The sequence below is a fragment of the Anastrepha obliqua genome, chromosome 1, assembly GCF_027943255.1.
Source record: "Anastrepha obliqua isolate idAnaObli1 chromosome 1, idAnaObli1_1.0, whole genome shotgun sequence".
NCBI lineage: Eukaryota > Metazoa > Arthropoda > Insecta > Diptera > Tephritidae > Anastrepha > Anastrepha obliqua.
The window spans coordinates 83,337,485-83,625,842 of NC_072892.1; the positions used below are offsets into that span (position 1 = coordinate 83,337,485).

The 288,358-nt window shown below is 35.0% G+C and overlaps 7 protein-coding genes, 4 non-coding genes and 1 pseudogene across 14 annotated transcripts; 4 read left to right on the top strand and 8 right to left on the bottom strand.

Moving 5' to 3' along the window:
* Nucleotides 1-1,792: 1,792 nt before the first annotated feature.
* LOC129235540 (uncharacterized) lies at nt 1,793-34,616 on the bottom strand. Its single transcript, XM_054869433.1, has 5 exons — nt 34,102-34,616; nt 17,586-17,674; nt 4,182-4,336; nt 3,868-4,068; nt 1,793-2,416 (listed from the first exon to the last, which is right to left on the bottom strand). The coding sequence occupies exons 1-5, from the start codon at nt 34,166-34,168 to the stop codon at nt 2,329-2,331; spliced, it is 600 nt and encodes a 199-aa protein (XP_054725408.1). The 5' UTR covers nt 34,169-34,616; the 3' UTR covers nt 1,793-2,328.
* Nucleotides 34,617-35,107: 491 nt separating this feature from the next.
* Trnal-uaa (transfer RNA leucine (anticodon UAA)) lies at nt 35,108-35,191 on the bottom strand. Its single transcript has one exon. It is a non-coding gene; the product is annotated as a tRNA-Leu (tRNA).
* Nucleotides 35,192-40,269: 5,078 nt separating this feature from the next.
* Nucleotides 40,270-40,353, bottom strand: Trnal-uaa (transfer RNA leucine (anticodon UAA)). The gene has a single exon. It is a non-coding gene; the product is annotated as a tRNA-Leu (tRNA).
* Nucleotides 40,354-43,030: 2,677 nt separating this feature from the next.
* Nucleotides 43,031-110,700, bottom strand: LOC129246844 (myosin heavy chain 95F). Of its 2 annotated transcripts, XM_054885508.1 has the most exons (21): nt 110,676-110,700; nt 59,767-59,955; nt 57,764-57,837; nt 56,536-56,665; nt 56,272-56,433; nt 55,927-56,189; nt 54,567-54,973; nt 53,959-54,505; nt 53,681-53,878; nt 53,185-53,617; nt 52,815-53,056; nt 52,644-52,742; nt 51,378-51,499; nt 51,054-51,284; nt 50,129-50,173; nt 49,871-49,915; nt 48,833-48,953; nt 48,635-48,752; nt 45,249-45,350; nt 45,088-45,183; nt 43,031-44,396 (listed from the first exon to the last, which is right to left on the bottom strand). In XM_054885508.1, the coding sequence occupies exons 1-21, from the start codon at nt 110,683-110,685 to the stop codon at nt 44,248-44,250; spliced, it is 3,783 nt and encodes a 1,260-aa protein (XP_054741483.1). In that variant the 5' UTR covers nt 110,686-110,700; the 3' UTR covers nt 43,031-44,247. The 2 variants fall into 2 exon arrangements, with proteins under 2 accessions (XP_054741483.1, XP_054741491.1); XM_054885516.1 differs by lacking the exon at nt 49,871-49,915.
* Trnal-uaa (transfer RNA leucine (anticodon UAA)) lies at nt 86,573-86,656 on the top strand. The gene has a single exon. It is a non-coding gene; the product is annotated as a tRNA-Leu (tRNA).
* On the top strand, nt 92,786-92,869 carry Trnal-uaa (transfer RNA leucine (anticodon UAA)). The gene has a single exon. It is a non-coding gene; the product is annotated as a tRNA-Leu (tRNA).
* A 7,149-nt stretch (nt 110,701-117,849) lies between the features above and the next one.
* On the top strand, nt 117,850-118,838 carry LOC129253170 (uncharacterized). The gene is made up of 4 exons (XM_054891440.1): nt 117,850-118,117; nt 118,171-118,350; nt 118,414-118,608; nt 118,672-118,838. The coding sequence occupies exons 1-4, from the start codon at nt 117,914-117,916 to the stop codon at nt 118,813-118,815; spliced, it is 723 nt and encodes a 240-aa protein (XP_054747415.1). The 5' UTR covers nt 117,850-117,913; the 3' UTR covers nt 118,816-118,838.
* Nucleotides 118,839-119,667: 829 nt separating this feature from the next.
* Nucleotides 119,668-123,944, bottom strand: LOC129235453 (transmembrane protein 181). 3 transcript variants are annotated; one of them, XM_054869297.1, is made up of 9 exons: nt 123,680-123,944; nt 122,860-123,334; nt 122,532-122,788; nt 121,601-121,681; nt 121,431-121,530; nt 121,086-121,363; nt 120,923-121,025; nt 120,577-120,801; nt 119,668-120,487 (listed from the first exon to the last, which is right to left on the bottom strand). In XM_054869297.1, exons 2-9 carry the CDS (start codon nt 123,302-123,304, stop codon nt 120,354-120,356), a joined length of 1,623 nt encoding a protein of 540 aa, XP_054725272.1. In that variant the 5' UTR covers nt 123,305-123,334; nt 123,680-123,944; the 3' UTR covers nt 119,668-120,353. The 3 variants fall into 3 exon arrangements, with proteins under 3 accessions (XP_054725272.1, XP_054725271.1, XP_054725273.1); XM_054869296.1 differs by having other exon boundaries at nt 122,860-123,357; XM_054869298.1 differs by having other exon boundaries at nt 122,860-123,203; nt 123,680-123,943.
* A 1,190-nt stretch (nt 123,945-125,134) lies between these two features.
* Nucleotides 125,135-127,209, bottom strand: LOC129235388 (pre-mRNA-processing factor 17). The gene is made up of 3 exons (XM_054869201.1): nt 126,407-127,209; nt 125,856-126,334; nt 125,135-125,789 (listed from the first exon to the last, which is right to left on the bottom strand). Exons 1-3 carry the CDS (start codon nt 127,122-127,124, stop codon nt 125,256-125,258), a joined length of 1,731 nt encoding a protein of 576 aa, XP_054725176.1. The 5' UTR covers nt 127,125-127,209; the 3' UTR covers nt 125,135-125,255.
* Nucleotides 127,210-129,605: 2,396 nt separating this feature from the next.
* On the top strand, nt 129,606-130,778 carry LOC129242203 (uncharacterized; annotated as a pseudogene).
* Nucleotides 130,779-141,605: 10,827 nt separating this feature from the next.
* LOC129252981 (YLP motif-containing protein 1-like) lies at nt 141,606-142,803 on the bottom strand. Its single transcript, XM_054891192.1, has one exon. The coding sequence runs from the start codon at nt 142,784-142,786 to the stop codon at nt 142,313-142,315; it is 474 nt and encodes a 157-aa protein (XP_054747167.1). The 5' UTR covers nt 142,787-142,803; the 3' UTR covers nt 141,606-142,312.
* A 181-nt stretch (nt 142,804-142,984) lies between these two features.
* Nucleotides 142,985-224,905, bottom strand: LOC129252980 (zinc finger protein 1). The gene is made up of 5 exons (XM_054891191.1): nt 223,981-224,905; nt 178,135-178,295; nt 176,362-177,405; nt 143,275-145,939; nt 142,985-143,178 (listed from the first exon to the last, which is right to left on the bottom strand). The coding sequence occupies exons 1-5, from the start codon at nt 224,072-224,074 to the stop codon at nt 142,985-142,987; spliced, it is 4,158 nt and encodes a 1,385-aa protein (XP_054747166.1). The 5' UTR covers nt 224,075-224,905.
* Nucleotides 224,906-288,358: the final 63,453 nt, after the last annotated feature.

Here is a 288,358-nt window from a genome sequence, read left to right on the forward strand (position 1 = left end):
TGCTCAATTTGAAAATTTTTCTCGCCAGAAAATACAATGTTCGGAAATTCACCGCTTTCGTCCAAGCAAAGCAGCTCCTTGAGAGTGCGAAAGTCTAACTTGTTGCATCTTTGGTGTGATATCATGCGCCTTTTGGATCTTGTAAGGCTTGACTTGGAGATCAATTTTCAGTATGCGGCGGATGCTACGATCAGATGTTTTCAGTTCTTTCGTCATTTGATTGGCACTTCGTGGGGGATTTCGCTCAAGTCGCTTCCTCACTTTTTGAACCATTTCACGTGACGTTGCAATCTTTTGATGACGTTTCACGATGCTACTAGTATCATTGTAACGAGTAATGGTGCGATAAACAAAAACTTTATTTACTTTGAGGTGCTCGAGCTCACGAACAGTCGCTAGTTGTGATTCTCCAGCCAAATTTAATGCAATCACACTATTACGTTTGAAATCCATTACGAATTTTCTTTTTTGCGTTTACTTTCGGCAAAATTCTTCCGCGCGCTTATAAACAATACTCTGGGCTGTCATTTAGCCAACTAACAGACAGCTGATGCCCGTACATCAGCTCCGCGAGCGGTCTGAAGTTCGTTACACTTAGAGTGCCTGACCCTGTATGTTAAGAAAATACTCCAGAATTATGCTAACTAACAGGTAACCATAACTTACTTTTGAATTTGTTAAAATAAACACGAGTTTACGAAAATTTATATTTTTTATTTGGAATGTTTATATTTTTTAATGGTTTCTGGGTATAAAATGCTGATAAATTTAAAATAAATCTTATTACTATTACTTAAGCTATCAAACTTATTATTAATAAAAAATATATTTTATTTATTTATTTTATTCACTAATTTCTGTAAAAATCCAGAAACGACGTTACAATGTTGCAATTTCCTTAGAAAACGACAACTGCAATTATATTTACTTATTACTGGTTTAATATGATTGAATATGTATGAATTGCCTATTGAGCAACATGTTGTTGTTTCGCAATTTCTTAATTTCTATGAAACATCATTACAAATTCATACTATTTGTTTTTCAATATACATACTTACGTATGTACATATGTATGTACATATATTATTTGTAAACAATTTGTGACATGAAAAAATGTGGGCTAGTTTGTCAGATCTAAATCAATATCACAGCTTAACAATTATTTTCAAATACGTACTACAACTAAACTCAGTTTTATAAAAACAATATTTTCGTTTATATATTTTGAGCTGCGAATACACTTACAATGTGAAACAATATCTAAATACAAACTACTACAAAGAGCTTATACATATGTATGTATACATGCAAGTATTTAACAGCTATTGCACTATATAAAAACAAAAAAATGTTCGCTCTTCTATTTGACACTTAGCATTGCTCGTCACACGTGGCAAGGAAAGTGATTTCAGAAAGTCTGTTAAACTGAAAAAAACTGTCACACCATGCGCATAAAGAACTTTTCGATTTATAAAATACTTTGTGATAGCTGACATTTTCCTGCAATACATTTTGAAATTAAAATTGGAGAGTAATCGAATCCTTATTGTGTTTAAAATGCTTCATACCACTTGGCAGCAACCATACACTGTACCAGGCGTTTCACGTTTCGCCGTCATCTATAGCGGAATTAATTTGTAGGGTTTGGGATTTAATTTTCTATTGCTAAAGAAGAGAGTATTTGAGGAAGCCCTTGTGGCTTACTTATTTATATTATTTTCAACTTCACATTCAAAAGACATTTTATTTTCTGCCGAAACTACAATTAGCTGGTTCTGATTCGCTTTAAAAGTTCAAAGTTACTTTGTTCTTTCAATTTTCCTTTCCCAGCAGGCTTAGGTTTGCAAATATTACGGCTTGTAGCAGCTCCCGTATCAAAAATTAAAATCTGTTTATCTATTTTATTTACGCGGCAACATTTTGCAATGCACTATATAGCAAACTTCCTACCATTCGCTTTTTCTTTAGTCACGCTTTTACACAAGTTCTAGCTTGCTATGATCATCACACTAACTTGAATCGCCTACTTTGGAAGACAAGTTTTTGTTTTAGTAATTCTTAAACTTAATTGATTTCGATACCCAACTTGAGGCATTCGCATGCGCTCTATAATTTATGTACAAATATAATATGTAAGTAAATGTATTTATGTTCAAGCATCTCAAACAATTAAAGTTTTAATATTTATGACGTTGGGAAAAACGTTGCAAAATTGCATTAATGAATTGAATTGAATTAACTGTTGACTCACAATGTCAATCGTTTTTTTTTTAACAGTTTGTCGGTATCAAAATTAAGTCTCCAGCATTCTTTCATTTCTTAAAATCACCAACGTCGATCCATAGTGTCACTGCTGGGCAGATAAACTTCATCATCACTTGTGACCAGCAATTCACGCATCCCATAGCGTCGTCTGTTGGATAATAAAATTAAAAGGAAGAAGAACAAAGGTGAATGGAAAAATTAAAAGCAAAATTTATAGATGGTTTTAAGTAAGGTGGGTAACACAAGTGCAATTAAAAAGGGATTTAATTGCATATTTATATGTACAGAAATAGGTATATGTATACAGGGTGGGCAAAATTTGAGAAAACTCTTTTTCTTTAATCTAAGATTACTTTGACACTAGCCGCTCTCGATATCTGATACGAGCTTAACAAAATTAAACACTTTTAACTTGGGCAACTTTTATGAATCACGTTTTTGGAAACAAATAAAAGGTTGCTCGAATTAAAACATTTGCCAGTGCGGATATCAGATGAGACTCGTTTGATTGCCTACAATAAGGACGGTTTCCGTCATCGTACAACGTTTACAAGCGACGATGTGGCTGATGCGACTTACAATTTGCAACTCAGCTCAGGAATATCGAAGCTAACAGCTCTGAACTTTACACACCAGCTTAAGGAGTGTTTTGCACATATTTATCATATTATTCGTGTCCTCCTAGTTCGCTATTTCTTCTCAATTTGCACTTAAGCGCAGTAAGATGAGCGACAAGATCAGTTCATTGGACGAAGTGTGTTTTCAAATCGGTACCCAAGGTAAATTCTCATAATGCAGTGGTAGCAGGAGTACAAAAACAAAATTTAAATGTATTTTATTTTTACGATTTGACAATTTGAATTTCAAAATTACAATTAGGGTGTAAACAAACAAAATAATAACAACAAAAATAAATCACTTTGTCTTTCAAACTACCAACTCGCAAAAAAATAAACCAATCAGCTATTTCACTGTTATTCCTGCTATCTACTGTCACTTTTTGTGGAATGTACAGGGTTGGCCATATTAAACTGACCCATTGAGTAACCCTATAACTTTTTACTGTAATTTGAAATCTAAGGTTTACGTCAACAAGCCAAAGACACTAGGCGCACTTAAGGCCAATATCCGACGGGAAATAGCCGCCATATCGGCCGAGACGCTGGCCAAAACTATGGAAAACGCCGAAAAACGGGCGCATTACGCTATACGAGCTAAGGGCGACCACTTGCGCGATATCATATTCAAAAAGTGATTTAAACGAATCTCCTTGAACTATATTAAATGTTTTTCACAATGAAACACAAAAAAATGTTTCTTTTTCCATATTTTTTTAATAATCACATGGGTCAGTTTAAGATGGCCAACCCTGTATTTGATTAGGTATGTATTTGAAAGACCTTCGACTCCTGCAACATGGCGTGCCATGCCACGCAGCTTCTCATAAATGATGGAAATGCTTGTTTTTTCTAATCAATTTCATTTTTTTAAATAAAAATTGTGTCTGATGCACTCTCTACTTTTATATTATGGTATGCGAGTTTTTTTATTATTCCTGTGTGCCAGTTTATTATATTTAGTTAAAGCTCAACTACTTACTCGAGGTTTGAACGCCAGATGACCAACGCCACATACAAAGAAATCGAAAATAGCGCCACGAAGACGAGCACCATTGTAAGAATTATGTGGCTGGATTTATCGTCATCATCATCATCAACGACACCCTCGCCAACACTGCCGCCATTCATTTCGATATTTTCCGCCACGAAATTATCAGTGTCCATTTTGATGGCCGGACCCCTATAATTGGGTTTAAAATATTACGATATACATACATAGGTACATATTTGTGTGTGCAAATGTAGATGAAGTTAAATATGAGAAATAAGCGCTTAATCTTTTATTAATTTTACCTAAATCGTTCTTCAAGTTCATCGGTCTCCTTATTGACATTTCGCACTTCCAGCACCTCGACATCATATTTAAGTTTTTGATCTTCGTTTAGATCGGCCACTAAACGGAGAGAGTCTTCATCATAGTGTATGAAACTGGAGGATTCGGTTTTTTGCTGAAATTATGAAGAAAAAAATTAGTGAAAATTTTTATTAGATAACTCTAAAAAACTAAAAAATACACACATTTAAACAGATTAAGATAATCCATGGATTGGATTTTAGAGACATGTTGTGTTGTGAAAATTTAGTTTCTTACTGAAAATAAATAAATTTGGGCTTATTTTTTCAAGCCAGACTATTGCTGCTAAGTTATGAAGTCATTGGTCTATACTTAAAAAAAAAAACGGTGGTGACTTTATTAAAAATTTGGGCTTTTAATTTATCATCTTGGGCAAAAACAAAATATCCTTTGCTCAGAAGGAAATCTGAAGCAAGCAAGTGATGTTTTCTAAACCGAGGTAAATCTCCTGCTTATACTATTTTAAACCATGTCTGTTTCTTACAGTTAGTCATTTTAAAATCATATCCAAAATCATATTATAAATCTTGTTCTCTTATACCTACTTCCTACCGTATTGGTGGTTCTAGATTATACAATCCAAGTGAAACTATTGGTGATGTTTTGATTATAAATTATCTTTTCAAAGACTTCTAAATTACCAAATTCAAATTCATATTCCGTACTTGCTTTTATTCGACGTTTTAGTTCAGACTTTGTTGATCCATACACTATAAAGCTTGTATACCTTTCTTGCGCGTTCGAAGTTGTTGTCTTTAGTTGGAGACCATATTATGTTTGTCTTATTAGTAGGCCTGAACATGCCCAGAAAGTCTTTGTCCGTTATGCTTTACGTTTTTTGCATTTCACTGAACCAACTCTTTCCTATAAAAGCCGGTGCTTGCACATTACTATTACTATTCTTTCCCTCACTTTCCTTTTCAATTTTATAAGTCATTGCTACTCGAGAAAATTAATTTCAGTATTCCTCAGCGAAGCTTACGAAATCATGATATTTTATGATTAGGAATGATTATAACTAATTATACTCCTAATGCTACGATTTCTAGAACTTTGAGAGAATTTAATATGCTTTCAAATTATATTGACCTAGATTTTCTTTCTACAAAATCCTATTTCAAAATGTTATTAAATGAATTGATTGAATTGAATGAATTGAATAATTAAATGTTTAAATATTTTCTAAGTATTCTCTAAAGTTGTTTCTTTGACAACTTTAAGAAATTTTACATTAGAATAAAATAAGTAAATTATAATTTATTTTATTTTTAATTGAATTGTTAGCATTAATCAGTTCTTCATAGTCTTTAAGATATACTACTTTTTAGATTATTAAAGAATGAATAAAATATACATACATATGCACTACATGAGGGACTTTAGGCGGTTCAGCAAGGGGATAAATTAATTTAAATTGTGAGAAATTTATGAGAAGAATATCTTCTAGAAAATCCTCGTCAATATGCTCTCGCGTTGGAGAGTATAATTATTTCTGTGTAGTTATTCCAAAAGCGCAATACAATAACAATATTTGAAAGCCGGTCTATACTACGAGTATCAAACGATTTGATTTCATCTCTTAATGATTCATTTTTGGAATTTGTTTCATTAATTATATTTCTTCCTTGATTTTTACATATCGCTCATTTGCAGCAAGAGTAGCATAATAAAAAAAAATTAGATAAGTATGTAGAAATTACCTAATCCCTTGGTATTCTGTATAAAAAATACATGACATTTTCAACTAGTTAAAAATATTTATTTATTTATACTTTTACTTAAGGAGGCATAGTTAATTGGAATCTTTGAAGCCGTTTTTTCTTCTTTGTTTTAATTCATGGTTTTTTTGCGTATGACACTCTTGTAACAGTAATATTTATAATAATGTCAGAACAAAAACGTAGAAAATAAAATTGGAGCAAATTTGTATATTCAAAAATGGACGAACGAACATTAAAAATATATAAAATGTTTTTTCACTTTTTGGTGTGTGGATAATTTCGGTTCGGTTAATAAGTAGAAAACACAGTTAATTGGTTCCGCATAGTTTCGGAATTTTTTTTATTATTTGGAAAGAACTTTCCAAGCACTCAATGAGGAAATAATTTTTGACAACAACAACTTCTTTTAAAAATAATAAAGCCACACTCAGCAAATAGAACTTCCAATTGAATAAATATTTAAACAAATGCTTGAAAAAACAAAAATGTATGGTGACTTAACTTTTCAGAGTTCATAGATACATACATTTGAATTATTTCTCTCATCGTTATAGTTTAAGCTTACAGCTTGGCTACGGTGGGTATCGCAGGCGGTGGAACGATGAGTTGTATGAGCTTTACGACGACATAGGCATAACGCAGCGAATAAAAATCATGTCGAATGGATACAAATGTTCCGGCTCTGAAAGTATTCGATGCGGTACCAGCTGGTGGTAGCAGAGGAAGAGAAAGGCCTCCTAGGTTGGAAAGATCAGGTGGAAAAGGACTTGGCTTCACTTGATGTGTCCAACTAGCGCCGGTTAGCACGACAAAGAAACAATTGATGCGCTTTGTTAAGCCCGCCCAAAATCGCGTAAGTGGTTATCGCGCCAATTAAGAAGAAGAATAAAAATTCGAGAGTGAAAAGTTGCTACGTCTAGTTTTTAAAATGTTACAGGAAAGAATAAAAATCTTTCAAATAAATTTTTGTCCAACAATTTCTTTCACAACGTTTATAAAACAAAATTTTGTGTATTCCAAGTTATAATAAATTCAAAGTTATCGATTTTCACAACGTTGTTGGAAAGTTTGTGTATTCTTTGGGACTTATCATATTTCCGGTGAGTATTTTGGACTTTGTTCATCACTGAATAGAAACGGTTACAAATAAGAAAGATCGTTTGATAAAAACAATGCATTTTTTATTTTCCTTCCTTCTTGAATTAAAATAGATGTTTTTAGAAAAAGTGGACTTAGCACCTTTTCACTATAAGCCAGTGATATAAATTTTTAAACTTAATATTGACAGCTTCAACACTTCGAATTGCGGTGACTTAAGTACTCGTATACCTTGGTTTCAAGCCAGGAATTGAAGTTTTTATTCATATGTTCATATGTACATGCTTTATCGGGTATTTGGCCGAGCTTCTCCTCTTATTTGTGGTGCGCGTCTTGCTGTTGTTCCTCAAATGGAGCAACCTACATCAATTTTAAGCCGATGCCGAACGAAGCCTTGAGAAGCTTTTTCATGGTAGAAACACACTCAAAGGTTTGTCATTGCTCGCCGAAGGATGACCGCTATTTGAAACAAATGTGATGTTTCATTTGATGTTTCGTGCAGGGAGATTCGAACCTGGTTCATTCAGCTACGGCGACGGCCCTACTTAGTTATATACATTTGTATTGTAAACCTATATCAGTTAATTTAACTTACGTGATTTCAAATTTCATAGTGGCGATGTCTTAATTGTGTATTTAATGGCAAATAAATTTAAATTTTACACCCTCTCGATATCAAAAGGGACACGTTTTTTTGAAATGACATCCCGTCTCCCACAAAACAAAAATTAAAGAGGATCATACCTTATACAAGGTGTCGTACATCAATCATATTTGACACTTGTGAGCCAGACAGCTGCAGTATACAAAGAGACACGCAATGGAGCGCGTAAAGATCGAAGTAAGGCTTTCATCACTCAAAATATTTTTTTTTAGTAAAAAAGTTATTCGAAAACAAACTTGGATGATTAACTTTGCGCCATCCCGAATAAGACACATTCAAATTACACCTTCGTACAAGCATTGAAAAATTAAAACTTTTCTACAAAATTAAAACCATAAAAAAATATCAAAAATGCCCATATAAACCAGCCTTATAAACTTTAATAACAGAGCAATCCAATCTTTCACACATCCATATATATATTTAGTTTAAGAAAAATGTCACTAAATTATCTCGATTTGTGAAACTCAAAACCAAAAATGGTAAATTTATAACATTTCCACGAATCCACTTCACTTAAAGTCACATTTTAATTTAAAAGATGTAATTTGTTATTTTTACGAACGTATAATGTCCATACTGCTACTTCTGCAAATATCCTGAAAATCGATATTTATTGCACCACTTTGTAAATAAATTATTAAAGTTTATTCATGAATTATTTTTGGAGCTTATATAACACAATTTGTATAATGAACGACACCACATAACTAAGGAAGCATTACGAGACACGCCCACACATTTATTTAAAACGATTTTATCGTAATGATAAGTGATCATCAGCAAGAAAAGGCAATTAATGTGCGAGATGAAAATAAACTTAAACAAAAAAGGTTTAAAAGTAGTTTGGTCACACTTCGACTTTAATTGAATTTATTAACTTCTGTCGAAAGCAAAGGAAGGGCAAATTAATGAAGGTGTCCGCATAGTATTTACTTGTGCATAAATGACTTTATTTACGAAATATATGTATAGATATGTATTTTTATAAATGCATTAACGCGAATACATGAAAGCAAAAATACTCCATTAAATACGGAATACGCTCAAAATAAAAGTTATATTTGCGTGCATGTATGTATGTATCTACATGAAGAAGTAATCTCACAAAACAGCTTTCATGTAACAAGGCTTAACCACATCTATTCGACCAAGCTTCATAAGTACTCAATGATCAGAGTGGGACAAAGTTGAAAATTCCTGGTTTGACGAAATCGGAATACAGATTAAAATTTACGTGTGTGCAGAAGTCCAGCTGGCTAAATAACGAACCTTTAAAAGTCAAAATCAAATTCAATACTGCGACAAAATTCGGAAAAAATCAGTGACTTGCTTTTTAAATCTAGTATATTTTTATTTTTAGACTTCTGATTACTCTGGATGCGGATATGTGGTAATATGGCAGCCAAGTTTTTTTGAAACATATCGTACCAAGGTTTTTATGGCTAAAAATATGTTAGTTTGCTCAGATAGTTCAATGATTTTCTAAAATACGCATACGAGTGCATGTGTAAGCGTTCGAAATTTGTGCAAAAACGATTAATTACTTGCTTTTAATAAAGGAATAAAAGCAGGTTTTTCAACACGCTGGAACAAAATAAGCTCTCCAATTGCTAACACTAGTTTACAGCCAAGATAATCCAAGAACCAGACCATCCAATTTCTAGGTAAAATCGGCCGCTGAGTCTGGAAATCCACATGCCACATAGTTGCCAAGATTTAGCCAAATAACGGATATGATTGAAGAAAATAAGGTAGATCATAAAAATTTATAATATCTGGGATTGCGTTAACCAATCAAAACAAGTGCAATATCAGAATAAAAGTGATTAAATTTGTTTGTTGTATTTACAAAGTTAACAAAAAAATAGCAAAACTTTAGCAAAAATATGACAATTTTAGAAGTGATGTGAGAAATACTAAGAAAACAAGTTTCTAAAAAAAATTTTTTTTTACTCATTTCTTAAAACTAAATAATGAAAAAAAATCCTTTAATAAATATAAAATCGTGCATGTACTCTGAGCTTGTGTATATAGTATCTAGTATCTAGACTCAATTCCATCTCACAAAATTTATGCTGTGTTTAAAATGTTACGCGTTACCTCTATGGCCTCAAAACATATGACCACATTTCTTTATGGGAAAACAAAATTCTAGGATGCAGCATTTTTGACCATCTGGCAGCTAGAAATTGTATATTTATGTATAAACTAATGGCAGGGCTGTTCCTCATTAATGATGTGAAAATCCGGAATTCAAATCCTGAATCCGCCAATACTGTGATCTGTGGGAGTAACTACGAAGGGGTAATACACGATTACTTTAATTCTTTACAATGAATATATGTATGTAACCAAAAGTAGTCAGAAGTCGCCTATGTGTAAAGCTGTGGACTGAAATACCTTAATAAAAGTTAAGTGCCAATTACTAACCCAACAGTAGTATTTCGCGTCGTGCGTACCGTACGTGCATACGGTGCTTAACTTAATCGTGCAGGGGACTAGCAGATACTGAAAGACAGGTGCGACTCACATATTTCGTGACGTGAGACAGAATATTCGCCTATAACTAACATATATACATATTATATATTTATTTTGACTTGCGCCCAGATTCCAGCAAGAATTCTCACCCAACATCTGGCTATCAATGAAATCTTAAACACTTTTTACTACAACTGTTAGTATTTGCCGACGAAAACTTGCCCAGCCACATTCTTAGCCAACCACCAAAAGTACAAATTCCAAAGTGATTCCCGCGTATAAATGCGCATTCATACACGAATGAGATGAGTACATACATATATACATATATTTGTTTTTTGTTGTACGGGGAAATTCAATTGATGACGAAATTAATTCTACGCGATACCTTTGAATGAGTCACACGTTAATTAAATTAAGCTTCGTAGAATCTCCAATGAATTGTTTCGGTGGTTGTTATGTGAGAAAATGTCTCTTTACGGCTGTCATAATACGTGTAAGCGTTATCCGAAATTATCTAATTCATATGGAAATTTTATTGAGTTTGCCACTTTATTCAATTGCCCACCAAACTAAAAAGTATAATATTAATTGTGTATGTGCTCGTGTTTGGCATATTTGGACAGTTTTTGCGGGGTGTATCAATTGCGAGCAAGTCACGTTTAGATTTCTTGCAAATAATTACATTTTAAAGTACAATATATTCAATATACATAAAGGGGCTTTCAATAGGGACATAACAATTTTGTATTTACATATAATTTAAAATAAGTGAGAAATAGTAGTAGTACAATAAATAAATTTAAATACAGAATTTGAAATACCTCATTTGAACAACGTCAACACGTATCGCTAGCAGGTGCTATCGATTCTTTTATAACAATTTGCCAAATCAGCATTTGATATCAGTCTCGATGCCGAAGGTTCGGCTCTCCGAATGATAAGATTAATTTGATATTGACATTCATATGACAGAGATTCGAGAGTAGTTCTTAATAATTTCTTTTAAGTAGTTTATGAACTATGTTGACTATGATGAGAATGTTAACCTTGAATGACATTTGGGATTACCAGATTGCACAAAAAATTGGAGTCTGCATTGGTATTTATGTATAAAATGGTTATGCCCCTATTAATAGCCCCATTAAATGTGCATTTTAAATATCTATTTTCTATTTATATATGTACATAGATATAGATACAGTTATGTTCAGAAAAAAAACATAACCGGAAAAAGTTTCATCTAAATTCGATTTCTTATTCAGATTTTTTTCTCCAAGTTAATATGGCACAACATTTTGCTATATTGCTTTTGTGATTTACACTATGTGTGTGTATGTAGATATCGCGTGCATCTTATGTAATTCAAAATAGAAAGAGAAGTGAGAATTATTAGGAATAAAGAGTTAAAGAAAATTAAAAGTAAATAAAATCATTAAAAAATTGCATTGGCTAGTGCAAGTGAGAACACGTATGGAATTTTGAAGCAAAAATAAGATCTAACTAATCAACATTTTCAACAATAATGAAAATATATAAAAATTTTCTAAAAGAAAAACTTTATGTGCCTCGAAGTGAACACAGCGGCCAAGGAGATGGGCATAGAAAAGATAGCTTTACAGAATCGGCTTAAAAAAAACGGAATTGAATGCAGGGCTTGTGTAAATCATTTGAAAAAAACACATAAATAAATGCTCCTCCAGTTAGACATCGGACGCGGCTATATGAAAAAGTTCTTCATAAACCAGCGAAAAAACCCGTATTTAATGGGTTGAATTGAACAAAATTATTTGTAAACTTAACTCTAGAAGATGTGAGTGGATGTGAGTGGATATATATTTTCTGATGAAAAATAATGATTTTTAAATGAATATCAAGGTCATAAGCACGTTAAGCTCAAGACTGAATGATTTGCTGGTACTGCACCGTGAGTGTGATAAATTTGGCAACCGCCTTCGCCTACGAAGGCATGAAATAGAATGAAACACTTCATTCCAATAACTATTATATATATGGGGCATTCTTTCTCAACGGGAGACCCCTATCTGTCCAAAAATGTTTTTGACCTAGAGAGTTCTAATAGGGCTTAAAATTTAGCTCTTTTTATCTACTTTTCAATACAGAGTGGCCAAAAACGAAATTCAAGATGGCTCATTTAATATGGCTAAAAATGTAATCAAAATTCATTAAATTCATTCTAATAACCTATACCAAAAAAATTCATTTCAACGGAAAGAGTTGTACGAGGTCTCAAAATTTAGCTAATAAAGTTTACTTTAAAATACAAAATGAAAAATTTTAAAATCCAAGATGGCGGCCACAACATGGCGGCTAATTTTTTAAAACTCCTCAAATCCACTTAAAATGTATAATATTACTCGGGGGTTGTTTGGGTCGCTGATTACAAATCTGGTGTTAGATTTCCAAATTTCAAAATGGCGGATCCAATATGGCGGACGGATTTTTGAAAAAACTCATGAATTCGCATGAAACTCGTTACTCAGGGGTTTAAGTGGATTTGAGTAGTTTTAAAAAATTAGCCGCCATGTTGTGGCCGCCATCTTGGATTTTAAAATTTTTCATTTTGTATTTTAAAGTAAACTTTATTAGCTAAATTTTGAGACCTCGTACAACTCTTTCCGTTGAAATGAATTTTTTTAGTATAGGTTATTAGAATGAATTTAATGAATTTTGATTACATTTTTAGCCATATTAAATGAGCCATCTTGAATTTCGTTTTTGGCCACTCTGTATTGAAAAGTAGATAAAAAGAGCTAAATTTTAAGCCCTATTAGAACTCTCTAGGTCAAAAACATTTTTGGACAGATAGGGGTCTCCCGTTGAGAAAGAATGCCCCATATATATAATTGGCGCGTACACCATTTTTGGGTGTTTGACCGAGCTCCTCCTGTTGTTCCACAAATGGAGGGACCTACAGTTTTAAGCCGACTCCGAACGGCAGATATTTTTTATCAGGAGCTTTTTCATGGCAGAAATATAGTCGGAGGTTTGCCATTGCCTGCCGAGGGGCGACCGCTATTAGAAAAATGTTTTTCTTAATTTTGGTGTTTCACCGAGATTCGAACCTACGTTCTCTCTGTGAATTCCGAATGGTAGTCACGCACCAACCCATTCGGCTACGGCGGCCGCGTCCAATAACGATTACCCCTCAGCAAATCTAAGAGTGCATATTTGCTATGAAAAAGTTTCTTCTAAAAACTATCTTCTGGCGGGAGGTCATCCATTTATATGACAGTGGTTCAAGGTCGCATGCAATAAATTAGTGAAGCGGAGTCAAAACATGATAGATATATGCAGTAATTAGTGCAGTTGTGTGGACATTAATGGAAATATTTTTTGTGCGAAAAATTATCATTGTAAATAGTTTATGTCATATAAAAAAAGTAGTAAGTTTACTATTGATTATGCACTCTAATATGAGTACCTTTCATTCTGGAAAAGTGTCCTAAAGTGTGCGTTTTTCTTTTTTGTGCATGCGAAAATGTAGATGCTAGATAAGAGGAATGAAATATGTGAATAAAAAACAGGAACTTTTCCTACTACCTAATGTCTATTTGAAGAACAACTTTCTGTGGGCATTGATCACAATCTTCGCTAAATTTGGGCCTGTTTTTAACTTCTAGTGGCTCGCAGATCAGCAGTTTGGCGATTTGTTAGAGAATTAGTTCCTTTGAGCTCCATAGCGTTACTTGAGTGCAGCTTGGTAACTACAGTTTTCTTCTGGTATCAGTATAACCCCCTCTCAGTCATCCAGTTTAGTAGCCTATCTTAATGCGCACCAGTCCAAGGTAAGAAATATCCATTTGATTGAACATCAAAATATTAAATTCAAACAATAAAAAACGGAAAATTAAAAGAAGTCTGTTTGTTTATATAAAACAAACCAAAATACATACATTGAAAAATACATAACATTATGTATATATATAATATGTATATAATATTCATTTTGCTTCACATTTTTCACACAAAATGGAGCGATGTTGTTATCAAATTAACACAAGGGGCTGATGTCTGTTAAAACACATTTACTTTTGTGTGTTTAATTATATTGCTGCATTTTCTGTGATAGCGACTGTATATGCATGCATACATACATATCTTCATATGATTTTGTTTGGATAGAAAATTACCTCAGCAAGTCGAATTGCAAATATTGCAACACGAAATAAATATACAAGCACATAATTTGTTCTGCGTATATTTGTGTGAATTCCAATGTAATCAGGCTTCTTTTAAGTGTTTTCGATTTCATACTATTCCACGTTCTATTTTAATAATTTCCTCTTAAAACAATTAATATTGGAATTTACAACAGTTTAAATGCACTCAGTGCATTCGATGTGATTGGTACATTGAGTTTGTAATACTTTACCACTGAAGGTCATGAAAATGTCGCTAAATGCGGCTCGGTGTGATTTATTTACTTATACAGGTACATATGAGTATGTGCGTTTGTATGATTTCGAAGTGATTCACATTTCCTCAGGCCTAAATACTTCACTGCAGTTGTATTTGTGATATAATAACATTTGCTTAAGTTAATCTGCGACAACATCTTCTCTTTTTCGGCTTAATCGCTGTTTGCGGTTTGTATTAACGTAAAATTACATTTGCAAACATTCATCCCGACGTGGGTGACTATGTTTGAATGCATATATTAATGCGTTTACTTGCACGAATTTGAAGCGGAAGTCTGGCAAGCCTTTTAAATTTACACATTCATCGTCTTCACAATCACGCTCTTGGTTGTCAACAATGCCTCGCCTTACTATCTAGAATTAGCTGCAGCTCCTTTCACTTTATCCAGGGTTGGATTGAATTAAGCTATTGGTCAGATCAAACTTTTAATTGTGTTTCTTCCGGAATTATTGCGGAATATTTTGACAACTCTTGGTTGTAGTACAGTACAGTAGTTAGTTCATTAAGTTAAGTTTCAAGGCAGACACTTGGTGTCGAAACTCCAGAAACCTGGTAACCAAAGTAGCCGGATTCGATATCGACAGCGAACATGAAATATCCAATGATAGAAATAAATCAGTCGCCCCTGACAGGCAACAACAAACCCTCGAGTGCAATTCTGACTTCCGATTAGTATAGGGTGTTTTTTTAGTTTCACCGATAACTGTAGTTTGACAGCTGAGAATGGCAAACTGTGTTGACATTTCTGTAAGGTTTAACAAGTCACTAAGAATCGCTTAACGCCAGAACAATGCTGCCAAATTGTGGAAACTTACTTAAAAAAAATAAATCTGTTCTCGAAGTTCATAGAGCATGGCGGCATCATTGGTCCTTATTTCTTTCGAAATGACTGACTGAATTTTTGGTTTCAAGAGTTAATCAGCTAAACATCGACGACATTTGGTTTCAACAAGACGACGCAATCGATATTATTGGACTGATCGAATAGACCATGTAACTCGTAGGCTCTGCATATGCCGAATATCATATTCAAAAAATAAATGCCATGTAGTTATCTAACAGATTATAATTAAAAAACAAAAGCATTTCAATAATATTTCTGTTTTGTATTATCATTCTAAGTTCTCAAACTATAAAAAAAATACCTGACATTTATTATGATTAGAGCAAATAAAAATATGCTTCGTAGATTGGGTCGAAAAAAGTTGCAAAAGTCCACCTCTGTATTTAAAGCTTATGTTGACAGGATTTCAGCACCTTAAAAAACATTGTTTTTTATCCTTCTAAAAACCGCCGAAATATTATTTTTTTATTATAACTTGGTTATTTGTTATTCAATTTTAAAAAGCAGTATGTCATTATTATTTTGATTTTTCGTTTTTTTGTCCTCTTGAGCTCCGAAGTCGTTTTCACATAGCTGCGTAAGTTACGCACTGTTCTACCCTTAAGATACCCGTTTCGGTTCATCAATCTCAAGTACTTTCAAGTAAGTTCGTTACAAATTTGCTGTTAACCTTTTCTGCTAAATTCATAAGCAAACAAGTTATAACACTTTAGACATTCCAACTGTTTTTTGTTTTTGTATGACGACCGATCCAGTCTAATGCTCCGGCACGTTTCATTTCCTCAATTCTTTCACAAAATGCATAAAATAGAAATTTAATTGGAAAAGGTTAAACCGTCTTAAGCATATTTGTTAGAGCTTATTTAGCAATAAATTCATTTTTTGATATTTTAGAAATAACTACTAATATTAAGTAATAATGAGTATTTTGAAAGATTTTATTACAGGTCACAGACGCGGCACCATATATGAAAAAAGTAGCCAGGGCTATTGAAATTTTTTTTTGCTAAAATAACGCAAGCAAATTGCATTGCTATATTTTATTTATTGTATAGAATTTGTAAGGAAATAGGAGATCAACATCCTTTGGTTGACTGTTTTATTTCAAAAGTGAAGAAAATATTTGAAAAATTCTCGGCACGCAAAAAAATATTTAAAGAGTCAGCTCCAGATCTACCACTGCCACTGCGCCCAGTGATATCAGGGTATTAATGCCGTCAGCTATTATGCCCTAAACTTTGATCTGTCAAATCATTCACTCTCTTAAATGTGATGATTCACAGGTGGTTAAAGTAGCACAGGATTTGTTTTGCAACAATGAATTTCGTAGCTAAATATTTATTGTATTATATATACTTTAGCAACTATTGTAAATATGTACTATAGAAACTACATAAATTTTTCGCCAAAATAAATTCTGAAACTAGAAGGAACACCATTACCTTTATCGGCACAAATATGAATTGTTAGAAGAAAAAAATTGTATAATGCAATGTTACGTTGTAAATTTTTCTCTTGTGACGAACAAGTTAAAATCGGTTTTCAACAAAAATAAGAGCTTTGCTATATTTAAAAATATTATAAGCTAAATTGGAGAGAGAATAATAATGAGAATATACTAATTAATCCGATTGAAAAATATCTAGCAACTGAAATTTCTGTATTGTATTTCGCGGTAAAAGGCTATCGTTTATTTTAGAAAATTTATCCAAATATTTTGTTATTTATTGTAACAAAAATACTTGAACTAAATGTGCATTTTCAATTCTATACTTAAGCAGGTTTATATGCTCGGTATTTGTAGTATTTATTTTTAGCAGTGTTTTTGTACTATTTTAAATAAAATTAACAACTTTTTACAAACTAAAAATTCCGCTAATTATGTATGTTTTAAATGCATATTCTCAGTAGGTTTTTGATATTTTTCCGTGCGTATTCAAGCGCTTAAATTGTTGGTCGTCCTAAAATGAAACTTCGTGAAAATGGACTTAGATGCAATCGATTTCGGGTCCTTAAATGTTTGAAAAATAGGGATTTGTGAAGTAAACTTAATTTATTTTGTATTGTTGTACCTGCCACACTATATTACCTCTATTCTCGTTTTCGATCTCACTGGAGTCTTATTTAAATCGTTCAATTCCGATCCACTGGACACGTCATTCACAGGACTCAAAGTAGCTGTAACAAATAAAAAATAAATAAACATTACATATCATAATTGATTGGACACAATAAAAAAGTAATAGAAAATGTTTTTTTTTTCAAATTATGTTAAGAACGAGAAATTATTATAGCAATGCGTGTACTCGTACATATATGAATTATCTATAAAAGCTAATATTTGAAAATACCTTTACTTGGCTATGATGAGGTGCCTTTTGATTGTTCAGTTAATTTATGATAATCAAGCAAATTAAGCACATAGTGCGTACTGTAGTGAATCAGAGTTTGCCTAAGCCAAAGGAAGATCTCCAACAACGACAGCATCGGATATCTAACGTATTACCAGCCTTAAGTGACTGCAATTTTGTGTTTTTGCCTGTTGCGGACTGTACGAGGTGGTTGCGAAAAGCGACAAATATTTCACAGTGAAAATGCGAATGTGAGAAACAAAAATCGTCGTTAACCGTCTAAAAGCAACTTACTTTTATAACCATATTACTGTCAATGCAACGTTTATTTTTAACAATACTACGATTCCCACGGCAAGCAAGAGAAGGCAGAATAATTTCAACAACAGAGCAGGCCACACGCACTACATCACCCGGACGGCGATAAGATTTCCGTTTCTTTATAGCTGACGTGGTAACCCGTAGAGGAGTATTGTGGTGCACATCGAACGTAGTTAAATACAAAAAGATTGGTGATCGGCACGTAGCATTATAATGGATTTCGATAACAAACTAATTGTTGGTTGAGAAATGTATCGATTATCTGTTAAAGACAGATATCACTAGATATAAAGGGTTTTCCAATAATAGATGTTATCTATCGCTATCGCGAGATGATTAACGATTTTTTATGGCCAGAATTGAATGGTATTGATCTGGACTATGGGCATTTTCAACAAGACGGCGCTACGTGCCACACAAATAACGAAGCCATTGATCTTTTACGGGAAAAGTTTCCGGACTGTGTTATCTCTCGAAGAGGTGATCACAATTGGCCACCGAGATCTTGCGATTTAACACCTTGTGGTCTACGCCAACAGCCCAGGGTCGATTGAAGACCTCAAATGGAATTCGTGAGGCCACTTTGCAATTCGGTTATGAAAAATTTCATGAAATGGATATTGTCTTGTAAGCGTGGTCGTGCTGGTCATTTGCCTGCTGTTATTTTCCACTATTATAATGAAATAAACAATCCTCTTTATAATGAAATAAACATCCGATCATTTATATAAAAAAATAGCATTTTTCTTTGAATATCAAAATAACGCCTCTTATTGGAAAACTCTATATATATTTAATTTTTGAATGCGGTCGTTTAGAACGATATTAAGCAGCAAATTAAACCAGCAATTAAACTAAACCGCACTTGTATGTAATAGCAATCTTGGTCTTTTTTAAGTCCCGAAAATCCCGCAGCTCTAAGCAGTTAATACCGGTATTTTAGGAATTTGCAACTTCTTACAAAGCATATGACATGGAAACAGAAAAATCTCTTTTTATAGCAAAAAAGCAACAATGACTTCAACTTTTTAACAAATATGGTTATGTTTCAATGTTCTTATTTTTGTTTTCTTTTTATTATAAAAAGTAATGTATGCCTCTGTTGTGAAAATTTGCACTAACTTATTTGATTTTTTATTTTAACATAAATTAGTAATGAATTAAAGCTTACTACTTTCCGTTTATTCTGCTTAAATTGTACGAGATTAAAGAATATATGAACTTTTTTCAAGCACAAAATATGTTTGTTTAATTTTTCATTGTTTTTGCGTGGATTATTTTTTTCGATATAATTTAAGTTACTTTATCAGATAACTACACTAAAATATTATTAAACACTTATGAACTTAACTATTGCCTTTTGTTTTGCTAGTAATCAAATAGTTTTCACTTTAAATAAGGAAACTCCTCAAACAATGTTGATGGAATTTTTCGAAAAAAATGAATATCTAAATTCTAGTTCCGGAATTTCGGGACTGTAATAACCATTTCGAAATTTTTTCGTAGAAGTTAATTTTAAATTTCTATTTCACGGATGGAATTTTTTTTCGAAAATAATGAAAATCTTACTCCCGAGACTAATTCCAGAATCTCGGAATCCCAAAGGTCCCGCTAGCGTAATAATACAGGGTGGCTGATGAAAGCCGCTACCAAAAAAAAGTTGAATAACTTTTTTTCTTTTTAAGTTATCTGTTCCATTTTTGTTTTAATTTGCAGATTGATCTTTAAAATTTATTAAAATGGATAACTGGGACACGCAAACAAGAATTTGGATAGTCCGCCGCTATCACGCACTGGAGTCCGTAGTTTTGGTACAGAGAGAGTACAGGCGGATGTTTGGCGGCGATCCCCCGAGCAGATGGACCATAATGAGACTGGTGAATAATTTTGCTGAGCAAGGAACAGTCGCAAGAAGGCCTTATCATCGAAACCCACCAGTTCGGACGGAGGAAACGATCGCTGCTGTAGCTGCAGCTATACAAAGCAATCCAAGGGTTTCAACAAGAAGCTTATCTGCTCAACTTGGTGTCAGCCGACAGTCTTTGCAAACAATAATGCACAATTTAGACTTATTTCCCTACAAAATTCAAATGGTTAACAAACTGAATGCAGCAGACTTGCCGATACGCTTGGAATTTTGCCAGAAGATCCTGCAAATGGTGGAAAAAGACCAAAACATGTTAAACTGCCTTTTCATGTCTGATGAGGCCCATTTCGATTTAAACGGCAATGTGAACAAACAAAATTGTCAAATATGGAGTACTTCTAACCCACAGATACTCCACGAGACGGAATTGCATCCTCTTCGCGTGACAGTGTGGTATGCGGTTTCTTCACGCTGTATTGTCGGGCCTTATTTTTTTGAAGAAAATGGTCACACCTTTACGGTTACTGGAGACCGTTATTTGAAAATGCTGAAAGAATTTTTCTATCCAGAACTACGCCGAAAGAGAATTGCTTTCAACTCTGTGTGGTTTCAACAAGATGGGGCAACGTCTCACATAGCCCAGACTGTTATGACAGAGTTGCGACGAAAATTTCCCAATAAACTGATTTCAAGAAACTCCGAATTTCGTTGGCCCCCCAGGTCGCCTGACCTTACTGCACCTGACTTTTTCTTGTGGGGTTTATGTAAACAAGAAGTTTATAAAACAAAGCCAACAAATTTGGATGAACTAAAACAATCCATTCGGGCAACAATTGCGGCTATTCCTGTCGCAACTCTCAAAGCAGCAATGAACAACTTTTTACTAAGATGCCGCACTTGTGTCAACGAGCATGGGGGGCATTTAAATTCAATTATTTTTAAATCTAGTTAAGCTACATTTAATAAAATTTAATGACCTTCAACTTGAAAAAAAAATTAATAAATTCCATACACTAAAAAAAAAAGTTATTTGAGTTTCTTAATGTAGCAAAATTCATCAGCCACCCTGTATTATATAAAAAATTACATCCTTACTATGCATGTACACATATTTGTATTTATGAACTTGCATTGTTATTTTCTCTTTTCTTAGAAGTTAAATGCAATTTTCCGACTTAATGCCAGAAAGAAGACAGCCGTTAAAATATGCAAACTCACATACCGGCTATAAACGTACTAGCTTACACACGTGCACACATATGCATGTTTGGAATAACATCTTTTGTTGAGAAATTTACGCTTATTTGACAATTTAGGTGAAGGTGCTCTGCTTTATTTATTGTTAAATATTTAGAGCGTAAGTAGTTGGCAGTGAAAACTAAACTACGTTTGTATGTTCGGGTATATGTATATATTATTTGAACAATAATTGATATGAGATTAAAAGAGGCAGCTTTGTTTTCTGTAATAAAGACACTTCTAGATATTTCTGGGCCATCTACGGGTATTAAACTTTAACCTTGTAAATATGCACATATGCGAGTATGCGAGTATGCTTATCCCCAAGCAACATTTGATTAGCACAAAATAGCAAACGTTTTTATTACTTATTTTTGTTTGGAAGTTAATTTTTTTGCCAAATATTTTCCATACTTTTTCGTTCGTTCGAGTTCGAGTCCACGTTAATTTGCTTACTGTTAATTTGCCGCTCTACTTTAAAATAAATTTTTGATTGCTATCGATTGTCATATTGCCCCATATTTGTTACAAACATCGTCAAAGTCAATGACAAGAATTACAATACACTACCCACATTTGAATCAGCTTATTATCGCTCATGAACCTATAAAATGATATAAATTCATATAATTAAATTTTCAAAAGAAGCGGAAAAAAATTTATGCAAAACACATTTTTTTGATATGACCTAAAAATTGTTATATAATATTATCTTTAGGTGTAACTTATTTTAAGTTCTGCGTATAAATTCTGCTGAATCGTTTAAGCGGTCATCGCGAGACTGTATAGAGACCCTAAAGATCTTATGGATTATTCAAAAGGTTTTACTGAATTTTGCACTACATGCCCTAAATTCTTTTAGAAAAACTTAATTTCCTGTGAAATTTGCCATGAGCGGAGAATGGACACACACATCATTTTGTCGATTTTAAAGCCGCATTCGACAACACGTAAAGGAGTTGCCTATATGTCGCTATGTCTGTATTTAATATCCCCTCAAAACTATGCAAGATAACATTGTTCAATAACAGCAGCGCTGCCAGAATTGGAAAAGATCTCTCCGAGCCATTTGATACCAAACGAGGATTCAGACAGGGTGACTCGCTGTCGTGTGTTTCTTTAATCTAACGCCGGAAAAAATCGTGCGAACCGCAGAACATAGACATGGTGCAGCGAATAAAGATCCAGCAGCTCCTTTGGCTAGGATATGCCGTCCGAATGGATACGGTACTAGCTGGTGGTAGCAGAGGAGGAGCAGCGAAACACAGCGAAACAGAAGTGGTAAATCGAAAGCAACTACATATGATGTTATTATATAATATTTATGATATTTTGTATTTGTTGGAAAATGTGGTATAAATCGAGGTAGCAAATTATCTACGAAATATTGGCCATTTCATTGACTGTTTTTGGAAATATAAATCGCTTATAGCTATGAAAAAATCCCTTTGTTTTATATGTTTTATATTCCTCTCCCACTGGAAGGTGGGGCATTCTGATAATGACAGCTTCTTTTTAAATGTGGTTTGGCTTTTTCTATAGCTATCAGAAATGTGTAGTACGATTTGATTTTTTTGTTTTGTTGTTGTTTTTTTATATTTTGTGTTATCACATTATAGAAGCATGCAATTTAATATACACATATGCATATAACGGGTGATTTTTTAGCTATTAAACAGTTGGTTTAAACAGCTGACGCACTTTTCGTGTTTTGTTTTACTGTCAAACATCTTCAGTTTGGTCTATAATTTAACCATGAATCGTCTTACAAACGAACAACACTTGCAAATTATTGAATTTTATTACAAAAATGCGTGTTCTGTTAAGAAAGTTTATCGCGCGCTTCTTCCATTTTACGGTCAGTTTAATCGACCCACTGAAGTGGCTATTCGAGCTATTGTGACTAAATTTAGAACCAAATTTACATCATTGGACATCAAACCACCAACGCGCTTATGTAGAGCGCGAACTGAAGAAAATATCGCAACTGTATCGGCCAGTGTTAATGATGACCATCAATTATCGATTCGTCGCCGTTCGCAGCAATTGGGCCTCTGTTTTTCAGCAACGTGGAAAATTTTGCGAAAGGATTTAGGTGTGAAGCCTTTCAAAATTTAGCTGGTGCAAGAATTGAAGCAGAACGACCTACCGCAACGGTGAATGAGCTCTTGGAAAGTTGGCCGAAGATCCACTTTTTTATCAAAAAATTGTGTTCAGCGACGAAGCTCATTTTTGGATCAATGGGTACGTAAATAAGAAGAATTGTCGATTTTGGAGTGAAGATCAGCCAGAAGAACTGCAAAAGCTACCAATGTATCCAGAAAAGGTCCCAGTTTGGTGCGGTTTATGGGCTGGAGGTATCATTGGACCGTACTTCTTCAAAGATGCTGCGAATCGTAACGTAACCGTGAATGGTGAGCGCTACCGTGAAATGATATCCAACTTTTTTTTGCCCAAAATTCAAGAGCTTGACTTGCATGACATGTGGTTTCAGCAAGACGGTGCCACATGCCACACAGCACGCGTAACAATGGACTTGTTGAGAGGCCAGTTCGGTGAACATTTTATTTCACGTTCGGGACCTGTCAATTAGATAATTTTTTGTGGGGCTATGTTAAAGCTCATGTCTATTCAGACAAGCCTGCTTGAATTAACGCATTGGAAGACAACATTAAAGCATTTATATGTGAGATACCGGCCGAAACATTGGAAAGAGTATGCCAAAATTGGACTAAGCGGGTGGTCCATTTGAAACGCAGTCACGGTCAACATTTGCATGAAATAATCTTCAAACATTAAATTATATGGACTGTACTATCAATTTAAATAAAAATTTTATGCATTTTATTGAATTTTACGTGTGTTTTTTTGAAAAACTTTCCTATATATCCTTAAAAATCACCCTCTACATACGTGCAAGCCTGAATATTGAGTCTCAATGTGTCTTAAGTTGGGTGCCTGAATTCAATTTGCTATTTTGTATGCAGAACAGCAACAATGTATTTGGGGTAAAAAACCTGCACGCGAACTACAATTTGTTTGTTTATTATTGTCTTTAAAGGTTTTGGTTTACTTTCTTGTAAGCCAATCGCATATGTATGTATACAAATGCCAATAAAAACAAAAAACGAAAACATAATTCAATTGGGGGCTTTTTTGCATTTTATTAAATTTTTGCATTGAGTTTAATTGCAAACGAAAATGCATATTACACAAAAAAAGTTATGAACTGCCAATGTAGTCGTCAAGGTCGTATAATATACATATTTTGTTTGAAAGTATATCAAATTATGTGCATAGGTATATATGCGGGTATGTACCCTGTTGGGAAATCGACTGGAGATCCAATTTCTTAAATAACCATTACTAGTTCGCGTCTTTGGGAAACAACTGCGAATACTTGTAGGTCTCTTTCTAAGTACCCACTGATTATATTACTGGGCACATCACTTTTGACCGATAAATCTGTCCGAGGTGCGCCAAATTAGATCTCGTTTTACTTAATAATACGAAAAACTTATCTCAAAATAATTAAGTTTAAAATTCCAACCTTTCAGATTTAATTTGATTTGAAAAGATCTAGGAAATTGAGGATCAAGGTCTGATTATTTATGTTTTTCAACACTCTGAAATGAAATTATATACTCTAAATATATAGAAGATGGTCCACAATGTGATTTTTTATTGAATCATTTGTTCTTTCCCGCTCTTTCCCCGCTAGAAATGTTGACAGAAAGTCAGTATCATGACGAAATTAATCGCTTCACGTTTGAACAACATTGGGGAATATTGTAAACTTATTTCCAAAGTCAAAGTAGAGTAGCCCAAACAGTGCGTTTATTGAAAAAAAAAATTAAAATCGTCTTTTCTGATGAAGCGCTTTTTAATCTCGGGGGCTACATTAAGAAGCGAGACTGCCGCTTCTGGAAATCGACTAACCCGCATGTGACCGCCGAGAGGCCAATGCGTCTTCAGGTAGTCACTGTTTGGTGCGGTGGATCATTTATGTATTTTGCTTTGAAAATACTGCTAGAAATGCTATTTTCGTCAACGGTGAGCAAAGCCATGATAAAAGATTTTTTGAAGAAATCGAAGGAATGGTCTTAGACGTTTCTTTAGTTTCAACAGGATCGCACGCAGTGCATACCATATTCGATATTTTGCGTACCAAATTCAATAATCGTTCAGTACCAGCGTCTCGGTGTTACCAATTGGCCACCTTCGAGCTGGGATTTAACGCCATTAGATTCTTTTGTGTCATGAAGGGCCGATGTTATGCGAACAATCCATTATCAATTCAGTTGAATATCGAGGAATCTGTTCGGGAGATAGAGCCAGAAAACTTAACAAAGGTGTTGAAAAACTGGGTTAACAGGATGCTCTACTTCGAAGTTAGCAAAGGCAGCCACATGAATGAAATCATGTTTCATAAATAATGGGAATATTTGTTCTTTCAAATAAATTATAGGTCTATGAATAAGTTCGTGCGGTTTTTTTTCGAAATTTGAATTTCGGATCATTCCCATGGCTTTTAAACGTTTGGAAATGGTTGATTGATCAAATCCCAAAGTTTTTGCAACCTCTTCTTGCGTTTGAGCCGGATCTTGATCGAGCAATTCCTCCAATTCGGTATCCATGAACTTTGGCGGCGCACCCTCGCGTTCTTCGTCTTCCAAGCCAAAATCACCACTTTTAAAGCGTGCAAACCACTTCTGGCACGTTCGCTCAGCTAGAGCATGCTCACCATAAACTTCCACCAAGATACGATGACTTTCGGCTGCTTTTTTCTTCATATTAAAGAATTCCCCGCAAAAACACATTATTTGGCACGAAATTCGACATTTTCAAGTGTGGTAAAAATATTGTTGTTTACGCTTCAAATAAAAAACTTATACTGACGTTTGTGCCTTACGACAGTAGCTCTCCAATGAATGTTTGGAAATGTGGATCGATGGAATAATAATCAAGTTACGCCATCTGTTGTAAAACCGCACGAACTTATCGATAGACTTATCCATTAATATAATATTATACCGAAAAAATGTATTTTTATTTTGTTTGGTTTTGAATTTTTACTACTGTGTATATCTGTTTAAATCTTTTTTATCCCCGCGATTGTGGTATGATTTAAATCTTTATGGAAGCTTATTTCTTTGCCTTTAGCATTAATTATTGGCTTAGAAATACAATTTAATTAAATTGCTTGTCGTGCATTTATTATGAGCCATGAACATATATACCTATGAAATGAGACTTTCAGCTATTAGTCCATAGATGTCGCTAGGAGTATTTTTAAACCTTCCCAAATGCCTTGTTTTTTTCGTCTGTCATCTGTCAACAATATTCAGTTCATTGTTTGTTACGTTTTATACAACCATGCATTTTTGTCGCTCTTAAAAATGTCGAATTTCGTGCCTTCAAACTACGATTTGCGGACATCGTTGATTTTCTGTTATCAATTGAAGAAAAACGCTTCTCAAGCTCATCAAATGCTTATAGAAGCTTATGGTGGACATGCACTAAGTAGAGCACAGTGCTTCAGGTGGTTTGAAAAATTCCGAAGTGGTGATTTTGGCGTGGAGAACGAGGACCGTGGTCGGCCACCGAAAAAAATTGAGGACGCCGAATTGCAAGCATTGTTGGATGAAGATGAAGGTCAAACGCAAGAAATGATGGCAATGCAGTTGGGAGTGACCCAAAAAACCATTTCCAAACGTTTGAAAGACATGGACATGATTTTAAAGGTCGGGAGATGGGTGCCGCATGAACTGACAATGTGACAATGCACCGCCACATCGAACAAGAACGACCCGGGAATTGGTGGAGACGTACGATTGGGAACTGCTGGTGCATGCGGCTTACTCACCAGACTTGACGCCTTCCGATTATTATTGGTTTGCATCGATGGGTTACGCACTTTCCGAGCAGCGCTGCAATTCTCACGAAGAAGCCAAAAAATGGTTCGATGATTGGTTTGCGGCCAAGACGGCATCCACAAATTGTCTGAGAGATGGGAAAAATGTGTCGCTAGCGATGGCTATTATTTTGAAGATTAAATTTGTAACCATTTTTTGTTAATAAACGTTTGAAATTGAAAAAAGTCTCATTTCATAGGTATACACCATGGTATGTACAATCTGAGGGTGGCTTGGCTTCAATTGCTTATCCCTCTAAGTTACATACTATATATAATATTTACATGAGGCGATTTTTTGGCAGGCGATAAACTCTTGAAAAATCGCCTGGCAAAAATTGACCTACGGTCTCTTTTGAGGCAAGCGATTTTTTCACCAGATAATCTATGGAATCACCATTTACACCAGCGATTTTTTCTGAGCGATATTGAATGGCCCTGTGTTAATGCTGCTTTCCTGTCTTGCAGTCTGTTCTGTTTAATAACTTTCTCTGAGTGGGCTTTTCCTTTTATCATTGATTACCTCAGCTATAGTTGGGAAAATGTTGGCGTTGCGAATATAACCAATTTGAATGCAAAACGCAATTTAAATTTTACATTTATTAAAACAAATTATGCAAATTAATTAGCATAGGCATTGTTTCGATAATTTACACAAACGACGGGCAGCAATAATTTTTACTAAATGAAATGCATAACAGAAAACTATATTTTCATCGTTGTCATATACTTGTACTAAACAATTGTCATTGCGGCATGTGAATATATGTATCTTCAAATCTCACCAAAATGTATTATAAAGTTACAAAAAAACAAAGTTCACTTTGCAGGTTAACTCTTTTTCTTATAGGGGCCGCACTTCTACGCACAAACACCTGTTTCGATTGCGCTTTTAAACTTCCACTGTTGCAATGATAGCGAATTGTCACTTTTTTTTGTTGGTAAAGAAAGTTAATTTGCAAAAATTACGCTTTTATTAACATGGCTGTTGAAGGCGCTTATTTACATACTTTCAATGGAAGAATTGAACTGCTAACGTGTTTTTCATTAGGAAATTTATTATAAATTCGTATTAGTGAAACGATTAGAATATTTAAACTGATTCATGAAATTGTATGTTTGTCTGAATTAAAATGAATCATTAGCTATTAAAAATGGCATGATTAAAGGCTGCTATGTAAAAGTTGGTATATCTTATCAAAAAATTTCCCCTTCATATCTAAGCATTAATCAGTTCACTAAATCTGCGTAAAATAATATTTTTTTATTCAATTCTTACCACTCAAATTTCTTAATTACAGTCACTATACACACAAAAAGTGTGAGCCATTGAAATATTATATGAGATCAAGTTAATGCTTGCATTTACTTATGCATCAGTATACGCATAATTTCTTGCTTATTCCAGGCATATCTTAACTCAAAATAAAAATACCATATACTATTTGCCTTATCAAAATAATATGAGTAGAATTATTTTTTATATCTGCGAGCAGTTCGTTTCACGCTTTTTGACAGAAAGTTCAAGAAGTAGGGCTAGATAAACTTCATGTATGTATGTGCATTCCTCAGACAGTGGACAATTTACATTTATCTACACACTTCATTTCAGTTTGTTACATAAAATGTCTAAATAGAATTCTTTTGTCATGTTGTCTTCAATAACTTTAGTTTCACCAACACCACTGCTACAAATACAACCTCATACCATTACACTTAGCTTCCCAAATTTCACTGTGGGAATAATGTTCTTGTTGTTAGGACTCTTAGCGTCTTTCTGAAAACTCTGTTAGGTCCATCGAGAATATATATAGGATTATTTTTGTCTCATCACAAAAATACTGTTATCCTAGAATTCCACTGAGTGCGTAACGTCAGTTAGAGCAAAAGAATGCAGTTTGCCAACGTTAGCATGCGATGATAATGACTTTTTTTTTGCACTTCTTGATGAAAATGTGTGTTTTAAGAAAACTTTTCGGACTGTTTCGTGACTTACTGTAGGTACTTATATACTAGCAGTAAAGAGCTTTCTTAACTAATTATTAACGTAACTTATTATTACAAGGTATGTTTCAAAGTATGCAGTTGGTTGGTTGGTTAAAGTGGTGATTCTTCCAGAATCCAACTAGAGCTTCCGCACCATTTTGTTGCCGGTTGTTGTGCGGTTTAAGAACCTTATTAGGTTGTTGAGGTCTAAGACAGACAGTTGTTCGAGATTCTCAAGCAGCGGTTGGCCCAGGGTTAACATTCTGTCCTTCCATAGGGCAGGGCATTCACAGAGGAAATGGAAGATTGTTTTCTTTTTCTCCGGTTGTTTACAACCGTGACAGTATGTATTGTGAGGGATGCCCATTTTGGCTGCTCCGATAGACCAAAAGCCAGTTATGACTGCCGTTAGTCTCCGACGATTGCTCGAGGTTGTAGGTGGGCCATAACGTTCTGCTAATTTTAAATTTCGTCTGGTCTTTACACCTATAATTCGCGATTCGGAGGTATTTTTGGGAAATTGTACTCTTGACTGTACTCTAACTTTATGGTTTTCATTCAAGGTGGTGAGGCTATTCATACTTTGTTCCACCACTTTAGAGGTTGTAGTAGCCGAACCCAGTGCCTGGATTGCAGCTTGGCTATCCGAAAGAATAGCGTTATTGCCATTAAAAGAGTAGCCTACAGGCTTCCCCACTACTTAAAAAAAAAATAAATAAATATTTTTATTTAAATTCTCATATTTGGTTGTCATTATAACATTTTTATAAAAATGAGTGGGCTTGTAGCAAAATCACCTATAATTTCCGCTTATGTCGGTTTGTCATGGCACAAGGCGAATCCACATAAGGTGAGTTCGCTATAGCATCTGATTTTTTTTTTTCTGAGGATTCGCTGGGTGGGACGCCAAAGTGCCCTGCTTCTTTTTTATAACCTCATTCGTTTCTTTGTAGTCTTATTGAAATTTCGACAATCCAACTCCCAAAATTGGGAAAGAAAATACTATACATGTAAATGTTATTGTCGCTCAAACGAACTCACCTATGAATTCGGCTTACCATGGCATAATGTTAAAATGATATTGGCATTTTATGTAAAATTATGTCTTCAAACGGCAAAAAGAAAACCAAGCGTCAAAGCTCAAATACTGAATACAAATTAAGAATTTCTCTTCTCTGACAACGTTAGTATATTTTCAATGCTTATTTGGATTCATTACAAGCATGTATAATATATAAATAAGATATAGGCAAAACCTCTAAAATCGTATATGTATGTACTATTAACATTTTAGACCGGATTCTATTTACTATGAGCCAAAATTAAAAAGCAAATAGCATTGCCCTGTTTATATAAGTAATCAACTACATTTTGTCTTGGATTCAGCAAGATCGAAGTGAAACTCCTATGACTACGTCTATGTGAAGTATCTGCAATTTTATACAACTGGATCTTATTATTAAAGCCAAACTAAAAGTCGTTTTATAAAGTGATTGTTCTAGTGTAGGAGGTATCACACCCACTGAAATCTGTGAAGTATTTTAGTTTCTTAGAAGTTTTTGTTTTGATAAATCAGTTTTTCTAAATATCTCGATCACATTAAATATGACCACAAAAATATGTTCTGCAAATATCAATACGCCACCTACCGGGTCCAATTTTTGGGGGAAAAAATATTTCCTTTTGTGTAGTTAATACACAATATCAATCAAATTGGACCATAAAACATTTTTTTTTCGGAATCTCTCAATCCCAGCACCTTCTAGACGGCCCAGCCAAACCCATGACTCTCCCAGGGATGCTCCTATCGCAATCGAATAAATAGTAAAGGAACTCATAAACTACAAATAAACTTTCTCATTTCATATTATATAAGAAAATAACTTCTTTCAACACATTACATATTGCGGTTTCGAAGCATATCGAATAATTATCTATGTTAGATCGTCGGCCGGTATGTCCTACGCTTATAAAACGTTTTCTTTTCATAGGTAAAGACATTTCAATGCAAAATGAATTTTTAGTTTTTTGAAGTGAAAACTTCTTTAGAATCGTTGGGAGTGATTTGAGAAAAAGTGAAACGAAAAAAGCGACACTCTTGGCTACGAATATTACATATAAACGTAGCGACGAACTAAATAACTTTTAGGCCAGCGCCGACAGCATGGCGCGATAGCCGAGCGGCTAGCAATGTGAGCTTCCGATCCAAAGTCCTTGGTTCGAATCACAAAAAAAAAATTTTTTTATACAGTTATTTTATTTTATTTTATGATATGTTTATGAGGAGCTTTTTTTCATGGCAGAAATACACTCGGTGTTTTGCCATTGCCTGCTGAGGGGTGAGCGCTATTAGAAAAATAGTTTTCCTTAATTTTGGTGTTTTCACCGAGATTCGAACTGACGTTCTCTCTGTGAATTCTGAATAGTAGTCACGCACCAACCCATTCGGCTACGGCGTTTGTTTAATTTTACTGATGCAAAAATGAGGAAAAATATATGAATAAAGTTTGCTTACTGTTTACACATTTTCCAAAGGTGACGGAGAACCAAAAAAAAAGTCGATTTTCAAACAAATACGAGTGCATATGTGTAATTGTGTTAGAGTTTCGGTCACGCCCCAGCAAAACCTGCGTGCATATGTGTTTGTAACATTCAAAAAAATGTAATTGTGTTACAGTTTCGGTCACGCAGGTTTTGCTGGGGACACTCATAATAGCAACCGCGTGTGTATTTTAATATTCGTAAATATTTTCATTTTTAAATATTTAGTGTCGTGAGTATCGACAGAAAAAAAATCAATGAATAGCATCACGGAATTCATTCACTAAAATTTAATCAAGTATACACCAGAAGTATCGCGTATACTTACAAAAGATTACAATAAAGTTCCAATGATTTTAAGTGGCGATTTTAACGTAAATTTTGCATTGGACACAACGGTTCCTTTAATTGACGTTCTCAATACAACATTCAATTTAAAAATGTGTAACAATCGCACTGAATCGACAACACGATCAAAAACAACCATTGACGCGGTATTTCAAAGATATGTTGACAACATCGAAACCAAAGCATTTGTATCATATTTTAGCTATCATAAGCCACTCGTATCATTTGTTGAAATTGAAAACATTGAGGATGAATAATAATAAAATGAAGAAAATAAAATATGAACTTTATAGCAATATTATAATGAACCTATAATTATCCCGCTCCTAATGCTGCTTTCGTCTTATTCTCTCTCAGTTTGTTTTACGGAAGGTTTCACTTCTATCGCGTCTAACCGTTAGACTGGTATTTTTTTGCATAGCTTCATCTTAATTATGCAAATTGCACTTATTTAATTCAATTATCCTCTCGGGATAAAAATGTTATTGTATTTAAAACGCGCAAGGCGTTTTTCATTATTATTTTTAAAAGCAATTATATTAGTTGCAATTTATAAAAAAAATAAAGATCAATTATTATTTTTTGGAACTTAATATAATATATACATTGGCGAGCATAACTGAGTGCATGAGTTAGAATTTTTTCGTAATTTTTTGTATCATTTACTTTTTATTTATTTATTTATTCTTTAACTAAAGCTTTACTGATTTACTTTCGAGATTAAATCAAAATTTGGAAAATGAAAGCAATTTTCATCTCAATCTTGAATTCTTAATTTGAATATTTAGAAAGTTTTCGAGTGCGCCATAACATGGTTCTTGAAATTTTAGTAAATCAAGTGCAAGTTTTAGTTTTTAAAAATCACTTAGACTTACAGAAAAACTTTCGGACGGCTTTTTGGACTTTATTCCTTATAAAAATTAGTTTCTTGTGGGAGAAAATGAGCAAGACAAATTACAAAAAAAAATAAAAAAAATCAACTCCAGATTTTAAAAATTACACTCGTTATATGAAAAACCCGCAAAAGAAATCAATACAAAAAAATTTAATCAACGCGCCTCTTTAATCGCTTGAAACTTGCACTTTCGCATACCGAAATTCAATAAGCTATAAAATTGCCAATTTTTCTGGGACATTTTAACCCGTTTTTTGACAAAAAACAGACGATACAATCAAGTCACTCAATACAGATAACATAGCTGTGTGGCATTTATGTAAATTATGCTTCTATAATAAGCCAGTAAATCAGATGGACCCGAAGTTGAAATTGTGTGACTGGTGGGATACTCGTACTAAATTTTGTAATTCAGATCGAGTAGGAGACCTGATGCGTCAGTAAGCTAACCAATTGTTCGCGCGAATTGTTACGTAAAGTTTCGTAAAACAATTGTATAAATATTAAATAAAATGTGAACGTTTGCAACGGTTGAGCCACTGTTTCGTAACGGGTGGGGCAAGTAAAAACTACTTGCATTTTTGTTTTTACTATATTAATCTTAATCATATTGAGTGTGTGTACCCTAAAATAACTAATTCTGTAAATTAGAAAATCGACTAAAGCATTATCATACTGAAAACAAAAAAAAAACCAAAAGCAAAATGCATTATTCGCCGGGGTCACTTTACACAGAATGACCAAATATCTCACTTATTTAATGGACTTCTACATACATACATACATATGAATGCATCTCACTGGGCCCCATAAAATATAAGAAAATAAACTTCCATTGAAAAACAGCAAATACGAAGTTAAGTACAGAGATAGAGATGAGCTCAAACTTGTTTTCAAAATTCATCATCGGCCACAGTAAAAATATGCTGGCATATTTTACAATTCTAATTTTGTCGAAGATATCAAAAGAAAGCGTAAAATATTCATTAACAGACACACTCGTATATGTACATACATACATATGTGAGGAATATGAAACATATGTACAAATATCTAAACAATTTCGTTCTGGACAAATGTGCGAACACTGATAAACATTCCCCCAACAAAATGTTATCTTTGGTAGTTGTTATGCGATCTTACCATAGTCTAGGCCAGCAACAAATGCTAGTACGAGTAAGGACAGCTTCGGCAACCGGCTCATGTACATTTTTGCTGTTTTTATTGTTTTTGTTATTGATTGGTATTTTTATTTTTTATTTTTTCTCTTTCGCAATGATAATAAATTTCTTGAACTTAGAATTGAATAAAGTGCTCGTATGTATATGTGTATGTATACTTTAATCCTATAGTTTTTTGTTATCACCAACAAACACTTATCGAAGTGGTTAATAAGAAAGACTCGAACAAAGTAATATCGATGTATTCGAGTGTGCAACGTCGTAGTAATAAAAATGCGAATTTCTTAATGATTTCGATATTAATTTGCACGAATAACAAAATTTTATTTATTTTTTCGCGTTAAAATATTTGATTTCTAAACTCGTCGATGATCACGAACGAATGGGTAAACGACTTTTAAAGCGGGAAATTAAATTGGAAAACGTTTCTGTTATGAAGCAGTGCGACTTGATTTTAACTTGATCTTGACTTCACGAATGTTGCTAAAAGACTGTCTCATCGGCTGGCAGCAGATATCTGAGAGAGAAGCCACGCAAAGCCAGAAGCGGTAGTGAATCAACAAATAAGTGGCTAGAAGTTCAATGCGCAGAGTAATAAATGGTGACGCATTTCGTTGTGAGCAAATCGGCTTTGCTAAGAGCGTGGAGTACTAATTTGAGGAGAGTGAGTTGTTGTCTCTGTGGTTTTGACTTGATTATTTTAACGTTCTACATACTTATATATAAACTGTTTTTACTTTTTGTCAGTCTATCTATATACATATGTACATACATACATATATAAAAGTTGTTTAACAACAGGCACTACTGCTATATGCGTATGTATATATTTATGTATGAATATCCTTCATATCGTCAGTCGTTTCATGTGAAAAACAGTTATTTCTTTCTTATCATAATTAATATTTTAGACAAAATAAACAAGAAAAATTGTATGAAAAAAAATTTCTAACAGAAATTTAATTGATTGTCAGGTGTGGGGTTCGAACCCACGCTCCCTCTCGGGAACCAGAGCTTAAATCTGGCGCCTTAGACCGCTCGGCCAACCTGACTATATTCACATATCTGCCAAATTCACTACAAATAACAAATATCGTATTATTCACAAAAGGGAAATTTTAATTTTGTTCCTGGTTGTGGTCTTTGCTAAATTAGTGTGTTTGATAGCTAGGGGAAATTAGATCGTTGAGCTCATTTATTTAGAATACAATTGATTCTGTGGAAAGTGTAAAACTTTTAATTTTTATAAATACAGTAATGAACTTCTTCTCAGCATGACTATGTATTTTTTAATTAGTTTAATACTTTTTCTCTTGTTGTTTTTGTAGGTTTCTGTCTAAGAACATTTCATCTATAGCTTCAAAATAAATAATGCTTATTGTCAACAATTAGTTCAAATGGATCAGAAGCCACGCTAATTATTTAGTAGTTAATTTAGCTCACTTCATATTTTTTGTATGTTGTGTACAAGTATGTAAGCATGCACTTACATATGTATACCTATTACAATAAGCCAAATACACTTACTGCAAGTTTACTATAAACTTATCTCAGTAAGCTCGGCAAGTATTGTAAAACATAAATAACAATTATACTTGGAATCAACAAATTTCTCTCTTATTAATCAATTGCTTTGATTTAATTATTAATAATTGCTTATAAGTCATGCTACTATGCATTGGTAGTTTGAAGAATAAAAAAATCGGATTTGTACAGCAACGACTGTATCCAGTGAATTTGTACTAACCTACAGACGAAAAGGTATAGGTTCGAATCACACTCCAATAAATTTAAAAAAAAGAAAAAAAAAAATTAATACACGTGTGTATATGTTATTACATATGGCACAAAATTAGTCAGCCTATCGGAAGATTTATAATTTTTGTAAATAACGTTCTACGTATATGTGAACTAGTCAACTGCAGTATAGAACTAGACGAGCAATGGAGGGCGTAAGATCAAAATAAAGTTTTCCATCACTCAAAATCATTTTCTTTTTTTTCACTTATTTTATACATCTGTCCATTGACATTAAGTATGTTGTTTAACAATTTGGTCAGGATTTATATACATCGCTTAATGGTCAGTGTCAAAAGCGATAAAATTTAAATAAACGAAATAATATACAATTAAATAATATACAATACAAGTTTCACTTTACATGATTACAATTGTACAACTATATAACAGCATTTTGACTATTTTTACATATTTATTGTTTTTACATATTTATAGTTTTTTGTTTTTTTTTTATTTTTTTTTTTTTTGTTGTTTTTCTTTTTTAATCTAAAACAAAATTTATTGAAAAAAAAATTATGATTATGCGCCACCATACAGATATTCTCTTCTTAATTGACGCGATAACCGCTTACGCGATTTTGGCCGAGTTTAATAAAGCGCGCCAGTTACTTTCTTTCTCGTGCTAACCGGCGCCATTTGGACACACCAAGTGAAGCCTAGTCCTTCTCCACCTGATCTTTCCACTAGCTGCTACCACATCGAATACTTCCATACAGATATTGCCTGTTATAACTTAAGCTAATTTTGTATCTCTGGGGCGATGCTACGACTACTAACATGCCCGTTAACTTCGATTATTTCTATGATTTTATCGCCATTTTCTTTAACATCAAGAATGTCTGAACGAAATCGACGAAACCAAAATTGCACTTAATTAGCTTGTACAATCTCGACACCACAAACACCATTCATAATTTCAGCGGCTTGGCTTGTATTTTCGCCTTTATCAAAGAAAAGCTGTAAAATGTATCGAGTTTTCTTTTTGTTGACTTCCTATTTTAACTCCCTGTAACTCACAACTGAATGGATCAAACAAAAAACAGCAAAATAATTTTTTTAGTGTGAAATGTCACCTTGACAACGAGCATAAATTTTAAATTGATTGATTGATGCTTACGAGATTACAAGGTCCATTCGATCAGTTCAAGTTTTGAATACTTTTTCCAATACATCTGAATAATCTAAATGAGCCCAATCAGCCAAAATGCAACGCAAACGATGGTCATTTGGTTTCAATTATTACACGAGCTGTATTTCATAAACACGTAAGCTAGAATCCCTTACGTAAATTTTTCCACGTAGTCGAAACACAAAGTCCAACAAGTTGAGAACGGCGACGAATCGACATTTCGGCGTCTTTTTCAGCACTTCGCTCTATGAACTTCGCGAACAGATTTATTTTTTTCAAAGTAAATTTCTATAATTTGGAAGCGTTTTTTTTTGGCGTTAAATGATTTGTGATCAAATCATAGTTATCGATATCGATAGTTCCAGTGCAGCTAAAAATCACCCTTTAACAGTCAAAACTTTTAATATGTCGCGCTGCTATTTACGCCATCGTATTTCTAGAAGATAAGTCTCAAAGTTCTCGTACTCATTAACATTTGTGAATAACTGAAATGGTTGCTAAATTTTCTGAAAGCAAGAAAACAAACAAAAACAAAACAGTTTCTTCTTGTGACAAAAATACTTACACTTTTCATATCATATTCATTTTGTATAGTTTCGTTGATAATGTTAACAACCGTTTTTTTTTATTTTCTCCGCGCTATTACCTTCTAAAGAAATTTCATCATTTTGCCACTCTAAAGCTCAAAACTAAACAACTCGGGGAAGCCTGGAGCATTCGGCCAAAGTGTCTAAGACATTCGGGTTTACATTTTCTCCTAAATATACATATAAACATAATTGCACTCCGCTGTTGAGCACTTCTTTTGTATTCCTTAGACTTTTTTATTGTAATTACAAATTTACTTACTGAATTATATAAAATATTAATCACAATTTATGTCTACGAGATGGCTGTGACGACAGACAATTGTGAAAGGTTTTATTTAGACTGCTATCAAAGTTCTTATTACATCAAACACTCAAACATACCATATCTATTCAGCTTGCCAAAATATTGCGGGTTGTTCGGAAAAATTTGTATATCACAACTAATTTTGAAAACACTAAATAATAAACTAGTTTACTTCAATGCTTGTTGGAATGGCAAAATCGTGACACAGAGTCTTTCGTAGGTTATAATAGCTGTGTTCTTCTCTCAATGAGAAGAAAAACCAAAGAAGTTAATTAATGGAAAATTGTCATCACTTGCAAAGGCTAGAATGTATAAGAAGAGATACGAGCTGAGTTCGTTAACAAATTTTTGTGATTTGCATTGTGATTTGCTGCGTTGTTATTATTCTTTCTTAAGTTTCTGCACTTCGGCATGCACAAATATGTGATAGTATATGTAAACATCAGCTGCTTATAGATAGCTATAGCACCAATAAACGATGGCGTATATACATATATCATTATGGTTAGTCCTACGGTTAAGAGTGTGTCGTTATGGTTTAGAACCTTGACTTTGAGCTTTACTGATGGATAATTTTTACTGGCTCAAATTTCTCCAGTACAAAATGAATATCTCTCTTGCATCTAACTGTCATTTTGCTCTCTCAATTTTTGTGTGATGGATAATTTTTTGGCGTTACCGAACGCATATTTGTGAAAATTAGGAATAACCTCCGAATTTTTGTGTTATTGAACGATATTATTTAATTTTTGGTGTATAATCAAGAGAGTTTTTTTTTTAATTTTTTTTTTTCAAATAATTTCCAACATTTATGTATGCAGTAGTTCATTACACAAAATTTGTCAAAAGCTTGCTTACATTACCTTAACTCATAAATTATCATTGCAACAATGAGACCAAATAATACTAATTAACCGTAGAAAACGCAATTTAATTTATTTTTTATTTCTATATCTATTTTTTTTTAGTTAGTAATACTTTTTACCTATATGCTTCAAAAATTTAATACCAAAATAAAATCTGCATTTAAAAACGACTTTGAAGTGAAACTTCTTAGGCGATGGACGAGCGAGAATGAAGAGTAAAATTTCAACGTCATGCAACGTTTTGGGCATTTTCGTTACGCGAAAGAGAAAAAAGATATAACGTAGAGGACAAGGAGAGAGGCTTTAGGCAATTTTTTCTGAGTTTTTCCTTGTGGTTGCTAATTTCTAGTGAGAAATAACAGTGCCTACTTTTTGGCGCTTGTTTGTTGGTGCAAACTTGTAGGAAATATATTTTTGGTGCTTACTTTTTGCCGTTATATTTACTTGGTGCCTACTGTTTGGGGCGCTTTTTGGTTCCAATTTTTTTGGGGTTTTTTTGGTGCCTCCTTTTTGGGCTCATTTCCGTTTCCTGGTTAGTTCTTGTGTGTACTATAAAGTGCTATCCATTCCGGCGTCGGATTTATTGGTATTGCCTTGCGGTAATTTGTGCCGTTGCTGCGGTCCTGCAATCGCTACGTTTATGCGGGTGATAAACGCTCGGAGTAGTGCGCGTTGTTGCCACGGTTTGTGTCCGGCGTTTACCTACACCGGTCGACCCTTCTCAGTTTTTTGTAAATTTTGTCTATTTGTATTAATGCAAATGTTGTGAATTTATTTAGATATACATTCTTTCTCTCTCTCTCTCTCTCTCTCATTCTCTCTCGGGTCTCTCCCTCTTTCTTTGTCTGCCTTTAAAGTTTCACTTCTGTTATGTGTACTACGCTACACGCACTTTTTTTTGTTTTTTTTTCTATTAAATTCATATTTTATCGCTTCATTAATATACATTCACTTAAATTTGGGCATTACCTTAGTCATACATTTATTCCAAATAAATAATATTTGATAAAAATTCTGATTTTGTTATTTTTAAAACAGTTCCGTCCAATTAATCAACCCAAGTCCATGTAGCTTCCTTTGAAATTTCGACTTTAAATGTAATGCAAGGCTAACGAGCTTTAAAAAAATGGCATAACAAATCCACTCAATGGCAATGCTAACTTACCATATTTAACATACTTTTTCACACCCTTTGGCTACGAACGACAAGGGGCCAAGTAATTTTTGTTCACACTTCACTCTTTTATTCTTTTAATCTGGTCCTGTGAAATCTCTAATAGTTTGGGGTTGTGAAAAAATTAAATTTTGTCAAAAGCAAAGTTTGATTGGAATGCAAATTTGTTCTGCTCTAATATGACTTTTGTATGCGTTTAGGTTGTCTTCTAAATATGTATATAAAAATGTACAATAAATGTAATGTAAATAAAAATAAATTCTCGGTTGTCAGGTGTGGGGTTCGAACCCACGCTCCCTCTCGGGAACCAGAGCTTAAATCTGGCGCCTTAGACCGCTCGGCCAACCTGACTATATTATTATAAACACACAAGTTACCACTTAAGCAAAATCCTTTTCATATATACCTACCATTGGTTTGCGTTCAATATTCGTACAGTAGCAAAGTCAACAACCAGCACAAGTGCTAGACAAAGAACGTAATTTAATAGTACTTACGTTCTTTGCTACAAATTAATATGAAACATACAAAGCCTGCAAACGTTCGAGGCAGGAAACTTCTCGGGCTGCACTAAAAAGACCAAGTGGTGTTTCTAATTTTCCTAAGCTAGTACTACCAAAGGAGAAACGACTGACGTATTTAGGTGAACTTGCAAAAAATTGTTTTCAGGGTTACGAAATTCGTTTTACAAATTACTTTAACTTTTTACTCATTACAAACGTTTTGAGATTCAGAAGCGATCCCATGTGACCACAAGTTGTTGTTGCAATAGCACAAAACATTTTCAGAATTTACTTACCGTTATGAAGTGAATAATTGCGTTATGTTTTTTTTTTTGCTTTTGTAACTTAAGAATGCAATGGAGAAATAAATAAATCAAATATGTTCTCAACTATAAATTTATTTTGTCTTAATTAATCAACTTAAAAATATTTGTAAGGTGAACGCTGGCTTTATTTAATATAATGTGGCTCATAAGAATTATGCACTCTACCCCGATTCGCATTGACGCAATATTTGTCTTTAGTGAATAGATTCTTAATGCATTGATCGCTTATTATAATAAATTTATCTATAATTGTAATTGGAGGTTCTAGTGGTGATGGAGAAGAAAGTGAATTAAAACGAAGATTTCGCTTTATTTTATAGTGAAGATTGTATTAATTTCCTTCCATTTTTCAGCATTATGAAAAAGTACCAGCAAATAGAAACAGACTGGTGGAAGGGCGTTTATAAAGATATGGGACGAAAAAATAAACGAGTTGCGTGACTGCCCAACGTCACAGGGCTCTCGGCAGACGATTTCTGTCCGAAGTAACATGAGCGGAGATGATAGCGGTCACCATATTTATACTGAGGGCTCAAATATGGACATTGAAAAGTGGTAGAAGACATAAGAATTCCGCTAAACTAACTATACACTTCGATTGACTTGAGCGTATTCGCGGAAACCAATAGAAAGTGGTCCCTGACTACTAACTGTAGAGTCTTCAAAGCGCTCTGGCCAAGACTGAATTTTAAAGGATAAAACGTCTGCTTGGATGCAACAGATCAACTACCAGCGACCTCATAGGTGTTATAACGGATCACTGCAATATTGGCATCCTAGCCAGTAAAATCGGTGTACGTCACAATGACTTCTGCAGGAGCTGTGGAGATGAGGAATTTGAGGCGATACAACACCTCCTCTGTGAATGTCCTAAACTTCAAAGAAGCCGTGCCAGATATCTTGGTGACTATTTCTTTGAAGGCCTGGAAAATTTGCAAAATGTCGCACTGAAAGGACTAGTTACATTCATAAAAGGATCTACTATGTGTTGATTTTTTTTCGTATATCACCAACACAAATTCAGTTTTTTTTGTCACATATCCGCTGATTCGTTAGCCTACCATCTGATTCTGCCAAATTCGCTGAGAGCCGGTTAACGGTCTGATATTGGTCAGACCTCTAAAATCTTTTCACTGTGAGTTTACTGGCGCGGCAGTCCTAGATCGGGAAAAGCACGAGTTCTTACGGTACGTAGAACCGACTACCAAGGGAATGGATTTTAAGTGTTTCGACCTCTGGTTTAATATATGCAAGAATAAAATTACTTTTAAGGGGGTCTTCTGGTCTCCAGCGAAAAAAAAATCGATTTTTTTTTTGCATAATTTTGTTGTATGTGTATGCGAGAATACGCCACAGAAAGGATTTTTTGAAAATCGCATTTTTTCACATTTTTCTGGGCACCGAAGTGTACCCTCCTCCGGCCGTTTTATCATAAACTTTATCTTTAAACGCGTTTCCCCGAAAATCGTGTTTTTTAAGCATTTTGGTCACACTTTTCATAGTAGTTATACTCCGATTTCAATGGTTTTGGTCTTAAAAGGTTCTGAAAACTTACCGCTAAGTTTCCCCGTGTACGATTTTTTTAAATTTTTTTTCATTCCATTTTTATAACCTTTTAAAGTTCAAAAAATGAGCAAAAAAAAATTTTTTTTGCAAATTGTTGCATAACTTTTGAAAAAAATTTAAAAAAAAAAATCTGTCACGGGAAAACTTAACCAGGGCAACTCTGAAGACAACGCATATCTAATTTTTGCTTTCTGATTACCCAGGTAGAAAAACCGTGACCAAAATGGAGACCTGTTTCGTTTGGAGGTGGACGTCTTCAGCGCCATTTCAAGGTCGCGGGTGTTAATTTTTTTCAAAGTCAAAACCATTTTTTAAAAGCCAAGACATGTACCTTTAAAATAAAAAAAATTTTTTTTTTTTAAATATTCACAGGATTTGTCACAATCAATCCCCAAAAAAACCCTTCATTTCAGGGCCTCGAGACCAGAAGACCCCCTTAAGAAATACATTCTTAGAAATGAAATATATTATATAATAGGAGTAAATAGAAGTACGAAAAATAATCGGACTGTAGAGCATGCAACGATTATTATAAGTTGGTTTTAAAAACCCTTTTAAAACAAACTCCTGAAAATTAAGTTGGTCCCACTGGTGAAATCATTAAATGTTTAAAAAAGTGAACATCTATAATAATTTCAAGTATAAAGTATTTATTTTCCATAGTATTCATGTTAGCTGTGGTTTTGTATACATAAAATTATAAATAGACATTCTTAATACGTAAGTTATTCGCCCTATCTTTTGCTAGTTATAACAAAACATAGCTGCTTTTTTATACTGTTATCAGTAAAGTAAACTAAGAGTCCATAAGAATTACTATTCCATATTTGTATGCCAAAACGATTTAGAGGTTTTTAATAAAATACATACATGCATATGTTCATGACGTACACATAAAAGACACATTAATTTAATTATTCTCAAGAGTTGTACATTACTACTGTACCTCCATACACCCGCATAGTGTGCTTGTGGTGTTGAGAAAGAAGACACAGGTATTGAATAATTTTTAATTGTAAATTGGATTTGAGTAGTAATTTAAAGTACATGTATGTATGTGTAATGTACTGTTGTATAGGAGGCGTATAATATTTCTGAGAAAATGTTGAAATGTTTCGGTTGCAATATGTAATTATAGAGTTCTGTGCTCACATCAAACAATAACGTTTCTACCTAACTTTTTCAACTGTTTGCGTGCGAACGAGATTTTTGACATTTTTCAATATTGTTCAAAAGCTGGTTTTAAAATTCGCAATTTATGTAATTATATAAGATATCTAAGCAACAATGAAAATACTGAAGCTACATACTTTTTCTGTTGATTTTATAAAATTTGGTCTTCCCTAATTTAAAATTTGCAACGTTTTACATTTTCATTTATAGCAACTAATGTTAATATAACTTTATAAACTCTAGCAAATGGTTCGGTAATACTTCAATTTAATTAAATACATTTCTTTTACTTCAAAGTGTGCAACAATTGTAATTACGCAACTTATATTAATTTATTTTCAGTTATGTATATATCAGGCAACCAAACATAGAGTAGCAATTTGCCAAATCTAACGCTATTATTACTGCTAAATTTAATTCCCTTGCTCTTGTTGATACATTGAAAGCACATTGACCGACGGTTCTTAATTTGTTTGGATATCAAAAAGTGGTTTGCAAAAATACATACACTTACAATTTTAGTAATCATTTATTTAACTACTTTTGATTTATTTGCGATTTCAACTGAACAGCTGAATTTTATGTCAATTACTTATTTAGTCTGCATTTCCCCCATTTGCCTCACTTCAGTGCTAGATGAGAAGAAGAGCGTTTGGGAAGCTCGATGGTTTTCTTTTTTAGTTATTAGCACCTAAATTTTTATATGGTTTGCCCCCGTTACGTTCCCATTCACGATTAAATTCATGCTCTAAAATCTCAGCGCCACGTTTGCGTGTCAGACCGGTCTCCTCCAGGCTGAGTTCGCACATCTGCATGTCATCGACGCCTGTATAGATTACAAGAGAAGAAAGCATTGTGCATATTTAAATGTCAATATTTTTAAATACTTAAATAAAGAGTATTTTTTTAAGAGTTTGAGAGCTTAAAAAGATAATACAAAACATAAATATTGTTGAAATGGTAGATAATGTCATGGCATTTATTTTTTTAAATATGATATCCGGTATATGTATGTCCGCAGCGGCTGCGAGTTCCATGAACCAATTTTTGACTACTTTTTCCAATAAATCTGAATAATAAATCTAAATGAGCCCAATCAGCAAAAATGCGACACAAACGATAGTTAATTGGATTAAATTCTTGCACGCGCTGTATTTTATAGGCACATATGTCAAGATCCTTACGTAAAGTTTTCCACGTAGTCAAAGGACAAATGCCAGCAAGTTGAGAACGATGACGAATCGACATTTTGGCCTCTTCTTTAACACTTTGCTCTATGAACTTCGAGCACCGATTTTTTCCTCCAAAGTAAATTTATATTACTGAACAGAAATGCCAACACAGTTTGCCATTCTCAGCTGTCGAACCATAGTTGTCGATATCGATAGTTCTCATGCAGCTAAAAAATTCCTGATATAGGACGCATGTCTTTTTTAAGTAATCACAAATTTTGCAGAATCTCTAATCATTTCGATGCATCTATTATATTTTTTAGATCTAAAAGTATAACTCCTTACCTGCCACTAACAATATAGGTGGTTTGTCGGCATGCAATTCCATTTGTCTCGCTATCCATTGCCCATCAAAGTGTGCATACCAGAGACCTCGTTTGGCTGAACGGGAATAAAAAGAATAGTTTGAAAACATGTATAAAAACTTTTAAATCCTTTATACTCACTATTTTCAGGAGCATTAGCCCGCATGAATGGAATACGGAAGTAACGATGTTGAGCAGTTGTGATTTCCTGTTTCGGATGTGCGAGCGGTGGTGCCTTATAAGCTGTATAAATACAAAATATATGTTTATATGAATAAAAGATACATAAATACATTCATCTTCCCTAAAAAAATTAACTATTCTAAGGCAGTAGAGCAGAGCTACCAATGTGAGCGCAAAATTTTTATTAAAGTGTTTACGCTCTTCGCATTTACAATTTCCAACGTCTCGCTGTTGGTCTTCGTAATGCTGTTTAAGTTATGCTTTGTTTTAAATAATTAAGATTGTCAAAACAATTCCAGCATTGAGGCGTTTAATATGAATTTGTAAAATTTTAAAAATTCAATTCCCATTCAAGGCAAAACTTTTCCAATTCGTTTATATGTATTTCCTGTTTGTATCAAATTCCAAAAATTCGGTATTTATTCCACGATCTGTAAACGGAAACTGAATCGCTGCCAGCGTTGCAAACGCTCATCAGCTTCGAAAACACGAGTGTGCATAAAAGCCGGGCTGCAAAGTATGGCTTCTAGGCCCATAACTAATCGCCTTGCTCGTTATTTTTCTTTATTGCACTAAACATGAAGAGGGTGATACAGTTGGTACTTAGTTTGAACAGGAGAGGCATGGACAACAAGAAATTTGTTAGCATAGTTTGTAAAATTAGAACAATTTGTTCATGAAATTGTTCATGCAGAAAATTACCCCAAGTAGAACTATTACCAATTCAGGGAGTTAATAACGCTTAGCACAAGAGCAATTGCAAACATAGACAGCTAAGAGGCCCTGGATGCTTGTGATCATACCACAGTCTAATCTGAAGCTGTAGCGAATCACTTCACTGCTTTAAGGCGAGGCGAGAAAGTATATGAACTTGCAAGAAAAGATACTTTCGTATTACTATAATTCCACTAATTTGAAATGTTAGTCACTATAAGTAGGCACGAAGGGGAATCACATCAGCTCTTGTAAAACAGCCAAACTGTGTATGCTGATAGACAAACTGGCAATCAATCCAATTTAATCTGGGTCTACGTATATTGAATAATAAATAATATAATTTTTGTGTAATTTGCTTTTCTATGCTTATCTGTGAGAACTGTGTCCGGTAGATAAATAAGTTATGCAGCGCCCACTCCATACTTTAAATAATTCTTAATAATTATTATCAAATAACATAAACCTGCATTTTTCGCTCTCTCGATATTAAAAACAATTTTATAGGTATCAACAATTTTAAAGCAGAGTTTGTTAATACTATTTCAGCACAGACAAAGCACTTCGTTGAAGAACGCTGAATGAACTTAGATGACTTTATTTGCATAGAAGTAGCCCCCTAATCCTTCCATACCAATTTTTCAAACGCAGAATTATTTAAATCTAAATTGTACAGATAATTTAATTTTAATTTATTCCCCTGAAACAAACTTATTCTTATCTGAAAGTAGAACTTGCCGGCCTAATTAACGTGACAAAGTAGAAAATATAAATATAATCTGACATTCCAAACATTATCTGCTTTTTCCATTAAGTGAGATTGTAAAATAATTCGTCACGATAAAATTCGTCACCTAAAATTTTTTATACCAAAGTTAGGAATGTTTAAAACTAATTTTTATGAGATCATAAGATAAATATTGGATGTTGTTTTTGTAAAGTTTCACTTATAATTAAATTAATTGTCACTTTATAGTGATTTTTAAAGATTTCAACAGTTAAACCCTAATTGTCTCAGGTTCATGAGCATTTCACGGTTTAACTCCAAGTTGTTTCTGTAGTTGGATGGAGGCATTGATAATAATGGGGGAGAGTGTGAGAAACTTTTAGTTGACTCTCAATGAGGGTAGAAATCGATTACAAGTTTTCAAAGACTTCGCGGAGGTCCTGCTATGACTGGGAACAAAGTAGATGTCTACTAGAATGATTTCAAGTGTAGCAGAAATTATTTTAAGAGCATGGAGTTACGCTGCATTATCTCACTATGTATGTAACTGTTCTACTATGTAGCACCAGACGTCATCATATCGCTAATTTGCTTCAATAATGTCATAATCGAAAAGAATAAATTTAGATAAGTATGCAGAAATTATCACAAGCTCTTCTTTTATAATGTGTAAAAAATGCATGGTGATAACTTAGACGAAAATACACTCTTGGACAATAAAATATACAGCCCGGTTCACTTGATTAGAGGCAATAATTTTTATGGAAGCAAATGGTTATTAAAGCAACCGTATTTGATGTAGTAATCCACCCAAAAAGGGTGTACGCGCCAATTATATAATATATACAGGGTCCGCCATATAACTTTACGGTATTAAAAATGGTATAAAAAAGAAACTACTCAATAGTTTTCCAAACTGTTTTTTTTTATTTTGAAGTACAATCCTTCCGGTTAATGATGGAATACAACTTTATTCATATGACTGCCTCGGCTAGCCATGCACTATCCTATACGATCGGTCCAATTTTTCAACACATTTTCGATTATATGCGGCTGTATTTCAGCTATGACATCGCGTATGTTGGTCTTCAGTGCATCAATTGTTGCTGGTTTGTTGGCATAACACTGGTCTTTGACGGCACCCCAAAGATAATAATCCAACGGCGTCAAATCGCAGCTCCGAGGCGGCCAAACGATATCAGAATTTCGGCTGATAATGCGATCTTCGCAAAGTAACGCACTTACGCTTCATTCGGTGCTTTTCTTCCTCCCATTGCCGTACGTAATTTTCGTACACATTCTGCAACATTACCATGATTTTCAAAGTAATGTCGCAATATTTCCCAGCGTTCTTTGAGCGTATACACAACCATTTTCGTTCAGCGGAAGAATAAAACTAATTTTCTGTTAAATCGGCAATTTTTACCAATATTTCAAAATTTTCAATCAGAATTTTCCGAATAATTTTTGATATGCAGTTTTATAGCCTATTCAATTTTCGTAGCCCATTAAATTGAAAGCTGCAAGTGGCTACAAAATAACCTGATTTTTGAACTTTTTTTTGCTATTAGTGTCACGCATTTTCTTTCATACAAAGTACGATCGACAATTTTTCTTATATGTGAGAATCGTTTTTACTTTTTCTTAGAGAGGCATAGCAAATTGGAACGTTGAAGCTGTTTTTCTCAACATTTTGGTTTTTTTTTATTATGAGCGATATATTGAGGCAGAATAATTTAGGACCAATCAGTCAATCCCCTTGCAGCAACATTTTCTGTGCTTCCAACTAGCTACATATTCGATTCTTTAAAACCTCTTTCAAGAAATAATATACATAACCACAAAGATGGAAGTAAGATGTCTGTCCCACACATAATTTAATTACAAAAAATATATTTCTTACCAGCTTCCATTACGCTTTTGGGTGCTCGTTCGTTCTCCTCCATGGTAGTGCGTTTGCGGTTCTTTGCTTTCCATGCATGATAGACCTTCAAACGACGGTGAAACTCCTGACGGCAAGCCTTTAATCAAAATAGCAAAATATTTTAGATGCATTTAAAATATATTAGAACGCTTGAAAAATATTCAGCATGGCGCTCACCTCAAGCAACTCAATATCACAGGAAGTGTTAATTGCATCACGTAATTCCGAGTATTTCCATTTAGACAAATCGTATTTCTGTTTACCCAAGGCCTGTTGCTGAGCGCGGACGTTCTCAGATCTGAGCATATGAAATTTAATAAACACAATTAATTCATGACAAATAACAGATCATTAATTTATATTTGAATGAAGTGATTAAATAACAAATTTGTTATGAACAAATGATTCAGTGAAATACTAGCCGACTGCATGTTGACTTAGTTCTGAGAATACGTATTTGCAAGTTTAGTTAAACGGCAGTATTGGCAATGAACGAAACGGTAAGGTGATGTGAGTTGGGTGAATATGTATAGAGCTATTATTTGTGTAAAACTATTATGTGTGAAAATTTACATTGGCGAGAACAAATTATCATCATTGTCTGAACAAAGTGTTTGCGACCTATATACACAGCCCAGTTTTTCGATATTTTGTATACTATAATGTATTTCGAATGTTATAAATTTAATTGAAAACTTCTTAAAATAGGCAACCTTTCGAAGTAAAATACTTCCGACCGTGTTCAAAACCAGTATACAAAAAAAAAAGATTATCAAAACTCAACACGATTTTTGAGCGATTTCAACCTTTTCTAAAGATTTTGCTTGAAAAATAGATACTTTTGTTGACAATTTTTAAAAATTTGTTGAATTTTTCTGAATTTTGTACAAAGTTTTAAGGTTTTTGTAACACAATGAACTATATTTCTATAAAAGACTAAAGAAAAAAACTTAGCTTGAAATATATTGCAAGTATTGTAAGAAGATAAAGTTACTTAATTATGTAAGCACAAGTATATGTACGTATATATATATTTTTTTACTCAGCACGACTGCCACAATTCGCTGGCACTGGACCTTATGATGAGTTGATTAGCTTTGAAGAATCAAAAATATATATGAAAAATTTTGCCAAAAATGAAAATTCAAAACCAAGTGAATTTCAATGAATTTGAAATATAAACCTTTAACATTTTTATAAAGTTTACCAACTCACTTATTGAAATATCGAGATGCAAACGTTGCAACACCTCGTGTAAAACTTTTGCGAAAAAATATAGATTTAATAAAATTCAAAAAAGGATAATCCGTTATTAGTAGGTATTTAAATCCAATTTGTTTGATTATTTGTTAGTAAAAACTATTATTCGAATTCATAATAAAATACAAAATAATAACGTCATATGCTAGTAAAAAACATTAAAAAAAAAAAAAACTCAAATACATAACAAAAAATAAGCGTGCAGTTGTGTACCTGATAAGTTTGTTCGGAGCCATGGGAGAAACATCATTTTGACCACTGAGCGTAGAGAATAGAAATTTTGTAAATATGCAAAAAATTCAAGAAAATGAGTACATATAGAATAATCAGAGGAATTTCTTGTGTGGTTTATGGCGATATATTAAAATATAAAATATAATATACACAATTTTAGATATATTGAAACCTAAATTAATATTTACAATATATATGCAGATGTTTGGGTAGCGGAAAAATATAATAAAATGTAATAATAATTTTAAAATAACAAAGCATTGGAAAGAGCGAAAAGTATTTACTTGTAGTATATGGTTGTCTAAAAAGTTCAGTAACATATTCAATGAATTTTTAAAAACAAAAAAAGTGCAATATTGCATTATGATACTCTCTCATTTGCCAGGCAGAAACAGTATTCCGTGAGTGAAGAGTTTCTGGATTTTCTGAACGAAAAATTTTCGAAAGTGTATTTTGTGGACCTTTACTGATCTCAATTTCTCTTTACTAAGGAAATTCTAAGAACCCGAACAAATTTAAGTGGATGCAACAAAAAAGCCAAGTTTTTTTTAGCTTCTCCATCAAATACACAGGATATATTATTGCATTCTAGTTTTACCATATACGATGTTCATTGTGATATTCGGGTTCAAAGCCATCTATTTGCAATTAGTTACCAAACTTTCTCGAGAACTCAATACATAGGAATTAGAGCCAACCACAATACCAAATACGAGTAAATTACCGGTTATACAGACTGATAAGTGATTAAAAACTGTGTTTCAAATAATAATGCAATAAACTGAATGACTAAATAAAGTAATTAAAAAATCAGGTTGCTAAATTCCTGAAACTAAAATTATTTACAAACATAATATACGCTGTCTCCATACATATAATAAAAAATTTGCATCATTCAACATACTTGCGTATAACTGGTGGACTCTCCTCCACTACGCCATTTGTTTCGTTGGCCAAACGTAATGCTAATTCATGGTCACGGCGCTCCTGTTCCAATTGTTGCCTATATTTGGCATCATCTTGTGCTTCCTTCTCCAGCTGTGCTTGCAACGCTAATGCCGCCTTGCGATCCTCCTCCTCTTGTTTTACACGTTGGACCTCTTCGACTTTTCGGCGTGATTCCATTTCAGCTTTGCTGTAAATTATTTCAGACGACATTAGAAAAGCCATTCAAAAGCATTTACGGTCATTCAACTATAGTTCAAAGTGCAGTCAGGTTGATGCTTACAGTCGTTTGTTTTCTTCCTCTTCAAGTTTCTTTCGTTCTTCATCCTCCTTGGCGCGCCGTTCAGCCTCGAGCGCTTCCTGTATTTTACGCAGACGCTCTTGTTCCTCAGCTTGCTTTTGTTCCTGAGTATTGAAAAATGAAAGTTTGCATGAGCAAAGAATTTTTGTATTAAAAAAAGCACAATGTAAAGAAAAAGAAAATAATCAGGAATGCACTTTGACACCGCGAATGTCACGAATATTAAAATGGTATTTGAGCTAAAACTTTGCTTAAATTATCTAGCAACTAAATAAAATATCCCTTTAAACAGAAACATTTGTGAATTATAAAAAGTTAAACTCCCATACACCTGGCAGCATAACTTTGCAGTTTATTGGCACGATTTTAAAATCATCGATTGTTTTTGTTATAGTTGAAGCACCATACACATTCCCATAAAAGTGTGGGGAATGCTGCTGAAGTGAAAGTCCCGGATATAAATCTGGGTCATTCCGGTAACGTAGAAATGACTGCCGTGAGATGGTTAAGCGGTTCTAAATCCGCGACATGGATGGAAGGAGGTACATAAGTACTAAGCTAAATTAGACCTCTTCATTTCGCCAAGCGGTAGCAAGTGGCGATTAGATAAAGCAATGGATGTAAATGAGCACATGATCATAGCGCAGGAATTTTAGCTGCTAAAAATTGCATCTATTTGTTAAAATAGTGAGTTATACCAGTTTTATGAGGTAAAACCGTACTCCCTAGTTCGATAACTTTGTTTTTGATTTCATATTCAAATTTCCGTCAAGTGAGCTGAGCCCAGATATAGTGAGCAGAGAATTTCTGGCGGATCGATTTCTGCATGCCTTACGAATCAGTTTTACTAATTTAAATTTTTTTTTTTTGGTGAATTTTGTTTATTGGTATATTTGGTGAATATTGTGTAAAATTGTACGCAATTGGTATGACCTTAAACATAGCAACATGTGCATAGAAAATGCTTGGAAAATCGGCTCTTTCAATATACTGTAACTCCAGCACTACTATCAAAAAGTCAAACAATTGCTACACGTTGCATTGGGTCACACTTTAGCATAGCATCTAATGAAATGTGACAGCTAATAAAGCATTAGTACTAAAATTACATGCATTATATCTATAACTGTCTAACAATCTTAAGACATTAAATCTTATTTTTATATGCCTAGCACATGGTATTTCAATAAACGCTTCACACATTTTTCCATTTTCTAGTCTCTAGCACAAGTTTACTCCATTACTCACCTTCAACTTAGTGTTCAAATCCACAGTGAGCTTGTTCATATTGGCCATAACGATAGTGTAAAGTCCATCGATTTCTCGAGAAGTGATTTTTTCATTTGTCTGTCGAAATTAAAAAAATGTTACCGTTATTCCAATTATAATACAATTAATATTATTTAACTAAGATCGTACCTTTATTGTTTTTATGGCTTCATCCACCTGACGATGTATACCATTTACTTCACTAATAAACTCATCGCGTCCATTCTTCAGTCCGCCAGCAATTTCGATGGTTTTCTGGGCATTCAAACGTACTTTGTTGATCTTTGCAATACCTTGGTATCGTGGGCGATGCTGTTTGCGCGCCAAATAACCACGCACAGTGCGTTGTATGAGTAAAACACAATTGTTGCGATACTTGATACGATTGCGTACTGTATGAAAAAATTAGGATGCAAATTTATTTGTGCAAAAACAAATAGTTAACTTAAATAAAAATGATGCATAACTCAAGTACTTTTCTTACGAAAAGTCTACGAGTATTAATACATTTTCCACTCACATTTGATTACACACACCGCACCCAGTGTAGATTTGACCCAGCGTGAACGTATTAACCACTTCTTCACCTTGGCGACAATGGCCAAAAGATTTTCGGGATCCGATTTCATAATGCGATCGAATTCAACGAACTTTCCAGGGCGGAAGAAAACTTTTTTGACGCCAAATTTGAAATCTTTTGAGCTTAGATTGAGCGATTGCAACATAGCTTCGCAGAATGTGCGTGGCGGTAGTTTAGCCAGTTCGGGTGGCAAAACCGATTTATACATATTGTAAAGATCAGCAAATGGTACACGTGATGGATAACCATGCTCCATAAGCTCCAACACGGAAATAGTGCCAGAACACTTAAGCTGTGCTAGTGCTAGGCCACCTTCGAAATCCCGATCGATCATTTTGCTGTTTGGTTTGATGCAGCGTATAAAATTAGTGCCCTAAAATAAATTTATTTTTATGAAATACCAAAATAATAAATGATAAATTCTATGATTGCTTACATTCTTTTCTAATTTGTCCATCAACTCGGCAAGTTGACTTTTGAATTTCGAGCCCACAGAAATGAAATTCAATTTGCCGCGTAATGATGTGTTACTGCCGGAAGGAAAAAGTGTTTTTAGCAGCGGATTCTCACATTCCTGCACCAAACCCTCCAAGGACGCATGCAAGGCATCGTTGTTTTTCTCAATAAATTGCTCCTAAATAGCCGCAATAAACCATTGAAAACAATTAAATAGCTACCGTCCCACACCTTAAATCAATAATATGCCACAAGTACCGTATTGTAGCAGACAGCGCCGGCAAAGTGACGCACAAGGAAACCATCCTCATCCCTTAGTGTGCGATGCGCCTTCAAACGCGATGAACGTGGCAAGCCCAAGCGGAAATGATTTGACCACGCCTTGTGCACCTCAGCCGTGAAGTGTTGTGCCGATGGCTTCGGCAACTTCGACTCCTCATCTAATAACGTATAAATGCCGTTGGCTTTCGCTTCAATTAAATCGATAATATCCTGATTATCGGTGAATGTGATTTCCGGCACATTTAACCCCTCACTCTTGTACAGCTCTTGCTCGTTCTTGAGAATGTTGTCATTGAAAAATTTTTGCAATTTCTCATTGCAGTAATTAATACAGAATTGCTCAAATGAGTTCACAGTAAAGTACTCGAAACCGGCGATATCCAGGACTCCGATATAGAAATTTGAGACTTGGAAGGGAATACTTTGATTAATCAACGCCACAATACGATCAAACAGTCGGCTGTAAATTGCTTTGGCGAGTGCATCACGCGCATTGCTGGCTTCGTAAATTTTTAGGGGCACCCTAACATAGCATATTTGTAAGATAACAATTGAGAAACTCTTCTTGAAGAAGTATTACTTACATGATTACTGTTCCCTTGAAACCGCCACCTTTGCTTTGCATTACACGCGATACGAGCGCCTGTCTGAGCTCAGAGGGATCTACACCCAACAGTTTCGATGTGATAGTTAGGGACTTCTCAGAAGTCTCTGACACCTGACATCCACCCCGTGCGTCATCTGGAATCTCTTCAAATGAAATATTACCCAAATGCAAAACGGCAGCCACCAAGGAGTAAATTTCTAGTTTATTCACTTCGGTCAAACCCAAACGACCCAGTGCGCGATCAAGATTTTGGAAATGATTATAATCATCGATTATGGGATCCTTGAGTGGACCTCTCTTTACATGACTCTTGGATTTTTGAGCAGCCGGTATGAGTTGCTCAGTTTTTGCGTTGGCAAAATACTGTGTGCAGCCAGAGAGATACTAGGGAGGAAAGAGATCGTAAGAAATAAAAAATTAATTATTAAAATAAAGGCGCTACTATTTTTCGTAACAAGTCGTAAGATAATTATAATGGGGATTTGGTGTCTTTCGGTAATTGATGTGGAACTTAAATTGATGACAATTATTGCCGAAAAGCTTTGGTTGAAACGTATTTGGGATACTGGTAACCGGTAACGGATACCCCTTAAAAACTAATTCTAAAAGATGAACGGGATATTGTTATTGTACCTGTTGGTATCTTTTAAAGAGCTGATTAGCTTTGAGCGAATTCACAGTTCGGGGCCTATTCTGAAGTGATTTGAGTATGCAGGTAGACCTAGGGTCGTCTAACGGTAAATCAATTGAGAGTGGGGTTTTTGCGGGTGGGGACGATGAGAATCGCCAATCACTACTAGGTTTTTATTATCGAAGTGGTGAATTGCCCTTTCTAACACATTGAAACCTGATGAAGTTGCTGGATAATATAGGAAGGCCTCGAAACTATAATCATCTTCATTTTTCTTAGACAACAACTTTGGTCTTACATTAGAAATCAGATTCAATATGTTTAAAACTGTAAAGAAACAATTTCCGAAACTAAGGGTGTCGCATATTGTGCACCTATCTCTAGAACGGAGTGGCTATACATATATATTATATAAGATAACATATATATGAGAATGTCTTATTTGCTATATTTTATCTTTAAAATATTCCACACTTACATACTTGAGCTTTAAAATGGGTCCTGGGAGAAAATCGATTTTAGCATTTGAGTAAACTAAGTATATTTATCGACTTTTATGAAAAAAACTAAGACACTAAGAACGAATTTTTAAAGTAAAACTTTAAATCATGAAATTTATCGACTTATCTTTTTTGACCGAGGATGATGATCTGCGATCGTGGTCTTCATAAAATCTTGTTCATTGGCGCACTGCGCCCTCACTCACCCGATAATCATCTGGCTTTCCCAAATTCAACTTATCACGCAGCTGTTGGGGTGCACCTGCCAGCAACATATAGAATACATGATAGTTGCGTTCCTCCGAACTTTGCGTACAAATACGACTCTTTTCCAGTAGGTAATGAGAAATATAGCCGCCAACCACTTGACATTTGGCGTCATAATGCACTTCAATGAATTTACCGAAGCGAGAGGAATTGTTATTACGTGTAGTTTTGGCATTACCAAAAGCTTCCAATACGGGATTGGCTGCAATAAAAAGATAAAATAATATTTATTGTTATTAAAAGTTAGATATCTGTATGAAATAATCGTATTCATATGCGCTTACCATCTAAAATTTTTTGCTCAATGGGCCCGGCACTGTCGCTGGAATGACACAAATACTTCAGCAGATACTTGGTAGATTCTGTTTTGCCTGCACCCGATTCGCCCGATACGATAATCGATTGTGACGATTTGAGTACGCGCATATCGCGTATAGCCTTATCAGCTGCAATAATTATACATAAATACAAGTATCGAGATGTTTATATTTTATGTTTTTGACGTGTTTTTTTTATTTATTTGTTGTGTAGATATATTTTTATCTTACCTATAGCAAACACATGTGGTGGCAATTCACCCAAGGAACGTCCGGTATACTTTTTAATTGTAGTTGAAGAGTAGAGATCACTGATTTCACGATACGGATTCACAGCAATGAGTATATTGGCCACATAAGTCTGTGAGAGAGGATTTAAAGAATATAAAAATATGTTTTAATAACTTTTGGTATAATTACAAAATTTATATTACGGAGAAAGACTTGGCTTTTAAGTAATTTCAATTACGCTAAGGGAATATTTTTTAACATGAAAGAGTTTTTTAGTTTTTAAAAGCGGAATTTGTAGGAGTATGCAGAAATTTCGAGCCAACGGAAGCCCGATCATATTCTATTATGACTTAATATACAGATGCGATGTTTCCAGTACTTTATTGTGATAGTTATTTGGTTTTCATGGGTTTGGCTTTAATCCCCCACGTGGTAGAACATTTTTATGAAGTGTTTTCATGGCAAAATGCTCTAAGAGTTTAGACATTAGCCTCCAGGAAGCGACTGTTAATAAGCTTTTTCTATCGATTTGGTGTTTTTGTCCGCAGTGAGAATTCCTGAATCTACTGCCCAAATTTACATGCACAACACTCTGCTATGATGGGTGCTATAAACCGTAAAATATTAGTTTGGGGAAAAAGAAATCTATTATTTTTGCGTAACATTTTTGCGCAAATGGTTTTATGGTCGATCTTCAGCTCCTGAGCGACTACTAACATGTCGGTCAACTTCGAATATTTCTGTGATTTTATCGGCATTATTGACATTTGCTTTATGCCTGAACGGATAGACGAAACCAAAATTGCTCGTAATAGCTGTTACAGTATCGGCACCATAAACACCATTCACAATTTCAGTGGCCTGGCTTGCATTTTCGCCCTAATAAAAGAAACATTGAAAAATATAACGAATTTTCTCGTTGTTGACTTCCATTGTTAACACCCTGTAACTTACAACTGAATAGAACAAAGAACTTTTTTAGTGTGAAAGAAAAGATTTTTTTCGTTTGAAATGACACTCTGACAACGAGCACAAACTTTAAATTGTTTGATCGATACTTTGCGAGATATCGATCACTACAGCTGTCTATCAAGAAAATAATGGTCTTCTTTTTCCCCTTTTTCTTTCTTCTACAAACAAGAAGCTACCAAAAGCGGCATGCGAATAACTTTGTGATTTCGCCACACACTTCGATTAAATGAAAAAATGTTTGCCTTTTAGTACTTACATAGATTTTATCTTTATAGTAACGCGTTTTCAAATTATCCAAAAAAGTGGCTTCATTCAGCAGCATCAGCTCACCTAAAACGTAAATTACGCAGATTAAATAGTTATTGTAATATAAGAAAAGCTATAATTTTAACCATAGAAGTACAAGTAATATGTAATATGAAAATTAGTTTTCTTTCTTTGAACTTAATAATAATCCTTTTTATTTTCTGTTCGCAGACACAAGTGAAGCATTGAAAATAGTACTTTTCATAATAATAACGGACCCCTAGACCGAGATAATCTAAAAGAAGGAAACGAGCCACCTCTGGATATACAGTGATCACATGTGGAATTAAGAGCAAAACATGAAGTCTGCCAGACAACTGCGGAGTCCTCCCAGCAGAGATCACTGTTATAGGCATCTAATCCCCTGCAAGACAGCATGACTCGACTTGAACAAGTTATTATATTTCCGGCTAACCATGTTTCAGAAATACAAATCAGCTAGATAGAGGTACTATGGAAAATTTACACACAAATATAGCCATAACAAACGAGGTAAGGGTCAACCGAGAATATTGTAAGGTATGTATCAGAGGCACTATGGGAAAATATAAACTATCACTTAAGATTGAACTGAGCTGCTAAGTGTTACTACACTATTGTAGGCGGAAAATGTATCAACGTTGTACGAAATTCCTTCGATTAGGGGCAAGCTGATCGGCATCCATCAGAGCCTTCCACCAGAGTCAAAAACTATTCGAGTGTTACCAGTGTCATCACAGGCCACCGTACTACTGCACCAATGCTTCAAACATGGCGTATATCAACAGATTTTCACTACAAAGACTACCAAGATGGATGGATCGGTTCGCCACTTTCAATGTGAATGCGAGATTATGTCTCTGAGCGGGAGATTGAAGCGTCCACAGACATGCCCTAAAAACTCGTTAGACTGGCGCACGCTTGTTCAAAAAATTCTACCTTTTCAAAATAAAATAAATTAATGTTTGAAAGGATGACACGTTTAAGCTCGAAAGCATATCACGTACTGAAGGAAATTTAAAAACAAAAAAAAACAAACGAACTACAGAGCAAGTTCGACAACGTGAACACTCCAAGAGGTACACATTTTTTTATGCTTGACAAATGAGAAAAAGCGGATCTCCTAGGTTTTTTTTACAAAAGGGATAGAGTGTTTAAAATTGTGAGTGTTTTAAAATTTATATTTCATATCATGCAACATTAAAATGTGAATTTAATTGCGTAAATATGTATTGACTTTATATCTGTTTAGCACGCGAAAACGTACACACTTTTGTTAATGTGAACTCTCTTGGTTTTATATAGTTCATGTTATCGTGCGTGTACTGTATAATAAAGCAGCCTCTAACCAAATATGTAAATTGCCGTACATACTTAACTAGACTTTTTTTATTTTTTTTCTGTAAGCGTAGCGGTCTCCACCGTTCACACAGCTGTGGCCAAGATTTCTTGGTTTTGCGGCTAAGAATGTGTGAGTGATAAAAGTGTGCCGAACGAAGCGTCAGTTGAAAATGTTAAGAGGAGCGGGTAGGCAGGTGACAAAAAACAAAAACCGCTGAGAATCTAAAATCTATGAGCAACTCAAAAAATTTAAACTAGAAAAACAAAAATATGCGATAATGCACTGCCATGCCCCCCACTTATCGTCTTGACCAAACTCTGTGGATAGTTAATACTTGCGGGCCCGCTTGTAAGTGCTACTTTTGTGCTTTTAATTGCAACATATTCACGTAAAACTTTGTAACTTTCAAAAACAAAAAAAAATGTACACATTAAAAATCTAACTGTAAATCTTGCCGCCGTTGACGCTGAGTAAGCACGTGATTCTGACGCGCTGATAAGGCAGGTGTGTCTATTTCTGACGCCAGTTGTATACATGCCGCGACATACCATATATGAATTTAGCAAAAAAGTGATATAATAAGAAATTTATTAAGCTTAAAAAACGTTTTCAACTAATTTTGCAGTACTCACAATTATCATCATGATCTTGCACTCCATCACACGACGAAAATATATCATCGACATGGCAAGAGCGCTTCGGATATTTCCGATCAATTGGCGTTACTTCGAACTCTTTAGCACCGATTTCCGAAATGCGACACTGTATATAGCCTTCGACGGGATCGCGTGCCCACACCAGTTGTGTGTCCATTTTGAGCACTGAAAAAAGGAAAGAATGAATTAAATGATAATTAAACATTCAAAACGGGCGATAATTTAAGAAAGCTAAAAAATGTGTTGCTAAAACAATTTATAAAAATTTATTTTTTTATTGCAAAATTAACAGCAACAAGCTTATCGAAAATACAGTATGAAACCGACCCACAGTTGTGTATGTATTTACGAATACGAGTATCAACAAACCACTAACACAATTCTTTTCTAGGTAAAAGTGTTCCGCAACGCTAGCAAAAGTCAACTAACTACTCGCTCCACAGCTGGAGCGTCGTCAGCTCAACATTAACTGGGGTGGCGGTGGGTTCAGTGTCGGCGAATAACACAACCTGCTATGCTCCGCTCCGATCTGCTGAGGTACGAAGCGAGTGCTCCTCACTCAGTTTCGTTGACTCGTTTACTCGTAACTGTGCTGACTGACTGGTTGATTGGCCAGTGCACTAACTGGTTGGTTAGTTTGGTTCCTCGGTTGTGTGGCAATCTAATCAAGTTCTGTTGCTTTTTGCACAATCGTTTATTGCCATTCTCTCGCGCTCCGCAGGTCGCTTCAGGTTTTCATTTTTTATGCTTTAATTTTACTATTATAGCAATTTTGCAACCTTTGTTTCGTATTTTCCGTTAAATGTTGCTATTTTTCTGCTTCTGAGTCATTCTTGGCTGCCTGATAAGATTAAACATCATACCTACGATTTTTTATTTAGCTGTTTTTACTCTACAAAGTGTTAAGACACTTTCGGAATTTGGTTTTTACACCATTGTTGTTATTGGCGTAGTAGAAATAATTCTTAAGTTTTTCTAGCAAAATAATAAAAGTTAAATATCAACGATCATTAGTGACCATGCGTGAGCGCTCAAGAGCTTTACGTGTGCATTTAAGAACAATTACGAGTCGAATATTTAGTACTCATACATGACATCGCTGAATGTTCGGAGACCAAATTTTAGTTGTTGATAGAGAAAATTGAGTAATGAGTAGTTAATTTACAGCAAACTTAGTTTGAACGTCACCCACACACTTAGTAGACTATTATCTGACACCCATGACCGCTTGCCCCCGATCGCGTTTCAATTATGAGGATAAATTAGAGAAACAAAGGCAAAGCTTGGCCAAACAAATGAAATTCAGAGTACCGCAAAAGTAAGCAAAAAATACATACATATATGCATGCACATAAGCATTGTATATTTGTATGCTATTCATAATAGTATTTATAATACACATAGAAATATGTATGTATGGAGGTATACAAGTGAGCAAAACAATCTACCTATAACCGTTTATGCGAATCATTTAAATAATCATAGAAGGCTGTTGGTGTTGCTGCGGTTAATGATGATGTTGCTTTTGATGGTGATGGTGGTGGTCGTTCAATGACGTTGTTGCTAACTTTTGCTAGTCTTTCTGTTGATGACGCTGACAATTCTTTGCTAAACTATCTGACAAGGTGAAATTTATTAAAACTGTCAGTTTGCGATATTAAATTGTTGTCGGTGATTTACGGGCTTGTGTTATGTTAGGGTGTGTATCATACGTAAAAATGTAATGAGCGTTTCACCTAGATGATCCATTTGAATTTAACGAAAAATAAAGTACATACTTTTTTACTTCAAAACATTTATGATGACGTATAAATTTATTAAATGAAATTATGAATCATATTTGCGGCTTGAAATATTTTTCAAATTTCTTAGAATAGGTCACTGGAGGAGCTGGAGAGGCGGGGCTGCAAGGTGATTGCCTACGCGGATGACGTGGCACTTATTGTCAGAGGGAAGTTTTTAGATCCTCTGATGGAATTGATGCTATTTAGCTATAATCTTTTAAAACAGCTCAACAACGTGGACAATTTTGCGAAAGGATTTAGGTGTGAAGCCTTTCAAAATACAGCTGGTGCAAAAATTGAAGCAGAACGACCTACACAACGCAGAATTTTTGGTGAGCGACGAAGCTTTTGGATCAATGGGTACGTAAATAAGCAGAATTGTCGATTTTGGAGTGAAGATCAGCCAGAAGAATTGCAAGAGCTACCAATGTGTCCAGAAAAGGTCCCAGTTTGGTGCGGTTTATGGGCTGGAGTTATCATTGCACCGTACTTCTTCAAAGATGCTGCGAATCGTAATGTAACTGTGAATGGTGAGCGAAATGATGAAATGTGAAATGATATCCAACTTTTTTTTGCATGACATGTGGTTTCAGCAAGACGGTGCCACATGCCACACAGCACGCGTAACAATGGACTTGTTGAGAGGCCAGTTCGGTGAACATTTTATTTCACGTTCGGGACCTGTCAATTGGCCACCCCGATCGTAACGCCTTTAGATTATTTTTTATGGGGCTATGTTAAAGTTCATGTCTATTCAGACAAGCCTGCTTCAATTAGCGCATTGTAAGACAACATTAAAGCTTTTATATGTGAGATTCCGGTCGAAACATTGGAAGGAGTATGCCAACATTGGACTAAGCGGATATACCATTTGAAGCGCAGTCGCGGTCAACATTTGCATGAAATAATCTTCAAACATTAAATTATATGGATTGTACTATCGATTTAAATAAAAATTGCATGCATTTTTCTGAATTTTACGTGTGTTTTTTTGAAAAACTTTCCTATAGCTCTTCAAAAATCACCCTTTATAAGTCTTCGTTGGTAGGTCTCAATGCAGATTTGAGTGCGTGGCAAGTTATTCTTAAAGGAGTCTGCTACATTCCAATATTTAGGATCATGTTTAGGATTGTTAGATCCGGACTTTCCAGTGAAATAATTTTCTTTAAACCAAATCCCTACCTTTTTAAAATCCTCGTCTCGAGTGCTGATTATTAATTTTTTGTAGTAACACGTCTTCAGAAGGAACAAATGACAAGCTTTCCAACATGCGGATCTCCATACAGAAAATAGTGTCATTTCCATATTTTCCAGCGAGTCTTGCTTTTTGCACACGTAAGAATTTGATTATTGAACATATTTACAATAAAGCGATAAGAAAGCAAAAAGTGACCCGTAATATAAATAATGGCACATTTCATGTTGATTGCAGTTTACCTACTACCAAAAAAATTACCAAGTTTGCCACCAAGATAGTTAGGTAATCGGTTAACCGAAAATAAAATAATTTTACACAAACAAAATACACGGGGAAAAATTATCGAACACCGAGCTACCGAGTACCTAGCATGGTGTGAATACACCTATTATTTTTTATATACTTTAAATTACATAAATTAATTTCGATATTTTGAGTCTGGGGATTTCAAGCTTCTGCAAAAAAGTTATGACTTTGATTTTGTATAAAAAATAAAAAAATACAGTTAAAAGTTAAATTTTATTTTTTCAGACAAATAATAACGGTTAAAATATAACCTTAAAATAAAGGGCTTGGCTAAATAACGAAAAAGCCTTCAGTCAAATTTAAGTAAACTTGGTGCCAATATCCGTCTTGGCTTTTAGATTTCAAAAATATGTTTGGACCCTATACAAACAACAAACTAGCTCCAAAGCAAAACATTTAACTTAACATAACTTTACTTTTCGTTTCTTGAAGCGCTTGGGGGCAGACTAATAAATTTATAGGTCAGTTAAGCTGCTAGAAGTTAAGTATTACTAACTTCAGTTTTTGACTTATTTACAAACAATAGATGGGTGCATTTTTTATTCTTATCGTTTTCTACTCTTCTTCTTCTTCTGAGAATACCTCCGTCTTTGCTGAAAAGTTGAGATAGATGTGCAGATATGTCTTTTAGTTGAGAAAATGAAAATAATTAGGATACTTAAACCTTGTGCCAGACGAAAAAAGGGTACCAATGCGAGAATAACCGGCCGAATTTCACAGTTTTAATATACTAAGGTTTGGTAAAATGCTCCTAAAACCAAGCAAAAAACAATAGTGGCACTAGTTTTTCTATATTCATTGAAAATTATATAAATAACAAAGATAATAAAGAAAGTTAAAATCCTGTTCACTCTTACAAAACGTATTTCCACAAACAAAGTCATCTTTTTATCATAATTTTATGTGCACCATTTATTACAAAGTATATACTTTGCATTTCCGATATATTTAAAAAAAAGATAAATAATATTATATGTATAACAAATATAAAAATTAACTCGACATGGTAAACTCACGACGGATTATCTCTTCCGAAATACGTAATTGTTATAGGTAATATGAACAAAATTATGTTGTCATAAATACATTTGTGATATAATTTTGCTTAATATTTCATGATTACAACATAAATATTTATATATTGAAAATGTGTAATGCATTATTATTTGAGATAGAGAGATGGAGTGCTCCCGCAATGCGAATAGTAGAGCGCTATAAGGCGCAGGCCGATATATCGGCCTCCGGCACTAAAAGGGCCACTTCTTGGCCTTAACTAATATTTTAAGACAATTAAGATTCACATCACAAATATGTTCAGAAATAAGTTCCAAATATAAAAGCATTTGTGTCTGGAGAAATAAGATACTCAATACCTTCAGAGCTTCTGCAAAATCCTTGAATCCACGCAATCTGGCAGCAAGTCTGCGAACCATTTTGTTACCTATGTTGCAAATAGCGATCAACCTGTTAAGCGATTAGTTTTTCTTAGACATCTCGATTTACTGTGCTGAATTAATTTCAAGCGAAGACTGTCGATGCAAAACCGGGTTTTCAGCCAAATATTGGATTCACCGTGCGCGTTGGCTGAACGATTATGAAAATGATTATCAGGAAATTCAGTGTTCGTGCTTACTTTATAATGTCAAAATAACAGGAAAATTTTCGTTTTTTGTTTAACTTTAAATTTCATAGCAAATGCATTTTCCTTTTTCGGCATGACGCACATATACGACATTAACTAAAAAATGTACTTTTGAAATTGACGCATATATACGACATAATCACCTAACAGGTTATTGCAGTTGGTATTTCATTAGACTACAATGTGGTAGTACTTCCTAAAATAACAAATATAGAGCTTCTATGCTAAAAGGAGCATAAAGTTGCCATAATCTTTACTCAAGTACTTGAAAGAAGCGCAACAAATTAGCAACAATTTTTCAGGCAATTTAACATAATCTTGATTATGCATTTTCATATTATCTTTAATACGATGCGAGTATCAAAAAGTAGAATCATGCAATGGAACTGATTGCTAAAAGCAAAAATTCAACTAGATGTAAAGAGTACGGCTTCTAGTAAAGAGTAGATAAAGCGGTCGCTGCTCTGTACGGAACAAACAACTATTTTATTAGCTACAGCAGCAATTGCAAGGTGTACGCGGTTATGAGCTTATTAGTAAGCATTAGGGCCGCCCTCTTTTAGGATTTTATTGTCAAAGTATTTATCTCCACATCCGCCATTATATTCGAAAGTTGAAGTTAAACTTTTTTATATAGTTATAATATAATTCCGAATACCAAACACCATCAAATTAAACTATGTTACAGTCATTTTGTGCCCTTAAAATGACGTAGTACTTATATACATGCATTAAAAAACTGTATGTATGATTCCAAAATGTGTTTTTAGCGGTAGGTTTGAAATCATAATCTCAGACCGCGAGAATGAGAACAGAGAGGACATTGCGTCGGTCTCAGAAGGGTCGAATGGTTCACAGACGGTTCGAAAGCAAATACTGGTCCAAACACGAAAATCTCCGAACCAATCGGCAAATGGCCCAGCGTATTTCAAGTTGAAATTCAAATAATTTCAATCTGTGCGAGAATATATCATATGAGGGGCAACAAGGGCGCACACTCGGACAGTCAAGCTGAATTAGGTAAAATCACTGCTTCACATTCTGTTGAATCGAAACTAGAGTGCGAAAGCTTTAGCAACCCAAAACAATTTGGTGTAACAAATAAAATTCTACTTTGCTGGGTTCCGGGTCATTCTAGAATAAAAGTTAATGAAATTGCTGATGAACTCGCCGACCCCCGGCAACAGATTTTCATGGTCCAAAACCATACTGTGGTATCAACTGAGCAGAAACTAAATGCATGGCAAATAGTTGGAAGAATACTCAAAGAATTACCGATTGGGAAGTCACACAAGAACTTCGTCTAGCCAAAAAGCTTATTAGACCTTTTACCTACAATAGGGAACTAGATAACATGAAAAATATACATCAGGAAAATAGTAGGGGCAGGTCAGTATTACTTAAATTATCATATCTGAAAAATTAACATTGGGAATGAGACTGAGTGTAGACTCTGTCTGGAGTATGATGCAACCACAGAGCATATCTTGCGCAACTGTATTGCCTTGGCAAAGACGAACTGCACATTTTTCATCGCGATTCGAATGAAATCAAGAATGTTGGGTGGAAAATTTACTGGAAGATTTTGGCTTTCAACTAATTCCCAGCCTGAGGCTAAATAGAACCTGATGTAATACATTAAATAATAGTAGGGCCAGTCAATAGGACTTGCATTAACTACTTTTAAAACATGCAGTAGGTCACAAAAGGTCTTTCAGGTTTTAGTGTCGGCCATTGGGCACACTACAGACACTAAAATTATTGTTATTATTGTTGCAATGCAGATTTGATTGAGCAACACAAAGCCATGTTTCATATTTTCCATACAACCACAAAATCTTTATTTATTATTGAAGAACCGGTTTTGCGGTTCTTGATATTTTTTACAAATTAAAATGTAAATTTATAACTTCGCTCATTTTCAGGCCGATTTCAGATTTTGAAACGTTTTTATAAAAAGGAAGATTCAAGCTTTCGAAGCATGCACTTTCACCCAGGGGTTTCTCGAGTAAGTTACAATGGAGAAAACTCCAAAAATATTGGCTTTTTTATTTTTCCCAGCTTCGAAGATTATTTATTGCTAATTTTGATTTTCACGATATATATATTTAGTTTTCGTATTTTTATCTTAATAATAAAACAACAAATTCAGTTGATTTTATTTACTTAACAATATTTCGACCTCAATGAGAGATGCTCTCGGCAATGCCTGGTTGACAAAGAACCCTACGTGTGGTTGTACTCATATTATATATTACTAACTTTGACAAAACACTTAGATTATATTATATTTGGTCACATCCTAGAATATTTCCGTATATGTGTATGTAACCATATAAGGAAAAGTATTTTCGCATTTAGAGAAAAGTTTTAGCCTTAAAATTTTAAGGTTCTATATAACTTTTAATTTTTAAGTGTTATATACATACATATAGCCTTGGCTCTTACACTCTTTTTTTTTTTTTGGTGTTTGGTCCAGCTCCTCCTATTTTTGATATTGTTCCACAGGTGCACAGGTTCGAATCTGCGTGCATGAAACACCAAATAATAAAAAAATAGCTTCTAATAGCCGTCGCTCCTCGGCAGGCAATGGCAAACCTCCGGGTGTATATCTGCTATGACGAAGCTCCTGAAAAAGAGTCGTAAGTGCTATCTGCTCTATTTTTGAATATGTTGTTAACCAGTGTACATCTATTTCTGTACCCAATATAAGGTGTATTTCTCATTGCCTTGCTCTCTGCTCTAGGGGTATTAGAGATTTGTTGTATATGCCCCTGTATTCTGTATTTGCGGTTTTTAAGGGTTTAGTAAATGTAGTGCAATTCCAATAACAAAGTACATGCACTTATGAAATACAACACTACTAATAATACATAACAGGTAACTTCGTTGCATTCATGGTTTTCGCCTTGTAGTCTTCGCTTTGCTGACTGTTACAAAAATTAGGCTGACTCGCTGTGGTTTAATGTAAGTGTTTAAAGGGAATACTCGTATTATGGAATACGAGTATTATAAATAAAGTGGTACAAAATCTAATTGATGAAAAACAACAGATAAATAACCTATTCGGGATTGTTTTTGTCAAAATTTCAGAGATTTAATTTTTGTGTAGTTCTTGTAGTGAAGTTTACATCAATTCTCGTTCTCCTTCTATCGTTGGTGTAAAATTCTGTGTTTCCTAAATTGTATTGAGTAGTTATTTTTAAATTTGTAATATCTGTTTTAGGCCAGTTCATAATTCCGAAAGAGGATTTTAGAACCTAGGTGTGGTTAACACTTTCGTTTGAGGCGTTTTTCTTGTTGTGGTGCAAGCAGTTACGAATAGCCGTGTGACATAATTTATGCTTTGTTGTAATCTTAAGTATTTATAATTTTCGCGTTATTCCATGCAGTCTAAACTCGGTCGTCTGATGTTTTAGCTTCCACTTTCCAATTTTTCATGTTCAATGCCATACATATTATTATATATATATTTTTTATGATGTTTGTTTTATTTGTATTATTAAATATTTAAGCCTACTATGCATACATTTTGAAAGTTAAATGCCTAAAATTGTGTAACAGGCTTTCAAATCATTTAGAAGCTTTTGTAAAAAATTTTAATATCAGTCGATGGTTACATCGCGCCTCAAAAATCCCCTTTTTTGTTATGCCGGAAAAATTTCATAGGCACGTGCAATTAAATTTAAAAAAATTGGTTTAAATATTTATACTTACTCTATGATATTAATATGGATATCAAACGAAAGACGATAAACTCAGCTATTAAATAAAATTTTTGTTTGCTTTTCGCCAGGACAAAAATTCTCGTATAGATTTCATATATTTAGTATACGTTGCGTATTTTTTTTAAGTTTTTATAAAATAGCAAGATCGAAGTCGACATATTGCAAGACTTTGACTATATATTTATTTTTTATTATTTTTTTTAGCCCATACTAAAACAAAAATCATATGACAGAAAGTCTTAAAAAATTGAACAAATTTTCATCAAAAATGTGAAATTATTTTGTCAGAATTTTTAGATAAAAATGTTGTCCCACTTATTTGTCCATATACAAATATTGGAAGAAAATGCATAACGCTGTCAACAAACACATTATTAAAACTTAACGCGCCACACGCCACTTTTTTGCCACTTTAAATTTAAATAATGTTAATCAAAATTGAAGGGCTATAACGAAACTATGTTTGAAACATTGATGAAATTTGTTGATTGATTTAATTTTGTACAAAGTTTGAAACATTGAGTTACATGGTGTTTGTTGCTCTCTTCGCGTATGACTAATACTTAATAAAATAAAAAAATATCAAAAAAATTAAATAAAAAACGTAAAAACCGTTCAAAATGTCACACTGGTATCATATCTGAAATTATCTTTATATCTTAAATTTTTATTATTTCAATTAAATGGGATATATAAGTACAGTGATGGACAAAAGTCTACATGCACCGCTTATTTTCGTTGGTATGATAGTCCGTAAAGTTGATTGAAAATTGTGTTGATACATTTTTATTTGAAATCCTTTTCTAAACACAATAAACTAAAAAAAATCCATTCTTTAACATAAAATAACAAAGTTATGGGAAACAGCAAAACTAGCGTTGACAAAAGTCGACATGCCAAACGAAGTTCGAAGATTGTATACTGGTATGCTGTGTTATAAGGTAAGATAAATTACCGATTTTTTCTTTCTTTTTATTATGTTATTGTTATATTAAATTCAGGCGCGATTAGAACCCTTAAGCATCAAAAATGGCTGGGCGAAACGAAATATCATTTGACGTTAGAAATTTGGTTATCCAACCAAAAAAGAAAAAGTCATATGGTGAAATTTTTTGAAAAATGTAAACTTGAGTCCGCCAACAGTGCAAACCATTGTTAAAATATTTGTTGTACCCAAAGTAAATCGCGCAATGGCCGCCCGTTCAAACTATCTCGCAGAGCACCAGTTCGATTTTCAAAGAAATGGACAAAAATTTAAAAGTTAATGTTTCAAAATTAGCCGAACATAAAAGCGACTAATAACGGTTTCCACAGTAGAAAACCTTAAACTTCGCTTGGAGTTTGCCAAAGCACATAATGGTGAGCTGTTGCGGTATCCCGAATTGGAAGAATAACATTAATTGAGGATAACAGGATCGTTATAAATACAAATTTTTACTGGAACATAATTTAAAACTTTCTATGGATAATTTGGAGCTTAGTGCAAAAGTTGGACCTTTCAGCAAGATAGCGATCCAAGACACACGCACATGTTGATAAGGAAAGCTCAGGAGCTTTGGAACGCAAAATTAGAAAAAAAACCCGCTTTCTAGCGCTGCTATATTCAAAGAGCGCATAATAGAAACTTGGAACAGGATAACGTTTGCAGAGCTGACGATTTCGTGTCGGCCTCCAGCGGTTATTGATGTGGGCCAACTAAATACTAAATAGCAACAATATCTAAGATTAAGTAAAGGGGTGTATGCAGACTTTTGCCCATCATGAATATATTATATAATTTACTTCACAATTTCTGCTTCTATGTGCCAGGTGCTACATGCATTTGTTACGGCAGTCATCGAAAACGCGCATAACAAATATAACATTTGTTCTACGGGTAAATTCATTGAAATGCTAAAATCTATACTATAAAGGTGAATGTCTGTACGTTGTCCGCGCATCACTACGAAACGACAACACCAAATGACGTAAAAATTTTTATACATTCATATTTTCACCCAATGAAAGTTATAGGCATGTTTTTATGATAGAACCCCTTCCCATAGCCCCCAGGCCGCGCCACCACTCTCATTCAACACTAATATTCGAATATTTGCTAAAATTTAATGTAAAAAATCTTAGTTTTTCCTATTTCCCACTATTTATAGCACACTCTAGACTTTATAATCCGCATAAGCTGTTCAACTATGACCCAAATGCAAAGTTCAAAACGGTTTGAGATAGAAAATTAATAAAAATAATTTTGCTTGATGTTTTTCTGATTGGTTGTTTTGATTTTATTCAACGAGGCATAGCAACGGATGCCGGGTATTGTAATATTATGGTTATTAATAAAAAAATATTTTCTATGAAGTTATTGTTTGTAATTCTTTTATATACATATCCTAAATCCCTCAAAACTACTCCTACGCAAGCGGGGCCGCGGGTTAAAGCTAGTATCCTATAATACTAGAATTATGTTACAATTTATATTAAATGAATAAAGATTTTTTTTATTTGTGTGGCAGTAAGAAATTGTGTAGAAAAATAGCAACAAATTTGCCTTAAGTGTTTCCGTAAAAGGTAATTGGGCTACGACTTGAAATCGAAATAAAGACATCCCTATTGTAAGAAAAGTACTCGTTTCCGAAAGATGCTGCTCAAAGCATACTTTCAGCTTAATACTCACTATACATATTATATATAGAATAGCAAACACTTGTGAAGTCACTTTCAAAGCGTCTACACTCCTAGTGTGTTAAGTTGATGTAGAGGGTTGTTGTACAAACATGCATACAGTAGCCACTAGATCGCACATGTCGCCATTCATAACAACGCCAAATCCACAAAAATAAATTTATATTAAACTGCATATTTTCCCCGCTCTTTCAATTCACGCCATAACTCATTTTCATACTTCGTGCAGCCAGTTGATGTGTGAGTGTATGAATGTATACATTTTGCATAAGTTGCAGTTGCAACACATTTCACGTATTCTCTTCTTCAATAGGTGCACTCGAGTGCAACTTGCTGCTGTTGCTTCTACTCGCACTTCTTCAACTTCTACTTTTGCTTTAGACATTTACAGATAATTTAATGGCAATGCTCGCTACGGATTGGAGAGGCTGACTCTGATGAATGTACAGCAAGCAAGCAAGTCGACATTGACAGTGGCTTGTTGGTTGGTTGGTATGCAGAGCAGCAGCTAAGGAAACCCCAAGAATTACGAATACTTGGTATTTGCTAATTGAAAATGCGAGTGGATGGATATTCACAAAGTTAAATGTGACATGCTCGAGTGCATATGTATGCATATACATATGTATAGTGTACATTGATCTTTATGTATATGACTAAAAATTTAGTAGATGTAGTATAGTAGCATCAAAAGCAAATGCAAAAGAGTTATGTATGAATTTATGTAGCATTTGCAACGTAACGAATGGTTATGCAAATGCAGAAGTGTTAAAAACAACTAAGGCATGCATATACAGGCTATTCTTAATATTTGCATATAAAGGGTATTTTAAAAGGATGCTTGAATTTGTTGGTTATTCCTACCGAGCTGTTATATCGCAAGAATGACAGATTACAAAATTTTGACAGCAGAATCATGTCCGCTCATTTCACACGTATTCGTAAGGTGCAGACCCAATGAAGCCTCGCTTAGCTTTCTTGGCTTCGATAACTGTAAAAAATAAATGGAACAATACTGAAATATATGAAATGAGTCCAAAGTGGCAGCTTTACTTGAAGCGCTTGAAGTACGGTCAAGTTTCAAATAGCTGAATGTTCTATTTGCAGCATTTTGACATTGGGACTTGAACACCCCTGTCGTTCCGTTATTAATTTTGATTTGGAATTGGGAATTTTGGGCATATTAGAGAGATTGTTTATTTCCATTTGCTTTTCACGAATGTTTGAAGAAAATGTAATAAATGCCATTGAAAAGCATAGATGTTTATATTATTCTTGAATTTTTCCTCGTCTCTTGCAAGCTTGAGCAAAGCTGACAGTGCCCATGTATTTGTTGATTTAAATATAATTCGTGCACCCAAAATTTTCGTCGTTGGCGCGATTGGCGTCTTACATACTTACGTACATTTGATAAGACAGCAAAAGAAAAATTTGCAATATGTTTTCACAGTTTCTAGTTAACATCATGATGTTAAAATGTATTATTGATATTATTGAATGTGGCTAACATTTCTGTTTCCTTTTCCCTTTTACGAATCATCTGATTGTTTTGATAGCGCTCAAAGCGCCCATTTGGCCATAGAAATTTTCAAAGCCAAGCAGAGCAATAACAGCAAGCAAAGTCAGTCTGCTTTGGGAGCAGCACCTTTACTCTCTTTCAAGCAGTCATTGTTTAGGCGGAAACGAAATAACATCAATAGTGGCTGCTTTAATTTTTTAGTATATCTCCAATCCAATCTCAGTTATTTCCGACCTCTGTTGTAAACAAACCGCTACCACGACCCTTCTTACCTCAGCAAATCAGCTGATTTCTTTGCAACTCGAACAAGCCCACATTTTCCACGTTTCAATGGGTAAAACTAAGTTTGCTAATAATGAACTGATTCACAGGTTCATTTCCTTATGCAATTCTATTTATCTATTCGTAACTATGCCGATTTTTATTCAGAGAATATTTTAAAATTAAAATTAATGATTATTTTATTTTCAATTAATTTTCTCAATTGTTGTATTTTGATTAATTTTTGTAAATTTAGCCTATTTTCTCTACTTATATGTGAGGACCGTAGATAAATAAATAAATTGTTATTTAGTATATGGCAAATCATCATCGAAAACTTCAGCGTTGAATATCGCGTGCATCACGCGAAAAACGCTGCCTTCATCACACCTCTCCACAACCACACTATCGAGGTGATTAACTGAATTTTGGTAGTTAACATCAAGCCAACCGGTGCGATACATAATACGTTGCTATTGTAAAAAATAACAAATTATTTGAAGTGACCTTATAAACATTTTAACATCCTCAAGTTCTCAATTTATTCTCCAAAAATCACATTGTATAACTTCACGCACTGAACATTTTTTATAAGCAAACAACACCCGCACGTCACCCAATCAGAAAGTCTGCTAAAAATATTAGTGCTTAGTGCGGGAAAGAGAGAGAGAGAGTATGAGAAAATACGAGGCAAGTAATTTATGGTCGTTCACAAGATCTTGCGTCTTATACAGGTTCAACTTGGCGAATTTTGTGTCGATATAAACTTTGTGGAACAACATTAAGACGCACACCACAAATAGGAGGAGGAGCTCGGCCAAACACCCAAAAAGGGTGTACGCGCCAATTATATATATATATATATAATATATATACATATATAGGTATAAACTGGCGACCGCGATGAATGCTTTTACATTTCTTTTTTTGAAGAAACGACAACATACGAACGTCGTCCAGAAAGCTAGGCCATATTTATGTGCGAATTGTTCCTACCGCGTGAAAATTACGTGATACGATATTATACAATTAATACCTTAAAATGGTCTTGCAAACAGACAATAGTTCACTGAATATAAATAGTTTCTTTTATTTACATTTACAAATCGAGCGCCCTTAATGAATGTCCCTTTACATGTGTAGCATGATATATGTATGTATGAAAAGTAAATATGTTGCCGTGTCAAATACCCTGCCCTCCACATTTTCTGTTATTCATGCTTGAGTCACAAGCGCGTTGACATTGACTGGACGGTGAAGTACTAAGCACTCAGTGCTTAGTCGGATGTCAACGATTTATGATAAATATGTACATATGTACTTATACTACTCGTATATGCTTATACATATACACATGTAGACTTATGCAATTTGAATATGCAGAGGTGTATTAATGCTTTGGCTGTTTTGGCCCAGATTTGAGATTCACAAAACTCGAAGTCAGACGCCAAAGTTTCGAAATTAGTTCTAATCTCTTCCAACTTAGGATGGATTGTGCAACACCACAACCAACGTTCCATTCCATTCATATTTTTCCAGCTTTTTTGGGACATCTTCTCCTAACAACGAACAGGTTATATTACCTTAGCTTCATTGCATTGCTGCCGTCTTTTTACGTAAATTGTAATCTACACATTTTAATGCCAATTTCGGCAACAAGTACGATAGAGTTGCAAAGTTTTTTAATATTACTCGGTTAATGAAAAAATTTAGCCTTTCACGGTGTACACATTTTTCAATGCCTACTCAGAAAAGAGCATAACCAACTCATTTGACAAAGCTTCTCAAAGGAGAAAATTTGCCCTCTGGCCTGTTTTTAGAATCAAACACAGAATTTTCTTGCCGGATTACACTTATTTTAGAATCGAATACGGAAAATGTTTTTCTTAGAAATAAAATCACTATAAAATATAATAGCTATTTACAAATTGATTCTTTTTATTCGCTATTATATTTAAGACCAAATAATTTGGGTGTACGGTTAGCCCAATTACGTCTTGGTAAATCATCATAAATGTATATCGCTTCCAAGGGAACCAAAAAGTCGCGTAACATTTGCTACAGCGCTCAGCATACTATGCACAGTTCATCTTGAGTTTTGAAACATATGAATCAATAATACCTCCGGCATGCAGGCTTCTTTAAATATGACTTTACAATGCAATTTCGGTACAGTTAATGTTCAACCCATTCACAATTGATGGTCCAATAAATAGCCTTATTTCCGTTGGATTTTAACGAATGTACATAAGGAATAAATCTTTTCTCACAATATTTTAGGTCAAAATCGCGTAAGCGTGTTGGGCAAATAGATCTCTGTATTTGATGTGTACATCCTTTGCTAGATGTTAGGCGGAGCTTCTCCTCAATAATCATATTTTTTGGGTTTGCAACTTTTTTATGCAAAATTTTAGCATTTTTATGGTATACTGATATATTATGTTTTTTGGCATTTTGGGAAAGAAGTGTGTCGTATTGTAAAGTTTTCACTATTTATTTAACTTCATCAACCATTTAATTGAAACAACTTTGTACAAAATTTGAAAAAAATTCATCACACTATTTATTTAACTTCATCAACCATTTAATTGAAACAACTTTGTACAAAATTTGAAAAAAATTCATCACATTTTCTTACTTACAAACTCTTTAAGCTGAATCTTTAGAGAAATTCCGAGTATGCAGTGCTTTGCATTTTATTCCATATAATGTATGCTCGAATATTTTTACATGGGCAAAATGTACAGGATCACTCGCAAAAAAAAAGTCAAGTTTCCAGAAATACACCCAGAGGTTTGCCATTGCCTGCCTAAAAAAAATATATACAAATATTTCATTTACAAATTGGGCATCGAACTTGAGAATAAGTGAATGGTAGGCACTCACAATGACAGTCACCTTTGCCGGGCAAAGTAAATTGTGCATACCAGTAAAAGAAAACAAATCGGAGGGAACCCCGCTATCGATGCATGACACCGCCGAGCTTAAGGTTAAGCTTATGATATTTGATGCCTGTGTGACATAATTACTAAACCGTGAAATATTTGTAACTACAGGCGTTCACTCTTTCGCCAACAAATACTAGTACATATATAATTTAGGAATAAGTAAGTACATACATACGTGCAGATATGGAGTGACAAGAATAAAAACATTCTGTACTCAACTTTCGATATAAAGCGTCTTCACAAACTGCGAAAATTCTAAACAGTCACTGAATATTCGCAGTGACCGCCTACACAATCTTGGCTCTAAACAACAACATAAATGGAATAATGGAAAATTCAAAAACATTGCGCTAAAGAAGCAATAAAGAAAAGGCTCATGCATGGTTGAGAAGACTGCCGGGCATAGGTCTAAAAGCTGCAAATTGCTGTGTCCACTGTGCGGTGTGTTGGATTCACTAGCCATGCAGCAGGCATATACCTACTAATGTGGATAGTACGCCTTTGCGACAAATTCATATATGTATAAGTATGTATGTATGTATGCAATATTGCTTGGCACTACACATGTGTGCAGTTAGCATAGTATACCACGTTGACACATTCGATACACAAACGCATATGTTTTTCGTCATTGGCGTCGTCGTAGCCATGGTAATTAATAGCCTTAACATCGCTTTTTTTTTAAAGGACAGCCGCCGTGGGTGGGGCTGTAAGTGCTTTGAGACTTACCAAGTTCTAAACCCAAAGGGTTTACAACATTTCCAGCATTGGAATGTCGTACATTCGTGCTGAGAGTGCAGAAATCTTTTTTAGGCTAGTACTTAAAGCGCGTGGGCGTGTGGTACAACGGCTGTGTGCGATTACAAAAAATCGAAGCTGATTAACTAATGCATTCTAAAATATGCACAATTGTTGCACTTTTCACTTTTTTTTGCAGTAACGGCTGACATGTTAAATGTGCCCATTTTAATGCAACTGTAAGTGGACTAAAATTAAAAGCAATTTAAAATCCAAATAAGGGGTGTTTTTTTTATTTTACACGTATATAAATATTGTTTGTTACCAAGAAGAAAATTAAGAAAATCGTCAATAGTTTGCTATTATTGCACAAGAGTTTGTAAATAATTTCCAATACGTCTTCTAATATAGCGTAACAGACGGAATTGAAATCGCAAGTACAATACCGTTTAATGAGTACTTCAAAAACTTAGTCGAAGGTCATTTTCTTAAATAAGATTGATAAATCGGCAACAGAGTTCAAATCAACATTTTTAATTGGAGTTTAGATATTTTTGAAATTTAAACGTCAATCGAAAATGCGAATGCAAGGTTAGGAAATAGATCAGATGGGATATCCGGGTATTTTATAAAGAAATATTAGTTTGGAAATGGAATTATATTATTTTCTTGGTAGATGAATGTAGTGATCGACATCACGTAACGTATTGATCAATCAATTTAAAGTTTGTGCTCGTTGTTATGGTGACATTTCAGACTAAAGAAATTCTTTTGCTGTTTTTTGTTTATTCCATTCAGTTGTGAGTTACAGGGCGTTAACAATGGAAGTCAACAAGGAGACAAATTTGCACATTTTATCGTTTTTCTTTGATAAAGGCGAAAATACTAGCCAAGCCGCTGAAATTGTGAATGGTGTTTGTGATGTCGACCCTGTAACAGCTAATTAGGGCAATTTTGGTTTCGTCGATACCGTTCAGGCATTTTTGATGTTAAAGAAAATGTCGATAAAATCACAGAAATAATCGAAGTTGACTTGCATGTTGGAAGTCGTAGCATAGAACATGAGGTAAAGATTGACCACAAAACAATTTTAAACTATTTGCGCAATAATTTTACGCAAAAAAATGGATTTCCTCTTCCCCAAACTAAGGTAAGGATTTTCTAGTTGAACCAAATTTATCAACAACACATTAAATTAATAGTATTAAAAAACTACTCGGTCGGTGAAATTTGTGTTATTAAAATTTTTGGGTTTTTTCCAATATATTGAACGGATATGAGGTTTTCTTTCAAGTGAATTTAAAAGCTAGATTGAGTACCGCTTTCAATTAATGATAGTTGATGCTTTCCATTTCAATTCAACCGGGCTATTCGGGTCATGTTCTTCGATTTCGATGTAACTCAAATATGTTGCTCTCTGGTCAAAATAATGAGACACGTATTTTTTTGTTCGCCCGAAAAAAATTTTTTTCAAGAGTTATCGGCAATTTTGTTTTTCGGCTCAAACTCGATTTTTTTTAATTATATAAGAAAATTTTTTTTTTAAATGCCCATAACTTAGTCAAAAATGAACCGATTTTAATAATTCTGGGTTCAAAATGATCGTCATTACTTACAGGAGCGACTTAATGTAGAAAAAATTGCAAAAAAGTAGTTAAAAAATTTGTATTTAGCAAAAAAGAAATAAAATGAAATTTTTTCGAAATTCAATATTTCAAAAAGTGTTTTTTTTTTTTATAACTTTTTCCAAATCAAAAGGACATCTCAAACTTTAATTGAGCTGAATGCCTCGTAGCTAAAATGAGTTGTTTTTGATTAATGAATTTTTGAGTAAAAACCCTGTTTCGCACTTTTTGTTTTTTGCAAAATAAAACATTTTCAACTTCTTTTTTGCAATTGTTTCTGCATGAAGTCACTCGTGTAAGTAATTACGATTATTTTGAACCCAGAATCATTCAAATCTGCTTGTTTTTGACTACGAGCGATTTCATGTAGAAACAGTTGCAAAAAAGTATTTGAAAATTTTTTATTTTGCAAAAAACAAAAAGTGCGAAACAGGTTTTTTACTCAAAAATTCATTACTCAAAAACAACTCTTTTTAGCTACTGGGCATTCTGCTCAATTGAAGTTTGAGGTGTCTTCTTGATTTAGAAAAAGTTATAAAAAAAAATACACTTTTTGAAATATTGAATTTCGAAAAAATCTCAATTTTTTTCTTTTTTGCTAAATAAAAAATTTTCAACTACTTTTTTGCAATTTTTTCTGCATTAAGTCGCTCCTGTATGTAATGACGATCATTTTGAACCCAGAATTATTAAAATCGGTTCATTTTTGACTAAGTTATGGGCATTTAAAAAAAAATGTTTCTTATATAATTAAAAAAAATCGAGTTTGAGCCGAAAAACAAAATTGCCGATAACTCTTGAAAAAAATTTTTTTCGGGCGAACAAAAAAATACGTGTCTCATTATTTTGACCAGAGAGCAACATATTTGAGTTACATCGAAATCGAAGAACATGACCCGAATAGCCCGGTTGAATTGAAATGGAAAGCATCAGTTATAACAAATATTATAATAAATCATTTTTGAAACATTTAAAACAAGATCCTTTTCAATATGCAGTTTTTTCCAAGAAGCGTAACAAAAATGATAAGTGTACTATACTATATACTTTAGTTTTTACTTTCGATCAAACTTTGCATCACCTAAATTTGTTCACAAGTAGCTTTCTATATCACTCAAGTCGCTACGCCCATCTAACTTGAAATTTGTTGATTAGAATAAATATCGGATGTTTTTTAAGAGCTTCAGAACTTAAAATGATAATACAAAATAAAAATATTGTTGGAATGTTTTTTTTTATTATAATCTGGTAGATAATTCCATGGCATTAATTTTTTGAATATGATATCCGTCCGCCGGGGCTACGAGTTACATGGTAAACTCGATCAGTCTAATTTTTGACTACGTTTTCCAATGAATTTGGCCATATGACGTCAATAGTGGCTTGAATAATGCAATAAATCGATTGTTATGCGCGCTGTAGGCAAATTGCGCGGTCTTGTCGCTACAAAACTGCATACGAAAAAATTTTTTGAAGATCTGACTAAAACTTTGAAATTTTGATGAAAATTTGTTGAATTTCTTTACATTTTTTTCAAAGTTTGAAACTTTAAATCATATTCTTGTAGTACAAACTATATTTTTATAAAAAAACAACATATACAAAATAAATAAATGGAGAAAACTTTGCTATATGCCGAATTGCTATTATTGTGATCACAGGTGTACCGTTGTTAAGCGCTTTCTTGTGAAAAAGCAATCAAATTGCCTTTATTGATGTTATCTCTGTAGCAATCAAATACATAAAAAAGGTCTGACTGATAAGTAATCAGTCAAATTATGAGAATAGAAATATTTGGGGTCGAATTTTTGCAATAATTGCTAACAAAAAAATGAAAAGTAATTACAATAGCCTCAGAAATGGTTTAAATTGTGTTTTGTATGGTAGCAGTAATAAATTAATTGCCGTATTGCATACTGTAAAATAATTGAAAGACTAGTAAATTTCAAAAGAGTATTACACTGTCAACAACCGTGAGTTGACTGCACACAAACTAATTAGCTCACTTACCACCTTCTTTGTCACTGCGATGTTCGGCTTTCGTATAGAAATCCATTGTGGCGCAAATAAATTACTAATTAATTATAGCAATGAATCTTGAGTACCGGGTTCAATTAATGCCACTTCACATACGCATACATTTACACATGGATGGTGGCCCACCAACGACCGCAAAATGCCACGCTCCAAACTACGAATGCTTTAGTCACTGCACTGACAAATCGATTTTAACTTGAGTGTGGCAAGTCAGCGGAAAATCTCCGAGGTTTCCATTTATTTATTTGTATCTATGAAATTTGCATATGAATGTATGTATTCTCGTAAGCTCCGTGTCAAGCACAGCAATATAAACTCGTTAAAAATTATTGTTCAGTAAAATGTTTCAAATCACACGAATGCGAAAATTTTCACAAATTCTGCTCGTGTAGACATTTGACGTTTTCGCAGCAATCATTTGTCTCGTTGCAAGTTCACGTGTATTTTATGGATTGAAGCTCGTTATTATTTTAATGCGTTGGCCTTCCTGTTACGTTACTATTTAATACGAGTACGAATTAAAGCCTAATCACATATAACAGTAGTATTAAACATAATATGAATGCGCAGTGCAATGTGTTGCCATATGCGTTGTTGCAAGATGCTTTCGTTACTTTTTCTCTTAATAACTTCCACTTTCACTCAAATAGTCCCGCCTAGAGGCAGATAATTCGTAATTTATTAATTTTTTCTGTAATTGCAATTTCCTCATTGTTTCGCTTAAGCGATCCATTTTTCTTGCAATTACGTGCGAAACATAGCCTGACATAATCATACAAAAATGCACTTTAAACAACAATTTATTAAAAAAAAAGAAATAAAAACAATGAGCCGATTACGTCGTTGCAACATTTCGCGAAATCGTCTGTTCGCTATTCTCAGCGTACTGTTGCACAGTGGATACAAGACGGAAAAAAGAGAATATCTCAGAAAAAAATAAAATAAAAAGAAATAAAAAAATTCACTACAAATAAGCTTGGTAACTTACTTATACTTGTATGCAACATTGGATTTATGGTAGCAGTTTGATTAGTATCATCGCCTTTTTATTTAGATTTTCTTGGGCGCATAACGAAATTACCTATCATCATTTATACATCAATTACTGCCTTTTTAACTATTTCGGCTTTTCGCAATTTTTTGTTATCGATAGTCAAGGAAGATGGTTTGGAAATGGGTCTGTACACTGCCGATGATATCGTCAGATTTCATCATGATGGACAATAAACTTTTAACTTATAACTGTTGGGGAAGTCCTGCTGGAGTGACAAGGCATTAGTCGGATATAAATCTTTCCAGTCGTTCCGGTAACGTAGAACCGACTGTAATGTCATGGGGACGTTTCTTCTTTTTTTTTGGTAGTGTTTGCGTGTTCGAAAGTAAGACTTTAGGACAATCGTGACTGTTACATTGGTCTGACAAGACTGTCATTCAGTCATTTGCTACTTAAGTGCAAGTTAGTCGAAGCCAACGTCTACATGAAGAGAACACCTGTGCTTTGAAGATAGTAAATTCGTTCTCCTTTTTGCGATATCAATAGTGCTTGTTTTCAATAATACCAAAATTGCTTTTCGCATGAAAAAGTATATAATAAGTTTTGCTGTGATAAGAATGAGCTATCCGCTAACCCAACAAGGGCTAGTGGTGCTCTTTTTACTAAGAAAATCACGCTGGATGGTATCGCTCATCCTATTGAGACGTATTTAGCAAGATGATTTTTAAATCTGAATCTTGAATCTAATTTTTATTATTATTGCCATTATCGACAAATCATGGGAAAATCTACTTGCCATGCTTCAATATATGTACCTACATATAACTACCGTGTACAGTAAATGGAAATGTTAAAAGAAATGTTATTTAGAAAAAAAAAATACAGCCTTCAAATATTGATTTCTACGCATTATTTTTTAAATTTATTGATTTTTTAAAGCCGCAACATGCTTTTTTAGATAATTATTCTTCACTGTCACTGTAACTGAAGTTAGCCACTGTTGCCGTTGCGGTGGCTCAGTTAATGCCGCTGCCATTGTACTCGCACCCATATTGTGATTGTAGTTGTTGTTGTTTGGTTAGCGCAATTCTGACCTACATTACTGCTCCAACCTGTACGCTATTACAAACGAGTACATAAAATGAAAACGGCTACAACATGCAACAATAAAGATTGCAAAAAATAACAATGCTTCTCACAGCACAGTATCATTATCACTCAACAGCTACTTTGGCAACAATAATGGCAAACACAACCTACAATACATATAGTATTGTATATACTGCAGCGAAAAAGATGTAAGTTTGCTTGATCGATTTTAATTTTACGCTTCATTTCCATTTCATTGCACCAAAACACAGAAATTATAACAAAATCTGGAACGCAACGCGAAAAATTGCCATATGGCACGATACGCGCACAGACAAACACACATCAGTGCAAGCACAATGTTCATATATTAATATTCTATCAGCTCCTCTATTTGCTTGCAACCACAAAAATAAGTACAATTCGCTGCCCTGAAAGCTACTAATAAAGCGTCGCGTTATATTGCTGCAGTGCACGAACTCCTTTTTGTTGTTAGCTTATTTGCTGTGTGGTACGGGGAGTCATCACTACGCTTGCCAACTAGGCGCAGCTACTCCCTACGTCAACGAATATGTATTTATTTTACCCAGTAACCGAGTTCAGAGTTCACTGTTTATTTGTTCGAATTCCCAGCTTGCTTTCCCATTCGCATTGTTGTTTTGTGCTCTTCGCTTGCCGACGTCACGAATTGCACTGACACCGATTCACATTGTCGTTAAATGCATAGCTAGGATTTTGTCCAATTCAGGGTGTTTTGATGTTTGCCCTTGCGAGCACTGAAATGTACTATACTTGCTTCATAGGCGTGAGCGTTTATCGTTTACGATATAATGACCTCGTATTTGCAACGTTGTCATCTCGCTGTGCTGGAGAAAGCTTTTGCTTAACTACGCTCCATAGTGCGCAGAATCTGTGGATGGTGGTCATAGTAACGTGACGCTTTAAGAGATGCTACAGATAATTTAAAATTGATGGGCATCATAAAGTGGAAAGGAAGCCAATGTACGTAACTCGTGTGCGTCACAGCTGTGCTGTAAATAACATGATTAGGTTAGGAAAATGAATTTATTTTAAGTTAATCACTGGTACGAACTCTTTGAAAGTGTAGCTTTTATACAAATTAATTATTAAGATTTGTTAGCAAAAGAATTGATCTATTTATGTACATACTTATATGCAGATTTTGGGCTTTAAGCGTTGGCCATCGTACATAGAGAATAAACTTCACAATCCGAAGGCTGCTTTGCTGCTTCATCTCGGTTCGTATTTGCCCAAAGTGCTATCAGGTACCACGACAGTCCGTTCTAAGTTATCAGTACGACTCGGATTTGTGTCCCGCTACGGATTGTCGTTCCAGCAGCATTCCTCAAACATTTATGGGGAATGCTCATGTTTTCATAACAACAACCAAGTAGGTTAGATCAGAACAATTCTTATATCCTAACGGCAGAAGTAACTCCTATTATGTTTAACTCATGTTATGGCTTCACAATCTAACGGACGTCTCCGAAAACCGTAAATTGGAGAGTTGTATTTAATACAGCTGCTGAAAAACACTTAATAACGATACCCAGTACTCCCCACTTGAGACTTTTTTTTATTAAAATCACTTAAATGTTTTGCATATTAGGTTTTATTTTATAAATTTAAAATGTTTTCAATCTGTATCAGTCTTTTTATCTAAAAGAAGTACGTAGTTGAAGAACGTACTTGACCGCATCCAATACGATGAATTGGCCTACACTCTTCTACGAAAAGCAGCCACATACCGTTATTGAGGCTCCCTCGTGCTTTAGGATTGGTTAGATAAGCTTGGGGTCCAATACTGCACGTTTTGGCCACCGCGCGGACTTCCTACCATCTGGACCAACTGTATTTATTTTCATTTCATCGCTGTATAGTACATCGCCACTGATTTTGAGTTTAAGATATGTGCTCTCGGGTTTTTCCCGACCGAGGGCTGCCGCCCCAGTAAACCAGCCATGTCTAGTGAACCGTTTATCATCTGCTTCTGCCAATCGAAATGCAACTGTTCTTTTCGTTATTGGCTTTCCAGGTAACAAAAATATCTCAATAGTTACCAGTAGCACTCTTTCTCCAACTTTGGACCGAATCCTACTAAAATGCAAATAAATCAATGCGAACCCATTATGAAAAATAGATAAATGAACGGATTTCAATGAATGATCACAGCAAATACAGTTAGTAACAGAAGTACATAAGTATACACCGGATACGTTTTCAATTTTCCCCCAATCGATTCCTTCAAACAACCTAAGTTATAACAAAATTGTGTTTTATTTACATTAATGAAATACAAAAATCATGACAGTTCACCCGTTAGTCATACATCCCCAAACCATCACAGAGCCCCCTCCATGCTTCACAGTGCCGGACATATTGTTTGGATCCAATTCAGCGTTAACTTTCCTTCAAACTCATCAGAAAATATGACTTGGTTCCAAAACGTTTGGTCATATTTTTCATGATCTTTTGCGAATGAAATCCGTTTACTCCGATTGACACTACTCACGTAGGGCTTTTTTCTAACACTGCGCCCATGATAACCAGCACCATGCAAAACCCGGCGAATAGTTTGGGTGCTAAATTGTTTTCCAGTCTCATTTTCAACTTCAGATTTCAATTTGGGGGCACTTATTTTGGGGTTTGTCCTGATTTTCCGTACGACTAAGCTTTTTTCTCTGGGACATAAGAGCGGCGGACGCCCACAACGCTCTTTATTAGTGGTGCTTCCCGCACTTTTATATTTATTCTCAATCTTTTGAAGTGCAGCAAAACTCCTATCTATCAAACGACCGATTTCTCGCAATGATTTATGTTCCTTGTGATATATTATAATCAGTTTTTTTAAATCATCAGAAAGCTCTTTTCCTTTTGGTGCCATTACTAAAAATGTCGCAAAAATTAATACAAAACGTACTTCCCTAAATTTTTATACTCACTTTAATTATTTCCATTTAATAGCTTTAACTTTTTTAATCAATAAGTAAAAATAAATGTTATGCTAACTGAACAATCGTTTGCTGTATACTAACTTTTGTGACATCACTTCATTCACTGGCATCAAAGACAAAGCAAAACGTGGATAACGGTACCTAAAATTTACAGCTAAATTAAGGTGCATATGAAAGCTTATTCCCAGTACTCAATTAGCATGTGTAAAATATTTTGATTACATATTAAGGAAAGCGTTAGCGTCAAACAATTCCATAAATCAGGCTCCTGTATACTTATTTATGTTACTAACTGTATATTCAAGCGCAAAAAGTACCGTTACGGATCTGTTTTCGATAAAAGATGTCAATATATGTATATATGGTTGCCAACACATCGTTCTTAATTACACAGGCCGAAAAAATTTAACCAACATTTAGACCCAGAAACCAGACTATATATTTCCGAAGGTTTATGAAAGATATGTGACTAAACTCACTGTCCCCAGGGTTAAGTGGGTTAGCCTGCTTGCGGTATGATAGGGGTGGTTTCTAGGGGTTAGGGCTGTGTGTGACTCGGTACCCAAAGGTTAGATAGTGTAGGGGTGTGGTGAGTCAGCACACTTATGGTGTGAGACAAAATTTTAAGAAAAATAAGACTCAATTCAAGAAAATTAGTAATCGACTATATCATGTCTATGTTATCTTAATCGATTTTCAGGAAAATTTAGAAACATGAAAATTTTAAAATACGATATCTCAGCGAAAAAAATGATATTTGAGCAAACTCAACGCCATTTGAAAAAAAAGGCTTGTATTTAAAGATGCCATCTTTAATTTTGGTGAAAAAAAAACATCTGCAAGGCTACATAACCTCAAATATGGGCAAAAACGGTGTTTTTTGCACTTTTAGGTTAGGATATCTCGAAAACCAGAGCTGATAGAGCAATTCTGAGGCCAGATTTGGATTCAGCGCATCATAAACCTTCGGATATATATAGTCTGGTTTCTGCGTCTGAGATGCTGTCGGCCTGTGTTATTTTTCAACGGTTGTATGATGTCACAATTTCACTAAGCTAAAAATTATCAGTGGAGAAAAATAGAATATAATACTATATATTTGATATTAATTTAATACTATTAGTTGAAGCCTAGTATTTTAAATTTTAGCATTTTGCAGGTAATTTTTATTATCAAATATCATATTTACGTACATATGTACGTAACTACGAAATAGTGTTGTTGATAAGACGAGCAATGCGCCTCGCTCATTTTGCACACAAGTCAGGTTGGCCGAGCGGTCTAAGGCGCCAGATTTAAGCTCTGGTTCCCGAGAGGGAGCGTGGGTTCGAACCCCACACCTGACAAAGCGAAAGCGAATGTATGCTGTATTTTAAAAAACTGTTTTTTAAATTGTATTGTGAAATAATGCAGATTTATGCAAAATAGCAACAAAACAATCATGGGCATGTAGAGGTGAAAATTTATTTGTATGCACATAAATGAATATGTACATAAGTAGCGTTTATGCGTACAGGCAGTAATTAAAATTAAAAAAAAGAACCGACTATGAATTGAAATTGCAATGTTTATATACATACATACATATATAAAAAACGTACTTTTCCTCTACATATACTCTGTCTCTACATATTCGGTGTATTTTATGTGTACCACTAAACTATTTTTAAGTACATACTAGCATTTTAAAATCTGAAGGGTTTCTTTAGTTCTATTATAGTAATATGCTCATATAAAAAACACGAGATATTTCTACAGATAGAACATGTGCAATAATTTCGTTATAGTTAAGCGGAATGGGGAAGAGAATGTCATATAATATGTATCGCTTATTTATTTCAAGAGTGTCATAACCAAGACAAAAAAAAATTCAAAATTTTGTTGTAAAAACTCATGGCGATATCTTTTAACAGTAGATGAAAATGTGTTTTTATTTTACTTAGAGAGGCATAGTAAATTCTTAATATATTCGTTTTTTGGATTAGAGTCATAAATGAGTGCAGTAAATGCCTGATTTCGTCTCGACACTAAATCAATGAAATTGCCAATCGGGGCAGACCTCTTATTCATCACAATATCTCATTCAAACTCAGTCCCCACAATAAATATCAGAAGATTATGGGCATTTTCACACTGTTAGCGGCACCGTCTATCAGAATAGAGCTGACCTTAATCACTGAAAGCTATCGATGGTGGAGCAGATAGATTTGTTAAAGCTTTTTTCCACAAAATTCGTAGTTTCTTGGCAGCAAATATGTATTATTATACTTATAAGGTCCCAATTCGTTATTTAATGCAAAATTATTTTTTTTTTTTTTCAATTTTATTATGATACTTCAAATAATATTGCTATCGTCTAAATTTTTAAGGCTGTTTTGAAATTTTTTTAAGGAATAAAAATTAAAAATATTCGCTCAAAGTTCTGCTTTTTTTGCCGCAGCGTCTTCCGCGTTATCTTTCGTAGCCGAGCATGGCTTAAGTCGAAGTTCGGTCGTTTTCTAAATTTGACTTCATATTCGAATAGTTGTTTTGTTTGATATTTTTAAGTTTTTCATATTTATTATACTGGCTTAAAACGGTATAATATTGATATTTCATTTCGAACGAATAGAAAAAACAATTTTGTTGCTTGAAGTAACTAAGGCGTTTTTCAATAGGTGCGCTTCAACTTTTTTCCGATAGGGAGGGCGAACGACGCAATATTTTTTATTTTTCGCTTGTCATTTGTAAACTTCATTAGTATACATTTCATCATGGAACGCTACACACTTGAGCAACGCTTGCAAATCATTGAATTTTATTATAAAAATGCGTGTTCTGTTAAGAAAGTTTAAAGTCGAAAAATCATCTTCAGTGATGAAGCTCACTTTTGGCTCAATGGCTTTGTCAACAAGCAAAATATGCGTTACTGGGCAGAAAGCAATCCACACGTGATTCATGAGGCACCGTTGCATCCCGAAAAAATCACTGTTTGGTGCGGTTTACATGCCGGCGGCGTAATTGGCCCATATTTTTTCGTTGACGAGAACGATCGCCACGTTACTGTGAATGGAAATCGATCCCGCGACATGATAAACGATTAAATTTGGCCGCAATTGAATGGTATGGACTTAGACGACATGTGGTTTCAACAGGACGGGGCCACAAGCCACACAGCACACGCTACAATTGATTTGTTGAAGAGTAAGTTCGATGAGCGCATTATTTCCAGAAATGGACCGGTCGAATGGCCGCCGCGCTCGTGTGTTTTGACGCCTCTAGACTATTTTCTTTGGGGTTATGTGAAGTCATTGGTCTACAGTACCAAGCCGGCGACGATTTGTGAGCTCAGAGCCAATATTGAACGCGAAATTGCTGGAATTTCGGCCGATTTATGCAAAAGAGTGGTCGAAAATTGGGTTCAACGATTGGACTTCGTAAAACGTGCACGCGGTGGTCATGCAAAAGAAATCGAATTTCATACTTAAATGTATATGTTCAAACTCGATAATAAAAAAAAAATTAGTTAAAAAAGTCAAACCGTTTGTGTTTTATTCAAAAAAAAAGTTGAAGCGTTCTTACTGAAAAACGCTTTATAATAATGATAATTAGTCGATTGCATGAATAGACGGAGATGAATTCTTGCTATTCAATTTTCAATCAATGCAAAAGTTGCTATTCGACAACTCGAGCTTTATATTATACACCGTCATCGAATGACAAGTACTTATATGACATACCTATTATATGAATCCTAGGGTTAGGGTTAAATGCAGATTCTCATACTGACCAATGCCGGCCGCGGAGCGTGGATCTATCTAAAAACAATAATTAAAAATGTGCATGGCGCGTTGTAGGGATAGAGCGGAGGTATATATTGAAATAAAATATTTTACATCGTTAGTCTCGTTGTTTAATAGCTATACTTCGTATATATATGTATGAATTTACGGACAAGGTAAGCTGTTCGTATAAGAAAAGATCGGCATATTGATATCCAGTCAGCGTCAAAATAAAGTGTACACCATATATTGATAAGTTTTGATAATTTTTTTTTGAAAAATAATCTATTTAGCAATATTTCGAGTATGCAGTAGATCATTGAATTGTGGTATAATAAAGTGCAAGTTTTAAGTAGATACAAAAATATCACACTGACTTTTGAAAAAAATCTTAATATTCTGTGGAAAATGTTTGAAATTAAGACGATTTTTTATAAATCTTATACAACGGTCGAACGTTTTCTGTATATGGTTCTTGTTACAGTATGAACTACAGTTTTTATAAAAAAATATTATAATTGAAATTACAAAATAAATAAATAGTCAAAACTTATCAATATGTGGTGTACTATTGCCGCAAGGAAATAAGTTCGCTGACGATGGCTAGAGAAAAAATTATGGAAAAGAATATGTGAAATGAATTGATATTTATATAGAATTTTTTTTTTTGGTAACATCCATGAACAATTTAAGTTTCCTAAATCGAGATATGGTACTCTGAAAAACGATTGGTAGACATACCCATACACAATGAGAGTTTTAGCCATAAGTGAACAAATGTAGAAAGTTTTGCGATACACCATAGTATTCGCCAAATAAATTTATATGTTATGAAATTTCACCTGTTAACGAAAAAATCTTGAAATGCTTTACACTAAACCCTCAATACCATACTAATGGGCAACGTGTATGCACTTACAAGCTACATAAAGCCACGCTTCCCAGCACAACGTTTAATTTGCATCCGCTTGAGCAGCAGATCAAAAGCCCTCAACGAAGTGACTTCCATATTTCTGCTCTAATTCACCGCATCGAGTTGAGTTTACTATTTGATGAGAGTACCGCGCCACACGCTAGAGAATTAGGAACCAACAAAAACATGAAAGTCAGTAGATTTCTATGTAATGCACTAAAGTGCACTCCAACCGAGGGTTGCTAGGTAAAAGCACAAAAACAAAAAACAAAAGCGAGGGGACAGAGGAATTAACAATGCAATGAAAAGGTATGTATATAAAGCTGTGAATGCGAGGGAAGGAAGTGGATGGCGAGGGAAGTAAGGCTGCGAATGCATAGAAAAGCCATTGTGTATACGTGGCACGTAACAACTTCCGGTTCAACAGCCAGTTCAGTAGCGTCGGTGGTGTCGGTGACTATGCACGTGGAGCGACATGCCATTGTGTCAATGTGTTACAGGTAAAGTCACTACCACGCTTATATATGTACATACATATGTACATATAACAAATAAGGAGAAATGTGTGCGTAAATACGCACTTACTCGACCACTTAGTCATTATTGAGAAGCTATTTGAAATTTCTGTGGGCCTTTGACAAAATAACTTAAATCGACTGAGCACTTTCCACCTCCAAGCATTAATTCCTCGTGATTTGTGATACAAGTTTCAAACTAATAACCACGCACAGAAGTAGCTTTTAAATCCATTTTGAGGGAAATTGAGTTAAAATATTAAGGTTTCATATCAAAGATTAGGATTATTTATTAAAGTTTAAAAAATTCTAAAGTAAAATAAAATGTTTTTTTTCTCAAGGGTGTTGCAAAGTTTATTTGTTTTTTGATACCGCGCCATGATGAAAGCGAAAGAGTTTGCATTACTCATTTAGTAATTTTGCATTTAAGAGACAAGTGATCATTATTCCATAATTTTTTTTTTTGGATATTAAATACCAATATTTTTGAGAAATAAATAGTTAATTGGGATTATTTTTCATACCGAAGTAGAAAATTCTTCTTTTACGAAGACCCACATACAGCTCTGTCACTGAACATAAAAATTGGTGTGGTCCCACTGACAAAAAGATGTCAAAATATTTTATTTAGTGATGAATTAAAATCAATCTTTACGCATATGTATCCAAAAGAACTGTACGCCATTCGAAATAATTTGATTTTACCTGCACCAAAAATACAATTAAAAATGGGGTTAGAAACATAATGGTGTGGGGGGTTCTTCTCCTGTCAAAGTATAGGTCCTTTATTTAAAATAAAAGACGCATTGATCGCTGTAGACTATAGTAACATTTTACAAAATTTTGTACTACCAAATGCGGAAAGAAGTATACCTCTGAGATGATGTTATCAAAATCTTGGCACAATTGCGTTCAGGATATTGCGTCAGGTCGAACTCCTTCCTATGTAGAATTGACACCGATATACTCATCACATTCCCAGCATGTGAAGGAACCTTACCCATTTATGTCACCCATTGGACCTAACCCAACGGTTTATCGTGGCCGGCAGGGCGTAATAAACTACTACAACAACAGCATAACGTTATTAACAAGCTAACGACTCGAAACATACTTCGAAATTGATATCGGAGTGGTTCAAAAATGCAGTGTCGCGCATTTTCTTCCATGCAAAGTACGTTCGACAATTTTTTATATGGAAGAAAAAAAGTTGTCAAAAATCAACGGCATTTTGTAGCCACTTACAACTTATATTTTTTATACTCAAACTAAATCGGCCATTAAACTGAATACCAAAAATTAGTCTAAAAATTCTAACCAAAAAGTTTGAAATTTTCTTGAAAATTTGCAAAATTTTTATTTTAGTATTAAGTTTGAAAAAATAATTTATATGATTTTAGATAGATAGACAGATTTATTTATTTTTCACAAAAAATCTTACACAACTTTTTATAATATTTTTACTTCATTTAAATGAACTTTAAAAGTCGTCTTCATGAAAAATTAGCTAGATATTTATTTACAAAACTATTTATCTATAACAAATTGTCAGTACTTTAAAGCACCAGAAAAAAAGATTAATTTATTGTGTTTATAATAATTTATATGATTTTTGTTGCATACTGAGTTAAACTTTTATAAAAATTAATAGACACTAAATAAACGAAAGTAAAATTGCCAAAATTGGTGTAAATGTCGCCCACCTATTTTATTGCTCATGAGTGTACGTACTGTAAACTTTAACGAAAGCTCTGCGGACGCAAATAAAGAAATAAAAGAACAAAATAAATTAAATATATAACCAAATTCGCGGGCTATTACCTTAACAATCGTTGTGACGTGTTTAATTCCCATATCCTCTGTTGGCGCAACTTATTTAGTAAATATACATACGTACTCATACATACATATATACGACGTGTATAAATGAATATATGCATGCACTTCGTTTCATTTAGGCAGCGCGCACTTGACATTAAATTTTCAAAACGAATAATGAAAAATCAGCAAAACGCAAATTTATAGAAACAGACAAACGTTGCATGAGAAAAACGTGGACGTACTTACAAGCAATACGAAAAGCAAGGGCGGAAAGAGCGATGGCTAGAGCAGAAGGGAAATGACTGAAGGGTGGTAGGTAGACGAGTGAAAATATGTAAAGATGTATGTGTGTTTAGTTGATATGTATAGGTTGTTGACATAGCTGCCGGTAGGTTGGTACATCATCGTGCGCGACGACGAAGTGTTCTAGCTGATGAAGCGATTTATGCACGTCAGTACACACAAGTCAGGTTGGCCGAGCGGTCTAAGGCGCCAGATTTAAGCTCTGGTTCCCGAGAGGGAGCGTGGGTTCGAACCCCACACCTGACACAGCGAAAGGCACATGTGCAATATTTTAAAAAAACAAAGAAAAAAAGATTTTTTAAAAAGTAATAAATGTACACTTAAATTAATTGTGGGGGGAAAAAAACAACTATACAAGTGCTTGTGTTAGGACGTGCTTAAATTCGCACAAATTAGCAAAGTTGCTTTTGGTAACTAGAAGCTGAATGAATTATTATTTTGTATAATATATACATACATATGTATACGGTTAACAATAATAGGAAAGCGACGTATTGCAAAGTTACGGTTATTTATTTATTATAATTTTTTTTTATTACATGTTTTTATACATTATTTTTTATTAAATTTTTTTTGTTTCAAATTGTTTATTTTTTTGTTTTTTAATTACATTTTTTATTACATTGTTTTATTTATTTCTTTTTGCATTGCATGTTTTTATTATTATATTATACAAATATTTTCTACGACAAAAACCATGTATTAATGTTTCAAAATTTTGCAAAAAATAAAATAATTGTTCATTCATTAATTCATCAGTATTTTTAGAAAAGTTCTTGGTATGTATGCATTGCTGTACCTCATTGATTTTGGTATGAAAAAACATTCGAGCATTCGTTGATTGGATGAAAATGTATAAACCGTCAACAAAAAAAAAAGAAATATTAACAAAGTAAAGTAAAGTTTAATGCTTTGAGTTGTATGGATTTTGCTACAGAAATTAAACACAAAATAAATAAATAGTCAAAACTTTGCAATATGTCGTACTACTGTCATTGTGAACACAAGTGTAGTGTTTTAAAATTTAAGTATAAAATTATGCAACAACTCGAAACTTGAGATTTCTAACAGTCTACTGTTGGTTTCGAAATATTTTACCGGTTTTCTATTTATTTTTCATATTTTTCTGCATTCACTACTATGAGAGCTCCAATGTCGGCGAATAATAAAAAATAAGTTATGCATAAGCTGACATAAACAATAAGTATAGCTGCAATCGCAATAAACATTAGGAAGTTGGTGACAGTAAACAAAGAAAAAATATCAGTTAGTGGCATTTACGTTGGTAATGCCTGATCAGCATTTCAAATTTAGTTGTGCTTTTTAGGCGAAATATTTTTATAGTAGCTTTTCGAGTTATTAAAATTTCATGCTCACCTGCTACAATAGCGTATAGGCTCGCTAGTAATAATGCATAGATATGTAAGTACTTTTCCGATCCATTAGGGAGCGAATTCTGCTTTAGGGGATAAGCTCCGTTATACTGACTCGTGGGTACCAGTCTCAGAACCATTACTATCTCAACATAAAATTGGGCAATAAAAAGCATTTACTCGATTTATTAAATGAACTAGTTTCAAGATATTCTGGTTATATAAGTACAATGCGCGAAAAAAGTATACCATCTCAACATTTTGACAAGTTTTGACTATTCCTTTTTTTTTTAATTTTCATTATTTTGTCAAACACAAACCATATATTTACAAATTCAAATTCCAAATGAAAATTGGGAAAAAAATCCACAAATTTTTCATCACAATGCCATGGTTGCTCAACAAATTTTTGGTATGCAATTTAGCCCATTAAATTTTAGTATACTAAAGTGCAAGTGCACGTAAAAATTTTGTGTACTCCGACTTCGTCCATTCTCAATACCAAACTACCTTAGATATAGTGTTTCACTATGTGTACCAAGTTCATTAAAATATACCTACGAATTTTTGGTCGCGTTATCGGTGGACAGACGGATAGGCATGAATAATCGACTCCTTTTATCATTTACCCAAACTTTTCAGCCGATGAACCTGAACTGCTACAGTACTCGTAATTATGGTGACCTTATAAAGATGGTGCCATAGATATATATGAGTTGCGTCGTAGCGTTTAATTTGTTTCAAGCAACTTGCTGAAGATATCTATGCTTGGCTCACGGAATTAATTGCGCAGTTCATAAGGAAAATATTAGGTATCCGATCAGGTCAAGCACCTTTACTAACATTTAGAAGTGTTAATTGACTGTATGCGTTATCAAATTTGGATATGTCAGCATCCTGAGTATTACTATTCATAAGTGGTATATATATATATTCATGAATGTCAACTCAGTGGACGATTATGTATGTCCACCAAAAAAATAACAAATTTTGCCATTTTCTTAATCAGTTTCTATAATTTTAACGCGTTGTTCTATAGTGTGAAATTGCCTATCTGTCCACTTGACAAATATCAAAGATGACATAGGGCTTATATACAGACATCACTTTTCAAAAGTACTGGATAGGTTGATACATATAAATTTCATTCAGCACTTTTCATCTGAGCCATTACATTCAAATTTCTTATTCTTTTAAGCTTGCGCATTGCATAGCAATTCAGAGAAACACTTAAATGACACACTAATGACACAGAAAATTGCAACAGATATGAGAGATAAAAAATATAATGTGGAAAATTTGTATAAAGAATGCTCCGTCTGGATGCAGATGTATGGCAAATGCATTATTTTTTGTTTGACTATTCACAGCGTTCTTTGGTTACAGTTTAATGCCTAATTATGAATGTTTTTTGCTCGTTTCTCCCCAACTGTCAGTAGAGGCAAAAGCAGCACACAACTCCATACCGACATAGAGTAGTTTTCCGTACATAAGTACTTATATACTTACATACATACATCCCGCCAGCTTATGCATGTCAGCTTGGCTTGCAGACTTCTAGCAATACACAGGGTCTTTAAAGTGCGAGGTTGTGTTTTAGCAGTACTAAAGTATGGCGTATACTGCTGGAGTCTCATTAGCCAAATGTTAAGTAGAAGATCTACAATTTACTATTATAAAATTAGTGCGAATTAGCTCAATTATAAAAATGGTTGAAATTCAATTATAAATTTAGAAGTTCTGTGAAAGATATTTCAGTCTTTACCTATAATTGATCGACAAAGTTCGATTAAGAAAATTTTTAGTTAACTGGTTGGGTACTAAACATACGAACATTAAATTCCTCTTGAGTTATTATTTGGCGCCCATTGTAGCTTACTCATGTGATTGGGCCAAGAATCGATATCTGTAAACGTTTAGACCCATCCCCTACAGACGCTAATGAACAGATAATTAATTCCTATGTAAAAAATGTGTTTAATTTGCATTTGAATGTAAAAAAGAAACTCGAACTTTAAAGACCCTGTAGTTGATGTCCCATATGGAGATCTTCCACTCGGTACCATTAATTATGCTGCACCATTTTTACATATAGATATGTTTCTATTTGGTTGGTTATGCATTGCCCAAAAACAAAACACAAAAAAAAAAAAAAACAAAAACAACTGGCACATACTTGTATATTAAAGTTTACTGCATTTCCAGCAGCAAACAGTAGTCACAATTAATTAAGTGCATTCGGATTTAAATTACAAAGAATAAATTAAAATAAACAAATTAAATCGACGAAAAGCGAATTAGACTATACAAATACGTACATACCTGTATATCCATATTAAGGGTGTAACCCACTAACTCACTTTTGAAAAATCGATTATTTTTTTTTTGCATTTTTCGAAAGTATATATATCCAGAAACATCATGTTAAAATTTCACGACGATCTGAGCGGTAGAAGTGTATTTTTCTGTACCTGAAGCGTTACTACGTAAATCCGTCTACTTAACTTAAAAAAACTTTAATTGCATTTTTCTCGAATTAACGTTTTTTCGGTTGGTCCACAAGATTTCTCGGGAACCAGTGGAACGATTCTCATGAAATTTTAACCACATATTCTACACATAAATAGCTATAAAATAAACAACTTTCGTAATAAAATTTTGATTTTTACTAATTTTTTTTCACAAAAAACAGTGTAAAAAATCATGTTTTTTTTAATTTTTTTGTTTTTTGGCCGCCATTTTGTTATTTATTAATAAAAATTAATAATTTTACTTCATTTTATAGCTACTGTTATAACAAATCTAAAACTTTTTGATTTTTCTGTTTCAGATAAGCCGTTCTCGAGATATCGTGTGGACCAGCGACCTATCTCTAAATCATGGTGTTATGTTTAGCTATAGTTTTTGTATAAAAAAATTGCAAACAATGAATAAAAAAAAATTTTTTCTTGTATTTTAAGACTTTATTTATCAAGCCTAACAACTTTTATATCAATATCATTCATAGCCTGCTTGAAAAAAATTTCCGAAAATAGCCTTTTTTTCGAGCGTAGTTAGTGGGTTACACCCTTAAGAGAAAACTAACCTAGCAGACGCTTCTATTACACGGTCATTTGCCTTGAACGGACTATTTTCTTCAAACCAAATTTTGCAGTAAGATTCCAGGAATAAATTAATCTACCACATACTTTTTTAATAGATACCAGATAATCATTTTGTCTTAAATTCAACAACTTTCAATTAACACTTCAAAAGAAGGCTTTCTCGCATATATATGTACGCCTACGTTCGAAATAACAGTAGCGTAACGAATTACCAGGTTTTACCTTTTTTAGTAGATAAGTTTGAAGGGGAAAACAGATTAACATAGAAGCATTTTACGAGAGGCCGCCGTCGCGGAATAGGTTGATGAGTGCACGAAACACGAATTGATAGAATTGTTTTTTGTAATAGCGGTTGCTCCTCTGCAGACAATGGAAAAACTCTGCTATAAAAAGGGTCTGATAAAAACCCATCTGTCCTTCGGAGGCGGCGTAAAACTGTAGGAGCCTCCATTTGTGGAAAACATCAAGACGCACACCATAAATAGGAGGAGGAGCTCGGCCAAATACCCTAAAAAACGGTGTAAGCACTAGTTATTTTACATATACTTAGTCCTGCCATAAGTTCTCTTACAGGTTAAGTCGTTTATAGGTATCAAATTATAATACCTTTTTTTAATGAAGTTAGCTTTATTTAATCATGTAAATATGAAAAAAGTTAAATTTTTATTCGGAATTGTCACCATTTGCTTTTACACAAGCCTTCAAACGATTAGGCCGTATTGCCGTCGCTGCTCGAACCAAAGATTGTTTGAGACTCCCCAAATTTCTGTGAAGCCTTTAACAAGCCAAGTTCTCCAATTCTGACCAAAAAAAAAATCAGCAAATGGATTCAGATCTGGATTTCCAGACGGCCAGTTTTCTGGGGCTATGAACCCAGGAATATTGTTTATTTGCCATATGGGCGGAAGCGGAATCTTGCTGGAAGATCCACCATTCTCCATTGAAGAGAGTACTGCTCAACTGCTTCATCACGCCTTCTAAGGCATCCTCCTGGTACACTTTTGCCCCTTGCTCCATTCTGAACCGCTTTTTCGCAGAAATGAAGAGATGTAACAGCTTTACAAGACCAACCCACCAAACCATTACAGGGGCTGGATGGTGGCCACTCTGAACCCTTGGAACAACATTTTTTGAGTCATTAGAAGTTTTAGCATAGATTTTGTCGTTTTGATTATTAAAAACTTCTTCAACAGTGCACATTTTTTCATCTGTGAAAATAATTTTTTCATGGCCGTTGGTCGCGTGTCACCAAAGAAGCTGCTTGCATCTGTCGTGCCTAATTTTCTTCCCTCATTTGGAGATCATCTCTAGTCAGCCTTGACATGGATCTGGTCGACACATTCATTTCTCTGGACGTGATTTTCTGCTTTCTAAAGGGATTTCTGCGAATTCTTTCTCGAACGACTTTTGCAGCTGCACTGGTTCGAACCACGTGAGGACGACCACTTCTTTTTCTGTCTGTCACTTTATGCTCCTTGGCTCGAATTTTTCAAATTTCAATTTCTGTCACTTCAGACGTTTGAGAAAAACGATTGATCGTGCGATAAACAAATATTGTCGAACTATCAAGTTTTTCCAGCAATTTGTAAATCTCACTTGCACTTTTATCTCACTTCCGTAATGCAATCACTGCAAATCGATTTTCCTTAGCTCCCCACTCCATTGTTAACAATCGAAATTTGCCACGAAACTGAGTATAATTTATGAGTAGCCAATGCATACGAACAAAAACAAAAATAACTTTTTTCTGTGGATTTGTTCTCGCTGAATGCATTGTAAAATATGTCACAGAATTTATGGCAAGATTAAGTATATATATAAAAGTACCCATATATATTTTGTTTAGAAAAAAAATTAACTTCCTTTTTTGTACAACTATCGTATATATTAAATTAGTGAATTGAACTGGTTTCTGTTTTTTTTTTGTTCATATGTCTTTACCGCCAACTTGAATGCAGTTTCGATAAATAAAATTTACCAAACGAATTATTGAAATTAGCTGCGAAGTTGTTTGGAAGAACTAGCCAACCTCTGATTTTATAAGAAGACAACCATCGCAGGGATCGAAGGCGCAGTTGTGTAGAGTGGAAAAAGCAAAATGGGATTGAAGTGGTGGATTGGACTTCACAGTCGCCTGATGCCAACCCTAGTGAAAATGTTTTAGCAAGAGTTAAGCAAAAACTCAAAGGAAAACCAATATGGGTGGCAATTTCGGCTGATTTAGAGCCGGTTACCTCCACAACTTGCGCAGAAATTAACACAAAATATGGCTCGAAGATGTGGAGCCACTATAGCTAATTATGGTGACTATACTACTAATTGCATATATTGCGTATAATAAATATTACAAGCCCAAACAATGCAGTTTTTAGAATCGTATTGGTTTCTCAGTTATGGTGGTCCCGCTTCTAATAGACATACTGCATGATATTTATACCTTTTTTAATATTAAAATAAATTGGTAAACCTTCTGGTTATACCTTTTAAAAGAAGGAAAATTACTTGACGGCAGCTGCCCGTCCAAGAAATTATTTACAGTACAAGAAACTTGTAAAGGGTTTTTCAATAAGGGCGGGTAGATGTTCAAATGGAATAAAATGGCGTTTGCTGTGTGGCACGTAGCGCCGTCCTGCTGGAACCATATGTCGTATAGGTCCATATGGTTCAATATGGACCATAAGAAATTGGAAGGGCCACCACGTCTACCGAAAAATGGGCGCAATGCGCGCAACGTTTGCGTTAATGAACACTCATTTTGATAATAAAGTTTTATCATTTGAACGTGCTGTTCAGTCGTGTAACTTGCCATGATGATTTGGCATAAACAACTGAATAATAAACAAAAGATTTGACAGATTTCACCAAAACAAAATGGCTGCCACAGGGCGCCAAAATCGACCCGCGCCAATTGAAAACCCCTTTATAATAAAAATAAAACTAAATTGTTACTATTAAAATATTTGGAGCAACTTAAGTAACGTTAAATTAGTAAGCATGAGAAAAATCCAAAATTGTAACATTCAAACAGATATTTAAAACAATACTAGACTTAGTCAACAAATTTGATTTTCACTTTCAAGCCCCCTTGCAGGCACATAACACGCTGTTAAATGATTAAAAAAGCAAGCCAATACGCTAAAAGGTCAAAGCACTACAGTGGTAGCTACATATTTTGCTATATGTATGTATAAAAGGCCACACATTACTGACCAATTTTGCATAGAAAAAGAAACGAAATAAAATGAAAAATTGCATTACACCAACCCTTTTTGCTTGTACCTTTCGCTTGCGGAGCAAATTCTCTAAAATGAAACTAAGAAAATTTTAGCTCACGTTTTATGCCGAAATAGCCAACATAGACAAAACGGTACTTTGGGTTAAATGACTCAATTGGAATATATTGTATGTAAGTATGTGTTTATTCATATATAAGATAAGTTAAGCACTGAAATAAAACCTTTTTCACATAAATATATAACCAACTTCGGATTGGATACAACCAACATTTGCGGTGCATTGAAAAGTTGTATTAGAAGAGTTTGTCTACGTACGAGCTGTGGTAACAAATTTCCAGAAATTTGTCAATAAAGCATAAACAAGTTAAAATGCGTGTAAAATTTCATTATCGACCTTCACACAAAATCAAACATATTCAATTGCTGTGACCGAAAATATGGTTTGCTTTTCATTTACAAAAATAGTTACGCTCATTATGAAGTCGGCCGAGCTTTTTGCTGGGTATGAGACCGAATTAGTTCTGATGATTCGCATTTGGGTGATTTGGAAGAATTTTATGCATATATCTCGTCGACGCGATAGGCTCACTATTTCAGTCAAGCAGATGAGACCGTAATTTTATTATAACAATGATTTCCTAATTTTCACTAAGTGCAATTTATTGCCGATGGGCTCATCGAAGTCGGTTGAGTTAGAAGCGGAAAGGAGCTGCAAAAAATTATTGACGAAATGATAACCTGACTTTTTTAAAGTCAGTTAAAAACCATTGAAAAGCCAGTTCGCGTGGAAGATCGCGCAACAGTAACTAATATAATTAAATGGTACTTTATTGTATCACATTCCCGTTATTGTGCCCGAAAAGCGCATTGTTTTAATGTTTCGTTGTTTTGTTTTTCCCATTGTGCCTTTTTTACTCTTTTAAGGAATGGCTTAACTTTTCATGTTTAGTTCACGGTACAGTGAACTCTTTTTATTACAATATATGTATACAAAAAAATGTATATCAAGTCATGTACGTATATTAAAAAGTCAAGTTTTGTTACCTTTTTATATACAATAGTTTAATATCGTAAAACCATATTCAGCTGTTGCTATAGTGGAACAAAGTTTTGAAAGGGTTAATTTGTGGATGAATTTCCTATTAAAAATTGGTTATTATTAAATGTAGCGGTAGTATGGCTTGAAACTTTTCTTTTTGAAAACATTAACTCTCAATCTAAACTCTTGTTTTTGAGAACTGTTGAAAATGATTTTCGAGCTAAAAAATTGCCCAAATTAACAACCCACCTTTACTGACTTCTCCTGGAACACTTTGTGCCTTACCTTTCGGGACTTTAACTATCGATTTTTTTTTACTTTGATAGCTAAACAAAACATCCGTGAGGGGTCAGAATATTAGTTTATGGTTAGGTATTTACAGAATGGATCGCTTTTGGCTTGAGCAAAGGTGCTTAAAAGCTGCAACTTGATTCCTTTACCCTATTTTTTGTGAGGCGCCGTTAAGAATAAATGTTAAGACAACCACCCAGAGATGTTTCAAAAGTTGATATCAGTTGACATTAGTGAGGTAAGTTTCGAGATATATAAGCACACATATATACAGACTTACCGGATAAGGACAGAAAAAAAATATTTATCCATACACTACCTTCATCAGAAAACACAATGTTAGGAAATTCGCCAAGTTCGTACAAGCGCAACAACTCCTTTGCTCTTTCGCACCGAACTTTTTTTTGCTGGGGTGAAAGATCGTGTGCTTTTTGGAACTTGTAAGCCTTGACCTTGAGCTCATTTTTTAATATGCGTCGAATGCTGCTTGCGATATTTTCAGTTCTTTGGCCATTTTTTTTCCACTTCGACGTGCATTTCGTTCAAGTCGAGCCTTCACTTTCCGAACCATTTCTGGCGTTGTTGCGGTTTTTTTTGGTTCACCTCCATAGCGTTTTGCAATGCTACCAGTATCATTGTAAGGTTTTATAGTGCGATACACAAACATTTTATTTACTTTGAGGTGACTGAGCTGACGAACAATGGCTGGTTATGATTTTCCAGCCAAATATAACGCAGTCCCACTATTACATTTGAATTCCATCACAAAAAAAAATGGCTTTTAAACAATATATTGAACTGTCATTAGAACAATTTTGACGTTGATGTCATGAGCTGTTTTACAGATACAAGCAATATGAAGTTGGCAACTCTTCATATCGTTCACCCAATTATATATACACGTACACCTTTTTGGATTTTTGGCTGAGCTCCTCCTCCTATTTATGGCGCGCGACTTGATGTTGTTCCGCTAATGGAGGGACCTACAGTTTTTTAAGCCGACTCCGAACGGCAAATATTTTTTTATGAAGAGCCTTTTCATGGCAGAAATACACTCGGAGGTTTGCCATCGCCTGCCAATGGGCGACCGCTATTATAAAAATGTTTTTCTTCATTTTGGTGTTTCACCGAGATTCGAACCTACGTTCTCTCTGAAATCCGAATGGTATTCACGCACCAACTCATACTTAAATTAATAATGTCCTTATCCCTGTATAAGCAGCAATGTGCAAAATCACTTTAGCAAAAATATTTAATTAGTTCCTCTTGTAATGAGGAAATTTCATTTTCTCTGCTCGGAAAAATAATTAGCAGTACTGTGTTTTTAGAGACATTCCATATAAATAAGAACATTAAGAGAAAAATGCACTGCCCTGCAGTTGAACCTCGCCAATAAGCTTGTTTCTATAGCTTCTACCGGTACTACAAATGGACTCACTATTGGCCATGATGTCGCAAAAAGCGTATTAAATTAACTAACCACATTTCGACTTTCAGGTAAGCCCAAATACTCGTAAATAAACAAATACGTTACTCGTAAGCGAAATAAGAAATTGTACTACTTAACTAACAGAGCTTCGTAGAGAATTTTATGCCGGTGCTTATATTTGAGTTTTTGTTGGATGCAAGCAACAGCATTTCGACATTTTATGGGCGAAAAATAAGAACACAATGTAAGTGAATAAGAACTAAGTACGTCGTTAGTGCTGTGCTGGGTACTTGAAAGATACACACATATGAAGGTATGATATTAGCGTGTGCAATAGACTTTTGAGTTTTACTTTGCCATTTCATAAAATTTCTTGCCGGACGCCCAGAAAGGTAAATGCTTTGCAGCCATACCACCGAAAGTCAAGGCGATCGAAGCTAATGCTAACAAACATTAGCAAGTTGAACAAGGTTGTGTTGGGCGGACGGGCGTTGGACGGTCGGTCACTCGTATGTTTCGTCCGCTGGTAAGTGCGCAAAACGGGTTGAACGGGTTGTCCATTAGTCGTGTGCATTGCATTGTACAAGTTGCCGCAAAAGAAGAAATCAGTGTAAAAGAAAAATATTACAATTAGCACGTAAAAACAAAAGAAAAATTAAGATTTCAAGCATATGAGCGCTTGCTGTTATTTTTACTTCACTGTCAATGCACCGTTAAAGACTCGAGTCGATGTGTCGATGCCGATGTCGAACTGGTTGAACTTGATATTGAACAGCGTATGTATGCTGCCGGTTTAACGAGAAGCTTCTTGACCAAAACATTCTGCCACAAAAGCAACTGACAAACCTTCTTTTGTATGTATATGCATATGTATACAATGGCCAAACTCTGTTTGAGTGTTTGGCTTGTCTTCTACAAAAAATAAAAAATAAAACATACAAATGTACGCACGTAAGAGAATACTAGTTTGAGCGCAACAAGTAAATGCCAATTTGTGATTGCGGACAACAACGTACGCGCACTTAAAATGGTTCGACTGCATCATCAACGTACTGGTAAAATGACCAAAGAAAGCCAAAAGCGTTTGCCTTATGTCTTGCGCTTTCAGCGAGAATTGTGCGTTTGCTTTGAAAACTGTCGAACATTTATATGGCGCAAGTTAACTATTAAAATTATATTATTAAAGGAGAACATAATTGAAAGAAGTTGGACTCGTTGGGCAGTTGTTTATATTTATGTTGTTTTGAAAAACTGGTTAGTAGTAAAAGAATGTAAGCACACATATGGCTTTAATTAAAGCACGCAGCTGCTGCGATTAACTGTCTTAGATGTTAAAGTTAATAGTCGTACCAATAATTCCAAAAGTTGTGGAAAAAGATTAATTAAGGAGTAACGAGTAAAATTTAATGAATTCCTGTAACCTTATTGATGCATTGATGTAAAACAAAAGCAAACCAGCTTAAAAAGCAATTTAAAATTACATACTCACTTCAGTACTCAAAATACTTATAAATACTTCGAATCACAGAATACAAAAGATGCACCACATATACAATTCTTCATCTTCTTATTCTTCTTAATTACAACCCGGCCCAGAGCAGAGAAGTTAACATCACGTTCACTATGAATATTATAAAGTCCAATGATCTAACGTTTGAGTCGATTTGAACGCTGAACCGCAAAAGGCGATATTAGAGGTTCCATGGAAAGTCTTACCAAATGGCACTTCACGTGCTACTTTGGCTCAGACGGCGCTGCTGCCAGTCCCTTAATTGAGTGTTTGTACAAGCTCCTCCTCTTATTTGTTTGTGTGGCTTGATGTTATTCCACAAATAGAGGGACCCACAGTTTTAAGCCGACTCGTAACGGCAGATGGTTTTTAAGACGAGCTTTTTCATGGCAGCAATATACTCGGAGGCTGGCTTACCACTGGCTGTCGAGTGGCGACCGCTATTAGAAATAACTTTCTATAATTTGGTGTTTCATGACCCGCGATTCGAACCTGGGCAATTTATTGTTGTTGTTGTTGTAGCAGCATAAACATTCCCCATACATATACGAGGAATGCTGCTGGAGTTACAGTCCTTGGCCGGATATATATATATCAGGGTCCTTCCGGTTACGACCTGGGCACTTTCGAACCATTTGGCTATGGTTACCAAAACTCTGCAAACCGGTTGTGCGATTCTGGACTGATTGATTGGTTTAATGTCTAGTATGAAAAGAAGCACTTGAATGACAGAAGGAATGAAAATGAGATTGGCGCATCGTCCTCAATGTCTTTTGTACCCTCTACTCATCACGGTACTTCACTCAGACCCAGTTCCGTTAATAAACCTAAAATAGAGCTTGGTTAGCTTCACGTTCGCTATAACAGCACATTCGAGAAGAAGATATGGTGGAGGAAGAAGCTCTTAGTGGAATTGTGTTCTACTCTGCACGTAACAGACATTTGAGAGGATATTCTTTTTACCATAAACTTACTTCCTGAAATACAGTAACACGTCTTCGGTACCAATAAATACAATTTCCACAACCCATCTTGGAAATTGGATAATTGTTCTTTAGATATCATTACTATCTCACAAATCTCAGGGAAATCTCTACCAAATTTCAGATCACTCAGAAGCTGTCAAAATTTAAACAGAATAAGAGCTGCAATAATAAAAGTTCCACCTAATAACTAAAAAAAGACCCTATTAGGTAAAAATCACAAAGTCATTACCCCTAACAAAAAAATTGCAAAATAGAGGAAAACTGCAAAACAAAAGCCAATGCGAACACGTGTATCTGCGGAGGTAACAAAGTAAGCACATAATTAATAGTAATCAATAGAGAAGAAAATAAGAGAAAAACAAGCAGCGAAATATGAGAAAAATAATAAGGAGAAAAGCAAAGCATTTTGCAATGCTTGTTAAAAAGGGAGAAAGAAAATAATAAAACAGCAAACATAGAATGGCGTTCATTAATTTTCTAACAAATATCTCGAATACTTGTCTTTCACACCATAACACCGCCAACGCCATTGTAGACTGCGCTAGCGTAGTGGGCGACAGTTGTACTCGTATTGGCAAAAAAGGTAGAAATGTGAGGAACAAGTCATCGCTGCTAAAATGAATTCTACTAACACAATACCCTTTTTTTTTATGTAATCACATTACTCAATTACCTATTTGCAGGCTGCGGTAGAAGGCTATCACTTTGTTGTGTAGTCAATTAAACGATATCTAATTGATTTTTGTTGAACGAGTAGTTATCAGGTTACACAAAAATGATAATGCAAAAAGATATATAATTGAATTATTAAGTAGCAAATAATATCAAGGTTAGTGACAAATCGCATTAACATTGTATACTTAACGGGTTCAAAAAAACTCATTATGCATAACTGAAGCGTGCCAAAAATGATTAAGTTAATGGAGTTGAAAATAAAACCATTTTGTCTTGATAATCAAGTTCAAGTTTATATCTGCGCTTCATGTGTGACTTCATGTAATTAAATATTTGCTTTTGTGATAATAAATACTTACACTGATACTACTTATAAAAAAAAATATACGTACGTAAATACTTTTTTACACTAGACTAGGCACCTTTGCAATTAACAGGGTTAGTGAATCAGCTGCATACATCGCACAAGCATATAGTATATATATTAGGCCGGGTCGATTTGTAGGGAGGCAAAAAAATCGCCCATTGCTCTGTAAAAATCATATTCTAGGGATCAAAATAAGAAACTTTGCCGAAGGAACCATACCTCTAAAACGAATTCTGATGTTCCCCAATTTGGGTCGAACTTTTTAGTTTCTTTTCTCATGTAAAGGCCAAGAATGGTGATATTTTGAAATTATTGTATGGCGAACCCCCCAGGGGAGTTCCAGGGGGTGTGCCACTGGCATGGGTGGATCGGTTGTCCAAAGTTAGTGGGGGTCGGTCATACATTTGGACTCGATTGGAGCACTCTAAATGGGTCAAAGTGGGATTTTTCGTTCGACCCAAATTGGGGGACATCAGAATTCGTTTTAGAGGTATGGTTCCTTCGGCAAAGTTTCTTATTTTGATCCCTAGAATACGATTTTCACAGAGAAATGAGCAATTTTTAAATCGATCCGCCCTAATATATTATATGTGCATAAAAGTTCATACATACATATGTATGTATATCTATATGGATATGTGTATATGCATATACATACACTTGTCTCGACATTAAAACAATGCCTCTCGAATGACAGCTCTTAAATGTTTAGACGATTAAATGATTAATTACTGTCTTCATGTGGCAAAATAGTCGTACATGCAAGCGCACAAATGATGAAAATTACAAAGCCAGGCAAGTTCATCTTAAATACGCAACTGCATTATGAATTTTGACATCAAGAGAATAGTTGTACGAGTACAATATAAACACGCACACGAAAGATATGAATGTGCAGGATGGTTCATATAGTGGTTTATCTTTATCAATCAAATTAAAAAATCTCAATTTTTTTCGATATGTTATTGATTCGTTCAAAAAAGTAAATATTCCCATTATTTGGGGAGCATAATTTCACTCATGTGAACGCAGTTTTACAAAACTTTGATGACGGTTTCTGGCTTTGTCTCACGAATAGCTTGTTCGAATCGTTAATGGATTGTTTGCATAGAAGTGCCTCTTTACGGCACCCCCAAAATAAGTTTAACGGCTTCAAAAAGTCAATTGACATCGCCGTCAAAAGCGGTTGTTGTGCTAGAAACAATCGATGCTGTGTGTCGATTGGTAACTCAATATGGTCATGTGATATATCGCGAGATAGAGCCATACTTGGGCATTAGTGGGACGAACATACATTCAATATTGCATGAATATGTGATCGTTAAGATTTGTTCGCATTGGATACCACATAATTTGACAATTTCCCAATTGTCTATTGGTATAAAGAAATGTTGAAGATATTCAGCATCGGTAAGACGAGCTTAATCCAAAAAAAGTGGTTCGCGGAAGAAGCACCTCAAGACAATGCGAGCTCGCACACATCGGATGAGAAAGTTTTTGAGCACTCAGAAGATCGAATTAATGGGTCACCCTTCTTACAATTCTGATTTGGCACCCAACGATTTCTTTTTGTTCCCGAATATCAAAAATTAAATGCGAGGTCAACATTTTTCAACATCTGAAGAAACTTTAAGGTATCCACTTCTGAGTGGCAAAGGTGCTTTGACAATTGGTTTAAGCAAATGCTTGGCTTCCAAAGACAATATTTTGAGAAAAGCTATTTTCATTATTATTTCTGTGTGTTTTAATTATTGGGCGCAAATTATAAAAAACAACCCTCGTATCACTCTGCATTAATCAAATGTATTTATTATTTCTTATTACTGCTAAAATATTGAAAAAAAAAAAACGGTACATTTATTCAGAAACTTGCTACTCTATGTAAGTGAAAAATTATCTCAGATTTCTATGAAATAATTACTAAAGGTCACGTAATCGGCCAACGGTGTATATGTAATTGAATTTGAGAAAAATTTGGTGACATAGGGATTTTCAAATTTTTCATTTTGTTTACATTTCATTATTCTTTTACATTTTCCGTAATCGAGCCGGACGCTACGCGATTGTAAACCACTTTCTATAATGAAAATCATATTTTATAAAAACTTTTTGTCAATTTTCAACCAAATTTATTTATATATTATATTTTACCATTAATAAACGCTCGCAATCACTGAACTTTTTTGCTTTCTTTTATTTGTTACATTTCACAACAACACACTTGGTGTCAGAAGTGCGATGTCATGGCCAGATATTTACTTTTTTCTTTTACCTGCGAATACGTGATCTTGTCTAATTGGTTTATGTTTGCTTAGAACACATTTGTTTATTTGTATGTATGCTGCCTTAACGCAGAGCATTGCATGCCAGGTATTTGCTAGTAATAAATAAAATAAGAGCTTTTAAGGTCTTGTTAGTTAAGACTAAACTTAAGAAGAAACCCGATTTCTTTTTACTGTTGCATCTTAACAATACTGTTTTAATTAAAAAAAAAATACCAGTCTAACGGTTAGACGCGATAGAAGTGAAACCTTCCGTAAAACAAACTGAGAGAGAATGAGACAAAATCAGCATTAGGAGCGGGATAATTATAGGTTCATTATAATATTGCTATAAAGTTCATATTTTATTTTCTTCATTTTATTATTATTCATTCTCAATGTTTTCAATTTCAACAAATGATACGAGTGGCTTTTGATAGCTAAAATATGATACAAATGCTTTGGTTTCGATGTTGTCAACATATCTTTGAAATACCGCGTCAATTGTTGTTTTTGATCGTGTTGTCGATTCAGTGCAATTGTTACACATTTTTAAATTGAATGTTGTATTGAGAAAGTCAATTAAAGGAACCGCTGTGTCCAATGCAAAATTTACGTTAAAATCGCCACTTAAAATCATTGGAACTTCATCGTAATATTTTCTAAGTATCCGCGATACTTCCGGTGTATACTTTATTAAATTTTCGTGAATGAATTCCGCGATGCTATTTATTGATTTTTTTTCTGTCGATATTCACGACACTTTTCTGCATTATTTTTCGGCATAATTGCGGTAAATATTTAAAAATGAAAATGTTTACGAATATAAAAATACGGACGCAATACAGCACACGCGGTTGCTATTATGAGCGTCGTAACGCGTATATTACACAGACGTACTAACATACACACAAACATTCGTAGGACGCTTGGTCTAAGCAAGTATTAGGTAGTGTAGTATAGGTATACATAATGCCTTTTCGCTCACCGTGGCTCCGTAATACGCAGGCGCGCACACATACGTACTAGCATACATACAAACATACATACGTCTGACGCTTGAACTAAACACCAAAACAAGTAATAGGCAGTGTAGTATAAAAAAAAAAAAAATAAATAATTGGCGCGTACACTTCTGTTAGGTGTTTGGCCGAGCTCCTCCTCCTATTTGTGGTGTGCGTCTTGATGTTGTTCCATAAATGGAGGGACCTACAGTTTCAAGCCGACTCCGAACGGCAGATATTTTTATGAGGAGCTTTTTCATGGCAGAAATACACTCGGAGGTTTGCCATTGCCTGCCGAGGGGCGACCGCTATTAGAAAAATGTTTTTATTAATTTTGCTTTCACCGAGATTCGAACCAACGACCTCTCTGTGAATTCCGAATGGTAATCACGCACCAACCCATTCGGCTACGGCGGCCGCCAGTGTAGTATACATACTACAATACTCACTATACTAGCGTGGCTCAGCAGTACGCAACCACACACATATACGTATATCAACATATTACGCTTCGTAGCCAAGAGTGTCGCTTTTTCGTTTCATCGAGTCTCAAATCACTCCCAAAGATTCTAAAGAAGTTTTCACTTCAAAAAATGCTACAAATTTATTGCATCAGCACTAAAACGGTTTTGCACTATTGGCATATCACTCTGTTTTTAAAACTATTTTAATAAATTTATCAAAGTTAGACGTATTTATATGTAGTTACAATAAAACCTGATCTGGCAAATGAATGTATATTAACAAAAATAAAAAAATAAGTAAAACAAAGCTCACTCTTCTCCATGTTACTCGTTGATTTGTATTTTGTATACAAAACCGGAGACATTTTGAGTTAGAAACCGTTTAGAAGTGAGGCCCGACTGTTGACTCACCAAATTCTATAATACAACTAACATAAAGCAAAAACAGTGCAATACCATAACCGTTCCCACTGTTGGATGTATGAGGATATACTGAAGTATACATACACACTTGATACTATACTATAAATGGATTTACGATATAGGCGCGCACTCAAACAGAGTTTGTGTTGGCAAGCCGACCACCCCAACCAGCACAGCTGATTATATGTTGATAGAATTGAGACACCCTTGCTGATTGTTGTAGGTTGAGAAGAGAAAAAATATGCATTTGTCAAATGTACGTACCCTATTTAGAAAACACCCTCGATATTTTGTGTTGCTATGGATTTATGAGTTGTTTGGTTTAGCTCGATATGTGATCGAAAACCATTAATAAAAAAGAATGCTTTGCGTGGTTTATAAATAGAAACAATAAATACAGTTTATTTTAATTGTAAAATATTATTTAAACGAAATGCGCGCACATTTAGGAAGAGAGTCAGAAGAGTCAATGTACTGCGAGTTAAGCAAAGATGCGCGCAATAATAAACTTAGAAGTAAAGCAGCCTAGCGCGTTTTCAGCTAACCGGCCGGCCGGCATTTTCTCCACATTTGCGACTGTAAACAAAATATGTACTTCAAATTGTGCACTTTGTTCGTTGATTCTGCCTTCATAGCTCATTCTCAATTGTATATTTATGCCACCTTCGCTTTTAGGCGTTTATTTGGTGAGTAATTTTTACCGCCATACGCACCCATGACGCACGATTCGACTGCAGAGAATAATAATGCCCAATACAAAGGGCAGCGACTTACTCACGAAAACATTTGACCGCACTGGCGAGGTGAGGGTTCTATATTTACGGTGGTTGAACACCCACGCTTTATGCGTTTACCCTGTTTATTTACTCACTCCAACATTTCCGAATTCGATTCAGAAAAGAGCCAGTACTGTCAATTGCTAGTTGTTGTTGTTAAGTGACACGCTCCAGAGCGTCGTGTGATACAAACGTACGTGCATACAAATAAAACTCATTCACCCATGGACAAATTTTTGGCTATTTTTATAACAAGGCTTCATTTTACTCTACTTTCAAGCCTTACTCATCCAGCTCCAGCAAGAATCAAGCGAAGCAAAAACAAATAATTTAAAATATTTGTTGTGCCTCTGCATTCGTTAAATTAAAATGCGTAGCATCGACTGTGTGCATTATGTGTATGGACCTATGCATCTACATATCACTTGCTTTGACTTTTCTTGTGGACTCCTGTCCGAGTTGCGTCGCCAGTGGCTTATGCACTTTACCGCCCTGTCGTGCTTTTAATCGTAGAGAGTGGGAATGTATGGATAGTTACGCACAAAAGAATGTATGTTAGAATATAGTTTGGAATTGTGGTTGAGTAAGTAAGCAAGTCACGTTTCAACGTCGACTGTCACGTTTGCGATTAAATAAATTGGTATTAAAAATACATATAATACTTTAATCAAAGAAGGCATGAAATACAAGTATTTTTTTAATCTGTTAAGTGATTATATCGTATATATGTGTCAATTTCAAAACTTAATTTTTTAATGTCGTATATGTGCGTCATGCCGAAAAAGGAAATTGTATGCAAAAAACGAAAATTTCCCTGTTACCTTGACATTATAAAGTAAGCATGAACACTGAATTTCCTGATAATCGTTATCATAATCGTTCAGCCAACGCACACAGTGAATCCAATATTTGGCTGAAACCCGGTTTGTCGGTATGTCGTAAATACGCGTCTTCGCTTGAAATTAATTCAGCACAGTAAATCGAGCTGTCTAAGAAAAACTTATCGCTTAACAGGTTAAAAAAGTAAATGATAAACATATATTATATTTATCACCTGTATAACGGTAACGACTGTTAATAATCCTCTCTCTCTCTCTTGCTATTGATTCATTTGAATTTAGACTAAAAAGTTAACCAAAATGAGTTCAGAATTAAGAGCAAATAACCCAGCATCGTGCAAGTTGCAAATTACCATGGCAACACAAGAAGTAGCACATGGGCGGAAAAGTTCCAGGCCTAAAAAGAAAACATGTTTCTTCCTGTTCAAAATTAGCTTTATTCATCAACGTAAATTCTATAAAGAACAACGCAATCATTCCAGCGTCGATCTAACATTTCAATACCACTTTTGTAGGCCTTAGTTTCAGCGATAACCTCTTCATTCGAGCGAAATTTCTTACTCGCGAACATATTTTAGTGCTTTCTCAGCACTTTTCAAGCCATTGCTTCGCTTGAATGGTATTTTTTTCCATCAAGAAACAGTGTAAAATTAAAATACGAAATTCTTTTTGATCCGTTTTTTTGAAAATAATAAAAGCGTAATAACTTACGAACTAATGAATAGAATATCATGAAATTTTAACAGCTGTCTTTTTTAAGTTCGTGCTAACCGAAAAAGAGGTGAATACAATAAAACTAGTGCCATCTATGTATTAAGCCTGAGACTTTTCAGTCCATGTTTTAGATGTATATAAATTCACAATTGTGAACTAGTCCATGTTGTATTTTTTCTATAAATTGTTCAGAGAAGATTTCATATAAGTTGGTGTTTAGTAAATTTTTTTTATCATTGTTCAATAAAAAATATTCCCAACTTACGACATGCTCAGTGCCCTCAAAACTATTTTTGTGATTTAGCAAAACTGTGGCATTTGAAGTGGCAATGGTCTCCGAAAAATGATTAGTGAATAATAAATGAGTAAACGAGAGTTAAGAAACAGCTATTGATATAATTTCGGATAGTCAAAGAAGTTTGGTAAAATATTTGTGGAATAGTATTTCAAATTTGAGTACCTCTTGTAATATTCATCAAAAAATGGTTGGGATGATTTAAAAAAAATCTGGCGATAGACACATGAATTCACAGTGAAGATGCTGATCTACACCTTTTGAATTCCTCCTGAAATGGAACGAAAGCTAGCCGGATAATATCTTTGAAGTGAAATGAGAGGGAAGAACGCTGGGTCGGTAAACCAGTTTTCTTTCAAGGGCGAGAAGGGAGGTGGAAACCGAAATCTCCATGTAGGCCCACTGCATGATGGAAAGAATAATGAGATGGCGCCCATCGTGATCCCGTTACTTTGCTCTCAGTGAATTTGACAACGAGTTACGTGATTTTAGCTCCAGTATGGCCAGATTACCATTTTCGTAATTTGATTTATCATTTTTTTTTTTGTTATTTAGTCTGAGAGTTTTAATTCTTTCTTCATGACATTTTTCTAGCCTGTTCTAATTAAAAGTAATGTTTATAATTTTGTAAAATATACATTTTTTTTAATTAGTTCAATAATTCACTTAGTTCTATTTAGCTTAACTTTTTTTAACATCTGGTGGCATTGCCCGCGATTGCAATCTCTCTCTCGCTACTGCAGTATTGCCTACCTTTGGATATAAAAACGCACTAAAATTCCCATTCAAAGAAAATAACACAACAAATTTTTATTGAATCATTTAAAGAGTTTTGTATGCGTGACAAATTGTCTTTAGAATGTGCGTTGTTCTTTTAATAAATGTGTTATGCTTATGTACAATTTAATTTATAAGTTATTTTTGTCAAGCGAGACTCTTTTGTTAAGGGAACGACTTATTTGCTATATTTGAGGTTATGTAACTAGATAAGGTACTCTTTTTGTAAAAATTCAGTATGGTTTCTTTAGTATTTTCTGGTATTTTGTTGCTTATTTTTATAATGAATACACCTCTTGATGCCCTATGCCCCACTAAGGATTTAATCTCTTAATCTTAAGAAGAGTTGAGAGAGGGACGTTTAATATTCTTCCATAACCTTAAAAGGAGCAAAAAATTAAATTCACACTTTCAAAATATCAAATTTTATAAAAAGCAACTAATTTTCATTAGCACTAAAATCTTCTCAGAGTGGCCTTTTTTAACCTTCTTTTGTATAATAACACAGTTTTTTTTTAACCTAAAGTTTCGGTCGCTTTAAATTAAAAGAAAAAGAAAGAAACACGAAACTTCAAAATTTTCGCATTTTCGGTATAAAAAAGCACTAAATTTGTTGCGAAGAGCAAATGGTTGGGAATACTGCACAACTCAGCAAACGTGACGTCACGTACTCTCTGATGGGCGCAATCTTCTTTCTATCATTCTTGGGTCCACTGATATAGCAAACCTGAGAAGGAAACGCAGAACTAAATTTAATGAAACGAGGAGGTCCCTCTCTTGGGGCAAATATAAAGTCGCCGGCACAGATTTAAGTATGTCATAAGAGCGGAGAAAACATCGTCTTGGAGATCCTTATATCAAATACAGCAGGATTATCAGCCAGCTATTGATAGCCAGGCGGCGATGAAATCCCTCACAAAACTGTCGAAAACCTTAAGGTAGCCATGAAATGTTGCATGTATTTTAACGAGATGGCTGAGTCATTTCAACCAAAGGTAATTTGGGTTCCGGCAGGGCCGATAAACAAGCGAGACTAGGCAGAAAGCTGACTAATCAGTACACAGAAAATGACATATGCATACGCTTACAATTTATAAGAAAATTTTAAGAAACGCGAATGAAAGATGGCGTAACAAAGACACTTGCAGAATTCCCCCGACAATTGTGGCCGCACAGAATCTCTACTAAGTCTATATTAGCACAGCAGGTTATAACAGGCCACTGCCTAATAAGCAGACACGCCTACAGTATGAGCGTGCAGACAGAAGCTGTCTAAATGAGGAGGAAACGATTTTGCACCTTTATTCAGACGCAGATTTATACATTTAGGTAGAAAATGAGTTAGAATATTTGAACTCGGTGGAAATCAGTGACCTTCTAAAGTTTCTGAACATTTCACCATTGTTTTAGGAGATATAAGGACAATTCCCCTCAGTGTGTCCCTTAGTGGACAACTACTATAATTTAATCTAATCTAACCTACCTACGACCAATGGCGAATGCTTCATGTTGCTGCAATAATACAGCATGGATTTGACTAAAAACTCATACACAAAAGGGAATCGAGCTGCTTTCACGACCGATGCTATCATTTCCATCGGTCTTTGAATGGAGTAAAGTTAACTACAACAGAGACCAGCAAAACACAACCAGTTTTTCACACAATCCAATGAGCGCATTAAATGTTTCACAAATGTGGCGTTATCACCTTAAACAAATAAAATTTCATCTTGTATTTATTAATTTTACTTTATCCTTAAAATAACTTAACTCTGCTGCTGGGGACTGATATTGTATAAAACTGTTGCTACATATTTTCTATTGTTTGTTATTTATTAATAAAAAAAGTAATTGTTCATATTAGGAGTAAAAACTTATGGATGTACACGCACTTCACTTTTTGGCAAATATCAATTATTTGCCGAACAACAATCAACAGGAAAACAATAGAAGCCCGAAAAAACTTGCCTTTCTTTTTTAGGTTGAAGGCTCTTACATCTTTGGAAGAAGACTCAAGTTACCTTGTGCGGTGAGAATACATATACATTTTTGCAATGCATAATATATATGTCTTTAAAGTTGTTGTTATGATCATTGCTAGTGAAGAACATAAAATTGACTGTGAATAAACCATAAATTTACTCAACAAAAGAACAAAACTCACACAAGTCATACGCGAAAAAGCAGCGCGACTGTCCTATTAAATCTACGCCACTTCCAACCAACTTAACATTCTTTAACAAAGAAGCAATCAAATAATTATAAATGATTTACCTGTTGATCTGTGCAGGAAAAGTAACTATTTAACGCTCCACTTGTTGGTTTATTCTTGTGGATGCCACTGCAGTCCTTTGCTCTTGATTTTAATGCACTGCCGTAGTTTCACCTGCGCGCGTCTCCAACACCTGTTTAGATAAACATTTGGAGTTGGAGCCGGAATGAACGATTGACGCACACGAAAAGCGGCACTTGTAACACAGCTCAGAATCAGAGAATTCTACGAATATTAGCAAATGTCACGAATCGAAAGAAGTGCAAAACAGGCAAAATATGAAGAAATAAATCCGCGAAATCAATAATAAAATAATTTCCAATGCGAAAACCAGCACAAATATTCAATATAAATTTGTAGAAGTTAGCAATTTTTCCTGCTTAAACAATTTAGTAAACAACTCTTTGTTTCTTCTACCGAAAATTTCCTAAAGCGTCGATGTTTATATAAAACACGCACAAAATATTACCTTGTTAACTATTTTTATTTTTTCTTGAGTTTACTTTTATAATTTAATTAAATACTTATTTTTTTAAAAACTGCGCGCAATATTGACGATGCGCAGGCGAAGCCACGAAACAAAAACCAATTCACCAATTAACCAATTCACCTATTGTCAAACAAAAACCATACAACCATACAAACCGCAAAAACAAACAAAAAAATTATGATAGAGAATGTTGACAGATATTTTTCAACATTGTCTGAAGCAACCCTGTATGTTGAGCAACATGTTGTGTGACCGTGCTGCCACAGTCTGTGAAATGTTTTTAGTGAACATTTCTTTGGGGCGTTCACCTTTTAAAGCTTTTTGAATTAAATACTTTTTTTTGTAACGTTAAACTATCTTTTGCTGTCAACGGATACAGCTAACGGTAAGTTCAAGTTTTACTGATGAAGTTAGGACAAACAACATGTATACATACCATAATATTTATTTTCTTACATAAGGTCTCATATATAGTAAAAGCATCGTACCTGCATACAGTTGCTTGAAACATGAAAAATAAATAATCAACACTCACACAAACTATTGTTGTTGTACATACATATTATATAGGGAATATTACTGGAGTGGCAGTCCTTCGTCGGATATGCATTCGTCTCATTTCCTTTAAAACAGAACAAAAAACAACTTTAATGCGAACAAAACCTATAGATTTGTTTACAACAAATTGTCCTACTCTGTAACGCGATTCTCAAATTACTAGCGATCGAGATTCGTTATTGTTGACGAGCGACGTTTGTATGTAGCTTGCAGTAAACACCCTTAGCGACAAAATTCGTTAAGTACATCGTTGAAAAAGATAATGATGTTCGTCGTTAACTTCAAAATATTATGTGGCAACTTTGGCTATTCGCATTTATTATTGGACATTTACAATCTGAAAGAGAGAATTTAAAACATTTATTCGTTGGCGACTTCGTGAATGAAATTAATAAAAAACAACAAAAATGAATAAAAGAAGCCGTGGTGGAAGGACGAGGCTAGAGCAATACAATAAAATGATCGACTTTTTTTTGGAAAACAAAGGTCTGGCGGATGGGAAGTTTAGTACCATTCACGGACAGATCAAGGCTTCTCAGAAATGGGCGGAGCTAGCAAAGTTACTTAATAGCGTAAATGGGGCAGAAAAATCTGCAGCTCAATGGCAGGTGGTAAGTTCGTTTCATAACCGCACAAAAACAGAATAATGCGTTTTTTTAAATAGGCTTGGCGTGATTTGAAAAGTCGTACATCGTTGAAGGCAAGACAAAGGAGAAAAGGAATGGCTGCCACTGGAAACATCAAAGCAACACTCACAGAACTGGAACAAAGAGTGTTGAGCTTACTAGGCATGGATTATGTCAAAGGAAGCAGTCAATGTTTTAAAATTATTCCCGAAGATGATGTAGGCACGAAAATTCATTAATTGTTGTGTGATCCTAATATTAATCTTGTATAAACATTATAGAATCTGCAAATGGCTTTAGAAGATGAGAATACAGTGGTCTCAAATGAGGCGGAAGTCCAGACTACAGAGCTCACCACACTAAAAAACGATGTCGATATGCCCAACCCAATGAGAGCAAATAAGCGAAATGCCGAACATGAAAATGCAGGAGACAATTTCGCAAAAATTGCAACGCATCAGGCACAAACAATGCTAGTAGGTGAAGATATGAATACTTTTTCCACTCATTCCAATTAAGTATTGTTTGTTTTACTTTAGATGCAGGCTGAAGCCGCCAAAATACATGCCGAGTCCGCAAAATTGCAGGCAGAGGCAATGCTGCTACAAGCGCAAGCGTTTGATCGAGTGGCATCATCTCTCGAAAAACTAACTAATGATATACGCATATTTATTAAAAAATAAATGAAACAAAAAGTGTAATAATATACATATGAATTTTCTTAAACTTTTATTTAATGCTTGAGCAGATGGTTATATTTACCAGTTATAAGTCATGGTTATGCACGCTATGCTAAAGTTAACGAGGGAGCTGCCTCTTCCGAATCATCTGTGATTGCTTGGATAATTACTTCTTCGTTTTCACTGGCGTCATTGCTAATGAGCTTTCATTTTATACAGAACTGCACAAGTGTTAACAATCCTATCAATGAAGCCAAGCTCGTACATTAGCAATCGTTGCTTAAAAAGGCAAAGCAGTCCTTGTTGAAGCAAGCTGTTGTGCTGTTGGAAGATTTTACATTTCTATGTGACTAAAACACAGTTATTTTTACTAAAACTGTAGATTTCCGCTTGGTTTTTCTTATTGAAAATGCTATATTATTTTATCATTACACTTTTCTACTTTAAAGTATTCGTTGCTAAGCTATTAACAATTGTTATAAAACTGTCAATCGATAAAAATATGCTCGAGCATTGCAATTAACGAAAATTGACACAATCGTTAGTTAACGATACGAAAAATGTCGCAAAGCCGCACTACAGCGCGAGAAATAGAATGTGTCACGCCTCTACGCTGGCGCGTAACACATGCGTATTTCCTCTACAGCAGAGTAAATCTCGTTATTTAAAAATCTTGTACCTTGTACAACCAGAGCAAAAACATGTTATTTAATGCCCGTAGTCGTGCAGAAAATATTTAGAACACGACGGACAAATTGTTGTGATTTTAAAATTCCCTGGGAGCTATATAATGGACGATTTAAATCAATGCATTTTCATTTTGTTTTTAATCCGTTATGATTAAAATATCAAGGCTGTATGTATATATGTGTATATTTGTCATTTGTAATGTTTGCAAATACAAATAATGTTTTGTTATAGCAGGAATAACAGTAGCTTTTCTTGAATGTAGTTTAATACATCATACCAGTATTTCAGATGAACTTCATAATTGAATAGTTATTGAATTCATGTGCAGTTAATTTGTTTTTACAACTTATTGTATGAATGAAGTATGGATTATTAAACATTTTTTTCAATATTTCTTTTCAGTAGCAGTTTTACAGCTAAGTTATGAAATAAAATTAAGGAAGCTGGGTTAAAATATATTAAAAATTTTTGTTGAACATTTAAAATAAATAACATTAAATAAAAATATATTAAATTTGAATAAAATAAGGTGTAATAAAAAAGTAAATAAATAAATAAATTAGAACAAATAATAGATTCGATTAAATAATAAAGAGTAAAAAAATTAGTTTATTGAAAATAATTTCAAATATAATATAAAATAATTAACAAAATAGTGCATAGTTATTTGTGCAAAGTAAATTCAAACCATAAAAGAAATTTACTCAATGGCACAAACGAGTTGAAAAAACAAAATTCTTATATTCTTCTTTGCCTACCCAAAAATTATTGTTTTCTAATATTATCTGCTTATATATAATATTATATGTATACATATATAATAATAGCATTTACGAAAATCTGAAAGCTATTTAATCGCTATCATAATCATTTTTGTTTCCAACGGTAAGAGGACGTCGTGATTCATCCTCTGAGCCATAAACCACCTCCTCGTCAGAATCGTTAATCATCGAAAATGCTGGATTATCTTTGGTAACAGAGATTTCTGAAAAAGTAATTATTTTTGTTAACTCGCTTTACAGTAAATCATAGTTTGAGTCATGCTGGGACTATATGGCGCATTTTCATAATCACCTTGCGAAAAGCGTCCATTTGGCGAATAAACATACGCCATGGTATACAGATAGAAGTTTAAAAGACCATAGAAACACATAAACTGCGCCGAGCTTTGATAGGTGGTATTAAGTGTGGCCACAAAATTATCCTCCAATATACCGAAGCCAAAGCGGCACGTTGTGACAATTATCGAAATCGAAATGACGAAAAGCATTAACAGCGTTAAGAATTTCAGACGCATATCTGGAAATTTGGTAGAAGAAACAAAGTTAAAGTTAGTAACCATTGAGACTTTTTAATATAAAATAAAATAAGTGATTCTCTAAATTAATTGTTATTATTATTCTTTTACAGTCAACCATACCAAAGTAAGGCATCGATCTAAGCTCAGTGTAGGCGCGTAAAACTAATAAGGCCAGGTACAGTATATACATACAGCCAGCAATGTAGAAGAACAGCTTGAAGCCCTAAAATTAAGGAAAAAATAATTTCAAATATATTTATAAATCAAATATGCATTCACATACATTATAATTTCGAGTGTCCACAAAGTGACTGTAGGTGGGATCGCGTAGCTCGTTGCATTTCTCCCAAGTGGCCAATACAATGGCACACAACCATATAGGTAGTATAACGATGACCTTTGGCAGGTAGAACCTTATGAAACGCCTTTCGTTTTGACGTAAGCCATGGTATATGCAAAGCCAGAACATCAGCAACGAGCAGAGGAATGTGGCTTGCAGCACGGCATCCAACATGCCAGGGAGCCAAGAGTTCATCAGGAAAATCAATGGAAAGAAAGGATCTGCAATGAGGAAGAGTTTTACCCAGTTTAAATATTTATTTACATTTTATTTAATCGTGAGACTTACTATCATACAATAGGAGCAGTGGCAGCAATATTGACATCCATTTCTGTTCGATGGACCAATCGAAGATGGGATATTTGCGTAATGTGTGCGCATACCAGCACTGTTGATGTTAAAAACAAGCATTCAATATGCATACGAGTATAAGAAAAAGTTTTAACTTTTTAACTTACAATTACAATGAATGTGAAGAGAAGAAATATGAAGCGGAACCATATTTCAATTTGTGTAAATTCGGGACTATATGTTTTGAACTGTGAATTTAGTTAGAAAATATAGATTAGAAATAATTAATACAAAAATTTATTAAATACTTGTTGATATAGGATAAAATACATTGTAATAAAATTTAGTTTTCGTATTTTAAATAAATAATAGTAACAATTTAATTTGTTATTTTATTGTTAAGCCGGCATTGAGCTCACCAAATAAAAATACGAAAACTAAATGTCTGGAGGTCATTAAAGCAGTTTAAATAATACGATTTAAACGATTAGGTATAGAAAACTAACTGTTTCGATGGGTTCGGACCATATATTTGGTATGTCCGGCTGTGTAGTAGCCCGCTACTTTGTCTAAAGCACTATTTCGTTAATATCACGCAGATTCAACGCGGCGGCTTGAACTCATATACGCGTTTCCACGACAATCGGGACTACGTTTGCCGGTTCCAGGTGTTGATTGTTGATGTACTTATTTGAGAATCTTGTGATTAAGCACAAATAAAGGCATAGGTGGCTGTCAGGCGATATTCGGAGGAGTGCTTTGGCAGTCTGCAACTTAGCTACACCTATTAGTCCCGGCGATTAAGTTGGCGCTGCGTAGTTAAAACCGAAATGATTGTTTTTGTTGTAACAGCAAAAGCATTCCCCATAAATGTTTGAGGAACGCTGCTGGAGTTAAAATGTTTTAAACGGATATAAACTCGGGTCGTTCCGGTAGAGTAGAACCGACTGTCGTGGGAACTAACGTGATGTTGTTGTTGTTGTTGTAGCAGTAACTAACGTGATAGTTTGGGTCGGTTTAGAAAAGATGTTTACTTTCAAAATTACGTTTTCAACAACCACATAAGCAACTTGAGCATTCACTTGATCAAAAACTTACGTAAAAGGTTATACTCCTTATATTATACTTCAGATGGAATGTCTCCAGGCCATAGAAGCGTACAGTGATGATGTAATGCGCATATTCTAGAAATCCCAAGTGCAGAATAGTAAACTCCTCACAATCGTTCCGAATGCAGGACAAGTGACGCGTACGATTGCGAACCAAATCTGCGCGCAGAATGCTCAGAGGCTTGTGCTGCTCTGTTATGCCATCTATACCGATGTTCACTTGAAAACTCTTATCATATTTTTCATCTAAAAATAAAATTAAATTGTACGGAAAATCATTAAGTAGCATCATCTTACTATATCGCATTTCAACTCACCATCATTGTTGTCTGTCACTAATTTGGCAATTAGCCACAGTTGCTGCGAGTATGTGGTCATCAGTGGTGATTTCATTGCAAATGGTCCTGTGGCCAGCACTGTTTTACTATTAGCCAACGATGTATTTGCAAGTATACTTTTGGCTGTGATTGCCGATGTGCTGGTGATGGGCGGTCCGGTGAGGCCAATTACAATTGCCAAACCGAAACATATGAGAAATCCCAAAAAGACCATGACAAATTCGCGCTTCTGCATCGAATAGAGGCGCATATGTACAGAACGCTCGCACCGGTCATGATGGTAGGCCGGCGCAATGTATCTATTGAACTCACTGAACAGATCGCTAAATTGTGAGAGGGAATTCTTGAGACGTAAAAGTAAACCACCGGATGGCAGGTGGTATGAATAACCCAGACCGGAGGTGTCTGTGGGCGGTTTGGACATTGTAGCAGCGTTTACAGACAAACGATGGTGCTGTTTGGGATAGCAAGATCTATCTAGAGCGGTAGCGATAGTAATGTAAGATTTTGGTGTTGGTGCGTGTGATGGTCTATGGAGGGCGATGATTGTAGTGGTTGAGTTGTTATTTGTGCTGCCGGCAGTTATGGTTTGAATGAATGTGATTTGCTTTGACTTTTTTTGGGAGGAGGTGGTGTTGAGTGCACTTTAATACTATTACTTAATTCACATTGAGGGAAGTGGAGGGAATGAGATGATTTTGTAAGGGGAATTTTAAGCAAATTTCAAAAGGGTCAATTGAATTTTAATGCTTCGAAAACTGCTTTATTAACGAGCTTTTATGATTAACACGGTGTTTACTTCATTTCCACTTTCTCATCAAAACTGTTTTTGAACTGGCCGTGAACTCGAAATCTGATATTGGACATCTACATTTTCCAATTCAATATTTTAACGGTCCACAGAAAGAAATTTATATACAAAGTAGCCAAAATATGTTTTTGTGTCACTTGCGTTTGGCAATGATTATTTTGAAATGTATTTTTAACAAATTTCTATAAATTTCGAGGTACAATCTTTGCGACGGTTAAAATCGATTATTTTCACTTTGTAGATATTACACATATGGTGCACAAGTTTTGCATTTGGTATAGCGATAGGGGAGTTAGTTATTGTTTGGCTGCATAAAAGAACACACAATATTTGACAGTTGATGCGGCCGCAGTGCGCAGGCCCCGCTGTTATCAGTCATTTTGCAACGAATCATGGCTTTGCCGCAATATTTAGCGATTGTTTGTAAACAAATGCAGAAATACATAAATAAACAAACAGGTTAGTAAGCTCAGTAACACGGCTAAACGCATTGAGCTTATTTATTGAGTGAAAGCTCGACAGAATTTAAATTCAATCGAAAGTGAATTACAGTACCTGCCCGTGAGGGATACATATAATTATTTATAAAAATATTTCTAGAATTGAGCAATACTTCGTAAGAGCCCGAAAGTGAAATAAGAGAACAACTAGTAAAGACAATGGGCACCATGCAGTACTGAGAAGGCGCAGAGATAGAGATCTAGAACAGAAGAAATTGAAGAAACTACGTACTCAATAATATTTTCAATTAAGATATCAAAAGAAGAACTAATCTTCATTTCTGGGTCTACTGTTAGATGAATTAGACGATGACGATCGGTGGCTACACCGCCCTGGAAGGGCCTAGTGTACTCCTACAACAACAACAAAACCTTCATTGTCATAACACATGCATACATATCTACACTTTTAAATAGAAGTGAATAAACCAACTGAGTGATGATATCGCACCCTAAATACAAAAGGGTCACAACTCAAAATGTTCCTTCTGCTCAAATATGAACGAGACGTTATCAATAAAACGATCCGCGGATGACATATGGCAAAAATAAATTTTTTGTTGGATGGTAGGACTGTTATAAGCTTACATGGCAAATTTCAGCGTGATATGTCACATAGTTTGTTTTCTGTGCTACTGTAAACAAGTCAAGCTCGAGTGTGGAAAATTTTGAGTTGTGACCCTTTTGTATTTAGGGTGCGATATAATTCAAATTAAATATGTAAGTAAATAAAGTGTCAGTAAAGTAAAAATAACTTAGCAACTCGGCCATTTAACATCCTTACCCGATTGCATAAGCGGTTGCTGGTTTCGGAGCACCTTTGCCTCGGCTTACTTATCGCAAACTATGTAGTTATAAGCCAATATTTTGGTTTTAACATAGTGCTGAACGTTTCAATTCTATGCTATGATCTAAATTGCATATAAATGTCATAATCGTTGCATTTCATTTATAAAATTCTATTTTTATTACTATTATACAGATCTATTACAAATTTATTTAATATGGTGTACTTAACATTTTCTGTTAGGTGGTCTTCTTATCGACATTTACGTGCTCTTCACTTAATCCCAGTACTTGATGAGGCCATCCCAGCCGGCTGTTACCACTTTGCTCGCTTCGTGTGGATGCCACATTGTACTAATGCAGACACCCTCGTGTGCCTGCCATTTTTTGTACATTTTCGTTGTTTTCCAGTCCCATATATAACATTTGCCATCTCCATCACCGCTAACTAAATAACTCATGTCTGGTGAAAAATCTAACTGACAAGCATAACCAGAAACCATATGCCCACTAAATGTTTTCTTACGATTCATTTTGAAACGATTCAATGCAGAGAATATCACAATTTTATTATCTAGTGATTGGCATGCCAACCATTTGCTATTTGGAGCAAGCGTTACAGCTGGCATGGAATGCATTGTAGGATCGGCTATGTATTTCATATCGACGGGAATGTCCCATTCCCAAATACGCATCGATTTGTCATCGGAGGTGGTAACGAAACGTCGATTCTCATCAACGAATGTGATTGTGTTGACAGCGCCCAAATGACGATCATATTCTTGCACAATGTCGCCACTGCGTGTGTCCCACTGTAAGTAAGTAATAAATAAAATTAAGTATTTTTTCGTTTTTTATTGTTAAAAAAAAATACTTACACAAATAATTTTCTTGTCAGAGGTGCCTGCTACGAATAGGTGTTGCTTGTTATTGTCCGGATGAAATTTGACGCAGAAGGGCATTTTTCGCGCTGTAAAGCGTGATATAACTTCGCCAGTTTCCGCATCCCACATTTTTATATAACGATCATAGGAAGCGGAGAGGAATTTGGTGCCTTTGTTATTCCATGCAATATCTTTTATAGCTTGCCTGTGACCAGAGAAAGTGCGCACACAGCGTCGTTCGCCAAACACCTCCCACAATTTTACGCGACAATCCATGGAACCGGACAGCAGCAAATGCGCTGTTTGTGGAAACCAGCGTATAGATGAAATACCTTTGGTGTGTCCCGTCCAAGTGTGTATGTGCGCTTTCGGCAAGAAGCATTTATTGGGTGCAGACGTTGAACGTAAATTTATACCCAAATCGTGTGGCGCATGCAAATACGAACGCCCTTGGTAATCGTAGGCGTCTTTGACTATAAGCAAGTAAAGAATTTATAAATACATATATGTTAACTTGCAAAATAGAGTGCGTATTTGAAACTTACTATGTAGCACTGACTTTTCTTCCAACGGTTTGTCTTCTACAATACGATTGCGCCTGTGTCTTTTCGCTAAAATCTCCTCCAATTCTGCCTTCTCCTGCTCGTTCGGACGCGCTACCGATTGTTCATCTTTGTACTTACCCCATGGTCCGACAAAACCTTCGATATCTTCTGGGTTGTCGTTTTTATCTTGTTTACGTTTCTTTTTCGGCTTTGGTGACTCAAATACGGTTTTACCCTCGTCATTGTAGGCAGATTGTAAATCACCTACAAATGATTTCCCATCTGCAGCTTCGTCGACTGTAGGATCCAACGCATAACCGTAAGTGTGAAATGTGCGTCGCTGGTTCTCAAATTCAAAGGCATTAATATGTGCTTTTTCCACATATCCAGAAAGGGTGTTTCGAGGAGCACGCATTTGTTCTGTCAAATTCGGGTTTTCTGGACCTTGGATAGGTGCGTACAATTCTTCAAATTTTGGATTATACATCACTTCTTTCACAGTGGGATCGATGGTACGCGAAACTGCAGTAGCACCCATAGGTACAACATGAGGTGCTGCGCAAATTGCCAAAGACTTGGCGAGCGACAGTGCGGGATCGACAGGCTTGAGATGCGACATGGAATTTCTATTATCACATGCTTCCTCGGATTTATTGGTGCCTTCTTCTGCTTCTGTATCACTTTCTGATGAAGAGCCATAGTTCTTTATGCCCAACATTTTATTAAAGGTATTTTATTTTTGAAATATCACTTCTCTATTAAAAAGTTCGCCAAAAGTAAAAACGTATAAACACAAATGCCAGATGTTTTTACTGGATTGACATTTATGTGTGAATGCAAATGTCAGTTGGAAAGCACGGTTGCTAAGTGCAGGGTGTCATAAGAAATTTTTATTGCCGTGGATTGTTATTTATGGTCCAATTAGACAATTATGGACAAGCATAAAATGTCTTTCTAAGCACAGTATCAAATTTGTCCGTGGCATGTATTTTGAATTCTAAACAACAAGAGAGGGAAAGGTAAACAGAGTTTGACAATGTTAGTGGTATGTATATTGTTTTTATTGAATTCTCTAAACAAAAAGAAAGGAAAATGAAAACAAAGTTTGACAGTGTAGAGAACGTATAAAATTATTTTATTGTTATCAATTATCAAGTCACTTGTTGTACTGCTACTCCACTTCTTGTCAAAGAGCCTTGATTCTTTTTACTTCAATTAACATATTTTTCATAACTGTGACCTACTTGTGAAATAAGCGAGCAGAATTCTGCTGCCGAGTCCCCGGTGACGTGAAAGCCGAAATTACTCGCTCACTTTCGTTTTTCACCTTAGCTGAAGGTCAAACCAATTAATACACCATCCTTGAGTGACGTAACAACCGAAGTTATAGGGCTGTCACAATGGGTGCTTTGCGTCCGTTGCGACAGCACTTTTGACTGACGTGACGTGTAAAACGTACCATAGTACCCCACTGAACGTATAGAAGTTCTTGTCGTGAAAGCAAATACTAAATATTTCGTTGTGGGTTGTGAAATATTTTATAAAATTAATGCTTATAGGAATATATTTATAAATTGGATTAATTATTTCTTCAAATAAAATCTCCTCCCTAGTTCCGCTTTTCTTCTCAAGTGTTTCTGTTACTGCTTGGTTGTTTCCATTTTTGATTGGAGATTTCTTACCTGAGAAAAAAAAAATTAAATGTGCACCAAGTTTCACTGAAACATAATAAATTTCGCTCGAACTCTCGTATGCATGAACAGACAGACATGGCTAAATCGACTCCTCCCTTCGACCCCTTCATTCCCATGGCAGCCGGTTCTACGTTAGTGGAATGACTCGGGTTTTTCCAGGACAAGGGCTGACGCCCCTGTAAACTAGCCCTGTCTAGTGCCCCCCACATTCTAAGCACTTTAGAATGAACGGACTAGTTCGAGGCACGCAATAAAAGCGGCAGTATTGCAGCATGATAGAAAAAGTTTTTTCTAATAACGGTCGGACCTCGACAGGCAATGGCAAACCTCCGAGTGTATTTCTGCCCTAAAAAAACGCCTCATAAAAAACCATCCGCCGTTCGGAATCGGGTTACAACTGTAGGTCCCTCCATTGGGGACCACAAATATGAGGAGGAGATCAGCCCAAACATTAAATAAAGGGTATAAGAGCCAATTATATGTAAAATTATATTGCAGCCTTTATAAACGTGTGCAACTCTTCTGCAAATGCTAAGCTGACACTTTCCTGTTGTTGGGCGCCTATTTTGCATAGACATGTACGTAAAGGTGAATATGCAGATAAAAATAATAAGAGTTTTCTATAAACATTTTCCTCAATAAAGATTTTTGTTTCCTTGTTCATTCCTCTTGGGAGCATAGAGCCTCGACAAGACTCATGCTGAAAACAGTGAACGACGTAAACGCAGTCCCTTGTCAGCTGTTACGATCAAACTAATGAGAACCCCATGTAAATGAAAAATTCCTTCCTTCCGTATCGTAGTATCGTAGATTTTATTTCACGATATTTGAAAAATCCCGTAAAACCCTGTCAGCTGAGTGCTCTCTCACCACACAGTGTTGCCAAGCAGTACATTTCGAAATCATTTACAAAATAAACTTAGAAAAATTATAATTTTTATTAAAATAACTTAAAAACACTGTTGAATAATGTTAATTATAGATAAATGAACTATTTGCATTTGTTGGGTTTTGGCTTTGGTTTATTAAACAATGAAAAATTGTAACTGATAACGCGGATGTGTGAAAAAGTGTGTACGCAAAAATATCAATGGGAACATTGTGTAGATACAACCAAACGCATACACACACAAACCGATGTATTGTGTAAATATGTAATTAAAAGAACGCAGTTGTTCTCACGGGATGAGTTTTTGTGCTCGTTAGGGGCTGCGGTAAGGGACTGCGGACGTCGTTCACTGTTTTCAGCATCAGTCTTGCGTTGGTTTCGTTAATCTAGAGTGTGTTCGAGCCGCTAAATAATTACTGCAATATTGCAACCCTGTTACTTTACTGATGCTCTGTAGCTGATACTCAGCTGATACTGTGCAGCAATACTGCAATGCTTATTTTTCGTCGAACGTGTTGCTTAAAAAATGGAAATTTTAACTTATTTGATAGCAGATGAGAGAGATAGGAGGAGAAGACGTATGATAAAAGGCTTATTGTTTAACCACTGTTCCAAACAAAGACAAGTGAGGAAAATGAAATACTTTTTTGAAACTATTGCACTATACCCTGAATATATCTTTTTTACCCATTTTCGGATGACTCGACATACATTTCTTGTAAATAATCAATTTGGATTATATAAATACATATATATGCATTTGGTATAATCGAAGTTATTTTATTTAAAAGTTACGTTACGAGTTACGCTCTAAGCCTTTTTTGGTGCACAGCTGACACCAAGTATTTGTTGGAACAATCGTTGTACATCACCTTGTGGAAACTTGGCAACAGTAGGGAAATCTCCGATCGCTTTAATGTTGGAAAAGGAACAGCACATAAACTATTTTTCAAAACCATCAAGACAATATGCTGCCTCAAAACCGAAATTTCTTGGCCGAGCATTATTCAACGGCAGAACTTAATGGAAAGTTTTCAAACAATTAGAACGAACTGTTTTCCATTCGTTATTGGATGCATGGACGTGATTCACTTTCAGATTAACACACCAAAGAATGACGCTATAAGCTATTATGACCGTAAGGGAAATTATTCAATAATCATGCAGGTTGGTGGCATATTCCATGGATGTCAGAAATGCATATGTATACACTAATACAAATTTTTCTCTATTGTGATATTTTAGGCTATTTGCGATAGTAGGCTTCGTTTCTTAGGCGTATTTATCGGGTTTCCCGGAAGCTCCCACGACGCTAACTCATGGGAATAATAGTCCAATTTACAAAGGCATTACAACTGGAAATTGCAAGTGGAACTATAATTTTAGCTGATTCCGCTTATCCACTGTCGAAATATTTAGTGGTACCATATAGAGATAACGGACATCTCACTTCTGCTGACAAAAAGTTTAATTATCACCTTAGCTCTACCCGAGTTTTAATAGAGCAAGCATTTTACATTTTAAGGCAAAAATTCAAAATACTTAATCATATTGATATATAATATTACCTCTAAAGAGCGTCTCACAAGTGGTATTAGCATGCGCTATATTGCATAATTTTATAATTAATAATTGTGAAGATTAAAACAGTTTCGAAGATATTGGAACGACACGAAATTCTAATGGCGATTGCGAGAATAATCCTGAAGCGGAAATTACAGACAATATCAATGACACCAATAAAGGAATTTCTAGACGAAATGAGTTGAAAATGTTGTTTAATTCATAACAATTCATTTAAAAAACTTTATTTCATGTAAATAAAATACTAAATACTAAAACAAAAAACATTACTTCATTCAAAAAATAAGTATTCAATACTAATAAGTCTTTGAAATTGACTCAGACCAGTTTTTTTGAATGGTAATATCACTAATTTATCTAGAACTTCTCTAAACTCCATCATTCTGGACACTTTTTCCTTTTCAATTTGGAGTTTTTCTTTTTCCAGCGCCATAACGTCGTTATATCTCCTCTTTTCCTCTACAGTCTTTTTTTTTCAAAAACTCCAGTAACTCGGTTCCTGGTATTTTACGTTTTTTATTACGAACATTTACATCCTTCTCTTTATCATTATATAGAGACTGTGATCAGTTTCCCCATCAGAATCAATGCCGGATTGATGATTGTTGCCTGGACATTCATGAACTTTTCCATTATCTTGTATAATTTCGTTGCAAGGAATGTCCAGGGAACTCTGCAGATTTTGAGATGGAGGAGAAATAGAATGTATACTGCTATAAACTTCGTCGAATTCATTAAAAAATTTCCAAGTTGTGGCACCTCGTCCTGTACACTTGTTTCTCTTTTTAATTCTTTTGTAGGTTGCGACCATTTTTAAAAATGTCTTCTGTAATTGAACTCTTATAGGGCTGAAATCTGGAGCATCAGTTTTCATTTTATCCAAAACTTTGCCCCAAAGAACAGATTTCCTTTTCCTCCCACTTACAAACTCATCTTACATATCCAATCGACACCTGACCAACAACTTGGTTTCAGTAAAGCTATAAAGCTAAGCTAAAAAAAGCTAAGCACAAAAGAAATAATAAACAATATTAGCAGAGAATGTTAATGCATTAACATTCTCTGATATTAGAACATAAAAATAACATTTTTTGCAAAATTAACTTATTTTTCCTTCTCCATCTCAATTGCGCGTGAAAATTTTTATGTTGCGTATGATTTGCTAGTGATGAGCAACAGATTGTTAACATTTTGTTCAACGAAAGCGTGACGTTGCCAGTGTTGCCGAATTTGTTCCGTAGAACGTGATGCTCTGTCATAAAAAGCAACACTACCGCAATTTTCACAGCTCGTACACACCCCTATTTGGATTTCTGACAGGGTAGTTGACAGTTCTATGTGGTGGGAATGCGCAACTGTCGTTGCTTAGGAACAACGCCTTCTTACTGATTGGAGCGCCATCTGAGTTTCACATTTTTTTGGCAAAGGGATCGCACAGATGGTTGAGGACTAAATTTCGTGTGTCTGCACTATTACCGCTATCGTCCGTTTCCGCTTGCTGGCGCCACTGATTCAATGTGTAACTATGTGTTTTTCTTTGTTTTTTGCTTGTTTTAGCAGCCACAATGCAAGTAATGCGCTGACTATTGTGCGGTAGTAAGGATGGAAAGGATACGTTTTTTAGGGTTGAGGAATGATTTTTGGAGTTTACTCCTTAACCCATTCGATCCCATTGTACTCGCTTGAGTACAGAAAAAGCATCTTTTTCGAAACGACGTCAAAAGCCAACGCTTACAAATTTTTAAATGTACTCGCCACTTTATAATACAGAGCAATGTCGAAAAGGAATACACATGTTTCTCCTACTTTTTTTTGAGTCCCGTTATCCGTTATTCACTTGTCTTTGCGTGCACCTTTGCTATTTTTCTTCTTTTCATGGTTTAGTTTGCAATAAGCTCTCTGTTTGACAAAATCTAAGTTATCACGGAAAAAGTTCAGTGTTGTAATATTCACAATACATATAATTTGTATACTTTATGCCAAAAAAACGAAAAAAGTTGTGGAAAAGTGCATTTGGGTAGGTTTAAATTCTAGTGTACTCGCATGGGTACAGTGGGAACATTCATATATATTTTGTGTGCATATTTCATGTAGATTTGGTAATGGATGTAAAAAAATTTTACGGAAAGAGGTTTCACAACCTTTCTGTGGCCACCGACGATATTGTCACAAGCGACAATACACTTTGACTTCGCTATTATACCGCCAAATACCCACTGGGACACAGATGAGGAGGACATTGAAGAGGATAATATATTGCGTGATGATATTCCAACCTTGGAATCGTATTTTTCGATTCTTCTTTACGTCATATGACCTTCTTAGAATTTTGAAAGAACAAGGACTTAAGGCTACTGGGACTGTTCGTGAACGGCGGACCAAAAAATGTCCTCTGAAAACGAACAAAGAACTACAAAAGAAGCAACGGTCTCCCCGTTTGATTTTATGTAAGTTTATCATAATGATTTATTTGAATAGTTGTTTTGTATCAAATTTTGTAGGTTTTCTGACTCAGGAATATTTTTTGTGACGTGGAATGACAATAGCGTTGTGACAGTGGGAACAAACTTTGATAGAATTGAATCTTTACATACCGTCAAACGATGGTCAAGACAAGAGAGGCGCAAGGTGAATGCCCATCAGCCGAAGTTGATAGCGGAATACAACTCAGGAATGGGAGGAGTTGACCTCCACGACCAAGCTTTGAATACTTACAATATAAAGTTTAGAGGAAAGAAATGGGGGTGGCCTCTTTTCACCACAATGATAAGCTCGTGCGTAGTAAACGCATGGAAGCTTTATAAAATGGCAAGTAAGAGTCAATGCGACTTGTTGCAATACTAACGTGAAATTGTGCGATTTTATTTACGCAATTATAATATCCGGGACATATCTTCAAAACGATCGACAACGGCATCAATAGCTGGTTCCTCATATAACCATTTTCCCAAAAGGATATCGAATCAGCTGAGGTGCAGGGAGTGTCACCAAAGAATTCGATGGATTTGCGAGTTATGCAATGTAGCCCTTTGCGTAGAGAGAGAATGTTTCAAAAACTTCCATACTGTTAACCGAACTAATAACCAAGGAAGTCTTTGAAAGTGTCTTTTTATTTAATACTCCATATTTTCATATACAGGCAATGTATATACATATTATCCCATTGTACTCGATTGGGTACATCCCAAAAAATGCATTTCTTTGATTTTTTTTCGTGTTTTTTTTTTAAGGAGCTTAATTACACTATTTCAATAAACGTTTTATAAATGCATTTAAAAAAAAATTGTTTTATATAAGGTTGGGATTTAATGGGTTAAGAAACGATATATAAGGCCCACGGTATGAAAAAAATATGAGTAGTAAAATTGTGTGAATCACTGGCGTACGCTGACGGAAGTGACGCAATGCCCTTTTTCTATACTCTAGTGAGAAAAAGCACTGCCTACCTTGTGGCGCTACTTTATTGGTGCAAATTTGTAAGAAATATATATTTCCTTATGGTTGCTAATTTCCAGCGAGAAATAGCACTGCCTGCCATGTAGCGCTTGGTTGTTGGTGCAAACTTGTAGGAAATATATATTTCCTTGTGGGTGCTAATTTCTAGTGAGAAAAAGCACTGCATACCTTGTGGCGCTTGTTTGTTGGTGCAAACTTGTAGGAAATATATTTTCCTTTTGGGTGCTAATTTCTAGTGAGTAAAAGCACTGCATATCTTGTGGCGCTTGGTTGTTGGTGCAAACTTGTACAAAATAAATTTTCCTTATGGGTGCTGATTTCTCGTGAGAAATAGCACTGCCTACCTTGTAGCGCTTCGTTGTTGGTGCAAACTTGTCAGAAATATATATTTCCTTGTGGTTCCTAATTTCCAGTGAGAAATAGCACTGCCTGCCATGTAGCGCTTGGTTGTTGGTGCAAACTTGTAGGAAATATATATTTCCTTGTGGGTGCTAATTTCTAGTGAGAAAAAGCACTGCATACCTTGTGGCGCTTGTTTGTTGGAAATTAGGAACCACAAGGAAATATATATTTCTGACAAGTTTGCACCAACAACGAAGCGCTACAAGGTAGGCAGTGCTATTTCTCACTGGAAATTAGGAACCACAAGGAAATATATATTTCTGACAAGTTTGCACCAACAACGAAGCGCTACAAGGTAGGCAGTGCTATTTCTCACGAGAAATCAGCACCCACAAGGAAAATTTATTTTGTACAAGTTTGCACCAACAACCAAGCGCCACAAGATATGCAGTGCTTTTTCTCACTAGAAATTAGCACCCAAAAGGAAAATATATTTCCTACAAGTTTGCACCAACAAACAAGCGCCACAAGGTATGCAGTGCTTTTTCTCACTGGAAATTAGCACCCACAAGGAAATATATATTTCCTACAAGTTTGCACCAACAACCAAGCGCTACATGGCAGGCAGTGCTATTTCTCACTGGAAATTAGCAACCAGAAGGAAATATATAATTGCTGATTTCTAGTCAGAAATAACACTGCCCACATTTTGGTGCTTATTTCCGTTTCCTATCTAGTGCTTGTGCGTTCGTTGAGAACCTACATATACCAGTGATATCGTCTGAACCTTTGGAGGAGATTGCCTTCAAAAACCCTTACAATGGTTCATCTGCCAATGACACGCCAATGAACTACCGCTTTGACATTTGATGGCTCTACGTCTGAAAGCTTTAACGGTGAAATAGAGAAAAAATTGAAAGATTGTGAGAAGCTTTCTTTCGTCAATTATAAATCAATTATATTCACACTACCAGATATATCCAGTGAAAAAGATTTAAGTACGGATCAAAAATACCTATTTGATATTTGTAGTGCTATTACAAGTGGACATTGCAACGACAGCTTAAAAAAGAAAAACACCAAAAAAATTGTTCATTCCAGGTGGCTTACTATAGCGAATAGAATAAATAAATTTATGGGTATGTTCAACAATGCATTATAATGCGCAACATACCATTTCAGAGTGAGCAGTGCGTTCAAAAATGCAAATATGGCAGTACTGCAAATGCAACGCGTTCTTAAACGTCTTTTTTGTATCAAAAGTCGTGCATTATTTGCAGCAAAAATTTTCACACTGCCAATAAATACGCTAGTACAATGTCTGATGAAAAGTGGGTTTTTAATTATTTATTTTAGCTTTTAATACAAAAATTGATGAAAAATACGATATTTAAACTTTATTTTATTATACTTTTCTTGGTTTTAGTGATTACTTCAGTACATCGGAGATAAAATTACTGCTCAGAGTCCGACTGAGCATGTCCTTCTATGTCCTTCTTTTAAGCTTTACACGGTTTTTTTTTCTTAAATTTAATAAAAGACTATCGGTTTTTTCCTCACATACATCGTCCATGACCAAACTTAGTAACAATTCCATTTTACTGCACAGCGCGTTCATAAATGCAACAAATCTATTTGCAATTTTTCAACAAATCTATCAGTTGCATGAATTGTCACATTGACAGTGCTGCCAGCGCTGCAAGTACTGCGCATTATACTGCGTTTCTGAACATAGCCTATATTTTTCCAGTAATATAGAAAATGGCCCCTATTATGAGTTACATTCGATCTTCGATATTCGCTGGTTGTCGAAGATCGAAAATCGAATGTCAATTTGGTATTATGAGCGGTGCAACCCTATCGAAATTTTCGTTGTTTACCGAATTTAGAGTCGAATGCAATTTTTATAGTAACCAAATAATAAATATATACTAATTTTGTTAATTTTATGCAGGTCGAAAGTCGTGACTACCAAACAATAATTAGAAAGGCGAATCCACAATTCGCAAAAAGGATTTGCACCAAAGTTCAAGCAGTAAAAAAATGGGAGGAATTTACAACGGAGCTAAATTGCTTAGAGCACCAGTGAGAACGGCAACAAAATGGATTAAGGTTAATAATGGTTTTGTTTTTGTGATGTTTATAGAAATACATTTTTTCCCTTGGTAGGTATGGGCTGAAATACATAGAGGAACTGAAATACATATTTTTTTCGAATGACGAATAATTGAATAAAGAAAATTTATAACAAAAATAAAACAGAAACTGTGGCGTAAAGGTTTCTATTTAATACTTTTTAGATTTTTCTATAATATTCTCAAAATTTCATTTCGTATGTTTTCTACTTCTCCTCCCTTCGCGATGGCAGACACCATCGTCGAACCACAACTCCGCTGTACTCATTTTCACAAAAAATACTTTTTTTAACTTTTAAAAATGTTGTTAGCAAAGAATTTCAACACAATCGGTTTTTCTTTTATTTTGATTTGCTGTATCAGCTGAGAAAAATTATCTATTGTAAATGCGTCGAGCGGTCGAAATTCACAATAGTCCTATTCTTCAACGAATGAGCACCATAATACCAAATGAAAATTCGTTCGATCAGCACTTTCGACTACAGTCGAAGATCGAATGTTGCTCATAATAGGGGCCAATGTCTTCATTTACTCCTTTTGCATATTAAATATCACGGTAAACGTTCTTAAGGAGTAAACTCCAGTCGCGTGTCGGAGCTGACACACACACCTTTTTGTTTTTTTTTTTAGAAACAGGGGAAGTAGGGGACTCGAACCCACAACCTCTGGGATGGCAGGCTAGTGCACTTACGCTAGACTACCAATAATGATGTGAACGTTAATTTGTGCTTGAAAATGATGAAAAAAATCGTGCAAAATTGTAAATTTGTATGATGCCGATTTAAAAGACTTTACGCCCAACAGTTGCTAGAATTTCACATGGAATGTAAACAGCTCGAACAAGCCTAAAACACCATGAAATTACTTCACCCCTCTCCCCTCATTCGAAATAAAATCACAACGTCTTTAATTTTCAATAAACTTTTTGTTTTATTTATACGTCCTCCATTCATTCGTATTCTTTTAATATTGTAAATTGTATAATTGTTATAATAATAATAATTTTGTAAATTTATTAAGACAAAAAATGTGTGTGTATGGGTGTGGTTTGTTTCGCTCAACGACATCGCTCTATGTCGCTGTGCTCGTCAACGCAATTTCTCCGCTCATTATTTTTTAACTATTTTGATTAAAAAACATTTACGCAAGAATGCATTGTATATAATATATATTCATTTATTTGCTTAACTGCTTTACTTTAATACATATATTATTATTATTTATTATTTATTTATTCTTTTTTTTTGTTTTTTTTTTTAAGTATATTTGCATAACGTTTAATGCTTTATTGTATTTAAAAAAAACTATAATTATGCTTAAGTTTTGCTTATTCAATTAAAACATTGGCTTGCAAGCGATTTTACGCGGTTGTATGTATACACGTGCACACACATATGCATGTAATTAAAAAATCTTAAGAATAAGTAAATGTAATTTTTAAACTAACTTAAAATTAATAATACATACGCACAATGTACATACAATAAAAGTTTAAAAAGCTAAACGAAACAAGCAGTAAAAAATTATTAAACAATAATTAAAAAACCTTAAGAAAAATCAACCGCTTATGCAAGTATATGCAGCATCAAACCGACATACAAATATATTTGAATGTATTCGATTTTAAAACAATATTGTTTTTGCTTTTGTTCTTTACAAAACTGTATGGCACTGTTGCTGTAAAATAACTTTAATTTTTCTGTGCTTATTTTTTCATTTTTATTATTGACTTAACTTTTCATTGAAATTTTGCAATGTTTTTTTTTTTTGTTTTTTGGGTAATTGGTTTTTGTTTTGGCTTTGTTATTAATTAAATATAACCTGTTGCTATAACTAACGATTTATAAGGCATTAAAACAAATTATTTCAGCCGCCTGCACGTTGCCGAAAAATTTGTGCTTAGTAATTAAGTTTCTCTTTTAATGTAACATTTAACTTTTAACTTTTATTTTATTAAACTTGTTTATGTTAGATATTAAATTACATTATTTATTAACTACTGTAAATATGTGGGTGTTTAATTACATTACATTTTACTTTGGTTTCACTTTCGAGTCGAGTTGATGGCCGCTTAGAATTCACTGTTAAAAAAAAACATACATATAAATCTACATATTTACAGACAAGTACGACTAAGCACTTGGACATAGGAAATATATAGTAGGGGATAACTTAGGAAAACTAGGCTTAAAACTTAATTTAAACTAGGCGTACGTACGCAACGGCAACCCTCGTGGAGGCTGACCTGCTTGTTGCTTATGATACGTAGTGTCTTTGGATTTTCTAGCTTTTGTAGTGGTAAGGGTATGAGGAAAATGATTTCTAGTGGGAAAAAATTTCCAAACCTACAGACCAAATTTTTAATTAAAATTACTTATTTAAATAATAGAGGCGCATTCAAATTAGCCACAAGTTACGTTGACATTCGAATTATATTAAAAAAAAAAGAATAATATGTAAAATTTATTCGGAAATAAATTCTGCGGTTTTGCCGTTGATTGTGGTGCTCGTTTGGTGCACAAAAGAAAAAACGAAATGTGTTCGTTGTTTAGGAAACCTTATTTTCAAGTAGTTTGAATTACTTCAATTTTCAATACATATTTTTGCTGTTTGTATTCTTATTTTAAAAAGTAAAATTTCACTGCAGTTGTGTTTTTTTTGCGTTTGTTTGCTGTCTCTATTGTAAATCTAGTTAGATTCGTTGTAATTGCATTTCCTGTATTTTTGTTTTAGTTTATTTTGTGTTACTGCTAAGCATAATTTTCAAATTTTCGGCGCTCAACATAAGCGGGGGGTGCTACTATATTTTTGGACTTGGAGATGGGGTATGCATTCACAAAAAATAACTGTGTAAATTTGGGTTTTGCTTTTTTGGTTGTGTGTTTTCTTTTACAATTCTCGAAACTCTTTATATTTTGTTTCTTATTGTCAATGAATTTTTACAAGTATCCTTAGTAGTCAAACTTTGTTCGTTTGGTTTTTTAAGAAATTTCGTATTTAATTTTAAGTGTTACGTTTTTTGTGTAGTAATTTGTGTTTGGAAGTTTTATGAAAAAATTGGCTATATTATTTGATTCAAACGCTTTTTTTGTTTCTTTTTTGTTTGTTTTGTGCTTGTCCAGAAAATTGTATGTTTTTAATGGTGTGATTGTGTACCTATTTATGTACGTGCACATTTTTCGTCTTTACTTCAAGTTAATTAATTGTTATCTTAAGCAACGCAATGCCGCATTTTACAAGCTTAAAAAACTAACTTTAACCATTTTTTTACTAGGTTAGGCTCTTGAATTTTAGTATGTTTAAAGATTCAAATAAGTTACTTAATAAGGCCAAATCAATGTTTTACTTAAATATTAATTCTTTTGTTTTATTTTAGTTTCATGAATTTTTGTGTTTTATTACGTTTCTTTTTTGTTTTGTTTAGATTACTTACTAAAATTGCGTCATTTATTTACGTCGAAACTTACGACTTTAGTACAGTTACTTCATACTTCTGCTTTGTGTACGCAATATACGCCCACGAAAGAGGCGGGGGTGTGACAGACACTTAAATGCAAGCTGTTGCCCTTTTTTCAATTTCATTTTTCAATTTTTAATTTATTTTTACTTATAACTTTTCAGGGCCTGCTAGTGGAATGCTCGTCGTAGTGATGCCCGCTTTTATGTGATTTTGTTTGTGAAAAGTTTTCGTGTTTCGTGTTTCATGTTTTAGTTTTATTAAATTCAAAGTAAGCATTCTTTAATAATTTTAATTTTCAAGCGGTGGGTGTAAATTGTTTTTTAAAGCCCAAAAATGAGTTAGAAAAATAGCATACTATAAATTGTATTTTTGAAAAGGTTTTCATGTGTGTGTAATTCGATACTTTTTGTTTTTTTTTTTTTGAGGTTAGAAAATATACTATTGCACTTTTTATCATATTGTGTAATACAGTTTATGTGCTTAAAAAATACAGTTTCAAATACTGTTTTTTCTCACTTTTTATTGATTTTGAAAAAAAAAAAATTATAATTGCAGTAATTGGCATTTGTTGTATAATTTGGTGACATTTTTAAAATTCTCTGATATAATTTTTTAGACATTGAAATTTGTACATATGCAAGGTGGCGGAAGAAGATTTATAATTTCTGCAAATGGCGTCATATGTAAATCATATTTGACACGTGTCTTTCTAGTATACGAACAGACAAGCAATGCAGCGGGTAAATTCCAAAATAAAAATGTCCATCACTCAAAATCAAACAAATTTTATACATGTAGTAAAAAAAAAAAATGATTCGAAAGCTAAATTGGATGATTAATTTTGTGCCACTTTGTATCTATACTGAAGTATAGTATGTACATACATTCAAATGTGTTTTGAAAAATAAAACTAACACAAAACAATTAAAAAAAAATTTTTTTTCGTTTTTGTAATAACTTTTATAATAACTGCTAAGCTACTCAGCCCATCTGCTAGCTTATTTCATAGTTTGAAGAACTTTCTGTGAATTTGTTTGCTTCCGATCATTTAGATTTGACGTTAAATGTAAAATTAAGCTCAAAAATCTGTTTGAAATATAACTAGAAAAAAAAAACCGAAATGGGCTTAAAATAAAAATACTTCGGTTCCCCTTTATTTAAACTTAAAAATAAATATTATCAAAAAGTAAAACTAAAAAATAGTTTCGAAGTTAATTTTCGAGATTTCGAGTATTTGCTTGGTACTGGCTGGCTAATCTGCCATACGCAATGAGAATATTAAAAAAAAAGCAAATGGAAGAACTGACATGTTTTTTGAGGAATTTAAAATTAAAAGTAATATGTATATGTAAAAATAAATCACTCCTTGAAATATATAGCATATATATCAAAAACTATAATGGTAATAAATTCAATGTAACGAAAGGTTTCAAATTTAATTTACAGAAAAAACTTATACTAAAAAAAACTCATCAAAATTTTTGCTTCACCCTGGAACGAAATGTTTATTGTTTTGTACACTAACGTCCTCCTTAGTCGTTCTGACGATGGTCTATTTCATACACATATATAGTACATATGCAATACTCACATCAGATTTTATTATTATGTTTAATTAATTTTTATTAACTAAGTCGAATTAAATTAAATTTGTTATTAAAATATGTAATTCACAAATCATTTCCTCGTTTTTATAACTTACAAAATTAGAGCCAAACGATGAAAACATGAGAAAGTTTGAATTTAAGAACGCGTGTCGTCAGTTTGACGAAGGATGACAGTCCAAAGCTAAGGTAATAATCAGAGTTAAATTTGGCGTTAAAAAATCGAAATATTTTGCTTGAAACAATAGACGCCATTTTGCATATCCTGTGTTTTGTGCCTGCACAATATTTTTAAAATTCATTTTCACTTTATGAAACTTAATTAAAAACTTAAAATAAAATATAGGATATAAAAAATAAGGAAACCAATATTTTCTTACTGTTTGCCTTTACACATTTACATATGTATGTACTTCACTATACTTTTGCATTTCATATGATATAAGAATCTTATTATCAGATACGCCGTTGAACTTATTCAGCTAAACGTTAATTTAATTTGGCTTAAGTACGAGCTTAAGTGCGGAACTTCATTTACGTCCTATAAATTTCATATTGACTGGTTCACACATTTGTCAGGCGCTTATGTGGTTTTTTGCTTTTTCAAACCGAGCGCTGAATGAAATCGCATATTACTCAGCCATGAAAAGAGCGCTGATCATTCAGTTGCAACTAGAATTCTTCAGCTGCATGTTCATATTAATTCAGCTATACTTTGACATCAATTCCACTATATTGACCATCAATTCAGCAGACTCATTTTATTGTTGAAAAAATCAAAATATGGTTGTTGTTGATGTGTATGCGTGGGCGGCATGGTTTGCATCGTTGGAGGACAGCCGAAGGACGGCGGCAGTAGGCCTTGGTCCGCAATATGGTTCGCCTGTTGGTGGTATAAGGACGAATCTCCAACACCTAGATGAGGCATTTCGTGCGTGCCATGCAACAGGGGCGGCGGCGGCAATGAAGGCGCCACTAATGAACGATGCTGTTGGTGTTGTTGTTGCTGCTGTTGTTGTTGATGCAATTGCTGATTGAGTGGAGGCGGCAACATACTAGCCATTCCATCGCCATTCAACGGCGGCCAAACCATATGCGGAGGCGGCAGCGGGGGTGGCGGCAACAAGTGTTGCGCTTGCAAGCGTTGTTGCATTTCATTATGTTGCTGCTGTTGCTGTCGCTGCTGATGGCGTTGCTGAAAGGCTGCGGCTGCCATTGCTGCTGCGGTTGTTTGTTGTTGGTATAAGGTGCCATTGGTGTGGCTGCCAAATTTCTTCCGAAACTCAACAATATTCAGCAGATTTCTCGATGTGACCGCTGAATTGCGCCTATGCTTTGATTTATTGACATTCGCAGGTGCTGTTCCAGTCGATTTTGTTGAGGCGGATGTTGGTTGCGCTGAATTGTCGTTTACCTATTCCCTGTAGGGTTTGCAATACGAATAACGGTGATTCATGTGCTGACTATAAGAGCCGGAATGGGAGAAGCGTTTGAGGCACTTGGTGCATTGGAATGGCTTTTCGCCACTATGCAACCGCTTATGTTCGGTTAGATGATGTTTGTGCTTGAATGCCTTCGGACAGTCCATACACTGGTAGGGGCGTTGACCTGTTGAAGAGATGAAAAAATGTAGCGGTCAGTATAACTTCATAAACTTCGTACTGTGTACGATTGAGACGCATGATTTGCGACGCTTGTGCTCACCGGAATGCTCGTACTTGTGTCTCGCTAACGAACTTTGTTTTGCGAACGCTTTGTCGCACTGATCACACACAAAGGGCAAATCCGGGTCACCAGCATGTCCGTGCGTTTCTGCTTTGGGGCGTTTCGGTTTTGGTAGCAAGCCGCTGGCAATGTAGTCGTCTTCGTGTGAGATGCGCGAATCATCATCGCGCCACGAGCGCTTCTCCGAACCGCCTGGGCTAAGGCTCGTGCCGCGATAGTCGGGGAATTTAATACTGTTGATGAGCGGATTGCATGCATACTCGCCGGGCGTCATGCGGAAGATAGCTTCCATAGGCATTAGGCTTCGCTGGGCGCCGGAGGGCAACATGTATTGTGGTAGATGACCGGCCAGCGAAGCTGAAAAGCCGTTGTTGTTGTTATTGCTGTTACGTGGCGTTAGTGGTTGCTGTTGGGGCAGCGGTGGCGCTTCACTGGGCGAAGGCGTTTGTCGCTGGAAGTGATGATTTGTAGGCGGTGCGCCAAAGTAAAACGCCGCTTGATGCTTGAGCGACTGAGGCACGGATGCGGCGGATGATGGCGAGAGTGAAGAAGGGGGCGACATCGAGGCAGACATCTTGCGGCTCAGGTTAATTGCTTCGTTAAGATCACTACCATCGATGCCTTGCATTGGTGCGATGCCATAAAGCGGAGAATGTTGTTGCTGTACACCGTTGCGCTTTGCCGCGATGACCCAATCACGCTTCAGTGACAAGTCCAGCGGTTGCTCCTCACCTGTGCGGCTTTTAGCTGGTATTGGGGCGCGGTCTAACGCGCTTATCATAGCGGCACTCGCGTTAGTTGTGGGCAAAGTGAACGGCAATTTACCATTCGCTTGCTGGTAGCTTTGAAGTTTACGTTCGCGTGAACGATTGTTCTGAAACCAGACTTGCACAACGCGCGCATCCAGCTGTAGGCGTGTGGCTATTATGCGAAACTCTTCTCGACTTGGACGTGCATTGATGGCATAGTGCTGCTTGAGTTGATGTTGCTGTTCCTCGGTGATGGCGGTGCGCACGCGTACTTTACGCTCGCTGCCTTCGCTATTACAGTCGTTGCGGGGAGAGGAATCGCGTTCGTCTTGAAAATCCTCGGCATCGCTAGAATGCAATAGAGAAGTGTTTGATGTGGCAGACTGTTCGGCGGAATCATCCAAATTGTGCTGCGGCCGTATTGACTGCGATTGCTGAATTTCCCCTTCAAATTGATGTTGTTGCTTGGTATGATGCTCTAATTGCTCCTCTTCGTGCTGTTGCTGTTGCTGCAGCTCCTGCTTAATATAGCCACAGAGCACTTTTTCATGTTGGACGAGCTCTGTTTGATGGTTGAACTGTGTACCGCAGCGGCTACAGCGTAGCTCGGGTGTTGTGGGAATACCGGCGTCAATCTGCGATTCCTTCTCAACCTTATTGGCGGGTGTGGAGGTTTCCATTGGACGTGATTCTTCAATTTCTGCCATGTTATCCAATTCCTGCTTAACAGTTGTTATGGCTCCGTCGCTCTCTACCTTATGAGCTTCTTCCTCTTCTGCCGGTGTTGTAGGACGACTATGTTCCAATTTGATCTGTGTTATTGTAGTGTCTTTTTCGGGGGATTCTATTGCGTCAGATTCTTCGAATGAAATATCATTTTGTACGCTTTCCGTCAAGTTTGGTTTTTCGCCATGCACTTCTCCTTCTCCTTCCCCTTTTTCTCGTGTTTCAACTTCTGCTTCCTCACCGTGATTGGAATGTTTTCCCATCTCTGATTCAATATTGTCCGACTCAACCTCCTCCTCATCTTCCTCCTTGGCATCAGTTTCATCTAGATCCATTACCAATTTGGGCTCATCTGGGATCTCTTCCTCGTTGATCTCGTCAATGGAATCTTCAATATGTGCAGTATGTTCATTCCGCAATTCCCGTTGTTGTTGTTCCCTTTCCGCTTGTTCCTCTTCCCGTTGCTGTACCTCTTGCTGTTGCTGGTGGTGTTCTTCCTGATGGTGCTGCTGCTGCTGATGTTGCTGACCCACGGCCGTAAGTTCCAGCAGGCGTTGTATACTGTATGAGGGTAAGCGCGGATCCAGCGCCAAACTGTAGAAGGGGTTCGGAAATGTGGCCAAGAGTGCGGCATTCATGGCATTCATATTATAATCCTCATACTTGGGCAATAAATGCTGATAAAAGGGCGTCGCATTGCCATTGGCACGCGCATCACCGGCATAGTAATTCATGTGTTGAGGCAGTCCAGGCACCAACGGGGCGGCAGCATTTATCGAAGAGTCTGTGAGCCCGTTCGGTTTTAAAGCGCTTCCAGTGGAGTTATTGCGTTTCGTAGTCAATGCCCCCTGACCGGTGGCATTCTTTTCCAACGCTTTGAGCATAGCACGGTTTGGGTTCAACTTCATGCCCATGCTGATGCATTTCTTTGAGGTCATATGGGAGGAGTATGAGCCGGAATGTGAGAATCTCTTACCGCAGTTATCACAACCAAATGGCTTCTCGCCGGAATGAATGCGTACGTGCTCTTTAAGATGATGCTTGAATTTGAAGGCCTTGTCACACTGATTACACTTAAATTTGCGCAGCAAAGCGGACTCATCGTGACTGATCATGTGACGCTGCAGACGGTATACATTCGCAAATGCCTTATTGCAAATCTTACAGCTCTGAAAAGATAGAGAGCGAGGTAAAGCAGCATGACATTAATATGACTGTAGAGAGTTTTGAGATGTGCGATTTTTAAAGTTAAGAGATGTATATAAGTAATATCATTTGTACTTGCATTGTTGGCGTATTTTTTTATTTATTAATATCCAACACAACAACCTTTGGCTATATTTCAGCATTGGATATAAGTAAGACAACAATGAATTTCAATTTTAAATCTGAAGCTTATTTCTAAAACGAATGCATTTAAAATATGAGAGAGAGAAAAAGTTAAGTACTAAGAATGAAGAAGTAAGTTAATGGGAAAAGAAGGTAAGAGGCAGAAAATACCATTTTACTTATCAATTCGCATTTTTTTATTAATGCATTTTAATAAATTTTACATTTTGATATTCTCATTCGTTGCTTTAGTAATAGCATTAAACTTGAGTATATAAATTAAAAAAAATAAAAAATTTCTTCCTCTCATACCTTTACAGTAGTTGAGCAAAACATTTTCAAAAAGGTATCATCGGAGAAGGAATTATTTGAAGTGTGTTATGATCCCCGCTTTAAAAAAAACTGATAAAGCGCAAAAAACGGGGCGAAAAGTTCTAAAAGATTCACATTAAATTGAGGTAACTATCAACACATTGACGTATAGTATAGTAAAATTGCTTATCAGATTTGTACCTACAAATCTACTTACACGTGTATATTTTTTCGAATTTTGTCTGAACATTTTAGCAGAGTAATGGTGAATTACAAAAAAATAGTTTGGGCTCAGTTGGCGACAAAGGCAGGTTACTGATAAGCAATTTCACAATTTTTCTGCTACGGGGGTTCAAATGCGTAGCTGGAATTTTAATAGAAAAGGCAAATATTATAAAAGTAGAAGTATTTATTTTTTCTGTGTACCTTTAAATTTATTAGTTAGTTACTTAGCAAAGTCGTGATTTTAGTAGTGAAATTTCATGAATACCGAGTTCAACTGATAAGCTGCGTTCTCCAGAAGCAGTTAGTTCTTGGAAGTGGTTCCAGATATAGTAGACTTCTCATGGAGTTCGTGATAAATTCAATGAGGTTATTTTGTACAGTTATTTGGTACTTTTGAATTGAGATAAATTTATAAACCATTATATAAATACGTCACACTTTAAAACTTTTTGAGTGCACCGTTCCCGCCTGTGAAACATGCACCGATTTAAAGGAAACAATAGAAATGTTAATCGCACTATAAAAGGCCCTTGACAACTGACATGTGGACCAAAGTATGGAAACCAATATATCTCTAAAACTAATTAAGCTAGAGAGCCGAAACTTGGCATGAAAGCATAAATTGTATATACATATGTATATGGTGTAAATTGGTAAGTATTGGAAAATGGGGCGTGGCACATCCCTTGTAAACTGAAATTTTCAAATCGCTTTTCTCCGCAACCACAAAAGTAAAGTTAATGAAATTTGATACAGTTACACAAATTGGCAATACCTAGAAGAGGGCGCATAGCACCTTTTCTACAAACTGAAACGTTCCTACAGCTTTTCTCTGAAACCGCTTATGCTAAAGTACTGAAAGGTATTGAAAAAGGGGGCGTGGCACTTCCCATACAACTTTAAATCTCATATCATGTGTATAAAATAAATGAATCAATGGAAACTTCAAAAAAACGATTTTTATGGAACGCTAATAGGTTTTCAAAATAGGGCATATTTTATCATAGCGCATACTGAACTATAGTTCAATTGAAATTGGATAAAACCTACTACTTACAGTGAGAATTGTTATTTTATAGCACCATAAAACACAAGCGCCATATTCATGAAGGCGGTTAGTTGCTTAGTTAGTTTTTGATTCACAATTTAATTTTGGATTCCACAATTGCACTTTTTTATTCAAACACAACTAACCACTTAGGCAGCCAGATACTGTTTAGTGCAGAAGGACATGACTTGATAAAAACAAGAATGATGTGCATTGTTTACACTGTTTTTGGTGCAACAACATAAGACACTCCTAAACAAATTTTAAGGAATGTTGTTGGACAGATAGTCTTTGCCCGAACAAAAATCGAAGTCACAGTCATAAAGTTGGAAATACTGTTGATACCGCTTGAAATCGCGCAGGCGTTGTAATGCAAACGGTTATATGATTTGCTCTCACGGGACTATAATTTTACTCAAAATTTTCCCCACTTTTGCGCTCTTAGCCTATTACGCTTAACAGTGCTCTCTAGATTTTCACCCATACAAATTGAATATTTTTTATGAGTGATGCAGCTCCACATGAATCTGCATATTTTATGAAAAATTCCGAACAAGCCAAACGAAATCATCCAGACTAAATAAAATGGTCTTAACAAAGAACCAAATGATTTATAAGATAAAATAATGCATTAATAAAAAAGTATAAATGATTTATAAAAAACTGTTGCAAAAATGTATGCTGAAAATAAAAAAATTTGCTTTCACTTTCAAAATTATAACAACAAAAACTGAAACAAATGAAAATTGTGGCTACATTATAAAAATATGTGGCGAATGTCAGCACAAATGTAAATTTATTCTCTCAAATCGAAATCAAATAGCAAAATAGAAAAAATGGGAAAATAATCAAAATACTTCATAAAATTTACCACATGAAAACTGTTGTTGCCGCTGCTGATATATATATAAAACAAGAATGCGTGTTATTTATTATACCACATGCTATTAAAAATCTGTAATACTACTTGTACACAAAAAAATGCAGGTATAACAAAAAGCAAACTAACTTATCAATATAATAGTCGATCATTAGCGTTGAAGTAAAAGTATAAGTAAAAGTAGGAAGCCATAAAAAATAAGAAGAAAGAAAATGCTCAATAAATTGAGTGTGTAATATATAAAAATATGCAGTCGCATGTAAAAAATCTGAATGATACGAAAAAATGTAACTCTAAAAAGGCACAATATTCTAAAATGAAATAAAAAAAAAACACCTTGGAGTAAGAAAACAATTAAAAGCAGTAAACAATTAAAAAAAAAGTGCCTTCCAAAAACCAATGCACTCACTTATAAGAGCGCACATGCTCGCTCTACAAGCCCCTTTGTAATGCGTTGGGGCTAATGAATAATGGGAGCAAAGTTGAAGGTGTCAAAGCAGCGAGAGAAAATTATTCCCATGACAGTTGCTGTGGCTTCCCTTTTAGAATACTATGTATGTACGTACACATGAGGACTTATGGGTAATGCATTGAAGCATAATACTTATGCATGTATGTATATTTATATTGTTTGCGTAGACAAGTGCACTGCGTACCGGTTGTTCACGTAAAGGTAAATGACATGATTTCCTGGAGGTCCCCCACCGTCTGACGAAAGATGAGTGTGTGATTTGTATTGCAGTAGAGTGAAATCTCCTTCGATTAATATTCATTAGCAGCTGAACTATACGTATGGAAAGTATGGAACGGCAGGTGGGACATGACAAAAATATGATGTGAAGGAATTTAGAAAGGGGTGAAATTGAGAACTTGGAGAAACTCGTACTGTGAATTTTTACGACTCTCCTGCAGTAAAGTGTATGAAAAACTTTTAGTGATCCAGTGCTTCAAAAATCTTTTCCTAGATGATTTCTTCCTAAAACGATGTTTGAGCTTTTGAAATATGTACTAGGCACAAAAAAAATTTAAATTAACAAATCGTCAGGCTTGATTTGAATAGTCGACGTACATTTACTTTATTGTAAATTCTTTAAACGTTTAATTAGAAACGAGCTATTACCTCTGATTGATAATATCGACATGTTTCGACACTTTCAGTTTTTGTTTCAAAAATTGTCGCCAGGTTTTTAATAAAATAACAACTCATATCATTCTAAGTCAGAGTAGAACAGATGCACCCAGCTGTAATACATTCATGTAATTAACTAGTTTCGGAAATATATTTCTTTTCGTTGGAGGCATATAATTAAATTATTTGCTAATTTAAAAGAGATATATAAGGTGGCACAAAATTAATCATCCCACTGGATGATTTGTAATATTTGCAATTGGCGTCATGCTTCAATTATAAATCTTAATTTTAATGGCGGAAAAAGAGATGTGGGGGTAGACAAGCAAGAGCGCTGCATTTAATTTTTGCTGCTGGAACGGAAGCGACTAATGATCGCAGGGTGCGCTCTTTGGTGTTCAAGTGCTGAAGGATGGCTACACTCTGAGAACTTAAGAGGTTTGATATTAAGTGGAATTGTAAGGAAGAAAGAAAGAGATGAAGAAAGTGAAAAATAAAAAAATATATATTTACTTAGATTCAAAAACAAAAGGTACAAAGAAAGGGGACAAAACAAGCGTTGGTGTACTAAGTACAAGGTGGCGCATCTTGACTCTCTCGGCAGATATATAATTTTGTAAATGATGTTGATGTCAATCATATCTGACGCTTGTGAACTGCAGCTCAAATATTTTTTTTATTTATTAACAAAATTGGATAATTCATGGATTAATTCGATTGCGCTACCTTGTAATATTAACTTAACGGATATGAAGATATTTAAAAAATTATAAATTCCACAAAAAAAAAAAAAACAATTCTACACATCTCACAATTTGCAACGCAAAAAAAATAGTTTGTTGCAAAAGTCTTGTCTTCGAGTTATCGGAATGAAAAGTATAGTTCGTTTCGATTTTAAAAACTAACACAAAAAGAAGGAGGAACAGTGTCATTTGGCTATTAGAATCGGAATGCTAAAAAGACCCAATAAATTTCTACCATGCAAAGAGTCCATAAAATAGCGAGGAATGTAATAAATTGCTTGGCGTGTGGCATTTTTTACACACCTTCGGGAAAAACGTGGTCGTGTTGTAAATAGTGAATGCTAATTTTGAAAAATGCGCACACTTTGATATACAGTCAAATGACAGCAATAACAATGACAACAACAACAAAAGCAATATATACAAACATCAAATGTGCCAACAAGTGGATGCATATGAAAACAGAATTTGACTGAAGATCGACACAAAGTGCAGTAATAAAGAATACAGCAATAGCAACAACAATAACAACAATCCAATTTGCTCTAGTTAATGCAGTAAAATGAAAACTAAGCAAAGCAGAACGAAACAATAATAAACAAAAACAAACTTTAAAAGAAAGTGTGTGCTGAGGGGGATGTAATGATGTAGGAGATAGAGTAGGGAAGAAGCGAGAGGTTATGATCGGACGCTCAGTGACACTGACACGAGACGGAGAAGTCGCAGACAAAGAAGTGACAGTGACAGACATCCATACTGACTGTAAAAACATGCAGTTCATGCAGAACCTGATGATGAGCGGAAAAGCGAAAGAGGAAATTGATGATGATATTGATAATATTGACGAAATATTTGTGTTGATTATGTTGAGCTCGTTTTGAGGTGAGGTATTCAATTCCTGTGAAGTAATTGGTTGTTCTGGATATGGTATTAATTATTGAATGTTTTGAAAGTGAAAGCGAGCGAAGTTGTTGTGTAAACTTTATAAAGAGCCGAAGTAAGTATTTATGTATGTACATAAATTCTAAAGAGAGTAGATATAAATTTAAAGAAAAATATGAAAATCCAAAATTAGTGAATACTGTTAGAATACTAAAATAAGGTGCTACCTTTTCATTACTAACACGAAAAAGTTGCGTTTAATGTCTAAGTGCTTGGACCGAATTTCAATATTATAACACACAAATGTAGTCACTATATCAGCCTTTTGATTTATAGTACTTTTTATAAATTACCGTTAAGAATTAACGTTAAAAATTCTTCTTTTTTGCATAAGCTTGAAAAAATGCCCTATTACAGACGCTTACTTTACGTAAATACAAACACAGTAAAGTTACAATATTCACTTATAAACACTCTTTATTAATTCAAGATGATTTAAAGCTACTTTTACTCAATAATACTACGAATTTTATTAAAATTCTAGTATTACAAATGTCCTTTTAAACGTTTGTAATACCGTGAAATATATATATGCGGGACGAACTGTCAAAGGAACGGTAGTGAGCAAACAATAAAGCGAAAAAAGAAAAAACTCAGTCAACCAGCAATGAGGTTCGATAGAACTTTTGTGGTTTTTAAAAAAGTTAAATTGATCTTTGGCCTTCGATAAATCATTATTTCCAAAAATATTGAATATTTTGACTAAAAAATCGCGATAAAATAATACTTTCATGTTACTCGAAATTTTCGTGATTTTTATTACAAATTTTCGCCAGCGGTGCTTATACATTTTATTTGCGTATATCTTTATTAAAAAGGAAAACCATGAAGTAAGAAAAAAAGAGAAACTTTATGTGTGAAACTCTAGCAAAAAATGCTATTTACTTTCACATCAATTTTTTCATTGGATTTTACTATGCGATAGTATTTAAGCACTTTATAATACCCGTTAATACGTTTTATTATTTATTAAAGTATTTTAAACTACACATAAGTATTTTAAACTACAGAAATATTCATATTCTTTAATTACAGTAAAAAATACAAGTCATTAATTTGCAGTCACATCTTAATAGCAAGTCCAATATATTTATTTTTCAATGACTTTTTACCTCACCATTGTCATTATGACCTAACCCAATCTAAGCCGTAAACTATAACCACCAATATTTCACAGTCCAATGACAGTTCTATGGCTGCAACAAGTGTACGCCCAGCTGCGTTTGCGCGCCAGTCGGCGACCCCAATTCAATGGAGGTGTCAAAATATAATGCCAACATATTCACACACACCCGCACAAAAGAATGCGCGTCTGTACATACAGAGAGGGATTCATTTAAATGGCTTTAGCCATTTCAATTAAATTCTTACTCACATAATAATTACATGCAATTTATTTTTTTGCATTTGTTGTTTTTTGTTTTTGGGTTGTACGAGCCGCTCGTCGGTTGTCTTAATTGAAAGTGTGAATCATATTTCACCGGAGCAGCAGCCAGCTGAGTGGCTCATCAACAACGTGAGAGACGTAATGGGCGGACGGCGTGATGCGCTGGAAAACAAATTAGATCAATGCACAGATGGATGGAAGGTTTGATACGACGGGCGCACTTAATTGAAGCATACATACTATGTTTACATATTAATGTATTCAGCTATGTATGGCCCCATGCACGCATGTATGTGCCTTTGTGGCAGATTCATTAGCACTTTGACCAACGTGCTCACTACTTGCGAACTCTCAGTGTGAGTGAGTGAATGATTGTTTATTTTGGCGATCATGATCAGCATGACTATGGTGGCGTCTGGTGCTTTTGTTTTTATTTTTATTTTATAGCAAAAACAATTTTAATAAAAATATTTGTATTCCAAATTGTTTTATATTATTATTAGGGCTTGTAGTAGTTTTCCTATTTTTTTGTTTGTTTTTAATTTAAATTTTTTTATGTCTCTAGTTGCTGGGCGAATATGCAATTCGCGCGTGATCGTGGCGCTTTGCTTTGCTTGCATGCCTACCTCTTATGCATATGTATGTGCATATGCAAGTAAACAACTTGTATCTACTTTAAATGCCTTTTGTAGTTTTTTAACAGCTTACTTTTATGTTGATTGTATTCAAAAAACCGAGCGGAGGGTGGTTGGCAGAAGTTTCAGAAGCTGTCATATGATTTTATTATTCCGCTTGATTGTTGCAGTGTAAGACATTTTAAGAGGCATTCGGGCGGGCGTTGAATAGATATTCATATTTGTGTGTGTGCACATTTCCTAAGTGTGTAATGAAATTGTGAGTAATGCTTTTGAACTGTTAATTGAAGTGAGAATTAGTCATGCAGTCGTTAAAACTAATATGTGAAAGAAACTACAAAGAGCTATGTGTGAGCATATAACAGTACATAAAAAAGTTGGCAGGCTCATAAAAACAAAAAAAATATTTACTAAACCCGAAATTTAAATAAAAAATGAGAATGAGAAATAAGATATTTCACTTAACAAAAAATGAATTATTGTTAAAAAATATATATTAAATATAATATTACATATAGTACATATGTACTTAAATGTATGTATGTAAAAATTAAATACCAAAAATAAATAAATAAATAAAGATCTACAGTATGAATCCACAACCAATAAAAAACGAAGTAACTGCACTTTTCGGGGTTTTTATAAAGAAATACATTTTTTTTTATTCTGGTCAATTTGCAACTGTACCACTAGAGAAACTTACTCAGTTTCACAATCATTTATTTGCCAGAAGTTCTCGGAGGTTTACCATCAAGTCAATGCGAGCTCAGAATGTCGAATTAATAGATCGATCATCCGCCTTACACCCCTAATTTGGCACTTAATGGTTTATTTTTGTTTCCGAATATCAAAAATAAAATGCGAGGTCAACATTTTACGACGACTGAAGAAGCTTTTAAAGCTCATTTGGAGGTATCCACTACTGAGGGGTAAAAGTGCTTTGAAAATTAGTTCAAGCGAATGCAGAAGTGTATTGACTTCCAATAAAAATATTATGTAAAACATTAAATCCGTTTCTCTATAAGTTTACTGTTTTTTATTAAATATATCCAGCCTTTCTGTTAGGTTTGATACAAATTAAGAATTTTGTTCGTTATTCAGGCATTCGTTTAGGAGCTATGTTTTATTTAGAACAAACATTTTTTTTTTTTATACTCGTAACAGAACGAAACTTTTGTGTAAAAATTATTGGTGTAAAGAAATACCGTGTAAAGTAGCAGTTGGGTGTATCTTTTTCCTGATTGCAATTTCTCTTCACTAAGGCCTCTTAACCGTTTCACAAAATTAGCACATAAATCCTGTAAAGCTTTATGGAGTTGGAAAACTCGAGGTGCAAAGAGTCAATTCTTTATATTTATGTATGTATTTAATAAATTAAAAAACGAGCGTTAAAAAACAAGATATTTTTAGTGTGATACATATTTTTGAGTGTTAAAAGATAATTGTGTAATTTCATATCGAATATATTTTAATTAGCAAAATTACGCTTATTTTATTCAAAACGAAACTTTCGCCTATCCTTTAAACGGAATATTGCCATTTTTGATTTCCATTATTAAACTACATACATACATACATACATGCACATCAAAGACATCGCGAAAATTCCTTTCTACTGGCATCGTCGCGGTGACATCACATAATACGTGACTGTCGCTTTTATTAATGTTTTTATGTTTCTGTTTTTATAAACATCTCTTTCAACAAATTTAGATACTTTGAATGCACAACATCATTTCAAATACAACTTGTTGTCAAATTACATATAAGTGAAACCATAGTTCATTATTTAATTCAAAATAATTTTAAATTTTTTAGTTTTTGTGCTTTATGTGTTTTGTGCCTAAATGTTTTACTTTTAATTTGACAATTTAACAAATTTTTATCAAAATTTTAAATTTGTAATCATAATTAAATTTTAGTACACTAAAGTTCAATTTTAAAGTGGCTCAAAACTCTCGGTGATATTTGATAAACATTTTCTCCATATAAAAAAAAATTGCTTGTGTAATTTAATGAAGAATAAAAGAAACAAAGAAAAGTAATCAAAATACTGGTAAAAATGTCTCGATTCAAATATTTTGTCCGTAAGTGTATTTGGGCATGCAGGGGAGCGGTATGGGTATTATAAAAGTAGAAAACTTAGTTTTGTGGTATACATTTAAATTGAAAGTTTAAGTAAAAAACAAAAATTAATAAATTCCCTCCTTATAGCGTATAAATTTTATGATTTCATAAGAAAAGTATCATCGAAATCTCAACAAAAGTTGTTCGCCGAAGAAGCACTTCTGAGCAAATGGTCGGCCGTTTTTTCAGAAACTCTATTTATGTTGCAACTGTATGACTAGAGAAACTTAAAACAGTCCATTCTGAGTGGTACACAACCATTTGTTTGCCAGATGTTTTCGGAGAATTCGTCAAAGACGAATCCTCCTTCGCGAAGACAATCAGCGATATTCCGTGAAAAATTTTTTGATTCGCATTATGACTAAAATTTCAAAAAATGGGAAAAAACTCCGAAAATTTGATTGAATGTTAAGAAAGTTGATTTGTAATTAATGTTTTTGATGATTTCCATTGATGAAATCTTCATTACATTTTCTAACAATTCGATGTTTATTGTGCATTTCAATTTTTACTTTTACAATTTTAGTGTCACTGGGGCCACTTAATTAACTTAACGATTAAGAATACATTAACTATAACTCTATCTCCCTCGCTCTCTCTTTGTAGCGGCGCACCTGTTTACTTCTTCATTTAACTTTACAAAACCAGGCTTCTGACGAACACAGCAGTTGTCTCTCAATTTACTTACCTGCCTTTTTCTTCTCTTTCTTGCAAAGTGCAGCTTAAAGGTAAGCTACAAGTAGTCGGCTCAACACATATGTATATATATAGCACCTGTTTGCTCTCCATTTATTGGTGTCTGCCCACTCACGAGCAAGTAAGTCATGGACACAAACAAATCAATGGTAAGGGATACATGCACACTTGTGTGGCTGTATCTATTGGAAATTACGCCCACCTCTGTAGCCATTATCGGATTGGGTTCTGCATCAACAAATGCAGGAACGAGGCAAGATTATATAATGGGTACATACAATACATATACATATATGAATGTACATATAATTATGTACATATCTACACATGCAATTATCTGTTAAAAAGTGAAGCCAATGGCAATGACATGCACACACACATATGGTAAGTAAAATTTGGAGTTAAATATTCAAAATAAAAGTGGTATGGCAGAAATAAAAACGAAAATTGATATATAATTTCCAGAATTCATAATCGCAAAGGTATGCATGAGTCAAGCACTGCGCATACGGTTTATGACCGCTTAACGGTGAGTACATCACCGCATGTGCACAGTCAACGACCGGATGTGTTCAATTGTGTAACCACCTTGATGAACGACTTGCAGGGCACAGTGTATTTTCTGGAGCGATATGAAGTAGTAATCAGCGCAAACTAAAATAATAAAAAAATAAAATACAAACTCGCATGTGCACATACATATGTGCATATGTATAAGTATGTATGTTTATCCATACGAAAATTACTAAAGAATTTATTGCATATACATATGTACATATATACACATGCATAACTAAAAGTATTTGAGAACTTATATTTCATAGCAGTTTGTCCGCATAATTTCTGTGCTTCACCCAAAAGGGGGAAAATGCATTGAATTAAAAGAATCGCTTCCGCTTTCCTGCAACATTTTTAGCATTAGCGGCCAGCCGTATTCAGTAACAGCCTACCAGCCACCAGCGACATGTGGTAAATTAATTAGTCGCTTCACAATTAATTCAATTGTTTGTTTATTAGCTTATTTCCAAGTTATTGTTATTAATATTGGTTTGAAGTATATTCGCTTTCCGTATAACTAGCTCAAATGATACATATATACATATAGTATGTATATACAATACTGCCCTAAACTAAAGCAGCCCTATTATTCTGGATTATACTTCCTTTTTTCATATCCTTTCCTATGTCGAACTTCACAACTTTAATAGCGCGTCCTTGGATTTGTAATATTTTATTGTTTATTTATTTAAGGTGTAAGTTCTTTTGCAGCCTTTGCTGATAAAAGATACGAACATAGCAAACAAGTTTGGCAGATAGTAAGGAAGGGATAATGAGGTTGGTAAAGTGAAAGGTGTGTAAATAAAATATATAAAGATGGCATATACTGAAACTTGCTTAGCAAAGTAAAGCAATGAAATGCAATATGCTTCTGATCTCCAGAAGTAAAATGTTGCAAATACGTACCGTGAGTTTCGTTTGCAGTATTTGTATGGAGGGGGCATTGATCGTGCAAGTTGAAATCGTTCATTGAAATAAATAGGTTCCTTATTTACCAAAATCCTACGTAGTATCATTAAACTTTTAATATCTTCAGAAATATTCAGATGTAAGGAATAGGTTGGGCTGTGACAACCATTTGGAAGTACGTAGGTTCGAATCCCCATATATGAAACACCAAATAAAAACTACTATTACTATTCGCAAAAAGTTTGCAGCCGTAAAGCAAAGCAAGCAAAGGACGTGTTACAATCCAAAACTTCTTGCTCTTCGCATTCCATATACGTACTTTGTCTATTCGGGGTCAATGTGCGTCAATGTGCTATTGAATATGACCCCAAGGATTTTCATCCCCACGATCTTCCATAAGTCCGCAATGAAATTATAATCGGATTATGAGATAGGTCAGTCAAGAACTTTTTTTCTATTGCGCTGAAACAAGAGTCCATGTACCATAGTGGTTTGTCATTGGGTTGCTTGTCTATTTAAGATGTATCTCTGCAAGTGGTTCTACAATATTGAGGATCTAAATTTATTATGAAATGTTGAATTCTAAATATTTTTTTTTGTCTATCAACGATCAGGATATATAGGCGCCCTCAGGTGCTATAGGTGCTGCTAAACAAAATTAATTTTTGGCAACTCCTTTCCAGTGCTGCCAAGTTTATGTATACCAGTTGCTTCATGTATTCACTACTCGCTAAAGTTTCGCGAATCGAAGGCGCCTTGTATAAATAAAATTACAACACGTTACATGCGTATAATTCAAAAACGTTGACTTCGTAAAAAAATCACTATCTATAAAATGTACTAAGGGGGTGCTTAAGTTTTACGCAATAGTGTATATATCAAGCATATCATCTTACGCGACGTAACCTCTTCGTCGGGCGAGCACCTACCCATATGCACTCGAACCGCCCGTAGTTGATTTATATGTGGCGCGCAAATTAAGCGGAATTACAATAATTAAAATTTCTTGATAACTTCAAGTGAATACTAACTCACATACATTTCTTAGAGCTTGTGTGTGCGAGTGGCAATGGCGGTTCGCTCACCTTCCCCACAACTACATTCTTACTGACTACTTATTTGTGCAGGCGAGGCGCACAAAATGGTTCAACAAGCGCTAAGATTAATCGGTAATCTACAAAATACTGCTCGCATAAAATTCATCAATGACAGAGAATTCAAGCAAAAACCTTTATTCCGCCATATTTACGTGCTATTTATGTTAATGTGAAATATAAACTTAAGCGTTTTCAAAATAAGAACAATTCTATATATTCTCGTAAGCGCGACTTTATCGCTATTGTTTTTGTAATACGTACTTCAAATTGTGTGAGGTATTCGTATTGGCTGTGGTACCACATACTATACATACATACCCCTATTCGTAGTCGAATGTATGTGCACACGAGCATATGTACATCTACGAGTATGTATGTATGTTCGTAAGCGAAATGTCGTCATTGGCAGCAATTTGTCGGTGTTGTTTTTCAAGATAATAATTGTTGTTATATTGTATTACGCTATAAATTTTCATACATATTTTTTTAGTACAGTTTATATAATTCTTTTAAAGTTCAGCTGGATCAATGTTACCATATATGAAAAACGATTGCAGGTATTTGTTTTTTCCGACGAATCATGAGTACAAGGAATTTTCATTTGCGTTTTATAAAAGATAAGAAAGTACATCAAAATATTTGCTTGTTTTCTATAATTTCAGTTAAAACCTTGGATTGACTTGAATTTCCTTGACGATTTAAATTATTAAAAACATACCGTCTTTTTTTTAAGTTCTTAAGTTAAAAGCTCGTAGTTGCAAGTTAGCAGAAAGGCATAGAGATTTTGATTACACCATCTTATTTCTAAAAAAAAAAATATCACGAAAAATCGAACACACTTATTTATTATTATTGCAGAAACAAATGATTAAAATAAAAAATAAAAACTTGCGCAAACTGAGGGCGTTCACAATTTTTTACTTATTTTTTCAGTTCATACATACATACAAATGTACCTTTATCTGTTTTGCAAATTGTCAATCGCGCTAATTATCTTCCCAAAAAAATAAATTGAGTTTGCGTTTCATACTTTCGCTTGCTTGTCAACATGGCATATGACTGACGCACAGCAAAGCGTCTAAATAATTGGCTTTATAATGCAAGCCACTCAAACACATAACAAACACTTTAATGTCTGCGTAAAAAATGTGTTTACCTCCGGCGCCGCATATGCCTCATATGCCAGCACTTAAGAGGGGCGGCCACATTAGACAGGTTGTCAGTCAGTCCAATTCAAATCGAAATTTTGTGATATATTTTTTTTTGTTTTGCGTTTACCATCTTAGTATCCCATCCTGCCTCTCTTGGGTGTTTATTTTTATGCTCCCTAGTGTCGCCTTGCCGGCCGGACAAGTCTGTTGTACTTCGGGGCGAGACACGCACACAAGTGAAACTGCTATGAAATGCGCTAAAGTGAGTTGACATTTGCAGTTTGATAAAAAAAATTTAACCAAAACTTGCTGCGGCGAAATACAAAAAGTTGTCGCACCTGTTGCTCTAAATTAAGCAATGCTGAAAAATGGAAACACAAGCAAAATTAACCGAATGGGCAAGAAAAAAGGATGGCTTCTCAATAGAGCGTTTTAGTATTTTTTTTCGCTAGACGCAACGATAAATTTTCAATTATAGAAATATGCGAAAAATTTGTATGGGTTAGTAAAAGTGACGAGGGTGAATGAAAATAAAAGAAAAAATTAGGATCTGAAAAAAATTCACTAAAACAAATTTCTTAGAAATTACGATAGTCATTGAAATGAGTTTCACAGGTTTTGAAAAAAAAAAATGTTAAGTAATATACCCGAAGTGATGTTAAGTAACGGTTAACGCACTTAGGCGCAGCCGATCATTTATTCTGGGCCGTCAACGGATGCCACAGGCAATTGATTGTTTGGAGGAAAGTGCTAGCTTGCTCACTTACGAGTATGGGTATTAGCGATTTTGGTTTAACGTTATCACCAATGAATTATAGCAAGCGAATATATATGTATATGTTGGGTGTATATGTAGGTAAGTGTATGTATGTAATTAGGTTTATTTGCACATACTTTTGTCAACAAACTCAAGAAGATAACTTAGTTGAAGCAGGGCGACATATGTGAAAAGTTTCAAAATTTCTTCTAAGCAAAGGTTATCAACACGCTTAGACACACTCAGTTACGGAGTCATTGATTTGTGTGCGAATTCAGACAAGACAAAAATCGAATTGCGCGCATTCAAGCAGTCAATAAGTTTTATATGAATGGATACGAACTATATGTGTGTGTACATGTATGTGTGTGTGTTCCCAGCGAAGCGTGCAGTTGTAATGAGCAGGGTATTGACCCTGATACTTTATGAAATTCTCAGATGCATACATTCTTATGACACCTTCGATTTACTGTTTATTTATTTGTAAAATTCATTAATAAAAATTTTCTTATGTAATACTGATAGTAAAAAATATGACTTGGGCGCTTCATCGAGCATTTAAAGTCATACATAAGTGTCAATATAAATTGAAGATGGATTAAATTGCTATGACAATTTCGGCACGTGTAACCAAAAAGTATATTTTTTTTTGTTAGTGGAAATTCTGATAGGAAGTCCTAGCAAAGGCCAAAAACAGTTTTCGAGGTCGTCGAACTCCACCAAGTAGCACTTTTGAGGTAATTATAAGTAAATGTGGTCATACGCACGAAGCTCAGCCTGCAAGGATCGACGGCCACGTTAGAACTGGTTGCACCAGCGTTTCAAAGTGGAATGATACAAGTCAAAGCAAGTTGACTTGCTGCATGCATTTCTGCTTCGATAATTCACGTTGAAAAGCGTAACAAATCATCGTATGACAATTTTCACGGGTTAATTCCTTCTTTTGGGCGCGACGAGTTCTCAACTCACTGAAAAAAGAGCAAAGAAAGCGCGTAAGTTATGTATGTTAAAAAATACCAAATTTGTCTATCACAACTACTCGATCCTCTCGAGAGAGACGATTTTTTAATAATCAGTATTCTTAAAATGCGAAACACCAAAATTAAGAAAAACATTTTTCTAATAGCGGTCGCCCCTCGGCAGGCAATGGCAAACCTCCGAGTGTATTTCTGCCATGAAAAAGCTCCTCATAAAAATATCTGCCGTTCGGAGTCGGCTTGAAACTGTGGGTCCCTCCATTTGTGGAACAACATCAAGACGCACATCACAAATAGGAGGAGAAGCTCGGCCAAACTCCCAAAAAGGGTGTACGCGCCTATTATATATATATTCTTTAAACGTAATGAAATTATTTACAAAAACATTTTTTCCCAGCAAATTCGGACAACACACCTTAATATGCATCTACCGACACTAAAACTTACAGGGTGGAAATGATTTTTGGAACAATTTGCTGAAAACATGTTGTGAGTCGAAATCAAGTTACAGTTTTTTTTCTTTCCATGCGACTAACTATTTGTTCCATTGTGGTTTGTATTTAACTTGTTTTCATTAAAAAACCATTTTATATTATTAATTTTTTAAAAAAATTTAGAACTTAGAATTGCTCCCGAAAAAACTTTTTTTATTAGTTTTTATTGAATCCCATTTTTGGAGGTATTTTTAGCTACGACTTTAATCTATAGAGACATTTATTTTCTTAAAACCCAGTAATCTTGTGTTTTCACGAGCAGAAAGTGTCAATTCGAAATAAATTTTCGTACCCAAATTTATTGAGGAACGTATTAAATAAAATTTATGAATTTTTAATATTAATACGCATACTTTTATTTTGCTGTCTTTAATTTAATGGACATTCTTGGCGGGCGTGCACATTTTTTAAATTAGTGGTTTGCTGGTATAGTACGTTTATTATGTGTATGTATGTGTATGTGCATAATTTGATTTGTTACCGCTCTCTTTTTTAATTTTTTATGATTTTTGTTTCCGATTTTTTGTTATTATTTTTATATTTTTCTTCATAAATTTTTGGTTTCAAACATTTTCATACATCTTTAAATTTACTCGGCTCGTTGCTGACAACAGCAGCAAATTGTGCGGAAAATGCAAAACACCTTTGAGATAGAAATTAAATTTAATTGTACATAAATCGAAATCCCAAGCATAAAAAATAAATTAATTTGATTTACGAGTATGAATAAAATAGTAGGTTAGTGCTTTGGCAAAATTTTGTGGCGCTGCATTTGATTTATATGTTTATAAACGCCTATAGCTGCGTTAGAACTGAAAGTCGTGAGTAGAAATGCATGCAGTAAAAAATTTAAAGTCATCTGACATTTACTTTATGGGTTTGCTGATCTTTAAATAAATATTTGTGTGGAAAGCACAATAAAAGATTATGCAATGTTGTCTGTTTTAAAGGTCGAAAAAATCTCCAAATGCATTTATAGCGGCACTTGCATGTCGGTGCTACTTTACATCCATTTACAAGTACCCATGTTCCCTTTTTTTTATTTCCGTAAGCGTCGTGATATTACATATTATTACATGTGTGCTCATTTCTTCATGTGCCAAAAAAATAAAAAGCGCCGGTCAAAGAACTTTAGAAAAAAAGAAAGTGCCCACAAAATATAGCTTGAGTCCGAAAATCCACACAATTTTCATCCATTGATATCCACTTTTACATTGGTAAAGTGGCCCTCCATATATATTTTTTGATATCAACAGTAGGTTTTCCTAGTAGCAAAAATTTAATTGTGAATTGATGCATACAATTAACTTGTTTTGATTAGTTAACGAATTATGCAGATATTCGATATTTTTATGACCTATCTTGTTTTTTTAACCAAAACCATTATTTGAGAATATCTCTAAAGCTATATATAAAAAAAAATTATGTGGATTTTATACGAGTATATGCGATCGATTTTATGTAGGCATTGGTTGGTCTGGTTCATGGGTAAAACGAAATCATTAATTTTGTATAAGCAGAATAAGTCAAAATTATAAAAAAGTTTTAGGTTAAAGAATAGTTTATGGGAAAATAATTCGTTTAAATTTATGAGACTAATAACTTTATAGAATCTGCGCCTGGGACGCATAGTATGGAGCTTTAGTTTTATTATAATAATACCTCGCCTCAACGTCAGTAAGTAGTAAGGTGGCCGTCGTAGCTGCATGGTTTGATGCGTGACTACCATTCAGAGGTACACAGGTGCGAAGCCACGGGCACGAAATACCAATTTTAGTAGGTTGGCAATTTCAAACCTCTGAGTGTATTTCTGCTATGAAGAAACTGCCGTGAAAAAAATCTGCTGTTCAGAGGTGGCCCTATAGGCCCCTCCATTTGTGGAAAACAGCAACACACACCACAAATCTTTGGAGGAGCACCCAAAAAAGGTTGCAAGCGCAAATTATATACAATATATACTTATATTAATTTAAGAATATTGCACTTATTCTATTGAAAACAATCTTTTTAATAAAGAAAATTATAAATAAGAGATTAAATATCTAATTAGTACCGTTTAAATTATTTTTGAACCTTTATCATTTAATTTTCGTCAAAAACACCGAAATTCAAATTTTGATAAAAAAAAATAAAAATAATTAATGTGTTTGCAATAAAAGATATAATCAATCAGTTCTGAAGTCATTAGACAATTTTGACGCTAACAGCATTGCCCAAAACACTATAATTTTATTTTTCTCTTTGATTCATGCTTTAAATATATGTAGGTACATATACATATGTGTATACATATTTAAGCATATACGTCAATTTTTTACGTAGGCAAATGCGTCCTGCTCTTGATTGAATTTTCAAATCTATGGAGAGAGTCTTTGAATAAATATTTCTGCTGTACACCTCTGCATGCGCGAACCCACACACTTAAGCAACCAGAGTGAGGGAAAAATACTCAGAAATTTTTGAATGAAAATTATTTATGTTTATTTTTGAAAAATTTGAAACAAATCTCAAGTGTGCAATAAAATTTGGACATGGAAAATGTTCAAGAAAGCAATTTTGTGGTAATTCTTTTCATAGACTCATTTTGTTTGAATGAATACTAATAAGCTACCGGTGAATGCTGCGTTTGACTGAGGAATAAAAATTTTCAAATGAAAAAAAATACTTAAAAATTGTACACTATGGCTGTATTTATTAAAAATAAAAGTGTATTGGAAACAAAAAAATATTTCGATTGTATTATAATAATATTTAGAAAACTTACAAAAACAAAAAACAAAGAAATCGATATGACAATATTTTCTTAATTTAATTATTTGTTCATATTTTTAGTTAAAAAAATTATTAATGTAAAAAATAAACGCGCTTATATATTATAGTTTAAATATAAACGAAAAAAAAAAATTTGTTAGGAAAACATTTTCTATTTTTTTCATTATTAATTCATAATTTTTTTAGTATTTTTCCTCCTACAAGTGAAGTACTCGCGCAACCTATCCAACTTCACATTGGGGAATGAGCCCAACCAGACTGCAGCCGGAGTTGCTTGCATAATTAATGGCGCTTGGGCACCTGTGACTTTCGCCACTTTTAAATTATTGCTATTTATTTTTCATTAAGATAATTTATAACTTTGTTAATGACATTTAAACACCTTGTCACCATTTCCTATATGACATTGTTGTTGTTTTTTGTTGTTTTTGTATTATGCATGTACATACATATGTATATTTTGTGTGTGCGAACAGCGACAATAATGACAACAATTAATTCGTAACTATAATTTTTCGAATATAGTGCTGTTGTATTGTTGTTGTTATTATTATAATTGCAATTTTTTTTTGGCGCTCGCGACACTGTTGCATGCCTAGCGTAAATATAAAAGCAGAAAGATGTGCGATTATTGAGTGTTCCAACAACAACAACACCAGCAATTACATATTCACTAAATTGCCACGTAAGCAACAAAAACAACAACAACAAGCGAATAAATGCACACAATTAAATTATTATGTGTGAAAACAATTAATTATAGTACAACAAATACAATATGTAGTCGCGCGCATGGCAAAATATGTGGAAACACACATACATACATACGAAATGTATTTATGTACTGCTTGCCACACTCGGCGATTGAACAGCGAGAACGTGGAGCTTGAAAGCAGCTGCAGCGCGGCGAAGTGAAAATTCCAATTTGCACAGATTAATTGCGCATTATGCGATTTTCATGCCGAAATTGGTGGAGAGTGGCAAAACACGAACAAGAAGCAGATCGAAAAAGTTGCACGTGTACCTATAGCGGCAATATGTACGAGTTCGACATTGCATATACTATACGTAGTCTCAATTAAATGGTATGTAGCGGTATTTTTTTACTTTAAAAGCATGCATTGGCAACCGATTTAATGCTTATTTGTTAAAAACTTAAAGCTTTAACTGCTAATTGTCGGTGGCTGCGGCTTTAGCGGTTGACGCACTCAGCTGATTTGCTGGCACTATACGCAGCATTTTTTTGTTTCGCTACGAACGCTAAGAACGGTTAACCTAGTTATTCTAGACATATGCTTCTACATGCCAACAAATAGGCGATATATACAAATGTGCGCTTGCGTAAATGTAGGTACATATGACCTCTGATGGGTCTTATGGCGCTCGTCTAGTTGTGATAAGTGCAAACAGCTGCCGTCATTAAGTAGCGGCGCGGCAAAAACAATGCATTTTTTTCCCATTCCAGTTTTTCACTGTTTTTCCGGCTATTTCTGCACACCCATGTGGCCGCCAGTGGTCAGTGCGGTGACATTTAAACACCTAGTGTATGGCGCTCACGCGTGGCATGCAACATTTAAAAAGCATTTGCGTTAACCGTGCTTTGACCACAAGGGCGCAAATATGTACCCACACTGCCGCACTCTCATATGGTAAAGTACTTATGGTAAGTAAAGCCGCTTTGACAGAGCTACCTCTGTGGCATCAACAAAAGCTCAAGTGGCAAATAAAATCGCTCAAAATGTGCGTTTGCCGGATAATTGCTGTGGTAGTGGTGTGGTAAGGGTGGCTGGGTTTAGTTGGGCGCGCTTAGATCAAAATCAGCTGTAGTTAAAAACCATTTGATGTTTGTTAGCATCAGCGTATATAATGTTGTTGTTATTACATGTTTGCTTCCTCTGTTAGTATTTAACGCCACAAGCAACCGCTTGCCCCACTGGTCCATCGAAGTCATTAACAAGTGCATGTGCCACCAAGTTTCGTTGGCGCATGCCTACCTCACTGTACTCTCACATGAATTGCTAAACCATTCACTGTATGCGTCCCTTCAAGCTTGACGGCATTATGGCAAAAATCGTCTCTGTAAAAAGGTCACACAACACATAACTGTTGACCAAATGGCCAGCCATAAATTATTGGTCAACGTTGTTGCTCAAGTGAAGCTCTCAGACACATATACGCACCGACACATTCAAATTTAATACGGCGTTGGTGGAAAAGTTTAAAAACTGCAACAATTAATCCTTTTTTTAGTTTAAATTCTTTTTTTTAAATTAACCTCTCTTCACGCGCGTGTTGTTGTTGGAACAAATTTTCCCACATTTCATTTGTATGCACCTCCAGCACCTTCACACGTACACATATTCACATGCATGCAATTGCATGAAAGTTACTACATTGTTATTTACTCATCGGCAGGCAATGATTTTTATGAGTGTGTGCTGTTAGGGGCGGATACTGCCTACATGGCATCAAATTGAAAAATTGCATGCACTTTAGGTGAAAATATTTGCCACAAATGAAAACGACAGACGGGCATACAATTGCTTGTTGCCTTACGGAGAGGTCATTCATACATATATTATACATATGTACATATGTGCATACAAATAACACTCGTTCATGAAAGAGCCCAGTGAGTAATTTGTAGTTGAACTGGATTTTAAGCAAATTGCAATCTTCATGTTTTTTGGCGGTATATAAACAATTTGTACCGATACTAAAAAATACTTCAAACAATTTCTTCAACCTTTGGGAGAGAGAGAGAGAGCTCGTACTTAACATTACTCTCCAATTCATAATATACTTCATCTGACGAATACAATTTGATTCAGTACTGATTCTCGCATTCACTATGGGATACCTAATCTATTCAGAATCGATCGGTATCAGCTTTATGCTCGGCTCGATTTTCAACGCCCACACTGCGGATGCCTCTATGCATACTCTACGACTTAAGTAAGTGAATCAAAATGGATATCAAAATTATATCGAAATGATACTGAAAGCGTAGAACAATAAGAAATGATTTACTCACCAGGAATTACATTTCATCTTTCAAAAATGCCGCATAGGTCTCAGTAATGAATAATTCCTGTTTTTCATACCGTCTTTGACATTTGTCAAGTAGACAGATGTACAATTTTACATGACAAAACAAAGGGTTAAAGTTATGGAAACTTATTATAATGATGGTCGATCTTTAAGAATAACATATCAAAAAAATCGTGATGTTTTGGTGGAAATAATCGTCCTCATGAGTCGACAAATCAAATGTTGGTGGAAAAGTGTCAAAAACTGATTCTGTTCGGGATAGAAAAAGAACTGGCAGACCAGACTAGGGTTTTTGAAAAGCCGAACTCAATGCCATAATGTGTGAGTCCTTGAAAATTTTCGTATGACAGCCAGTAGACTTGCTCAAGGTGGTCATATAAATTTCGTAATTTTTCACATATAATTGTTAAGAGCTGTATTTTGATTAAAAATTGTGGAACCTCAAAGAATCGTATTTTTTCACTTGTTATTTAGATTTATAATGGTTTTATAAAATCGAATCCAGCATAACTAAAAATAAATGAACTCGCACCAATGTCGATTAAATATCGGGAACTCTCAACACTCGATTTTTGGAACATTAAATTCAGAATCTGTGCAGGTCCTTAAAATGCAATTTACCTATTTTGCTTGTTGGGTTGTTCACAGCACGTCCATATATTTACAAGTTCATACACATTCCATTGCAATTGTGTGTTGTTAATGGCTCGCGGTCACGCCGTTTTTGTGAAAAAAGCTCAGAAAGTATATTTCCCTATTCACCTTTCTCTTGTCTCTCACATATTGACGGAGTTGCTCATGTGCAGTCACATGCCCCCTTCTACATACCAGTATGTGTGTAGACAGACACTCGTAAGGTATTTATTGCTGCTAAAAGTGTGTAAAAATAAATGTGCTGACCATCAACTCAACTCAACGCAACTTCGCTCAACGCAGTCAAAAGGTCACATGCGCCTATATTTACGTACATGGATGCACTTATATCCAGTGCGTCGTTGTGCTGCCATTTGTACAATTCGCGTGTGTGAAAGTAAAGAATTAATAGCAATTTATTTTGCATAATATATGAAGCTGGATGTGGTGAAAAAATACTGCTGAGAAGCAAGAAGCAGAGATAAATACATATGTATATGCAAGCGGAAGTGCTAGCCAGGAGGTTTATATGCAAGCGATTCTGAATAAAAAATGGAGTACCGAACTTATGTAGTTTCTTGTGGAAAATAATAAATTTTATTGGAATTACCGTGAAGAAATTAAAATTGTTGAAAATTTACGCGCAAATAAAGTAAAAGAATATTAAATAATTATTTGTATTTATCAAGTTGGCTGATGATGAATCAATAGCTATACAAATTTATGTTTTCTATAATTTTATTCTAAAATACTGAAATTATTTTTATTTTAAACTTTAACTTTAAATCTTTTTCTATAAAAGAAGAAGATATTTGAAGATACATTTTTGGACAATCAGTGAAAAAAGAATTTAAATGTTTTCAAAGTTTGTTCAAATACATATATTTCTATGTGAAGTACAATAGAATTTTGAATTTTTTCTTAACAATTTCAAAAAAAAATTTGTTTATTGTTTTTCTCATGTATTTAATTAGATCTCTTGACCACGAAAAAAAAGTGTTTTCTCCAAAAAGTATTTTCTACAAAAAAAATTGAAACTTTTCTCTACGATGCAGAAGGATTGCACTTCAAGGATGCCTGAAATTTCTTATTACATTTGTACTTTTAACTAATGTTTTCTTTTATTTTTGACCCAAGAAGCAAGAACCAAATTTATTTATTGATTTTTTTATATTAAAAGTTTTTTTAAATTAAGTTTTTCTCCTACCTATTTTCTTAACAATTTTAAGTTTTACAATATTTTATTCATTATTATAAACGCCATTATGTTAAGTATTACATAGAATATATTTATTTTAAAACGATTAAAATCAACTCTGAATGACGACTTTGGGCGGAGACTTGCCAAATGCCAATTTATTGTTCTATTTGTATTATTTCCAATTACATTTAATTTGAATTGGTATCTTGTAATGCTTAATATTGATTTGCAATAAATTCTTAACGCTTTGGAAAAAATTTAGGTCACTTATTTGTAAATATTTTTTTTTTAATTTGGCTTATTGTCTTCTAATGCAGAATATTTATTATATTTTCAATAGAAAAATATTTTTTACATTTTTGGTTTGAATTACTGGGTCTAATAATACATTTTTTATTTTACTTTTGATAAATCTTTAGCACCTTCACTAACTGAAAAATTCATTTTATAAGTAATTTATGAAATTATTTTTCGAAAGTTATTAAAATTAATTGAAATTAATTATTGAAATTCTTTGCTTATGACCTTTTTCAGTTTAGCCTTGTTTGCGTTTTGAATTTGTATTGTTATTTTTAATAAGTTTACAAAAAATGTATAGCATTTCTTAAATTTAAGAAATTAACTTTTAGTTCGCTCTTCCATACTTTAAGTTATTTTTCAAAGCATAACACAAACACAAAAGTAAAAGAAGTAGGTGGCATAAAACACACGTAAAGGACACTTACAAAAGGTAGTTATGCAAAAACTTTTTTATGAACACTTCAAAAAACTTTTATGCATAACAAATTTTGAGCTACCAAATGTTTGAAGATTAGATTACTATTTTAAAAGTAAGTGGAGTGAGTAGCACACGGAAGCCGCTGAAGAACTAAAGTTACGGGCAACATTTTTGATATTAGTTTTCACAAACGCACAAATGCGATTCACTAGCATACAAAACCAAAAATCTAGCTAGGAAGCGAGATATACTGCGAGATATACTATACATCAAGCGCAAGCATGCCAGCTACGTACACTTAAAAACATATAAGCATTGGAGCATATAGGCCAGAGGTGTTTATGAATGTCCGCATTATTTAGCGGTGGAGTTAAAGGTATTTGTTTTTGTGCTAATAAAAATGTTAAAAATAAAAACAAGAAATTTAGTTGATGAGTGGAGTACGTATATGCAAATGTCTAAGCATGCAAGCATGAATGTATGAGGTACTTGAAGCAATATTAGCACTTTTTCACGCTTTTGCACAGAAAATATTAGCATGCTTTCAGGCGCACTAGCCTCCAGTAAATCGAATACGCATACATACCACATAATATGTGTTTATATGTATGCATATGTATGTGTGTGAGTAAGTTTTTTGTAGGTGGACCTGAACAGCATTACAGATGATGCAGATCAAACGTTAAAAGTCCATGTATACTCCAGGGAGTGAGTGTTTGCGATAAAAAATGTATAAAAAAATAGACATACAGAAAAAATGGCTTATACGAAAAAAATGTAGAAGTGGTGAAATCAGAGAAGCAGCTGAAGGTAAAAATCACAGCCAAGCGTTTATTAAAGATTTGGTTGCTCGCTGACTGCTTTTTTATTTTTGTTTGCCCTCCGTTAGTGGCTTGCATATGAATTTATTAGTTTTCTGCACATTCTCCTTGACACACACATCCAGGCATATACCTATACACCTCAAGGGGGACAAAGCAGGTTATTAGAAAAAATGATAATTGGTTGCTGGCTGCTGAGGGTGGCTGATGAAGCTCGTGGGTTTTCCGACCCACATGCTTCATATGTGCAGGCGTCTACTTTTCTTTTTGCAAGATACTTTTTTTATGTTTTTCTGTTTGGTAGCTTTTATTAAAAAACAAAGTTTGATCGGAGAAAAGCAAATCATAATTTATGACCATAACCGACGCTGATAATATCTGTGAGAGAGAGCAAACCTTAATAACTTGGGGCCAAGTAGGTGATATAGGCCTATTACTTAGAAAAATTACATGCAGCAATGAAATATATGTATATAACATTGTGCAACAAAAATCCACTTTTTCTTATTCAGGAAAAATTTCATACGCGCATATATGTGGAACTACCAATTTTATACAGTAAGGTTTCAAAGGAGTGAGTTTTCCATTTTTTTTATACCAAACACAAGAATATATATTCAGCTTTTTAAAATAAAGTTATTTCATAGCTCAAAATTCAACTATTCTTTTGCGTTTTTATAAAACAACAAGAAAACGAAGTTAAAAACTAAATAAAATAATATTTTTTAATAGTCTGGTGTATCCTCTCCTGTTTAATATCCATAGAGTTAGTAAAACAATTGAAAACTTTGAAAATGTAGTCCTTTGAAATTTTGAAGCCCTTCAAAAATGTAACCAATGGGAAAATGAAAAACTAAATATGCAGCAGTACTTTATAAAATGAATAGTTTCCCATGCATATGAAATTTTTCCTGTAAAACTTTTATTGTCGCAGAGTGTAATAGTCACCATTGCCACCTTGCATATCAATTGCGCCGGAGGTTGGCGTGGAAAAGGTTTCTTCCCTGCCGCCTACGAAGCCATTGAGTTAGTTTTTACTTATCTTTCTTTATTGCCCAACAGTGGGCGTTTTTTTGTTTTGTGGTACGCATTATTGTTGCTTACAGACTTTTTTTATTTTCTTATCAGTTCGTTGGAAAGCAGTCATTTCATACCTTATCTTAAGAGTGAGCTCTGCTTACATGTGTGTACAAGTGTGCGAGTTTGGTGCGTGTGTGTTTGTGAAATGCCCTACGCTAAGCATTCGACTTCTATTTCATAATTTCGCTTATCGTCAACTATGGCTGAGCATTGCATACATCACAACAAACAATTGAGAGTTATGACTGTGACTGACTGCTAGATAAGAGCGCCAGCCCAATACTAAAAACTACAACAAAAATATTCTTTACTATAACTATTAGAGCAGCAGAAATAGAATGGTAAGACAAAGGCTGATACGTACAAAGCGGAAGCCTGGAAAAGAAGAACAGATAGATTGCTATGCTCGGCAGCTTCAGTTACAACTACAACAGCCCTGAACGCAGCCACAGCTTCAACCACTCTTAGTATTAGTTAAACGATGAGGTGTAAGTACTAAATACATATATACTAGGGGCACATTTAATGCATATAAACTTATGTATATGGAGGCTGTGAGTAGGCTACTCAGCTACTCCTTTGATAGCAGGCTTTATTTTACTATTTCTGTCTTGTTTTTGTAATAAATTTTTTACATTAAGTTTATTTGCGTTTTTTGCTTGAACGTCAATGGTTGTTATGATGGCTAAAGTATCTTTGTTTCTGCCTCTATATTTTTAATACATTTTTTTTTCGTAGATAAAAATTGTGCAATCCACATCTTTCTAGGTTGTAAGAGGAAAATTTGTATGTGATGCAGACAATAGAAAAAAAAATATATATAATGCAGAAACAGTTTAGTTTTACTTGTTGGTGATGAACAGCTCCCATAGAACTTTAAAAATATCGGAAGTGAAAACATGTTTCTTTGTAATTTATTTTAATCAGAATTCATATTAGTTAGTTTTGAAGAAAATATGTAGTGGCTCTAATATAGAAAGTATTAATATTCCACCTATCTGATATATATCTGACAATATTTTGGATTTTATTTAACCATTAAAAATGCACGAGTGTAGAGGCGTTTCGAAAGGTTGTGAAGTAGTATGAGACCTTTCGATGACTTTGGTAAATATGGGTAAAACTGGACTACCTTCGTGCTATGCAGCGCTTGAAGCTCAGGTGGAAGTCTCATCATTAAATACCTATTATCACGTTTTTCGAGTATTGGTATTGTGGATATTATGAACATTTTTCTTCTCCATCTTAATCATGCCATGAGCCACACTCTCCATATATAAATTCCAGTCCGTCCATCTAATATTACAAGCTAGAATTCTCATTGTCTATGAGTTTGTATGATTTTTGCTTAAGTGAACGTCGTAATACAAAGTTCAGTCCGGACCGAATTTGCACTTCCTTGTTCAAATTTATATGGAATATTTTAACCTTCTTCCGACTCTTTATTCCGATACATATTTGGGTTCCCTAAAAGAATATAAAATTTCCGTCCAACTGAAAATGAAAAAAGCGCTTTTTTCTATTTTTTATTTAACCAAGCAAACTGCAGTAAAGTTTTTTGAAACTCGGTGCCAGCCAATTGGCAGTCACACAGAATCTCACCCTGTTACGACTGTTAGATTAGATTAGGTAAGATGGTTGCCCATGCGAGGACCCGCTTGGACGGATATGCAAAATTTCATTTGTTGTGATACCACTGTGAGAGTGAAAGGGAGAAAGACAGAAAATAAAGAATAGGGAGAAGTTATTTGATTTTGGAGGTTAGAAAGAAGACCGGTTGTGCGAACCGGTTTTCTACTGATGAGAGATCATTGAATCTTCGATCTCTCAAGAGTCTTTAGAAGGAACGATGAAAGACTCATTGATCTGAAATCCTTACGGAGTACATGTGAGCTTTTTCCTTCCTTTGATAAGAAAGTTAATCTCACATACCTCCACGACCTGGGTATATAACACCTGCCTATGCAGCTCGCATTGGTAGAGATCAGTCAATGACAAGACATCTTCGCAGATTTTTGGGGTTGAGCAGGTATGACACCAATGTGGGCCAGCGGACTTGAAGGGCTTTAAAGAGTCAATTTCTCAAGCCAAGCGGCTCTTTATCCAGCAAGCAGCTACGGGTGCAGGAAAGACGCACTTCTGATGCGCTTCCGTAGCTGAATTGCTTGAGCTCAAATTCGTCAAAAATTATCGAGTTTTAGAGCAAAGTGTCTTATGTGAAGATTACTTTCAGCCAGCTGTATAAGAAAACGCGCCCATAGTTCAACAGCCAGATTCGTCGTTGAGGTATTCTACGAGTGCGAAGCTCTCGAGAGAATGCGTCTGAACCTTGCTACGACTGTTACTGATATATTCTGAGACTATTACGAAAGAACCTAGAAAATATAAATATATTTTCATTTTTTTCCGTCGCATAACGCAACTCAGCTAAACCGGAATCGTTCCGATAAGGGAACCAAAACTGCTGGGAATCAGAATTTGTAGACTTACGAAAATTTAGGCATCCTGAAGGTATAAATATATATATATATATATAATTGGCGCGTACACCCTTTTTGGGTGTTTGGCCGAGCTCCTCCTTCTATTTGTGGTGTGCGTCTTGATGTTGTTCCACAAATGGAGGGACCTACAGTTTCAAGCCGACTCCGAACGGCAGATATTTTTATGAGGAGCTTTTTCATGGCAGAAATACACTCGGAGGTTTGCCATTGCCTGCCGAGGGGCGATCGCTATTAGAAACATCTTTTTCTTAATTTTGGTGTTTCACCGAGATTCGAACCAACGCTCTCTCTGTGAATTCCGAATGGTAGTCACGCACCAACCCATTCGGCTACGGCGGCCGCCTAAATATATTTATATATATACTTAAAATTTGAGAAACCATGTGTAAGTATACTAATCAACATAGGTACATACGTACAATTATCTTCATTTATTTTTTTCTAAAATTGAGTAGAGCTTCAATGCATAGTCGTCGGCATGATAAACAAGCTACTCTTACACTTAAATACTTATATATATGTATCTATATACATAATATATACAGTAATAAATATTTGCATCCTTCATTATTTATTTTCATATGCGTGCTTTAACGTTTTTTCTCCTGCCATTTTCACTGCCTAACTGAACCCCATGACTTGCTACTTCGCAATCAAGTGACTTCAATCAATTTCATTCTTCCGTACTGGCATTTTGTATGCCTTCATTCTTAAGTGGCAGTTTTTTATTGAGTTTTTTAGTTGGCTTATATATCTGGAGTTTCTGAAGAGCATATTTGTGTCTTTAATTCATATTCTCCATATGCGAATATAGGTAGAGGCGGTAGTTTGTGGAACAATGGCGTTTCTTTGTTTCTCCGTGAGGTACTTTGGCTTCTTCGCAGTAGCTTTTTTTTAGGTATAAATTAACATTGGCCATCGCGATTTTACGTTACTCGTATAAAAATGCGAATGATCATAAATCTCAGGCGCAGAAATATTAAAAAAAAATATTAATAATCGGTACAGGGTGCTGTTTTAAACATTATGTTTCAGGCTTACCAATGTTTGATAAATCAGTATTTATTGCTTTAATATTTTCTAAAATTCTTTTATGTTAGATATTGGCAAAAAAAATATTTTCCTTATTTAAACCTAGAAGGGAGCCAAGACACACTTGCAAGTGCAAAAACTGTTCGTCTTTTTGTATTTAGGTGTTAGCATTCCCTTCGCATTTGAGATTATAAGAAAATAAGAACCCAACTATTACCCAGACAACCAATTCAAAACGTCTTTAATCTGTCATGCGTCATTTAATTTTCAGCAAACGAAATTCCTTACATTTTAGGTTAACTTCTCCTACTAACTTTTGAATACTCATAAATGCATGTATTTTAAGTATATCTTAATAAGTAAGAAAAAACTTTGTTTGTACTCACTTGATTTGACGTGTGCGTTTGCGCACTGGGGGAATGCAGCACCTCGTGTTTCTCCAATTGCTCGCGTGTCTGGAATGTCGCCGTGCATTGTACACAGTGATAGGCGCCCATTTCGCTGCCTCCAATAGAACCAGGACTTGATGTTGAACGCGCCGCATCCAAATCATAAACAGTACTTCCACCATTATTGATGTTGCCCGCCAGTGCATGCGTCGTCGCATGTGGATGATGATGCCCATTTGTGGCCAAAGCCAGCAATTGGCTGGTGGGTGAGGTGCCTACGGATGTGGTGGACGTTAACGCGGTCGCAGCATTTCCTCCGCCTCCTATACTGCTATTGCTCAAACCATTGGTCAGACCATTTTGCTGTTGCGCTTGCATGGCAGCCATGGCAGCCATTAGTTGAGCGGCAGCGGGCAGATGTGGATGCATGCCATGTGGATGTGCTAGATGTGGCGGCAAATGTGGTAGTTGATGTTGAGCGGCAGCTGCAGCCGCTGCTGCTGCTGCTGCGGCTGTGGCAAATGGTGATGTGGCGGCGCTGAGATCGTTTGGAGATGTCGGTAAGACGATGGGCGTCGCATTCGGTATCATTTTCGATTGATGTTTACCTGGCGTGGAGTTGGGTGAGACGGGACTGTTGACGGCGGTGGTGATGGCGTTGGCACCTACTGGTGGAGCAGGTGAACGTCGCACATATTCAATACTTGTAATACTATTATTATTATTTTTAATATTGCTATCGTTGTTGTTGTTATTGTTGTTGTTGCTGCTGTTGCTATTGTGTTGAATAGGTGAATTTGTGAATTTAACAGTGCTGCTGTTGCTGTTACTGTTGCTGCTGCTGTCGTCATCGTCGTCGTTCCCCTCGTTATCATCATCAATGTCGACGGCACCCTGTTGTGAGTATGATTGTTGGTGTTTTTGATGGTATTGTTGCTGTAGGTGGCTATGTTGGTGGTTGTGGTAAACAAGGCTGGATGGAAAGTTTTCGACATTAAGTTTCTCATGCGGATGCTCGGTAGAGATGTGTTCGCGCAGAGACTGCAAAAAGATGCAATGAATATTTGAGGAGCAAGTAAGGTTGAGAAATGTGTAAGAGTACAGGTTTTTTTTGAATATTATATAAATTTTAATTTACACAGCCTCAAGTTACTATTATTACTATTCTCCGGATATCCGGGTGAATATAATATATCCAAAACCCTTATCTATTTTATTTTAGTAAAGGGAAAGGGGGCACATATTTTAACAAAAAATAATTTTTTTAATTAAAAGCTATATGTTTACTGCATCCAATATTATTTTTAAGTTAAAAACTTAAACCACATAACCCTGTGAAAAGTTTTAAGCAGAGATTTAGACAGCAGTCACTATTTACGTTAGTGCCTAATGGCGACTGATAGGTCGCTAATGAGTTATTGATGCAGTTTTTTGCATCTGCAAACAGAAGAAACAACCACAATCACTTTGTCATTTAAACCATCACATCGCTAGAAAAAACCAATGAGCTATCACTGCTATCACCTCGGTTTTATGCAGTTTGACGTTTAGCAGGAATTTTTCTAAGTACTTCCTGGGGCTCATTATAATACTGTCTTATTTTTACTTTACAACTGTACTAATCAGATCGCATATAGTTGTGCCCTTTTAACTGAAACCGGTTAATAAACTCAAGTATTTTGGGTTGTTGCTTTCCACGTAAATCGCTACCTTCCTAGTGTTCTTTTGCAGATCGGATACAAAAAGCATATCAAGAATTTATTTACTTACTTGAAATCCTAAGCGTGTTGGACACTGCGGACAATTCACCATGAAATCTGCGTGTGATGAAATCGGTCCCGGCATCGAGGTGTTTTCCTCTTCGACGTTACTGTTGCTTTTCGAACTGTTTTGATGATGAGGATGATGTAAACTCGATGCCAATGAGGGAACTTTAAAAAGATATAAAATAAAGGAATTATTTTAAAAGGTTGCAGTTAAAGTATGAAAATATATACAGTTGGAGTTAAAATTAATAAATGAAAATAAATTTATTAATAAAAAAAGTAAGGAGGTGCTGCGGTTATAGGCCATGAAAAAGAGGCAGCAGATCTTGCAAACATTAAAGAAAAACCAGAGATATCGGAATTTTTTAGGTGAAACTGCATGTTTCAACAAACTACAAAATATCGGAGGACTACATTAAATAATCGTTCTAACATATCATTATTTGTTGCAATGTTGTTTGCAAATGCACGATATCTCGATATTCATTTCTGTTGCGCAGCATTCTACGACCTGAACTATTGTGAGAGTCTCCGATAAATTGATGAAGTTTTCGCATGGATTCCTGTGTTCAAATGCATCCATATTTTGCTTCATAGTACGAGTTATAGAATTTTCGCGTGTAAGAGAATTTCTATTTTGCCCAGCAGAGTGAGCTTGTAGATTTTTGTGACGAGATCTATGCTGGCGAGAAACCTTACTTTGCTTAGCAGAGCGAAGAGGTTGTATTCTTCTGGTAGCTTTCTGTAGATATGATGCTAAATAAATTAGTACCAGTGCACGTTGTATAAAAATATTATAATATGACGCCTGTATATATTTATACCAAAAATTGTACAGAAATATGTTCCTGTTTAGAGATGAACAATCTTTTTTTGTCGTCCGGTTCAAAATGCGCTTTAGGCGGATCACAAATGTTGCTGGGGGCAATTTGTAATAATCTGGGTGTTTTTCACTTCACTTCACTTGTTCCTATGTATTCTGGCACTTTTCTTACTAATAATAATTTAAACAAATTTTACTTTATTTAAGCAAGCATTTAAGGCAATGCACTCACTTGAGAACAAAATATAACTAAAAACGATGGATTGCGGAAACGGAATAACGCCAATGTTAGCCGACATAAAGCAGAATATTTGATTTAGCTACCTGAAGCTCTTTCTTGGAAATGCGTTATCATATTGTATGAATTTGACTCAATGATTAACGACTAAGGTTGTTGCTAAGTGATTATAATATCTATTTTCAGTAGACGCTATCAAAGGCAAAAACAGTTAAAATTGTTTATCAATGCAACTAAAGCGGAACAATTATTCCTATTTTGAACTAAGTCCTTATTTACACAGGGAAACATTTGGAAGGGAAACTGTTTGTTCGTGGGAGAAGGGCGGACTGTGAAGAGAGAGGGATATCTGTTTCCAGAAATATATTAATTTTTGCTCGCGTTATACATAGTACGTTCAGGTGGGCGGACAGTCATAACTAAGCCGACTCCTCCCGTCATTTTGAACATTTTGGCGTATATTTCAATATCCATCTCGATTCTTCTATTCTGTTACATACAGCTACAGCCAAGCAATACACATTACAGTTATGTGAAAAACTTATAATGCCCTTGTGCATTCCAGAGCACGCGGGTTTAAAAATATAAGCAAATTAAATGTAAAAGATATTTTTCGAGCGATAAGTCGTTGAAGGAATTTGTGTGGCTTTGTGCTAGCAGATAGGCTGAGAATGAAGCTGGCCTGAAACGAAGAGACGAAAATACCACACACATACACACATACACATGTATTTACATTTCTTTGTATGCTTGGTAATGAGTTGAAAGGTTTTGTGTGTGGTTTGGAAGAATGAAGAAAGTTGAGTCAACCGTTGATTTCAGCATTTCAGCGTACGGTGAGCAGAGAAGTACGGGTGAGCGATGTATTAATAAGCATTTTAGTGGCTTAACTTTATCTCAGTCTGGTTGAAGTATTAATGGAAAAGAGTAGAAAAAAAACCTACGTAAATAAAATAAAATAATTTTGTTTATGTATTTTCGTCATACGCGCATTAGCTGCCTTTAAATCATCAATTCTCTGCTCGCTCAGCGAAAAATTTGTGTGTGAAAGCAACAATAGTTTGGCGATATTGAAGCAACTTTGGTTTTAGCCGCAGCGCTCACAAGTGACGGCCAGTGCTTTCAGGTATAAGTAGCGATATTTTTTTAAATATATTTTGCATACTTTCAGGCGGAAAGACTTGAAAAGGAATGGAGTTACATAACAGTTTGTGCATAATGCGGGGACAGATAGAGACATTTCTGATCGTCTTGTTACTTTGAGGCGAGAAAAGGAATGGAATTACAGAACAGTTTGGGCATCATGTGGTGAGAAGTAGATGCTTATCTTTTGATCGTTTTACATACTTTCAGGGGGATGCTTTGAAATCAAATGGAATTACACAAGAATTTGTCAAAATGAGAATAAAACAGTGCTGCCAAATCAAATCCAATGATGCATTCAATGGAAATTTTTGGTTTTATTCACTATTCGAGTAGGGGGTTGATGAATCGGAAACAGCTGTTATTGAATTGCAGTTTGTGTATAAAATGGACTTGAGTGACCTCTAATTTTTTTTCAAATCAAGCTGTTTACTTTCATGTTTTAGCAAAGAGAACACAAATTTCCTTGAACTCTACACAAACAAACTTTTGTGGACCACCCTAGTGTGCACGCACAAAACACATACAAACTTCATGCCTTAAGTACAACTGTTGCATGAAGGCAAAATTACTTATGTACGAATATGTACAGCTAACTTGTATGTTTCTATATGTGTATATATTTACTTAGTCAGACAGTTGAGGCTCTCTGCATGTTGTTTTTTATAATTTCGTCAGTATGTGTATCTGCCGTACTGATACGCATAAGTTGATGATGATCTCATCGTCAGGTCTTTGTGCTCAGGTCTCAAACAACATCAAGAAATAATAAAGAAAAAACAGCAACATGCCCACGAATAAAACCACTGACAAACGGACAAGACAGTCAAACAGTATTTATGGTAAGGAAGTTCTTACTCGCTGCCAGCGTCGACGTGAGATGCAAACTCAAGCTTGAGCAGGGCAACGATTAAATAAGGAAAAATTGCAAAACCGTAAAAGAATGCAATATAAAAAGCAAGTAAACTGCAATAACAATGTAATTAAAAATAAAAATAACAGTAGAAAACTATCAGAAAGATTGCTTTGTTCACTATGGTAACGGTAAATGGAGAGTAGGTAGAAAGTAATGCGCAGTATTGACAAAGTCGGTATTGAATCGCTTACTAGTCAGAAGATACTTTAGGTAAAATCGATTCGTTTTTGTCACGACTTGGTCAAACCGAATATTTGTAACTAAATTTTTTATATTTTTTAACACAAAGTGCAATTTATATAATCCAAAAAAAATATTGAATTATAAGTGAGGCCAAAGAATAATTTCTTGAAATTTTGCACTATGATTCCTTACTTATTTACTACTTACTCATGCTAACTGTTCCAAAGTGAGAGGAAGTTCTTACATATTACATGTATATTACATACCTATGTACCTATATACCATAAGTAGTGAGAATATAAACTACGCATATCAAATAAACGTTCTATCAACGGTCCGAATCTTGTGTGGTAAATAAAATTACCGACTTTACTTTCGATTCTTTAAAATGGTTGGAAGTTTTTTAAATGGTCGTATTTCCCCCCTTTAGGTAAATTCTCTTTTAACTAGGCACATTTCGTATTAAAATCAAATATAATTTGAAATGTTTGTCTTCCATCATTGCTGCGTGCAAAGAAGACAACAAATCAAAGTGAGTCAGTATAACTATCGGCGTGTGTATTGACTTCTGTACTATAAACTACAGCGTTAAGTTAACAGAGTTGAAGAGCGCGAGAGAGATGGAGAGTGAACGGAATGAATATGTGAGTGCCTCGCTCGCTTTGTATAAGAGCAAGCGAGCAAAAAGAAACCAAAAGCAGACATGATATGTACAATGATGGTTAACTGATTGAAGTCGGAGGGAAAACACAATACGAGAGCAAATAAAAACAAGAACAAAACATCAGTAAAAAATCGAAAAAGTAAAAATGGTGTACAAAATGGAGTTTCAAGCGCTAGAAATTGAGCTTAAGTGCTTTGAATAAAGTACCGCTGTATTGTTGACCGTAGTTTTTTTTTTTTTTTGTTATTCTGCGCTCACAATTGATACAATGCACTTTGGTGTGATTGTGTGGCTGCTGAGTAGGTATACGGCATTAATTTCAATTAAAACGAATACTTCACGTAACGAGCTGTAGTGTGCCGATGAGTAGGTATCGTTAAGCTGCATTGAGTTGCCACTTGCAAGTGCGCTTGCAGTCAGCACAGAATTCCAAGCTGTATGCAGCTGTCTGCATATATGTATGTATGTATGCTTCCTTATAAGCACGAAACATCGTGAGCTCTTATCACTTCGATCTTCGTAAGTCATTGCTTCTCTACTATTAAAAGAAATTAATTTCGTTAACGTTTTATTAAAAGTGCTATGAAGACAGAATCCCCTCTGCTTTGTTTACTTTGCCTTCTTGACGCGCTGCCTTAACAAATGTATTTCTTCAATTGCTATTCTCTCCCATATGACACAGCCAATTTGCTCGGTCTCTTATTGGCATACCTACATGCGTACATATTATATATATGTATGTTTGTGTGGAAGTGCGCACTCAAATTCCTATTTCTGTTTTTTTGTTCGTTGTTGCTATTGTCATTTGATAGTTTACCTTAATTTACCTCAATTAACCGTAGGCTGGCAGGCAGACATACAATAAAAACAACAACAGCATTGTTGATCAACGTGCGTAACAGAGGTTGAACGGGCGCAGGAATAGGCGCACACTTTCCCAGCTACATACATACCCATGCAAGATTGTGTTTATGACCATTTTGTGTACACGCAGTGTTTTGTTGTTGCATTTGCCACATCAGCAGCAGCAGCGTGTCAAAGTCCCTTTAAACGCACATGCAACATGACAGCGATATTAAATTGAAGTTTTCATTTCGTAGCGTAAATATGTATGTATGTATGAATAGGGACTTTTTTCCAATGTATTGGCAACCGCAATAATAACCAAAAATAAGAAATCAAAAATACAACGACGACAATAACAATTAAAGTAAATGATAAAAATCAACAATGATGTAGACGAAAAGATATTGTTTATACCTTTTCACATATTGACGTGCTGCTAAATGTATGTAAATAGTTTTTGCTTTCCACCAATACAGCAATAAAAGCCACAATATTATAACTATGCCGCTATAAAGTATGGTCAGTTTACTATTAAACATTAATTTGTTGCTTACGTTGGTATTGCTATTGCTTTATTGTTGTTATTGTTGTTGTCGTTGCTGGGTCGTTGATTGCATTTGAAGTGCAACGTTTACAATTACAAATGTTATTATTGCTGTGGCAATTGTTGGTCGTGTCACTACTGTTGTTGTTGTTATTGCTGTTGTTGTTGATGTTATTGTACTTGTATTTACGACTGCCCCAGTCGTTTAGCTTTCGACGATGAATGAATGAATGCAACTGTTTGTTATGGTAGCGCACATGTATTTGTATGTATGTGCCCGGCGTCATCAAAAGTTCGTTGCACGACAGCGAAGAAATTATTTTCACTTTCTTTACGAAATGCTGGAAATTGTGTATGCAATTTACGGAGCAACACAAAAATGGAAATAGCGCTTTCGCTTAATGGAAAAACTGGAAACGATGAATAATAGTGGCAAATATTTGTTTCCTATTTGCCAAGGAAAATCATTTAAAAGAAATCGAAAGAAGTGAAATAAAATGAAAGAAAGTAAAACAACAAACTTAGGAATGTATTTGTTTATTTTTTATAAAATATAATTTTACAATAAAAAAGCAGATTGATTAGGGAAAATATGCTTGAAAAATGAGCGTCAAAATGTTAGCCTAAACCATTTTTGTATGTTTGAAGAGACATAGTTTTTGAAGCTGGTGGCCACAAGAAAAGATAATTCAGTGATAATTTTTTTTTAATTTTTGCGATTCATCATGGGACCAAATAAATTTCAAAACTTTGAACTCACATTGACTAATGAACCGAAAATCTATATTAAATCTGTACTACAATGCCCTTTAACACAATTCCATTATAAATCCTCTATGGATGCATGGTACAAAGAGTGCAATCCAAGGTACTAGGAATAATATAAGTAGCGACGTGTTTGCTACGTCAAAAATACGAACATACATACATATAGAGGATTTCAAATACCCATGGTAGATGACGAAGTTAAAAATTGCAGAAAAAAATATCTCAAAAAACGGCAGATCCAGGGTATGGCCCTATTGCTACAGCTCCCTCTCGCACACACAATCGGCATATAACGTCTACAACGGAAGGATCGCTCCGCAGTAATTATAAAAACTAGGACAAAAAATGAGCCCACCCAATGAGCTAACAAACAGACAAAATAAAGAAGGATTGAAAAACTTGCTGTTAGGCTAAAAATTAGTTATAAGCGAGTCAGTAAATTAAATTAAAAAAAAAAACATCGTGATGGCAAAACACGTAATTAAAACGAGAGCAAAAATATTGGAAATTGCGCAACGAGCTAAAATTTACTTTGTTCGATTTCAATGAAACGAGCACCGATTTGAACGAAAACCTTCCTTTAGTGCAGTAATTTTAAACCCTGCGAGCGGTTATTGTTCTATAACATAACTTCTAACCACGTGTGAAAAGCATAATACTGCATTCAGCCGCAATGCAAAATAATTCCAAATGATTTTTAAGCAAAAATCTTCAACAAGTTTTGTCCAAATATTTGAGCACGTGTGTCCTGTCAGCTCTGCGTCAGTGGAGTATCATTTGTCATGTGAAGGCCTTGAACTACCCATAGCGTGTGCTTCGATTTCCGTGACTCAATTAGAAAAAAAGAAAGAAATTTAAACCAAAATTATAGCCAAGTTTATGTCAAAACGAACGTGTTGCATTAAAAAAGTAACGAAGTGTCATCTAATTTGACAAGCTGCTGTCAATGAAAAATTCTCACACAATTTAGGTGCTGACACTTAAAAATTACCTTTATTTCAACAGTTATAATGCCAGGAAGTAAATCGACGAAAGTCGACATTTTGCAAGAGACAATGGAAATACATTTCAAGTGGATTAGCAAATATACCTATGCAATGAACATATCTACTTATACGAACGAGTATGTAGCAGAAAAAATTGACAATAGCGCCACAAATTCGACTGTTTGCTCTGGCAATCAATATTGGCCGGACGCACCTGCTATTTTGACACAATTTTCATTTGGACTATGCCAAACTTTTTTCTCACCTTCGAGAGCATTTCATTTGTGTGACTTTTTTGCGTTGTATTTCTTCGAATGTGATTTTTAGCGCTTCGCTTATTTTCAGGGTAATTGGTGAAGATGGCAAACAAGCAGAAAATTTTAATATTTTGATGCATACACATACATACATACACATACATACATATGTATGCTTGAATTTAGGTGCAAAGAAAAGTCGTAATATTTTTTAAATACCAATAAAGAAATTCTGAGATTTGTCAACTTTTAAGTGCGAAGTAAATAAATTATTATTACGTATGAGGCGAGTGAGCTAGTGATGTCAAGATCGCTAATTTAATAGCGTCAAGTGAAAGTAGTAAAGTGGGCGTGCATACTAGATTAGTACGTATATTATATACGGTAATATATGAATAAATATCCAACTAAAAGTGGTCTTTGAAAAATACTTGTAAACTTTTGGAATTTAAATGAATAAACACTGAACACTTGCGCTGCAACAAACGTTCTCATGCTGGCTGCATGGCCTAATACAGGTGAGTGCGACGCAGTAGTAGATACAGCGGATAAGCTCATCAACATAAAAATACTCGCATGCGGCTAAGAATGCTAAGTGTGTGGACACTTAAGCCCCTCTGGCGGCACAGACATGTCAGCGACTAATCTCAATGTTTTCTTTTGTTTCAGGTGGGGTTTTTCATTTCGCTATTTCAATGAATTTATGCTGACGTAGCTATCCAACCTATTTAATTTGCTTTTAGTTTCTTTTCCTCTTCTTATTTTCGGTTAAAGCTTAAGCAAATAATCCCCTCACTAGATACGTATGAATGTCTTTAGTTCCAATTCATCGTCTCAGTCACATTCCGTTTGTTTGCCATATTTTATTTGTGTGGGCTACAATAAATGCGATCGTAAAGGTGCCAGTTTTATGAGCCACACGGGCAAAAACGAGGCTATGAGCACCGAAAACAGCACCGGCAACAGCACCACGGATAGTGGGATAGTGGGTGTTGTTGCGGACAAGTGTCCCCAAGACAACTGTCTACAAGAAGCGTGTATCGGCGCTGAAAAAAAGTTACCCTGGGAGAGTTAAACGATCGTCCGCCATCAAATCTCTTGCGGTCATGTTTAACAAGCAACGGTATTTTGGGAAATTATGAGCGAAATAAAAGCATTAAACAGAGGAAAAGCATTAAACAATAAAATATATAAGCAATTAAAAAAAAAAACATTTTATTTCTTTTAAATAAACAAGTTTTTGATGTGCTGATTTTTTAATTTTTGGCTTTTTTTGTACTTTTCTTCATAAAGCGGACTAAAAGCTTAAATGTGTTTTTCTGCGCGCAACGCAGGAATTTGCTTCTCCCTAATGTGTGTGACATATACGATAATTGAATTTGACATTTGTTCATTAGTGAAGAAGCGTGGTTAATAAGCAGATATTACCAAGGGCAAAAACAACGAAAATTTATTTAAATAATAAATTGGCTTGTTAGCGTTAACAGCTTTCGACGAGCAAGTAATTTTCCTTGTGAATTGGGACAAACTAGTAATTTAATTTTCGCTTGGTTCGAGGCTTTTGTTTTTGTTTTCTTTCCCAACTTTCCTAAGGAATTTTTTTCCGTTTCTTTTCGATTCTAATTTATTTTTTAGAAGTATTGTACAATTTTATTTATAATTTAACTTGTTTTGAAAAAACATTTTACATATAATCGCTAATCGCTCTCAACAAGGTCTTCTACCGTTGTGCGTTTTTAACCGTCTTCGAGAAGAATTCAGTCGAATTATGCTGGATGTATCGTTGTCATGATTTTTTAGCCGTTGTTTGTGAGCTATGGCAAATTGTTTCGTTACTTCAGTCACAGTTGGTATGGCAGGATTTTGTTTTGCAGACGTTGGGTAGAGGTGATGTACTTTTGGCTAGTGCATGTCCAAAATTTATACCGTAAGCCAAAACCGGCCAATGAGCTAAAATAGTTTATTTAATTTCAAGTCAAGCTCTACTCGCTTTTTCTTTACATGGAATACGAAAAACATATTTTAGTCATTCATAATTTTTAACTAAACTTTAAAACTTTTACGGGATATTAAAATCTAATGATTACAAATATTTTTGAAATGGGTTTATGAGGAAAAACTTCATTTTAAAGCAATCGCCAGCTTTCACCCTTCGCTAGCGCCAGGAAAGATTTACCACAATAACATAAATTATCTGAAAGGCTTAGAGTATCTTTTTGAAAGCTTTTAATTTAATACAATTTAGTCTTAATATATCAAAAGAGGGTGTAGTTTTATCTGATTTTAATAGTATTTGTGAGGTAGAAAGCGAAACAGGAGTCAAGTTTTATTGAGTCGTTAGCGAGACTCAAACTGAAAGTAGACGTAGCACCTCCCATTTCGCAAAATTTTACTGGAGTTGTATTGTTTTTCTTAGATTCATTATTTATACCAAATTTAAGTAATTTTGCGTAATTTATAACAGAGAAATTACATTTTTCCTTTTTTGAAAATTATTGTTATAGGTGGGCGGTGGGTGTGTGCCTAATGGCCGACACTTCGATCTAAAAGACTTGTATGCCCTACTACATGTTTTAGAAGTTGTTAGTGCTAGTCCCATTTATGTCCCATCAAATACTTTACAGTTGGAAAGGCAATACTGAAATAAAAGTATCGAAGTTATAGTTGTACAAAAAAAATTTAAATTTTGAAAGTAAAAAGTAAAATTATCCAAAACTCCGGCAATAAGCTTCAATTAAAGTTTAATTTGTGAAACACTTGTTTAAATGAAAGCTCTAGGAGCTCTTGATGAAACCTACTGTAGAATTTCACGAAATCAAAGCTTCCGCTAAGAAACTTGAAAAGCACAAATAATATCATATATCATCATTTTATTGCTTTACTTTTTCAAAGATACCTTCGATAGCCCGATCCACACAAATTAAGTGCAAAAAACGAACAAAATTTATGTATTTTCCATCATGAATCATAAATTTCAATTGAGCGCTATGTACGCAGTGTCCAAATATTTCAAGTCTTATCAATCATGCCCAATTGATTTGCATGAGTAAATGTGAACGTGTGTATAATTTGAATGAAATTGACGTTAAATATGAAGCAAAACGTCGATCAAAGAAGTGGAGTGGGGCGTAGCGGTGAATGAACAAACATTTTAGTGCATGTGATGAATTTTTTCGATCCAATTATTTGCCAAATACGACAATTATTCATCACATCCATATGCTTATATAAATGTATGTTGAACAAAGTTGGGATATTATAAACATTGAATAATGGAAATCGAGTATTCAGCTGAGACGGTGACCTCAAATAGGCGCCCAAGCCAGAGACTCAACTCCCTTTAACTATTTTTTGTGAAGCGCCAAATAAATAAAACAAGAATTGAAACATGAAATCGTAGTTGGTAAGATAAGTGCGGAAACTCGAGAAAATGTACTAACAATTGGTTTGGCTGCTTTGAAACTAGCCCTGAAAGGCATTTGGACGAAAGTTCAAAAAAAAGTCATTCCGTGTTTAATAGCATGTTCCACTTTTCCCAACAAAAAAAATTCCTTAAAATTCCAATTAAATAAAATTCCAATGTCAGATGGGTGGTCTATGTACTATGCTTAAAACTACCTTGCAGGGAAAAGCCCCGCTAATACAGAAAGATTCATGGTGAAAAGATTTTTACAGGTATGGCCAATATCAGACCAGCTCTTGGCGAATTCGACAGAATCAGCTGATGGGCTGACGTAACAGGGAATGTGTTTACAAAAAAACTGAAATTGTGTTGGTGATATGCGATAAAAGCAACACAGCCAGACACATTTTGAGCGATGGAATCCTTTATTTTGACTTTTACATGTTTGTCGGTTTGTATACTGCCTATTTAATTATAAATTTTCCGTTCGCAAATTTTACTGCAAGAAAGTAAACTGCACGATAGATCTTTTCAGGTCGCAGTGCACAAAAACAAAACAGCCAATCAATGGTAATGGAACGGAGGTCTTGGCAGCCAGTTTTCTCAATGAAAATAATTTGTAAATTTTTTCACACTTAATTTATAATAAATAAATAATTAGTAAAATATAAAAAAATTACAACATGATTAATTATTAAAATTTTTGTTTTCTCACGCTAACTGTAGCGTTTTAAATAAGTTGTTGGTTTATTACTTTCTCATTGAGCTCAAGTCAAATTATATAATTTATTGACAAGTTTCTCTTATTACTTAAGATGCTGTTTTTCTAAAGCTTCAAAAAAATATGTGTATATATGCATGCCTCTATGTAGGTATGTACAATTCATATATTGTTAACAAATAGTCAAATATCATTGCTTATTCAGCGTATAAGACTTTATTCAAAATTGATTGAGCTAAATGAGCGGCTGACACATTTACCCGAGTGCTATAAATTAATGAAGAAAACATAAATACATGTGTACGCATACATAAATGTGTATGTATGTATTTACATATGTAAATATGTTTGTGCATATAGGTACTACATAGAATAATTAATAAACAGAAAAAACAGCGGCAAAGTATATAAAAAAAATTGTTAAAAAAGAAAGGTGTATGTTTTGTAAGAAGCCGATGTCAGAGGCATGCAACAAATTAGTACGCAAACCAGGAAATGAAATATTTATAAGGAGTTTCGATAAATTATGATCCGGGAAAAACTTGTGTACTTAATATTATTGAAGCGCATACATCAAAAATTTATCAACCTAACCATACTCGTGTATGCACATACGTACGCACGCTCATCCATACATACAATCATACTTTTAAATCAACTTTAGTTCTCTCGCACATGTGACAGTTGCTTAGCAACCGTATTTGAAGATCATCAACGAGAGCGACAGTTGGCGATATAAGTCCTACATGCGAAAGTACTCGATTGTAGGAATGATACACATACATTTGCGTACAAGTATGTGAATACGTATGAGAAAGTACAACACGTGTATGTCTATAAATTTTATTAAAGAAAATTGTTTATGCTATTTAGCAAATGTCATAAAGCGTAATGTGCGGGCCAGCAATTAACCTGATTATGCAATGAAAAGCACCAAACAGTTCTTCAATGAGGTCTACTAACCGCAGCCGCCAGGCGATATGTGGAGCGTTAAAACGGCCAAGACGCAGAGGTGAAATGAGGTGGCATGACAGCGCTTTAATTACACCTTCGTTGTTGACAATTTAAGTTCGGTGGGTGGTAAAAAAAATTTAGGTAATACATGTTTAATATATTTTTATTAAGCACAAAGAAGTTTCGGGAAATACGAGTATATAGAACGGCTAGTATGACAAGGTCTTATTGGAAGGCACTAAAAATGTACTTCAATATATACTGAATAGAGTTGTGAAACTAGGAAACTTGAGCTCTATAGCTACTGAGGGTCTTCAAAGACGGTACGGGAGAAGGAGAGAGCTGGCTGTGCCTAAAGTTTGCTTCAATAGCTTTGAACCTCTTCGGACAATAAGTAAAGATGCTTAAGCCACAACCGTCAATGAATTTATTGATGGGAATGCATGTACATATGATTTCCCAAAGGAATGGTTATGTGGCTGAAGACTCTCCACTATGTAGTACGTGTAGCTATAATCCTCTTTGGTTGTTAGATCTTTCAGTTTACAGTAGTAGCTTATTTGTGATTTCCTACTACCACCTAAAAATATGACCACGCAGAGCGTCGGGCCTGACAAATAGGAGAGAAACGAAGCACGAGAGCTAGAAAGGGACTCTGAAAATCGTTCTCTTAACAATTCGTCTGCGGCTGAAGGTGGCTCAAGTGATTAGACTTCGAGACCTCACATACTATTCCCTGTAGTTTGCTGGAATTGGTTTGTAAGTGTGTGAATCTTCAGCACCAAGGTACATATGTGTGTACATGTTTTAAATCACACGACATGATTTTTCTCCACTTTTTTTCAAAAAAAAAAAAAAAAACAAAAAAAAGCATTTTCTTTTAAACTATTAAATATAAAAACATCATCTCACTTCAAATAGTATACACTTTTTGTCATTGTTACGCCATTCTCCGCGTGGACCTCATAGCGTACAAATATTTTATTATCACTTCAAATGTGCATGACACAAAATGTACAATATGTAAGTATGTGCATGCTCGACTTCTTCTCAGTCACGCCTCATGTGATTTCTCACCGAACGCTCAAATTAGTGTATAGTAAGTGTTATGAATTATTGAATCGCTGCGTTAACCAAACATTTATAATAAATAATTTATGAAGAGAAAGTGTTGAAATGTTTAATTTTGCAAGGTAGAAATTGGCAAAAAAATATAGTAATCTAGTCTAAAAAAATCTGCAAAGCTAGTCTAGAAAGATTGAATTCGCTTCACCTTCAGTTTTTATAAGAATTTTTACAGTTGAAATGTAAATTCTTTGGCTCGTGTTCAAATCCTCTGAATTTATGAAAACTGTATTTGCAAGGCTCGACTTGTAACCGTTTTTTGCAATTAGTACAGATGAGCTGAGTCGATATTTTTAAGAATTTACCGACACCGATTTAAAATTATCCAATATTTTCGATACTCGGTCCGTAATGTTTGGATTTCTAGCAAGGTCGTAAAATAGCCAAAAATAGGACAAACAATTTAAAAGCAAAAAACGAAAATTAAACGATAGGATAGGACTGCTCAAATATAAATTCAAATTAAATTTGCCGTTGCCTGTTAGCTGTACACCAGCGTAAAACTTCGACTGATAAACTGGACCTTAATCAATTATGGGCCCTGTACAAGTTACAGTGGCCGACATAACTATGCATACCCTACCTAAGGGAAAATTCAAACACAAATATTTTTTTTCGATTATATCATTTAAATTTCGTTTAACTTATTTATTTATTTATAATATAGTAACATTATAAAAACACAAATCAAAATATTTCAATTCCAAAAACAAAATATTATTTTCATATTTTTTTTTATAAATGCCCAGAAACTTGTAGCGAGAAAATTTGCGTACCCTTGTACCCTACTAGTAATAGTAAAAGTAATAACGTTATGCAAATGACTCAATACTTAGTGTTGTCGCCTTTTGCGTTAATTACAGCCAAAAGGCGGCGTGGCATACTGTGAACTAATCTCTTAAGAAGCTCTTCAGGTATTTTATTCCAGGTCTCTTGCAGTTTCTGAAAAAATTCTGCTTTCTTTGAGCGGCAACTTGATCGATCGATTTTTTCGTCTAAATATTGCCATAAGTGCTCGATAGGATTTAAGTCGAGACTTTGAGCGAGCCATTCTAAAAGCTCTATTGAGTTTTGTCTAAAGTATTCCTTTGCTACGCGACTGGTATGTTTGGGGTCGTTGTCTTGTTGATAGATGAAATTGTGTCCAAGACCCATTCTTCGTGACGAGGGCTCTAGGAATGTGCTTAGCATATTGACGTAGGACTCCCCAGTCATTTTTCCTTCAATATGTACCAGATCTGATATACCGCTATAGGAAAAAGATCCCCAGATCAGCACACTTCCACCGTCAAACTTAATTGTGCTTTGCAGGCGCTTAGATTGGAGCCTCTCTTTACTTTTTCGCCACACTTTTTCTCTTCTTTTTGTATTTTTAAACTCAAACTTACTCTCATCGCTCCATATAACCCTCTCCCAGAAACTCAATGGCATATTGAAGTACTTTTTGGTAAATGCTAGTCGCGCTTTCATGTTTTTATTGCTGATGAAAGGTTTCCTGATCTTGTAATGACTAGAAAACCCCTCTTCAGGAATTCTCCGCTGAATTGTTCGCTCGCTTACATTAATTTGAAGATTTTCTTTAATAAACCTTGCCGAAGTTTTCGGCTCTTTCTTAATTTCCCTTACTATTTGCGTGTCATCGCGAGAATTGGTTACCCTTGGCCGACCTGTTCTTGGAGCGCTCGCAAAGCCGCCACTTTTTTTTAACTTATTATAACTCTCTGGATTGTTGACTTGCATCTATTATATTTTTTAGCAATTTTGCCATACCCCATTCCATTTTTGTGGTCCTGAACAATTAGTTTTCTTAAATCAATGCTTATTTCCTTCGGCTTAGGCATTGCAATATGCTAAAAGTATATTTGTTGTAAAATACAAGGTAAAATAAACATCAAAAGATTGTTTCCATTACCTTTCCACTGCGAATTTGGGAAATATTTAAAACGAAGGACAACACATGGGGATATTTTAGTGCTATGCACACTTACATATGTCGAATCCGAAAAGCTACTGAGACCCAATTAGTGAAAATTGTTGTGCCATGTGAAAAGATAACGGCACATTTTTAACGGCGCTGGTTTGCTAGCACACACTTAGAAAAATAATGTGTACAATCTTAAACTCGAGGAGCAGCTTACGGACTTATTTCCATAACAAAATATTTCTTCCAGGGGTATTCATAGTTATGTCGGCCACTGTATATACATAGAATAAGAAAATTCGATTACGTAAAGGATATCTATAAAAACCCTACAAAATTTTAATTACATACATACATATGTACATACATATATACTTACAATATTGACGTTAGTAAATAGGGAGTGTGACAAGCTATTTTCTGGATTACTTTTAGGAAATTTTCGAAAAAAAAGCGATAGCGAAGAATCAATAGGTAAGCACTGCTCTAAAATTTTGAAATTCAATATCGAAATGCAAAAATATCGTAAGTATCACTTACATTACACTCACGCAAATTTTACGCAAATATTTATTAATGCCAGCAAATATAATAATAACGCGAAAGGCGTAATAGTAATAGTAAGTAAATTTCACTGGTAAAACATAAACGCACTCACATCAACATCCAAGTGCATGAAATTAAGCCATAAATTAAAGCACTTAATTACGAACATTACTATTGAAAATTAAAGCATTTGCATAAATAATAAAATTATGATGATGTGTTTTTTTCGTACGCTCGTTTGCGTTTGTTGCAAATGGAAAGTGGCGCACGCCGCGAAAGCAGCAGCAAAGACACCAACACCGACGGCTGCAATTTGCGTGTGACTATTAGCGTTTCTGCACAAAGAGTACATACAGATATTTGTAAAAATCCCACAAATAAAAGCAAACAAACAAACGAACTCGTGCGCCTATTTGCCCATCTGCATATGTACATATGAATGTAGGTATGTAGGTACACATGTAACTCGCAAAATTGCATTTACGAAATGTGCATTTGAAAATTGCAATTTGTTAAAAACTAATGGAGCAGCAGCGACGCTTGAATAATTACAACTGATTGCTGGTGTTTCGGTCTCCCTGTGTAAGTGTGTGTGTGCTTGCCTAGAGAGAGTAGAGATTTGATTTATTGGCACATAATTCATTGAGCTTCACCTTTGTGTTTATTTGTTTATTATTTATACGCTTGAGTCATAAACAAAGCGGAAATTGCAATACCTGTGAGAAAAAGCGAATTACTAGGTAGGCCTATACTTTTGTTTACGGACATGCAGACGTACTGTACATACAACACAATTCCATAAACAATCGTTCGATATGTGCTTTATAGTGCACCATTATTACGTATATTAATTTATGTGTGGGGAAATGCCAGGAAGTTTGTTTATTTGTGCGTAAAATTGTGAGGAACGGGTGTGCGGTGGATATGAAAATAAACAATGAACTTGTAAAAGTTCGTTTAAAATTGCAGCACGTTGCGGTTAAGCAAAAACAAAAAAACGGGAGTCTCGCTTTTCTAATGAGAAGGTGCTACAAAACATCAAAACATTTCGTGTGTGTAGTTGTTGTAGTTCTTTTTTCTGAACGGTGCAAAGTGCGTGGCGACGGAAATTGTCGCACATAATTCACCAATAAGGTGCGAATTGATCTCTAGCAAAGCATTAGTGCTTAAGTACAAAAAATGATGGAAGCGACACAATTTGTGTGCTCGAGATGAAAGAGGCGATACATTGGCGACATCGAAATGGGCAATATACAGTGGGTTATTAGCTATTAAATGTGAAATAAATATAATGAAATTAATTTCCATAAGTTTTGAGTCTGAAATAAAGGAGCACGGAAAGCATTAAAATGAAGTATGCACAGAATAATGCTTAAATTTGGCAAATAATATTTAATGAAGTTAATTAGAACAGTACACTAGAGTACATAACAGCCAATGAAAATAAAAATGCGATGAAATGAAAAACGAAAAAAATGAAGAAATAAAAATATGTCCCATTTCGAAAGCATCTGAAGAATATATTTTTTTTGAAAAAATTCGCGCTCGCAACAGCAAAGCAAAATGAGTCCATATACATTTATCGCTCAGTAGTGTTGTTTTTTTTATTTTTAATATATTATATTATAAAAGAACTATCACTAAATCGCGCCGTAAGACAAGCAAAAATAGTTGGCAAATTCGCCCCAAAAGTCATGTTTTTTTGAAGCATTTTATTTCGAGATTTTTTTTTTACATTTTTTTTTAATTCATATAGAAAATATGACATTAATAAACAAAACAATGTTTGGCTTTTTGTATTCAGGTCACTGACGCTGATGCTACAATGCCCGCCGATTGAGAAGCCCCTCCGCGACCTTCCTGGAAGAATTGAGTGTACATCCGCCATTTTAAATGATTAAAAAAAAAAAAAAATTATATTATTTTAATGTATAAATAAACTGTATGCCAATTTTGAAAAAAATATATTGACTTCTTCATTTTAAATAATTTTAATGAAAATCAGTGAAAATATGGCCGTTTACACGTATCTGTCCCCTTAAATAATTAGAAATTTTGGTGAAAATTTGCGGAATTTTTATAATTTTTGCACAAAGTTCGAAAAAACGGTTTACACGGTTTTTGTTGCATAATGAGTTTAACATTTATACGAAACTATTAGAGAGTAAATAAACAAAAGTTAAATAGCGAAAATTGGTCAAATCGGTCATTTGTGTGGAAAAACATAAATTTTGATTAAAAAATTAAATCGTACCGCGTTTTTGGTTTAGATGAATCCATTGAATGCAAGCTGTAAATGAAACTTTTTCTTAACCCAACCTCACAGAAAACAGCACACTATTCGCCTACGCAAAGCGTACCACATATGTACGTACCTACATACATATGTATGTATGTATGTATGTATGTATGACTACTTTGGCGGTATATAGGTAGTTTGCCACCTATTTGAAAGCATGTGAAAAGTGTAAGCATGTATTTCGATATGTACCTACATTTATATGTAGTGCGACGACCAACTTGTATACTCATAAATACGCTCGAATTTCAGCACAAAATATAAGCTATGATACTTTGTTGTTGTCGTCTGTGCAATTTGGCGCGTCTCCTGAGAATGCATAAATTTTCTTTGCTTAAATTTTTGCTTTGATTTCGCTTATTTGTGTATTTTATCAAAAGAGTGCTTCTGATTTTTTTGCTTTTTTTGTCTTTTTTTTACTAAATTTTCTTTGTTCTCTAATATACTAAGCATTTTCTAAACTTTGTATTGTTGGGCGTAAGCCATGCTATAATTTTTAACGAATTTATTATAATAGCTTTTACGATCTAATAAAGGTGTGTATAGAAAATGTGATGTGGGCGGCGGTGGATAAGGTGGCAGCGGCGGAAAGCTGATGGGGTTCGGTCGCGCGCTACCTTTGTTAAAAAAAAAATTATTTGAAATATGCGATATTATTTACGATCGTACGCGTTCGAACAGGTGAATGGCGGCAAAAATGAAATGGTGTGCACCATAAAGCATATTTTTTAAAAGGAAATTCTGCCAGAGGTGACATTGAAAACAATTTTTTTATAGGCTTAAGTAAGCATCACCTCAGTAGCTTGTGGGAAGATGTAATAAACTTTTATATATAATATGAAAAGAAGTAAATACTTGCAGTAAGAATTCATGAAAATAAAAAATGTGGGAGGTATTGTATTTATTCAAGGTGGTTTGAATGCTTGATTGCAAATATATATGTATGCATGTATGAATTAATGATATTTTATTTCTTTTCATTTTCCCTTAGTATGTCATTTTGTCGACACCAATATGTTGTAATGCAGGCCAATCGGGATGCGCACACATTTTGTCTTCGCTACCATTTTAATTTTTGCCATATATAGAACTCCCGGAGACTATTAAAATTTGCATCCATTTCAGGCGGCGAAGCAAAACGGTTCACACAAAGTCATGGAAGCAAAAAGGAAGCGGCAAACCGTTAAGCAAGTAAATGCTATACTTACAAGTATTATACATATGGAAAAAAATTAAGCCAACCAAAAAAAAACAAATTCAATACATGCAAAAATACGAGCAATAAAAAAATTTAGCTGGCAATCAACAAACAGCAACTGGCGGCAGTCAGCAACAGCGCCGTTTTAGTCTCAGTATTAGCCTCCGCTACTCAGCTGTACAGCTACAAAGGGCACAGAAAATGTGCATTTCTCATGCAGAACATCATGAATGCAGATTTCTATATTTAGTATTTAGTATGTAACGGCAAGTAAAATGCTGAGAACTAGCGGCAGATTGACTGCGTGATGCACCTTTTGAAAATGGAGCTGATGGCGAACGTAATGTTGCTACCTAAAGTAAATGTGTAAATACGAGTATGTTGGATGTAATTCAAGCATGCAATGGACACAGTAAACGGACAGACAGCAGGATGGATGAACAGCATGCAAAAACAAAAGGAGGTAAAAGTTGGTTAAGGGAACAGCTATAAAGAGTAACCAAGACACACTTTGAGCTACATATTTGCATATACATACACACATACATATAAGAGTGGCCGTAAAATTCGAATACTATGTTGTGAACTATAAGAAAATATCCCAGTGGGAAACGGTGATGGCTGCCGATGTGTTAGGTAAACTTGATAGTTCATCTGCTGCTGGGCATCAAACCCTGAAGGAAACACTCGGTAGTTGAATGGAAAACTACTCACTCTCCAATAGAGTGCGCTTTACGAGCACCAACCTGTTCTATAAATTATTCCCCACTTTAAAGTGCGCTTTGACTCTTTTTGTTCTCTCAGCCATCCATCAAACAAAAATCTGTTCATTGCGAAACTATGGCAGCACACGAGTAGTTTATTTGAAAATTACAATTTGGATTAAAATTTACTAACGGCGGTTTTCTCTGTGTAAGCAAATTCTAAATTCCAAAAAAAAAAAAAAAACTTGGTAAACAACTTCCAAAATGTGCGCCTAGATGTTGTTTTAAAATAATTTGAAAATTTCGATTCTTTCAGGTTTGACTATTTTCATTCAAAATATGACTCTTCAGAATTATATGTGAAAACAGACATCATTTAAATGCCCATATGGTATTCTCAACCGAATGCCCAGTTTTTTTTATCTGCCAGTTCTTTTTCTATCCTCGAAGGAGCCTGTTTCTTGAATTTTTTTCACCAACCTTTGAATGGTTGACTCATTTGGACGTTTATTTTCACCAAAAAATCTACGAATTTTGCGATATGTTGGTCTTAAAGATCGACTATTTTCTTAAGTTTCAATAATTTTAACGCGTTGTTTTGTCATGTAAAATTGTACATATGTCTACTTGACAAATGTCAAAATTGACATAAAAAAGATGACTAGGAATTATTCACTACTGACATCTACGCGTCACTTTTCAAAGACCTATCAGCCTGAACTGAAAAGAACGAAAATGTGTTTATTGTGTCGATAAATCGGCCTATAAAATCAGAGGTTAGTTGAGAAAACGTTCTTTAAGATATTCTTTTACGATTAAAATATATTTTTATGCTTCGAAACTTCGTAAACATAGTACGTATAGTTGAAAATTCGCTTTCAACGAAAATTTTAACTTTAAAATTTCAACGACAAATTACCTCTTCCCTTCCATTGGAATGCCTGTTTTCGCTCAAAACTTTTTCATGCATTTTTTTGTATTTGAAGAAATTAAAGCACTACCCGTTTTCCTAATGGGAGGCTTTCCGAGCCTAATGCATACATGCATGTTGCCGCACATGTCCATTGCTTATAGTTGACTTTGTTCTTTCCTAATGTCTTTCAGCCTCTTCATCTCAAGTAAGTTTTCTCAAGCTGTGCCGTTTTACAATATGTTACCTAAGTCACCTTTTATTTCAATTGTTAAGGTACATTGCATTAAATATATAGCCCAGCAGAAACGAAAATGCCACTTGAGAGCCGCCATCTAACAGCCACAACAACAAAAATATATAAGCAGGTAGGTAAACTCAAGCAGTGATATTACAAGTATGCCTAAATTTAGCCTATGGGCAGAAGAGGCGTGTGCATACATTATTGATGCGGGCTTCACTACAATCTTCTTCATTGTATTTGTTTGTTTGCATTGGCATTTGACTTTGAATAGTAAAGCAAACTCTTGATGCACATATGCGTGTGTGGACGCACCTACAGGCACGCAACCAGGATTTTTTGGGTGGGGGTTTTGTATGAAATTCTTTGAGTGTTCTAAAAAATAAAAATTAGTAGTAAGACAAAGAAAAGGTTTTGTTTTCAAGTACGCAAACTATGAAATAGCGTGAAAAAACTATAATTTGATTTCGACTCTTCGCTAATTTTTCAAAAAACTCTTTACAACGTAGGCATTTTATTTCTATATAGTAGATGCATATAAAGATGTGCTGCCCCATTCAACTGCTCTTGTGGCATCGTACCACTTAAATACGAGGCTGTTCACATGATAAGTTTTATGTGTTAAATTTCTTTTCAGAGCCGTTAGAAGAAAATTGTTTTTGCCAATAATTTATTGACTTTAAGAAAAGTATTATTAAAAAAATCTCTCTCAATAGTAGTTGTCAAGTAATAAGTTTTGATTTCCTTGATTAAGGCTGTAGAGAAAAATATTATATTAAGATAAAATACCTTCAGGTTGTTAACTGTTATTTGCTTTATTTGTATTTATTCATTCTTTACAATTACATATATCAAAAATTTGATTGTGCACAGAGTCGTAAAGCCATTTAAGGTAGTTCACAGAAATCATGGACCAAGTTGCTTTAATCGCATAAATTAATACAACTATTATACATCTGAATTTGAACCCCAAAATCCCCCTTTAGTTGCGCGCATGTGCACCTACCTAGTGAAATGTTTAAATAGTAGGTATCGTCATACCTAAGCATCTGTGGTGGCATAAATACATACAAATGTGCATATGTTGGTCATATGTTCCCTCCTTTGAGTGTTCAAGTGCTCAAGGTGAGCGTAATTTTTTTGAAGTGGAGTTCCTTAGTTCGTAAATGTAAAATGAGAATTAATACCTAGATAATGAGTACAAAGATATGGCAAAAAGAGGAACAATAAAGGAAAATGTCGACATTAATGGATTTTCTAGGTGAGTTTCAATGCTATCGTACATATAAGGGCATCCATTTCTAAATACTGTATATTTCTACATATATTAAGGCCTGTGCGAAAGGGATAAATTCTTGTAAATATACTATACTAAGTCAAAATTAATATTCAGCCTTATCATGACTTTCACCCAGAAAAAAATTCACGGGGAAAATTTTGTACAGAGCCCGCCATCTATCGTTACGGATTTGAACTAGGTATTATTTGAAGAATGGTAACACTTAGCTGTCATCTGATTTGACAGAAAATTAGTTTTATTTTTCCGCTGAACGAAAATGGTTGTGTATACGCTCAAAGAACGCTGGGAAATATTGCGACATTACTTTGAAAATCATGGTAATGTTGCAGAATGTGTACGAAAATTACGTACGGCAATGGGAAGAAGAAAAGCACCGAATGAAGCGTATGTGCGTTACTTTGTGAAAAAAGTAAGAGAAACTGGGTTGCTTATTGACAAACAAACGCGTGACCGACCAAAAACCGTGCGTACACCCGAAAATATTGCTGCTGTGGCCGAGAGTGTTCGTGAATTACCAGGAACATCAGTTCACCGTTGTTCTCAGCAATTCGACATTTCGGAGACATCATTGAGACGAATTTTGCGTAAAGACCGTGGTGTGACGCTGTAGAAAGTCCAATTGGTTCGGCAGCTGAAGCAAACCGACCACCCAATGCGTTTTCGCTTCGCTTCATGGGCTTGATGCACTGAAGACCAACATACGCGATGTCATAGCTGAAATACAGCCGCATACAATCGAAAATGTGTTGAAAAATTGAACCGATCGTATGGGATGGTGCATGGCTAGCCGAGGCAGCCATATGAATGAAGTTGTGTTCCATCATTAACCGGAAGGATTCTACTTCAAAATAAAAAAAACAGTTTGGAAAAATATTGAGTAGTTTCTTTTTTATAGCATTTTTAATTCCGTAAAGTTATATGGCGGACCCTGTATTAGTCCAATTCTGAATAAAAACTCTTTCAGAGTTATCTATCTTTTATCTTTCCTCCGATCACAAACGAAGTTCGAAAAGGTGAAAGTGTATTTCGAGAAAAAAGCCGATAACACGAAGGATGTCAAAAAGAGAGAGAATAAGTTGAGTTATTTCGGGAGATGTTTCGCCAAATGTTTTTAAGGAAGCTGGTTGAAAAATGTTTGTTACTTTCTTTTAAAATTGAATCGCTTAAAATAGAACAAATAAACAAAAGATTCAAATTCTTCTAGAGCTAAAAATAAAAAATAGTTTAAAAAAACTAAAAAACACGCTTTTATTGCTAATCGAACTAAAAAGTATAAAATACATTTTAATGACAAAGGGACCTGTAATGAAGTAATAGCAAATCGAATTAAAATTTATTTTCTACTTTTTAGTTCGATTAGCAATAAAAGCGTGTTTTTTAGTTTTTTTAAACTATTTTTTATTTTCTACTTTTTAATTCGATTAGCAAAATAGCGTGTTTTTTAGTTTTTTTTTAAACTATTTTTTATTATGAATGAAAATTATTGTTCGCATTGCAGTCAGTGAATTAATGATTCGATGTGTTATATTTAATTCCTTTCTTATCGACCGTGAGTCTAAAGCTATGCTGTTATCGGCCGTGATAAAGAAGTAATCGCTCACAGTAAAAAAAAGAAAATATTAATCCTGGCAATCCTAATAAGGATAATGGAAAACTTTTATCAAATTATTGCATTGTCATCGGTCCTTGATAGGTGTGCAAAATTTCAAGTCGATCAGATTCTTAGAAGCCAGTGAAAATTAAGCTCAAAGATTCCGTTATATACATACATACATACACACATAGATACATACATACAACCCGACCTAATAAAAGTGTGTTAAAAACCAGACCAGCTATTTCACATTTAACGCGGTATTAATAAAGAAAATGAAAAAGTAACTAAGTGGAAGAAGGTATTAGGAATTTTCGGAATTTTGACCGCCTCTTTTAAGTAGTGTGTCAACGCTTCTAAATCACTAATTGTCCTTATGTTTTGAGATCTAGAATATGTACATATTTTAGAAAAACCTTTCAAATAAAGTTAAAAAATCAGTAACATTCACCTATTTAAAAAAAAAATTGTATTTTAGAATTTAATCATACGAAAATTTTTGAGCAAAGTGACCTGCATACATATTATTTCGACGCATTGGAAACGTATTTTCAATCATTATCGTAGCCTACACATAAGCCATTTCTATTTTTCAGGTAGGTGGCAAACCCGCTTCAAAAATTTACACGAAGAGCTAGTAAAAGAAAAATTTTAGACTTTTAGGCAGATGACAACCTTCTTAATTAATGACTTCTGAATTAAAGTGCATTAAGCTGCCATTCACTCGCTAAACTTCACTACAGTTTTAGACTTATGCCACCCGAATATTCACACAATTGAATGTTTTACCTAAAGCTGTGAAGCTTTTTTTCATAATGGCGTTTCAGTTACTAAATTTAGTGCAGTTTGAAGGAAGTATTTATATAGATAAAATATGCTTATTTTCCAAAAATAGTCTCATTGTTCTAATATTGCACTCAAAGAAAAAAATCCAACCGCTTAAAAGTAAGAAAATCATTCGTTAAAGTATCCAGCAACGAAAAAGAGGTTTTAAAAACTTTATTTGATGCATAGCAGTAGTTGTTCAGTGGCATTTATTTTGGTATTTTCAGCAACAATTACAGTGCAATCGCATGAAATTTATTGCAATTGAACCGTAGTGCCACACCACAAAAAATAAAAATAAAATAAAAAACACGTAACGACTACAGCAGCACAAAGTGAGCTCCACCCTTGTGGACCTTTTTCCATGCACATGTGTGTGTGCATGCATGTGTCTGTTGGAGCAACAGAAATTGTTTACATATTAATTCTCCTCTACGCTTCGCTTTGGCGCAAACGCAATGCCAGCAATGGAAATTATGAACAAAATCAAAATAAAATAAATAAATTACTTTACCAGCAGCGAAACAAAGTACGAAAAAATCAAAAACAAACAAGTGAAAAAATCAAGTAACAAAAGTAGCAAATTGGACAAATGAAAAGCGCAAGCAAAAATACTTTGCCGAATTTTGCAAAAATTCGAAAAAGGAAAAAATTGAAACAATGAATGTACTTGTATAGGTGAGCACATGTGCACAACATGTTTGCTTGTTTAAGTGTTTCGGTTACAATTATAAATACCCTTTGGGTACCTTTTTTCGGCAGATGCCATCAGCAAGGCACAAAGGATGTTGGCTTTGAGTGAGTGCCGAAAAAATCAAATAATAAAAAACCTTTAAACAATAAACAAAAAAAATTAGTAAAGTGAAACGGCTCTGTTTTGGCTTTGTGCTCGCATAACAATTTCCAAAAAATGCGCTTTTTAAATATATTCCAATGCATTTATTTTATTTCGTATTTTATTGCTGGTCCAACACGACTGCTTCTGTCTGCCTGCATATGTGCATATGTTGCTCCAATAGCCAAAAAATAAACCAAAAATTTCTGCAATAAAAAAAAAAAAACAATGCCGACTTTTCGGTACCGGCGCAAGAAAGGTGCTTTCACGGGAGGGAAGGGGTAACATTCCATGCAATTTTCACTGCACAATTGTATCAAAGACAATTTCAACCAACTGTCGGTTTGGTTGAGTTCAGACAAATGTAGACATACATACCATATTTATGTATGTATGCATGCAAATACACACATACATACACATGCACGAATGAACAAGGCCGCTTTTTATTTAGCAACTTCGCCAAAGCTAAATAAAGTGAAATAAAAATGAAATTAAAATAATTGCAACAAAAGAAATATTGGCAAACAATTTACTTTCAACGTAAAGTAAAACAACAATTAAACTTACGAACCAACTGAAATGAGAGGAGGAAACGAAGATAATTTGCACAAAGAACTTGACACAGGCGGACTCCGGTGCACACAGCAAAGAGGGAGAGGCCGGCGGAGTGGAGAAGCACAGTATATACTGTTTTTACATATCACGTACATATCTACGATTGTAGGTGTTATGGCAGCAGCGCTGGTCTGTTTGACAACACCGAATGCCACAAATGCGTATATATATATACCTATATATATACACGTGCATTTACATGTATGAGTGCCAATGGAAATGTGCCTCTGCATATTTAACAGCTGCTCTCGGGCACCGTACACGCCAAAGTTGGGCACCGCAACACTTTACCCAAAAGTAATTTTCACATTGTGCTTGTGCTGTAGAAAAAAATCAAATAATGTAAGTAAAAAAATTAAATATACCAATGCTTGGCTGCGTGCTGCAGTTTCTGTGAGTTACATTGATTTATTAATCGCTTTTCTTTTGGCGGTTGGCTAACGCGTTGCACTATCCTTAACTATGTTAGTGGCAGACGTGTGCCCTGCCAGAAAATGCTTTACCTGAAGGGCCGATACAAATGTGAATATGTCTGAAGGAATTTGGGATGTCATCAGTTTAGAATAGGTTACGATATTTGTATATAATATACTAAGTGGCGCAAAATTAATCACTCCATCATTATATATCATAACCCAAAATGGCGTCTTACCTATACAGTATAGAAACATATTGCAGCATACAAACATACAAGCAATGGAGTGCGTAAAGTGAGAAATAGAGATTTCCATTTTCAAAAATCTTTTTTGTTTAGTAAAAAAGTTATTTAAAAACTAATTGCACGGAGTTCGGTGTGTTTTATGTTGGTCGACTTTACGGTGCTTAAAATAAAAACTGATGAAATCTGCGCCCCAAAATGCAAACATTTTAGTATCACTTATCAGTGCAGATTGGACATACTAACTATCTTGGTAAAGCGCGAGATTTACATAACTTCGCATGAAGCTGATACAAAGTCGTTTTTGTATCGCTAACGGGGCGTTCCCTTAACTGGAGCTAAAAAAATTAACTGGAGAATAGAACGCACTCGATATATTCGCCGTCTAAGCACTTCGCGTACAAACTCCTCTAAAATTTTGACATTTCCACTAGTGGAGGGGCAAACCACCCAATCTCCACGAAATATATCACGTATTCAGTATGTAAAAATTAATTAAAATGTACGTAGAAAATACTCCTCATACATATATGCATGTATCATAAATGGCTTCCGATTCTTCTCGAATGAATTGCTTCAATCACTTTCAACATCTAAAGAAAGAAAGAGTACCGCTTATGCATAAGAAACCCGTTCTTCTGACTTGGGAAGGAACTGGCAAAAAAAAGGCACACTCTCTCTTCACTTTGATAATACGCGAGTAGCCCAAACGTCTTCACTATGACGAACTCGACAAAAATGCTATACTTATTTCCTCAAGGGTCGATCCTACGCTCCTAATTAAACCTCCGCCACTCGTCTTCTTTAATACTCACTATCATCTTTTTATACTCGTTCATTTCAAACCTAACTTGATAACTAAGTGGACCAAAATCTCCAAATTAGTCCATCTCACATATTGAAACAAAAGCCTCATGTACTGGGCTTCTTCAGTAGTCTATCATTAACATCCCCAAAATACATTCATTCCTGCGAGTAGATTTGTTGTGATCCTCTCAATAAACCAGAGGATAAACTTAATGATAGTCATGAATAAATCCATTTCGCTACAGCAGACGCTGATCGATCAAAACTGAACTTTAGTTTAGTTAGTTTAGTTAGTCAAAATGGTACCAATTAGAATCCAGTTAATTTCTTTGTAGGTCATTGGTAGCTGCATAGATGTGTGTTCATAAACCGAATGGGTTGGTGCATGACTACCATTCGGTAGAGCCCAGGCTCGAAATCCTGGACATGAAATACTAAATTATAGAAACGTTTTGTTTTTTCTAATAGCGAGTGCCTCTCAGCTGGCAATGGCAAACCTCCACGTGTATTTCTGCCATGAAAAAGCTCTTTATGAAAAAAAAAAACATCTACCATACGGAGGCGTATGAAATTGTAGCTTTCTCCATGTGTGGAAAATCAGCAAGACGAACACCTCAACTAGGAGGAGGCGCTCGCCCAAGTTCCCAATAAAGGGGTAAGAGCCAATTATATGTAAATAATACACATACGCTGGAAATATCTACATATACATAAGGTATGTAAATAAACATATACAAATACGAAAAGGTACAGGCAATTGAACAATACCAAAGGCGATATTGCACACATAAAATGCGCATTTCATTTCGGTCAAAATAAAAAGCAGCGCGTGTCGGCACACTACAGCAGATTTATATTTTATTTTACTTTCCATTTATTTAATTCATATTTGAAAATATTTCTATGCCTAAGTATGTATCTATATGTATTTCTCATAAACGTAGCATTTGAAATCGATGGCGCAAATCAACTAAATCGAAAATGCAAATCTATTAGAATGCGCGTCGTGAAATTAGGTAGAAAAGTTGTACAACACAGCGAAAGCTATGATATTGAAACAAAAACAACAAACAACTAAAATAGCAAACTAGCAGGCGGCATACAAAATTGGCAAAATTTCAAGAAAGTTTTTCACTTGGCAGACGCTGGACACTGCGGCTGAAACGCCAATAAGAAGACTAAAACCTTTTACTATCAACGAAAAGTTCAAACTTGTTAGCATATTTTCACTGTTTGCCTTTGCCTATGAAAATTAAGCTAAAGAAAGTTTACCTTTGAGAATAGAGAAACTTAAAGAGGATCTAAGCATTACAAGACGAAGCTGGGTAAATTTAAAGAGGCTGAGTAAATTAATTACCAGCAAGGCATATTTATGTATTTAAGATTAAAATAAACTGTATGCTTACAAAATATGAAAATGCTATAGATTATTTTATGTTCCAACACAGTATACTATATGGTACTTGTATACTTGGATGTTGGTGACTCCATCTTTATGATTTAAGTGCAAAATTTTCCTTGACTTTCAGCAACTTTAAAAGTAGGAGTATAAAGCAGTTGCCACCTTGCAATGTAACAATACCAGTAACAGCACTAACAGCACTAACAATACTACAACATTACACTTGCAAGGAAAGCAGTTATTAAACTGACAGTCAACGTCAACTTGCCGACAAACACTGCAAATGATTAATTACTGAGCATATTAAATTGGTGGAGAGTGGGGGCGGAGCTGAGTCTGCTTCAAGGACAGTAAGCAAATAAAAATGAACCCATTGAAAGATGTTTAAATATCTCTAAGGAATTATAAGAATAATCTCAGTGAATTACTAAATTTCTGTACGAAAATTATGAGGCACAGATATTTTGTTTTGCTTTATCAAGAACAGAGCTTTTACGAGTACTCTTTTATTGAAAAATTCTACAATTTACAATGTACTTTCGTAGTAAAATTAACTATAATTTTACCAACAATTTATAAAAAAAGTTAAAAAAAAAAAAATAATAGTAAAAAGTTTGAAATATGTCGCTCTGCAATTATTTTCACCGCCACTGTATGTATAATATTACCCATTCCTTAAGCTTATTTTCTAAGCCTGTATTTTCCATTTGACGCATTCACTGATATATATAGAAGTTTCACATTTATATGAAATTATATTTCCTAAAGCCATCGCGAATTCAGTTGTTCAGCCACTTCTAAAAATTCCTTATTTTTTTACTATTCTTTTAATTTTTTGTGGGCTTTACTCAATGTCCGCAGCGAAAAATATGACAAATTATTTTTTTGAAAAGTTATGAAAAATTACTATTTAGTAATACTTTCATTAACAAAAGAATTAATAAGTCAGCAACATGTGAAGAAGAGAAAAATAAATATGTAGAAAAATAACACACACATACAGATGCAAAAAGGGAAAGAATTGGAAAGAAAAATAAGTTAGCGTGTTAAGCTTGATTTATGGCTATTGAAAGGAGAAATTGACGGACCATCTAGCAAAAGTATTACATATATACACATGAGTGTGGCCAGATGTTATTGTTTATTTCAGCATGCCAATGTTTTTCATAATGCGGTATTACATTTTTGTATTATTTTGTATTAAATTAATTTAATTTTTTTTATATATTTTGTTTTTTGATTTTACACTCATAAAATTATCAACTCGAATGTAACTTTGATTCATATCCAATCCCACGCGAGGTGGGCTATCCTAAGAATAACCAAATCTACCATTGGCTTAAGCGTTCACCAACATCGCAGAAAGGTTTTCTTGCTGAACTAACCCTTGAGATATCCTAATGCTATGTGCCCTGATGCTACCGATGTTCAGTTTTGTCAAAAGCTTCAAGACTGAACTGGCCAATAAAATGTCTTTGGAAGGGTTATCTCAAATCTACAAGACAAACCAGAACATGTTAACGGGGAAGAGATCGGGGAAGAGATACTCGGAAGCACTAGACAAGAATACAAGTATATTTCAAGTGGAAATATGTGCTTACGTTAACCTTGAATGCACCTATAACAAAAGTATAGCTAACCTTACTGAGAGCCAAGCAGTAGTTAAGGCTCTCAACTCTTTTCCGGTTACATCAACACTGGTGCTTGAATGTCTCGTTAAGATGAATATCTGAAGCTAGAACAATCAGGCGCATATACGGGGCATATAGGAATTACCGGGAACGAAATTACAAAAAAATTAGCCAGAAAAGGAACGGCCTCCTCATTTATAGGCCCAGTCTCATTTATGGCCTAGGGAATGGTAACTTGTCCTATTTCATTCAGGAAGTAGGGGGAAGACAAATAAGTTCTGCTGGGACAATCTACCGGGTTTACCGGGTACCTTAACTTAATCCGATTTAAAAATTGTATGGAATTAAATAAGCATAATTTTAGAACCATCACAGGAGCACAGGAATTCTAACAGTGTAGATGGAACTATCGTTTTATTAACCTGGTACTATACTTCAATGGAATTTGCAGGTTCTGTAGGGAGAAAGATGAAACTGCTAACATGTGCCCAGCACAGGCGTATAAGGGAGACAAACACCTGGGTAAACATATTTTACTAGAGAAGGAAGTAAAATTCAATGAAATAGCACAAATACTAAAATTCATTGAGAAACTTTGATACTGGAAAACTTAATGTATTAAAAACTGCATAAGCAGAAAAATTCTAAAACTCTGGTTAGAAGTTAAAAATTTTGAAAAGTTTGTAATTTGCAACGCGGTATATATGAAAAGAAATCGTAGGGGATCGAATTAATAGTGATTAGAGAAAGTACGAAGAACGCCGTAGTCGAATGGGTTAGTGCGGGACTACCATTCGGAAGTGTTCTGATTCGAAACACCGGACACGAAACACCAAATGATAAAAAATGTCAAATTTTGAGTTGCACTACTTTTGAAGAGGGTGTGTGGTATGTGGTTATGTATGTGTATCATTAAATTTTATTCGCGAAACTTTGGAAAGTTAGCTTTTTCAATCATCACCACCAATTTATAACTGATTTTTTTTATAAATATGGCGACACTTTGCTCCAACTGGATATCTGTACATATAAATATACTTATACACTAATGTATGCATACATACAGCCATGAATGAATGCATGCGTTGGATTTTGCCTAAAACACGTGTCCACTTAAAAGCCTTCCGCATTATGCGCGCCACAATCTAAATCTAACCACTAAATACCTTTGGCTTTTGGCAAACATGCTTGTATAAACATGGAGCACCTATACACATCTTCCCCATACAAACACATGTATACACATTTACACGGACGTCACTAGGTAACCCCTTCGAAGCAGGCACAAATTAGGAAAGAACTAAATTCTGATTTATTGTTGCTGGCTCGACAAAAATTTTCTTTTGCACCAAGAGAACTTGTCTACAGGCGTACATACATACATATACACTATATATATGTGTATATATGTATGTACATATTCACACTCATAAAGTTTGTATGTACGTATGGGTCCATGCATTGCTTTCCAAGTGCGTTTGTATGTCATTTGTATGCGTAAATATTGCTGGCATAATTTTTTAAAACAAATTGTAAATTTTTTGTTTATAAATTTGTATGCATTTCATTTGCTACTTCAACATCGATAATTAATTTTCTTCTACAAAATAAAATAAAATGACAACGTTTTCAAAGTTTCTGGCTGTTTTCTTTGTTGTAAGGTGTATAGTCACCGTTCTCAGCTGCTTAACGCCATCAAAATAAAATCAACTTGAATTTCTTGGCGACAAAAACAAAACAATTCAAGTGGCACCAAAAACAAAATTAGCATAGTTTTAAGTAACTTATAGTAGAATCATATTAACTAAAACTGATTGTAGTCATAGACAAAATTCGCCACTACCTTGTGTAAAATATGGCACGTCAGTGATTTTGATCTGTTTAACAAATTGAAAGCGACGCTGCGTTTTGCTTAATTTACGAACACTCATTTGATCGATTACAACGTCAACGCCTGCTGAGTGCGTATTTCTTTGCTCGAATAGTGAAATCTGCAAAATATTCTGTCCAGTGTATGGTTTGTTTGCTTTACAAGTAATGACATAAACGCTTATAAATTATAATTTGGAGCGTGAATTTTGTCAACGGTATGAGGCGGGTGTTCATTAGTTAAAATTGTGTTTTTGTGAGAAAATAACGCAACAGCAACATATTTTTTACCTTCAGCTATCAGCTGCCATTCCGAACGAAGGTTGGTATTTAGAATAGTGTCACAACAACTAAAATACCAGCGAAGGATATAAGTGTTGGGTTGAGCATCTGCAGTGCTAGGCGCCTAAAAGTAGCTAATATGGGTTTGTTTGTGTGTGCTAACGGCAGCGCGCGGATGGGCGGAATTAATCTGCAAGCGTTTGAGTAAAATTAATTGCGCTAGATTAAGGTGTTTGTAGTGTGTTAAATTTTCTTGTATTCTTTTCTGCGAGTGTACAAATACCTAAGGAAAAATAGTGAAAAGCAGCAGAAACAAATTGGTGTAGCCCAAGCAGGGAAATATAAAATAAAATAAAGCAAATAAATAAATAAAATAGGAGGAGGAGCTCGGCCAAATACCTAACAGAAGCGTGCGCGCCAATTATTTAAAATAAGAAACTTTGCCGAAGGAACCATACCTCTAAAACGAATTCTGATGTCCCCCAATTTGGGTCGAACGAAAAATCCCACTTTGACCGATTTAGAGTGCTCCAATCGAGTCCAAATGTATGATCGACCCCCACTAACTTTGGACGGCCGATCCACCCATACCAGTGGCACACCCCCTGGAACTCTCCTGGGGGGTTCCCCATACAATCATTTCAAAATATCACCATTTTTGGCCTTTACATGAGAAAAGAAACTAAAAAGTTCGACCCAAATTGGGGGACATCAGAATTCGTTTCAGAGGTACGGTTCCTTCGGCAAAGTTTCTTATTTTGATCCCTAGAATATGATTTTCATAGAGAAATGGGCGATTTTTTTGCCTCCCCACAAATCGACCCGGCCTAATATGCATATTCCTCATTGGTATACGTTGCCATGCTCAAATGTAGAGAACAAGATCCTGCCAAAAAAAAAAAATGTCCTTAAGTATTTAGTTCGGTCCGAAACTAATTTAGCACTTGCTTCCTTATTTAAAAGAAATCCATTATTTTCGCGGTAGATGGCTGTAGTGATCGATATTTCGTAAAGTATCGATCAAACAATTTAAAGTTTATGCTCGTTGTCAGGGTGACATTTCTTACTAAAAATATTAGTTTGCTGTGCCATTACTGTAGCAGAGAAATACGCGCAATTTTGTATTCGTCAATTCCGTTCTGTCATTTTTGATGTTGTTCCTCCGTCTTGACGCTGTTCTACAAAGGACATACCCATACATATAAATATATGGCTCTTCGTACTTGCTGCCCTGTAAACAAATGCAGGACCGGGCTTTGAAAATGCTCCATTAACATCGTGTAACAAATTGCTCTACATTCTACTTCCGTTCAATTTCTAGTTATGACTATTTATTTTTATTTTTCTTCATAGTTCTGCTACGAATATTTCATCTATAGTTTAAGCCATTGTTGGTTTCTACATCGTCCATAAACACCACTATGCACACCTTTATGCATGGGTTTCATAAATTTCCACAAAACGTTAATTGCTTTGGCGGCATTGTAGCGTTGAAATTCAATTAACTGTGTGAATTTCCAATCGCGGGTAACGAATTAGAATTGCAGATGCCCCCAACGCCACCCAATAGCGCGTGCAGTACACCTCTTTCACACCTATGAATACATGCAGCTGCAGCTAAAGCAATTCATATGCGTTTGAATGTGTGTGGACTTTGGAGTACATTGTTGGCGGAACCATTTAGTTCGCACCTTCACTTTGTTGGAACGAGTTTATCGTATTGACAGGTTTATGTTTTGTTTACCCTCAACTTCGATATTGCCATCGTAAAGCTTTGTGCGTATGTACGTATGTATGAACGGTGCTCCAGGCAAATCCACCTCTACTTTTCACTGTCGGTGCTCGCGTTTGTCAGTCAGCCAATCGCATCAGCACAAGCCAATAATATCAATAATACTCATGTACATACATGTGCACATATGTATGTATGTATGTAGGTGCACGACACTTGTTTGCCTTAATGGAAAATCGTATTAAATTTTCAATAATTACAAAACCATCTGAGCGCTGCGTGAGAGCACTTACCGTTGTTATTAAAACTATTCAAACATACATCCATACATACACACATTCAAATACATGTGCCTGTGCATGAGTACTATATAAGTAAATATTATAAACAAATACGCTTAAGTCGAATTCGTACACATTTTCAGTAATCCTTGTACCGTCCGTTTGGCTTGGCTATTTGCAGATAGCTCTTCTTCTACTTGAATAATATTTTTCAATTTATTGCTTTAATCTCTATTATCTCTCACATCTAATATTTATGCTAAACATGTGTTTCGGCGTTTTTGCCATACATATACTTTTAATTTAAAAACAAAAGCTATTTATAATTTAAAAAAATATTCAAAATAACTACTTTTATACGAAATAAAACAAATTGGCAGCGAATTTATGCTGCCGTTGATGTATTTTGTCTAAGTTGTATATAATAAAAAGTACTCGTAAACATTCTGAGTTGTTGTCGAAAATATCAATCATTTGGCGCCACGAGTTTTTTGCAAGCAAAAATATAAAATTTGTTTCTATTAAGTTCATTGGTATGTAGATGAATGCAAAGAAACATTAATTTATACTTTTAGAGATTTTCATAGTCCCGCGAAGGTTAGAGATTATTATTAAGTGAGGTATAGAACTCTTTCAGAAAATTCATGCGTTACAGGTTTATTTTATAATGCAAACACATGTGGTTACAATTTTAAGTGTTTTCATTTTCCGAAATTTTATGTTCTCGCTGAAAAAAGAACAATTTTCATGTACATTTTATTGAATAAACTCCAAACAAGTATTATAAGTGTATTAGGTCTAGTATTATAATATAAAATTTATATAGATATCTTTTTAACCGCAATTGTAAACAGCAGTTTGAGTACTTCGTAATATATCTTTTTTATGTATACTGGGTATTTGTGCCCGCGAAAAAGCTATAGCACCCCTGCATTTTGACTATTTCTTTATTTATTTTTGTCTTCACTCATTTTTTTTTAAATTACACAGTTAATATGTTAATAAGGACCATGTTAATCTAAGTTACAAACTTTGTGCAAAATTGATAAAAATTGGACAAATTTTTAGAGACATTTCAAACCCTTTTTATAGCCTCAGAATTTCATCAAGTTTTAACTACTCATTTGTTTATTTTGCATTTGATTAATTTAAAAACGGAAAAATACAGTTCATTTTATAACAAAGAGCATAATAATCTCAGTTACAGGCTTTGTACAAAATGAATACAAATTTGGCAAATTTTGATCAATATTTCAGTTTCACAGCCAATTAAACTTGAGTGCAATAAAATATTCAAAATAACTACAATACTTTTATACGAAATAAAACAAATTGGCAGCGAATTTATGCTGCCCTTGATGTTCTTTGCCTAGGTGTATGTACATAAATATATAATAAAATGTAATTGCAAATATTTTGAATTGTTGTTGAAAATATCCATCATGAAGGGAATAAAATTTTTGTTGATTTTTGATAACTCTTTTCCCTGATGATGTTGTGTATTTTCGCTCTAATAAGTCATGGTAGTCTAAAAAAAATGTTAAAAAATCAACCGAATTTTTCAGAAACTTTAATAAGCTGTAAAACTGCATACCAAACATTTTTCTAGAAATTCTTATTAAAAACCGTGGAACTTTGAACTGGTGGGTCTTTTTCTAATTTTTTTATAAAATTTTTAAATTGGGCTTGATTAGACAATGAGCTATACTTTTGTAAAAAATAAATCGCATTCAAAAACAAACATAAAATTGAAAGAGTCCAAAATCGTCAAAATGTTTAGGTGCTATCATTTTTTTGCGTGTAGTTTTACTATAAATGTTTTTTTAACTGCATGAGATCTATTGATATCGATTAGTATGGTTTAACAACTGAGAATGGCAAACTGTGTTGACATTTCTATTCAGTAGTGGCAAATTTGGTCTGATCAAATGGACTATTCAACTCGTAGTCTCGGGGGATATATGCCGGAAATCACATAAAAAAACTCCATGGAATTATCTACCAGAGTATAATAAAAAAACATTCATTCGAACAATATTTCTGTTTTGTTTAATATTCTTAAGCTCTTGAGAACACAGCCGATAGAACTAGTAAACTATTTGTTTTTTATTCGTCTAAGAAGCGAAAAAAGTATACAGATGCAGACGATTCTATTGACGCCTTGCCAAATTTTCTAGCACTCCGTTTTTTTTCGAAAAGATGTACTGCCGAAAATGCCTTGTTTTACTCGCTGCTCCATGAAAGTTGAGTAACTCGTTTAATTAACGAATTGATCTGCATCTCGACTAGTATTTGATTGGTTTCTAGAACCATTGGCAGGTGAAATCAAATGAAAGTTTTTCTGATGTTACATCAAATCAAAATTTGAACTTTGAACCCGAGACCAAAGGAATGACAGTTACGCATAGCTCCACTTCTTCTGCTACAGTGGGCAGCAGTACTTATTTACAGCAGTGAATATATATATCATCTATATCTATCGCTCCAAATCCTAAACTCAAACAATTTACATACGTGACTACGAAATGGCACGTCAGTAACAGCACACAGATAAAACAGTAATAAATCAATTGTCCCAACGATACGAGTAAATTTTCGTGGAATTGCAGCCTTTTTAAGAGCGACAATAATAAATTGTCCACCTATCACCAGCTGATAGCAATAATCACTGTTCCAGGGACACAACAAAGAGATTATGACAAGTGTAACGTAAGCAAATACAAAAATAAACCTAACAAAGGTGACCAAAAAGCAAGCAAACAAATATCTGTGATAGGACGCACCCAACAGTGAGTAAGTACACAAATACGAGTAGCAGGGTTTGGGTGCATTAGCGATGATACCCATAGATCAACAGCAGCACAAATAGAAAAACTCCAAGCAAACACGGTAAGTCACAGCAAGTGCATGTCATATTGTTCGTTGACTTTTTAAGTGTCTTCTATGTAGTTAAGTAACGTCCTGGCTGTTTGACCGCTGTCTGGCAATAAATTCAGGATACCCCGCAACTCTGTTTAACAAATTTATTTACCTTTTCCTTGTGGTCTCGTTTGGCTGCCGGCAACTCCATTCATATATTACATCACGGCAACAAGCACAGGTAGCTGGCTGAATTACTGGTTTTATTTTGCGCAGGTGTGTTTGTAGTTGTATTGTGTACGTCACGTGACTGTATGTAAAGGCAGCATGTGGCTGGCGCTTATTTACCTGTTCGCGTGCGCATGTCAAAACCCTCAGCCATACTAGACGCGATGGCTCGTTTGTTTGTTTGTCAGAGCGTCATTTAGGCGTACACTTGTGTGCGCGCAATGAGGGTTAAAACCTGTTGACTTGTTACCTGACTTCATGCCAACCTTTCAAGCGTTCGTATATGGGCGAGGTAGTTGCCGGCGCAGGTGCTCTTTGTTTGCTTGGCTTGCCTCCGTCGAATTGTCTCTTTGTTTGTAGTTTGACTTGTTGTGGTTGCTTCTTTTGTTTTATAATTGGTAGGAGGTGCTACCAATGCTCAATGCAAAGGCGCCTTCAAGTGTGTGAATGTATGAACAAGCGGCCTGTGCATTTATTTGTTAATGTAACAAATGAGACGGTTTAACAGGTTGTTATTGTGGTGTTTCAACAATGGCGCATTGAAAGATGGTGGCACTAATGGTCGCTTAAATGGTGCAGTGGCGCAGATAAGTAAAAATACGATTTGTTGCGTAAATTACTTGTCTCTTATGCAAAAAATCGCATACATATATATTTTTGATAGTATCACTTTTCACCCAATTTAATTATTTTTGTTTTTGTTTATTGCTAAATGACATTTTTTCACTGCTTGCACTTTATCAATGTTTGTGAAAAGAGAAAAAATCATAAAATTTTAAATGAAATTAGCTACAAGGCTATCGAAAACTGTTCACTCATACACACACAATGGCTAATGTGAATGTATGTGACCAAATCACGATTCAATTGGCCAACTTCTCTGTGGTGCAGGCCGAAACAGAAAGAGATGCATAAATTTACAGAAAATGAAACAAGCACACAAACAATAAAAAATTTCGTATCTGCGTAAACACTTACATATGTGCATAAGTATTTATTTTAAGTGAAATACATGCTTGCTGTGCTTTTTTATGAATGCGTTTTTGGGACTATTGCGTTTGAAAAAATTTCCATTGTGTGCTTCTTATTTCAATACCGCAATACATTTTCATACGTAACATTTCTAAAATCGATTTTTTGATATCTCTAATTTAAGGACCATCCACAAATATACACTGTTCGAAAACAACTTGAAGAATTGAAATGGTTCAATACGCAAATTGAGCACAAATTCGAATAAAATAATAGTAATACAACAAAAAATTATTTGATTAAAAAAAAAAAATGATTCATTTGATTTCAAATGTATTAGATATAAAAGAATACTTGATTTCAATTACAAGAATGTGTTTCAACTGATTTTAAATGTGTATAAAAGTAAAAATGTGTGGAGAATTCATTGTGTGGTATAGAGGCAACATTATATGTATTTAGACGATTAAGATCACTGGGTGCTCCTTTCTTCCAACCTAACTCCGATCAGTCTTCTCCATTACATTAAGAGCTCCGGTTGAAGGCTTAAAAATGGTGGTTTAGTTCGGTTTGAACAAAAACAAATGCGAGCAAACTCGATTAGCCGTGACTGACCGCAGTCATACTAATACGCATTAAGTGCTTCGAAACGAATCAAAAAGGGCTTAAAAAAATATAATATAATAAGGTTACTGCGTACAATACTGAGATCTTAAAAAAATGTAGATTAAAAATAAATATTCTTTTTTCACTGTTATAGGCTTAGGGTCCACTTTTAGCTAATATGGAATATTTTTTAGCTCAGTTATAGGCTTAGGGTCCACTTTTAGATAATATGGAATATCTCTTAGCTCAGTTATAGGCCTAGGTTCCACTTTTATCTAATATGGAATATTTTTCTCATAACGTTTGCTAGAAGACGCTGCATTAGAGAAAACTAAATAGTGGGGAAAACCGTTTTTTTAAGTAACTACAACTACACATTCCGTATAATAAGATACCCTTACCGTTATTTTCTACTAATAATATAAGAATATATATTCTCTTAATGATATTTTTCTTGCGTTAGAGAGTCGGAGACGGGACATTCATAGAGTTTCACACTCAATAAAGTTAATTGCTATAGATAACACAAGCTTACAAAACCCATTTCGTGATGATTTTTGCGTGCTGAACACGCTGCTCATTATGTTATGGTTTTGAGGCATAAGAACAAATAAAAACGTCTTCTTACGTATTTATCTCTCCTTCTCTGTAAACCTGACGTGGAAGAAGACTTCGACCTATACTTAAATTAAAGCTTGAATCTTCCACTATAAAAACTATGTATATGCATATTCAAGTTCAAAGGAAAAAAGTAACCGACTTTGAATGAAATGGGGATAACTCTTTAGCGTTCAGTGGTTATGATCGAGTTGCATATTATTGTGAGCTAACGACGGTTTTTGGGGTCCCTGATTACAAATCCGTTGACATTGTTCAAAATTCCTATGGCGGTAATCAGTGAAAATCGCAGCGCTTTCAGTTTGATGACCTTAGTTCCACTTTAAAATCGCTAAAGGGTGAACGTTGGACAGCTTATTTCAATTTATCTGTGTACTCAAGTTCAAATAGAGGTAAATCGTTCAATTTTATTATATTCTATATATAAGTGTGTATGTATGTAAATATATTTTTATATTCTGCTTTTTTTCTCTTGTGAAATACATATGCAACATTTTCACATGGCGCATAACAAAATTTTTGCAGGGCGCGTAACAACTATAAGTTTCTAAGGTACAATACAAACTATAAATTTCTACCGCATTTTTCAACCACTTAAAAAATTGTTACACTATTATTTGAAAACCAAAAACTCAGTCACTTAAAGTGTCCCAACCACCTTAAGAACACTTCACATTATTGCTAACCTGAAATAAACTTTAATTAAAATGCCTTTATCAATACGCGCTTTTTTCCACACGAACCACTAAAATAGGATAAACAGTATTTTGTTGTTTTCCAATAAATCAGACGACAGTTTCAGTTACTACACTTCCCTACTTTGCTGCAATCTAAACAAATACTTATGCGGTGCTCTGCTCTCGAAAGGATTTCTTACTTTACCTAGTTGAAAGACCCTCGTGTTCGGTAACAACAATATACAATAAAAAGACTTGTTTAAAAATTGAATGCTTTTTGTTTACAAATAAAGTGTTTTCCATTTTTCGGGCTACTCATCACACTCATGATGCCTTTGCTTGTGGTTCATAATTTCGTTGAAGCAGCATTTTAAGGTGTTTATTATTATTATACTTTTTCACTGAGTGATCGGTTTGAGGTAACATTGTATGCCACCTAAAGATATGGATATGTATGTAGAAGTATATGTATATATGTATGCATCTGTATGTGCATTTTGGTCTGCTCAATTTTATGTATAGGCGGTATTGACAAAAGTGTGCTTGGCTCAAACTCTTTCCATTGTTTTCTTACCTCACAGCACGAAATAGCAAGTTGTTCTTGCGATCTGTAATTTGATGCACGATCAGGGCATGTGTGAGTTTGTGTTTGTAAACTTTCTGCAACTACGGTTTAAGGTGAATTTTTTGGATGTATGTGAGGATATGAATATGATTTGGTTATATTGTTTATGCACATATGCTTATGTGCTTATGTGCCCCTTAGAGGCACTGTGTACTTGATGTTAACTCAATGCTGGATTGAAGGACCACACAGTGGGTTGTGGTGATCTCAACAAAGAAATACAAAATGAGTATCTACATATGCACATATAAACATAAACGACGTGCTTCCAAGTGTAGAGTGTAGGCAGATATTGGATTTTTGATTTCAGTTGGCAGCTGTTGAGACACGAAATAAATAGCGCAATAAATAGGAATTACTGATGACTAATAGCAAAATCAGTAAAAGAGTAGTGATCAGAAATAGGAAATAGTACAGTTAGTAAATAACAAATACATACATACATACATATGTACGCATGTACATACATATTTGTATGTCTTAGCGAATGCAGCCTACTTCTGATGATCCTTATAAGAAATGTGGCTTAGTTAAAGGACGATGTTGTTTGTTCACTGGAAAATGTGTTGGTTATAGACTGTCTTGGTTAATCTTACTGTACAAAGTCTGGCTTTAAAGTTTCTTTTCTAAAGAAGAGTTGTTTTTACCAATCAAAATTAGCTTCTATTTATTTAATTTGAAAAAGTTGCAACCTTAGGAAGATTGAGCTTCACATTATCGATAATACGTAGATGCTATGTGCAGATTACCTTTTCCTATTTTATATATCAATAAACCAAAGAAAATAAGTTCATTGTGAAGTGAATTTGAATGTTTTACAATTATATAAAGGATAGACTGGCAGTTTTGTAAGAATTGCAAATCAATGAGCTGTACAACTAAAAATAAATTATTGTTATTGACAGTTCTACATTTAGTGTGGCCCGAAATATTTAAAAACACTATAGTCCTTTTATTATAATTTTTGTATATGGGGTGTTTTTGGCTGCATGAGAACTATCGATAATGGTAATTTTGGTTTGGCTACTGTGAGAGGTGTTGACATTTCTGTTCAGTAAGGTTTGGCAAGTCATCATGAATCATTTAACGCCAGAACAACGCCTTCAAATTGGTGAAATTTACTTTGAAAAAAAAAAAAAAAAATCTGTTTGCGAAATCCCATGAACTTTTATCATTCTATTCGTACTACGTGGAAGCTTTTACTTAAGCTACGGTGACACGCTCATGCATTTGCTGTCAAGCGACTTATATGTGTGCGTGTCGGGTGATACACGTACTTGTTTCATGTCACACATACTTGTTGTCGGCTTTTGCATGATGAAAATCAAAGATTTTACATTTTTTTGCGGGCAAGCATCATGCACCCGACACGCACACATATAAGCTGCTGGACAGCAAATGCATGAGCGTGTCGCCGTAGCTTTAGGGATCTTGGCTTACGCGCCTATAAAATACAGCTCGTCCAAGAATTGAACCCATCGTTTGCGTTGCACATTTTTGATAAGGCTCATTTTTTTTATTATTCAGATTTATTAGAAAATGTAGTCAAATTTGACTAGAATGGACCATGTAACTCGTATCAGTGGCTGACATATGCCGGATTATAATATAAAAAAAATACATATTCCCAATATTTCTGTTTTGTATTATCATTTTAAGTTCTCAAGCTCTTAAAAAGGCACCCGATATTATGTATTTATTATTTATTACTCAAGACACAATTTATTCTTGCATTCTCAAGAATTCAAATAATTTACACCCTCTGAGTACACCTTTTATTTCCCGCTTTTTGCTTAATTTTTTATAATATTTTAACACAGCTATACATAATATACATATATACGCATTTAGTCATCAAAAATTTATACATTTTTTTATTTTTATTTTATTTTTGATTTTTGCGCGAATCGGAAGCAGTTGAGAAGAGTTTCAAAAAAGTACCCCAGTTTTACTATATAAAATCTGGCAACCCTACCCGCACATATTTTAAATTTAATACACATGTATGCGTGCGTGTTGGATGCGAATTTGTTAAAGGAATTTTAGCACAGTATATAATAAAACTCAGTTCTTTGTAGTAACACCAGAGCGCGTGAATTATTTGAATATGTATTTACAGTTACCATCAGCTGACTTATAGGAAATTTTAGTAGTAGCAAAACTTTCCGCATGACGTCAGTAGAAAGTTATTTTAAAATGAGCAAATACTAAAGTGACGTTTTGTTTTTGTGAAATATGGTAAAAGAGTATGAAGGCAAAGGCGGTGAACTGCATTTGAAAGAGAAAAACTACATACAAAAGATTACTTCAAAAAATTATTAAAACTGAATAAATAAACGGAAATAGCAAAGAAAAATTAAGAAATTGTATAATTATATATATTAAAAAAATGTGTATGTGTATTAACTGATAAAATGTTTATTAGCAAAAAATGAAATGAAAAAAAAAACGAAACGAAAATAATGCGAAACGACATAAAAACCAAGTAGCGGTGATTTTTAAGAATTATGAATGAATCGCACGTAGACAAATATTATTGAAGGCATCTATTCGAGGCAAAACATTCTCTAATGAAGTATGAAAATCACTATAAACAGACGGAATACATTTTACTGATAACATTTTAATAAATATTCAAAGTAAATCAAAAAGTCAAACAAAGACCTTTGCACTCGTACTACATAAACGGAGACGTTTACTATTAAACAAAATAGTATTAACATGTGACTTAATGAAGCAAACAATCAAAGGGGTTTGTGCAAATTTTTTAGTATACCTGTGAGCTTTTGAGCTCTACCAAAATAAGATACTTTGCTAAGATGGAACAATTGCTTGAGTGATGAGGTCTTTGATATTTGATTAATGAAAGGTTCACTTTAGGTGGAATACTAATGGCATATTTTCTATAAACTACTTATTGTGAAATTTCTTTATGAAAAAGCATCTGGTATGGGTAGCTGAGAATTATTATTATGTACATACATGCAGATGCGAAGTATATACATACATCTGTATATAAGTACATATTTTTTCTCTTCTATTCTATGAAGAGAAAGTGTTTTCTCTGCATTTTGATTGCTGCCAGTGTGAAAGAGTGTTTTTGTAAGTGTTTCAGAAAACTGCCCAAGGGATATTGCTCATTTACTTCAATAGTGCCATAACTCAAAATACCTAAATGTCGCTTTCAAGTGTTCAATTTACTATGCCTCCTATGCAAAAGTAAATACTTATTTTTATCTAATGAAGTACTCTTAATACGAGGGTCGTTTGAAAAGTCGGTGTAAAAAAAAACTACTTAATTGTCTGGGGTAAACCTTTTTCGACATAGTCTTCTTTTAGGTCTCTACACTTCGTCCAACGCTGTTCTGAAGTCTGAAAAATAGCTCTTCTTTTTGGAATGACCCTCGATTTTGGTTGAAAAATGGTAATGAAAGGTTCATTTTTTTTCAAATAGGCAGATTTTTGGAAAAGATTTTTCACCTTTTCTAAAATTTATGTTACATCGAGTGCATAGGTGTAATATTTCATAGACTCTATATCCGGGCTAGCATTGAGATTATTTATGAAGGTGATCGTCGGTTAAAATGCCATATCGTAGTCGCCGCGGCCTCCTTTTAGTGGAATTTTACAGCAGAGCGAAGAATCATCATTAAGTATTAATCATCATTAAGTATTAAACATTAAACGTGAATATACGCTTTTGTAACCTTTTCTATAATCTATTTATTGAACTTACAAACAGTAAGGCGGCGGAGTTAAAAAAATGGACAATCGACATTTTAAGGATTTCTGCATTCCTGCTTGATTGATTTCTGTAATTTTGTTTGCAAGTTCATTTGAAATGGACAATTTCAAGCTTGAGAAAGTTCTTTTAAAACAATTAATTTGTTATTTGGGGCAACGATTTCTCGAAGAATGGAGGATACCTGCTATGTTTTATAATATATTGAAATAAAATCTGTATTATTTTAATATGAATTGCATTATAAGATTGTTTCTGTTGTTCCCCTGCTATTACTTATTATCCTATTTTGCACTTACATTGCACGGCGAACGCTGGTGACGATGGCATACTTTGATTTATATTATCCTCTTGGCCAAAACGTGATGACGACGGCACCAGGCAAGACAACATTGGAATGAGATTTTTTTGTTTTAACGCTTAGTTTATTGCTAAGAAAACAGCAAAAATCGGCAATACGACGGCGGCAACGGCTTGGTTTTGAGTTGTGTTAATTCATTTTAGCACCAACGATTTTTTCAAGTCTTTTTCTTTCTTCTAAAAGTGATAGCTAATTGCCGACGCCATTAAACGAAAATTTTGAATAAGTACTGTTTAGATTTTTTCATTTAAGTTTTTGTTTTTATCAGCACTGGCGTTTATAGTGACCGACGTATTAATTTCTGTTGGAAAATGGCGACACGTTGAATAAGGAAACTACTTTCTTTTCTATGTATGCGTGCATCTTCAGCTGACTAATTGGGTTTTACTAATATGTATTCACTTATTTTTGTTGCTTATTGCAATTACGAACAATTTAGTTAATTTGTTTTGTATTCATTTCTAGTCACTCTTCAAATGTTGTTATTTTTCTGTAGCAACGCAACCGGTTGTTTAGTTGAAATGTGGGAGAGTGACACTATAATTTTTGTGTTTGAATCGCACAGAAAACTTCTTAATCTTCATAAAACCCGCGCTTTTTTCAGTTATTTCATTTCCAAATTTTTAATTCTTGAAAACTTTCCCGTAATTTTTATGAATTCTTTTCAAATTCGCTTTGTAACATTCACTGTTTATTTCTTCTATCAAATAATTTTTGTTTCTTCTTTTATTTAAGTTAACTTAATCTTTCGCTTTGTTGCCATGCATTTTATTTGCTTAACCCTTTTTTGAAATCCAAGTTTTCATTTTGCTTCAATATGAATTTTAATTCAATTATTTTGGGAAACAACGCGTGTGTTAACCGCGCGACGTTCTAGTCGCTACTACAATTTCTTGTGATGATTTTTGTGTGGCTGTGTCGCAGGCATGCTGCTGTGCTGCGTGACTGCTGGCTGCCACAGTCGACAATCGGCGTGCAATTACCGTCAACAGCATCGTGCCAGTTGGCAGCACCGTCGGCGCAGACGCTACCACCGTTCGCAGTGTTCGTGTGTGTGAACATAGCGGAGATAAGCCAGGAACAGAATTTTTACTAAAGTGCCAAGGAGTACTTATACCTATATGTACATACATATGTATGTGAATACATATGTGAATGGCGACAGTGTAGGCAGTAGAGAACCACCGCACTAAAACTGCCCACAGTTGCAGACAGCACCATTGCCACCACCAACACGATAACAACTGCAACAACACTACCGATTCATCAAGATTCCGAATTTACGTTGCTCTCTTCTTGAGATGTGTGCTGCTGTAGCCGTGCACTCTGTAGCAAAAATTACCACTATACAACAGACTAGAACACCGGCTGTACACCGTTATATTCCCGTTACAGTCCTGTTACATCTGTCGGCGCTTACACACTTTTTGGGTGTTTGGCCGGGCTCCTCCTCTGTTTATGGCGTGCGTCTTGATGTTGATCTACAAATGGAGGAACCTACAGTTGTAAGCCGACTCCGAACGGCAAATGGTTTTTTATGAGGAGCTTTTTCATGGCAGAAATACACGCGGAGATTTGCCATTGCCTGCCAAGGGGCGACCGCTGTTAAAAAAACTTATTTTGGTGTTTCACGGAGATTCGAACCTACGTTCTCTTCGAATTCCGAATGGTAATCACGCACCAAGTATTCGGCTACGGTGGCCGCTACCATATTACTTTCCTGTATAATCGTACAGGTATGTAAGTATATACATACATATGTATGTATGTACATCCAATTCGTTGTGTATTTTTGCTGATTCTGTTGTTGCTTCGAGTACGGTAAATTCAAATTCACACACCACCTTATTCTAGCGTTTGTAGTGCTTTTTGTTGTTGTTCTATTCCTTCTGAGAGGGCGGTGTTGCTCTTCTGCTAAAAGGTGCCTGCTGCTAACATAAATTGTTTTAGCGGTGGAGAGCCGTCGGCAGAGAACTGGTAAAAACAAATTCTCTTGTGATGGTGGTGGTTGTGTTGGCGTTGCTATTATTATTTTTGTTGTTTGCAATAACGGTATAGCACGCCTTGTGCATGGGTGAATTTGTTGTTGACTTCCTCTCTGGTTCTCTGCCTATTTTGATTGAGCAACATCAACAACAGAAGCAGAGCAGCAGCAGCACAGCCCACTTGATTCCCACTTTGGCGGCGCTGAGAACACGTTCGGACACGAATAGACAGAACTAAATTGCTGTTAAGTTGGTACGTTATTGGCCGTTATTGTTTTAAATAGGAATGTTAAACGTTATTAGCTATTATTTACCAACTCTTTAAATTTTTAAAATAAATTTATTTAATTAAAATTATTATTAATGCAATAAAGAAACGTGTTTGACATTATATGCATGTTTGTGAATAAATACATACTTATTTACATACAAATGTACATACATATATCATTACAGATACCAATCGTGGTATTCCGACGTTGTTAAATTTCCGCAAATGCCGGGATTAGTTTGCCTTATAATACGTTCACATGTAAGTAGATGATCTACTTTTTCGCGCTTAACTCAAAATCCGTTATTAAAAAGCGCGATTTCCCATATTCTCTCCCAAAAGCTGAGATTATAATATAATCCTAGATAAAAAAAACCTTCTTGACATACAACCCTGTGTTTTCTGTGTTATCGGTAATTATTATTACGAATGTAAGGAGCAATATAAAAATAAAAATAAATGAAATGGATGTCGCCAAAGAAAGCAGGTCTGTAAACATAATTGTAATAAAACGTTTGTTTAAATATTATTAATTATGAATTCATTTTACAGAAAAAAGGGTGTGTCCATAAACATTTTGTCCACTTATTACTTATTATAAAATGTAATATAGAATATCCACAATCGTATTGCTGCCATAATTTTTTGTAACCTCAATAAGCGTCGCATACGGATTTCCCCCAACTGCTTATTATTAGCAGCCAATTGCGCAATTAAATTAACTAATTCTTCTCCTTGTATTTTCTTCATATCGTTAGTAATAATTAAAGAAACCAGAAACACCAAAATATTCTATCAAAATAATTTCTATGAAGAAAAACCTCAGCTGATTGTCAATTTTGCAGGTAATCTGCCATGTGTGAACGGGTAGATTAATTTGGTGGATTTATAGGTGATTAATGTATATGTGAACGTATTATTAATCTCCGGATCCCGTGAAATTTTAAACATCGAATTGAAAGAAGTAAAAACTCGTTTATTACAAAATTTGGTTACAATACAATTTCGAAGTCCTAATGCTTTGTTGTTTACAAATTTTTGCAAATTAAAAAAGTATTTACTAGTGCGTAAGATGTGAGTTTGTTATGATACTGACATTCCATCATAAAATTTAGCCAAGGCGAGGTAAAATTGAATTACATATTTCTATGGTAAACTGCGTGTGTCTGAACAGTATTTTAACTTTTAGCTTCAAAATGGCCCGTAAACATGAGTATATGGTGCAATATGAACATAATATAAGCTTTAAAAACAATTTTATGGAAGATATGTCTTGGCTATGGACCGATTTCATCTATTTAGAACATAAACTTAATTTAAATAAAGAATAATATAAATATATATTAATTTAAGTAGATATTTCCTATATCATAATTGCAGGGTCAGAAGACCCTTTGGGTCAGGAGAACACCGATGGTAGTTTTCCAATACAGGGTTTGGAAAGAGTAAATTTTTTTTTTTTAATTAATATGGAGATATTTCTATGAATGCACTTATGAATAACGTACATACATACATATGAATAGGTTGTGCCTCCTTGTCGTAGGCTAAATTTGAAAGATCCTCAAAAGATTTTAATGTACTGCTTTGCTTCTAATTTGAAGCATTTACAGAATTTTTTATTATGGATAAAGGGGAAAATGCCACATACAAAGTACCTCTAACTGGTTGTTATCGTAAATGTTAATCCGCCTAACGCATCTGCATACAAATGTTACAAACAGAGCGCCTGTAAACAACCAATCTGCTAACTTAGGGAGAGTTTATGTTAACTTTACGTTAACATTTAATGTAATGACGCCTCATATTACGGCGTTTGGCTCGTTTGCATACGAAATACCATATGGCACCAATGTTTGGAATTTGATTATCAACTAGTAGTTGTCGAATTGCCTGCCCTTGTGCGTTGCAACAAGGTAAACCATTAAAACCACTTGGAAAGAGTTGTACTTACAAATATTTATGTGTATGTATGTATGTATATATATTTATATGTAAATATTTACATATACATACGCATCTACACTCAATTCAAAATTCAAAAAATTTGCATGTTGTTTTTTGTAATTCATAATAAAGTCACTTCTGTCATTTATAAAAAAGGTACAATGTACATACCTTATACTATACTTGAGCAGAAAGTGTAGTCATAGAAGTTCAGTGTTATAAACATAGGTACATATATAAGTATGTAGATAGGTAAAGGGTAAAGTTAGTAAGTAGCTTATTGAATGCCATACGGAAGAAGAATTCGCGATTTTACCGACGGGGGAGCGGAATTATAAAAAATGTATTTTAATAGATAGACATATTTTTATACCTTTGTAAATGTAAATTTTATTTCAAAGTTACAATTAATATTATAAAATTTTGAAATTTTTTTAAATACCTTTTCAGAGTTTTAATTCATTGAAGCAAACATTATGATATTTAAGGGGTTACATGGGTTTCGTTGGTTCAAAAAATCGATTTATTTTTTTTTTTTGAGTTATTTTAATTTCTACAACATCTCAGGAATATTATCCTAAATTTTCAAGACGATCCGAATAATAAATTCGGAGATACAGCCTTTGGAAGGTGTGCGCTCCAAGCCACTTTTATTATTACTCAAAACTTTAAACGCGTTTTTCCCGGAACCGTGTTTTCAAAGTCGGTTGTCAAATGTTCTCGAAAACTACTCAACCGATCTTGATGAAATTTTACACAGGTGTTCGAAATACTTTTTCTCGAAGGATTTTGTTTTTTTTTCCATTACAACTATGTAAAAAAAACAAAATGTCAAGCAAATTTGACAGAAATTTTCATTTTTTTGGAAAAATGTCTGCCAAAATTCCAATTTTTACTTCTTTTTCTCTCCTTCGTTCAAGCACGAGTTTATGGTCTTAACTAAAACACTTTGTTTTGTCAAATTTGAGTTATGCTGACAACGCGGACGCACCTTTTTTCGTGGGGTCACCGGAAATGACGTCACAACGGAGGAGTTTTAATTTCTTTTTTTTGAAAATTTTTCGAAATTATTTTTTAAATATGTATCTATAAGAAAAAAGTTTGAATTAAATAAATAATTTTTTACATAGAAAAAAAATATTGAAAATAGGCATTTTTTTACCCGACGAAACCCATGTAACCCCTTAAATGAGTTGAATGGCTACTATTTGGTAGGTCCCGCTCTAGAAACCTATTATGGGCATGAACCCCAAATGATAGAAAGATTTTTTTCTAATAGCGATCTCCCCTCAATGCACTTTTTATTGTAAGTTTTTCACTATCTTTTTTCGCATTTCGTATAATTTGTATAGAAAAAAAGGGAAGTATCAGTTCGTGGAGGGTTTACTTGTTGGATTTGTTTCTGCTTGTGTTTTACGAAAATAATTTAGTCAACTGCAGTTGAGTTGAAATTTTGGAGAATCATGTAAACTGGTACAGCCGCTTTTGTATCTGCGTATTACATATACAAGGTGGCACAAAATTAATCAAATTAATCAAACGGCGTCGTTCTTCAATCATATTTGAGACTTATGAACAACACCGCTGCAGCATACTTATAGAAACATACAAGCAATGGAGCGCACAAAGGTCAACATAATCACTTAACATATTTTTTTGTTTTTAGTAAAAAGTTTTTGTTTTTAGCGAAAAATAAAATGAAATGATTAATTTCGCATTCTTTTTTTTCATTTTATATTTCTGTATATTTAGAATTTTCGGCATAATGTGAGCACAATTAGAAAAGTGTGAAATGTATTTAATATAATGACAACAGAGTTTAGCTGTTAGAGATTAGACTGGGCAGGTTAACGACGGGATTTTTTAAATTTTCTTGCACGGAGGCCTTGCTTTTACGTGTATATATCCCCTTATCAAATTCTCGTTTTTTGAGTTTCTCTAGATAGCGACTTACAATTTAATCACAATATAGCAAAAATCTTTAATTTAATTATACGTATGTATGTAATAGTATGTATAGAAGTAACAGATTATAATACCCTTGTAGGTACGCATAGACGCGCATAGATATAAAAATAGCAACATTAGGTTTTTACACTTACATACATACATCCTTTGTTGGGTGCTTGACCGCCCTCCTCCTCCAATGTGTAGTGTACGCTTTAATGTTGTTATACAAATGGAGGGATTTAAGGAGGAGATTTTTTATAATACTCGTAGATATGTATATACTCAGAGGCTTGGCATTAACTACTGAAGAGCGACAGCTATTAGAAAAACTCTTTTCTACCATTTCATGTTTCATGCCCACTCTTACACATGCACATACATACGTACTATTTTTACCCCTGTCTTATCTGCTAAGTGGCTGTTATATGAGAAGCGACCGTGTTTACTGTTTAAAAAAATAATATAATTTCGATTTTTTGTGCTTGGGAAAGAAATGATTAATCTCAATTTTACATAATAAATTAAACTCACATAAAATTCTCATAATTGGTTAATTTAGAGCACAATTTGTCTTGAAAAATTTTAGATAAAAGATGTCATTTCATACATAGAGGCTTTTCTGTAGTCAAGAGAATGTTTTGAGAGTGATGTAACTCAAAAGTGAATGGTAGGCCAAAAATAACATTAAAATATTAAATTTATTACGAAGGTAAAATTATATAGATCACCTTCTGACAATTTCAGAAAACTTCTTTGTTTTTAATATTTTTTAACCATCTACTACATAAACCGGGTGACCAAAAAAATCAGACGATCCAAAATATTTTTTTGGAGACCTGCCGATGTCAGCATAAAAAAATTCATCAACCAACGATGATATACACAAAACAGTTTGAAAAAATTGGTTCAAGATTTTTAAGTTTCTTATACGAAAATTGAATTATTCACAAAGTTTGATTTTGAAAATTGTTAACTGGTTCCCAAAGCTTACTTTTACGGAAATGAATACTTGTTTGTTACCTAAGAGGAGAGTATAGAGTTAATGAATTTCCAAAATGTTGTTTTAAAACCCGAGTGAGTTGGTGCGTGACTATGATTCGAGAGTGCGTAGATTAAAATCTCCGTGCATGAAACATCAAAATTATAGAAAAAGTAGAAATTCCGAACAGAAGTTTAAGAGCCAATTACTTTTTTATAGTATCCCTTGGCAACGCATTAAGAGACTTCGCATATTGGGATACACGTCACTGTTGGCAGGTATATCTTTGACGTTGTAAGGACTAATAAATACAGCTTAGAAGTTGAACGGTGAATAACTCTTGTCAAGGTGCACTACTTCGTGATTGGTAAGTGAGTGGAAAGCAGATCTCTCCCTCGAAGAGTCAAATTCACGCAATTTAAAGAGTAACCGGTTTTATACAAGGCGCAGGAATGAGAATGCTGTCAGAGCATTCGAGACGTGTTATTCTTCACAAGATTTATAGTCATGTTTACGTGGGCGACGAGTACCCATGGAGGTAGTCAAATGCATTTAAATACAATAATTGTACTGACTTGGATAAGCCGTAGACATAAAAGATGAGATGGTCCGGTGTAGATGCTTTGCCCATAGAGGGGCAGCGAAAGCAAGGATCTTTTTGCACTTGGAAGGAGTAACTTGCGTAGCTTTGCAAAGTACACAGGCAGTTGGCGAAGTTTTTTGGTTTCCGTCTAAAGTGACAAATGGTTGTAGTGCCAAATAATAAGACGAATAATGAGTAACTTTTACATAGGCATTTGTTAATAAAATTAACATCAATGACACATTTCTAACTGATCGCTTTGGGGTACAAACTAAATCTACTTAACAGCGGTGGCAAAATTTATTTCTAACTTTTTTTTTTATATTTTTAAGTTATTATGTCATGCCCTTTGTGTCCTCGCGAAACCATAGGAACTTATATACATATTACCTCAGAATAATTTGTGCAGCCTTTGTGGGAAAAATGAGATGTTTCCGTTAATATGCTAAGGCATTCAATAGGCCTAGTTTCACCAAACATAAATACCATACTTTGACTCGAACAATTACCCTGCTATCTTCAGATTCTTCAATATTGTCCGAAATCCAGGCGAATGTAACTGGCGGCTCAAAAATTTTATTATTAGCCCTTTGCACTCGATACCGTTTCCACGGGAACTAACCAGAAACTCGAAGCGTTTCGTAGCGCTTTTAGTGAGTTTCTTACCTCTAACTTAAAACGATTCACAGTGATCCATAGTGCGTACACCCTTTTTGTGGCGTGCGTCTTGGTGTTGTTCCACAACTGGAGAGACCTACAGTTTCAAGACATTTTTTAAGAGGAGCTTTTTCATGGCATAAATACACTCAGAGGTTTGCTATTGCCTGTCGAGGGGCGACCGCTATTAGAAAAAACGTTTATTTTGGTTTTTCACCGAGATTCGAACCTACGTTCTCTCTGAATTTCGAATGGTAGTCACGCACCAACCCATTTGGCTACGGCAGAAAATAATAACACATAAAAGTTTTATATTTTAATATTTATTGTATCTTTACATCTTAACGAAGATATTTTCTTTAAAATTAGCGAGCGAGACTCACATCTCGAGTGCAAAGGGTTAAATCTCTAGAAACTTCTTGTGCTGTATTCTAGACTTCGGGTTTCATTCTTGATCGTTGATCCGTGGTGAAGGTGTGTCTGCTAGTCGCTAAATTTATTGTATAAGTACATATTATATTTATGTAAGTAAGTACAGCCATGCATATATGTACATATTTTTCAACACATTTTTCATATGTATGTATGTGCATATGCCCTGGTATAAGTACGACTATCTATAAGGGTTTACCCGATTAAGGTTTTATCTGAAATAATGTTTTCCATTAAATAAAATTTCCAGAGAAATCATTGGCGTTAACTATTAAATTATCGCAGCATTTGGTGAGCAAGTTTTACTTTTAATTCGATAAAATTCAACCTTTGCACCCAGTTACACGTCTCGAAGTAGTGCACCGTTCGTGAGTATATGTCAATGTGAGTATACTTGCATATAAATTAAAATCACACACATACATATATAAATACACAAATATATACATCAAAATGTACGTGCATGAGTGAAACCAAGATGTACTACAAAAACAGCGTACATCCACACAAACAAACATATGTATGCACCTACTCATTTTACCCGTTGAAAATTTATTTCTTTAGAACTCCTTTCCTCAACCACTTGGACCTTAGTTGACGAGCAGCGGTGTTGCTTATCAACAAAAATGCCGAAGTCCATTTTTTATGGCATTTACTTGCTTGGATGTCCAATCGCAACAGCAAGAAGTACATAAAAATAAGAGTGGAAAAAAAATCGGGAAAGGGGGAAATAATGAAACAAATTAAACCGAAATGCAACAGTGCAAGAAAACAATGTGTGTACTTGACTAAAAAATGTACGAGTAAATGTACCTTCCTCAAAGTAATATAGTACAAGTATGTGTGCACAAGTGTGTATGCATATGTAGAGATATACATATGTACATACATACATATTATATGTATATATATTTGCGGATATGTAAGCTCATTTATTTGCAGATAAGTGCATTTAAACAATACCTACTCAGTATTTTTTTAAGCACTCTTTGAAACGTCTATAAAATTACGTGGAAATGAAGAGGCAACAAAAAAAATTAACAAAAGGCAAACAAAAAAAATTTATACAAAAACAAAGTGTGCGTCATATCACCGATTAGTTATAAACGAAAACAAGAAAACAATAACCAGACTTTAAAAATTGGGGAAAATCGAAGACAAAAGAATAAAAACAAGTAAAACTATACTCTCAATATTAAACGCAACAATAACAACATTTCTGTTGCCCGTAATTTAAACATTTCATGTTGAAATCATTAACACAACACTCGGTTATTCAGTCATCTCACTGGTTCGTGTTAGTGAGTGGGCGCAACGGTGAGCGTGCGAGCACTTGGACATATGAATGTAAATAGCCACATATACATATGTATGTATGAGCATATGTGTACGCATGTGAGTGCTTTGCTGGGGAAGCTACCTTATTTGTTCGTGTGTTATGCCCGCATTGGGGCTCCTCCCCCAGCTTACGATTCATCGACGGTTCTTCACACTCGTCGCCATTGTGGTGTGTGTGAGAAAATATATTGTTGATTTAAGAATTGAGTGTAGATGTGGGAGGGGGAGCCAAACACCTATAAACATTCCCTGCGTGCATGTGTGTGTGCAGCGTAAAAAATGGAATTATGGGCGCACACCTGATTGAAGATGTTTGTGTTGGTACACTGCGGAACATAAGTATGATGACGGTAGTTGATGTTAAATTAATACATGCTTTCCTTTGGTTTACTCGTTTCACAAATAAAAAGTCTCGTTGAAGCTTATAAAACTGAAATTAAAAAGTTCACGGCTCTTCAATTGAAAAGAGAAATTCGAATGAGAAATAAAAGTAGAAACATATGAGCTGTTGATGGGCCCTTGCTTTGTTTCATTAATGATTTGGACGATAATCTCCTTAAGCTTCTGGAATATCAGTTTAATATCGATTTTCAATGACACTACCGCGCTTGACAAAACGATTTCCAAACTAGTTTGCTTGATGAGCTTTGTGGCATGGCGCGTAAAAGGTTCGTTTATTTCTTTGTAGTTTTTAGGAAATTTGCCACTTATCTTAGGGTTCAAAACTTAATGAAGGCTTTAGTTGCCTATGCGCTTCAATAAGTTCTCTGTTTTTTAATGAGGCTGATGCTTGAGTTCTCTTAATAAAATATTTGTTGTTTGTTTTCCATTTTAATAGGCTGTCGTTCGGTTCGCCCGGAGTTTCATGCTCACTGTGGACATAAAACATCAAATTATAGAAAGTTGTTTTTAAAAACGGTCAAATTTGACAGGCAAAATCAAAACTTTGTGTGAATTTTTGACATGAAAAAGCATCTTTAAGGGGTTAGGGGTAGTCAGAATTTTCAAAAAATCGATTTTTTTTGCATTTTCTTAAAGTATAATGTTTTAAAAATATTGTGTAAAAATTTGAAGAGAATCCGACAAATACTTTTCAAGTTATTCAACAATTAACAAAGGGCGCTCGGCCGCTCCGGAGCCGATAGCAAAACTTTAAATGCGTTTTTTTCAAAACTATGTTTTTCAAACTGGTGAACACTGTAACTTAAAAACCGCTACGTAGATTTCAATACAATTTATACAGCTTTTGAAAAACATAAAAAACTTGTGCTTGATCGAAGGATTTTTTTTTTTCAAAAATTTCGATTTTGTTTTAACAATTAACTGTTGGTTTTTTTTTCTAAAATCTGGAAAAAATTTTCTGAGGCCGCCATTTTGTTCATTTTGAAAAAAAAGCTTCGATCAGGCACAAGATTATCTATTAATAAAACTAATTTTTCTTGTCCGATTGGTTTTAGATGAATCTGCAAGGACTTGTGATGTTCACCGCAAGGGACTTCTGGAGAAACGGGCTTCACACAAACAGCGATAACTTTTGCAATTATTAATTTTTGTTTTTGAAATTATGGTGAAATCAAGTTAAAACATGATGTTTTTATGCTATGTTTTTATTTTTGTTAAATAAATTAATTAAGTAGCAAAAAAAAATTCGTGAAAATCATCATTTTTTCGGGCATCTGACTACCCCTAACCCCTTAAAAAATCCGGCTGCTACTTGCAGGCGGTACAGAACTATAGGCCCCTTCATTTTTAGGACAACATCGAGTTAAGCACCAGTAATTTGAGAAGAAATTCGGCCGAACACTTGACAAAGAATGCACGTTAAAGTTATATGTATATGCATATCTATACTACTATACTCCCTTTCCACAGCCCCCAGGCCGCGCCGCCACTCTCATTCGTCACTAATAATCGAATATTAGCTTAAATTGAATCTAAAAAATCTTAGTTTTTCCTATTTCCCACTATTTATAGCACACTCTAGACTTCATAATCCGCATAAGCTGTTCAACTATGACCCAAATGCAAAGTTCAAAAATGGTTTGAGATAGAAAATGAATAAAAATAATTTTGCGTGATATTTTTCTGATTGGTAGTTTTGATTTTATTAAACGAGTCATAGCAACGGATGCCGGGTAATTTTAATATTATGGTATTTAATAAAAAATTATTTTCTATGAAATTATTGTTTGTAATTCTTTCATATACATATCCTAAATCCCTCAAAACTACTTCTCCGCGAGCGGGGCCGTTTGTTCCTCCTGTTCAATGATAAAAATTGCTCGTGCAATACAATGTTGCAGATAATGATCACTTACATACATCTTTTTTTGGGTGATATTAACCTTTAATTTTAAACAGGGGTTTTTTTAAATTAACTTAGCAGTGGATAACTAGGAAATCAATGAAAGTGGCTTGGTACTAAATTATAAAAAATCAAGTAATGAAGGCATCCTTCAAATAAAAAGAATACAGATCTTATGTTATCTGACCCCTATTGTCCTAAATTATGATAATTGATATAAAATAAAGTAAATAGCGATTAATTATTCTATCACTAATTTTTTTAACGCCGGTTTTATACAGTTTTGCGTGCACGATATGTTAAAATTTGAGTTGCTCGAACGTTTGAAATTTGTAATAATGGTGCTTCACAATATTACCGCTGCTGTGCTTAACGCCATTTGGACGTTTTCGTAGCTTGGTGACGCTTTGGCTGTTTTAGGGTTACAAATTTTGTTTCTATCTTCACAATGATTTTTGTCAATGCAAAGCGAAAAGTTAACTAGTGCGAAAAAACTTCACATCTTTTGCGTGCTTCTTGGTGGTAGTGTACTAACTTTTGAGCGCACTATGCAACTTGTCTATGCTGTGAAGGTCTTTTACTTATATACATACATACATACATATGCATATTATAGGTACAGATATGAATAATAATAATAATAATTGACGCTTACACCCTTTGCTGGGTGTTTAATCGAGCTCCGCCTCCTATTTGTGGTCTGCATCTTGACTTGGTCTTTGGTACTTTATAAACCGCGTTACATTTCCTCCCGCGATCAAAACACTGAGCTCTCGTTTATATCGTATGTACCGTCTTCAAAGTTTTGTGTCAGCTGATAGTTAAAAAAAAAATATTTTAACAAAAACAAATATGCATTTGACCAATTGGAACTATTCAGATCAATTGGGACGTTGTCTCATGCAGAAGGCCTGACATCACTGATTGGCGCTTTGATTGAGATTCCAACGAGCCCTATACATATAGATGTAGAAGATGAGATTGCGCCATCCCAGGGTAGTGACGTGAGTACAGAAAATAAGCAAACGAAAAGAAGAGAAAGCAATGGTTTTAGGGAAACGAGAAAGAAATGGTTTCAGGTAAATGACCATCACGGGAGTTTCTAAGGCACATTATTCCGCATCACTCCATCGATTTCATTTTCAAACGCGGAATGGTGATAAAATTCACTCCAAAGCTCACGATCTAGATAATTTGTTTCAATATAAAGAGCTATGAGCTATATTGTATCAATATAACTGCCTTTATTCAACATAGCTACGTACTCAAGAAATTCATTTGGAATATGGTATCGATGAAGGAGGCGTATTCTTCAAAATGTGCATGTCAGCGCACTGTCATTTAAGAAAACATGTGAGGAATGAAGACGAAGTTGTTCTTAAAAGATTGTAGGATTCGGGTGTAAAAAAATTCTTTATTTTAGGAATGGCATGCGGTTCACAAGAAAAAGTCTATAAAGTAATGCCGCTGTTGAATTTATTTTATGTTAGCTCTTTTACGAGTATTAGCACCACTTTCGCGACTGATTTGAATGTTGGATGAATGTGACTCGTGACTTAGTGCTACACCCAAAAAGACGAACTTCATCTTTGTGGACACTTGAGATTCTTCTGTTCTGAACTATGAGAAGTGGCATTCTCTAGGTACTTTATGGTATAAATGAATCACCATTAGAGAGAATCTCGCCGCCAGAGCTTCACTTAATTATTAGTGTTGTTGATACGCTTTTTTTCGTCTTGAGCTAAAGCTCAGGGAAATGATCTAAAAGCAATACTACTTTGATCAAAAAGTTCTCGAAAAAACCGCCAGGTGACTCTCGAAGTCAACTGATTTGAGTTCCTTTTTTTTGCTAGATTGCCACATCTGTGGTTAACATTTCTATCAAAATTTGATTGCCATTGTTTGACATTAATAAAAGTTACGCCGTCTTAAGAAAATCCAACAATGCACGTGTTTTCGATTGTTTATAGATTTGAATTTGCAACAATGGACTTGTTTTAAAATTTGCGCTGAAAATGGATCCAATGGAGCGGAAATCTTAAAAATGTTGGAAAACTGTTTGGGTACTGATATTCTAAAGAAAACATCCACTTAAAGTGGCATGAACGATTCAGAAAAGATCGTGAGCCCATCAAGAATGACGAACGTAGTGACAGGCCGTCAACATCGAAAACTGATGATAACTTCAATAAAGTCAGAGAAAAGTTGATTAATAACCGCAAATTAACCATTAGGGAGCTGACAGAGGACTTAAACACTGCTTATGGATCCGTTCAGAACATTGTAAGTTTGTCCCAAAGGACATGCATTTCATATAAAAAACGGTCCGCGTTGATACCGCCAAATATATGATTTCCAAGACTTAATCCGAGCCAACGTTCATCAAACGCATCTTTAGTGGAAACGGGGTGTGGGCTGGAGAGCTCCGAATGAATCAAAACCAAAAAACCATGTCGTTTTCAGTCAAAAAAGAAAGCGATGCTCATGGATGCCAAAAGTTCAGACATCTAATAGAGACTATTATTTGGGCGTTATGAGACGTTGACGTGAAACAGTTCGCAAACAATATAGGATTTGTGGCAAAAAAAAACTCGTGGATTTGACATCATGATAACCCCCGCTGCACCGTGCCTTCATTCTCTTTGATCTAGTCAAAAAAATTACTACTTCCGAGGAGGTAATGGAATAAGATAATAATAGAAGACGGCTCTGACGGCCACACCGAAAATAGAGCTCTAGAAATGTTTCGAGAGATGGATCAAACACTGGCATAAGGGCGTTGCAGTTGATTGGGACTAATTTGAGGGCGATAATATCACTTTTGACGAAGAAACTTGTATTTTGAATTTTCTGAATATATTCCGGGAACTTTTTGATCAAGGTGGTATGTTTAAAGGGTCAGGAAGAAAGATCCAGGTGTAAGAACTTTTCATTTGATTTACAAGTAGGCAATATACGCCTTATAAAGTTGCAGAGAAACAGTTTAGGGCACTGAACAAGTAAAATCATAAGAAATACTCCTTATCTAAATAGAAGGCCACGACCTTTTCACTCTCGTTGAGAAATATGAAGAAGAGAGTAAGGAAGTATTATGCGCTTCCACGATAGCCGGTTCGACATGGATTTTCATACGGCCAAGGACAATCACTAAAGTAGCATTCCACAAATATTTATGGAGAATGTTTATGCTGCTACAACAACGAAGATAAGGAAGTACTGCGTGGTCTACTTAAACTCTTCACATAGATTTTTTACAATAATGATAGCAAAGCGAATTTACAGAAGGTGGCTTCGCTGGAGCAATGTATTTGCATGTATTTTGTGTTTGCAATTTGTTTGCTCTAATGTGAAAATTTACATGAGAATGTAAATAAATATAGAAGAAGTGAACTCATCTTGTGTGGATTCCCTTTGAATAGATAAGAAGACTGCGACATCCGTGAGTGTCTGGCTTTGACATAACAATAAATAAACAAGAAAGAGATCGGTATTTGCGAGTGAATAACAATAAAAATGGAAAACAATGCAACAATAACATTAATACAAATATTTAATTATTACGTCAGTTGAATATGACAATATAATTAGCTGATTTTGACAAAGTCACTGAGCCCAGGACAGTGAGACGCGGATGTCGTCCATGAATGATAGATTACAAAGTTTGGCCATCCGAAGCAAAATTGTGAGAGCAACTTCCGCTGCCACATCATCGGGAACTTGGTAGCAGAATTCTGTTCACTCATTTCGCGTGTATTGACACACTTGTCCAATCAGTCGTTGTCCAGACGGCAACGAAGTAAAAGAATAATCTCTATCCAACCTAGTGTCTGTTTTTTCGTCAAAAAAAAGGCTGCTATAACCTGGGTTACTTCTACGAATCAGCTGATTCCTTTAAAATCGCTGAGAACCGATTAACGGTCTGATGTTGGCCACACCTCTGCATTCTGACGTAAGAATAAATAAATAAGAAAGTTAATGGCATTTGGTCGTGAATAACAATAAACATGAAAAACAACCCGCTGACTCTGAAAATTCACTGAGAGCAGGATAGCGGCTCGCGGATGCCAACACCTTCTGTAGTCTCTCCACCGTAAATTTTGTACAAAAAAAGTTCTGAGACGTATTGTCAGTCAATGCATCATGACGTTATATATGTATGTAAGTGCAATTGATTAACGAAATTATTCTCTTATATCTACCGATTTTCTTCACACTCAAAACAAGTCGCTTTGGTTTCTCCTCAAGTGCATTCAAGTGACTCGTTGTTGTACTGCTCCAAATACTTGGGTTTTTATTTTGTATTGTCACATAAAGTGTCAAACGTGTATTATTGCGGCAATTTCGAAATTCAATTGCGGTTTTCCATTGCCCCTCAAACACTTGTGAGGCTAAATTTACTAAATGAATGTATGTATGTCTGTATGTTCTATGCTCATATTGTGGTCGTCCAGGGCATTCCCCCCTTTTAACACTCTCAGGCAATCAAACTCACAAATTTCTTCCCACATGACTTCAAAGTGGACTTTAATGTATGCGTGAGTTTGTTTGTTTTTATACTGTAACTAAGTGTCGTGCATTAAAACTGCGACTAATGACAACAAAAGTTTACTGCTAATTAAGAATTTGAACAAAACATGCGCAATTCAATACTCTTTTGCCTTTTTGGTACCCGAAGTGGCTTGGAAAATTGTTAAACTGGACCAGAAGAGGATTGTGAGTTGCGGTATTTTCCTCTAATTGGGGGTGAGTGTTGGGCATCGATTTTTCAAAGCGCTGGCGGTGGTGGCGATGCGCACATTTTGAAAAAATTCGTCGTAAATTTAGTAAACCCGACTTTCAATTCGCCCACAATGTAATGGCTCTGGTGCTGGTGCGGCTTACAACCGCAACATGTGAGTTTAAATCTTGAATGCGGTTGGAGTTTATGTGTGAAATTTGTGTTTTGTATAGAGAAAAGGGTAGATGACTGGAACTAAAAATATCTACATCTACAAAGTGATTTCAGTTTAATTTGGAATTTTTCTCTTGTTTGGTTTCGAAATACTGAGATGTTGCATGTTTGTTTGGCTGAATGAATGTATGACTGTATGTGCAGTATTAAGTACCAACTTTCGGACTATGTATGCACATACATACATATGTATGTAGCTAATTGTGAAGTGGCCGTTAATACTTGAATTGAATTCGAATGGTGTGGCGAAAATTGTGGAAAGGGGTGTGTGCCGTTCTCACGTTCTTCGAAAACTGCTACCGTCGTTATTCGGTTGGCACCCATGTGTGCGCCAGCTATGGGCTCAGCGATCGGCCCGTTGAGATACTATCAAGTACTATGGGTACTATGGGTATTATAACACTTTTATTGAGGGTGAATTCGGTACACTCATCAAAATCTTAAGTGAAATAAATTGATTTGAAAAAATTAAAATTTTCGCTAGCCAGTCAAAGTGTTGAAAGGTTTCCACATTTAAGATTTGTTATAATCATTAATGAGAGGATATGTGGCTGAGTACACACACACACGCAATTGTATGTATGGTATGTAATACGTTTGTATCGATTTTTTTTCCTGCTGCATTTTAAAATGCGCCACACGATCACAGCGCAGCACCAAGTCGAGGATCAATTGAATGATCACCAACCGCTGTGTTTGTGTTTGTACGCGGAGACATCACCATTCAGCTTCAGTCATTCAGTGTGCGTTTTGTTTTTATTTTCGGTGGTGGCTTTGAGTGCTCTACATTGGTTTGTCGAGTTTTCGGGGTGGATTTATGAAAACTCATTGTAAGCATTGATTAAAAATGACGGTGGGAGTGTGAAAACAGCAGATTGAGTATATACATATGCATGTGAGGAAATCAGTTTTGAATATAGGATTAAGTGAAGTTAATGAGGAAGTGACATAAGCAGCGTATTGTGTGCGAAAAATGTTGATTGCATTGAAATGCCTAAACATCGAACCTTAATTGACGAAGTACTTTTGAATGAGAGATAAGAATCGTGTGAATCGTTGGTATGAAATAGTTTTTGAAAATTTTGTTTCAATTGGATTACAATGGATTTTTCATATGTGTGTACTTATACCTACATATATTTTTTGTAAACGATTTTCTTTACTCGACGATTTGTGTTTGCGTTTGAAATATGAATTATATTTGGATTTTAATTGCAGTTCGCAAATCAATATTCGTTCACTTCAGAAATAATATATTTTTTCCTATTTAAATTTTTGTAAGTTTTACTATGGTAAAGAGTTATAGTAATAGTAGACTAATCACCTACCCTGCCAGAAAGTAAAATAGATTGATGAAACCAACGCAAGACTGAGTCTTGTCGAGGCCCTGTGCTCCCGAGTGGAATGATCAAGAAAAAAACAGTTTCACTATAAAAGCTGAGCCATGGTTATCCATCTGAATGCCATTGAAGAGAATGGGGATATCCTTGAAATTTTAACGCACTCTAACGCATTATTATTAATCACTGCTTCACAACTTCAAGTTTTCCGACAGAGTGGAAAAAGGCTATCATCATTCTTGTAGTCAAAAGAGCAATGCTAGGCACATGCTAGAGATTACTGAACTGTAAGCATTTTACCAGTCTTTTCAAAGGTGTGCGAGTCGCTGATGGGAAATTTTAATGTACCCATTGCAGTCTGGGTATAAACCTAAGCATAGCTCAACGGATGTGATATAAATACTTGACGACATAAGGATAAGGATTGACAAAAGTGATCTCTCTCTCTTCTATGCATTCTGGATATCTCTAAAGCATTTGATTCGGTAAATTATAATCTTTATTGCAAAAAGCTAAGCGAGATAATGTCACCGACCGTTTAGAAGTGATCTCAGGGGTAAAACAGGGAGATGCCCTTTCATCCCTGCTTTTCAACTTGGTACTTATGCGGATGACATCGTAATCATAGCCAGAAACAAATAGGCTCTGTATTTATGCGTCTAGAATCATCTGCTAGGATTGTAGGACTTATCAGCAACGAAGAAAAAACTAATTACATGGAAGGTGCCGCGCGCAACGTAACACATAACTTGCGAATCGGCAGCTATAGCTTTGAAATAGTCAATGAATTTAAGTATCTCGGAATTGTACTGAGCGCACATAAAGATACATCTATTGCCATACTAGACAGGATACAAACTGCAAATAAGTCGTACTTCGCGGATACAAAGTTGATGAAGTCGACATTACTTTCTAGAAACCAGAAACTAAGAATATACAAAACTGTCATAAAATTTACACTCGCATACGGGTGTGAAGTATGGGTGCTGAAATCCAATGAAACCGAACAGTTAAAGACAGAACCTAAGACAAATTTATGCACCTGTACGGCTTGAAGACGGTACTTACCGCATTCGGTACAACGACTAGTTAGATACACTAAATAAATAAATGTAATCAGGTACATCAAAGCGCTAAGGTTGCGATGGTACGATCACATTTTACGAATGAGCAACGACAGACTTATAAAAAAGGTCTTGGAAACAAAGCCGACAGAAGAAGAAAACGATGTAGAGATGACATTGAAGGCGACTTTGGAGCTATGGGCATATCGGATATGAAACGAAAAGCTGATGGCCGAGTGAAGTGGGTGCGAATTGTAACGGAAGCAATGGTTCAGCCCGAACTGTGATGCTGTGGTGATGATCAAAAATTTATGTGGACACTTCGTGTAGTAGAATTTCTGTTAATAATTACATATAAGGTATACAGTTGCTGCGTTTAGATACTAAAATACGAAATATCAATTACCAAGATCAGGTAGTGGGTTGAGGAATGAGTATTTGTGAAGCCTTGGGATATTAGATACCTTAGATACCTGTACTTGCAAGTAAATACTCGATAGTATTTGACCCGAAGCAAGCCATTTTTACTGGTTGCTTTTTTAGAGTTTTTACATGGTGTCGATACTTTTTTGCAATTGCTAAATCAACTTAATGCCTTAAGGACCCACTTTTAATGGGTTATATACAGTTAAAATTTTCAAAAAATCGGTACTTTTTTCTTTATGTACTTATATTTAAGAATACACACAGAAAATTTAATATCGTTCCGGTGAATATTTTCGAAAGTACACGAAAATTTGAAAAGGCGTTTCAGAGTGCTTGTAAAGTGCTTTTCAAACTTTAAACGCGTTTTTCTCAAAATGGTGTTTTCAAAGTCGGTGACCAACATTACTTGAAAACGGCTAAACCGCTTAATTTTTCTTAAATATATTTTTTATTAATTGATCGAAGATTTTTTTTCACCGATAAATATTTCTTTTATAAACAATTAAAGGCCGAAATTTCAGTCAAAACTCGATTGTTTTTTTTTTTTGAAAAACCGCCATTTTGTCAAAAAAATTTATTTTGCTTATTCCTTCGATTAATTATTAGACTTAACATTACTTTAACGAAATCTGTTTGGTTTTTAAATTTCAGAGGATCCAGTTCAGAGATATAGTGGTCACCACAAAATGTCGTGTTTGAGAAGAGCTCCCGGAGATCAGCTGTAGCTCCTTTCCAAATAAGTATTTGTACTAATACTAAGTCTTAAAATACAGTTAAAATACAACATAATATGTATACAAATTTTTGTATAAAAAAATTTAAAAGTTTTCTCAGAAAAAAATCTGGAATATTCGCTTTTTTCGGGTTTTTAAAAGTGCGTTCACATATGCATTACTTTCCAATAAACCCACAAAATTAATCTACCCGCTCACATATGGCAGATTATCTGTAAAAATGACAATCAGCTGTCAATATTGTTCTGAAAGGTTTTTCTTCATAGAAATTATTTTGATGGAATATTTCGGTGTGTTGGGTTGCTTAATTATTATTAACGATATGAAGAAAAGACAAGAAGAAGGAATAGTTAATTTAATTGCGCAATTAGCTGCTAATAATAAACAGTTGCAGGAAATCCATAAACGACGTTTACTGAGGTTTCAGAAAACTATGGCAGCAATATGCACTCGAAATTCTATATTACATTTTATAACAACTAATAAGAGGACAAAGCGTTTATGGACACACGCGTTTTCTGTAATATGAAGGCATAGTTAATAATACCTAATAAACATTTTATTAGAATTATGTCTACAAACCTTTTTTCTTTGCTGGCATCCATTTTATTTAGTTTTTTTACTTTGACGGTTTTTCTGTACACGCGTAAAAATAACGACCTATTATACAGAAAACACAAGGTTGTATGGTTATTATCTAGGATTATTTTATAATCTCAGATTTTGAGAGAGAAATTGTGTATGGGAAATTTCGTTTTTTAATTACGGATTGGAAGTTAGGCACGAAAAAGTAGATCATCTACTTATATGTCAACGTATTAGAACTGTATATAACCCCTTAAGCTAAGATCATATTTTATTGCTAAATTATTTTATTTTTGAGTAATAGCTGTTACAAATCTTTACATACATTTGTATGTATGTGTATAAGCGTACTCATTTTTGTGGAAGAACATGTGCAATGCAGTAGTGGGGCCAACATCAGAACGTTAACCGGCTTTCAGCGACTTTGAAGGAATCAACTGTGTAAACGTCATCTATAATCCCTTGGAAGTGTGTAAGAGTACGTGTGAAAGGAGCAGGCAGAATTCTGTTGTCGAGCCTCCGATGATGTGGCCGCCGGAGTCACTCTCACAATTTTGCTTTGGACGCCCAAACCTTGTAATCTATTATACACCTTTGGATAAAATTATTGAGATTTGTGGGTCGGTGAGTCGCTCTTAAGAGAAAAGTTTGGTGATTCGATGCATCATGCGCAGTCGTCATGCTTTTAGCATGCTGCTGATGCAATACTCTGCTAGGCATGTGAAATGAAAAACAGAAGAGCAACTTACTGCATATAGTACATACATACATGCGGAAATGAATGTAAGCGGAAGCTGCTTAAGTAGAAATATTTGCAGAAAACGGTCAGAAAAGGGCCATGTAAACGTCGCCCATGCGTCGCTCACTCAATTGTGAAATGCCTAAAAAATGAACCGCTCATCAGGCAAATATTTAGAGAAGTTGATTTCTTATACCTCAGTTAGTAGGGATGAGTTTTTCGCTAAATGTATTATAAAAATTTAATTTTTGTCCATTTCCTTTATGTAAAATTTAAACAAAACATGAACAAATGAGTTTTGGTTCCGTATTAAAAATTAAAAAAAAAGATAATTTGGCCTCCTCCACAATTCTTGAGGTGCTTAGCAACTTTCTCGACATAGTAACTTTTACACAATATCTTTTCCTGCTTCCATTATTAAAATTTAACTTTCCGATCAAAATTAGGGAAGGCAACCTATGGTTCGTAATTCGCAATGTAATTGATACTGAATTATTTACAAATGGAATAATTCGCTATTGTATGGCTAATTACGTAATTCGAAAGATAATTGGGAAGTGAATTACGAATGGGAAGCGAATTACATTCGAGCAGTGCGAACATAGCACAATCAACTTGGCAGATACCCAATAGTCCATAGACACCGCGACTGTTATAATAAGAATCATCGTAATTTTGCACTTGGAGTTAAAGTCGTGAAGACCTGGAAATGTGTATGAAAATTTTTTTTTCTTACAGAATTGAATTCGGCGCCAACAACTTTGATACTAGTCTTTTTAATATGCCTTTTAATGAGTTGAGTAATTACAAAGAAAGTTATAGACGTAGGAAGAAAGAGATTATACAGCGTTCCAAATAAGCAATACCGTCGGCACTGTGCTGGAGCCTACATGCTCTGTGATCTAATTTTGTGAATGTTGTGAATGTTCAACTGTCATGTAGTCCGAATGGATACAAACGCTCCGGCTCTGTAAGTATTCGATGCGATACCAGCTGGTGGTAGGAGAGGGAGAAGAAGGCCTCCTCTTCGTTTGAAAGATCAGGTGGAAAAGCACTTGGCTTCACTTAGTGTATCCAACAGGCTCCGGTTAGCACGGGAAAGAAACGTCTGGCGCGCTTTGAAGAAGATTGTTCAACTGCAATAGAGGTGTTTATTTTTTAGGCAAAGAATTTCCTTTACATTTATGGCAGCGTGTATTTCAGAGCTGTCTTTAGCTATCCTTGGAAGAAATTCAGAAACACATCGTGAAATACATCGAGTGGTTTGTTAAGAGCTTGAGAACTTAAAATGGCAATACAAACAGAAATGTTGTTGGAATGATTTTTTTTTATTACAATCTGGTAGATAATTTTATGGCATTTATTTATTGAATACGATATTCGGCATATGTCCACCACGGCGTCGAGTTACATGGTTGTTATTGTTGTGGTAGTAGTGCACTATGTCCTGCCAGTGCTGTGTAGTCACTGAACGTCATCGTCTAACTTATGTAACGGTCGGCCCAGGAAGCATGCTATTTCGATAGGTTGGGTGCAGAAGGAGACGGGTGTTAGGTGAGTGAATTTAAGAGGGCACATGTTGGACAAGTGTGTAGCGTTCTACGATGAAATGTATACTAATGAAGTTTACAAATGACAAGCGAAAAATAAAAAATATTGCGTCGTTCGCCCTCCCTATCGGAAAAAAGTTGAAGCGCACCTATTGAATAACCCTATATATTGAGCATGTCGGGGTCGAATCTGAATCTTCGTCTATAATGGGACTCCCATAACGGCATTCGGGGGTCCGGAGTTTAGAAAGGTAGTGAGAGTCGCCCGATAAATGTCTATATACTGTCCGATCAATTAGTTGCAGTCGAGATGCCTTCCGACATGCCTATGAGAAACGATCTCTTGCAGTCGGTTTTACATTATCGGAATGGATCGGATTTTTCCCGATCAATGGCTGCGTCCCAGTAAACTAGTGTAGTCATGTGCGTTGAAGCTCACGAGTTATATGGTCCATTCCATTAGTGCAATAAATCCATTGCTAAGCGCTCTGTATGGCAAGTTGCGCCGCCTTGTTGGAACCAATTGGTGTCGATGTTTAGCTGATTACTTTTGAGAAACAAGAATTTAGTCAGTATGGCTCGAGAGTGCCCGCCATTCACCGTAACGACACCTCCTTCCTCATTTCGAAACAAATAAAGACCGATGATTCCGCCGTAACTCTATGAACTTCGCGAACAGATTTTTTTTCTATTTATTTAAATTTCCACACTTTGTAAGCGTTGTTCTGTCGTTAAACGATTCACGATGACTTGCCAAATCTTACTGAAAAGAAATGTTAACACAGTTTGCCATTCTCAGCTGTCAAACCATAGATCAATATCGATAGTTCTCATGCAGCTAAAAAACAGCGGATATATTTTCAAATCGATGTATTCAAAATGAAGCAGTTTAGAGTCTTTCTAAGGTACCAGATCCACTGGCATATCCTACGATTAATCCTAGTTTCGTGTCGCGACGTTCTGAAGCGTAGGAAAAAAATGGATGAGGTGCAAGGAGGTACTCAAAAGTTTAGTATTTTGAAAGGATTTTTGTAAGAAAAATCTGTTCAACTATTGTACAGATAAACTTTATCAATACATACAATTCAGTGTGCAACAGTACATCCATCTTGTCCAATTCCCCTCCCAAAAAAAAAAAATTAAGCGAAATCCACTATTGCCAGCACATTAACGCAAGGTGAGGAGAATTAAAATTGTTATTTTATGGAAGCTTTAAATCGATGCAAATCATCTTTATCTAGACGCATATATGAACTCCTGTCTCGTGTCAATCTTCCGTTACGCGCCCTTCGCCCGCATTCTTCCACCTTTGCTAATACCCAAAGCATAAATGCAAAACTCCGTAATCCGCAATCCTTTTCCTGTTACAAAAAAAAAATTAAGTGTATTTGCATACATATGTATATGCATACGCACTTATACGAGGGTATCCTTGCCAAAAAGTGTGACAATAAAAAGGCATCATCTCCCGCAAACAGTGCCACAAATGTCAATTGATCTGTCAATGCCACCAATATTTGCTCATTTAACAACCATACACATGAATATGCCACAACAACTACAAAGCTTGGCGGCTGCACAATAACAATCTAGCATTCTTACAATCCTTCTTGTGCACATTCACAAGTTTCATTCATGAGATGACAGCAGCGTACGACAAAACCTCAATCGGGCTCAGGGGAAATGTGTTAAACGTAGCTTATTGCCATATTGTTGCTGTTGCTGTTGCTGTAATTGCGGTCGCTCTTTGGCAGCCTCTTTGGCCATGTGTCAGACTCAGCTGCAACGGCAACAATGAATTGTGTGCAAAATACTTTTATCTACCTGAAATATAACAGGATAAGAAGGCGCACGTTCGTAAACATGCAATTGGAAATATATTTGAATATTCATTTGTATGTAAGCGTTTATGCACAATGGAATACACACAAAAACGTATGCAATTTTAACTGAAAATGTGCATTTATTCGATGTGATATGGCTTTGGAGGAAGCGTTGACATACATACATATGTATGTATGTGCATGTTTGCAAAGGTAGTCCGTTATGCGCGAGTTTATATTTATTTAATACATTCAAACGTACTTACAAATGCGTGTGCGTGGTTTTTTGACAAGCATGTGAGCAGTCACTTAACAGTAAAAGGATATTTTCGATTGAAATGAGCAATACGCATAGGGGTGCATTATCCTTCAGTGGGGTTGCCGTATGCAATCAAATAAAATGTGCAACTACAATCCGTTTGGCGCGCGAATTCACAATACAATACCGTACGAATAACAAGATTGATTAATGTTCAATATGATTTATATAAAACGTCAATTTATTTCAATTGCTATATACATAAATACATACATACATACGTACATTTAATAAAGCGAATATTGCAGCTTGATTCAAATTGCTACAGAATATCAAATTCCTATTTTGACATTTCTTTTTCATCTCATTGTCAGCGCATCGTTGATCCCATAGCAAGGTTAAAGGTGTTTCGATCATGCCCGTTTGTACTGTAGTTGTAAAGTTAGTTAAAAGATACATATGTACTTATGTATATGCTCGAGTTGATCATCATACTGATTTTGCAAATAAAAATCGATAATAAGAGAAAAAACGTAGACTGGATATAAAACTATGTACAGTCACTCACGCCATATTTAATACAGACACGATTTTTTTGTAAAGTGTTATATTTCACAATATTTTAAGCAAATGGAAACACAGAGTATGCACTTATTTTATTTATTTTGTTTTATTTCATTTCTCAACATAAAATACAAAATAGTGTTCACAAATTTCATTGTAATGCCAAAAAAAAACTAACAGAGAATTCACGCCGTAGCTTAAATGATACAGATAAAAAAAAGAAACTGTTTATTTTTAGTTTTTGAAATTTTAAGGTATCCTTTATTATCAATTTTGGGTATCCTTTATTATCAATTACAGCTTGAAGTCTACGTTTCATGGAGTGAATAAATTTTTTTGCGTATTCTGGACTAATTTGGTTGCACTCTTTAAGTATCACCTTTTTAAGATCAGATTTGTTATCGATGTCATATTTTCTTATGTTTGTCAATTTTTCTTTTATCATCGAAACCCACCAGTTCGGACGGAGGAAACGATCGCTGCTGTAGCTGCAGCTATACAAAGCAATCCAAGGGTTTCAACAAGAAGCTTATCTGCTCAACTTGGTGTCAGCCGACAGTCTTTGCAAACAATAATGCACAAAGATTTAGACTTATTTCCCTACAAAATTCGCTTGGAATTTTGCCAGAAGATCCTGCAAATGGTGGAAGAAGACCAAAACATGTTAAACTGCCTTTTCATGTCTGATGAGGCCCATTTCGATTTAAACGGCAATGTGAACAAACAAAATTGTCGAATATGAAGTACTTCTAACCCACAGATACTCTACGAGACGGAATTGCATCATCTTCGCGTGAAAGTGTGGTGTGCGGTTTCTTCACGCTGTATTGTCGGGCCTTATTTTTTTGAAGAAAATGGTCACACCGTTACGGTTACTGGAGACCGTTATTTGAAAATGCTGAAAGAATTTTTCTATCCAGAACTACGCCGAAAGAGAATTCCTTTCAACTCTGTGTGGTTTCAACAAGATGGGACAACGTCTCACATAGCCCAGACTGTTATGACAGAGTTGCGACGAAAATTTCCCAATAAACTGATTTCAAGAAACTCCGAATTTCGTTGGCCCCCCAGGTCGCCTGACCTTACTGCACCTGACTTTTTCTTGTGGGGTTTATGTAAACAAGAAGTTTATAAAACAAAGCCAAAAAATTTGGATGAACTAAAACAATCCATTCGGGCAACAATTGCGGCTATTCCTGTCGCAACTCTCAAAGCAGCAATGAACAACTTTTTACTAAGATGCCGCACTTGTGTCAACGAGCATGGGGGGCATTTAAATTCAATTATTTTTAAAACTAGTTAAGCTACATTTAATAAAATTTAATGACCTTCAACTTGAAAAAAAAAAATAAATAAATGAATTCCATACACTAAAAAAAAGTTATTTGAGTTTCTTAATGTAGCAAAATTCATCAGGCACCCTGTAGTAGAAACACCTGTAATACAGAATATCGTATTGGAAGATCATTGAGTGACTGAAGGAGATTTAGTTGAAGCCCTGGGAATCTCATTGGGTAGTGTAAGCAGTACTTTGACTGAAGTATTGGGTTTCTGAAAGCTGGTTACACAATGGGTGCCGCAATCGCTAACAATGGAACAAAATACATATGAATGCGATTTTCTCAGCAACATTTGGAGTGTTTTCGAAAGGCTATAGTGGATTTTGTGCATCGATTCATCACTATGGATGGGACTCGCGTCTATCTGTGAACTTGGTTCTTCGGCTCCGAAACAAGCTCGTGTCCAGAAATTGGCCAAAAAGTGTTAGCATCAGTTTTTTGGTATCCGAAAGAAATTTTGTTTGAGAATTACTTCCAAACTGATAAAACAATAAATTATGAATATTATTGTAACTTGTTAGACCAACCGAATGAACAAATTCGAGAAAAAAGACCCAGCTTGCAAAAGAAAAAAATTCTTTTTCATCAGGACAATGCACCGAGTCACAAGAGCGTTTTGACATTGGCTTACATTCATGAATTAAAGTTCGAAGTTTTGCAGCATTCACCGTTTTCACCAGATTTGGTCACTAGCGACTTCCGTCCATCAAAATTTGTACTTCTAATGACTTCAAAAAGATTGATATAATTTGAAAGTCGGCAAAAAGTAAAGCAAAAAATAGGCGAAATATTAACCACGCGATCTCAATTTAAATATAAATTTTTGTAAATGCTTCAACAATAAAAAATAAAAAACCTTTATTTCAACATTTACTATGCAACCAAAAATTATTACTATATTGGAGGGATGTATGGTAATAGAGTAAGTCAATCATGTCTGTAAATTTTTCGAAGGTATGGGTTTGGGATGGTGATATAAATGTGTTTAATGTACATATAAACTATATTTTCAAAGTTCTGTGGTTATCCCCACAAGAGCAGTAGATTTAGTGATTTAAAAGTCTCACTCTCGCTTGTTAGGAAGTTACTTTTTCACCATTGATATTTTTTCGCCTTCTTAGAATCGCATCTTCTAAGGGTTTTGGAAAAACTTAATCAGCTTATTCCATTTCATGCAAAATAAACTTTTTATATTCTCTGCAATGTGTTATGAGAGTATAATGGTTTTTAGGGATATGCAGTAAATCTGTTTTCTTATAATACTTCCGATAGTTCCAAAATCGATATCATTTTTTAGATAATATTCTAAATATAACAAACGGGGAAAATCCGCACGCATATAAAAAGGCTCTGAAATTATGTAGAACGTCTTCGTCTTAAGGGGTTAGGGGTAGTCAGAATTTTCAAAAAATCGATTTTTTGCATTTTCTTAAAGTATAATGTTTTAAAAATATTGTGTAAAAATTTGAAGTGAATCCGACAAATACTTTTCAAGTTATTCAACAATTAACAAAGGGCGCTCGGCCGCTCCGGAGCCGATAGCAAAACTTTATGTAAATGCGTTTTTCTCAAAACTATGTTTTTCAAACTGGTGAACACTGTAACTTAAAAACCGCTACGCAGATTTCAATAAAATTTATACAGCTTTTGAAAAACATAAAAAACTTGTGCCTGATCGAAGGATTTTTTTTTTTTCAAAAATTTCGATTTTTTTTTAACAATTAACTGTTGGTTTTTTTTTTCTAAAATCTGGAAAAAATTTTCTGAGGCCGCCATTTTGTTCATTTTGAAAAAAAAAAAGCTTCGATCAGGCACAAGATTATCTATTAATAAAACTAATTTTTCTTGTCCGATTGGTTTTAGATGAATCTGCAAGGACTTGTGATGTTCACCGCAAGGGACTTCTGGAGAAACGGGCTTCACACAAGCAGCGATAACTTTTGCAATTATTAATTTTTTTTTTTGAAATTTTGGTGAAGTCAAGTTAAAACATGATGTTTTTATGCTATGTTTTTATTTTTGTTAAATAAATTAATTAAGTAGCAAAAAAAAAATTCGTGAAAATCATCATTTTTTCGGGCCTCTGACTACCCCTAACCCCTTAAATCGTGGTACGTCTTTGAGTGGACTTACACCATTTACCACCAATTACACCAAGTCATTATATTTGTACCTGCGAAAATTTGTAATGATAAAAACAATGAAAATTTTAACAGATTTTTTTGGAAAAAGTTCGAAAATGAAAAGTTCATAATAATTGTTTTATCATTAACTAATTTCTTGTGTAAACACAATTTTCAAAGAAAACAGCTCATATAGAAATATAATTTAAAAGAAAAAAACTAAAAATGCCGAAATATAGCCAGAAAGCAAAAATTATTAATTAATTAATATAGTAAAAAGCGCTGCGACGTATACAGTGGCTCATAGTCAAAACGATGCAGTAAAATATTAAAACCAATAATGAGATTAAATTACATAAAATACTTCTTTCCTTTTGAGATCAGAATTTTTGTATATCAATAACCTTCAAGTCCAAACGAACCACCTCTGTAAAATCGCCGATTGCTTCGAGTTGTTATCCAAATAAGGCTGAAAATACTCCCGAGTGTCTCATTTTTGTGGCTTAAAGATCTCCAAATACTATTGCTTATTCAAATTACTTTCAATAAAAGCTAAATTTTCGGTTCCTTCAGATGACAAACATCCACTTAACATTACGTGTCTTCCATCGTCCTGCACAATCAAACACACAATGCTGCGCAGATTTTGTGATTTTTTCTCTCTATTTTGTTTTATGCAAAAAAACTTTGTCATCTGTTTTCGCGTTCATCAGTAAAACTTATGGTGTTCCAGAAGTTATTTGGAAGTACGGTTTTTGGTGTTGATAAATGGATTGTTGCAGGCAATGTGTCGATGACAATCAGCTTACCTTAGAACTCTACTGACAATTTTAGGATGGCAATTTTCAAGATATTTTTCAACTTCATTTGCAATTACTGGAATGCTCTTATGTGGATCCATCTTGCATTACTGTCATTGAATTACTGTCAATTTAACCATTTTAGCGATTTTTCGTTGGTTTTTGCCATCTTTATAGCACTTCAACAGATGTTTGACGACCCATTTTGGTTGCCCACAAGCGACCAAGATCTTTTATTTTCAAGTATGATTGTTTTATTCTTCGACGCTAATATCACTTGCTGAGCATTGAAAAGTAGTACTGCTTTTTCGCAATAAACAGTAAATGCATGTGCATCATTTTAGTTGTGACAACATACATATGTATGTAAGTTTGTCGTGCTCATAAGAGCCCTTTGCTGGCGCCGTCTAACAGCTCCTGCAAACAAAATTAGTTATTTCAGCTATTTGAGCGTCCAATTTGCAAAAACACAACGAAAACCAAAATGTGTAATATTTTACGTTGTCTCAAAATTCTTTTCACAACTCGAAGAAACATAAACAAACACCAGAAACCCAACGGTATGCATTTTTGTTTATATAATTTTGGTTGCTGTTGCACGTATGTAGATTTGATGGTAGTACAAGTGATTCGTGCTATTCATTATTTCGCAAGAAAACGTCTTCCAAATAATGCCAGGTTATCGTGTGAGTGAAAATATTATACAATTAGTTTGTTATAATTACTATAGGTTAGGTTAGCTTAAAGCGGTTGTCCACTGTGGTACACATTCAGGCTCATAGTCCATTGTGATGCCGCATTGTGGGGGACTTGTGCTCTTCTCTCCTAATACCAGTCTGTAAAAAAAAGTCTGTTTTAAAAAAAATTTGGAGATCCCCAATTTCCTCAGTACTGAGATCTTCCAATGCATTGAAGAATTGTCTACCTAAAATGGTAAATCTACGTCTGGATACAGCAGGACACTGGTACAGGAGGTGTGAGACAGCTTTTGGAGAAGTCATGTGTTTTTATATACCCTATTATAACTGAAATCAGTGTGCTAAGACTGTGCAACAAAAGCTCACACCAAAGATGGAAAAGTCAATAGCCGCAGATTTCGAAGACCGCCAGGTTGTGAAAACAGGTGATGAAACAGTCGAAGAGCTTTCTTTAAACTCATTTTTTCATTAACAAGTGCAAGAAAAAGTCATTACAATCATGTTATATAAAAATAAATAAATAAATATGTGCATTACTTTCGAAAACCACTTCAAGCATTTTACAACAGAACTATGAGACAAGCTGTATATGAATGTCCTCAACTATCCTGTACACCCTGTACAGTGGTCCAAAATAATGCAGTCAAACGCCCTTAGGAAAAAACCTAATGTTGACATTAAAAAAATGTCTAGAGTGCTAAATCCCACCTCTCGCCTATCGTCACTGGAACAGCTGCATGCAGCAAGACTGCCCCCAATACTTCTTCTCCAGGCTGGTATTTCTGCTGCGTTTGCCAAAGACGGCTCCACCCAAACTCCACATCGGTTAGCTGCAACCAGTGCAACGGGTGGAGCCACCTTAAGACCTGCTCAGACCTTAAGGTAAACTTATCTTTTGTCTAATCAATAAACTACAATTTTCCTACATCACCAGCTGCCATACACTTCCACAGCACCAGCTTGTTTCACTGTTGGTTATACATTTACTTTATAGCGCTGTACTAGATTCCCTCCACATTGATTATCTTCCTTTGATTCCATAAACGCAACATTTTCTTGCACGCGAGAAAATAAAATTTTTTCCAAAATTCTGGAGATTTGCATATATGCTCATTTGCGGGTAATGCTTTTTTGTCTACATATTTATCAGATAAGCAAATGGTTTCTTCCTAGCAACTCCTCTATGACAGCCGACTTTTCTTAAGACTCTTTTGGCAGTTGAAGTAGTATTCTATTTTTTAAACTTCTTCCTTATTTCATCTTTTATTTTGAAGCAGTTACGAGTATCTTTCCATCTTTGTTCCCTTTAATATTGCGCTTTTGCTTTTCTGTTAATTTGCAGGGACGCTCTGCTCTTGGCCTTGAAGTTATAATTCTGTTATTTTCGTAGTTTTGAATTACTGTCCCAACTGATTGATGCTAATTCTCTGTCTGTTGTTCTTCCTGTTTTTCGATAGTTTTGGCCTTATTACCATCATTTTTTTTTGGTTTTCATCTCGCCAACATCAATTTCTTTTTCTTTTGCTTCCATTGTAAGGCTCTCCACAGAACTCTATTTAATACCGATAAACTAAAAACTTATTAAATAAAAATAACGAGCAATACAAAAAGCGAATCTAGATACATATGTATGTATGTATGTATGTATGTGTGATGAGCTTACAATTTCGCATTCGCCTTACTACTTATTACCTAAAAAGTACTTTTAGAATTGGTGGCAATGCAATGCGATCATAATTTTTTGTCGCTAGCAGGACTATGAAAATGATGAGTTTGAATTTTTGCCATTAGAACTTTATTGGCACTGCTCTACCAACACATGCAATTTAAGGCAGCTCTCTTCCCGTGTTGCCAACATATGTATGTATGTACATATGTACATATGTTAATTTATACCAGTTCCTTCATCTATTCGCCACTTGCTAACACTTGGCGAAAAGAAGAGGCCTTATGTTACATTAAATGAAGTACATTACTTATTGAATGATAAGGTGAAGCATATTTTAATTTTTAGCAAATTAATAAAAAAAGGAGGAAATGTGCGATCTTAAAGAGTTGTTTCACATATACATATGCACATATTTCTAAATACGCTATTATATACATACATACATGTATATACAGATATGTAGTGTGCTTATACTTATGCATTTACATATATATATAACTATTACTCATAATTCATACGAGTATATTCCAAAATATAAAACACCATAAAATAGATTTAGCTATAGCCATTTCTCACACACGCTATTGAATGCATACATATCCACACATTCATACTCACATATGTACATATCTGCATATAAGGTCCTGACTACCTCATTGCAGTATTGTTAAATCATTTTGTAATGGGATATTTTCAAGTGAATCCTCATGCGAAGGGGGAAAATGAAAATAAATATTTATTCAACGGTGAAAATTGTAAAACACTTGAAAATTGTGAAAACAGCGAAGATAGTGGAAAAATGCTTAGATCGTGGCACAGTTTCGTGCAATATACTAATAAAACTCGCATATATGTATATATATATATATATATGTACATGTATATTTGCTTGTAGATATGTACATACATACACATATCAAAATTCAAATAGACACAGCTGGGTTGTAGTACTCCGTTTGCACGGACAGCTGATAAGGATATTTGAGTGAAGTGGTTGTGAATTTTGTAATCCTAGACGAGGGAATGGGCAACTATTCTTGAGGGTGGTTAATTAAAAGGAATTTTGCAACGGATTTAAAGTAAAAAAAATGCCAAAATTATGTAATCTCTTGAATGAAAAGTATTTTGGCAACTTATAGCTGCAGAAATAATTTTATACTTCACTAACTACTACCACAAATAAAATTGTATTAATATTAATTTTCTTGTTTCTCTTGCCAATAAAAGCACTGGTCTTTTGGCCTCTGGTAACGATACAGCATGCTTGACTGCGCTTTGTATGTGTTAGTGCAGTCGAGTGGCGTCGTGTCACACATACTTGTTGTCGGTAAAAATAAAAAATTTTAGATATTAGCGTCAAGCACCCGACACGCACACATATAAAGTTCTTGTCAAACAATGCTTGACCGTCACCAGAGGCCATTTAATTCTTTCTACATTTTTTTGTACAGCTCTTTGTAAATAAATATTATTGCCTTTATCTTTCATGTTGACAATTGTTTTCTTTTGGCTCATGCGTATCCTTGCAGCACTTTCAGCACGAGCTTACTCAATTCCAGCTACATTGTTGGTGTGTGTATCATACATATATAAATTAATACATATATACATACATACGTTGGCAATACAGTTATTAAGTAAAAAAATTATATTTTGGTTTGGGTAGAACAATAAATCGCATCTTGCCGGCGGCCAAAATAAAAACAATCCGAAGTATTCACTCCCTGATGCAACAACAACAATAGAAGCTGTTAGTATAACGGAGTGTACGAGCATGTCAGATAACCAGCTAGTCCGACAGTGGTAGCCAAAGGCAAATTTACCTTGATCCTGTGTTTGTTTATTGCGCACACTTAGCTGACAGCAGGAACTTTATTTGTATGTATAAAAGTACACAGCGATCTGAGCGTTTGCTGAAACAAAAAATCTAATAAACAAAAACAAAACCGTTCCAAAATTTTAAAAGGTGACACTTTCGTTTTAAATAAAGTCTTTCTGTTAATATATGTACGCTAATGCATGCAAGGCATGCTTCCAAAATCCTTAAGTGAAGATAAATTCTTCCCTCTCTTGTTGCGCGATATCATCCCTGCAGGGAAAAGTATGATACTAGTTTTGAACTAGAATAAAACCTGTTCACTTTTCAGATTCGCCAGTTCGTACTCTATCTTTCTTCCATGTAAACTAGTGGTATTTTTAACATGGCGATGCTCTACAAAATCAACCGGCCATGCATCGCAAAATACCAGTTCATAATAGCGAAAGGAAAACTGGTTTAATATATTTTTAAAGCAACCCGTTTTAGACCAGTTAAAGTTTAAAACAAAAATACATGTTTGCATTCCAACGTTTTAAAATATTATAGTTTATAATAAAAGTGTACACAGAATTTTTATTTCATAAAATTGGGTTAAACTTTTTCAGGTACAGTAATTTATTGAACATTCTAAATTTGGTCAAAACTTACACTATAAGTAAATTACAAGTAATTCATATAAAACTAAGACCAATTCTTTAACAAAACGAATAAAGAAATAAAATCTAAGGTATTCAATTTAGGAATAAAATAAAATTAATGCTAGTTAAATTTCGGATTTATCCTCACTTTTAACTTTAATTTTTTTTTTTTGCTTTTGCCACTTATGAATGAAATGAAGAAATATGTAAACAAGCTATATCGATGGTTTTCGAGAAAAGTGACATAATTCAAAAATACAAAATACTGAGTTGGGTCAGTTTCCTAGATAAGTGACGCGCCAATTCGATCACCTGACAAAACGACACTAACGCCATCTCTCAGAATTGCTTCAAGATTCGCTTATGACGCTTTTCCAGATAAAAATATATAAACTCTGTAGTTGATTTTTGCTTTTAACGGCAAAACTCCGAATTTCAGTTAATTTTGAGTTGTGTCGCTTTTCTCGAAAACCATCGATATGATATACATACATATGTAGTGTTTTTAATCAACTGAAAAATAACCGAATTCTCTTCTTCGCGGTTCCCACTAATTGTAACATCTACGCTTACTTCGCCGCTAGGTGGAGTATTATTTTCCCGAATCGTCGTTAGTCAATCCCACATTCTTTCTACACGATATAACTCTACAAATCACCTCATCGTAGCGAAAAATAATGCCCCTTCTAATGATGGTATCAAAAAAGTTCATACATACATATGGACATATGAAGATAAAGAATAATTTTACTCTCGTATGCATTGATATTGAAAATTGTATATAGTAGATAATATAATTGCCCTCATTGTGGGTAGAACTTGATAAATTGTCATCATTCTCGCTTCTCTATTTGAATATCGCCACTTAGTCGGATGCCCTGTACTGGGCGAAACGTGGTGATAAAAACTTCCCTAATTCATGACCCCAGGCCAGACCTGGGGGAAAAGCTGCTTTGGTGGAGCAGCGAAGTACTACCTTTCTCACCAGAATTTCAGTATTCGACGAAGTATTCTCTACTGATTGAATAATTATTACACCTTTCATGCATGTATCGCGTGTTTTTTAAGAGATTGAGAACTCAATGTGATAATAATACAAATGTTGGAATCATATTTATATTATAATCAGGTAGATAATTTCATGGCATTTATTTTTTGAATATGCGGCTACGAGTTGCACGTTCCATTCGATCAATCCAAGTTTTTAGTACTTTTTCCAATAAATCTGGCCGTATTCGTCAATGGGGGTTTGAATTTGCAATCAATCGATTGTTAAGCGCTCTGTATGGCAAGGTGCGCCGTCTTGTTGGAACTAATATTCAGTCAGCATGGCCCGGTAGCACTCGCCATTCACGTAGCGGCAGTTCCTTTCTAATTTCGAAATAAATAAGAACCGATTCGGAATCAGTGCTCTATGAACTTCGCGAACAGATTTAATGTAGCACTCGCCATTCACGTAGCGGCAGTTCCTTTCTCATTTCGAAATAAATAAGAACCGATTCGGAATCAGTGCTCTATGAACTTCGCGAACAGATTTAATGTTTTTTTAAGTTTCCAAAATTTGAAAAGTCTCTTCTTGAAAAGTATTTGAAGCAACTCGGGTAAATTTTTCAAAAATAGATAAATCCATTTTTTCTGTTTCAAAGAGGCAATTTGTCTTTAAGAGGGAGTACAACATTACCGACTAAGAGTGAGAAGTAACTAAGGTTTAACACCTTTAATAATTTCATGATGTTGATAATTATAATGGGGTTTTCAGTAAGAGCGCTTCAACTTTTGAACTTTTTTGAATAAAACACAAACGGTATGACTTTTTTAACTAATTTTTTTTTTATTATCGAGTTTGAACATATACATTTAAGTATGAAATTCGATTTCTTTTGCATTAACACCGCGTGCACGTTTTACGAAGTCCAATCGTTGAACCCAATTTTCGACCACTCTTTTGCATAAATCGGCCGAAATTCCAGCAATTTCGCGTTCAATATTGGCTCTGAGCTCACAAATCGTCGCCGGCTTGTTACTGTAGACCAATGACTTCACATAACCCCAAAACGGGACGGCCCGTAAAATGGCCGTAATTCTCTTAAAGTAGCAGCAACAGAACGATTATTTTCATAAAAAATTTGCACGATTTGCAATCGTTGCTCAAGTGTGTAGCGTTCCATGATGAAATGTATACTAATGAAGTTTACAAATGACAAGCGAAAAATAAAAAATATTGCGTCGTTCGCCCTCCCTATCGGAAAAAAGTTGAAGCGCACCTATTGAACAACCCTATATATATGTACATATAATTGGCGCGTATACCCTTTTTGGGTGTTTGGCTGAGCTCCTCCTGGTATTTGTGGTGTGCGCATTGATGTTGTTCGTTTAATGGAGGGACCTACAGTTTCAAGCCGACTCCGAACGGCAGATATTTTTATGATGGGCTTTTTCATGGCAGAAATACACTCGGAGGTTTGTCATTGCCTGCCGAGGAGCGATCGCTATTAGAAAAATGTTTTTCTCAATTTTGGTGTTTTCACCGAGATTCGAACCGACGTTCTCTTTGTGAATTCCGAATGGTAGTCGCGCACCAACCCATTCGGCTACGACGGCCACCGTTGTTGATAATTTACGTACTAAATTAAGAATTGTAGCAAATCCTCGCACTGACCTAAAGCTTTCAAATACATACATACATACATAACTGAATAACCCAAATTGTGCCCAAATGATGAATTGTTAAGAAGAAAATTATAACCAAAAATATCAAACTTTTCAGTGGAAATTTCTGCTAGCATCCAACCACACTAAGGGTTTTTAGGATATACATATGTATGTATGTATGTAAATAGTGATCCTCGTGTGGCAGTGATATGACTGCTAACCATATAGTGAACCCGAAATACCCTTTTCAATTGAGAAAAGTTCGCTATATTTGGCTCCTAATTGAATACAATTTAGAGCCACTGTGTTTTTTTAAGTTCTTGTTTTGTCAGTGACATTGATTTAAGAGGATAAATAAAAAAGGCATGAAGGATTTTTGATTAGAGCTATTTGTTGAGCGGTGATCACTTTGTATGTATGTAAATGTACGATTGTTTATGTAAACAAAAATGAATTTACATATATTCTTTCTGTTATGAATTATTACGACATACGACCTACCTCATGCCCAACGGCATGCGAACAATTACCCGTAATCAGGATACTTATTGTATGTATGTATGTGTGTATGTATGTGTAGTGACACAGAGAGGCAGCAGAAGCTGCAAAAGGAGACTAAAAAGAGAATAAACAATAACAGCAACTGCTACCATCAGCGATCAACAAAAAAACGTTAATAATACATATGTATATACATGTACTCATATACTTATACCTGCATCCACACATACACATACACATGTACATTCCTATGAGTTGCAAAACATAAACATATCAACGAAATCAAGCAGGATAAGGACGACACCTTTCTGGCAGCAAATGCGCCGATTTATTCATTGCCACAAAGCAATGCAGCAGCGGTGGGTTTCTATAAGAATGATGATGTTGCTGATGATATTAAAGCTGGTGGTGTAAAGGTAAAATGCTGAAATACTAAATTTGCTTGAGGGTTGTTTTGGACTGAAGGTAATAAAACTGTTGATGGTGGTCGTAATTGTACGAATCTCAATCATACTATTTTTATACACCTTGCCTTAGTGAATTTCAGATTTTATTTCACCTTGCTAAACAATAACAGTATACTCACTCCAGTAGTTTTTTGTCCCGTACCCTTAGGCAATACTAATACTTGTTCTCCGCTGTGTGTAGCAAACAACCCATTAATGAATGCGTCTACGGGGTAGTTTTGATTGTTTTTTTGATGCTTTGTCTACCACCTTTTGAACACTTTTACCGAATATAATCACCGTCATCAACATCATCAGGAGTGGCAGCATCCGAGGCAGCAGCAGTTACATATGTATGTACATCGAGTACAAGAACTGCTACAGCGGCGTTGGCATATCTGCAGAAGCATCAGTCCCATGAACTTCGCCTACCCGAGCTCACTTCAATTCGATACTTAGCATCACTAGCACTCATACTTTAACTGCATTTTACACTAGTCTTTCTTTTTCTCTGTTGCTATTGATTTAGAAGGGCTATTGCTCTCTCTGCTTAATACGAGGGGTTGTTGCAATCCAGCACCGTCACATATTGGTTTCACGTCACTGCATTGCATGCGGGATTCCAGAAATTAAACCTGAATCACTTGGCTATTGTGTATAATGTCTCCGTAGAGGTAAAGTGCTGTGATGGAGAAGCATGATGGGAAGAGAAGGGGAGGGAAGTAGGGCGTTTGCGGGAGATAAGTAATCATAATCAGTAACTTTGCGTGCCATATGACGTACCGTAAAGGTAAAAGGTGTGTTGCGATTCGAACTGCAGAATTTACTGATTTGGAAAAAAATTTTGTTTGATATACGATCAAACCTATTTTTGTATTTTTATAAAACTTCAAGTTTGTTTTTGTCTATTTCTCTATGTTTAATATAAGAGCGTTTAAATATATTTGGCGCTTAATACGAGAAAGTCTATACAAAAATAAGAAAATGACTAAGGAAATGATCTTTGAACTTAATTCTTTATTGTGTCGCATTTTGTTCTTATTTCCCAACATTACTCTTGAATAAAAATATATCCCAATATTCAGGAAACAATGTTCTGATTATTATTTATAATAAAAATTAAAATTGTGGAAAAAAATTTTTGTTTTCATTTATCCCTTTAAATCTGAAATTTCGAAAAAATTGAATTTTGTATACCACCAACAAAAACAACAACAAAACAAATAAATTGCTGTAGTAACTTCACCTTATTTCAATGAATTCGCCTTGGATTTACCTCAGCAAAGATTTTAGGAGTGCAAGGACCATACTTTCATCTCTAAGTGTTAATTCAGTTCCATCCATGGTTAGTTCATCGGGCATTGATCTCTCTCAATTGAATCTGAAAAGCATTGTATTATAAGTTGATACGTACATATGTATGTACATATGTAAAGCTTGAAGTAGTAGAAGCAATGAGTTGCCAGAAGTCTCAACTCTACTGTATAGTTCAAAGTTATCGGCCCTGAGCAGAAATGGAGACTAAATAACCGGCCAAGAACTGTCACTCCAGCTGCATTTCCCGTGCATGGGCCATGTTTATGCTGCTGCAACAACAACAACCAAAGAACCGTATTAATTTTACCACAATATAGGTTTCTTTTTTACATGACTTCCTTACACTACACATATTTGGACGGCTCCAAGTGATCTGTTATGGAGATTTCTCTCACAAATATGTATTATATTTTCTGAAAAATGTCTGTTAGTGAAGGGAAATACCACATTTTGCTCATTTTAAACTCATCATAAACTCTACGAAATACCAGCAAAAATGTCGTACTCGTATAAGTTATGCAAATCCTAACGCAGATTTGACACCCTCCGTCATTACCTCAGCGGTGAGGAAGTCCGCCAGAAAGTCACATTGCTCACATCAGGTTGCTGGTGATGCTGAAGCGAGCATCAGCTGTGTGAATGTGATTGCGGCAGCGACAAGACTTTATTTACGGCGGCGCAGCGTTGCTGCTTTTGTATTGAAGCCTTGCGCTCCGTGCGCTATTCTAACACTCTGTTAAGGATATGCTCACTTGAATTTGGGCAGCAAGAGTTCAATGCCTGTATGACTCGTGCTATGCGTGCGACTTTTGTCTGCCCAGGTTTACCTCTGTTTCGCAAAATCCAACAAATGTTTTGCATCCCCTAACAGAAGTAAGTAGCGCATGCTATGTGTGTCCGTATTGCTGCCGCATTACATGCTTCGAACAGGCGCCGGCTGAAGCAACGAATTTCCAAAGCCGGCGCTATTGCCTTTTGTATTTCTACTGCTGCTGCTTTGATTACTGATTGCTGCATTTTTGGTGTTTGTTTTTGCGGCACTAATCACTAAAATTCTACATATGCATATGTATGTATGTAAAAAAATATGTTTGTGTGCGTATAATAAATGCACGGTAAAGCCCGTTATAAAGGTGAGCATAGTGGTTGCTGCAAGTTTGTTGGGGTGGGTTTCGGAATAATCTGTCAAAGCTATTTGTACCTTTTCGTATTTCGTGTGTATACATTTTTTTCAACCACTAGTGGTTACCTCTATTAAGCAAATGTTGAAAAAAATCACCGCTCAGAACTTCTTACAAAAAATTTTTCTTTGGTATACTTTTGATCTATTTGTATCTTCTCCCAAGCGTGCAATTCTGGTTTTAAGGTTATTTAAAAAAATTGGTAGTAATTCTCTTGATCTGGTGAACTTATTCACGGATGGATCGAAGTTGGAAGGAAAGGTTGGCGGAGGAGTTTTCTGCGAGGAGCTCCCCGACAGCCAAGCGGCAATAAGGGCCCTCGGGTCAGTGACGGTGTATTCGAAACTGGTCAGGGAATGCCTGACCTCACTTTCGACTGCGTCCGAATTCTTTGACATTAGCCTCATCTGGGTTCCTAGCCACAGCGACATTGCGGGAAACTGCGAGGCGGATAAGCTGGCCAGACAAGGGACATGTGCGGTGATCTTCCCGCGAAAGGAGAGAATTGGGATCCCCTGACTACCTGCGGTCTGCTCCTGGAAAGAAGGGCATCGCGCCAACTCAGCGAGCGTGGGGCAAGTACGCAAACTTGTAAGGCCGCGAAATCCTTCTGGCTACGTGTGGACCGGGGGTGCTCGGGCGAGCTTCTGAGGTTGACAAAATATCAGCTCTCGAATCTCGTGGGTGTTCTCCCAGGTCACTATGCGCGAGGAATGCATGCTGTGAGGCTTGGAATTACCTCAAGTCCCTTTTGCGATGGATATATGGAGGTGGAATCCTCTCAGCACCTGCTCCTTAGCTGCTCTGGCTAAAATCCAGGCATTTTGGCTCTTACTTTTTTGCTGCGCCTGCTGATATAGCAGGTATGGACATTAAAAATCTGATGAATTTCATCAATAGCATTAAGCGGTTGACGCAAACGCAGCACAGTCACCGTTCGTAATCTACACACTCTAACCCACCCTCCTAACCATCCCAGTACCACCTCTCCACGCCCTCTCTCCGCATCCCATCGGTCTTCCTCTCTCACCTCACCTCCTTCATAATGGTATCACAAAGGACGAATCCGTTTTTTTCTCGTCCAAGTGTGCTTATTCCTTGGGCAACCATACCAACCTAACCCAACCTCTCTTGCTATTTATCTGGTAGAGTCCTTCTCTATCTGTGCAGGATTTTCAAGTTTTCCGGGCAAAAAACTGGGTGAAATGCATTTTGCAGGCCTCTGTTGAACTCTACTTTCCTCCATTAAGAGAGTTGTGAAGAGATCTGAATGAATACTAGTTTATTATGGTGAGGGGAAAAAATAATCGAATCTCTATTCTCTGAAAGGTCATCAATGATGTAGTGCCTTCGGGTGGTTATTTTTAAAAATTCACTAACAAGAATATTTTTTTTTATTCGAAAGACCTAACTTTGCCTTTACTTATGGAACACAGTTTCATTCGTGTACCCGACTAGAATTACAGTGAGGCATGCCGAAGAATCAGTTACGCCCGAATTAGGCATGTTTTACCGAGGCACGCCTCACTGTTACCTTACCAGGCGCAAGTTAGGCAAGGCAAAGATTGGCATGCCAAAGCAATACCAAATTTGGTTGTGGTCACGAAAATCTGTCGCAGTGTCTCACTTAGGCATAAATTAGAATCCCTAACTGATTTGTAGAAGGGCATCCGGAGTATTATCGAAGTTCGGTTTTTCGAACCTGCGCCTAATGAGGCAGATGTGTGGCGATACCTTTCGGGACTTGGGTCTAGTTTGGCTGCCTTATGAGGCGGTCTGGAATGCGGTCCTCCTTATTTGCACCTAATCACCGCTTTACCAAAATTTCTACTCGGGTAGCTGTCTCGGCTGGCTCCGCAGTGGTGCATCCTGTTAACCCAAGTTTCCAAGACCTTAACTACGGTTTCTGGATCTATCTCACGAAAAGATTGTTCGATATCCTCACTAAGGGCTTGAATCTTGAATGAATTTTTCGCATAACATTAGTATTTCCCGTCACCCATCAAAAAAGATCTAAAACTGTCAGATACTACCCCCGAGATGGCTGATAACACGATTTCCTAACACAAGATCTATTGTGGCATGACGCACCATCCTTCTGCAACCAAAAATAGTCAAAGCCCATGACGTCAATTTATGACCACGAAAAATCATTTATCATGGCTTTGTAGCACTCATCGTTGATCGAAGTAGCGTTTCCAGCTTAATTTTCAAATAAAAATGGACCTATGGTGTTAGCTCCAAAATTCTTCTTCTGTGAGGTTCCGAAATTCTTATAAAAACTGTGCATCCCTGAGGATGCATTGACTCTTCGACAATCACGAGCTAACATAGTCGCCGAAATGAAAATTTGCTTAATCAGAAAAGATGATTTTGACTTATGTATGTATGTATTTTTGATAGACAATGACGCACGTCTACACCGTACTGGCAGAGCTTAACGGACTGCTGCAACAATTTAGTTTCAATAAATGCTCTATTTGTGCTACACAACATGGGCTTTGGAAATAAGTCTGCAATATTTTACAAAGTTGTTTAAGCGTAAAGAGATTGATTTCCTTTCGCGGAAATATTATATTGATTTTCTATTGAGATTTCAGTGGAAACACACCATAATAGTAAAAATAACATATGAATAAAAAAACACTATACAGGGTGGTCTGTATATCTCATGCATCCACTGAGTCGGAGTGGATTTCTTCCCTTTGTGGCCGGGAAATATCAAATAATAGGAGCATTTTTTTCAAGTGTTCTTAGAAAAGTATCTGCTGTTCGATGACAGCATTTAATTATTCTCGTAGTTGTTGTTGTTGCAGCAGCATAAACATTCCCCATGGTTCCGGTTACGTAGAACATTCGACAGGTTGGGTCCAGAGGAAGAGGGGTGTTACATGAGTAGGTTTAAGGGGCATGTGAAAAGGTGGTCAGTGTCGTGCGGGGTGCCTTCACATGCCGGACATAAGTTTGGTATGTCGGGGTCAATTCTGGATAAGTAGAAGTTTAACCTGCTACAATATTCAGAACGTAATTGTGCTAGTATTACGTGGGTCTCACGGAGAAACTAAAGCTCTACATCTGCTGTAGGTGGTGTCTCCTGACGTGCCTAGGAGGTGGCTCTGGCTCAAGCAGGTGTCTGCAAGGGTTAAACCTGCGGTAGCACCCTTACAGGAACTGCTTGCTGAGCAGTTTATTGTGCTCCATTACAGGTAGCATCTGTGCCTCATTATGAAGGTGTTGAAGAGGGGATATCGGGAAGCAACCCGTCGCTGTCCGAATGGCAGTGTGTTGGCATGTCTGAAGCTTTATCCACTGCGTGTCACTAGTACCAGGCGACCAGACTGGCGCAGCATAGTTTAGAACCGGCCGGCAAATTGCCTTAAATGTCGATAGCAACATTTCTTTGTCTTTGCCACAAGTGCTGCCGGCAAGCGATTTGAGGACCTTGTTGTGATTTTGGACTTTAACATGAGGGCGAAAGGACACCACCCTGCGGAACTCCTTGATTTATTTTCCTCTGTTTGGATGTTTGGTCTCGAAATGGTACCGACGAATGACGACCGCTCAGGTAGTTTGCGGTCCACCTCTTCAGCCCTGGTGGGAGTGTCGACTGTAAGATATCATCTAGTAGCGTGGAATGGCTGATTGTATCGAAAGAATTTTTTAAGTCCAACAATACTAGGACAGTCCTCTCGCAGGGGCGGTTTTGGTTGAGCCCGCGGCTTATCTGAGTGTTAATGACGGTGTTAAGGACTTGTGAAGTACGGTGGGGCGTCGTCGTTCACAGTGCTGAATGTCGAATCGCCTATCTGTTCTACTAATAGATGCCCTCTACGATCGTTTGGCAGGCTTGAATGCCAAAGATCGTGATGCGCATTGAAGTCACCAACAACCAATCGGATTTCACCTCTGATTTCCGTCACTCCAAATCGTTTTTTATTTAGAAAATAATTGTTTAAAAACAAAATTCACATCAACACAACAATTGTTTAAATACAAGAAAACATCATTAAAGTTTGGGCTGTGCATGATTTGATGAAATAAAAAAAACTATAACTATAAATGGAATTATGCCGCTATTTCATTTGAAGATGTGCCGGTGTCAAAATTTCATGGTGTAGTTCAGCTAAAACCAACGCGCCAGGAGGAAAATTAGGAAGAACAGGACAGACTCTCTTAAGAAAGTTGGACGAATATTATGAGAAAATACTCATCTTACCACTAGGTTAGCATAATGATCTTATTATACATATAAATCTGTCAACATTACTATTAAAAAAGCTAACGACTCATAACTTTAAAATTGAAAGAAAAAAATATTATATATACATGCGAAGGTTTTTACATATCGAATTAGAGAATTCTTCTTTCTTCTGTAGGTTGGTGTGGTCTATTTATTAACAGTTTAAAAGGAAAACTGCACCCTTTTAGTTTTTAGCTTACAGTGGCAATAAACCTGCTGCAATTTCTATTGCTTATTTTGCTTCTATGAAAGTATAATATCAAGAAATTGTAGTAATTTGTTGATAATATTGTCATATATTATATATATAGTTATATTTGTTAGGCCAATGATGCCCTTAAGCACCTTTTCTTAGTTTGCTCTTGGCGCACTCGGGCTAAGTCACAATGTTGGACTCAAAGAAATTGGATTATTCGTGACACTTTTGTACGACTCTTTAACGGCATTACAAATTTTTAGTTATAAATAACTCATGTCGAAAAGCTCGCGTGGAAATGCTTGTGGCGCCTACTCAAATTTTCCTTGGCAGCAAAAAGACTTGGTGATTGGCTTTTTTGAGTGCTTTAAATATTATATTTAGATTGTAATTAGAGTACCATATATACCACTATACATAGAACAGCCATATGGACTATTTTCAGCATTACAAAAGCGAAGAGCGGGGAGTGAGCTTCGATCAGGACAATATTGGTACAAAATTGTTGGATACTTAAGCGTAGATGCCTAAGTCGAACTCATTGAAGAAAATAACTGAAACAACTATTTCTTTATCCATTTTGTCCTTTATATCGAAAAAAGTAAAAGTCGTTTAAACCTTTCTATAATAGGCGTAAATAAGATGAGGTCTTAGATATACATACATATTGTATCAAATATACATAGAGTATTCGATGCGGTATCAGCTGGTGGTAGCAGAGGAAGGCCTCCTCTGTGTTGGAAAGATCAGGTGGATATGGACTTAGGTTTTCTCTTGACGCGTGTATTTGAAACTGTTAGTTATGAATAATTGCTCACGGCGTTACCTACTATGCTTAAGTCTAAGGTTTCGTATTAGCTGCACATCGTTTGACGATCATATATTTTTTTCAAATTATTTATTCAAACCTTATTACGCTTATTAAGTACCTTTATTTAGGCTCCAAGCTCATTTATCGCGTGCGGACTCTCTAATCTTTTAAAGCCTTCACTAATACGATTTACCTTAGAAATACCCTTGACATCTAAAAAACTTCTTCATTGACAAAAAAATAAAATTATACAATTCTATGAAAGCGAATTTTGATTTCATAAGCACTCCTAGTGCTCATCCCATTTCCAAGCTGATATAACCGTGAGCAAAAAATCTCTGTATTTTGATACTTTACTATGAAATGTACACGTCATTTAGACAACCAGCCAGTGAGATGATCCTGCACAACCCCTTCAAGGGACAAAAGGAATACGAGTATATCAGCGGATTCTAACATTTCCATTTCCACTCCATACGACTGCTGGCAATTTCGAATTGGACAGATGGTTTGGTTTGACTTTGGCTTAGCACGGTGTGGCTTGTCTCGCGGGTTGAACTTGAAAAAATCTGTAATGCTTCGCTCACACAACAAACTCTGACTTTGCCACAGTGGCCTATACGGATGCTGATGCGGCTGTTCTTGTGGCACACGCTGTACGCACGTCAATGTAGAAGTTGCATTCATTTTATTTGAGTTTGCATTGCATTTTACGATATGGCGGATGGCAGCTTTGCTGCCGTTGTTATTCCTCGTCTGTGGTAGCAGTGCGGTGAATGGGATATCACATTGTGTGTATGTATCCCGTTGTTTTTTTATCTCTGGCATGTGAAAGGATATGTGCACCGTTTCTATATTTGGTACTTTATTCCAAAATATGTACGTTTTATATGCATTTCTTTTTTGGCTCAATAGTCCCATATTCCTACCTAGAAAGCAATATGTACGTGTATGTGCGAAATGTCAGAAAAAGTGTTGGCAACAGAAGCAGTACGAAAATTGCTCACTTTCAATGTATAGAATTTCATTGCTTTTGGGCTATGTGAAAGAAGGTAAACGCTTTTGCGGATGTGTTTTGGAACCAACGGCTATGGAATGTTCGCGGTTCCACTTATTTATTTGTATGAATCTATCTACGTATAGATTTGTAGATTATTCCCACATTTTTTCACTACGGGAATCCAAGAAGTCTTAGACCCAATACATAAAAGTGCTGGTGCTGTATAAGCGGAATAGAGCACGGTCCAATGTTATGAATATCTTAGGCAATAGAAAGAACAAAATCCATAATGATAAACAAGATACAGCCTTGAGATACGAGAAGCCGAAAGAGTTCATGGTAGTACCCGAGTTCCACGCCCCGGACATGAAATACCAAATGAAAGGAAGACGTTTTATTTTATCTTGCAGTTGCGCCGATCAAATTATTAGACGTACGAAATCAAATAAGATCTACAAAACACAACTTACACAAAGAAGAGAATCACTAAAAAAGCTCGAAGCTTTTATTAATTCTAAAATATCTGGGGGATACAAAGCAAGACGCTCACCCCAATTGGAAGGGAGAGCCACTTGTCAAGGTGATCTTTACGAAGACCGCTTTTATTGCATGTATGAAGTATTATATTTTCTTCGAAAGAAAGGAAGAATAATACCGCTTTTAATCTTTGACGTTCTGTGGGCTATATTTTTCGCCAGGAGTGGTTTAAGTAAAACAGCCCAATTGACACCAGACGGACTCCTAAGCAAACTTAAGTTCATCGATCCATATCCTGCAATATGCTTTAGCAGAGAAAATCTGAAACAGTTTGTTGGCTGGTAGCATTTTTTAATCTTCAAAAGTTAACTATTTCTAGGAGTCACCATTTTTGTGTATTTCTTCCTCATTCCTACTAATTTTGTTCGCTGGTGAAGTCGTTAAATATGTACATTCAAGCCTCTGGAACATGTTATATTTTTTTAATGCAAAACTACAACATTCTTACCCCTAGTCTTCCAGACGATAGCTTCGACAATTCCTCTTGTTTGTTGGCTGGTGCTTGTGTGAGTAACTAACGATAAATTACGATTCACTGATTGTATGAAAGGACTCGGACTTGTCAATGATCCTAACTTATCTTTTTTACTTATTTAAGGGACATTTGGAAATATCTTTTATAGTTTGTTTCGGGAAGCTGCCTATTGCTTGTTATCTACTGTGATACATGACTGGAGTTGCTACGGGCTTTGGCTCTGAATTTTGTTGAAGAGTTCCATTTCAGTTGCATGTTCATCAAAAGTGTAATGCTGTATTATCGTGGTTGTAAAGAATTGAAGTATAGCATATATATAAATTATAGTTATAAAATTAAATAATATTAGAAAACATTCAACCAGAATTATTTTATTTAAACAGGCATATATTTAACAAGTCACAAGCACTATAGTTAGTTCCCTACTACTGTTTATTTCAATTATTTCCTTCACGGTTGTTTCCCAATACTTCAGAAGTCCGTTTGGAATATGTTAACAAAGTGAGGTGGTGGAAAACATATCATTGCCCATAGTGGAAATGTCGGGGTGTATGACAATGGAATGATTTTTATATAGACTCTGCCTCGACCTTAGCATGTTCTAGAGGAGAATTTGAGAAGTGAGAATAAAGGTTAAAATCTTAGCTTTTCTATTCTTTATCCATCCGAAATGGGCCATAATTAAAACTTTAATTGTAATTTAGTCACGAGACTGATGCTGATGCGACGATTAATATTTAGAAACAGACCAGTTCATAGCGACCAATTGAAGTTGTTAAGCTAAATATAAGAATACTGCGGTGGCAGAATAAGGAATTAGATGCTAAAATAAGGGAAATTATAGTTCCTTAATTTAAAAGGAAGCCTTCTTCAAAATCCCCGCAACCATACTTTTTCCAGTACGTCCAGTGATTTAATCGTAGAAAGATGAGGCTTCAGCATTAATGTGTTTCCCAATCCTTGTGGAATGATTAGCAGCGTAAATCGTCATTCTGTACATACCAAGAGGCTTTAACGATATCCCGAATTACTTTATCTTGAAAACGTTGGATGATTGCAACATTATATTTCGCAGTGCAGCCCTTCAGCTGAGCTTCGTAGGTCCACACTGGCTTAATGATTTGATTACACCGCTTTACACACATTCTGCCCTATGAACCAAATATACTTTTTCGGAAAGGGGATAAAAAATAAAAATACACGTGCATCGGCGATTTTCATGCACACGTCACAATTTTTTTTTTTTTATTTTATAACTTTAAACGAGCAATTCTTGTATGCATATCTGTATAGCCACAAGATCTCAGGATTAGCTTAACGAATTTGAATGAAATTGGGCACACAGATAGTGTATCACATTTCTAGACTTTTCACCTAGGTGTTGCTACTGACAATGTTTTACGGGGTTACGGGGTAAAAAAAAAATTGTGACGTGTGCATGAAAATCGCCGATACACGTGTATTTTCATTTTTTATCCCCTTTCCGAAAAAGTATATTTGGTTCATAGAGCAGAAAAAAAGATCGTTTTTGTAACGCAGTGTTATTATTAAAAGTTTATTTTGGATATATTTTTGAAATTTTATTTTAAATTACGTTCAACAACTTTGGTTTTCACATGCTTCTACTTAAGCTTAAGATCTAATATCATGTCCAAGAACCTTGCGGTGAAAACAAGCGGAATGCTTAGAGAAAATTATGGACGGTTTTGTAAATAGGTTTTGTTTTTTTGTAAAATTTACGTGTACTGATTAAGGTGCATAAAGTTTTATATTCCACGTCCTAGTACGATTTGTTATCACATTAATTGAAATCTGTAGCTTTGCGTTTGATTCATTCTCGTTTTGTATCATCTGAACTCCTCCCCCTCCTTGCGATTATAATTATCCATGGGAGCGAAATATAATATCTCCTTGTCTGCGAGTGTTCTAATTTCAAACCGCTCTCAAAGAACAGGCTTATGTTAATAGTATGAAAGACATCAGTGAAATTCAACAAAAAATATATCAAAGAACCAAATCACATCTTAAAAAAACTCGTCAACATTTATCAGCAGGCTTAATATGTTCGTTGGGTATAATACTAGTAACTACATCGCTGCCAAAGAACCTAGATTTTTGCTTGTTTTTCCTCAATTTTTTAGTTTTTTGTTCCTGTTTTTATGCAAACGGCTGAATGCACTTTAGCTACACAAACGGCCATTTAAGCTCGATTTCCGCATTCCGCTTGGAGTTTAGCTACAGTTTGCTGGATTTGGGCAACGCGGATTTATGCTAAACTTAAAAGCAAAAATTAAAGTATAAGTGGATATGCAGGTATATATAGTATGTGTATGTATGTACGTATTTATTGGAAGGTTATGCATATATGAAAGTTATAATACATACTTACGCATATGTTCAATTGCAACTCCTGCCATTTCTACCTTTCAGACATTATTCATAGGGTACCGTGAGTGAGTCCATGCATACATACGAGCATCAATGGCTGTGAATAACTCAATTTAATCAAACTTCAAGCATCTATTTGCCGACGTTGAACGAAATGAAAGTTGCACAGTTATTGCATGGCGCATACGAGGGGTTGCTTATTAAATAAATGCAACTACCAAGCTACACACAAACACTTACTTACTTACTCGTTCTGATTCAAGGACGCAAGGTAAGTGAAGTAAGTAAACCGGCTTTGGCTTAACACCTTACACGCGCGAAAGCGAAGCGAGGTAAATTCTGAAAATAAAGCATACAAGGGAAAGAAAATAAAACAGCAAACAATTGTCAGTACGTATTTATATGTATGTTTGTATTCTGTGCTGCACCCTTTTCACGTGCAACTTTCACGTTTCTGTTGTTTTCGTATTTATTTTTTTCCTTACTCAACAAACACAACTCGATCAACCTGGAAAAAAGTGATTATGCATAATCGTTGCCACTTGTGCCGCTCGGCGTAACGTGCAACAGCAGCATAAGCAGGAACAAAAACCAAAAATAGGGAAGAGCGTTCATTCATGCCGGCCGCTGGTGTAAATCTGATGAGCTTAAGCTTTTCTGATTTTACTCCGTTTTCGCTGTTGTTGGCAGAAGGCAAAAAAGGAACAGTTGTTGCATTCGTGACTGAGAATAAGCGCCATTATAAGGGCAGAAAAAATCAACAACGAAGAATACTATAAAAAAAACTATTTGGTGTACTAGATAGTATGTAATGATAAATGCGCTCCAAGGGGATAAAGAATTTTAAATTAGATTAATTGATTGAAATGCCGTGCACAGCGTTGAGGATGGTGCTGAAGGTGGTGGCGCATTGGTGTTCCTTACTCGTATAGTTCTGCTCCTGCCGTCGCTGCTACATTTTCTTCTGCCACTTATAGTACTAACGTTTTGTTGCTGGCTGTCGCTTTAGTGGTTCTATGCTTACGTGTTGCATGAAAGGTGCTGACTAGACACATACCCGTACATACATATCAACTTGTGAGAAGATGGGTGATCTACATACTTCGCACTGATGGAAACGCTGTTGTTGATGAAGTCATTTCTGACTACTGTTGATGGCTGATGTCTCTTAATGTTGCTGCAAGCGCGTTAGTCAATAGTGGTGGTTGTAATGCGGTTGTGTTAGTGTCGACGTTGAAATGTTACAAGAGTAATTTTTTTAGTTAATGGTTTTACAATTTGCATCAACAAAGCAGCGACTTTTTTGATTCCATCCCAACATTATTTCCATATAAAAGTAAAGATTAGTTGCTAAGCACACGGTGTGAAAATTTGTGGTATTTGTTAAGTGAAATGGAAGGAAGGATAATGCATTACTATGGACGAAATATAAAAAAAGTGTAGCTTAGCGTTTCGAATTGAGCTGCCGTGCTGACAAATGAAGTACGGTTGAGCGGCTAAAACTTAACACTTCAACTCCTTAATTTCATTGTTGCCGTAGTTTATGCATTTAAAGCTTAAATACACATCTGTTCTTTGACTGATTCTACATTAAATAAGAATAATCACAGAAATTCTGGTCCAAGACCCAGTGCTGGTAAATTTTTAGTCCCTCTTATATTTGAAAATTTCACGTGCATATCCTTTTCGGTAGTTCTAAATCGAGTTTTATTTCTTTACTTGTAGTCGTTTACTCTGCTTTCTTCTTTGAATTATAACCGGATAAAAAAATTTGCTATATATATCCAAGTAACTCGATAGAAATTGTATACCTGTAGAAAGACTCACGACCAAAGTTTCGGATGTATCGGATTTTTTTTTAAATATACAGAGAATTAGTCTTATTCTCCCCAATTGTCGTTAAGTCCGTTGAAGCAATTTTAGCTGACTTCAGCTTTTTTTCATGCTGATGGATATTTTCGAGGGCTTTCATATTAAAGATTTTGTTGACGGATTTGCTGGATGGTAATTTCCTAAACTATGCTGATTTCTGTATACAAATTTTCTCCAGCCCCTAATTATATATATATTATATATTATATATATATTATATATATATATATATATAATTGGCGCGTACACCCCTTAAAACTATACTTTCTAAGCTACTTTCTAGGTTTCAAATAAGAAAAGAGCTGAATTTTTAACCTTGAACTTCTTTCCAGATGGATTAAGTACCGACGTACGAAACTACTTCCAAATTTTTTGTTTGCCTTATTTTCTCTTGCTAAATGCTATGCCGCCGTAGCCAATGGGTTGGTGCGTGACTATCATTCGGAATTCAGAGAAAACGTAGGTTTCGGTGAAAGACCAAAATGAAGAAAAACCTCCGAGAGTATTTCTGTCATGAAACGGCTCCTCATAAAAAATATCTGCCATTCGGAGTCCCTCCATTTGTGGAACAACATCAAGACGCACACCACAATAAGAGGAGGAGTTCGGCCAAACACCCAAAAAGGGTGTACGCGCCAATTATATATATATATAGATGCTTTACAGCCTTTTGCTAGGTAGCTCAAATTTCAAAATCCACGTATTCATTGAGCAGACCATCCATAAACTCCAGTCAGCAGTCATTTAATGTAAGTGCAGCACGTTTCTAACCATTCAATGCCGTGTTGGAGTAGATCAGATGGAAGAAATAGGAATCAATGTGATCACATCTACTGATGACTGAAACTCTTTCTCAGACTTTTTAATAAAAATACATCTGCCAAATGATTTCATTTAACCTATGGAACGAGTCACGAAAGCTTTACTAATGCGGCGATCTAACAAACAGCTACATATATATCTACCTATGTATGTATTTATACTCATACATGTATTTATATATGTAAGCATGAAGAAACTGGCGCCAACGATGTGTCTAATATTCTAGCGCAAAACGTGCAAAAATAGAAATAAATAAATGCACAACATCAATTTGTAAAAAGCTATCTCAGTCCAGCTTGGCTACCAGTCACACCGAGCGCATTTTTATGGTGATTCTGGCGACGTTTTACATTTTTCGCGTTTCCATAAACTTAACACTTCTGGAATTTTTCATACATACATATGTACTTTAGTCTATTTATAGCACTGGGGCGGGCAAGTGTATGATACATGCGATTTTAAAGCCACAATACCACAGACATACGAGGTGTGGTAATTAAGTTCTAGGTATTTGTCAACAAAAGGCAAGCAAATTATGCTACAAATGAAATTTTGTTGTCGACCTTAATAGTAGTTCCCCTTTAACTCTGCATAATGATTTCGACATTACCACAACCATTAAAAGCCCCCTTGGTACAGTTTCATTGATCTGCTGTCCCCCGTTCCAATGAGTGTCCTGAGCTACGACTTCTCGTTGGATTGCCTTTTTCTCGAAAAAGTTTTGTGCAATAAACGAGAAGAGAAAGATTTAGCTGACGCTTTGTAGTGCCGCAAAAGTCATATGGGTTTAGCGAGAATGCGTCTGCCTGGATGCCAACTGTCTGAAATAAATTTATTTTTTCTAGAACTGCTTCTCCTCGGAGAGTTTTTCGCCAGATTTCACAAAGAACCTTACTTGTAAGGAGACTCACTATTCTTTCCCGACACCACCAAAAAAGTTATTTTAGGAAAATACGCCTAAAACACAAATGAGCAGATTCTGCTTTATTCGAAAGTGAATTGGAAAACCTACAAGATTGATTTCCAACTTCGACTAGAACGAAAGGAAGTTTATCTCTTTGCAGACATAAATTTACAACGCCGTATTGCTACTCAGCGAGTTATAACTATATTCACGCAATTTAATTGCCACACCTCGTATATGCACGTAAGATCCTACACATTACAAATTATTATAGGCATACATCCATGTGTACATACATAGGTACATATGTACATATGTATATTAAATTTTCACACACATTTGCAAACATCATTAGCTCCAATTTGTTGTTCTATATTCTTTTTAGTTGCTTTGGTTGTGTAATTTTAATTTGCCCACTCACGGAGTATGCTGAAGTCAATGTCCTTTGCTGAGGCGTCGTTCTAATTAAGCCCAGTATTTGACACTTTTAAACCCGATAAACCACTCGGCCCAGCCAAAGGCAGTGCAGCTTCATTACAACAGGAATTCCAAAAGCCTACAGTTTATTAAGCGAGATCGTTGATCATAAAAGATATATATGTATGTGTGTATGTATGTACATATGTTCGTTGATGACGAAGGCTTCTAAAAATAGCTGGTGAGTAGTTTCTTCAGTTTTAAGCGGTTAGAATATATTTCGCCTTTTTTTCATAATTTCCACATGTTGTAACATCGCAATTAACAATTTGTTGTGTTAGTTAATTTTGTTGTGTTTTATGGTTGTGCTGTCCCGTTCTTGTCTTTTAGGTTTTATTTCTGGTTATTGTTATGTTGGACAACACAGCAATGCTTCATTATCCACATTACTTCTAATTTTAATAACCAGCCAGACGAATGAGTAATCCAATATGCTCCTCATATTCTCAGTTAGACATTTAGTTTGGAGTTGAGTATTGCCTGTGGTTTTGTATTCATAAGCATTTTTCGAGCGCCCGCAGTTATCGACGTTGCTGGTATGAGTTCAGAATTTGCCATTTCAAGCAATTATTTTTAAGCAGTAGTTCGTTTTGTTGGCTGAGACATCTACTTACGTAACAATTGGTGGTAATGGCCAAGGCTCGTTGATGTTAATATAGTTTGAGAGATTGTTTGCAAGTGTACTTTCATTTCTAAACATTTCTGGATTCATATTTAAAAATATGAAGCAATAATTAAACGTATTGTATGATGTCTAATTTCCATTCTGCATCAGTTATCTGGAGCTATTTAAATCCGTCGTATTCTCTTGGAAAAGCTAATTTTTATTTTAGAGCAAATTCTAAAGAAAATATACTCAAAAGCATAGAAGTGAACACTTTTGCTAAAGAAGTTAGCAGGCAATACTGGTTTTGTTGTGTCACAAAACGTGGGAAAATGAGGGCGTTAAGTGAAAAGAAAAGATTGGATAAAATCGTGCGGCACTTAACTGAAACCACCCGAAAAAGTTTGCGTTTATCACTTTTCGGCTACGATCGAGATCGACCAGATCGGAAGAGGGTGAAGTTGTCTAGTGATGCACTTCCAAAGTCTTTCGAAATTTTGCATAGCTGGAATGAGCCCCACACAAAACATCCTTTGGTTGACGCTTCTATCCAAACAGTAAAACGTTTTTTATTAAAAGAAGTAGTTTTATTTAAAGATATTTAGATTTGGATCATATATTGTTTGTCGTGAGTTTCACCCGGGAAAAATAATTGGCACATCTTAAGGAACGACTTGTAGAACTGCATAAATTCAAATCTAACATCAGTCAAGTACCTTCTGATGAGCAGATTAAAAAGTTGGAAGACCCAACCAAAACAATTCATGGGGGACAATATGGTAATGTTAAAAATTTGAACATGGATTAACATAGGTCTTCTGAGATTAGGAAATATATCTTTTTTATGGGAAATTTATAGTTTTTAAGATATAGGTTGTCCAAGCTTTCGTGAAACGTACCGAAAGTTGCAGAAATTGCTAAAACCCAAGAACAAGGTTGAAAATACGGTTAAGGTGTATTTTATTTCCGTGTGGTTTGATTTATCACAATTGTTTGTCAAACCACGAGCTAATGGGTTTCGGGTATTCAACCTTAGGAATGTTGGGATACTGTTTCGGTAATGATATTTTAAAGAATACAATCGTTTACGAGTATATTGAATGCTTCAGAAGAGATCGTGAGTCCATCGAGGATGACGACCGTAGTGACAGAGCGTCGACTTCGAAAACTGATGGAAAAAAATAAAGTGAAAGAAAAGTTGATCAATAACCGCAAATTAACCATCAAAGAGCTGGTGGAAGAAAATTGGTTATGGGTCCGTGCAGGAAATTTTAGTTACTTATAATGGCTTTGCGTCGTATTGCTGCAAAGTTGGTCCGAAAAGTTATGCATTTCACGCAAAAAAAGGGGCCTCGTTGATATCGCCAAATGCATGATTTTCAAGGCAGAATCCGATCGAACATTCATTAAACTGATCATTACTTAAGACGAGACGTGGGTTTCAGTGAGTGTATGAATACGACACGCAATCCAGGCATCAGGCGAGTAATTGGAGAGCTCCAAATGAACCAAAACCAAAAAAAAAACACGTAGTTTTCAGTCAAAAAACAAAGTTATGCTCATGGGTTTTATGGATTACAATGATATTGCTCATCACACGCTTTTGCCAGAAGGTCAGACAGTTAATAAGGACTATCATTTGTTTACGTGAAGCAATCCGCCCAGAAAGAAAGGATTTGTGGAAACCCAACTCGCGGATTTTGCACTATGATAACTCGCCATCGCTTAGTCCCATAAGAACAAAACGAATACCATCCAACAAAGATCGAGTTCACCTGATATGATATGATAGAAAGACGTAACCTTGGATAGGGTTTTCAATGGCTTCATATCTTCGAGTCATTCTTTGTGTTAATTTCTGCGCAAGTTGTGAAGGTAATCGGCTTCAAATCAGCCAAATTTGCCTTGCTAACTATTTTATCATCCATATTTGTTTTCGTTTGAGTTTTTGCTTAACTATTGTCCAAACATTTTCAGTAGGGTTGGCATCTCGCAACTCTGAAGGCCAATCCAACATTTCAATCGCATTTTGCTGCTTCCAATCCACGCATCCTCGGTTTCGATGGTTGGGATCATTCTTCTTATAAAAATGATCTTCCAAACATCTTCGAAGCTGACGATAATAATACTTTTTGGTAAATTGAATTAATCAAAAAGGCATTAAATTGGTAGTAAACGCAACTAAACGGCGAAATCATTTTTCGGAAAAAATAAATAGCGCAATGCGTATCTAAATATTATATAATTTCAAATTATCACTCAATGAATTTTGTGAATAGTTGCACAATGTATACATATATTTGTTAGTGACAGTTCTATGCACTTATAGTCTGTTAGAAACCAGGTATTTCTCGGTTCTATTTCAACAGTTTCCATTTTTAACGGTTTTTATTTTCATACCAACCAGCCAACAAAAATCTCTTAATAAATAACGGAAGGTTTGTTTCATTCGGCTATACGTGCACGAAGTTTGGACAAGTTTTATTAAATCGTTGTTGTGATATAGAGTGTTACCAACTTCACACTCCTTGTATCTGTAAAACAGCTCATGACATCAACGTCAAAATTGTTCTAATGACAGTTCAATATATTTTTTATAAGCCATCAAAAGCATTTGCATCTCAGTTTTGTTGATTTTTTTTTCTGTGATGGAATTCCAACGTAATAGTGGGATTGCGTTATAATTGGCTGGAAAATCACAACCAGCCATTGTTCGTGGGCTCAGTCACCTCAAAGTGAATAAAATGTTTGTGTATCGCACTATAAAGCGTTACAATGATACTGGTAGCATTGCAAAACGCTATGGAGGCGGACCAAAAAAACCGCAACAACGCCAGAAATGGTTCGGAAAGTGAAGGCTCGACTTGAGCGAAATCTACGTCGAAGTGGAAGAAAAATGGCGAAAGAACTGAAAATATCGCAAGACAGCATTCGACACATTTTGAAAAATGCGCTCAAGGTCAAGGCTTACAAGTTCAGAAAAGCACACGATCTTTCACCACAGCAAAAAAAGTTCGGTGCGAAAAAGCAATGGAGTTGTTGCGCTTGCACGAATGTGGCGAATTTCCTAACATTGTGCTTTCTGATGAAAAAAATTTCCCAATTGAGCAGCTCATAAACACTCAAAACGATCGTGTTTACTTTACCGAACGCTCATACGAGAATTAGAGCCTACGTATGGCCACTCGAAGCAATTTCCTCTGACGCTCTCCAATCGTTTTTATCGAGCCTGGTGTCAAAGTGAATGCGACTTATTATCGGGAAAATGTTTTAGAAGCTGCTTCAGAGCCGTGGCCACGCAAACATTTCGGTCGTAGACCATGGACGTTCCAACAGGACTCGGCACCGTCTCATAAAGCTGGTGTGAACCAAGAATGGTTAAAAAATCATGTTCCACACTTCATTTCGTGCATACAATGGCTTTCGAATTCGCCAGACGCAAGTCCGAAGGACTATTCCATCTGGTCCATTTTGGAGAGCAAGGTGAGGACTAAAAAATATGCCAGTATGGATGCGCTGAAAAAAGCGATTATACGAAAATGGGCCAAAATACATCAAGATCACATTCGTGCAGCATGCAACTCATTTTTTGACCGTTTGAAGGTTATAGTCAAGGCAAAAGGTGGTCATATCGAGCTAAAGTGAATATATGTTAAAATTGTAATCATTTTTGAATAATTTTGTCTTTAAGATCAATAAAAACTAATTTCAAACAAAAACGTTATGGTGTTTTGAATAGGTAACAATTTATATCGTTCACCCTGTACTCACTTACCCAAAAATATCATCCAAATGTGGGTAATTTTGCTTTATTTAAAATAGAGGTATCACGTTTTTTTATTTTTGAAAATTACTGTTGCATGGCATATGGGTGTGGTTATTGACCGAATTGAATTAAAAATTGCTCTTTTGGCAAAATCGTTGGAAATGTCGATAAAGCCAAGGAAATTGTCGACTCGGTCGGCATGTGAGCACTTATTCCATTGCACATGAATTGAGTATTTCCGTTAAAGAAATTCACTCACTTGGCGCTACTGATCTGGATAGTCCCTGTACATAAGAAAAAAATCATAAAATCAACTACTTAAACAGAACACTCGCTGCCATAGTCGAAAAAATTAATCAAATTGTACTCGTAAAGCAAGCGTGAAGCGCACAAAGAATGAGCAGAAAGAAGGGCTCCGAAATTAACCAACATTCGTATGCCCACTGTATTCATCACGTGGTCTAATACTCATTTATTTACACAAAGCGTCTGCACACAGCTGTAGAAGAGAATTGCACATTATCCGACTGTTTTCATTCTATTTGACGAGTGTTTGCCAAAGATAAACCATCAAAGAAGGTAGTTAGAAACAAAACGAATGTGTAAACAAGCAAATGAAAAGTTATCTAAATTGCCAATGGGCAAATGAGATCAACACAAATTATGTATGTACAACACAAATATGAGCCATGAGTGACCGATTGGACTTGTGCGAGGGGCCATGCACAAGCAAATGATCAATGATCATTTGACATTCAGGCAGTCAATTCTTTAACATAGGCGCACAAGTAAGCACTCATATGATCGACAGACCTGACCACACCGGCTGAGAGCGGCGCTTGGATCAGCACAAAGCATACTCGCACACGTATCGTGTACAGGACGAAAATTAAATATTGTACGCATGTGTGCAAAAGATTTAATGATGAGGAACGAAAACGAAGAGGCTGACTTTTTATTATTGTTCAGCAGTCTTTACCTCCTGCGCATGCCCCTGTTAATGACATACAAGGCAAGGCAAAAAATCACAAAATCAATTCACACCTCTGCGTTTGCTTGCCGAACCGTCGGCAGTCTATACATCCGTTTGTATTCGCTTCGTGCACCCTTCACACCACTTCACTTTATTGGAATACTTGTGTGATTTGGCCTCTGTAGGTATGTAGGTATTTGTTGTCAGCATTTGGCCAACATATGTGCACAAAATGCAAGCATTCTATGTACATACTTATGCATACAGTCGTATTTGCTTAAAGTATTGTACATACCTACCTATCTGCCACCTAATCAAAATTGGATTTTTTACGAATGCATATTTGCAGCTCTATGTACCTACTTTAATAAGCTGAAGTTTCTTTGTACATGTGCGCGCATGCTACAGGCTTCCGATGAGCCGATAGTAAGTTGAATTATTTCTTCAACAGGATATCGTTAGTTTGTACAGACTTATTAAAAATATATAAACATATACATATATTTTTATAATAAGGAAGGAAGATTGAAATCGGTCCGGATCGAACTTTATATAGCCGCAAACATTTTCGTAATATTTAATTTGGACTGGCTGCTAATTTTTGGAATCAGAAAAACCCATACAATTACAGTTATACGAGCTTCTAACAGAGGGGCGGTCGAAAAATTAGTCTTAACATGTAAAAAGTGGGCGCGGTTTTTTTCATTCAATAATATTTATGTTGGATCTAATGGAGGTGGGGAGCAATACGTGTTCCAAGTTCGGGCAAGTTTTTTGAGTAATTATCGAGATGCACGCATTTACAAGTGAGCGTGTACCGTATTTCCTTGTACTAGAGATATTACGTTTTTTTTTGTTTTTTGAACATTGCCGTTATATGGCAGGTAGGCGTGGTTATTGATACCAAACTACTTTCGGCAGAGGGTAATATGTGCACGTGTGTTTTCAACTCCTCTTCGCATTGTGAGTGAGTTTAATGTATACATATGTATGCACGAGGTGTGTTCAAAAAGTATCGCGAATTTTGAATTTCCGTACGTTACGTATATTGGAATTTCGATTTTTTTGTGGCGATATGTTGGTACTCATGTCTCTCACTCATGCCGACGAGTTCGGCCATTTTGAATGTTCAGTTAATTGTTGACAGCTGCATTGCTTGCGCGTGTTTCGGCTCGTCGTCGATTTTTACCTATTCAAAAAGATGGATCAAAGAAACTGTATCAAATTTTGTGCGAAAAACGAAATTAAGTGCGCGGATGCAATGAACTTTTATGAGGAACTTTCTTTTTCTTCAGATCCTTAGTTGCTCGTGAGACATAGGGCATCAATCACGACTGCGCGCCATCTTCTGCCATTTTTGGCAATGCACTTCAATTGGTTCCATCCCTTTCCGATGCTTCTAGCTTTCCTTTCAACTGTTCGCCTCCAAGTTTCCCTTGGTCTATCAGGCTTGCGACCAACATTCGAGAGAGAATTCCACTCCAATGCCTTTTGTGCAATGCATACATCATTTTTGCGTGGAGTGTGCCAAATCCATCTCCATTTTTTGCGCTTTATGAGCATTTCGACTGGCTCTATTTGCGTCCTTTTGGACCCAAAATGGGAGAGATGTTCCTCAGGCAGCGATTTATCAAAACCTGAAGGCTAATCGTGATGGATTTGCTCACATTCCATGTACAGAATGCATTTAGTAGCAATGATAGTACGTTGGATTTGAAAATCCTCATTTTTGTGTGAACACTGATGTTGTTATTGTGCCACACAGAAGACATCATACCAAAAGCGGCTTTAGCTTTACCAATGTGGGCTTTGTCTTACTGCAATTAATTTTTAACCCGGAAGTTGTAGCATTTTTCTCTAGCGACTCAACCATACCGTTCAGTTCCGGTTTTTGTGCGCTAGGAAGCATACATCGTCAGCATAATCGAAATGCTGAAGATGACTAAACATGTCTTATCTCAGTCCGCAGCTTCGATGGGGTAGCAGGGCAGCTTCCAAGACATCACCAATAACAAGCAAAAACAGCACAGGTGATAGGATACACCCTTGCCGAACGCCGACAGAAATTGGTTCGAAAAAAAACTTATTCTATCTTTTGGTGTTGCTTGCCCAGAGATTTGAGCAGAGACTCTTCCGAATGGTTGTCACTCACGAACCCATTCAGCTACGGCGGCCCCAATAACGACTATCTCTTCGGATGCGTTTTCCGGAATTGTTTTGTCTGGAATAACATCTTTTTTACATTTTACATCTTGCACACACACAAATATGAGAAAAGAAAGCATGTACAGAGGCGGTATAAATGACAAGTAGCGATTGGCAAGCGGGATTCGTTCATGAATCGCATGTATGGTAATACAAACAGGTAAAATTCGTCGAGCAATACTCTGATCCATGCGTTAGAATATGTCCACGGCAAACGACTGCTATTCGTTCAAAACCATTAAGCGGTTAAATGTTACATCACAGCCAGAAATACTCTCATGGATGGCCCAATATGGTAATCTATCATTCTTGACTTTCTTCAGTCATTCAGGACAAAACACCGTGAAAAGTTACACGATTGAGCAGTACATAAAAAATAATAGACCGATAAGCCGTAATCTGCGGAAGCTCTCAAAAGTTGGATAGCTCAAGCATTTTCTCAAATTCAGCCGCATTTAGGCAGTAGAGTCATGGTCATAATGATTACCTCGAAATCAAGCCTGATGGATATAGAGCGAAAAGCGACGTTGCAAGGAATAATGCAAGGAGAATGCATTCTGACTCAGCAAACCCAAAAATGTGTACATAGAATTTTGAAAAAATAGAACAAACATACAACAAACAGGCACCAAATTCGGATCCAGCAACCCGCATAATCCATATATGGTATATCGATTTTTTTTTAATTTTCCGCTGAATATTCTAGATTTGTACTTGGATAAAATTAGTTTTTAAGAGTTTAGGTAGTTAGGGGATGGTTTCTTCCCTTAAGGGCGTTGGAAATTTGCATACGCTGTGATGAATTACCATTAAATGTGAGCACATATAATTTTTTGTTTTTAAAGTTTTTCTTCTATAAAAAGGGGGGTGTTTTGATATAATCGAAAAAATAGAAATTCAGGCTTAGACAATATCTTCCAAAATCATATCGAGCATTTAAAAAAAATTACTTAAATTGGCCAAATATTGGACCCTGTAGCTATTTGCAAAATTTGTCACAAATCCCCACTGTGCGTTGAAGCCGCGGCGAATATCTGAGTGACGTCTTATTTCTTTTAATTTACATTTCAATAATTTAAGTCAATTGCTACAATTACCTAACAGACTAATATAGATACATATATTTATTTCATTTCGATGTAATTAGTCTATAACCTGACTGGAATATTTTACAGACTAGAGGCATATAATTTTACTTAAAACTTTGTACAAGGTAATAACATCTCCCATAAAAGCGCAAAGGGAACTAACAGTACAGAGCGTCAATGGAAGTTTTACAAACAGATATCGGAGATGAAAAACCAATATTTATTTTTTTGATTTGGAGATTTTATTATAGTCCAAACGTGCTCTCATTATAGGTGCATAACGGCATACAAG

What these genes read in the sequence shown, in the direction of transcription:
- LOC129246844 (XM_054885508.1), bottom strand. An exon ending in ACCACATGTGTTTGCTATAG is followed by an intron (nt 56,434 to 56,535) that starts GTAAGATAAAAA and finishes TAATTATTGCAG; the next exon opens with CTGATAAGGCTATACGCGAT. An exon ending in TGCGGTGTGTGTAATCAAAT is followed by an intron (nt 53,057 to 53,184) that starts GTGAGTGGAAAA and finishes TTTTTCATACAG; the next exon opens with TACGCAATCGTATCAAGTAT.
- LOC129252980 (XM_054891191.1), bottom strand. Translation starts at nt 224,074, where the DNA reads ATGTTGTCTTGCCTGGTGCCGTCGTCATCACGTTTTGGCCAAGAGGAT. An exon ending in CAACACGCTTAGGATTTCAA is followed by an intron (nt 177,406 to 178,134) that starts GTAAGTAAATAA and finishes ATCTTTTTGCAG; the next exon opens with TCTCTGCGCGAACACATCTC. An exon ending in AAACGCACACGTCAAATCAA is followed by an intron (nt 145,940 to 176,361) that starts GTGAGTACAAAC and finishes CTATCTTTTCAG; the next exon opens with AGCTGTAAGATTTGCAATAA.
- LOC129235388 (XM_054869201.1), bottom strand. Translation starts at nt 127,124, where the DNA reads ATGTTGGGCATAAAGAACTATGGCTCTTCATCAGAAAGTGATACAGAA. An exon ending in AGAAAAGTCAGTGCTACATA is followed by an intron (nt 126,335 to 126,406) that starts GTAAGTTTCAAA and finishes ACTTGCTTATAG; the next exon opens with TCAAAGACGCCTACGATTAC. An exon ending in CTGACAAGAAAATTATTTGT is followed by an intron (nt 125,790 to 125,855) that starts GTAAGTATTTTT and finishes ACTTACTTACAG; the next exon opens with TGGGACACACGCAGTGGCGA.
- LOC129253170 (XM_054891440.1), top strand. Translation starts at nt 117,914, where the DNA reads ATGAATAAAAGAAGCCGTGGTGGAAGGACGAGGCTAGAGCAATACAAT. An exon ending in CTGCAGCTCAATGGCAGGTG is followed by an intron (nt 118,118 to 118,170) that starts GTAAGTTCGTTT and finishes TTTTTTAAATAG; the next exon opens with GCTTGGCGTGATTTGAAAAG. An exon ending in ATCAGGCACAAACAATGCTA is followed by an intron (nt 118,609 to 118,671) that starts GTAGGTGAAGAT and finishes GTTTTACTTTAG; the next exon opens with ATGCAGGCTGAAGCCGCCAA.
- LOC129235540 (XM_054869433.1), bottom strand. Translation starts at nt 34,168, where the DNA reads ATGTACATGAGCCGGTTGCCGAAGCTGTCCTTACTCGTACTAGCATTT. An exon ending in TGTTGCTGGCCTAGACTATG is followed by an intron (nt 17,675 to 34,101) that starts GTAAGATCGCAT and finishes TATTTGTTACAG; the next exon opens with CTACTTTGAGTCCTGTGAAT. An exon ending in ATCTGGCGTTCAAACCTCGA is followed by an intron (nt 2,417 to 3,867) that starts GTAAGTAGTTGA and finishes ATTATCCAACAG; the next exon opens with ACGACGCTATGGGATGCGTG.
- LOC129235453 (XM_054869297.1), bottom strand. Translation starts at nt 123,304, where the DNA reads ATGTCCAAACCGCCCACAGACACCTCCGGTCTGGGTTATTCATACCAC. An exon ending in TAAGGAGTATAACCTTTTAC is followed by an intron (nt 121,682 to 122,531) that starts GTAAGTTTTTGA and finishes CTAAATTCACAG; the next exon opens with TTCAAAACATATAGTCCCGA. An exon ending in AAATGGACGCTTTTCGCAAG is followed by an intron (nt 120,488 to 120,576) that starts GTGATTATGAAA and finishes TTACTTTTTCAG; the next exon opens with AAATCTCTGTTACCAAAGAT.
- LOC129252981 (XM_054891192.1), bottom strand. Translation starts at nt 142,786, where the DNA reads ATGGCAGCCGCAGCCTTTCAGCAACGCCATCAGCAGCGACAGCAACAG.